The sequence below is a fragment of the Cololabis saira genome, chromosome 15 (assembly GCF_033807715.1).
Source record: "Cololabis saira isolate AMF1-May2022 chromosome 15, fColSai1.1, whole genome shotgun sequence".
NCBI lineage: Eukaryota > Metazoa > Chordata > Actinopteri > Beloniformes > Belonidae > Cololabis > Cololabis saira.
This window is the reverse complement of record NC_084601.1, coordinates 32,626,324-32,880,393: the sequence shown is the minus strand read 5'-3', so window position 1 is coordinate 32,880,393 and position 254,070 is coordinate 32,626,324. Positions and strand designations below refer to the sequence as shown.

The following is a 254,070-nucleotide window of genomic DNA, read 5'->3' as shown; positions in this document are numbered from 1 at the left end:
CAGATAACTACGAATTATTAAGATAAACCACCTCCGTGTGTATATTCATCCTCTCTGGGATCAATAAAGTATTAGCTAAGATTTTATAAAAGCAATAAATGTATCCCTTGTGAAGTTTTCGCAAAAGCCACCCTCTCACTTGTACATTTCAAGCATATTAACTTTCACTCACACCTGAGCATCCTCCATGTTTGCCGTCCATCATTCTTTTCATGTATTAATTCTTCCTCATCATCACAACTTTCTCTCACTTTCTGGTTCGTAAATTCTCTCCCCCTTTCTGTCCACGCATCACTCTGACCCCATCTTGCCTGTGAAAATGTCTTCCTCAGTGTCTTTCCCTCCCTCCTCACTTCTCCTGGCTCTAATTTGTCTTCTCCCTCTCTGCCCCCTCCCTCCACATACGAAGCTGAGCCCTGCAGAAAGACACCTTTATACCAAGGGGTCAAATTCCTCTTAATTTCTGCTACAAAAAATGCCACTCTTCACCAGGTGGGTGTTATTGCTGTGCCCCGAAAAATGAGATACGTTTGAAGTCACTTGCCAGCGATGAATTAGTGGCTCTTGTGTGGTAAAGGTGCCCCACACATCGCACTAGAGTACACACACCTGTAGAAGACGGCGCTTGATTGAGGCTGTGTATTCTCTAAACAGGGCAAATGTCCTGTGTTTGCTGCTCACCGTTATTTTCTGTTCTGCCAAGTGGACCTGCATGGTCAAATAAACCCCATAATCCTCTTCTGAACTTGGAGGTTGAAAGTTTTGCAGTTTTGCCACATCTGCATTTTCCAAACGCCAACAACAGACCTGTTATTCTTAACAGAGGTTGATTACTAAATAGACTCACGATTTAAGTCAAAATTCAAGAAAAGAAGAAGAATACGATCAAATTTGCAAGTAACTAAATCTCTCTACTCAGACGATTTAAGATAAAGAGGCTGAAAATAACCCAGCATAAAAAAATGCATAAACAATTATTAATTGTGTCAAAATAGGAATTCCATCATGTTTATTTCTATATCATTACATTTTTATGTCTCTTTGGAAAGTAGTTGTCACATGGTGTACATATGAGCTGTAATTTTATGCACACCTTTATTTGTTACATCATCCTTCTTTTTCACATTTGGCACATTTTGCAGGTTACTGCATTTCAAAAGTCCAGACTTTCAGGAAAGGAAAAAAAAAAACACAAGGAATGATGGTGACAACGTTTATAAAAGCCAAATTACTGGTCAGCCACTGTCCCCATGTTCTTTCTGCTGTAATCACATGCTTCGGTTTTGGGTATGCACAGACCAAATCTGAGCCAGGGTACACTTAGATGACTGCGAGTCCTTTCTGAGAAGATTTCAATGTGGGTGAAAGAAAAAATATATAATTGTGCATGTGAGGACAGTTGGTCTTTGTAATCAAGGGAACTTGGCAGACAGAAAATATCAGACTAGGAAAGGCTGACATGGTTTTTCAGGAAGACTTGGGGCTTCTCTCAGCTGGGTAGGCTTAGTCATTATGAAAGCGCTAAAAATAACATAATAAAACATAATATGAAACTTGAAAACGGCTTCAGGTTAATGTGATTCTTGCACTTTATGCAGAGTATGAAGGCTCAATTAAGGTTAAAAACCATGCAATCCTACTGCTTATAGCTCTGTTATTTTGCACGGTGGATTAAACGTGTTCCAAGGTTATAATAACACATTTATAACGCGATACTCTGAATGTCCTGAACCCTTCAAACCCGAGACTAAGACATCAAGCATTTATCACTTTGGCGTTATCAGTAGCTCGATTTTAGACCTGATCGAAACATGAACTAGCAGTAAATAACAGCCTCATAACAATGAACAAAACAAATAGTGCACTGTAACTTGCCATGAAAGTGAAACTTCAGAAAACAGGCATTAGTTGGTTTTTATTGCAAATAGCAAAAAGCAGAATATGGGTGATCCAGAGAGGAAAAGGTTAACTACGTCCAAAAGTGTCAAAACTTTGGTATCATTTTAGTTTAATGTCACAGTTCAAGCAGCTCGCAGAATTGCTCGAATACAGTCAGGAACACTGAACTGAAGTGGGGGATAGAAGAAAAGCATGTTTTAAATAAAACTCTTATGAGCATCGATCCCTTGAACTATTTGACAGTAATTTTACCAGCAATGCTGATATCACTTCCAGAGTGATGGAGATGGACTTCCAAAATGTTTTCACCTACATTTTTCAGAAGTAACCTTTACCAAAGAACTCGACATTTCAGTCTTTGCTTGAGCAGCAAATATTAAATAGTGTGTCATTAATTTTACGAATAATAGATTTACGATTTCAGCGGTGTTGATTGAAGGTGTAAACTAGAGTCCAAGGCTGCGACTCTTAATTTCGCTGTCACAATGAGAGACTGAGCTGTGTCTGCATCAGAAATTAAAGAATGTGCGTGTGTTTGTTGCCAGGAGTGAACGTGAGAGGGACGAAATGTGTCAGCAAGGGGAAATAAAAACTGAGGGGGGGCAGAAAGAGGAAAAGGGAGGAGAGTATTTTCACTCTGCAACCTCAGAGTTATTCATGCCGCCGCCTTGGCATGTGCATGTTTTGTCCGTACAGTAATGGCCCGGATGGGACTGAGTTGAAGGCAGAGATGAAAAGGTCTTTGATGACTTGAATGAACTTATGATCAGAACAGTTGACGTTGTTTTTATTGCTGCTTTTCCCTGACCTCGTTAAGCGGCTGCAGACCTCTGTGCAGATATTGCATGTCTCTCTATTCAGTCTCCTGTTTTGGAAATCAGTCTTTTGTTTTTCTTTTTTTGATCTGTAGTGCATCAGTGCTTCGGACGGATAACTCATCAAAAGACTTTGTCTCGATTCTTCTCTCATCCCCCACTTCACTCCGTCCACTTTGATCTTTTTTTTTTTAATCACTTTGTTTATTTCTAATATCTTTTAATCTTTAAAAGTCCATGTCCAAATAGCATTTTCATGAACAAAACATGCAGTGATTTGTAAATCTCGTAAAACCATTAATCACAAGAGAACATTATAATTAGGAGAAAGTCAGTGATGTTGCTGGGTATAAAAAAAAAATGGAGTAAAGATGGGTGGATATGAAAACCTTAACACTTTGAAACAATTGAGTAAAAAGTTTCTCATCTCATGATCTATCTATATTATCAAATAGTCATATAATCTGGAGGACTTTCTCTTCCCAAGAAACAAAGGCTGCATGTCAATATTGTGGTTTTGTTATCAAAAACCATCATACTGTACATTGAAGCTGTATGTGAACATGGTCCAGTAACGCTGAGATCTTGTTGCAAAGCTTATTTAAAAGTGTGAAAAGCATGATGGGAAACTGTCTTGTGCTCAGGTGAGTTGCAGTTCAGCTGGGACCATCCAGCCCTTATTTCAAAGGCTTGGATTAGGCCTTTGGAAATGGGTCACTTGCACATCCAGTAAGGTTTTAGAGCAACATAAACTCCCTTCCAGACATCCAAACAGAGAGTCTTACCATCAAAATCAATTTGAATCTTATTAGGGCCCGAGCACTTACAATGCGAAGGCCCTATTGTATCTTTAGGAATTTTTATTCTTTCTTTCTTTTCTTTCTTTTCTTTCTTTCTTTCTTTCTTTCTTTCTTTCTTTCTTTCTTTCTTTCTTTCTTTCTTTCTTTCTTTCTTTCTTTCTTTCTTTCTTTCTTTCTTTCTTTCTTTCTTTCTTTCTTTCTTTCTTTCTTTCTGTCTTTCTTTCTTTCTTTCTTCTGACAAAATGAGGGCCTTTTTTCCCCTAAACATACCCCAAAAGTAACCAAATTTTGCATGCAAGCCAGGCCTGGCGAAAAATGTGATATTTCATGGTTTGCATTAATGGGCATGGCCTAACGGCTCAAGAGCGCCCCCTAGAAAACTTATCTGCCATAACCTTTGAACGGGTTGTGATAAAGACATGTGGGTGGTGTCATCAAACTCGGTATTGAGTCCTTGACCTTCATTGGTGCAAATTAGCCCCGCCCCTTCTTCTGATTGGTCGATATTTCATAGTCCCTATTTCCTGCCATAACTTTTGAATGGTTTGACATGTCGTGGGTGGTGTCATTTCTGATATGCTTATGGGGGGCGGTGGCCATGAGTGCAAGGGCCCGTTCATCGCTGCTTGCAGCTTTAATTTTTGTCTTAAGATGGTTCATTTCCACAGTTAAACATTGAAACTTTTTTTGAACAGTTTAAACTCAACAGCTTCTTTCAGGCATTGATGAACTGATAGTAAAACCGTTGAACCGCCCCAGCTGTTTAGGGTTGGTGTTGTATATTTATCTCCTGATGTTTGAAAAATATGCTGCAAGTTAAGAAGTGAAAAAGCAGCACGATGATGTGGTACTTAGCACTTTTATCTCATCGCAAGAAAAACCCTGGTTTGAATGTCGTCTTTCTTTAGTGTGGTCTACAAGTCCTCCTTTACCTGTACAGTATGAGTTTTCTCCAGACCTTCCTGCTTCTTGCCAAAGGCCAAAAACATGCATGTCATGTTTACCAGCTATGCTTAATTGATGGTAGGGTTCAGGGTGTGCTTGCATGGTTATTTCATTGGTCTCCATGTGGTGATGTATTGAGCCTGTTCATCCTGTCGCCCGGTGACGGTTCCAGGTCCAATGTTCCTGGCTTTGAAGAGAATGAAGCGGATTTAGACAATGAATGTGTAGGACATGGGTAGGATCACAGCTGGAGCTGCTCACTCAGGGGTTAAAGGCTGTGTGTTCAGACGCAGCCCAGTCTAGTCTGCACTTACAGGCAGTCATTTAGCACGTTGTCCACCCCAATCTTTCCTGCACATAAGCTCTGGGCATTGACCTTTCAGCTTTCCAGTCACATACTGACTTCTTTTAGTGGTTGTCTACCAATACTTATATTCAGTACTCGAGTTGTAAAAGAAAATCAGGGGGGATGGTGGATTTTATCATATGGGGACAGATAATTTGTGCTGATTACAGATAATATAATATATTACAAATAATAGCAGTGACCAAAACACCTGCAGAAATACTGCAGGAATGACATAGCAGCAGTTAAATGCAGCCTTCTGTAAGCTTTAAATATCCACTGGGCTTACATCAAATACATCAAAACACAACAATAAAAAACACTTTTCTGAACTTATTAATATGACTCTGTCCTTCACAGGATAAGTAAAATGGATCACTGCAAAAACTCAAATAAGAATATTTGTCCTATTTCTAGTAAAAATATCTCATTTTAGTAAAAAAAATCTTATTACACTTAAAACAATACTCATCACTGGAAAAAACAACAATTTTCAACTGTTTCAAGTAGATTTTCACTTGAAATAAGTAGAAAAATCTGCCAGTGGAACAAGATTTTTTTTGCTTGTAATAAAAAGATAAATCTTGTCCCACTGGCAGATTTTTCTACTTATTTCAAGTGAAAATTTACTTGAAACAGGTGAAAATTGTCAAATAAGTTATTTTTCTGGTGATGACTCTAAATGTTGAAATAGCAGTAAAACCACATTCATTGATGAAATGACATAAGGGATGGAAAGGGGGGATGGCAGTTTTACAGGGGGGATGATTTTTACTGTTTTTATTTCAGGGGGGGATGCCATCCCCCCTCATCCCCCCTCAACTCCAGTACTGCTTATATTAAGCAAGACTTAAAATACTCTACTGGATCGAATCAGATTAAGATACATCAAACATCAAAGAACATCTTTAATTGAAAGAGGTTTGCAGTTTTAAGAGAACTGCAAGCTGTTAAGCTCAGTGGCTGTGGTGATAAAGGTACAAACTCTGGAAATAAGTGTCTAATCTCGTATCACTCATGAGAAAAAAAAATAGCATTTTAGCTCCATCGTAGCATCCTCTGCTCTTGAAGTTCTCCTCCTTCTTCAGTGTTCTCTGTATTCTGTCCCCCCGGTCACATCTTTCCCCCTCGCCATCTCTCTCATATCCTGGGTTTCTCTCCTCTACTGTACCCAGAGAGAGGGCCCTGGTCTCAGCAGCTTCCTGTCTCACAAAAGACCCTTCTGTTTCCCCCCTCTGTGTTTCCTTTGCTGCCACCCCACCCCCTTCCTCAACACCCCTGTGGTACATTCCCTCCCTCTCCCCCTGGTGCATTCCTCATTGACCTCGGCAAGCTGAGCAGTCCTACTGTCAGCGAGAGGAACTGGGCCTTCGCTGGCCTGCGGATGCAGTTTTTGGGGGTTTTCTGTTCAGATCAAGACGGTTTAGACCAGGTTTAGACCAATATGTTGAAAGAGCCATATTGGACCAAAAACACAAAAAACAAATATGTCTGGAGCCGCAAAAAATGAAAAGTCTTATATAAGCCTTAGAATGAAGGCAACACATGCTGCATGTTTCTATAGTAGTTAGTACTGGGGGAAGATTTTTTTTTTTCATTATGCACTTCGAGAAAAAAGGTCGAAATGTCGTGAAAAAAGTTGAAATTTCGAGAAAAAAGTCAAAATGTCAAGATTAATATTGAAGTACAATCTTGAGAAAAAAGTCGAAATGTCGAGAAAAGAGTCAAACTGTTGAGAAAAAAGTCGAAATGTTGAGAAAAAAATAAAAATTTTGAGAAAAAAGTCAAAATGTCAAGATTAATGTTGAAGTACAATCTCGAGAAAAAAGTCGAAATGTCGAGAAAAAAGTCGAAATGTCGAAATGTCGTGAAAAAAGTCAAAATTTCGAGATTAAAAAAGGAAAAAGGAAAAAAAGAAAAAAAGAAAAAAAAGAGAAAAAAGGAAAAAGTAGGAAAAAAAGGACAATTTTTTTTTTTTCAAACATTTTTGAAAAAGCTCCAGGAGCCACTAGGGCGGCGCTAAAGAGCCGCATTCGGCCCCAGAGCCGCGGGTTGCCGACCCCTGGTTTAGACTCTAGACGGCGTGCATTAACATACAAGCTGAGTACTATTAGTGAAATGAGACAAAGAAGACCAAATTTATACAAAATATTAACAAGAAAAATGTAAATCTCTCAAGTTTGATGCAGGAAATGTCCAAAATGTTATATCAAAGATAAGCATGCACCAACCACTGCCAGGAATCAAACCCAGGTCTCCTTCTTACAGGTTATTTTCAGCTTGGACCCAAACATCTCTAGGATCACTGCCGTACATCTTCTAAATGGTTTGGTGATGGTTCCAGTAGGTAACGTTTGCATTCACAGCCTCTAGCAGACGTTCGGGATGTACTTTATCTCTTAGCATTGGTAAAGGGCCATGTAGCTCAATCTGTCCAGCTAAATTGTCATGTTGCGTCACAGGTCGGCTAGCCATGTGTTCGGGTTATCAGTACAGGTAGGACCCATATAACGAGTGTAGGGAGGATGAGACTGTATCTCCCCCCTGACATGGCGTCTTGGCTCCCCCTTACTGTAGCATCTTTGTTGTACACGTATCAGTGTCTAGTTGTCAAATCAAGTTCTGCTTCTGGACGTTGAAACACTGAGACGGATCAGATGTTTCTTGGTTAATACTGGTTTTAAAATATCCAAATGTCACACATCCTTCACATATAACCTCTCACTGGGGTTGTTTGCGCACTAGAAAACACTCGAGTTTATGTATGTCCTTGTTTCAGCAGCCTATTTCTTTTATAGTGTGCCCCAAACACTAACTTGGACCTTGTTAATCCAGGTGATGGGAGTTCTGTTTTTTTTTATAGTTTTTACTCGAGGCTGAATACTCAGTCAGTGACTGGTTTGGCCTGCTTATGTCTTACATACAGAATGTGGTTTAACAATGTCTTGCTTTAAAGACCTTTCTTGAAAATGATATTGCCTGGCTGACATATGAACATGTACATGTCATCCACATAAACAATGCCCTCACAGATGAGGAAGAAACCCATGCCAGTAAAGACAGCTCCGTACCACACTGGTCCTTAAACTGTGAACTGGTAACAAGCTGGACTCTTCCTCAATCTTTAACTTGAAGGACGCAGCATCATGACCTCCAAACGGATTTACAGGTCAAAACACCCAATATTTTATATGTTGCTTTTTTACTGCAGTTAATATTATTGCACTTAGTTGCCTTCAGTTCTACATTTTATGCTTTTTATCTATGGAAACAGCTTGAGCTCGTGCACCTATTCCTCTCAGCTTGTAGGAGTCCAACTAAACAGCTGGTGTGAAAAAGACCCTCAATCTTTGTGGCTCCTCCACACGTCTCTGTAACTGTCAGGAACAGCAGCGTTTCACTTCAGCTCCAGACTGACCCACCTGACCCTCCTCCGGACCTCTCTCTGTCCATCGAGGAGTGTGAGTTACAGCTGGGCTTCACTGCCCTTCATCCTTCAACCAACCACATATTTGTGATGCTTCACATTCTTGCTTCTTCTCCTCTTTCATCCTTTCAAATTAGGAAAGCTAAAACATAAGCTTGTTGTTTTTAATTAATCGTGTCTTTCCAAAAATGATCTCCTGTTGTAACAATGACGTCGAGGAAGTAATACCTTTTAGCTCTTCCTGGATGAAATATTAGAATTGTGTCTATAGTTAAGTCCCTCCAGAGTCATTTTCGTTCATATTACTAAGAAAGTGGTAAAATATCTTTTTTTGATATCAATAAAAAAAGAGGACAAAACATGGACTTTGAATTTCCAGTCAGTTTGAGATGACTCTCCCTCCCCTTCATTGTTGCCTTTTCTGTTTACGCAGTCAGCTGTTAAATAGACATATAAAACATGTATTTAGTACAGGGGTCGGCAACCCGCGGCTCTAGAGCCGCATGCGGCTCTTTAGCGCCACCCTAGTGGCTTCTGGAGCTTTTTCAAAAATGTTTCACCTTTTTTTCCTTTTTATTCCCCTTTTTCTTCTTTTTTTCTTCCTTTTTTCTCTTTTTTTCTCTTTCTTTTCTCTTTTTTTCTCTTTTTTTTCAATTTTTTCTTTCTTTTCTTGTTTTTTTTGCTTTTTTCTTCTTTTTTTCCCTTTCTTTGTCTTTATTTTCTCTTTTTTTCTCTTTTTTCTCTTTTTTTCTTTCTTTTCTTGTTTTTTTTCTTTTTTCTTCTTTCTTTCCTTTTTTTCCTCTTTTTTTCTTCCTTTTTCCTTTCCTTTTTAATCTCGACATTTCGGCTTTTTTCTCAACATTTCGACTTTTTTCTCAACATTTGAACTTTTTTCTCGAAATTGTACTTCAACATTAATCTCAACATTTTGACTTTTTTCTCTAAATATTGACTTTTTTCTCCACATTTTGACTTTTTTTTCGACATTTTTCCTTTCACCATTTGTCTTCATTCTAAGGTTTATACAAGACCTTTCATTTGTTGCGGCTCCAGACATATTCGTTTTTTGTGTTTTTGGTCCAATATGGCTCTTTCAACATTTTGGGTTGCCGACCCCTGATTTAGTATAATACTATTGCTTCTGTAATAGCAATAAATAATGGGAATAAAACGTAATGTCACACAGAGCATATTTTATTTCACTTTTGAACTGGGTTGCTGCAAGCTCCTGAACATCTTGTGTCTCCTGCACAGACAGATGTTGACAGATGTTCACTTGTGGGAAAGCGTGTGAGGACACGGATGTTGCTGTGTCAGAGTTGCCGAGGTTACACCCTGTGTTTTAGCCAGTAGGTCAGTTCGTGATGCATCCATCCCTCAGTCGCTCCATCCTTCCATCCACCTTCTCCCTCCACACCTCTGTTTTACTCTGGAATCTCCATGTGTAAATACCTTTTGATCCCTCCCCCCTCCCTCCTTCCCTCTCCCTCCTTTAACTCCTGTCCGAGCTCTACTTCTTCATCAATGGCCTTCATTCATTGCCTCTTACCCTCCGCATGCCTGTGTGCCCCCCCCCCCCACCACCGACTCTCTGCCTACCCGCCCTCCTCTCCCCCCTTCGCTCTATTCATTCCTGCGATTTTTCCTGCCTGTACCTTTCCACAGCCCGACCGGCTCCTCCCAGCCGGCAGTTTCCTCATGCGGGTCCTATCTCTCTCCACCATCTCTGGCTCTGTTTCATTTCAGTGATCTGGGCATTTAGATGCACGTCTAAATGCGGTCTAGTCGAAGCTTTAGTAACAATATTTATTGGCATTTATGTTGAAAAAGTCCATTCACTGCATCACACATGGGCTTTCAGTTTAATCTCTCTCGGTGTTGTCAGATATGGATCTGCAGTTCGGCCCAGCAGGGGTTTTAGAGCGGTGCATGTGTAAATGTTACTGCAAATGAAACCTGAGTCTCATATTTGAGCTGAAACGATTCACTTTATGGCCCAGAATGCTATATTCAGTCCCTCTAACTGCCTATTATTAGTCTGGCCGTTATACGCCATCTGAGCAAATTACCTTCTAACAGTGAGTAATTGTGCTAAACTGAGCAAACCTTGGAGTTCTCCTGATGCTATTTTAAGGCGAAGGAAGCTGCTTTCAAACTCCCAGAGAGTCATTTCTTTGTGTTAAAAGCCAGAGAATGAACAGATGCACAAAAAGAGAACTCATGGGAATGGGAGAGGAGGGAACACACACATCACATTTAGTTTATCAAACATCATCAAAGGACCTGCTTACTTAAGAAAAATATATAGTGTGCCCATACATATACTTTGTCTCGCGCACACACACGCTCTGTTATGCATTGGTTGGCATGCAGACTTGAGGGCTCGTGAATACACTCACCCCACACAGAAAAAACACACCCACTTGTGTGCACCCTCTTTCTCCCTCACTCCGGCCCATCGTCGCCCCTAGTCCTCCCTCCTCCTCCCTCGTAGCTATTTCGAGGTATGTGGTTAGCTGGGTGTGTTAGCTGGCCAGATCCAAAATCATTGACCCATTCCTCGTCTAAATTCCCCTTCTTCATCAGACTCAGTGCACGTTCTGTAACTTTAACACTCTGCACGGGTGATGCATTCATTAAACACTCAAATGCTCTCTCCCTCTCTCTGTCTCCCTCTCTTAGTACTGAGTGTGTCGGTCTGTCCCTTTTCTCTTTTTCCTCCCAGTCAAGCTCATGCTCTGATCTATTTCAGTGTGTTGTGGCTAGCAGGGTGTGTGTGCGCGTTTGTGGCCCTGCCCTGTAAAATACAGACTTTTCAAGGAAGTCAGCTGCATAATATGGCCGCTTTATTGTAATTACAAGGTTCTCCGTTTGGAAATAGCACATGCAGAGAGCTGCCCACAGGCACTTGCTGAGTCCACCTCGCAGACCCGATGCCCATCCTTCGTTCTTCCTCTGCTGACACTCTCGTCTCGGCCTCATCCATCCTTGAAGTCCCCCTCGCTTGCGTTGACCCAGATGTTGCCACACCACTCAGTCTTGTCAGCTGTACATTAGTCACCCTTTGATATTAAAGCTAGTTAAACGTGAGGGCTGTCTGACTGGGTGATTCAGTTCGATGGGTGGTCACATCTGATGGAGGCGCTCCTCTGGAAACCCCTGTGGTCTCTGTGTTCTTCTTACCCTTCAATATCAGGACAGCTAATTAGAAGGCTTTATTAATTCTGTTTTAGCTGACACTGAAACTTAATTCGATAATTGAGGGGTTCCACTTGACCCCGCTGCACCGGTTTTCCAGCGGGTTGGGCGAATGGAAGCACACTTGGATCTCTTACACAAACTGACGTGAAGCATGAACCAGCAGGCGCTTGTTTTAAGGTGTCGAGACTCAAAACCTCACGTTTCAAGTTGAACCGACATATGAAATAGATTTTTTTTTTTTGTGTGTGTGTAAATTTTATCTTTGTTAAGCATTTACACCACATGCATTGAAAGATAACTTAAATTCAGTCAGTCCAGTATGTTAATAGGGTCCAGAAGAGTTTAAGATGCATTACACCCTCACCAACAAGTGATCCAGACGTTCACCAATAATCCTGACAGCTAATTTTGTTTGTTTGCTGAATAAAGGATCGATAAAGGCATAGGTGTCAGTTATTAAGAAATTTCTGCAGCCGCACCTTTTAACAATTGAGTTTAAATAATTTTCAGATGTTGAAGTCATGCTCCTGTTTGGTCTTTTCTTTGAAATGTAGAAATCTGAATAAAACTTTTGTCAGAGATCATTCTGAAGTCAAATTCTTTCATTTAACTTTCTGTTACAGAAAATGATAATGAGATGATATTGTCACTACCTCAAACACTGTACTACGAGGATACTACGGCTCTGTATGTTTTAAAGTGCTATGTGCTGCTAGTGTAACTATTCCACCGTGTGGATAAGCTGTGTTGAACAAAAGTCTCTTTATTTAGCAAATACCTCAAATCCACACAACAATACCTACATGTCACTTATAGAAGATCAAATGCTTTAGGCTAAGCGTCTCTACTTCTCTGTATTATTATAAAAACAATATGAAAAAGGAAGAATACGCTGTTTTCAAGAGGAAGAATATGGCATAACAGAACAATGTAATCATCCGGTTGTCATCAGGTCTTAAGATGAACACTAAGATGATAACAGATAAGATGTTAGATGGAGAGAAAAAGGCTGAATGAGTGTGGAAAGTTTGGAAAGGTTGGCAGAAGATTTTCTTTTACAAGAACATGGCAGCATGGGTAAGGTCTGCTAAGTGGCCTCCTGGACTAGAGTAGTGAAGTCGCCCTGTAGCACCTTGTAGCAACTGTAAAGCATGAGGGACGGTTGTTTGGGCAATTCTTCTGCAGCCTCAGGACCAGAAATGCTTTCAGTCTAAACCAAATTGTTCTGAGTCAGATGTCAGGCCAACATTTGAAACTTGGCTGCAGTTGAGCCCTGCAGCAGGACAAAGGTCCCAACACACGAGCAAATCAACAACAGAGCTGATGAAACAGAAACAGATCAAGTTGTTATGATGTTCCAGTCAAAGTTTAGACCCCCACCTGGTTGAAATGGTGTGAAATAGTATTATAAGGGCTGTGCATCAATCAAAAACCATAAACTCCGATGAACTGAGGCAACATTGTAAAGACGAGTGAGCCAAAATTCATCACAACTCTGAGAAACTGATAACGTATCATACAATGATTGCATCAACCAGTGCTGCATGAGCTGAGCTCTTGTTTGGAATATTTATTTCTTGTTTCTTCAGCATTGTTTCATATTATTATATTATGGTATGAACAACCCCACATGTGGTGTGCACAAATGTGGACATCACATGTCTTAGGAGATAAGGTGGTACTACGATCTCATGAATTGTGCGCGGGGTGTGCCTCCAAACACTTTTTGTTGATAACAGATAATGACATACTATAAGATTATACTTTGTGTTTTCTTATTTACCTATTTTTTTTCTTTAATTTTTAAATGTAAAACCCTTAAAAACATTGTTCTTTATTTTTCATATTAAGTAATTCAAAACCTTAAAAAGAAAATGAAAGGTTTAATCTATTTTTAAAGTTGATTCCCAACAAATAAAATGATCTCGGTCCTGCAAAGACATCTTGTAATTGTCAAATTACCCTTTTTGATTCCAAAAATTGAGGCCCTGACTAAATTTGCATCAAATGATTTCATCTACAGACGTAAAACATCAAAGAAACAAACCAAACAGCGGCTCTGGAACCTTTAATCAACCAATCTTTTCCTTCAACACAGTCCTAGTCACACACCGCCTGTGGTTTAAATTTTAGAAGGAAAAAGAGTCGATCAGCAAATCAGAAGATTAGATTAAAGTGATTCAGGTAATACGCTCACGTCCTTAATCTTTGACACGTTTCAGTATATCCGTCATTGGAGTAATAACTACAAATAACTTACTAGTGTTTATTAAAGCTGTACAGTTGTACTGCAAATCAAACTGTCATCTAAAAATACAAATATCCGATTAAATGGCTGTAAATTGTTTTTTTTTTACCTTTACTCATTCATTTGAAGTATATTATGATTTAATCATCTACATTAAAAAAGAGTTCTTAATAAACCTCTCTTTCACTCCATAATACTCTATAAAGCAGTAGCCTACATTCCAGTTTGCTCATTCTGATTTATTTTCTTGATCAGCTTTAATGAAACAATAAGCTCACTTGTTCTGCTTTCTTCAGTCCTCCGCTCATATCCAGTCTTAACACCTGCTAAGAAAAAAAAAGTGATGCTCAACTCCCAATATACAAAACATCAGAGGGGAACATAACTACCATTGAGGTTTGTTTTTTCAGTTTTCTTTGCAGAACAATAAAACATAAAACCCTCTACCTGTCAGAAGTCCTAAGCTTTGTCATGCACATACAACAACAGTTCCTCGGTTACACCGTGGTTAAACAGAACTTTTTGAATTGAATGCTTTGAGACAATGTGAATAAAAATTGCGCATCCATGCAAAGCCTGGGACAAACAAACCACCAAGGTCTCTTGGGGTGTCTCTTTTTACAGCCTGTGGCATCTTCTTTCAGAACACACGGAGGCCAAAACCAAGAAGTCTATTCTCAAAAAGAAACACTCACTTCAGTGTTTCCAGAAAGCCAAAATAAAAAACCTAAAGCTGCCACACAAAGGCAGCGTCGTTAATCTTGAAGTGAAAATATCATCCCAGTACAGAGACGGCAAACAAAAAGAAACACGCTCTCAACCGTCCACGTAAAAGATGCATTGTGGATGTATGTTGCTTACGTGCACTTGTTTTTACTGAATTAAATGCACCAATATTTGGATTGAAAGTCTTCTTCTGATCTTTGATTCCTCCGTCCGTTACCTCGGTCTGCCTTTTTTTTGTCTTCTCATCTTAGAGCATGAAATTATATATTTTTCTTTTGGTTTTTGTATATTAATACACAAGTGTAGAACTGTCTGAGCCTGTTTTCTTTACAATTCCTGATGGATGCAGCAGCTTAGTTGATGGTTTTACGGAAGGATCATGCGCCGCCAGCTCCTTTCATCCTATATACGCACATCAAAGCTGTAGTTTCTGTAGGCATGTTATATTCTTTTGGCAGTCTCTTATACAAACTCATGAACAGAACATTACCACTAAGTAGAAGCTTAAACATGGCCAGACTTTCTTTTTAAAGGTTTTTTCATGTCTAGGTATAAATATGGTTGTGTCCCATCTCCCAAAGAACCCACATGTTCCACCAAATTACAATATATAAAAGGAAAATGATCTATGCAGGCAGTTTCTATCCTGAAGGTTATTTTGCCATTCAGGAAATATATTGCAGATGTTTGGCTGTTTGTCTAGTCGGTCTCTGTGTGGCCCTGAGATGGACTGATGTGTCACCTGTCCAGGTGTAGCTGCTCACTCACTGACAGCTGGGATGGACAGATGTTTAATGGTTGGTTAAAATGTGAATGTAACTACTCGTGTCTGAAATTCAGATTGGAGACAGTTAACATCTCTACAAGAGACGTTGACTGAAAAGTGGAATATGTTGAGCTTTTAAAGTTCCCCTTTGTAAATCCATTCAAATCCTGAAGACAAGCGGATGACCAAAATAGTTTCTTACTCCACCGTACAGGGACGTGCATATCAGCAAAATTATTCAATAAAATCACAACAATCAAATTTTATGGACACCTTTTTAAAAACATTTAATAATCTGATGTTTCTGGACTTCTGGTAAACAAAAGAAGATAAATATTATGCTTTTTTTAACCCTTTTACAGTTTTATTCTGTCACTACTAAGCCTTTGAGAACGATAGCGAGGGGTGTTATCTCTGTTAAATACCACAGACTGCAAACACGCCCCTCACAAAATCACATACAAATGGGGGAAATAAAAGGTAGCGAGGAGGATTAAGTGGTACCAAGAATCAAGGGATAATTATGGTTGATTACTGCTTCTGCACGTGAAGTCTGCATTCAAAGAAAGTGACTAACCATGGGTTGTGTGAAGGCAGAAACATTTAAAAGGCAGACAGCTTGGCCCATAGGAGAACTTTGAAATAGGTATATAAGATTCTTTAAAGTGTAAAGACAGGTCTGGTTACAAAAGTGACTTTGAAGTTATGAAAGGAATGTCTAATTGGTTATACAATTAAACATTATGGCTTAGTAGCTTAATGTATGCTTTGTATTCAAAGAGAGAACTTTGAAAACGTTATATATTACATATATTATACATCTTTACCCCACGATTCACTTGGAGAGACATCATATGTGCAACCATATTCTACAGACACTGTCAGGACAGATTGTCTCAGGAGTGGAGAAACCTGGAAAGGGTTGGGAGGAGAAAGGCTGTCGTGAAAAGAACAGGACAGCGCAGCTCAGGTTTGCAAAGTTTTATCTGAACAAACCCCCAGACTTCTGGGACCTTCTTAAGATCGATGAGACAAAAGATGGATCTGTAGCTTCTTTAAACACCCTACAGTGCAGTCAGTTGTCCAGGTAAACCTCTATCTTATTTCCTATGGAAGTAATATTTGCTTTTAACCTGGTCCTTCTAAAATCCACAATCATCTCCTTCGCCTTGTTCACGGAGTCAAATGTAAGGCCATCTGTTTTATGGCCAAAACTTGGCTGAAGTCCTGCAGGAAGACAATGAAGCACACAAGCAAATCCACGACATAACGGCTGGAAAGGAAAAAAAATCAAGGTGTTGCAATGGTCCAGTCACAGTCCAGCCCTCAACCCGGCTGAGGTGTGGTGCAACCTGAAGGTTACTGTGCTAAACCAGATCCCTGTAAACCTCAATGAGCTGAATCCGTGACACATTCCTCCCCAACAATATGAGATAGCATCAAAACAATTACTTTGAGTTATTGCGCCTGAAAGTCGTATTTAAAACAGGGTTGTACTTTGTTTTTAACACACTGCTTCAACATGTTGGTGTAGGTTGTTTGGCATATGTTCAAGTGAAGTTGTGCTTACTATAATATCATGATGTATTTGACCTACAGGTTTGAAAGAGGACGCTTTCTATGAATATTAAAAATAGGTGATTTGTTTTGCATATTTTGACAAAATCTTAAAATGAAAAGTAATTTTTCCAGGATATAGTTTTTTTCCCTTTCTTTGAATTTGATTATGATTATTTTTGTATGCATTCACACATTTTTTTTATTAATTTTCTTTCCGTTTTTGACCGCATCAGCTGATCATCAGAAATTTGGGACCAAGAAAGGGTTTGTATTTTTCCTACAAAGATGCTAAATCACGTTATAGCTGAGTTGCAACAGAGATCATGTTCATGTTTTATTGATAAGGCACTTCTCTTGCAACCTTAACACCTGAGATGATGCTGCAAAACAAGGTGTCGCCGGACTGGCCAATCAGAGCCAGCGAGAGACTCCGAAGGCCTGAAAGGGGCGTGGAAACTGGAGCGGACAGAGCTCTGATTGGTCGGTTTAGCGCTCAATCAGCTCAATGCGCGGTCCAAATGCCTCATCTGCAGTTTACCTTAACTTTTGTACTCGGTTTGTAAAGGTGGCCGTTACATGTGACGTAAAGCAACAGGTAAAGACGATAAAGGAAAGCACTTTGACAACCCTTTACAGTAAATTACGGGTTGTAAGATCATCAGAACTGGCAGAGAAATTGTTTCACTGTTTTTGTCGCGCCTCCTCTGGATCCGTGTCAAAACCACGAGCCACACCTGAGAGAAAGACACCATTGTTGTGTTTGTCAGCTGAAATATTTTGTGCATGACGATCATTAACACTTTCACTTCGTTTAAGGCTTTTCTGCGTGTATATTTGCGTGTGTACGTTTATCTCCGTGCCCCTGAGTTTGCTTTTACGCACGCCCCCTCTCCTTTCTCCCTCTTTGCCAACCAGCCTCTCTCACTCCACACACGCACACACACACACACACACACACTCACACACTCACACACTCTCACTCTCCGTGGGGGAAAGTCAAGAAGTGGAGAGGGAACGAGAGAAGGGAGAGAGAGCGTGATTCCAGGTCTCTCTCTGCTGCTCCCTCCACTTTGGGTAGCTACGCGTACCCAGCCTGACTCAATGGGGCTTTAGCACTAAGGGGTTAAACGTTAAAATAAAATATATTTATTAACCCCCGTACCCCTTGTCGTGTTTAGGCTTTATGCATTAACACAGACATAGGTGACACATCAAGGAAAGTCTCCGGGAGAGAGGTAAAGACGTCTCCAGAGGCGTACCTTTTTGTCTGCTGCCTCACAGAAGGTTCAGTCGGGCTCCCCTCGTCGACTGGCTTTCTGTGAGAGGATAACATCCCCCATATATCCCACATTTACAGCTCAACCAGGCCGGCAAACTACTGCAACACTATGGATATTGGAGCTTGTCCCTTCAGGAAGAAACGGAGACCGTTGCGCATGGACTTCTCATCCTTTGCCTTGGTTACCGTGGCGCTTGCCATGTGCCAAACGACGGTGGTTCGCGCAGGTAAGAAACTTTCTTATTGCCATTCACGTTGTATATCTAAATATGTTTCTCTTAGTAAGCTTTCACGTTTTGGCTTTAATGTTTTTTAATCTTCTCAAACATCTTTCCCCTTTTTCTTTTTTTGAATACGCTATCCCTAATGTATCTGAACCTCATCTATTATCGGACACTTGCGCACCTGACATGCATATTTGAGTTTTCCCTCAGAAATTAGGCCAATAATGCTCCGTCAACATGGGCCCCATCCAAATATGTAAATCTCTTTGGTATTTGTTGCGAGGAGACCTGCATATTTAGGCCTTGAAGTCTATTCTTTGTGCACTTTGCATTCCCAAAGTGTCCCTGGGTGACTTGTGTTCTTTACTCCCTCAAAAGGGTCTTGTGTGACTGGATCATTCTACCAAAAACTTGGTCATTTTTATACAATTAAATGGGACTTTGTTTCTCATCTTACAGAAAAAGAGATTTGCAATGAAAGGAACAGATATCTCGAAATCAATCCCCACAGATGTATGGTACCATTCCTGTTTTTTTTTTTTTTTTTTTTTTTTTTTTTTTTTTGTTATGCAATACTAATAAAAAAGGAAAGATATTTCCTTGAGACACTACATATTTCTTTCGGTTTTTTTTTAAAGAGAGAAAGTGTCTTCTCCGTTTACTTGACGGGCTGAGCGTGCGAGGCGTCTGCTGCTGACAGGTGTCATCCAACCAAACGTTGCAGTCAAAGGTTTAAACTCCGAAATAAAGGTGTTTAAAGTTGTTCATGTGAACTTGACTTTCCCCACTTAACTTTCATACTGACTTATTTTAATTATTAAGGGATGTTTGCAGTTTTGACAAGCTGGCACCCCTTTTTGTGCAGTTTTGTGCGTTTCCTTATCCGGAGGGGGGTATGGGACAGAACGGTGCAAGCACCTGCTCTTCGCCTTGTAGGATATCCTTTTACATCCCGAATTTTTGAGTCGTATTTTTCGTGCTGCAGGCCAGTGTCGGACTGTGCCAGCTTTTTTTTTTGTGAGAGATTTTTATTTTATTTATTTATTTTTCCATCCCTTTCCACTGTCCACGGTCCGGCCATACGCTGTGGACTGGCCTTGGAATGATCTGCACAGCAATTCTCTGACGCACCGCTAGCTGTCCTTGCGTTTTTTACACAGTGAATCCATTGATTCACCTGAATCCTGATGGGTTCAGACCGAACTGACACTTTAAATTGTACTCCATACTTTGTGATTGATTTTTCACTTCAGACATTGGCCTACTTTACATGCATTCATTCTTATTTGAGTGCAAGAGACGTGCACGTTTTGATTCCAGCCAACTTTTTTAATATATATTTTTCACAAGTGCCAGCTGTGCAGGTGTATCAGTAGTCATAATTCTCGTTTCGATAGCTTGTAGGGACAGTTTTTATAGCTCAAGGACTTGTTTTTTGGTAAATCGGCCTCCCCCTGATGTGTGTTTCTTGGCCACGTTTCTAATTTCAGATTGCGAGATTCCCGTCGTCGTGTGTATTTTGGAAGTGGAAGCCTGAGACATTTTTACTTTTCATGAATAGGTTGTTATGCGGTGGAGCTCCTCGGTCGCAGGGGTTTGGGAGTGAAAGCTTTAAGTGTCTCAGTGTATGCGCTCGGTCTGCCGCACAGCTCTGTTTGTGTGTGCGCGTCTGGACGCGCAGGGGTGTGGAAACGTAGCTATGCCTCATCTGCGTGAATGCGCCTCTGTGTGCACCACGTCGTGCCTGCTGCGCCTATAGAGCTGGGATTTCATTGGCCTTTAGAAAACCCGTGCTGGTGCACGTATGCTGATCCATCCCGCTGAAGCGGCTCTCGCCTGGTGCGTCTGCGTGTGCGTCCCCAGTGCGTTCCCAGTGCGTTCCCAGTGCGTCCCCAGTGCGTTCCCAGTGCGGTGCCGCAGCAGATGTGTGCAAATTGTTACAGCGCCCCACCCAGGCAGTGAAAGCCCGATTTAGAGAGCAGAGTGGTCAGAATGGCACATGTTTATTCATTCTTCCCTGAGAGAATACAGAAGGAGGAGGAGGGATGGATGAGGCACACCCAGCAGCCAGAGAGCAGCGGCCCCACGGAGCCATGAAAGCCCGGTTTTGTTCAAATCAGAAGAAATTCAAAAGGGCAATATTTTCTTGACATGGATGTTCCTCAAGTCCATTTCAAAGCAGAGCGCTGCTCAAAGGGCAGTCTGTCTCAGTGTGGCTAAACATAACATACCTCTGCTCTCCCTCTTTCTCTCAGTTTCTCTGTGCTGCTGAATAGACCCACTATATGAGGTGGCAGAGCATGCAGGGGCTCCACAGCTCATGACTGCGTGGAAGTGTGTGTCACGTCAGGCTGGAGACGTGTGACTCAGAAGGGCATCTCTAACCTCGTCCCCTTCATTTTCCACTGTCTCATCCTTGCCCTTGTTGTTTTAGTGATCATCTATCCAACTGCCATCTTTCTCACCCGATTGTTTCCCCAAGTCTAGACTAACCCTGAGCATAATTCCTCCACCTGGCCCTGCATTTCCGGTTTTCCATGCTGGCACAGGGAGTCTTGAAGCCTTTTTCTTTTTTCTTTTAATCAAGGTGGGCCCAACATCTGGTCATTCAAAGGGCTCATCAATTCATGACACATGCACCCTAATTCCAAAAGAAAGGCAATACCCATAAATTTGAAACTGATGAATAGAAACAGTAGGGGAGGAATCGTGCATGTCTTGGATGCCCCTTTATTTCGAAAGTCTATATTATGTACAAAGTTGATTACTCAATGTGCCATCATTAACAGCAGTGTCAGAGTTATGCACAATTGTCAGAGATATTTTATTTTACCTCAAGCCTTTAATGTTTTAAACTACCAAATGAGTCGCTCTCAGATTTGCTGCTGGCTTTGAGGCGTTTTCCCCTGAAGTAAGACCGTTTGTTCCCATCGTGTTTGCAGATTGTCCCTCTGACATCAACATTAACAACCCACTGAATTTCAACTCTAAACTTAAACACGTTTGATGTGAAATTTGTAGGAGAGAAAATAAAAAGAAAGAAGCAAAGAAAAAGCCAAGTTTTCCAGATGCCAGTTTTGGGGGAGTGGACATGTAAGCTCTGGTATCTAATGACAAGTCTGAATGCAGACTCACCTAGAATAATGCATAATTGACTCATGAACGGTGACTTTGCTCTATATCGCTACTTTTCGTCTCTGTCTTTTAGTAACTCTGTCTTTAGCAGGACAGACACGTCCTGGAGCGCTTTTGTGACATGAAAATGTACAGAAGTCAAGGCTGAGGTTGTATTTAACACCTCTGCTGCCTCAGCTCTTAACCAACACATCCACTTAAACTGTAAACTTTTAAAAGCCCTCTTCTCAGACAAAACCACATTAGCAATGCAGACTTAAAGGAAGAGTTGAGCAGAAGATAGTTGTTCTCTTTTTCCTCGGTTTTATAGGTGATGATTTAGTGGTTTGAGCGAGTGGATAATCATTTCTCCGAGACATTCTGTTTTAGCAGAACATACAAGTACGACAGGCCAGCGTGCCAACTGTATAATGACAGGCTGTCTGTATAGGATGCTATTCCTAGTCACTGTTATTTAGCTGCTTCTAGGAGGTCACTGTTGGAGGCTGCGGAGACCAGCTGTGTTTTTACATCTAATGTTAATGTACATCTTTTCCAGACACCAGTGCAATCTATCTGATTGAAAATAGTTTTAAATGCTGGCTTCGGTGGAAAGTAAAGAACCACAGGGAAACTCTTGAAAGTTATTTGGAAGAAGAATTTGGTCGCTGAAACTTGATAAATCAGGAGGATACGACATTGATTTTCATTTTTTAAACTGAAGTCTATTTCAGGAGTTAAGTTTGAAAATGCAAAATGACACAGGTCAAAGACGGCCTTTAATCAGGAAACATTAATTCTCAACTCTTTTTGAATTAAACTCGGAAGATGAATCACCCCGCACTGATACTAAGTTCCAACTTTCAGACATATTAACAGTACAGAAACTGTTAGGGTTATTTCAGTCTGAAATGTGCAGTCTTAAAGGAACATCACGTGAAAGAAACTATAAAATTATGAGCCACAAAGCAACACGTCACAACTCGTCAAACTCCTCTGGGCTCCTCCTGCGGTGCTCTGAACTCACCACTACTGAGCATTTGTTGTTGCAGCTAAATTACACCTCTAAAACCTCATTATGTGAGATGTATTTCTGATGTGGGGATTTCCAGACTGACAGCCCTCACTGCAATCACAATTATTATAAAATACCAGGCCTCTGCTCTAATGGCTGCCTTTAACTCAAGTCTGAATTGTAACGTCTTTGGTTGGTCTTGTTAGCTGCACGTTTTCATTCAAGTTGTCTAGTTTGTTTGAAACGTTTGAAATGAAACTTGAGAATGAGATTTGGGCTTCATTTTTTGAATTTGAAAGTCTTAAGTAAAACGTAATTCTTCCGAAGAAGCCAAGTTAGAGTTCCCAGCTGACTGAAGTTCTGAATACAACATGGAAAAAGGCTATTTGTCTCTATTTTTGTACATCAAGCAAACAGAAGAAACAAACTTCTTGGCTTGGAGCGTTCCCCGGAGTTCCTTTATCGCTGCAGAGCTGAGGTGTGCAGTTTGATCCGTCATTGCAGACACGCCAGTGACTTTTGCAGTAGTTTGTAATTTGGGCCCTTCACCAGCCCTCTTTTCACGTGACAGTACTTTTCAGGGAACCTCTGACTCACAGCTGGTCTGTGCTTTGTGGCACCCAGAAGGTCTTTGGGTGTCAGCATCCACCCTCAGACCCAAACTTGAGCCCTGTGGCCTGCAGTCCTGAAACCACAGAGGACCAGAGTTTGATGCACGCTGGCATCGTCAGCGGAGGGCATGTAGACCAGCACAGACCAGCTTAAGGTACACAGGGACCCGCAGTACAGTAAATACTGGCGGTGATGCACAGATAGATGTGCAATACACAGTGTAATGAGTAAGTCAAGAAAAGTTGTTATTTTAATGATACTTTAATGTAAAGAAAAGCAGAAAATCACAGGTCCGTTCTTGCCTGTGTAGAGGCGGTCGTTACTCAGCAGGGATGCATTTAAGGTGATGAAAAGGCTTATGCGCTTTAACGCTTTATCAGTTTTTGATTTCCACTTGTAAAGGTGCTTTTTAACGTATGAAGATAGAAAGAATGTTTTCTCAGACCCTTTTCATTTCTCCTGGGAGCATATTCATGTCAAATACACGTGAGGTGTTCAGTTCGCCAACCTCATATTTGTTATGCTTTTCTTGCAGTCATTTAGCAAAAAAACATGGTTGTATATTAGTCTTTTCTCCCCCAGAGCACTTTGCCCGACACCATCAAACGGTGGAATATCCACCTGATAAACACTGACAAACCAAACCTTTGGTTTAAACCATATAAATAATGTACATTTTAATAACTCCCTCTGCGCAGCGTGGATACCAGTAATGGGTTTTCTGTCTGTGTACACAAGGCATTATAAATAAATCATAAATATAGAGCTCCATGTCTGAAATTATAACTTGCACTCATGCTTCTTACCCTTGCGGCTGGCTGGGTGGATGGAGAGACAGATGGCGACGGAAGTTGTGACTAAATCAAGTTTATCATGCTTTTTTGGAGAGCTGAAATGTTTTTTCCTTTTCCCATCGCAGCCGGTTTGGGGAGTAAACAGAAATCCCAGCATAATGCAAAGATGAATTATTGCACTTGTCCTTGTATGTGCATGTGTGCACTGATGGGAGTGCATCCCTCTCGCTCTGTCCAACAGTGTGGTTGTTGTGTTAAGGTGAGAGGTGAGGGGTCAACGTGTCAGCTGGAGTGTGTGTCTGGTATTTGACACAGCTGTGCCAGAAGAAAAAAAGGCACACACACTCAGATACGTGCAGATACATAATGCTCACACATTAATTCTAACATTGAGCATTTAAAGAGAAAAAAAATACATAATTTTGAGGGGTTTTTTCCCGAAGTGACCTAGACGTTTTGTAATATGTAACATGAATATGTCACCCAAATTTCTTTTTGTTTTTATACTTTTTTACAATTACAGATGAGTGTCTCAGGTTAGATTTATGAGAATAAGTGAAGTCCTCTACTATGAAAACTTCCTCAATGATCCTCTCTGACATTATTTACGGGTCAAACCTGCGTGTCCAGGTGTGTGTGTGTGTGTGTGTGTGTGTGTGTGTGTGTGTGTGTGTGTGTGTGTGTGTGTGTGTGTGTGTGTGTGTGTGTGTGTGACTAGTTTCTGTCCTGACTGACACCGTTAACGTCCCGGTGTTGATTCAGCCTCCTTCAGCTCCCTCTAGTGGCGGCTCTGCGGAACTGCAGGTGTTGTCACAGGCGCGTCCACTCGTCCATTATTTTTAATTTTTTACAGGGTGGCTGCCACCATGGATATTTTGCACGTGTTTTCGCATCAGGTTTTAATAAGCTGGTGGCCAGTGTTTGAGCAGTTATGTTTTTTTGTTTGTTTGGTTTGTTTTTTTAAGAACTGAGAAGGCTTTAGGGGAACAGCGACAAGGCTGTTTCAGTCAGGGGCACCTGTTGAAAATATTTCCGCCACCCCACAGTACACAGTACACAGTATACACAGTACACAGTACATAGCACATAGTACAGTACTCCTTTATACCCCAAATAACTTTCTTTTTTTATCTAAGATTGTTTTTAGAGCAGCTTTGGTGGTTTATTCACACCTAATGTTATGGATTATATGGTTTCTCCTGATAACATTTCAGATTAAACTTCACTAAGTGTCATAAAGATTTTTGAAAACGACTCAGTGACTTTGAATAGTAAAAACTTTAGCTTTAGCTTTTTGAGATTAATGCATAAATATGATTATATAAGGAGGAAAATACAAATATCTCACAAGGTGGAGACGTTTTTTTTATTTGTTCTGTAAAATCTTGGATTAAAGGATTATTTTTGTTTGGGTTTTTTCTTCTTCTTTGGATCGTGTCCAGGGCAACGTCAGTCAGTAGCTGCAGCCATAGACGACTGTGACCTCTGCTTGCAGCCGTGTTTGTAAGGGCCCTCACGTGCTGCAGCGCTGTTTCCGATCTTGATGACAGCATTGTAATTGGGCCACACTTACATCAAGAGGCAGCGAGCATCTGTGAACACTTATGGCGAGAGAGACTGAGGGAGCAGGAAAAGGAAGAGGGAAGTTAAGAAAAAGAGTTTATGCCCCCTGTCCGTCTGTTTTCCTACCTTGTCTAGTTTCATATGTGCCACTCCTCGTCCAGCGAGGTGCATAGGTGCAGTTTTTTTTCTCATTCCTGGACTGTGTGTACCTCTTTAGCTGCGTATGTTGTTTTTTGTGGGTGTGTTTCTGTCGTGATTGCGGTCCTCCAGGATGGAAGGGCCCCGGCTGCAGATGTGGGCTGGGGAGTGAGAAACAGAGCACCACATTGTATTGGACATACAGGGGGAGCTCGAGCTGCAATCTGATCCGTTATCCTACCATCACAGAACCGGGCTGTCTAGTGTCACGGCACCACACCCCCCCCCCAAAGCCATGCACTCTCAACGTTCCCCACATCGCTTTCATTTTCCCCAAGCTCTCCTTCCTATAGTACCTCTATAAGTTATGCAAATATCTTTAAAATTGTTGAAAAAGAATTATATCCTCCCACTTTGGAAAGTTTGAAAATGAGACATATGGGTTTGTCACTGAGAATTGTCATGCTCATCATATCTTTTTTTTAAAATTAATTACTAAGTAATTCCTATTAAGTCATTTCCAAATAATCCTTTGTTCGGTTCCCCTTTTAAGTAGCATTTTAATTGTATTTCTGTGCAGCTTGCAGCATCACACATTCTACCTTTCCTCCTCTTACTGAGTATTTATATACACCTCCCTTTCTAGCCTCATCCGTCTCTCCATCTCGTCCTCCGCTCTGCAGAGTGGCATCAATGTCCTGTGGTCCAGACACCCAGGAGCTACATTAACGCATCATTTGTCCTCTCTGAATAAATATTACCATCCGTGGGTTTATTTTACTGCCGGCTCTGGGTGTCACCTAAACACCAGCACTTCTCCGTGGGATTATTGAGCTTTGAAATCCAAAACAAGGACATCTTACGTCAACCAACAAAATAAAACATTACAATTATGATGATGCATAAAACATGTCATTTTTTTTTCCTGTGATTTTATGAAAAAAACTGCTAGAAAATATCTTTGAAGGTTTTATTATCCAAAGCCTTCATGAGGCATGAGGCACGTTTGTCTTTTCCTGCTGGACTTTGTTTTGTATTTTGAATTGAAACTTTGCTCCTGGTTTTTTCTCACAATAAAATAAGCAAATTAGATTTAAAACTGAATTTGTATTAATAGGTGCAAGTTTTAGTTGCACATTTCACCTCCGGAGTGTATCAGCGGATGACAGTTTCAGCAGCAGTGAAGGAAGTCGTAAAAGGCCTCCATCAGTTAGCGCCATGGTGCAGGTTGTGCTATTCAAGGATGATAAATATTTTACTCTTTACAGTCTGAAAATGATGCGGCTGTGGAGTGAAAACTGAAAGGAAACATGTTTTGCCGTTGGCCACATCACAGCAGAGATTCTTTTCATCAGGGATATAGAGTTTGCTGAAGGCATCTGGTTCAATTCAGTTTAATTAAAATGCTTTATTACGATAATCCCTGAAAGGGAATTAATTGTTGCAGTTGTCATCCATCACTGACCCTGGAAGTGTGAGATGGAGAGAACCCCAGCAGGACATGCTGTAAATGACTTTAACTGGTTTTTAACAGCAAAGTTTGCTCTCTAGATGAACACAAAGGTGTTTTCACTCCGGTTCTTCCTCCGGAACAAAGACTTCCAGTCACATAACGGTGTTTTGTTCGGGTCCTCAGATTGGGACATTTCTTTTTTTAAATCCTGGCATGTTTCCTATTTCAGTTTGAGTTAGCAGCTTTTAGGACTGGAGGGATGTAGAAGATGTTGTGTTTCCCTCCAAACAGGTGGAAGAATACTTTTTAAAGAGTAGCTGTTAAAAACAACACACATGCCACATAGCAATTAATTGTCTGTATATGGAGAGATTTGCCTTTTTTCATGATTTAACATCACGTACAGTTTCAAGGGAATTAAAGTCAGATTCATAATAAGTTTGTGTTTGCATCAATACATGGAGGTGATATCTATTGATGATTTCTACTGTATTCGCGTTTTAGGGAAGAAATTTAGTTGCACAGTATTAATTATATGACTGAGGAACTGAGAGAGACTCAAACTCCGAATTGCAGAGAAGTGTTTATCAAATGTGAGCGATGCCAGACTGACACGGAGCCTTTGAGCAATGTGAGAAAGTCAACAGGGTGAACCGCAGTGCAGAGGTGGAAAAACAGACCGGCTGACCTCAACGTGTGAAAGTGGAGACCGGTGGCTCACTAAGGGTTTCAGGGGCGCACAAGGATATTAAAGCGCGTGTTTTATTTCAACAAGTAAACCGGCTGGCTGGAGTTTTGAAGCGTTTGTATGAGCTGGATGAAACGGCTGGTTGTGGGGTGTCAGTTTCATGTGTAATCGAGCTCGGCGGTATCACACAGCCGCTACATACATGTGAGAAGAAAACAGGGCGCTGTCTTCGTTCTGAAGTAAACTGAGCTTTACTGGACCCACCCAGCACTGATCCATATACTATATATACTTGGACTGTTGCCCATCTGTTTGGGTACAGTACTTTCTTTATCACAAAACTCATAAATGTACAGAAGTTGACTGTGTGAACGGGTTCTTTAATGTTTAAGTACTCCGATTAACACTTAACTTTTAAAATCACCCAGGTCTTAGATTTGGGTAACCGCATTACATATTGAACAGTGACATTATTCGTGGTTCACAGGAATAAGCTGAAATCCAGAACAGCGTGTAAAGAAACTACAGAAAGTTTCCACAGAAAGTAAGAGGCTAAGATGCAACGATCAAATGCTCTTGATCAACTGATCATCAATAAGTGTGAGCAAGCAGATGTTTTTGGCAGTTTAGTTTGTTTGCAATCCACACACACAGCCAGAGTGTGCCAAACGCCAAAATCCCAGGAGTGGATGCCCCGGCAGGTTCAACCCAAAGCTCAGAAAGAAACAATAACTTTGTCTCAAACCGTTTCGGTTAACAAGTTAGATATTAAAGTTCATGCTGCTAGTGCACTCAGAGAAATACTGAACAAGTTGTGTTTTTGTTTGTTTTTAGCGTTGCCAGGAGAAAGCCTTTTCTTTCTAATAAAGGCACATCAGCACAACTTAGGTTCACAAAACCTGCATCTCAATAAACTGCAATACTTTCAAAGACAGGGCATTTTGAACAGACAAAGATGTCTGCTCATAATTCACAGCATATCAGCAGCGATATCTGATAGCAGCATGGTGGTGGAAATGTGATGAGCGGGACTTGTTTTTGCAGCTACATGCAGCTGGATACTTTGCACTGACTGACTGACAAAACCGAGACATGCAACAGGATCCCAGACACACCAGAAATCTACAACAGGGGGGTTCAATCGTTGAGAATCCTGATGTTGCTATGGTCTAATCTAACTACAGTCCATAAATATTGTGGTGGGGCCTTCAGAGATGGTGCAAGACTGATTCCTGCAAATGTCAATGAGCTGAAGAGATGATATAAAAAGTGTGGCAAAGTTACTCCTCAATGATCTGAGAAGGGGATCAAATCTTACAATAGATCCCTACAGAGATGTGTCTCTACAAGCTGCTGAATGAGTGTTAAATATGTTGTGAGTTGTCGCTTATTAAGGTTTTATTTATAAACAGAAACAACACAAAAAGAACAGAACTATAATAATAATAATAATAAATAAATGTTTAAACCCTTTTGAAATTGAAAGACTGTGTATGTGTTTTCACATGACATGACAGGACATTTTTGAAAAGTCTTTGCTGTGATATTTTAAGAGCAAATAAGAGTTCAGATATCTAAAAATCTGCAATAAAAATAGTTGCATTATGAAATAGAACATTTACTGTAATACCATTTGTAAAAGCTCAAAGGGTCTCACGTTTCAGCTGAAGTCTTGCAACTATTAAAGAATATAATGATCTTTTCTTTGTATTTTTCCTGTCTCCACCTCACAGACCCAGTGGACGTCCTGCGGGCCCTGCAGGTCCCCTCCCTACCTGAGGGTGTGAAGAAAGTCCCTGGCTTCTGCACGTCTCGCCGCTCCGGCAGCCCCGACCATGCTTACCGCATCACCAAGAAGGCTCAGATCTCCGCCCCAACCAAGCAGCTCTTCTCAGGTAGGCTTCAGGTCGACCGCTTGCAAGGTTTTTCACTCTGACTCTGACGCCAGCAGGGCTGTCGTTCTAGACGGAAGAGACAAGTATAAAATCTCAAATGATGTAATAATACATGACAGAGTAGCTCTTGATACCGTAATAGCGCTGGTGTGAAAAGTGAAAATTATCACCATCATTAAAGCAAAATGTTCATCTCTTTTTGTCACATTTTCTCCGAGTAAATTTTAACTAATCATGATAGAGTCAAGAATTTGTATTTTAGTTTGGTATTTACCCCAAATTTGCTAAATATTGATCAAAGATGAAGTCATAATCACACATTAGCTCTTTGTATTATTTGTGTAAATGTGCGTCATTATGGATTTTATAATGAATTATTTTCTATTTTCTCAACAGAATAATATGTTTTATTAGATTATTAGGTAGATAACTTAAAAATGCAGAAACCTCAAACCAACTGTTGCTCTCAGCATGTTTTGCCTCTGAAGAAGTGCACTGCTGTATCCATGGCAACATCAAGCTACATCAACTTTCATCAACAAACCTAGATTTTGTTCAAGTTTACATGAGTTTTAACAAAATCAAACATCTTTTAAAAAAAAACATGCAGCAAGTCAAATTACTGCGACTGTTCATAGTGTCAACTAACATTATATCAGTTTATTAATTTCTTTTTAAAATGAGTCATACATGAATAGTCATATTTATTAGTCATATTGATTCAGTATTGTGGACATACAGCGATTTATCTTATTTTGATAGGGATGAAAAATTATAAGATAGTTTGCATAGAAAATATTAAACCTGAAAAATGAACATTTACGTTAGATTAAAGTGATTTCATTGTAAAACCAATGTTGTGTTAAATATGCATCATGACATCACAGCCTGCTGCTTCTGCTTTTATTTTAAGTGGAGCTTTCTAGACATGACACAAGGTTGCACAAAGTTTAATTACATGTTGTTTTGTGAGAACCACAACAGACCAACTTTCCTTTTGACACCAAGGAATGTGTAGAGAAAACTCAGAGTAGCACTTATGTGTTTATGAAGAAATCCTCAAAGTCAATGCTGATTTTCTGTCATTTTTTCCTACGGCTGTGTTCACCTGTTATTATCAGCTCATGTCACACTGGACGGTCGTTTACAGGAACTACATCAGATGTTTGTTAATCATGTTAGATTTCTTACTTCAGTCTCTTTAAACTATTTCTCCTTCCACATGTTAATTTGTCTTATTTGTAACCTTTTAAAATATGTCTTCGCACTCCCCTGCTTCCTTCAGGACAAACTTTAACATACCTGGATTTATTTTAATCATTCTCTTCATGTATTTGCCATCTATCTCAATTTTTACCTTTCCTTTTTTTTTCCAAATCACATTCAGTCTGTCAGCGTCACATCAGATGTGTCTGATGCCTGTCATGTCTCCTCCAGGCCGGTTCCCAGAGAACTTCTCCATCATGGCTCTGGTCAAGGCCCAGGCTGGTACTCAGGCCTTCCTCCTGTCCATCTACAGTGAGCAGGGCATCCAGCAGCTGGGGATTGAACTGGGACGCTCTCCTGTCTTCCTGTACGAGGACCAGAATGGCAAACCAGCGCCTGAGGATTACCCGCTCTTCAAAGGCGTCAACCTGGCTGATGGCAAGTCAGTAACCGGCAACAACCAACTGGGGGTTAAGAAAAAAAGAAATGATAGTATCATAGTCAGACATCTTATGATACAAAGCTGCTTTTCTTGAGCAAAATAAAATACAACGCTGGTAAAACATAAAATTGGGTGCCAGAGCAGTTTACACTTCCAGGAGAAGGTATACTGACCAAACATCCAATTTTTAGACTGAAACAAAAAGGCTGAAGGATTATTCTGGAAACAGGTGTCATTAAAGACTTGCAGCTATGCTCTCATTATGCAAAAGAGTGAGCTGGCGTTTTAGACTATTTAGGTATTTTTGGATTTGCTTTGGATATCATTTTCTTTCTGTGCTGTAGTTACACTGAATATTTGTTTGCCTGCGGCTCCTCCACCTTCTGTCCAGGTGGCATCGCATCGCCATCTCTGTTTCCAAGAAAAACGTAACGCTGCTGTTGGACTGCAAGAAGAAGATGACGCGTCCTCTGGCCCGCGGCGGCAACGCCCAGGTTGACACCAATGGCATCACCGTGTTCGGAGCGCGACTGCTTGATGAGGAGGTTTTCCAGGTTAGGACCTCCAAAAGGTTAATCGTGAAGAAAAACCATGTGGAGTCTGTTCACCGATGGAACCGGTGGCGTCCTCGGCTGCGCTGCTGCAGCCTGATGCAGAGCATGACCTTTGGAATATCTTTTCACAGGGTTTTATTATACTTCTAACTTCATCTATGTGTGTTTTTTTTGTTTTTTCCTCTCTTTGTCCACAGGGAGACATTCAGCAGCTGCTGATTGCTTCCAACCCTCAAGCTGCCTACGACTTCTGTGAACACTACAGCCCAGACTGTGACTCCCCTCTGCCCAAGACCCAGGCTCAGGACCCCAACGCATACGTGAGTGATGCCACACACACACACACACACACACACACACACACACACACACACACACACACACACACACACACACACACACACACACACACACACACACACACACACACACACACACACACACACACACACACGCACACACACACACACACAGTGTAGGAATCAGCCTAAATCTGTCCCTCATACTTTCATCTTTTTTACAGAAGTTGTTTTTTTAACAAAAAGACTAAAGAGTAGAATAAGTTAACAGGTCCTATAACTGTATGCTCACAACTCACTTATCAAGTTTTAGTCCCATCTGTTGCTCCAGTAAAGTTGACCCAACCAGAATCTGTGGACTTTAAAAACCACTTTGGAAAATAAAAAACCTGAACTACTTGGGTTCAGGGAAAGATGTCAGTTATGTGAATAGAGGAGATATTAACAGTAGTTTTATAAAAATGTTGTTTAATAGTAAAAACAAGTGGCACATTAAAGTAAGTTCTCAGGTTCAGTTTGGGTCATCGGATCACGCCATCAAAGTGCTGCTCTCCTTCTCTGTCTCCTCACGCATCCTCATCATCACTGACCGTTTGTATCCATCCACTTTTCTCCTTACCTGCGTTGTCTGTGTGTCCCCGAGGTAACTAGAGAATAGCAGATTGTACCTTCTCCTCTAAAAACAAACACATTTTAAATGACACTGGAAAGGCTACAGCGGTGGTTTAGTTGTCACTGAACAACAGAAAGGTAGGGGAAAACGGATGATACAAGCAAACATCTATTGTCTTTCTCTTTTTTATCGGATTGAAAGAAAGGGGGCCTGTTGATTTCATAAAACATAATTTTAATTGAAATTTGGATGGTTTTCTTGGTTCAATTTAAAAAAAAAATGAAATTTTGGCATGAAGATGGCTTAGGATGTGGCCTCTTTTATTACTGAGACTGGTTGTGCACAAAACAAACATTATACCCTTTCCAAGCTCTTTTTTTTCTTAAACACACATTGATTATATTTGAAATTTACAACCTATAAATCCTTAGACACCAGCTTTCTCACAAAAGTCCTTCATCTGCATTCATCCATCCAAAGTACAAGATCTTTGACAAGCCTGCATGCCTGATCTAAGTGGATATAAGTCTCTAGTCCCTGTACGGAGCTACACGTCATGTCCCAAACCCTGTCGTGTTGATGCTGTTGAGATGACTTCTTCACAGATGAATATAAATCAGTCTGGTTTTATTCATTGGCTTCCACCAAAACTTTATCAGCTACAGTTTCTCGTTCATCAGAGTTGCCTGTTCATAGACAGTTTTATGTCCACACGGTCCGTCTGATGAACTGAGAAATGCTCTGCAGTCTTTTCTATGTCTTGTTTTCTGCTGTTTGTTTTTTGGGGGGGGGTTTTGCACTTTTAATCTCTTTGTGGCCTCTACAACTCCTCCTTGCATCTCCATTAAGAGATCATTCCTACCAACTTCATGCATTGTTCTTGCTTTCACTTACCTTGCCCCCCTGCCGGCTAATCCCTCTTTCTTCATCCTTCCAATACTCCAATCACTCCATCCCTCCTTTTCCCTCAGTACTTTGATGAGAAGTAGGATGACCATGAATACCCCTATTAATATGAGGAAATAAAATGCATTCCCTCCTCATCTGCATCCCCTTTTCCCTGTTTTTGAGAGAGCAGAACAGTGACAGAAACATAGTCCGTGATGCTGTCTTAACTTGCCAAGTTTACTTTACACCTTTGCAGCTGTTTGTTTAAAATTGTTAATGTCATTTTTTTTTTTTACCCAAGTACCTCTCATCTCCCATCGTTCCATAACTCACTTGTTTTATTTACATCTCACGTTTTCTTTCATCCAGAGTGACCTCACACACACATCTACTTCATTCTTACAATTATATATCCATCAGGGTTGCATTTGTTCCGTGTGATTATTTTAACTTCATGTAATTTGCACATTGTGATATTTCTACGTGTGTTCAAACGTGGTTGAGTGGGGGCACTGGGGGAGTGTAGCTGTGTTGATACACACACATGCAGTCATTTTACAATATTCACTCAAGTACATTCAGTATTCTTTCCTAATTCACACATTTGACTTTTGCTGGTTTAAACCTAATAAAAACACCTTTCAAGAAGAAAGTTAAGGTCCTCTCAGAATTTAAGAAGTTTTTCAACTTATTATCATAAAGTTAAACAGACTGCAACAAAAAGAGGGCAGCTGATTACTAATCAATATACCAGCTGTGTTTTACAGTAAGAAAATATGATGAATTTAACTTAATCTTACGTTTCATGATCTTTTGATAGTACCATACCTTTGATAGTACCATTTTTTTTTTTTTTTAGTTTTCTGAGTACAAGTTCATACAAATAAGCTCAGGAAAATGTCAAAGTAATTTCATCTTTTTCAAATATTTGTTAAAACAATATAAGTAGAGATTGTGACTTATCGGGTGTTTTATGAAAGTATTGACATTCTCAAAAAATACACAGACTTATCTCATTCTTTCTGTGGTTTGCCTGAATTTTCTGACCTCTTGTGCATGTTTTTGTGTTTGTTTGTTTCTGTTATTGTTGTTTTTTTGTTTTTTTTTTTAAGACAAACCCCATCTTTCAGGTTGTCATCCTAAAACGTTTCTGTTTGATCACAGATCTTCATGTCTTGTTACTTGCATGATTTCATAACCGTCTTGGAGGATGTTACCTGATGTTACTGCATGTGTCTGCTGTACTTCTGCATCATCTGTTTTTATTCCAGTTTTTAATCAGTCACGGACTACCAGTGGAAATTTGTGGTTGTAAATCTGACGGCTGTTTTGTGTTGCACATCTGAGGAGAGTATCTCGGCTTGTTTTCCTTCATACTTTGTCATTTGAATGACCTTTTCCCATCAACAGTTTATTTTTTATTTTGGGAGCATGGTTGGGATCATTTTTGAACACTTTAATTTAATAATCTTGTGTGACTAATATTCTTTTTGCATGCCAGTTTGACATCTGTGCTACTTTTTTTGACATGGCTAAACAGGCGTAAGACATCTGTCTTACAGCAAGACATTGCATCAGAGACGTGTATGTTGTATGTGTGTGTGTATGTGTGTGTGTGTGTGTGTGTGAGTGTGTGTGTGTGTGTGTGTATGTGTGTGTGTTTGTGTGTATTAAGCAGCCCGCTTAACCTGACCAGTCACACCCTCAGTGCCTCTGCGTAACCACCACATGCTCCAGTTCGTATTAGCACAAACATGCTGCTTTGTTTATTATTGGGAATGGCATTACTGGAGAAAACAGCAAAGTAAAAAAATAAATCCTTTCAAGTATCTTTCTCTAAATTCAAATTCACAGTTGCATTTCAAGTATCAATCATTTCTTCAGACGTACCTAATCATCTGCTGTATCCAGTAATGCCTGCACAGTCTCAGTGAATCATCCGAGCCTTAGCCATCTTTATGTCGTTGTTTCTCAAAACATCCACTCTTGTCTTTTTCTCTCTTTCTGTCAATCCCTTGTTTGTGCCCTTCACCCCCTCCCAACCCTTCCGTGTATATTTGTCATCCGCAACCACCTCTCCTTTTCTTTGACGATATGCACCTCTACATACTAAACATCTCAACCAAACAATTATAACGGATATTAGAAGAAGGCACTCAATGGAAAAGCAGCCGCGACTAAATCCACACTCGTAAAAGCCAAGCCCACTCCAGCTAAGCCAGCCAAAAATGGACTGTACAAACTCGTAGTAAAGCCACCTATGCCTTCCAAAGTTTCTAAGTCTTCCACGACCAAGTCGCCCAAAGCAAAACCCGCTGCAGTAGAGTTCCTTTTGTCTAAGATCAGACCGACAGCAGCAGCTAAATCTAAGTCCACACCTGCTCCAACTAAGAATAGCAACAGTAAACCAGCCGCCCAGAAGAAAGCAAATGGTGCAGCCAACGGCAACGGCAATGGGAAAGGAACCACAGTAAAATCCAATGGCAAAGCTGTGGCCAAGCCTACAGCTCAAAGCAAAGTAAATGGAAATAGCAACAGCAAGAAAGTGAATGGAAATGGGAACTCAAAATCCTCAGCTGAGAAGAAAGTCAATGGAAATGGGAAAGTCTCTGCTGTGTCACATGTGAATGGAAACAGCATGGCGAAGAAAGCCAATGGAAACGCTAAAATCACCACTGAGGTTAAAGTTAATGGTAAAGCTGAAAATAAAATCATTAGTGCAGCTAAAGCTAATGGCAACAACAAACTCACTACTGTGTTAGAAAAGAAAACTGTTAATAAAGGGCCTGCTAATCAAGTAAAAACTGAAACCACTGCAAAGTCAAAGACTGAGAAAGCTGTTAAAGTAGAAGCTACTAAAGGGCCGAAGCCCACAAAAGCATCAAAGCCACAACCTACGAAACCGGCAAAAGCTAACAAAGCTCCAGCGGCAAAAGCCCAAGGGAAGGCAGAGCTCAAAGTGAAAACCGTGGTCACCAAAGTCGCCTTTGTCAAACAAACGGAGAGCAAAGCAGCGAAGAATGTGGTCAAAAAAGCTCCCATCCCAACAAAGGTTGCTCCGACATCTGCTCGTGTCCAGCCCACTCCACCCAGACCCACGAAACCCAAGCTGACGGTGGATGCCAATGTGAAATCCAAACACAGAGCTTTCCCGCCGTTTGGCGAGACTATGCTGAGAGGAACCACAGTGGCAGCGAAGAAGGTTACCAACGGTTATCAACAGGTACATCATGAAGGGTCATGAATGTCCAGCATTGTATGTCCCACCTTTCCAATGTCTTTGCCAGCTCGTTCCATCATCCAGGATTTGCAACAAATAAGTTTGATCTAGCATTGCAAAGTTTGATGCATATCCTTGACGTTGCACGAGCTGGTCTTTAGACTGGAATTTGGTTCATCGCAAGCAGGCTGCCTTCTTGTCTTCATATATCATATGATCCTCATGAACTTCCCAACCTCCATATGATATGATTCAGCGGGGCACACTGACGCATGGCTAAATGTACAGTTTCTTTGTTCTTTACTTGACTTCCCACTGCTACCCCTCCGGCTGCTGAAACTGGATCTAAAAACCTGAATTAAGCTCAAGGGATCCGCCTCTTTCTTTTTCGGGAAGCGATTCATGTACCAGTCAAATGAATGAGCATGGGTTGCTATGGTACAGAAACTGCTGAGAAAACACAAATACAATCACATTTCCCACATGTGCCACACAGCAAAACTCCCCTGTCACTGTCTCCGTCTGACTTCGTTTTTTTCCAAGTACCTGTGTTTTCTTTCTGTCTCCTTGTCTCTTGTCATATTTTACACCAGATATCATTGAAGCATCTTCACAGAAACTAAAAGCAAGCTTTAAACTTGCTTTATGTAGAAGCTCAATGTCTTCATGTGCTGTAGACCAACATACTGAAGTTCTTGCATCATTTATTAACTGAATTCTGTGAGGCTGCCGGGTCGTCCCTTTGTTTTTCTCATCCTTGGTGACGCGGGACATCCTGAAGCATCAAGCTCTGATGTTTCCATTTTAAAGGATGGATAGATGCTCTCACTCCTACCTCTAATAAAAACCTTTACATTTTCTGAAAATCTTGGCTTGTTGGCTTTAAAAAGCAAAAAAAAAAAAAAAGGTTCAAGATGAAATGAAAAGAAATCTCAGCAAAGTCATGTCAATGGCTCTCTAAATGTTGCATCTTGCAAAATTTATGGTCATTGATGTCCGGGAGTTTGCCAAAATTTCTTTTCTGAAACAAGTTAAAAAAAAAATGTGGGTTGCCAGTAAAATATTTATATTTCTTGGCAACCACAATTTTATGATGCATTCTGTATTCTACTTTTAACTTGTTATCACCAAGAAGCAGACTTTGAAATAACCCCGCTCTCCCAATCAAATCTGCTTACTTCCTCCCTCCCGACGCCCTCTTCCTGTCAACCTGACCAATCAGGATGTAGACACTGAATATTCAGAGGCTGGCCACACCCCTACAGACACCGATTATTACTATGAGGAGATGCTCCCACATCCAGACGGTGAGGTGTTTGGAGAAGAAGAGAATTCTGTTCAGGTAAAACGAAAACGACACACTGATCAGTGACACATTAGTAAGGAAATATTCAAAGAGGACCAACAGGTTTAATTTCCAATCACCAGAGCCAAATCTCATAATAAATCAATTTGCATGATAAAGAATCCACAAGAGATGACCTTCACCAAAGGAAAATGGTACAATAACTGTATGATGGTGAGCCCAGTCTTGGTAGTTGAATAGAGCTCCGCCTCCTTCTTTAAACTTTCTTAACCACACATCAATGTGCTGTTGGCACCGACGCCACAGAAGACATTTTCTATCAACATAGAAAGCACCACATTCATCTGCCTGCATCTTCAAATATTTTTATGTGGTTCTGCTTTTTTACCCCGCAACAGCAAGATTACTGATTTGTTCTTATCTCAAGATCCTTTGTTGGTCTGGCGGTCATCTTGACAAAAGAACAAAAATCTTGTGTAAAACAGATCCATGTGAGAATATTTGATCAGCAGTTTTAACCACAGCAACAAAGGGAGATGAATGCGATGTAAACACCACTCTAACAAGACTAAAGTACAGAAAGTGCGGTTAAACTGAAACTTTGAGCTTGTTGATACCTTGACATTTACCTAGCTGTCTTTGATGACTCTTTGTCTCAACAAAAGTTCATGCTCTGTTTTGCTTTTGAGGAGAAACATTTAGTCTGGTAAGAAATATCTGGACGGAAGATATGTACCGTTGTCGAAATAATAAGGTTTCAGATATGCTGATTCACATATTCTTTATTTTATATGCGATATCAGACCATTATAACGCTACTGGAGGCCTTTTTTGTTTATGTACTGTAACATGCATGGTAAGTACAAAAGTAGTCTGAAGTTTTTGCTTTGCATAGAACAGCAAATAGCAGGAGCTTGTTTCCACAAAGTCTGTCCTAATCCATTTTGTGTGTGCAGAGATTACAAGTCTTATTTTACTTTTTACCAAACATTGGCAAAATGGTTTTTTTTCCAGCTCATCACACACAAGCTGGTAATGATGTACTTTGTTGCAAACCTGTTGCTTTGAGCTAAATCGTAGATGATTAAAAGAAGAATAAGAAAGTCCCCAGAATGTGCCAAATGTATTTTCTTTTTGTCCTAAAGTCACAATTTATTTGCAAAGGTAAGACTAAATATTTTATTTTATGCCTCCTTGCCCACCCATTTGTTTTTAAACTCCATATTTCTCTTTTACTAACATATCTCCATCCTCCATACCTTTCTCTTCTCCTCTCTTTTCTTGTCCTCTTGCACCTTTTGCTTTCCCCTTGCTGGATTCTCTCTCTCGTGCCTTTTCTTTCTATCCTTATTGCGGCTTTAATGAACCCAACACAGCCCCACGTGGAGCCGGCGTTGGTGGGAGAGGCGGTAGACGCCACCAAGGCAGGTGGTGAGGTCAAAGAGGTCTTCACTGAGGAGTATGTGACTGGGGACTTGGGCCTTAAGGAATACGACTATTCCTACAGAGACTACAGCGATCCGTTACCAGAGACCGGAGAGGTTGAGGCATACATGGGCCCCGCCTTGTCCGCTGTGACAGACGAGGGAGGCGTAAGTAATTTCGCTTCAGAGGCAAAAAGGAAACAAAATCAATTTCAACCAACTCTGAATCCTAGTCTGCATAAGCTGCATCATTAGATGACCTGTTTAAGTTTTCCAAAAATATGGGAACACGTTTTGCCAAATCCTGCATAGATGGCAGCCAATTAGAAATTTCAGTCATCAATAACTAGAGAGGTTTAACCTCTCAAATGAACATTTGGTCATGTTTTAAAGTTAGTTTATTGGTTGATAACATATATTTCCTGCACGGGGTGTAACCCCGGAGCCAGGTTTATGTTAATTATTGTAGTTTATGAGCGTGATCCTGTGTAAGCGCTGCAAATGCATCAAAGAAGCAAACGTCTGCTAAAGATATACTGACAATCCAAGTTTACACACAGCAAATTGAGCGGTCAGGAAGTAAAACACTCTAACGACATTGAGAAATCAGGTCGATTTTCAAAATAAAACCCTAAAATAAGGGTTAACATTTTAGAGAATCTCAGTCGAGATTTCAACCAACATACCAGGAGATGTTCATTTTAGAATTAGAAAAGCACACTTTATTCATTTTATAAGTGTTATAGCTGAAAAGTCAAGACACTAGCAAGAAATACATTTTCAAACCAGCAGAGTACCACATGACTCTCACGTAATCCTTCAGATAAATTTGTGATGAACAAATCCAGAGCAGAAGGCAGCGCTCTGATACTGAAGGTCAGGTCTGGTGAGACCTGAGGTTGCACTATGGATGGGGCAAAACGTGAAGGCTGTAAAATGGCCCATACATTAGACACTATGCAACTTAGGTTCATTCATAGATTCACTTTGCATCACAGAGCTATACTGCAGACTTTGGTTTAAGTTCAGTAAAGGAAAACGCTGTATATAAAAGCATTTGAAAACTGAGACATCAAAAAGGTGGTTGAAATTGGTTTCATGTTACAGTGTGTAGTGAATAACAAAGGAACCCAATCATTTCCTCAGTGGAAGCTGTTGGGAGTCCTGGTAGACCTAAACATTAACTTCAATTGTTACATACACCGTATAAATAAGCATTTCAAAGTGTAACAGACTTCAATGCTTTTTATTACGGTGTATAGCTTGGTTTAGTAGTGCTAAGCCTAGAAGAATGTATCTGTGCAGTAACAGTCTACAAGTGATGGACCAGCAGCAGGAACCACCACATAGTCAGTGGGGGTTGCAGGAAAGCTTATGATGCTGTCATAAGCAAACAGGTTATCATTTTATCTCTCTGATTTCAGCTCTGCAGTCATGTTGAGTGCAGTTAAATTACATTGTCAATCTTTCCAGAAGTGTCTATGTATTATTTTTAATGGATTTGTTTGTGAAGTGCTCCTGTAAGAGTATGTTTTGCTGTTGGCCACATGTCTTTTCTTCAGGCTGCCGTCAGAGGCCAGAAAGGAGAGAAAGGAGATCCTGCTGTCTTAGAGCCTGTGAGTTTTTATCTGAGTTTAAGTAGCTCTACCTGGATGTGCTGTAGGAACCTTACAGTTACTATTGTTTTTTTTAAATCAAAGAAAACTTTTTAACACTTATGAGTCGTATTTTCTGTTGTCAATAATCGATTATGAATATGTATTTGAGGTTTTAATTTTGAATGCTACCTTAACAGCAAAACTGTCAGGATAGTATTAGCACAAGTAGACACAAGTTAAACATCTAATAGCAGATAAAAAGGAAACTTCTTTTGTTAAGTTATTATGTAGGAAAACAGCTAATTTAAAGAGGAACTACAAATAATGTACTGTTACGTTAAGTTCCTTGTACATGTTCCTGTAAACACTGGTGAAGTGCATTTGAATGCAGAACCACCTAATGCAGAACATGTGATTAAGAACATGTGAATACGGTCTGTATTTCAGTAAAATAATACTTAGACTATTCATTTCTGCAGGACCTGGTTTTCCTTTTATTCTAGTTTTAGTGTCAGTTATTGCATTTTAAACGTTATCTTTCCTGTTGCAGGGAATGCTGATTGAAGGACCTCCAGGACCTGAGGGACCTGCTGTAAGTCCACTGATTATTATTGCCTTTTTATTATCATTATTATTATTATTGACATGTATCTCTTCATTAACCATGAATTTCCCAGTGAAGGTTGTTTTTCTGAATTTGTAAGTTAATAGTTTATGGGACTGTGGTTGTGTGATGTGCTTGCTTGCCAGTATTAGACACTTTGTTTAGGACACTTTATTTTATGTTATTTCTGGGCTGATTGTTTTGTTGGATGCATTCATTGTGCTTTACAGAAATTAGACTGTAATTATCACTGAATTAATGTTAATTCTACTTGCTTCTCAGGGTCTAACAGGACCACCTGGCTCTTCTGGACCTCCTGGCTCTGTTGGTGACCCTGGAGAGAGGGTTAGTTGTTGTATTTTAAATCTCTTTATGTGAGGAAGTGCAGGTTTGTGCAGAATGCATATGTCTGGTTGTGAGTCATGACAGCTGAGCTTCTCTCCGTCCTGCAGGGTCCTCCTGGTAGAGCGGGTCTGCCTGGGGCTGATGGAGTCCCTGGACCTCCGGGAACGTCCGTCATGCTGCCTGTAAGTCCATCCTGATAGTTTTGATTCTCTGTTGGATATGAAGAGTTTCAAAGAAGCGATAAATATTCCAGGTGCCTGACCTAACACGGGCAGATGTTTTATGTATAACTTTAAGATGCACCACATTTTAATTCTGAATCGTTGGTACATATAACTGTAAAAGGCTTTAACTGTCTTTGACATTTAAATCCAAACTAGGGAAAGGTTTCTTCTGAAGTTACAGCCGTAGTCAATAAACATGTCACCAAATGATGTTTGGGCATTTTATTAGTTCAAATAATGAAATAACTGTTAATGTTAATGTTAATGTGCTCTGCTTCGTGGTCTTGATACCTTTTTTCTCTTGTTTTTGCAGTTCCGCTTTGGTCAGAGTGGAGGAGATAAAGGTCCGTCTGTTTCTGCACAGGAAGCCCAGGCGGCAGCTATCTTGTCTCAGGCCAGGGTCAGTTATTACTTTTATTCAACAGTTCCTATGTGCAATTATGTTTTTTTTTTTATCTTAATCTTGTCCAGTTGTCCAAGTAGATGTGTAACAAAATGCATGTGAGTCTACCAGACAGATTTGATAAACAGCTCTTATTTTCACCAGCCAGATGTTCCTGAGTAATTCCTTCACCGATTTTATAACATAGCTCAAATTATGTATTAAACTCACGTTTAAGTGATCATTATTATGTTGACAATAGCCGCACTGAGAATACTAATAACCAACATAAACAAGAAAACGTTTACACAGGAGAAAATAAGTGATGTTTTTCTTTTATAACCTAAAGACAAAAGGAAAAAAGCGGAATATTTCTAACTTAATAATAAGGTTATCTTCACTTTCCCAGGAAATCATTATTGTGTCTCTGTGATTGTCATTTTAAAATGTTGCTGTCTCTAGATGGCTCTGAAAGGACCACCTGGACCCATGGGATTCACTGGACGTTCTGGGCCCTTGGTATGTTCGCTGGCGTTCAGATTAAGAGTTTGTTGCAGTCGTTGCTAATTATCATCAGTGACACATTTTAATCCAATGACAGAGCTCTTTTTTTTTTTTTAACTAAAATGTTGATTGCAGAACAGCGGTTATTATTCTTTTTTGATGTGATCCATGTAATGGTTGGTTGTATTTTTATGATGATTATTTCACCTGTTTCAGGGAAATCCAGGAAGTTCTGGTTTGAAAGGAGACCACGGAGACCCTGGTCCTCAGGTAAAAACTCACAGGGTCATTTCATGTGAACAATTTATACCACAAATAAAATACTTAAATGCCTGTGTTACATCCTGTCATAAATAAAAACCTCCGTAGTCCAAGACGATGACGGGAGCTTTACGACACATTGATCTCATTTCTTTCTCAGGGTTCAAGGGGACCACAGGGGGTGATGGGTCCTCCAGGCAAGTCAGGAAGAAGAGTGAGTAGAAACGCCGTTTTTATTGGTTTGTTTTATACCCAAAACTTTGTTTTAAACCATAACTTGGAAGTCAAAGATGATTGTCCTAAGACTTGTCGTGTTTCATCTGACGGTGCCATTGTTCATAAGCTTTAACACCTCCAGACGTCCATGTTCCTTTGATATCATTTAAATGATCTTAAGAGCGTATTTATAAAAAGAGAGGATCCCTTTCACTTACGCTCTTCCTCTGCTCCTAACAGGGTCGTGCTGGTGCTGATGGTGCGAGGGGAATGCCAGGAGAAACTGGAAACAAGGTACAGCATCTCTCTGGTGGCACCATGTGACTGAAAAATGAACCCTGCCATATTTATCCCTGTATAAAGCACATTTACATTCTGATTCTTGGTTGCTCCAGACATTCAATGTTTCAGCTTTTATATCCTCTTCAATGCAGTAATAAGAGCGTGTCTGTGTGTCTATAACAGGGCGACCGTGGCTTTGATGGTCTTCCTGGTTTGCCTGGTGACAAAGGACACAGGGTGAGAACAACAATAACACTAATAATACCATTATTACCGGTTATTCTTCATGGTCTTTACCCTCCATGCTTGAATATGCTGAATGGTCCTCATTCTTTCAATTTTCCTGCTTGTCAGGGTGACTCAGGATCAATGGGGCCACTAGGACCTCAAGGAGAGGATGGAGAGAGGGTACATGGATCTTTTATTTTTTTTATTTTTAATTATTTGTCAGTTAATATGTATTAATCAGCATTTATTCATCCTTGACATGTTGTCTCTTTCTGTAGGGAGACGACGGAGACATTGGACCCAGGGGTCTCCCAGGTGAACCCGTGAGTGTTTCCATGGCAATCAAGCAGATTTTACACCTCTCACAATTGTTTATTTAAATTACATTTTGTGATAATTTGGTGGTTACATATGTGCATATTTTTAATCTGGAAAATATATATATTTTTTTTTTTGTAACACATTTGCTGTCAGACATCAGCTGTGTTTTTTCAGATATGAAAATCTCTGGTTTGTTGCGTCTACATCAGTATCAGTTTTTGTACATTGCGTATTTATACAGGTTTTTATTGATTGTTCATTTTGTTATTGATGATGTTGAAACCAGTTGGCTTTGTTTCCCTCCGTTTACTTCTCGCTCTTATCCTGAGTGAGTCTCTGCCTCATTTCTCCTCGTCTGTGTGTCCGTCTTCAGGGACCTAGAGGTTTGCTCGGGCCCAAAGGTCCTGCTGGAATCTCTGGACCTCCTGTGAGTAAAAATTATGTTTTTAGGAGCATAAAGTTATTCCTCTCTCAGGCCCTGAAACAAAACACTGCAGGTGGATAATCGGAAAAGCATGTAATGTTACCAGTTCTGCACAAAATAAAATGAAAATGCTCAATATCAGTCAGGCTTCAAGTAGAGTGCTGTGTAATTTTTGTTTTCTTTTTCTTTTGTCAGTTACACAAAAAGTGCTTTTGTGAACTAAATATGTGAAACTATGTTTGAAATGCTTTAGTTGATGTGTATTCTGTTTATTTTTTATGTTTTCTACAGGGAGTACGAGGAAACGACGGACACAATGGTCCCAAAGGAAACCTGGTAAGAAACAACGACTATGTTATCAGATTATTAAGAAGCCGGATGGAAGCTTTTTTTTCATTGCAGGATTATCATAACAGATGATAGCACAGATACAGAGAGCTCCTGACATGTTTTTTTAAGAATTAACAAGAACATCTGTTCTTCATGTTGCTTTTCTTTCTTTCTTTCTTTTAAACCACACCAATTATTCTTCTTTTGTTCATCAGGGTCCCCAAGGAGAGCCAGGACCCCCAGGCCAGCAGGGAACCCCAGGAACACAGGTGAAACCTCGACCTCAGTTCTTTAACTAGATATTCATGTTCTTATTAGGACCGGTATGAAACAGAGATATGACTTCACTGATCTCCAGTCACTTAAAGTCACCCATTTAGTCCATCTACAGACAAATATTTTCATCGATCTTTGTGCAGCATCAAATTACCTTAAAACCACACCCACCTGCATTTTCTTTTATTTAATGAAGCTGTATCTTTAGTTTTTTTTTGTTTTTTTATCTTGTTCATATGTGAATGACCCAACAAAGAACTGTAAATATGTTAAAACGGGTCGCTCGTTGCTGAAGTCCAGAAATCACATGTGATGATTTTACTCATTACGTCTTCTACCTGGTCCTGGTGTCCTGGTGTAGTTTTGTTATTTTAAGAGAAGTTCTTGATCCAAGCTTGTGTGGTATAGGCTGCAAACTTTTCTTCTGCTGCATCCTTGATGCAAAACTGTGTATCCAGATCCAGATTAATGCACACATAATATTGAAGATGTATTTCATATTTGAGCACAAGTCACACGTCTTTGTTTGCGTGTTTGTTTTTGTAGGGAATGCCAGGACCTCAGGGAGCCCTCGGACCCCCAGGAGATAAAGTAAGAGACAAAAAAATGTGTTAATAAAGGTCATTATTACACTTTAAAGAGGTTCTATTACAGCCCAGTCGTTTGTTGAGATCTGAATGACAGTTTTAAATTATATTTTCCAAACCCATACCAAATGTTTTGCCTGTATTTAACGTATTCTCCAAATTTCATTCATTTTTTGCATTATGTTTGTGACAAATAAGACAAAGTGTACCGAAAACAAACCTGAGTCAAGAAAAAGATAAATAAGTCACTCAGAGTTAAAAGTAAACTCTAATACCGGAAACTTTTCCTGATAAATCTGTTCATCAAGCTGTTTGTTTGTGGTCAGTTTGTTTTTAGTCGTTCAGCAGAAAATAAAATTCGTATTGATTAGGTTGTTCTCTCTCTGTGTCTCTTGTCAATGTGTGTGTGTGTAAAAAAAGATCAAAAGACTCCTGCAGGCCAACTTTTAAATGCACAAAAAGGTGTATAACAATAAAAGAAGGCAATAAAACAGACTGCAGCATCTGGCATCTCTCTGAGGCAACTGTTAAAAAATCAACCAAGACGCTCACAAGTCAAGCTGTTAGAGGGACAGATGACAAAAAGCCTGGCCCTCACCTGTTATCAAGGGGTTAGGGGGTCAGGGTCATCAAGCATCGTGACAGTTTTATCTGCAGGGAAACAGGTCACAAGTCAAACCCTCCCGCTTAAGGCATCCTGTTTCTGCTTTAAAGAAAATTCCTAAAAGAGACCAGACACATTACAATACTTCATTACGACCAGTCTGGAATCTAACAAGCACAATCATCAATACTAACTGATGATGGCACTCTATTTTTGTTTTTTTTTTAAGCCTCTTTCATAGTAGAAATAATGACAAATCAGTTTCATTAAGAGAAGGTCCAGATGTTGATCAATAAAGTTCATTATCAAGCTCATTTCTATGAAGCTAAATAAAATGTAGTTATAGTTAATGTTTGCCATGAAAAAGGTCTCTTAAACTGCCAACAGCGCCTCACACCGGGTGAGAACCTCTGAAAACAAACATGTGACTTCCCCGTCAGCTGTCGGCCTCATCCGTCCTGACACTGATGTTTTTATCCAGCGTCATGAGTTTAGTTTAAACACAAGGAAAAGAAAATAGCCTTGTTCTCTTTAAGACTTACCTCTGCAATTATGGGAGTTAAAGCATTTCTGAAGTTCTTTCCCTCAGACCGATCTGCCGAGTCAATGGTGGGAAAACTGGCTGAAGTCGATTTGCACTTCTTTTTTCTGTTACCCATAACAACTACATCACAGCAATTCATTTCACTTCTCACGACCGCACAACACTCATGATTTCACCGCTTATAACAGGTTGTTCACTTTAGTACAAGAGGTTAATTAAAAACGTGCAGGATGTGACGGTGCGCGTGTAACTCAGAGGTCAGAGGTCAGAGGACCACTGACCACGTTCACTGTTTTAAACGTTGTTGCTTGATAATGATATATTGAGCTGTTTTATAGACAAAAAAATGTCATGACAGAAGGTCCAGAGCTGATTTTATCTGACAAATAAAGGAGTTAAAACAAATTCAGCTCCAGCTTTCACCTGCGTTGATTAGAGCAGAATACGTGATGGCATTTGATGTCTTTTCCTTCAGCTTTCAGCTCTCCCAACATGGAGAGGTTTTTTATTATTTTTTAATTTTTTTATTAAAGTTGAAAATATTATCTACAAACTTCAGATTAAATGCATCGTAATGCCGCATCTTTCTTGGTTTGAACCAACTCAAACCTGCATATGCATGAAGCAACACGGATAAAGTGAGATTAGTGATATATTTAATGGTTTATTCATAAATAACATCTATCTTCTATTCAGATATTTAACGCTATAAATGAAAAGTATTCTCAGATCTTATATTCAAAGATTTATTCAGCTTTTGACCACCTTGTCTCACTATTCAGGGTCCAACCGGAAAACCAGGTCTGCCAGGAATGCCAGGAGCTGATGGCCCTCCTGTATGTTTATTATTATTATTATTATTATTATTATTATTATTATTATTATTATTATTATTATTATTATTATTATTATTATTATTATTATTATTATTATTATTATTATTATTATTATTATTGTCCCAGCTGTAATAAATTAAGCGAATCAGTATCCGCCCTAACGCTCTGTCTTCTCTCCTCAGGGTCACCCAGGAAAGGAAGGGCCTTCTGGCACCAAAGGAAACCATGTGGGTGCTAATTTGAACGTCATCACAAAACTTTTCTTTTGTCCAAATAAATCCCTTCATCAAACTATTATTGTTAATAAAAGGAGCAGTCTCTTATATCGAAAACATGTTTTGTTATAAAGGTGCATTTGCAGTGTATCTTTGTAGTTTTAGTCATCAATCTGAAAATGCCTCCAAATATGTTTACTTAGGTGAGTTTTGCCCTGTAAACATACTACTTTGTCTTTTATTAAATGTATGTATTTATTAACCTTTTCCAGGGTCCCAATGGTCCTCAAGGATCTATCGGCTATCCTGGCCCTCGTGGCCTTAAGGTCGGGTGACTTTCTTTGTCAATAAATGATTGTTAAAAATAGTTTAGTGTTGTTTGTACATATGAAGATGTTGAGTTCGCATTTTATATTGTAAGTCTGTATCAATTAAATTAAATAAAAACTTCCTTCACATCTCAAGGTGTTGAACATGTCACTTTTTTTTTATTGCAGGGAGGTCAAGGAATCCGCGGACTGAAGGGCCACAAGGGAGAGAAGGTAGATGAGTCCATTACAGTTTCTGTCCTTCAACTCACATCTCAGTTGAATAAAGACGAGATTTTACATTCTGGTTGAAAAAGAATTAAAATGTGTTCACAAAGAAGAAAAACAGATGTTCTGTGTTTCTAGGGAGAAGACGGTTTCCCAGGAATCAAGGGAGATTTTGGAACCAAGGGAGAGAGGGTAAGACGGGATGGATGGATGGATGGATGGATGGATGGATGGATGGATGGATGGATGGATGGATGGATGGATGGATGATAGATGGATCTGCTCTGAACAGACTAATTCGTTCATCTTTCCGTGTTTTTGATGACATTGACATTCATGGATCAATACTTTTATATTGAATTAATTTAATCTGATCTTTTGCTACAGGGCGAGATTGGACTCCCGGGACCCAGAGGAGAAGACGGTCCAGAGGGACCAAAGGGTCGTGTTGGACCTTCTGGAGAGATTGGACAAATTGGAACCGTTGGAGAGAAGGTACAAATTATAAGTTTGGATAAGATGACATAAGTTCCTCCTTATTTTTCAGCGCTTCATTTCCTACTTTATTTCTTATTTTAAAATAAATTTAGAGAATTTTCCTTTTTTTCATCAACAAATTAATGTATTTCCCACAAATTACCACTTTATATAAAAGTCCTAAACATATTATCATTATTCTTGTTATTCAAGTACACTTGGCTTTGCTGCCCTCTTGTGGCTGGATGTACATTTAACTCAAATAAATCGAACATTTTAATATTTGTGTAGCAGGCCATTAAAAACTGTTACAGTTGTGTGGTCAATGATTTCATCACTGTGTTCCTTCCAGGGTAAACTTGGTGTCCCTGGACTTCCTGGATATCCTGGACGACAAGGACCCAAGGTTAGAGAAACACATCTGTCCTTCACAGGAAATCAAGTTGAACCTCGTCAGGATGAAAAACAGCACTGATGTTGAGATGTTGATGTATCTTTTAGGGATCTCTTGGATTCCCTGGATTCCCTGGGTCGAACGGCGAGAAAGGAACACGGGTAAGACACAAGAAAGATTTTATTCACTGTGTTATTGTCAAACTTGGCGTAACTCATGAAAGCAGTAGTTGCATTGACTTTCTCCAAAAGAGTTACAGACATGAAAACTTTAGAATAAGTTACAGTTTTAGTGGATAGTTCACCTGCCTGTATGTGTTAGTAACCTTTCTCTTTTCTTTTCTTTTCTTTTTTTCCTTTTCAAATCAGGGTCAGTCTGGAAAAGCAGGTCCCAGAGGACAAAGAGGACCAACGGTACCTTTTCTCATTTTGACTCTTTGTGGTATTTAAACTTAACTTTCTCCCCTCATAGTCGACATTAGCGTAGATCAGCACCAGCTCTGCCACATTTCTTTTTGCCTGACGTCTAATATAGCTACTTGGGTTTTTGTGGTTAGTTGTTAACAGAGCGCCACCTATCGGTCCATGGACCTCATCGCTGTAGGTTCACTCGTCCTCTGAGATGAGTCCAACCACAGCGGTGTCGTGGTTGGGAGGTGGGAGGTGTAGTGGTGGAGGAGAGACGCCGTCAGGTCTAACAGTCTGTGGACTGTAAATGACGACGTCCTGCAGTCGGTCCAACATGATTGTACTGAGAGCTGAGCTGCTGTCTGTGAACAGCATCTTCCCATAACCCCCCTAACTGGTTTTAAGTGTTGTGATGGCATTTGTGTCTTCAGTGAACTTGTTTGTCTGCTGCTCAAACTGAAAAAGAGTGGGAGGTTATCTTTGACGTGATGTAATGCTTTGGTCCAATTCAGTCCAGGTGTAATTCACAGTAAATCCACTTCATTGTAATCCAGTTTAATCCAACACGATCCAATTATAGTTGTAGTAGTCGCCCAATTAAAAACACCAACTGAGCATTAAATCTTGACTGTGATTCGTTCCCACGTCCCGACAAAGCTCAACCAGCCGGTGGCAGTGCAGGCAAAAAAACTCCCTTTTAACAGGAAGAGACTTGTTTTAGCAAATTTGACTTGATAACTCAGTCAGTTCTGAGTGTTTCCACCGGTTTAGTCAGATATGTGCTGTTTTAAATGTCTTTTTATTGCTAATGTTGCTGTTTGTCCCCATCAGGGCCCCAGAGGCCAGAGAGGACCGAGAGGTGCAACTGGAAAACTAGGAGCAAAGGTTTGTGATGTTTGAATATTCACAAACTTGGTCTGCATGTACGTTTAACTGCTTTTACTGTAACCGGCGTTTATGTCAGTGTTTCACATTATAAACTGTATTGATGCTCTTACTATTACTGATACACTCCACATCTCTGCTGATATTTAAGCAACAATCTTCAAGCTTTGACCTTTACACATAAATATAACCTTACATGTGACTTGACTGAAGCAAATCCCAAAGCTGTTTTAAAGTGTTTCAAAAGCTTTTTTAATCACCATGTTGTGTTGTTTGTCATTAGGGAACATCTGGAAGTGATGGTCCTCCTGGACCTCTTGGAGAGAGGGTGAGTGCTTGTTTTTCAATTTAAGAACACAATTTCTCCTCTTTAGATCAATATATTAACTCGTATTACAACCTGGGCCTTTTAATGTATTTGCTGAAAGACTGTTGAAGTATTTTTCCGTGTTCTGATTATGTGGTGTGTTTTCATCTCACCAGGGTTTGCCCGGGCCTCAGGGAGCCAACGGTTTCCCCGGACCAAAGGGACCTCCTGTAAGGAAATGTTCTTGATATTACTTAAAACTTTCTTCTACACAAAGGAATTGTTTATTTTTATTTAACAATGACTGATAAAAAGATGTAACATCGCAGGGACCCCCAGGAAAAGACGGACTGCCTGGACATCCTGGACAGAGAGGAGAAGTTGTAAGTTGTTTTATTTGATTCACAATCCATCAGTCAGTGTTACGTTTCTGAGAAAACTCTTCTCAGATCTGGTTCAGCCACCTACCGGACATGAAATAGTTGAAATAGTTTCTGTGCAGCTGACTGGGTGGTACCTGAACATGTTGGACCCTCAGAACAGTCTGTTTTTATTTATTATCCGAGTCTACATTTCTGCATTATTCCTTATTCAGACGGCTCCTCATGAAACAGCCATGACCCTTAAATGGGTTCAAATGTTTCAAACGTTGTTGAGTAAATTTCTCCATCAAATAAGGTGTTTCATTCCGATTTACTTTTAATTTAAGTCTGTTTTTTGATCATTTTAGCTGGTTTTAATAACTGGATTACTCCCAGCATGCATCTCAAAATCAGAACTGAGGTTTTTTATTTCTGTTTTTTAGATTATTCTTTTTATTCACTTGATTTTTTTTCTCCTGCAGGGTTTCCAAGGTAAAGTGGGTCCACCTGGGCCTCCCGGAGTTGTTGGACCTCAGGTAAGTTCGGCCACCGTGGTTCAGATTTGTCTCATCACTTAATACAGTAAAAAGTCATTTTTTTCTTCACACCTTCTATTAAAATCGTTCCTCTTTCCATCCCTTCACCTCCACCTTTTCAGGGACCCTCAGGGGAAACAGGCCCCTTGGGCGAGCGCGGCCACCCCGGACCCCCAGGTCCACCTGGAGAGCAGGGACTGTCCGGGCCTTCAGGGAAGGAGGGCACCAAGGGAGACCCCGGACCCCCAGGAGGCCTCGGGAAAGACGGGCCCTCGGGTCTGAGAGGTTTCCCTGGAGAGAGAGGATTACCTGGAACCCCCGTGAGTATCAGACAGAGGAAAAATGGCTACAATCCAGCTGATTTTACTTTGTTGTGATGAAAACTATGGACACCACGCAGTACACTACGCAGATCCGTCGCCATCGTCTAGTCGTGTCCAAGTCCTGGCTTCTGTCCGCTGGCTGCCAGTCAAACAACACACTGACTTTAAAATGTTAATATGGCCAAGCCCCAAAATATAATTGCGATCTTTTAAGTCCTCATTCATCAGCTCGTACACTTCCATCCTCAGATCAGACCTTTTTATCAGCTCCAACAACTCGTTATAAAACTGGAGATCATGTGATCAGTCCATCGCCCCTCGTTTACGCATTAAAACCTTTGTTATCAGATCTAGATGGACTTGACAGTTATAGGACAACAAACCAGATTGTGCTACAACTAAACTTCTCCAGGAGGGAGGTTATTGATGATTAGAGTTAATTCTACATATTTCTCGCGCTGCTTTAAGTTGACGTCCTGTAGCAGCGCATCTGTCTTGTAACTTATAAACTTCTTTGACTCAAAATCATCTGAACAATCGTCAGACTGAAAGTGCAAAGGTTTAAATTCAATGACATCTTCACGAAGTTGGAAAAAACGTTTTTAACATGTTTTTGATGGATTTTTAAAGCATTTTAACTGATGACACGTAACATTACTGCATGAACTTCAAAGTGAAGAGGCAGTTCAGTAAAAAGAGGAACTTATCACCACTCAAAAAACATCAATGTGTTTTATTTTGTTGTTTTAGAAATATTATAATATTAAATATATTTATATATTGCACAGACGTTTATAGATGTTGGACTGTTTTACCTGTGTGACAACATTCAGTGAACAATACCGACAAATCGTGTGATTTAATTATAGCAGGAGCCGAATTTACCAGCTGGTTTTTATCTTCCTTTTTTTTTAAGCTTTGTTCGATTTCATATTAATGAAACTTTTTTTAGGGCATTTTTTCTTCTTCACATGAGTTTTTGGTGTCGATTGCACCTTGTTCAGGTGTTCTTGAACACGCCGATACTCTTTCGACTTCTCAGACATGATCTCATCAAACAGTGAATACAGTCGGAAGATTCAAATCTTTTCTTTCATGAGGCGTTTATTCCAAGTGACTTTCTGCCACTAAAACCTCAGATTAACGACCGTTACTGTCGAGACAGCCAGTAGTCCAGTCTGAAAAATCTTTGCTGTAGTCACTTGAAAGGCAGAATGGTTAGTTTTCAATCACCTCAACAATAATTACCAATAATTTTTTCATTAAATGTTTATGTTGTACTATTTCCATTTGAAAGTTGTTGGTAGAGATGGTCGCAGCCCTCAGGTCACATGTGTCAGGGACAGTGACCACAGACAATAAATCATATGTTGGCAAAGCTTTAATCCAAACACAAACTCAGAGAGATGTTTCATATGTTACAAGCCAAAATGAGCCGTGTGGGTTATCTAGAGTCTCCTTAACGTTACCACCTTTGATGTTATTTTATCAAACAGTTTTAACTATGTTATAATGGTGAGCAATCTTGTTATCTATAACTGTCTCTTACATCCAAATATGTGACCCCTCTGATGAGCTTGTGAGGGAAAATAGGATTTAGTCTAATTTCTTTACAGTTCTGATTAAAACCTGCCTTTCGTGGCTTAATTGCTCTGATAAAAGAACTAATGAAGCACGGAAACGTTTTACAAAGTTTAAGCAAAATGAAACCTACAATGCTGGAGCTGCAAGTTCGCAGCAGCGATCGAGAAGAAGACTAATATAAATATTTACAACACCGTGCAATTACATCTAAGTTGCTGTAGAGTTTGAAATTATTTTATTTGTAACAGATTTTATTTTAAATGTAATTTTGATTAATGAAGGTTCGTTTTTAGGAGGTTAATGACAGACTTTTTTGAGGTTATGTTTTCATGTTTACTGAATAACTGACCTGTCCTGTACCGTGTGCTCCAGGGCGGTGGAGGACTGAAAGGAAGTGAAGGACCTCCCGGACCTCCTGGATCTGCTGTACGTTTCAAGTCATGTTACAAGCCGATATTCATATTTAAAACACTTTTATGCACCTAACTCACTCATTTAACAAAATGTTTGTCAGCAACTGACAAAATCTGCTCTTAGAGCATCATTCAGTTGTGATTTTGGCTGTAAATCATTTCCTGAATTTTATTTTTTCTAATATTCAAATATATCAATGTGTTTTATGAATATATTTTAACCAGTCACGGGTTACTATCACACATTTCACACATTTACTTGTGCAGGGTTCTCCTGGTGAGAGGGGCCAAGCTGGAACCGCAGGACCTGTTGGACCTCCTGGCAGACCGGGCCCTCAAGGCCCCCCTGGATCAGCTGGAGAGAAAGGAGTTCCAGTGAGTCTTATGGAAATGTTTATCTACTGTAGAGTAGCATGCATTCAAAATAATACTAAATAACATTGTCTATACAGGTGAAATAAATAATAACACCAGCAATCCCTCTGTTCCTTGTTAAGGGTGAAAAAGGTCCAATTGGCCCAGCCGGGCGGGATGGAGTACAAGGTCCAGTGGGTCTTCCTGGCCCCGCAGGGTCATCTGGAGTACCTGGAGAGGATGGAGATAAGGCTAGTAACGCCAAAGCACATTCCTGGCACCTTAGTTAACGTACAGATGTACTCAGACTCTTGATTAACTGTAGGAGGTGCAGGTGCAACAGATCAAAAAACTCATGGATCGTTTCTCGGATCAGCAAAGACAAAAAAAGACAAATAAACATAAGTTGTGTCTTTTTCATTTAAATTATTAAATTGAAATATATAAATTCAACTTAAAGTGCACAGCAATGTGTTCTTTGTAACATAATTAATTAAAAACAACTTAAAGTGCAACTTAAGAAGGCAAGCCATCTTCCTTGAAACATGGATTGTGAAATAAAGCCCAATGTCCACATCAACAAAGAAGAACAAAGGAAAGAAAGCAAGACCTGATCTTATAATTTAAAATTGTTTTTTAAATGTCTACATTGTTTGGGAAGAGTCTGGATCTCTTTGCAGTCTCTAAAAGTGTGTTTCCACTCGCAGGGGTTTAGGATAAATCTGCTGTACAGGAACCTCTACAGAGCCATTAAAGCCACATAAGAACCTGAAAACTGCACCGCCGACCACCAGGTGGCGGTAAAGCGCATTTTTGCAGTTCGCAATCGGCCAGTAGAATAAAAAGAAGAAGAAAAACGTAAACAATGGACGCTACTTACTTATTTGTTATTAAACATACACTGCGGTCGTAGCGACTGAGATTAAAAGAAGCCCCCGCTGGACCTCTATATTGGTGTAAAATAACAGCAATACCTGAACGGACTCGTCGGTCCGTTCATCGTTTTTTTTCTGTTTGTTCAAGTGTCTTTTATTTTGAAAGACCAAACCGGATATGCTAATTGATGTAACTCTTCCAACTTTACACTGTAAGTGAAGTTACCACATATCACCACTAGAGGGCAGGAAAACCCCATTTTGAAAACAGAAAAACGCTGTTTTGTTTTTATTAATGAAGATAGATAGATAGATAGATAGATAGATAGATAGATAGATAGATAGATAGATAGATAGATAGATAGATAGATAGATAGATAGATAGATAGATAGATAGATAGATAGATAGATAGATAGATAGATAGATAGATAGATAGATAGATAGATAGATAGATAGATAGATAGATAGATAGATAGTGTCTAAGTGTAGATTAAAAAATAAAATAATAATAAAAATGATGAATGATTTATTAACAACAAGTGACAAACTTAAAAAAGAACAAGAACAAATATGCAGAGTTAACATTTAAGTTCATCTGAGAAACATATTTGACAGGGAAGCCAAAAAGCCAAAATACAGGGGATTTCAATGATGCGTTCAAGTTCCTCCGTTCGCCATGACTACGCTGTGTGTGGACTGAGCATGCGCACAACTTTTTATTTTTTATTTTTTCATAAATCAATCCACGGATCACGTGTGTGCCAAACTGAAGTTATTGATCCGAACTGATCACGCATCAATGATGATCCGTTGCACCGCTAGTAGGAGGGTTGTTTAATCTCAAATCGCGCTGCGTTTAATTCTGTATTATTGATTTAGTGCAAATTCACATGAGAATTGTGTATCTTACACAAAATCATGATATTCTGAGGTACATTTAAAAACAGTAATTATATAAGTAGGGTTGCCACCCGTCCCTTGAAATACGGAATTGTTACGTAATTTGGAATTAAAAGTTGCGTTCTGTATTGAACCAATACAGACACATATTATGCTCTTATTTATTGGTGTCATAATATACAGGTGAAAATTTGAATATATTGCAAAACCTCATTCGTAGTAAATTCAACTAAAGGTGAAACAAATATATTATTTGTCACTACATTCAAGGTGAGATATTTCAAGCCTTTATTTGTTATAATTTTGGTGATTATGGCTCACAGTTTATGAAAACCCTAAATAAAAAATCTCAAAAAATTAGAATATATTATGAAATCAATAAACAATTCAATCATCAAAATTATAATAAATAAAGGTATAACATATCTTGCTTTGCATGTTATGGGACTAATATATTAGTTTCAGCTTCTAAGTTGAATTATTGAAATAAATTAACTTTTACACCATATTCTAGTTGAATTATTGAAATAAATTAACTTTTACAGCATATTCTAGTTGAATTATTGAAATAAATTAACTTTTACACCATATTCTTCACCTGTATGTATATTCTACATCTTGGCTGATGTGGACATACATACCATAGGAGCAGAGGCTAGTTCAGTTGCTAGTATGGTTGTCTGTCTGTACAGTCATGCAAGTTCAATGCTATTAAAGCACTTTAATCTTTAAATCAAAGCATTTTGTTTTTTCATATAAAATAAATACATTTCTATGCAGTTTAGAAGTTTTAAGTTTTAAGTTTTTCCCTTTTTTTTGGCGCCTGCACTGCTGAAATCGGGGCGTCCCTTGTTTCTATTTCTGAAAGGTGGCAACCCTATATTTAAGTGTATAGAATAACTATTGTTCCAAAGACAAAAGTGGATGCAGAACTTTCAAACAAAGGTCTGATACGCCAAAATAAATCCTCTTTGAATAATTGGTGATGAAATCTGGGATGGGTTTGACTGGAAATGTGTCAAAATAATGTGTGTCTGTCGTTTCAGGGTGAGGTTGGAGAGCCTGGTCAGAAGGGTGGCAAGGGAGGAAAAGGAGAGCATGTGAGTGACCACAATCAAGCTTAAATGTTTATTTTTTCCATCATTACTTTGTGCTTTGAAGGAGAAATATTTAACAGTAATGTTTGTCTGTTCATTATATAACTGTTGCGTTTCTCATGGGGCTTTTTTTTTTCTTTGAAGGGACCTCCTGGTCCACCAGGCCCAATGGGTCCTCTTGGTCAACCTGGTCCAGCTGTGAGTAGAACCGGACTGCAATAATGGGCTGGTTTTCCAGAATGGCTCAACGTGGAGTAGAATGGTTTTTGAGTGGTTTCTTTCTTCCCCCGTGTTCAGGGAGCTGATGGAGAGCTTGGACCAAGAGGCCAGCAGGGACCTTTCGGAGCTAAAGGTGATGACGGAACTCGAGGATTCCCAGGAGCCCCAGGACCCATCGGTCTTCAGGTGAAAAAGAATTAAAAAAAACATCCTGAAACACCACAAGACTGGTTTCAGAGGGAGATGCTCTCAGATGTTTTTTATTTGTGCTGAACTAAAACAGTTGTGGTGGTGAAACCTCTCCCTCTGTCCCGCAGGGTCTACCAGGACCCCCCGGTGAGAAGGGAGAGACGGGCGATGTCGGACCTCTTGTAAGTTTCAGAAATGTTAATGTAATAGCTGGATATAATACAATAAAATCCTTGAATGACAAATTAAAACTTCTTCATATTTCCAGGGTCCCCCGGGCCCTCCAGGACCCCGCGGCCCAGCTGGACCCAGCGGCGCTGACGTGAGTTTTACAACGTTTTTTTAGAATTAAAGTTTCATTTAATGACTCAGTTTGTTTGTTTTCTAATAATCATAAACCATTTCGATGTAAATTATGACTTTTTCTTCTTGCCTGATTAATTTTTTTCAGGGTCCTCAAGGTCCTCCTGGTGGTTTGGGTAATCCTGGTCCTCTTGGAGAGAAGGTGCAGCATTTAAGGACTATTCCTGCATGGATGAGACGGTTTCCAATAGAAAAACTGAACTGAAATATTCACTGTTTGCTCCGCAGGGAGAGCCTGGTGAGGGAGGACCCCCGGGAATTGTTGGAGAGCCTGGTAAGAAGGTGAGTACCTGAGAGCCTGATCCAAACACTTCCTTAGCTGAGATATCCAAAGACTTGTTTTTCACTGATTCGTAACCATCTGTCGCCAGGGTCCTCGCGGAGAACGTGGAGAGAAGGGAGAGTCTGGACAGCCGGGAACATCTGGACCCGCTGGAGGACGAGGACGACCTGGAGATGACGGACCCAAAGGAAACCCTGTATGCAAACTCATAAACACGTACACGATTACACTACAACACACAGGATTGACATATTAAAGGCACACTATGTAGCCGTATCACTGCAGGCCAAGTGGGAGCAGCATCACGACAAAGTCCATCAGTCATGTGCTCCAAATCAACAAAGCACCCAGGGAATGAGGCGTAACAGGTTATTAGTGGTTTACTTACCAAGCTTTTTGAGTTATTATTTGTTCAGAACACAAAAAAATGAGAAAAAACAATGAACAAGGGTAAAGGAACACAGTACTCAAATTAGCGTTGGCCGTGTTGTTTTTTTTCTCCCCCTTATTTCACGAGATTTCCTTCCTGACAGTGACATCAGCCCATCCCTGCTCCCTCATTGGCTGCATTTTCAACAACTATTTACTCCCGTGGCTCCGGGGATTTGACTGATATCCGTCAGCAGGCAGAAATAGTTTGGCCATGCGTTGTCTTTGAGTCGTTCACACATAATGATCGAGTGCTGACTGGAGATCGCGAGCTTCTCCTCATCCAGTCGGAAAGATTGGCTTAAATTATGTAGCCAGGCGGTACTGACATTTCCTCCAGTGCAACTTCGTCTTCTTCATTTAAATAAACAGATGCCACAGTACTGATTAAAGCGTAATCTTACATGCAGACTGTGATCTCTGCTATTCGGTGTTTGAGATTAGTTTCTGTGTGTGACTTCAGGGCCCCGTTGGTTTCCCTGGAGATCCTGGTCCCACCGGAGAAGTTGGACCAAGAGTAAGTGTCTTTCCTTTACCATTTATTTCTGTCACATTTCCACGTTAAATGTAATATGGAAATCTCTAGAGAAGAAAGACCACTAGCACTGACCTTTGTTTTGGTTTTATTTTGTTTGAAGGGTCAAGACGGCGCCAAGGGAGAGAGAGGAGAGGACGGTGAAGCAGGAGAATCCGTGAGTCAGAAGATGCAGCATGTATTCGTTTTGGTTCCAAGTATTTTAATATATTTAGATCATGTTCCATCTCATCGCTCTGTGTCTTATTTCAGGGCTCCCCAGGACCTCCTGGTGAAAACGGCCCACCCGGCCCCCTAGGAAAGAGGGTAAGCTCCCCCCAAACAGCTGACAAGCAGCTGAGGAAGAGACGCAGACATTCTGCTCCTTCTGCTAATGACATGAACTGAATAATAAGATTAGATTGATGGATAAAAAGAACGATGCACAGTCTTTTAAAGGTTGAAACTGTATATTATTTTATTTTTAAACATTATCATACGTCTTATTAACCAGGGCCCTGCTGGAACAAGAGGACCAGAGGGGCGTCAAGGAGAGAAGGGAACCAAAGTGAGTCCACACCTTTTTAGTTGTTTTTAAAACCCTATGGGCCCGATTTACTAAGATCCTAAATAAAGAGTACTAAATTGCGTGTGCACTGAAAAAGTTTGCGTGTGCTGTTGTTGTGTGTTTTGCGGGTGATCAACTAAGATTGTGTGCGCAATTGATAACAGGTGCAAACAGCAGTATTTAAATGAGGTGTTGCGCGTCTTACGGTTTGCGGCGCAAACTTTGCGCCATGGAGTCTGGATGGAAAAGCAGGATATAGTCGCAAGCGCAATTTGCATCTTCCCCTCCCAGTATTTAGCGATTTCTGGCGGGTACGCCCCATATTGATTATTCATCAGGGCAAAAGTACTAAATGAATAACGTGTGCTATTTTGCACATTTGAGAGACGCAGTCCTCTTTGCACGCTGTTAGTAGATCAGCTGGCACTTTGGTTTGCGGGTGCTGTCAAGTTTGCACACGTTTTTACACACGCAAACCTTTAGTAAATCAGGCCCAATATGCTTTATTTTCATCAGTTTGTAAATAATCCTCAACTCTGAGACCAAACTAAGTTGTTCTGGGCACAAATGATAAGAGCATAAGAGCTTGAATGTGCCGTCCTTGAAACCTTCAAAAGATAATCTGAATGCACGTGTTGTAAGAAACCAAGCAGAGAGGTCTCCATGAAGAAACTGCTTTTATTTCTAAACTGATGATGATTATCATCGTCCTCCACAGGGAGATCCAGGTGCCGTCGGTCCTCCCGGGAAAACTGGCCCCGTCGGGCCACAAGGTACACCAGGAAAACCAGGAACCGAAGGTCTCAGAGGACTCCCTGGATCAGTCGTAAGTTCAGCTCTTCACTTTGAGAGCACATGTAGCGTTTACGGTGAATGTTGGAGACAAATGCTGAAAATGTTTGTGTTTCAGGGCGAACAAGGATCTCCAGGACCTGCTGGACAGAAGGGACCACCCGGACCTATTGTAAGAATACCACGCCCCTTTAGTTTCTGTTAAACGCTTTGACTCATCGTGTCTTCCTCTTCGTCCACTTGTCTTCACCAGTACTCGAGTAGTAAAATAAAATCAGGGGGGATGGTGGATTTTATCATATGGGACAGATAATTTGTGCTGATTACAAATAATATAATATATTACAAATAATAACACTGACCAAAACACCTGCAGAAATACTGCAGGAATGACATAGCAGCAGTTAAATGCAGCCTTCTGTAAGCTTTAAATATCCACTGGGCTTACATCAAATACATCAAAACACAACAATAAAAAACAGTTTTCTGAACTTATCAATATGATTCTGTCCTTCACAGGATAAGTAACATGGATCACTGCAAAAACTCAAAATCTTAACAAGAATATTTGTCTTATTTCTAGTTAAAATGTCTCATTTTAGTAAAAAAAATCTCATTACACTTAAAACAGGACTCATCACTGAAAAAAACAACAATTTTCACCTGTTTCAAGTAGATTTTCACTTGAAATAAGTAGAAAAATCTGCCAGTGGAACAAGATTTTTTTGCTTGTAATGAGAAGATAAATCTTGTCCCACTGGCAGATTTTCCGACTTATTTCAAGTGAAAATTTACTTGAAACAGGTGAAAATTGTCAAATAAGTTATTTTTCTGGTGTTATTTTTCTGGTGATAACTCTAAATGTTGAAATAGCAGTAAAACCACATTCATTGATGAAATGACATAAGGGATGGAAAGGGGGGATGGCAGTTTTACAGGGGGGATGATTTTTACCTTTTTTATTTCAGGGGGGGATGTCATCCCCCCTCATCCCCCCTCAACTCCAGTACTGGTCCTCATCCTATCCTCCCTCGCTCATATTCTTCTTTTATTCCTTTCATTGATGTTCTCTTCTCATCCTGCAGGGGCCCCCTGGTTTGCCCGGCTTGCGTGGAGATCCCGGCTCCAAGGGAGAGAAGGGACACCCAGGTCTCATCGGTCTGATCGGACCCCCGGGAGAGCAGGGAGAGAAGGGAGACCGAGGTCTCGCTGGGCCCCAGGGATCCTCCGGACCCAAAGGAGAGCCCGTAGGTTTGATGTCCCACCTCGTGTTGAGACACTTACTCAGGAAACGGTATATGTCACAGATGTCCTCTGTCTTTGATTGCAGGGAATGCCTGGTGGCACTGGACCTTTGGGCCCTGGCGGTCCTCCTGGTCTTACTGTGAGTGCTATATTTTTATATCCCATTAATATCCAACCTTCTCTATTTCACTCGTCCTCGTGTCGGAAATTAACTGTAATTACTGTGTCTTGTGTCATTTTCAGGGTCCTCAAGGTATCAAGGGAGCTAAAGGTGCCACGGTGAGTAAACTGATGTTTCATAACACTTTAAACCAGGGGTGTCAAATGTGCGGCCCGAGAGAGATTTTCATGCAGCCCGCGAGAAGTTTCCAATGCAAAAAAACGAAATGTTAATTTACTAAAAAGGAAGGCATAAATAATTGCCATGAATCGCAGCATATCCGATAATATATTTCTTCTACAAATCCATCGTTATTCCACAAAGAGAGCAGTTTGACATTTTTTTAGTTTTCTAGAATGCATTTGCCGATTTTATTTCTTTGTAGACGGTCGTTTATTTTTATTAACTGACTACTATTATATATTTTCGCAGGAAAAATATCACTGCTAAAAAAGATGATAGAAGATATTTATTCAGAGAATTTCAGTTTTGAATATGAGGATAGTGACAAAGTAAAAAAGTTAAAAGAGAAGTGCTGACTTTATCGGCACATTGGCGTAAATATCCGCGCCAATTTTTTTAAATAAATACACTTAATTGTACTGGAAAAATCTCAAATCACAAAGAAATACTCTCGGATGTAATAAGAAAGATTTCGCTTTTAATTAAATTTCCTATAAAAAAGCGAAATATAAAAAAAACATACTTGTTTCTGTTTATCTTTGTAAAATGATATTAAAAGTATCTTACATAATTTGAAAAAAAACGAGAAATTTCAAGAAAAGATCCTGAAGAAATATATTTTACATAATTAGAGTGTAAACAAAGTGCATATTTCCTTTAAAATTAACTAAACTGTTATTGGATTAGATAACAATAGTAAAAAAAAAAAAAGAATTAGAAAAAAATATTTTCGCACAGTTTTTGTTATTTTGAGCGCGTGGCCCGCGAGAAAAAAATTGGTCAAATCCGGCCCGCCAAGCAAAATGAGTTTGACACCCCTGCTTTAAACGGTTAATCAACTGTTTTTCAAACAGCAGCTGATCCTCAGATCTGCTTTCGGTCTGATTTTTAGGGAGGAGCTGGTCCAAAGGGAGAGAAAGGTGTCCAAGGACCTCCTGGATCTCCTGTAAGTTCATTCAGAGAAAAATGGATCACGATTGAAGTTGTTCATCCGCGTCACCTGTTGATCACCAGTCCGGGGGTTAAGATGTAACTGTTATTCCCAGGGCCCGCCAGGCGAGGTGATCCAGCCGCTGCCCATCCAGAGGAGTCCCAAGTCCAAGCGCTCCATCGACGCCAGCCAGCTGCTGCCCGAGTTCGACCCAGACATGCCCGCGTCCGACGCCGCCGGCACCGAGTTCCTGACGGGCAGCGAGGGCATGGAGGAGATCTTTGGTTCTCTCAACTCCCTCCGACAAGAGATCGACACCATCCGATTCCCCCTGGGAACCCAGGACAGCCCGGCGCGCACCTGCCAGGACCTGCACCTCAGCCAGCCGGAGCTCAAAGACGGTACAGAACCCAGACTTTTACCTGCAAACGCGTTGTTGCTAAGGTTCTGCAAAGACTGTCGATGATGTGTTTGTTTTTTAGATCTATGCAGACCGTCTTCAACGATATATAAAGAATAACACAAAGAAATCACCTCAAAATAATGTGAACAAAGACGTTTCATCAGCCTTGGAAAGCTTATTCTCCTGGTTTTCATGTGTTCTTCTACCTTTCTGTCGTCTGCAGGAGAGTACTGGATTGACCCCAACCAGGGCTGCTCCAGAGATTCCTTCAAGGTCTTCTGTAATTTCACTAACGGAGAGACGTGCTTGCACCCCAGCAAGCCCGTCAACAAGGTCCGTTTTCTTTTTTTAGATTTCTTGTTTTCCTCACTAGGACTGGACTTTTATTTAAAATGAAACAAGAGAAACTGTGTTCCAGGTTAAATGTTTTAATTGTACTTATTCATGTTAAAACATTGGTTGTTTTGTGGACGTCTCTAACGACAGGTGGAGATGAGCTCCTGGGACAAAGAGACTCCCGGGTCGTGGTACAGTCAGTTTACCACCGGCAGCAAGGTCAGTAATCTTCTACGGCACGAATCCAGACTTTTTTAATGGTTTTAGTTATGAACTTTTCTTATTTCTTATTTTTCTTTATGTGAAAACCCACGTACAAATCAATAATCCAACCCATTCATATTTTACAAAAAAAAAGCAATTAGAATTGTAAACTTGGCTGATTATCTTGCACCAACAAACCCACTTTTCATTCAAAACAATACACTTAAATTCCAAGACATAGTTAATCTGAACACCACTGTGATAATTACATACAAGGCTTATAATAATTTACTTCCGGGCTGCATGCATGAACTGTTCAGGCCAAGAGAGGGCAAACACGACCTCAGGGGAACTGCAATGTTTGACACAACAGCAGTAAGAACAAACACAAAGGGCAGATGTTTATCCGTTTTAGGAGTAAAACTGTGGAATTTATTAGACAACGACCTTAAATTAGCAAACTCAATAAAAGCATACAAGATATTATTCAAAGCAAAGGTAATGGACACATATATAAATGCAGAATAAGCAAACAAAGAAGAAAGTTCACATGCATGAGATGAAATGACAACTTAATCCGTTTTGTCGGTTTCTTTAGCATCTTTTCACTTTCTGTTTTCAGAGCTATCATTGTTATTATTATCATTATTATTGCTATTATTATTGGTATTACTATTATTATTATCATCATCGTCATTATTGTTATTATTGCTATTATTATTATTATGTGTTACTTATGATACTTCATTTGTTTTTTTTGTATATTCTATTCTGTTAAAAGGTGGGCAAGATAAGCTTTATGCTTCAAGCCCAGACCTTTTCGGTCAAAATAATCACAATGTTGACCAGGGAAAAACCTGTCTTATCTTGTTTGTTGATTTTTATGTTTGTGATCTACCGAAATAAATATGAACTAACTAACTAACTAACCTTTTGCTCCTGGTCCTCCTCTCCGTCCTCCCAGTTCTCCTACCTGGACTCCAGCGGCGAGCCCGTGGGCGTGGTCCAGCTGGGTTTCCTGCGCCTGCTGAGCGTCCAGGCCCGCCAGAACTTCACCTACCACTGCCACCACTCGGTGGCCTGGGCCGACCAGACCGCCAAGAACAACCACAAGAGGGCGCTGCACCTCCGGGGCGCCAACGACGAGGAGCTGAGCTACGAGACCAACCCTTACATCAAAGCCCTGATCGACGGCTGCTCTGTGAGTTCACGCTCAATCAATCAATGATTATTTATAAAGCCCTTTACAACACACAGGGGGACCAAAGTGCTTTCCATTAAAATCCACATTAACACAAAACTATTTAAAAACGACATAATAAAACCATTACAATTAAATTAAGAATATTTCACATCAATACTGTGTATTAAAAGCCAGTCTAAATAAATAGGTTTTAAGTCTGGATTTAAAAACCCCCAAAGTCAGTGATGGTGCAGCTTATTCCAGATTCTGGGTCCAGCAACCGATACGGCCCGATCCCCCCAGAGTTTAGTCCTGGTTCTGGTGTTCTGGTTGATTTGAGGACCGTAGGCCTCTAGTGGAGTTCTGAACATGCACTTGTTCACATAAATAAAGAGGGGCAAGCCCCTTGAGGGCTTTAAAAACAAAGATTAACATTTTAAAATCAATTCTAAAAGAAACTGGAAGCCAGTGAAAAGCAAATAAAACCGGGGTGATGTGTTCGCGACGTCGAGTATTAGTTAAAAAGTGTGCAGCAGCATTCTGAACAAGCTGAAGACGGCTAAGAGAAGACTTGGAGACACCAACATATAAAGCATTACAATAATCAATGCTTGAGCTTATAAAAGCATGAATGGTTTTTTCCAAGTGTGCACGATTTAAAAATTGCTTTACTTTTGTTAAAACCCGAAACTGATAAAAACTGGTCCTGACCACGCTGTCAATTTTCTTGTCAAACTTTAAGCTGCTATCAAAAATAACTCCAAGATTCCTCACAGAAGCTTTCACTGTAAAAGATAGATCACCAGAGTGTGCTGAATCACTGAGGTGAATCAATGAGGTTCCTCTTTCACAGTCACCAACACGTGTGTGTTTTTCTCTCCTGCTCTCCGCAGTATCGTAAAGGCTTCGACAGGACAGTCCTGGAGATCAACACGCCACAGGTGGAGCATCTCCCTCTGCTGGACATCAAGGTGTCAGACTTTGGGGAGAGCAACCAGCAGTTTGGTTTTGAAGTGGGACCTGTCTGTTTCCAGGGCTGAAAACACATCACACACACACACACACACACACACACACACATAAATGATAAACATACATGCCCAATAATTTGTAAATTAACTTGTAAATGATATAAAACACACACACACACACACACATTTACATATGCTGTCGTGGCAAACACAAACACACACTCGCGCTCACGTGCCTCCCAGCAATAATGGACATCAAAAAATTTAAAAGGAGTAAATACCAAATAAAAAAACAAAAAAAAAAGAGGAGAACATCAGCAGGGAGCACGACTGCGAGGAAGGAGGAAATAAAAACCAGGAGAGAGTTCCTTGGAGTTTAACAGTGTTTTCTTCACCTGCAGGAAATGGGGGTGGGCTGAGATAGAGCCGCCCCCCGTCTGCGATCCCCCCTCTCACTCTTCTCTCCTCCCTGCTGACACACTACTATTTTCCACTCGTCTTTCCTGCTCTACCTCCCCCTTCTCCTTCCAAGAAAAGGGTCACGCTCGGACAGTATTAATCCTTCGTTCACACTGCAAAGAAACCCCGCCCACGGTCATGTGATTCACAAGATGTGGCTGTTTAAAGTGAATTCTCTTGGTTTGGTTTGCGTCTTTGGTATTTGTTGGGTTCTGTTTTTTTCTTTTGCCATTTTTCAGAAACTAAACTCTAAACAGTAGAAGATAAACTCAGACCTGAGACAGAAATCTGCTCAGTGCAAATGTTCATCTGCTGAGGATGTTGGTCGACTCTGGCCGATAAATAAACAGGTCATGCAGCTCCGTAGGAGATGGATATCAACATCCGGTGACTAGTTAACAGATTTTTTTTAAAAGACGACACCACCCAGAATCGAAACTCTGACCACACTAATCTTATTTGATTGATTGATGATTAGTCTTAGTCTTTCTTTGACAAAAGTTTTCTCCTCTGCAATCTTCTCATCGCAGTCACGACACAGTTCCGAGGGTGCCTTTTAAACAACTTTTCTCAACATTTGTTTAGCGTTGCAGGCAGTGAAGCAGGACAAAAGATCAATCAATGCCAAGATCAGTGAAATTGAAGCCATTATTTTGTTTTTTTTATGAACTAAACATGGTGCTTTTTGTAAAACAAAAAAAAGAGTAGATCCTTCTTCACATCCCTGGTCAGGATCTTTGAGTGGCCCCCACACACCACTGCAGTATTTGCTGAGTCACTTTCTGGGTAATTCAAAGCTGCATTTGCTTTTGTTTTTTCTGCCGCAGTGAATAAAACGCATGCTTTCCTGAATCAAACTGTGTGGCAAGGTGCTAATTATATATATATAGATAGAAATATATATATATATTAAAAAAAAGTCCTCCATTTCCTTTAACCTCTTTACATTTTCACGAAGCTTATTACTAGGGAAATGTGCATTACATTCCATTTGTACAGAAATAGTGATATTCTATTGTATTTATTTAAAAACAAACAGGGTGCTCTGAGATTAGAATAACAAGAAACGAGTATCTCAGTCAAATGTGGTGTATATCAGATGTATTTAATTGCTCAACTGAAGCAAGGATCTTACTTTTTTTTTTAGAAACTTGGAGCCAGCTTAGGTTGCGACGCCTCTGTTCACACCCTGTCCAAACTCTTTTTGTACAACCAAAGAATCTGCGTCCATGTCTTATTGTAACATCCCATTTAGTGTTTTTTTCATCAACTGTGCTGTGCTGTTGAATTTTTGCTTCCACTGTAATGATTAAATGGTGACTCTCCAATTCAGTGTCATTGCTGCCGTTTCACTCGAGAGTGTGTCGCGTCAAGTTTCCTGATGTTCCTTTTTTGGGTCGCAGTAATTTGCTGGATCGGCACCTGCGGTCGCAGAGACTGAGGTGCTGAAAACATTAAAACACAATCCTGTGCTCTTTTCTGTCAAACTGAGAAGACAGCAGGTGAGAGACGAGCTGTGAGAGGGAGGGAGGGGTGGAGGCGGTGTGAAATCAGAAAGGTGCCTGATTTCATACTAGGGTTATGATTTTATTTGTTCTTATTTTTTAAATATAGCAGGAAAGTGGGGAGAGATGGCAAAAAACCTGAAACCAAAAAAAGATTCTGCCCTTCTCTGGAGAGAATGACCTCAACTATTTGTTTCAATATGTTGAAAATGTTTCAACATGAAAAAGTGGTGCTGAAAAGAGAAAAAAATATTATTTTATAATGTCTGTAATTAATTTTTTTTTTTTTTTTCAAAATTCTTGTTTCTGTAATATATAATCTTTTTAAAAGAACAGTTGGACTCTTTGTTTTTTCTTCCACTCTCCTCAATGTGGTAGCTGTCGTTCCTACAAATGACCACAAGGCGTCGCTGTTCTTCAGTCCGTCGGCGAATTTACAGGATCGAAAAGCTTTTTTTGCCTTTTTTTTTTTATGTCCCTCTGAGAAAAAGGGGAAAGAGCAATAAAACGGACTGTACACATTTTGTTTGTGAATTTGTTCAATTTAAAAAATGTTATTAATATAAATGTGAGATGTGTCTTTGGACAATCCTGCTCAATTTTCATTAAAAAACATACAGTCAATGCAAAGGTTGAAAGCCAATTTAAATCCGTGGAGTTTTATTTTTCATTGTTTCATAATAAAACCCGTTTAGGTTCATGTTATTGCAGCAGCACAAACTGCTTATTTTCCAGACTCAATTGACCTTTGATTGCATACGGTGATACTGTAAACTATATTGCTGTTACACAATAAGTATTGTCAGCTTGCATGAACTGTAACCTTCATATGTTTTTTAGACATGATTATTTTCACTAGTTCTACACTGCCTGTCATGTTTTTGAAATAGTGAAACTTCAGTCTCATGGTAAAGTTTATTCACCTGGATTTGTATGAGTTGAATGAACAAAGAAGAACCTTTTATATGAAAATCATGTAACTAATTACAGTGAAACTGTTTAACTAGTTTAGATTTTCAATCTTAAGTGCTAATCTTGATAATGTCCCACCATTTCACTCTTAATAGGGTCAGAGGTCTTCTGGAGCATCTCCCAGCTGTCAGGCCAAAGGTTTGAACCTGGACATGTTTCAGTCCATTACAGAGAGCTGCAGAAATTAATGTATGGGACTTTTCTAAAGTACCTGCTGGGCTCCGCTCAACTCTATTCTGTTTTAAGGGTTTTCCACTAGATGATGGTTCTGGTTGGTACCTACTTGGTGGGGGTCCAACCAAGCTGAATTGGGCTGAAAATGCTACGTCAACAGGCTGCAGGCCACTATGTTGAAAACCCGGGGAACCTCTATTTTTACTTTACAACTAAACTTTGGTTCAGCAAAAACGGGGAAGCAAACCTACTCCGTGGTGCAACTTTGTTATCTACAGTCTATGGTGCAAGGAGGAAGTTCACACGTGGCCGACGACCGCGCGCATCCAGAGGGACACCCATGGGGAAACGACGAGGCTCCGCCCACATCGAAGGGGTACTGGCATAGATATATAGACATATATACATACTGATACATGTAAATATGTATATATGTCTATGGGTACTGAGCTGTAAGACGAGTAGAGTTGAAAACTGGATCATGGAAAAAGTGCATTTGTGCCTACATGCACATACCGGTAATGTATCTATAAGGTTTATGTTCAGTTAAAGTTGCATCTATTTAGAAGAAGACACTTTGTCAACTTTAGGCTTCGTTCACACTGGAGGCAAAATGACCCGAAGCATATTATTTTCTTTTGGGTATTTGAACAGCTCAAATTACACAAAATCAGATTTTTTTTTCACATCACACCTGGGTCACTTTCAGATGTGGTACTAGTTTTCCTTCATCTGAACTATCAGATTTAATTCGCCTTTGATGTTACTAGTATGTGATTAATATTGTGATTCTGCATTGGTGTTTTTTTCTTTTTCTTTTGGATGATATCTGTTTCAGTAAAGTCAGCCACATCCCAGTCCACAACTCATACAATCTACACATGTATCTGACATCGCTCCACACATAGCGATGGTTAACATTTTTAATTATTATAATGACTTATAATTATTATAAAAAGTCATAACTCCCAGAGCACAAAAACATCAGTAGAAATCATACAAACATGCAGCAGTATCTTTGTTTAGGGAATCCTTCTTTTCTGAAATCATCAACAAAAACATCAATAACAGTCGTGTCTTGTTTTCTGCTCTGGACCGGTGAACAAACCCGTCCTGAATCAGCAGCATCTCATCTCCACTCTACAAGGACCTGCGATCAATTTGACAACTTCTTTACTGAGAAAATCCAGAAGATTAGAAAAGCAGTTCATTAATATCAAGTCCAGCAACAGTGCTGTTTCCAATCAAAACCAATTTGGACACAATTACACAATTTTAACTGCAAAAACCTGGAGGATATTATGGAACAGCTAAACTCGTCCTCCTGTTGTCTCGATATTTACCCCCAGCTCTTCAAGAAGGTTTTACCCGTCATGGCATCTGATCTGATTCAAATATAAATCTCATCCCTTTTGTCACGTGTTGCCCCCCCCAGACGTTGAAGACCTTGAAGACTCAGTCATCACACCACTGTTGAAAAAGAACAATCTGGAAAGTGTGCAACATTTCAGACCCATCTCAGATCTTCCATTCATCAGCAAGGTTATTGAAAAAACTGTGTGTTCAACAGCTAAATACCTTCTTAACTCTGACCAACTGACCGCTTTGACATCTTCCAGTCCGGTTTTCGTGCCCTCGTCAAGGTGTTTAATGACATCCACATAAATACAGACTGTGGAAGAACCACAGAGCTGCTATCATTGGACTGCAGCACAGAATTCGACACCATTGACCACAATATATTACTAGAGCGCCTGGAAAATTGGATTGGACTTTCAGGCTCAGTACTTGACTGAGGACAGGGACTACTTTGTGTCAATAGGTAACTTTACATCAGAATCAAAAATATTACATGTGGGGTTCCCCAAGTTTCCATCCCAGGACCCGATCCTAGATGTCTATTTCTATCCTAGACGTCTGTTTAACATCTACATGCTTCTGCTAAATCAGATCCTAATAAACAACACTATAGGTTACCGTAACCATGATGACACACAACTTTACATTACAATATCACCAGGAGACAATGAGCCCATACGAGAGTTCGGTAGAAGCATGAAACATTAGAGCTACTGATGAGGCCTGAAACTGGTCGTAGTCATGGACTCATACCTGAACCTTCAGAGACACATTAACAGTTACGAAGTCGTCCTTCAATGACCTGAACAACATCTCCAGGATCTTGAAAAACTCATCCATGCGTTTATCTTCAGTCGTATTGATTACTGCAACAGTGTCTTCAAAGGTCGGCCTAAAAAGTCAATCAGACAGTTACAGCTGATCCAAACGCTGCTGCCCGGGTTCTAACCAGAACTAAGGAAGTGGACCACATCACTCCCTGTACCTCAGAGAATAGACTTTAAAATACTTCTATTGGTTTATAAATCACTGAATGGTTTAAGACCAAAATACTTCAGATACGTTTTGCTGCCATAACAACCATCCAGACTTCTCAGGTGTTCTGGTTCAGGTCTGCTCTGTGTCCCCAGAATCAGAATCCTTTAAATCAAAGTTAAAAACTCATTTGTTTACAGCTGCCTTTGAGTGAATTATTTCAACCTTTCTGCACATGGGGGTCTCTTCAAAACAGGAGCCTGTTCACAACAAGTCTTACGTATATAAGACACATTTAAATTACTAATGTGAACAACCACTGACACAATCGGATCATTAAAAAAAAAAATCAGACATGAACGGATTTCAGGAGAGACAGCAAACTGTTTCAAAGCTTTTTAGATTATTTTTTCAGCATCTGGTTATTAAATCCACTTTCAAATAACCTTTAACTCACTTCATAAGATATGGTTGACCTTAAAGTGGAAGCTGTGAGAAGACAAGCATCCTTTTAAAAGCAACAAATAAATAATTAAAGTTTTGCAGCCTGTTAATAATTAACCCGCACGCAAAGAAGATCACTGATTCCGGGAAAGATGACGTCCCGGCAGCGTTGGTAGTATCTGGGTAGATGTGGAGTAGCTGGTTTAACATCCAGTTGCTCACAAACAACAGAAAACCAAGTCATCATCAAGATGGATTAAATCCTTTTTTTTAATCAGAAATTCCTTTCAAAATTACTTTCATATTCTGTGTTTGTACAGATTTACAACATGATTTACCACAATTATGATCAAATAACACCTATAGGGAGATATTTCAAACATCTACATAGATTATTAGAAAACTCCTGGTCCTCTTCGATGCAGCTGCTTTAACCAATGAAAAGCCCGCCTGACAGAAGCAGAAGTTACAATACTCTCAGTGGGATTTACATGGATGCAACACTTCTATGAAAGGTGCAGTTTTCACAAACCTGTCACTTCGATGCTGGCTCCTGTCACGTATCGAGAGTCGTCTGAGGCTAGAAAGGCACAAACATCAGCGACCTCTGGGGGACAGACAGAGAAAAATAATCTCACCATGGCAGCCTGAAATCTGACAGTCAAATCCTGGATTCCTCAGTTAAATTAAACTAAATCAGAGTTATGAAACACCGTAACTGACCCTCGGGATCCCCCATCCTTCCTAGAGGCACCAGGGACTTAATCTGAAACCAGTAAAACACAAGAAACGTTATAGAGGAACGTTATAGAGGAACTGCGGAGGATGAGCGAGAACTTCATCGAGACTGTCGAAGTTTAAATTAAAAATAATAATAATAATTCTTTCAGATCTGTGGAATCAAACCAAAAAGGATTATTTGTTTTATTTTGATTTCTGCATAACTTTTATCATTTTTCAGGTTAACCCTGTTTTTAGATGTTTAGGTGTTTACTGATGGAGAAAAGGAAATAAAACCATAATTGTGAATGTCAGTGTAGTTCTATTTTAATCAAAAGAGGCCCACAAATAGACGTTTTTACATACTTAGTGATTATAAATATTGTACTGTATTCAGTAATTTCCACATATTGCTTTTCTAAGTTAAATCATAATTTAATTTATGTTTGAATTCATTCTCACTGATGAGGTTTCACTGGCGACAGATGACGTGCACATAACTTTTGTGCAGTACCTTGCTAAGGACCTTGTCTGGGATCTTATCCGTCATTGGAGTCGATATGAAACCCGGCAACACACAGTTGCAGCGGATCCCAAACCTGGAAAGAGAGACGGGGGAAAAAAAAGAAATCCTTCTCATCTTATCAGTTCCATGTGCCTCAGTTTATTCCTGCGGGTAAACCTCAGGCTCTTCTCACCTGCTGAGCTCTTTGGCAGCCGTCCTGGTCAGACCCTCAACTCCAGCTTTAGAGGCACTGTAATTTGCTTGTCCCAGATTTCCCACCTGCAGACGTGATCCGCACAAACACAAGGACACAGAACAGGAGGTGAAACGCCTGCTCTGCTGTTGTCTGGATTCTCTCTATTTTGTCCCTTTACATTTTGAGGAGAAACGATAACAAGTTCACGTTTTAAACAACAAAAGAAAACCTCTAAATGTAACTCATACTGGTTTTTTACAGCTTAACTGAAAATGAGAGGGAAAAAGGCACAAACCCGGAACAGCAGCTGGCATCTCACCTTTCCCACAATGCTGCCCACAGTAATGATGGATCCTTTTGTTGCTCCAGCGGCCACCAGAGCCTGAGCGACAGCCTGAGCGACCAGGAACGAACCCTGAAAGACAAAAAATTATCCGTCACTTAATGTGAAAAATTAGTCTGTTAACGGTTGCAAATGTTAAATGTGTTTGTGTCACACGGATGTTTGGCTCAAGAAAGAGAAGAAAGAGGACGTGAACGGCTCCCAGCAGGATCCCAATTATCTTAAACGTGTTGCGTTATTTGCTGTTATTGATATGGGGTGTACTTAATTGTCTTCGAGTTGGGCTTTTATATCTGCTCACTTGTTTCGTGCAGACTTGAAATTCATGAAAAACGAACTCTTTTGACATAATAATAATAATACATTTTATTTGTTAGGTGCCTCTTTTGGCACCCAAGATCGCCGTACAACAATCAAAATATAAAAACACATATGAAACAACAGAAAACATTTGTGATTAGTCGAATTATAGAAAAAGGGAAGAAGTGATGTATCAAGCAATGCTGATCTTTGACCACTAGAGGGCGACAGACACCGTAGTTATGTGTATTAAAATCAACAACAAGAATATTATACTTCCATAAAAACACGAAAATGTGTTGTTTGCAGGAACATAATCAGAAATAAGCTCAGGGGTTATTTCTTTCTTTTTTAGTTGGTGTTTGTGTATTTGGCAAGAACTGAAACTTCTGCTTCGGACTTCATCTGATTTTCTGTCAGAATTAAATGTTTGTCTTTTCTTTCCAGTATGTTTAAAGTTCTAATAAGAAAGGTGAGAAAATGAAGCTAGTGTGAGTTAATACTGCAGCAGAGATACCAGGTTACAATAAAAGCACCAACCAATCAAGCCCAGAGTAATGATTTATCATGGTTGTTTTTCAAAAATTGAGTTTGTTATGTAGCCTTTCAGTTACCTTCAGGTTCACTTGGACGACTCGGTCAAAAACCTCCTCCTCCATGCTGAGCAGGAAGTCGTCCTGCGTGATGCCCGCTGCATGCACACACACCGACGGAGGCTGGAAGTAATGAGTCTGCAGAGAGAAGCGAGTTCAAGGTAAAGAAAGAGAAGAAAGAGGACGTGAACGGCTCCCAGCAGGATCCCAGCTGTCCTTCCACACCTGTATACTTGTCACCAGCTTCTTAACGCTCTCCTTTGATGACACGTCCACCGCAGCCGCCATGTGCACCTGCCCTCTGAGGTCACCCGGCAGGCCCCGTAGCGTCTCATTACTAGACTCCTCGCTGATGTCAGCGACCACCACCGACGCGCCCTCGGAGGCCAGGCGCTGACACACCGCCCGTCCGATCCCACTGCCTCCTCCTGCCAAGAGAGGAGGGTACAGTCACTGCTTGAAATCATACTTGAATTTAGGAATTAACAACGTCACAAGGAAGAGGTTGTGGGACCTTTTTGACACAAAGAGAATCAATAAAGAATAAAAAGAAAATAAAAAGAAGTAGATACAGTTCTCCAACTATGAGCAAACATTATCAGGTCAAATTAAACAATAATTAATGCTCATATACAGCTGAATCACTTAATCAACATTAATGATTGTAATCACAAAGGGACCTCCTGTAAACTGGATTTGGAACTGGAAGAATAAATATATAAATAATGAAGGTTCTAACAAAAATAATAATAAAAAGCAAAGAAGTATTTTTAACTGTGAAAATTAGTTGAGGTTTTGAACTTTTATCTAAAAGTCACAGTTGGAGTTGTGTTTATTTCCCTTTGCACCAAGTTTAACCATAATACCGGTGTTATAACCATTATACTGGTGATATAAATTACCACCAGCATTTATTAACAAGTTGCAGTGTAGGTGTAGACAGTAGACAGCGAGGTGGTCAGAGATTTCAGATTTGAATGATTGAGAATGATTTAACAAGTTTATGCTTGCAATCTACCACAAACTGTACTTTAATTTCCCCAAAAACAAAAAGCAGCATAATGAAGAGACCGTGTATAAAGGAAGAGTGTGGAAATGTAATACATAATCCCTGTTGTCTTTTATCCTGGCTTTCCTACGTGTATGGTCGTCTACACAAAAAAAAAGAAAAAAAGAAAGAGCTCTTACTGAAATACGTGTAAATACAGCTCGTATTGACACATCTGGATGTACCGTAGTCAGAGCAGATGCAGGACCGCTTTCTTCCCACAGGCAGCGCTGTTTACTTTACCATTGTCGAGTCAACCGCAATTAATGTTGTAAAATAAATGTTGACATTTTTAAAACATGCCCTGAATGAGATGTTAAGGTTAAAGTAACTTTTCGTGCACACTCTGATCTAGTTTAGGTTTTATCCAGCTAAAGCAAAACCAGTAACTTTGTCACGTGGAGTTAAATAACTCTTAAACCAGAACTTTGTAACTTCAGGAGTCCAGAAGTTCATGTTTCACTCGTTTTACTGAGTTAAAGTATCGATCATGGTTCATACTATTGCTTTTACACAATTAACAAAACATTTTTTTAAATAGCATTCCCTGGAAGGAAACTCGGTGACAGTGTTTATCTATCTACGATCAAATCCTTAATGTAACCTAGAAACTAACCAGTGACGAGCGTCAACCTTGATAGGAGCCTGGAAGTCGCCATGTTTATCTGTGTTGTTGTAGTTCTCCGTTTCACCGCCAGAGGGCGCAGGAGACGCCGCTTCACTCGTAAAGCTCCCTGCGCTTGACAGAAGAAGAATAACGCTGCACGTTTCTGTTGGTTATTCATTTTTAACAGGTTTTCACGTTAATAAAGACAGGTTTTCTGTATTTAATTGTTCCAAAATTATTATAAATTAAAAACTATATTATTAAATGTTTTGCGTTATCTGCTGTTATTGATATGGGTTTTATTTTTATTTTTATTTTTGTTAGAACCTTCCACTTCTAACAAAAATAAAAAATAAACAAAAATAAAAAGCAAAGAAGTCTTTTTAACTTTGAAAATGAATTGAGGTTTTGAACTTTTATCTAAAAGTCACAGTTGGAGTTGTGTTTATTTCCCTTGGCACCAAGTGCAACCATTATACTGGTGTTATAACCATTATACTGGTGTTATAAATTAAAACCAGCATTTATTAACACGGTGCAGTGTATATACTTTTCTTTTTTTTTGTTTGGGGCTTGCTCTGGGACCAGGGAAACCAATTTTGTTCTGTCATGTCTAACATGTGCCGGAATGACAATAAAAAATCCTTGAATCCTTGAATCCTTGAAACATTATCACCTGATAATCGTAGTGTAGTCATGGACATAGAGATCCTTGTTATTTTGTTCATCTATTTACATAGTTTTCTGTCCAAAGTGTAACATTTTAGAAGTGGATAATTTAAATAAATCATTTCAATTCAATTTTATTTGTATAACGTCTATTAAAACAGAAGCCGTCTCTAGGCGCTTTTCAGAGACCCAGAACATGACCCCCGAGCAATTATAACATAAACATAACATAAACTCTGGCGGGTAAAAACTCCCTTAGTGGGAGAAAACCTGAAGCCAGACAGTGGCGAGAAAAACTCCCCTTTAGGAGGGAAGAAACCTAGAGCAGAACCTGGACCATAAGGGGGAACCCTCCTGCCGTAGGCCAGCTGAGCAGAGCAGGAAAAGAGAACAGATAGAGAGAATGAAAAACATAGAAAGGAGAGAGACAGACACAACGGCTAACTGGTGCAATACAAGAATGACACAGACAGAAACAGATGTAGACAGCAGACCCTGAGATGGTCAGAGATTTCAGATTTCAGAATGATTTAACAAATTTGTGCTTGCAATCTACCACAAATTGTACTTTAATTTCCCCCCAAAACAAAAAGTAGCATAATGAAGAGACCGTGTATAAAGGAAGAGTGTGTAAATGTAATATACAATAAGATGTGCAATAATATAAGATGTGCAATATCTGCCAATCTGCCAGTCTACCTCACAACACTCCACCTGCTTTCTCTGCACCGTTTCTTCTTTCAACCAACTGTATATACTGTTCATATTCTGTGATCATACATATTTTGTATATATTTTTTTATTTTGTATATATTTTTTATTTCTGACTTTTCAGTCTTTTTACCCCTCCCCTGCATGTGTGTGCTAAGTGTACTGCTGACAACAAAAATAAGTTTCCCCACCGAGGGAGAAAATAAAGGATATCTTATCTTATCTTATCTTATCTTAATCCCAGTTATCTTTTATCCTGGCTTTCCAACGTGTATTTTCGTCTCTGCAAAGAAAAAAAAAGAAAAAAGAAAGAGCTCTTACTGAAATACCTGTAATTGCAGCTGGTATTGACACATCTGGATGCAGTCAGAGCAGATGCAGGACCGTTTTATTACAACAGGCGGCGCTGTTTACTTTACTATGGTCGAGTCAACCTCAATTAATGTAGTAAAATAAATGTTGAAATTTTTAAAATATGTTCTGAAAGAGATGTTAAGGTTAAATAAACTTTTCGTGCACACTCTGATCTAGTTTAGGTTTTATCCAGCTAAAGCAAAACCAGTAACTTTGTCACGTGGAGTTAAATAACTCATAAACCAGAACTTTATAACTTCAGGAGTCCAGAAGTTCATGTTTCACTCGTTTTACTGAGTTAAAGTATTGATCATGGTTCATACTATTGCTTTTACACAATTAACAAAACATTTTTTTAAATAGCATTCCCTGGAAGGAAACTCGGTGACTGTGTTTATCTACCTACGATCAAATCCTTAATGTAACCTAGAAACTAACCAGTGACGAGCGTCAACCTTGATAGGAGCCTGGAAGTCGCCATGTTTATTTGTGTTGTTGTAGTTCTCCGTTTCACCGCCAGAGGGCGCAGGAGACGCCGCTTCACTCGTAAAGCTCCCTGCGCTTTACAGAAGAAGAATTAACGCTGCACGTTTCTGTTGGTTATTCATTTTTAACAGGTTTTCACGTTAATAAAGACAGGTTTTCTGTATTTAATTGTTCCAAAATTATCTTAAATGTTTTGCGTTATCTGCTTTTATTGAAATGGGTTTGATTTTTATTTTTATTTTTGTTAGAACCTTCCACTTCTAACAAAAATAAAAAATAAACAAAAATAAAAATCAGATAAGTCTTTTTAACTTTGAAAATTCATTGAGGTTTTGAACTTTTATCTAAAAGTCACAGTTGGAGTTGTGTTTATTTCCCTTGGTACCAAGTGCAACCATTATACTGGTGTTATAAATTAAAACCAGCATTTATTAACAAGGTGCAGTGTATATACTTTTCTTTTTTTCTTTTGTTTGGGCCTTGCTCTGGGACCAGGGAAACCAATTTTGTTCTGTCATGTCTAACGTGCTGGAAAGACGATAAAAAATCCTTGAATCCTTGAATCCTTGATACATTAGCACATGATAATCGTAGTGTAGTCATGGACATAGAGTTCTTTGCTATTTTGTTCATCTATTTACATAGATTTCAGTCCAGAGTGTAACATTTTAGAGGTGGATAATCTAAATAAATCATTTCAATTCAATTTTATTTATATAACGTCTATTAAAACAGAAGCTGTCTCTAGGCGTTTTTCAGAGACCCAGAACATAAACCCCCGAGCAATTATTACATAAACATAACATGAACTCTGGCGGGTAAAAACTCCCTTAGTGGGAGAAAACCTGAAGCCAGACAGTGGCGAGAAAAACTCCCCTTTAGGAGAAAAGAAACCTAAAGCAGGACCAGGATCATAAGGGGGGAACCTCCTGCCGAGGGCCAGCTGAGCAGAGCAGGAAAAGAGAACAGATAGAGAGAAGTAAAAACATAGAAAGGAGAGAGACAGACACAACAGCTAACTGGTGCAATACAAGAATGACACAGACAGAAACAGATGTAGACAGCAGACCCTGAGATGGTCAGAGATTTCAGAATGATTTAAAAAAATTGTGCTTGCAATCTACCACAAATTGTACTTTAATTTCCCCCTAAAACAAAAAGTAGCATAATGAAGAGACCATGTATAAAGGAAGAATGTGTAAATGTAATATACAATAAGATGTGCAATAATATAAGATGTGCAATATCTGCCAATCTGCCAGTCTACCTCACAACACTCCACCTGCTTTCTCTGCACCGTTTCTTCTTTCAACCAACTTTATATACTGTTCATATTCTGTGATTATACATATTTTGTATATATTTTTTATTTCTGACTTTTCAGTCTTTTTACCCCTCCCCTGCATGTGTGTGCTAAGTGTACTAAGTGTACTGCTGACAACAAAAATAAGTTTCCCCACTGAGGGAGAAAATAAAGGATATCTTATCTTATCTTATCTTAATCCCAGTTATCTTTTATCCTGGCTTTCCAACGTGTATTCTCGTCTCTGCAAAAAGAAAAAAAAGAAAGCTCTTACTGAAATACCTGTAACCAGAGCCGGATTAACGCAAAGGCAGACTAGGCACGTGCCTAGGGCCCGACAGGGGGGGGGCCCAGACAGAGGGACAAAAAAAAAAAAAAAAAAAAAATTTTTTTTTTTTTTTTTTTTTTTTTTTTTTTTGTCTGCACACATATTAATGGTTGATAACATGCCGGTAAAAAACTAAGGCATATATATATGTGCATCATTACTACACGGGGCCTGGCGCCCCAAGGGGCCTGGCGCTATGGGCCGTTTTTTTTTTTCCCCTATTTTTTTTTTTTCCTTATAAATATCAACAGTCACGTTCCATTACAGACCTACAGACAGACCTACAAATATGTACTAGTCTGTGCATATCAATAAATATATGTGCAATGATGACGCGTGTCTGTTGTTCAATACAACTGATCAGACCAAGCGCAGACACAAGCTGCTCTGATCCAGACGGGTGGAGTTGGAACAAACTGTCACACAATGTCGAGAGAACGAGACAGATTCAGGAAATTTCCATCAGGGGATGAAAAAAGAAAAAAACTAAAGAAAATGGAAGAGTTTAATGCCTCTCTGAAAGGCACGTTTGATAAATTTGTTACAAAAATCCCCGATCCGCCCGGGTCTCAAGCAGCCGTGGGGCCCCGCGTCGAGGCAAGAGATGATGATGAGGCAGGGGAAGGTATCCAGTATTTTGCTAATTGGAGAGTTAAAATTGCGCATATAAACACCCGATCCGACCCGAAAAACCCAAAAATTTCGCGCGCGTGAGCGCAGCGAGCGCGCGAGGGCCCCCCCCATACACATACACATACATACATATACACATACAGACATACATACTACAGCACACTTTGTCTTACTGCAAATTGTATTGGTCTTTGTAGATTTTACTTCTTATTTAACTATTCAATTTAATCAACACATTTAATTAAGATTTTCTGCAAAATGCTCACAATCGATAAGATAAGGATAATTTAATAGCATTTAATAGAGCATTGTAATAACGTATAAATAATAAAAATCTAAAAATAGTCTGATAGACTGTTTAATATACAACACATGACTTATTTTGGAATACAAAGAACCGTCTTGACTATGACTATGTTATGTAAAATGTGAATTAAGTTTTATTAGTAACTTTGGTAAGTTTAAGATTTCATAAATAACATCGATGGAGGGGGGCCCAAAAATCACAGTCTGCCTAGTGTAGTCCATTTATTTAATCCGGCTCTGCCTGTAACTGCATCTCGTATTGACACATCTGGATGCAGTCAGAGCAGTTGCAGGACTGTTTTATTACAACAGGCGGCGCTGTTTACTTTACCATTGTCGAGTCAACCTCAATTAATGTAGTAAAATAAATGTTGAAATTTTTAAAATATGTCCTGAAAGAGATGTTAAGGTTAAATAAACTTTTCGTGCACACTCTGATCTAGTTTAGGTTTTATCCAGCTAAAGCAAAACCAGTAACTTTGTCACGTGGAGTTAAATAACTCATAAACCAGAACTTTGTAACTTCAGGAGTCCAGAAGTTCATGTTTCACTCGTTTTACTGAGTTAAAGTATCGATCATGGTTCATACTATTGCTTTTACACAATTAACAAAACGTTTTTTTAAATAGCATTCCCTGGAAGGAAACTCCGTAACTGTGTTTATCTACCTACGATCAAATCCTTAATGTAACCTAGAAACTAACCAGTGACGAGCGTCAACCTTGATAGGAGCCTGGAAGTCGCCATGTTTATCTGTGTTGTTGTAGTTCTCCGTTTCAACGCCAGAGGGCGCAGGAGACGCCGCTTCACTCGTAAAGCTCCCTGCGCTTTACAGAAGAAGAATGAACGCTGCACGTTTCTGTTGGTTATTTAGTTTTAACAGGTGTTCACGTTAATAAAGACACGTTTTCTGCATTTAATTGTTCCAAAATTATCTTAAACGTGTTGCGTTATTTGCTGTTATTGATATGGGGTGTACTTAATTGTCTTCGAGTTGGGCTTTTATATCTGCTCACTTGTTTCGTGCAGACTTGAAATTCATGAAAAACTAACTTTTGACATAATAATAATAATACATTTTATTTGTTTGGTGCCTCTTTTGGCACCCAAGATCGCCGTACAACAATCAAAATATAAAAACACATAAAACAACAGAAAACATTTGTGATCAGTCGAATTATAGAAAAAGGGAAGAAGTGATGTATCAAGCAATACTGATCTTTGGCCACTAGAGGGCGACAGACACCGTAGTTATGTGTATTAACAAGAATGTTATACTTCCATAAAAACACGAAAATTAGTTGTTTGCAGGAGCATAAGCAGAAATAAACTGAGGGACTATTTCTTTCTTTTTTAGTTGGTGTTTGTGTATTTGGCAAGAACTGAAACTGCTGCTTCTGACTTCATCTGATTTTCTGTGAAAATTAAATGTTTGTCTTTTCTTTCCAGTATGTTTAAAGTTCTTATAAGAAAGGTGAGAAAATGAAGCTAGTGTGTGAGTTAATACTGCAGCAGAGATACCAGGTTACAATAAAAGCACCAACGATGGTGATCAAGCCCAGAGTAATGATTTATCATGGTTGTTTTTCAAAAATTGAGTTTATGTAGCTATATTGTTCTTTTTCAATTAAAATACACAATATTTAAATTAAAAGAAACTCCTAAATTGGGGGATTTCAAGTAGTGCTCATCTAACATCATTACATCTGTAAATGAAAGGTACTCAAAGTCAAAGATGAACATGTCTCACTTTATTTATGTACAGATGTTCAGATGAAACCAGCACAGAGGCATTTAGATATCTGACGAAGGAGTAAGACCAACTGTGAAGGGAAAAAAATAACCCAGATTGTAATGAAAGCAGACTGAAATCGTGAAAAAACGAACTCCACAGTCCCGACATTTTATCTGTGCATATTTCATAGACTGATTACATACCTTTGTACTTTTAATGTCATGAAACAAGATATTTCAAATGTCCTTCTAAATAAATAATTTGTAGCTCTAAAACTCATCCCACAGCTGATATCAAAAACAAGAAAACAAAGCTAAAATCTGTAAGTTTTTTAGTAGTCCCTCTAAAACAAATCAGTGCATCATTATTGCATTAAACCATCAACTGAATGCCAAAATTTTACGAGCCATTGCCACTTCGGTGTTTCCACCTTTAAGACGGTGGCAACGGGAGAGAAACGCCTCCCAGCTGATAACGTCAAACCTGTTCTTACCAATGTGAATTACACACATACGTAAACTTAAAACCTAAGGAAAAAACTAAAACTTTCAGCTGCCACAGATGTCAAAGGCCTCCAATTCTTTTTTCCAAGACAAAGCAGTTTAACTTTAGACTAGTTAAAAACCAAACTACTTCATGTTTGACTCAAACATTAAAAAAAACATGAAACAATTTTCTTGTAACTCAGACATTTTATAAAGAAACCAAAAGAACCGAGATGTTAGTTGGGCACAGGCAACTGGACAAGACACGTCCTCATAATTTATTAGCAGATTGGTCAAAGAAGTTTAAAAAAAAAAGGAAAGAAAACAAAAGCAACATGTTTACAGAGAACATGTAATGGATGGAAAAAAACAAAAACTGCCAACATGAAAACAGAAATAGCTACGTAGAAACGGTAACGATGACGTCTCTGTACAGCGGCCGAGCCTTTCCAACAAGCCCACGAGGACACGAGGATGCAGTGAAGGGAACATGTCCGTCAGCTCCTCTGTATTGCATGCATTCTGTTTTCTACCCAAACAAGGTGCTTCTGCGTGCAGAGCGATTCTCAGCGTCTGCATCAAAACTATGAGGAACTTTACAAGGACGCACTTGTGGTGCCGGATCTCACGCATGCAGACACATACGCGACACATTCATACTAATACATTCGTACATACAAAACAAACCTCCCCTCAACGTGACTTCGAAAAAAAACTAAACACACAACTCTGCCCACGCCAGTTCAATCTTTCCCAGAATGAGGGAATAAATAAGGGCCATAAAATGCTTCTTTATAAAAGAAAAAATAGATTTTTATACAACTGTACAATCTATACAGCATAAAGACAGAAAGCATGGTAAGAAGGGAAAAAATCTCCAGAAATGACAGATTCTGGCACTAGCACCCTTAACCCTCCAACATATGCATCAATCTTTATTTGCATGAGATGGAGCTTCCCTCGCTCCGCCCACCGACGGCAACGCGATGCCGTCGGCGGTCTGCTCCATCACGTCCCTCCGCTGCTTTCTACGGGACTGGATGAACAAGCTGAGCGCAGAGAGGGCACCCCCATCTCTCTTTCTTGCTTTGACGACACGTGTCGGGCCGGTTCTGCTGGTCACGTCTGATCCGTCCAGCAGCTCCACCAGCAGCAGCTGTGCAACAGTTCGCTCCAACCTGGGGGGAGAACAACACCCAGGGACACAAGAACTCTTCTACGTGGGAAAACCGGTCGCTTCTCAGCCAGAGTCGGACTCGCTCGTGTCCGAGGAGGACGACGAGGAGGATGATGAAGAGGAGTCCGAAGAGGAGCTGCTGGCGCTGAGACGCGAGGGTTGGGTGTGGATCTCTGATGCAGGTTTCTCAGCTACAGAAAACACAAAGTACAGTTTTAAAATTAGGCCTGTGTTGAAAAAAATCGATTTTCCGATTCTAAATCGATTCTCATATTAATTCCTAAAAATCGATTCTTAAAGATCGATTTAAAAAAAAAAAAATGTTTTCATCATTTTCGCCAGGTGAACTTTAATCCCAGTAGTCGGACACAGTTTGTCATGACACTTCTGAAAAATGCCAGGTGCTTCATGGCAATACGTGTGCGTGGTGACAGAATAAATTAGATACGCTAAAATGATTTGTTTACTGCATGAACTGTTGCAATTTCTTTCTTTTTTGCACTTTAAATGGATATTGAAAGGCCTGTTTGAGTTATTTATTTCTTAGTTATTTCACAATAATTATTGTGAAATTATTATTTCACTAGTTATTTTACAGTCATATAATTCAGGCAACAGCTCAAAAAACATTTTAAATTACACTAAGCCAAATCAATATCGGATCGAATCATGATAATCGATTCTGAATATTAAGAATCGGAATCGAATCGATTCTTGACATTTGAATCGATACCCAGCCCTATTCAAAATGTTGCATTTTCATTTGAAACATCTACACAAATGCTACAGCTGCACACATGGTGCAAAATATAACTGCCTTCTAATATCTACACACACTAGTTCAGTATTTTATAGTGTTTTACTTCCAGGTTGTCGTTAGCATGGAGGACTTACGTTTGTTCTTTGGAGGCTTCTTCCCAGAGTTCAGCTGACCACTGACATCCATCAGTCTTCTCTCCAACTCCAGCTGCTTTTCCAGAGCGAGCTCTTCCCGCGACTTGCCGGCGCTGTTCTTTTTACTCATCGCTTTTGAAAAGAAAGACATTTCAAATAAGCCGGTGCAGCGAGACAACAGGAGATCTGAGACTGATGCAACATATAGATAAAGACATCAGCACTTACAACTCTCACCGTATGGTTTTCGCGGTTTCTTCCTCAAACATGTCATGACGTATCTCTCCAGCTCCCTCAGAGTCGACGGCTTCAACGTCTCGAAGTCGATCTCAATCTCCTCGGGGTTTGTATCTCGCAACGAAGGCTCGCGGGATTGGATGATGTACACGACGCGGCCCAGCTTCTCGCCGGGCAGCTTGTTGATGTCCAGGCTGAGCTGGCGCTTCTCGTCGTACGACATTGGCGCCGTGTCCTCCTCTTCATCCGAGTCGAAATGGCCCACGATGGGATCGTGCATCGGCTGGGGCATGTTGAACATCATGGCAGCCTTTTTGGACCTGACGGAGAAGAGGTAGATTGGAGATTTTAAAAACATTTAACAGATATTCAAGTATTGCACAAAACACACTTTCAGTTCCCAAAACCGTCCAGTAGGTGTCAGTACTCACTTGCTCTTATTGTTTTTCTTGTTCTGGGCCTTTTTAACCGGCATGGTGGGACAGTTCACTGGTCGGTTGTTCTTGGGTTTTGGGGGTTTGGACATTTTGGGAGTCTTGGGTGGTTTGATAGGCATCAAGTCCTCCTCTATCCTCCGATGCTTCTCTTTTTCTACTTTTTTCTTCTTTTTCTTGTCCTTCTTCTCTTTCTTTTTTTTGGGTTTAACTATGGGACCCTGGGACAGAGCAGTGAGCTGCTCATGCACAGCTTTGAGCTGAAAAGAGATGATGCATCATTAGTACCTCCAATAACCTAAACGACCAGGCTGCTGCTCTTCAGAGTAAAGTACGAACCTGCTCCTGCAGCTCTGCCAGTCGGTTCGCCCGCTCCTCCTCAGAGTCCGAGCTCGGGCTGCTTTCGCTCTCTTCGCTCTCGCTGCTGAGCTCGCTCTCGGACGAGGACGAAGAGGAGGAGGAGGAAGAGGAGGAGCTTGGTGGTGCCGGGGTCTCATCTGGCATTTTAGCGAAGCAGAACTCAAAGACGTCCTAAAGAAACAGTGTGGACCAACCATCGTAAGAACAAGAAGGATCTGGATTGACGAGATAAATATATTTGCGACAGTTATAAACGTCATCACTGAAATAAGTAACGTACCTGGAGTTTTCTGGCCATGGCAACCACATCGTGATCGGGGGGGTTGTACTTGTAGCAGTTGGAGAACATTAGTCTGACGTCAGCAGAAAACAGATGTGCGTCACAGTACTCCCTGCCGTCCATCTTCCGCTAAAACAAGAAAATGACAACTTTAGACAACAATATTTGATCTTTTAAAGCAGTGGTCCTCAACCTTTTTTCAGTGATGTACCCCCTGTGAAATATTTTTTCAGCCAAGTACCCCCTAACCAGCGCAAAAAAAAAAAAAGACCTAAAACAGAGCACTGTGCCATCAGTAACTGATTTATTAAACATAAAAATATTGCTGCTATGCTTCAACCACGACTCCATCGTTGGTCCAAGTGATTGACAGGTGAAGCCAGGTGGCATTTGACAGGTTAGGTGGAACCATCCTGGTGTGGGGGATACTCTAGGGTTTTAGGATAATAAGTTAAATAGCCTACTCCTGAAGATAAAATTCATTTTATGAATTTAGACTTATATTTTCCTCAATTATTTATTTATTTCCACCTGCCTGCTGTGTGCTCCTGACGCCCCCCCCCCCACCTCTGGTCATCCCGCTGCTGCTTCCACCTGCCTGCTGTGCTGCTGACGTCCCTGACTCCCCCAGTCTGGCCTTCGGCAGGAAGGTCCCCCCTTATGAGCCTGGTCCTGCTCAAGGTTTCTTCCCTCCTAAAGGGGAGTTTTTCTTGCCACTGTTTGGCTTAAGGCTTTTCTCCCACTAAGGGAGTTTTTACCTGCCATTGTTTATATAATAATTGCTCAGGGGTTTATGTTTATGTTCATGTTCTTGATCTCTGGAAAGCGTCTAGAGACAACATCTGTTGTATTAGACACTATACAAATAAAATTGAATTTATGAAATATTTATTTTTAAAGGATTTTTGCATGGATGCTACTTTTTAAATATATGTATATTTTAAAATCTCACGTACCCCCAGGGGTACGCGTACCCCCATTTGAGAACCACTGTTTTAAAGTAAGTAAGTCATGCGATAACTAAACACCCGGTCTTGTGTTTGCCCACTCGGATCTAGCACCTTTCCTTGACAACCATGTCTGCCTCACTCTGCTGCACCCCTCACTGTGTATTCTTTGTATAATTTGTATAATCTTTTGTATATTTTTTGTATAATTGCCCTGTAAAATTGTAAATAGGTTATGTTTATTTTTATTCAGAGCTGTCCCTTTTTCTTTTCTTTTCTCTCTCTACCTCAAACTGCTGCACCTTAAATGTTTATACTGTTTATTCTGTATCTTTGTTTTATTGTTTATTTTATTTCATCACAAAGAGCAAAACTACTGGAGTCAAATTCCTTGTTGGACAATGTTCGAACCTGGCCAATAAAGATGATTCTGATTCTGATGTTGTGTAGCTCCTACAACAAGTACCTTGATGGTGCTGAGGTCCATGGGCTGCTTGATGATGTCGTGGTAGTCGTGAAGGCCGAGGGACATGGCATCCACGGGCTTGTAAAAGGGCCAGGCGTACGCTGCGTGCTTCTTGGACAGCAGGTCCTTCAGGACCCCGCTGCAGTAACGCAGCTGGGGGCTGAGCTTGCTCCGGCGGACCGGCGTGGGCAGAATGGAGTCAGGCAAGTCTTTCTTCGGGGGCTTGATGGGTCGTCCGCTCACTCCTCTCCGGTTCGCCGCTGCTGCGTTGGTGCCCATCATCATGGCTCCTCCGCCCATGCCCATGCCCATGCCGTGGCTGAGGGCTTGGTTCAGAACCAGACTGGCGTTGTGGTCCACCCCCAGGGAGGTGAGCGTGAGCGGAGAGTCGTGTCCTCCCACCATCCCCAGGCCGATCCCGCTCACACCCATGGTGCTCACAATGGGCATGGCTACAGTGGTCGGAGTGGTTGTGTCAGCTTTCCGCTTCACACCTTTTTTCTACAAGTAGAAGATGAAGAGAGCGCCCGTCACAGTCTGCTTCATCTGTGGTCTTCAGTCAACCAAGTCAAACTTGTGAGTACCAACGGCACAGAGAAATCAAGCATTACCTTAGCTGTAGGCTGAGTGTGGGGCATGCCTGTGAGTCCAGGGATGCCCTGGTCACTTGAAAGGGTGGGAGTAACACACTTGGCCAAAATAGTCTGTGGGGGGGTGGAGAGAACAGAGTCGGGTGTTTCCGGAGTGGGGGGAGAGTACACCGACTGGGAGACAGCTGGGACTTGATGAGCTGTTGTCACTCCTCCTGAGACTGGGAGACAGCAAGAATGTGAGACAGATGTATAGAAAAAGAGTCAAATAATAGTTCTTATATTATTTTATCCCATATGGACACATGTGTTATGTGCAGAGGTGGGTAGTAACGAGTTACATTTACTCCGTTACATTTTCTTGAGTGTGTTTTGGGAAATTTTGCACTTTTAGGAGTAGTTTTGAATCACTATACTTTTTACTTTTACTTGAGTAGATTTGTGAAGAAGAAACTGTTCCTCTTACTCCGCTACATTAGGCTACGTTGAGCTGTTACTTTTCTTTTATCCCTTTTATCCACGTACGCGTCAATCTCATGACATCACTGAGTTATTCTTTGGGAAAAATCCACAGCATTCAACATTTTTCCTGGAGGAAATAACCTCAGAGGAGCTCTCATCCTAATTCCTTTTACTTCAATACCAAGAATCATCCTGGTTCCTCCAGAGTTTTACCTCCTTTGACCTCCTGCAGGAGAAACTGTCCCTGGATGTTGTTGGATAGATGTTGCAGTAAAACACTTGTTTTATTAGGGAATCTGCCTCCTACTTGGTGGTTTTGAATAGCGGTTCTTGGATGTTCCTGTCTGGGTCATCGCGAGGTGTTTTTAGATGAGACAGTTCCTCATGTTTAACTGGACGGTGTAAATCTGAGGGGTGTCGTTGCTTCCCCGGTGCCTGAGGCCGAGTTGAGGGGAGGGAAGAGGATTCATGACGTGTTTGGATTGGTATGATGTAACGTGATGCCCAGAGCTGGGTAGTAACAAGTTACATTTACTCCGTTACTTTTACTTGAGTAAGTTTTGAGAAATTTTGTACTTTTAGGAGTAGTTTTGAATCACAATACTTTTTACTTTTACTTGAGTAGATTTGTGAAGGAGAAACTGTTCCTCTTACTCCGCTACATTAGGCTACATTGAGCTTGTTATTTTACTTTTATCCCTTTTATCCGCATACGCGTCAATCTCATGACATCACTGGGTGATTCTTTGGGAAAAATGTTTGTTTTTGCATGTTTTGTCACATTTACACAGACTCAAACACACACAGAGTTTCTATGAGTTCATGGGCTTGTTCTAGTTCTGCCTGGTTAAAAAAGAAAAGTACAAAGGCTTGAAATTTTGTGCTACTCGTGCTTAATTTATTTATTTTTATTCTGTTATTATTTTATTATTTATTAAAGTACTTGAATTTACTTTAAGATTAATTTAGCTATTTTTTATTTATTTTATTGATTTAATTTGCCTGAAGATGATTATTTTGTACTTCAGACGTTACTCAACAGTTACTCAGTACTTGAGTAGTTTTTTCACCAAGTACTTTTACTCAAGTAATTATTTGGATGACTACTTTTTACTTCTACTTGAGTCATATCATTCTGAAGTAACAGTACTTTTACTTGAGTACAATTTTTGGCTACTCTACCCACCTCTGGTTATGTGCAATTTTTTAAGCCTTAATAAGTGTGTGCTGGCTCACCTGCATTATTTTTTCCTTTTTTTGCAGACTTTGCTTGCTTGCTTCGTGGAGGCGGGGGTGGAAGCTCCAACTCGTCTTGAGGCATCTGAGCCACTTTCTGCAGGAACGCCTTCTCCAGAGACTGAGCCATCAGTACTATGTCATCAGTTGGCTGGAAAGAAAGCGATTAGGACAAAACTGTTATAAACTGGAGTCTTCAGAAATCAGAATGTGAAGGGGTCGATGTGTGGGACGTCACAGAGCCAGGAGCTACTGAAACTATACATAACAGTAAGGAGCTGGGAAACCCTCTTACGTGGTAACTCAAACTTACCTTGTTATAAATGTAGCAGTTGGTAAACATTGTGTTGAAGTCCTGCATGCACTCACTGGCACTGCGGTAGTAATTATTCTCTAATCTCTTCTTAATAGTGCCCATATCCATAGGCTGTTTTATGATTTTATGATAGTCCTGGTAACAAAAAGAAGATAAAAAAACATTTTAGGGGATGACATCCAAATGTACAAACAAAATGTTGTAAACCCAAGTCAGGTTTTGCATCACCATCTAACCCTGAACAGCAAATGGTTTTATGAAATAAAGTCAAGTCAAGTCTAAATATGCAAGACCTAGACTGAATATCATTGGGGTAAACACTCACAGGCAGGCTGAGCTTGACAGCATCCACGGGTTCATGGAAAGGCCAAGCAAAGTGGTGCCTCCACAAAGACTTGAACACAATTTTCTGTAGGAACTGAAGTTGGTTGGTCATCCTTCCGTGTCGGTTGGGGTCTTTCACTGGCGGCTGCGGGGGTCCCGATGGGACGATCTGAGTGAGAGGGGGGATGGCAGAACTTTCAAAGTCTTCATAGAGCAGTGAGGGTTTTCGGATGCGCTTTCCAGCTGTGCTCTGGTCCATCGTGACACCCATAAAGCCAACCTCAAGCCCAAGATGAGAGCTGTGGAGAATACAGTTGAAAATCAGTTGAAGTATTTTGGTAGGAACCAGCACCAACATCTGGATAGTTTGTGTTTCTCACCAAAGTTCATCACCTAAACTCCCTACCATCTTAATAATCAAATTACTCCAAAACCACTGATCAAACACCATCAGTTGGTCTCTCAAGTGCATCTTTAAATTGTGTTTATTTGTAGATAATAAAAACATATTACACGCGTACTATATAAAACCCTAACATTTTTGTTTAAAAAAAAAAAAAAAAAAAAATGTCCTTATTAGGTAGAAAACATTAACATAACTTTGCTTGAATTGATATTATTCAAGATGATTATTAGTTCACCAGGAACACGCCACATGTAATCTCAATATACTGGAAAAAAACTGTTTTTACCCGACTGCACTCAAGTCACACGGTTAAAAGCAAACCCCTTCCCAGACAGACACATCTATACGTTACTCAGCAGTCACAGCGCTCTAGTGCCAAATCAGCACTCCCAGGCCTGGAAGAACAGGCTTATCCACCACTTCCTCCCCTTACTATCACAGACTCCACCCCCACTTCTTTGGAGAGGGGGAAAAAAAGCCCTCTGTGGGTGGAGTTTTAGCTCCAAAGTTACAGTTATGACTCAACGATATCCAGGCACTCCCACCGATGCATTACAAGCATCTACCATAACTTCTTCCGGTGTTTATTAAAGTTTACACCACCTTGCCACATGGCTTACAGGCAAGACATTTGCTATGCAGGATGTTGTAGTGCAATGACTGATGTCAAAAATTAAGCCCCCCCCCAGCTCTTTATCAATTTAAAATCCATCCCCACATTTTATGATGAGTGCATGTTATTGCAGCAAAGCCTGTTTTATCTTGTAAACAGACTTCCAACCTCACTTACCATGGTGCCTCCACATCAGATCACGCTAAAACACTACTTATCCCTCCTGGGAATTAGAGCTCCAGTCAGAATACAAAAGTCAAAATAGCTAAAATAAATCCAAACTGGTCTAATATTAGTTATACATTTTAGTCTAGATAATTGTAAATAATATGCAAATCCACCAAATATTAAGATACTTGTGGCATTGTCAAAATCCAGAGTACTCCATGACCAGCAATCCTAAAAGGCCATGCTTCACCTCCACCTTTTAATGACGCAGCACCTGCAAAAACAACCAGGAGCATCTGCTTCTTTCCCATGTGTGTTATATATTTCATATTTAATATATATTGCATCCTGTGAGCAAATGCATTTAGCATTTAAAAATGTTGTGGGTAAAATTGAGGCTTCTTGAAGTAAAAAAGTTCTACTTTCATCAAAGTAAATTAAATAAAATCCCAAATGGAAACTAAAAAAGGACCACTTAAGGCCAGAAAAAGTTTTTTTTAAAAGCATTTAATATTCAATTTTTTTTTTTAAATAAAATAATTGCTAGTTACAACTTTGAACAAAAAAATTCAATAAATTGTTTTAAACCCCAAAAGGCACTGAATGACACAAGGTTTGGAAACATATTTAGACAGTTAGTGTACTTTATTATATTAAAAAAATGAATCATTCACAAAAGATGCTGAGGAAAAACGGCAAAAATAAGGCTAAAACAAAAAAAGTTAGCTGTGAACTTAAACTGGGGAAAAAAAAGAGGGAGTATCCCATTAATGTCTAAAAATATGCATTTAATAAAAACTGAAATAAAGAGTACAGGAGAAAGAAAAAAAAACTAAAATTACACAAAATAAAACTTTTGATAATGGGCGCGAGTCTGAGTTGAGTGACACTGAGCACCGTAACCAAGGCAACAGACTGAAGCAACAACACCTGGAGTTCATGTGCTCACCCATGTCTTTAAATGTAAACAGTTCACAATTTACCTGCTTCATCTGTCCCAGTAATACACATAAATAATCCGTTTGTGCTACAGCTGCTACAGCTTCTACAAACATGCATCTGCACCGGTTGATCAACACAAGCCCGAACCACCACATGGCTACCATAACAAACCGGTAAAAAGCCCGTGTTGCATGGACGAGCTGCTCCAGTCTCTCCAGCTTCTGCAACAATTCTGCCTCTACTTCGGACCTAAACAAGTTTTCCATGAATTATTATATTGTATACTAAATATAAAACACATTCTTACTTATGCACCCGTGGAGAAAAAAAAAACAAACACTCTTTCTAGAAGACACTTTGGTTTTGAGTGAAATTATGACGGATTGACGACCGTAACTGTAGCGAGCAGCCAGCAGAGCTATGGCCGACTACCGGGCTCGCTGCGGGAGAGACTCTCCGAAGATGGCGCCGGTAGCGCCAACAGTCGTAGCTGGCTCAACCGAAAGAGAAATAGAAAAAAATAAATAAATAAATAAAATATAATATCTCATATACGTGAATCTCTAAGATTGTACCGACTCCAACGCGTCCCTTCAGTATATCGAGCGTCCATCACTGACTTCCAAGCGTATTACAGTATATACAGTCTGTCAGTATCGATATACAGCGGGAGGGGGGGGAAATTCAAGATAATTTTAAAAATATCCCCACCGATGGCAAGCTGAGAGTCAATTTTACCGGTAGATACCTGTCAAGAGGCGGGTTGACAGCCATATCCATGAGGATGGATCCGGATTCTGTTTTTAGCGACACTCAGAACCAGGATCCGTGTCCGGTCGTCAGTGTCCTCGCTCCCGCCACAGAAAGGATCTCTCACGCTACTTCGTTGAAATGGCGACCGAGAGCCGACACCCGTTCTTTTATAGACCTACCGTCCGCCTCATTGGGTGGACGACCCCGGTGTGTCCCCGCCCACTTGGTTTTGATTGGCTGTCGCGGATGTCTGTCAAACTCGCCACGCCCACTGAATGCCGAAGCTCCGCAAACAACCTTCAAAGACAACCTACTCGCCCCTTTAATCTGTCAGTCAAGGAGACCGCGCAATGCCATTGGTCGGGAGGAGTCGCCATAACAGATGGGCCGCCTGTGATTGGCTGCGACGTGAAACACGTCACAACGAGGGAGAGAATAGAAGCCACCCTTCCCTGTATCATATTATATTACGTCAACGTGTGCAAGGCGGCGAAGGCGGTTGGTCGAAACGGTTGTAACGCGGGCTTCCACTCTGAATACCAAGAAGATGATTGGTCCTTACGCGCGGCCATGAAAATCGCCTCTCCCCCGCTAAGCACATCCGCATTTCTTTCTTCTAGAAAAGCGCCACGGCCGCCATCTTGGAGAAATGAGACACATCTGCGTTGCATCCACATTTCAGCCACAAATAGACCAAACGAGGAGCAAAACATGCAAAACGAGCCATTTTCAGTTTACAGAAACTATATAACAATAAAATAATCTGCAAAATGGTTAAGACTACGTTTTTACAACACCAAGGACTACAAGGCCTCCATGACCCTCAGTGGTGAACCAGTTCCAGTCTGGGCTTCATATAATAGATTAGAATCAAGCGTTGAATCGAATGGTTTAAGATAGAACCGTCATAAACACTGACAACACAACACAAGTCCAAAATGTTATACTCACACCAGCTTACCATCCCCTGAATGACACAGCACTTTCCTTAACTGTTCTCAGCTTACATTAAAAGCCCTCTAAGAACCATTCAAAATGATAAGAAATTACACCATTAAATGCAGATTACAGCAGCTAAGACTTATATTTTCTAACAGTGAAAGATAATTATACAATGCCTGACCTTACAATGGTTTTTAAAAACCACACACTAAAGACATCGCACAGAAATATTCTCTGAATTAAATAAAAACGCAAAATCGTATAAAAGAAGAGGGAAAAAGCTGAAAAACTAAAGGTATAGAGCAGTTACCTAATCACTTGAGCCCATCCCCCACACCAAGGTTACAAATGCCTACAATGTCACTCAAAAATAACAAGAAATGACCTAATCAACAACACAATGTTTTTTTTTAACTACTACAATGTTTATAATTGTGCGTTATTAACACACAGTTAAATCAAAATGACTCCATAAGAAAATTAAATTATCCAAAACAAAGACAAGTAAAAAAAAAAAAAAAAAAGTTAGACATCAAAGTCCTGAAATTTAAAATAGATTCAAATTTCCACGTGTAAATCCCTTCAGTAATGCGAAAACCTTTCTTCCAATATTCTTCTGGTCTTCCAGCTCGGTACTTTTTAAGCAGCACATTTCCCTCAAACATGTCCGCCTTCTTCCCGGAGCTGATGGGGGAGGGGAGTCACGTGACCAAAAAAGCCTGAACTGCATGGGGGAGGGGAGTCACGTGACCAAAAAAGCCTGAGTGCTATGTAATGAAACTTGAACACGTGGCATTTCTCAAAAAGAGCCACATAATATATCCACGATTCATCCTTCGTCTCAGAGCGCCACGTCTATATCCACATTTTCAATATGCATACGACATCGAGTCCATATTTGAGGAACAAAATGGTAAATTATCCGAACAAAGAAGATTGAACTGTGCTCATTCCGATTGGTCAGGTTTGACCACGTGATGGGACGCGTTTTAGTATTAAAGATTGTGCTGATTTCCATTCATCCTCGATTTCCATCCGTTTGTAATCGCTATATTCCTTCTCGGGACGGGTATATTTGATTGTCTGAGGCGACAGAAATATCTGTTTTCTCCAGGTCTGTTTTCTCCTGTCCAAGTGTCTTCTGTTGCGATACGGACACTGCGCATGCGCGTACTCCGTGAAGGCACCCAGAAAGAAAGAGGCAGATCTCAGTACTTTCCTTTCTTTTCAAATAATAGTCTAAATGTGACAGCCTTTCCAGGTCCCCCAAAAGGAGGTGGGATTCAATTGCAATAGAATTGTTGGGGTTTAGTTTCCGATTAAAACAGGAAGAGAGGAGATTTATTTTTGCTTTTTTGAATATGATCCGTTTTCAGACACATTGCAGTAATGCACTTTAAACTGGCTTCTTGGCATAACACGACTTGCTTTAATAAAATACACAAGTCTTAAAGGGTTTTGAATCACTAACTGACATTAACAGTTGCCAAAAACAATTAGTGCGCAATCAGTTCATTATAGTTCTATAATTATATTATTATTAGTTTTGGTTGTTTTTATATTAAGAATTACATGCAGGAAATACAACTGTATGACACTATTATTTGTTGTGTGATAACCCAATTTCAACACAATGTTAGATACATAACATACAACGTTTGTGCAAAAAGTCAGTCTAGGAGGAGGTTTCATCTGAGATTATGTTATTCTTTCACGTATGGCTTTACATATTTACTTGTTCTGCTCACTGGAACAGTTTAGTTTTGTAGCTGTTGAGTAATTGTGTTGTGAGTTTTCAGCAGATCTACTACATGTACTCTGCAGCTAGAGAACCGAAACTTAAGTGTCTACTTTATTATAAGATCATTTGTGTTGCACAATGGGCTCATTGTAGATGAAAAATGATGAATATCTCTTTCATTTTCACATTTTTCACCATTATCTCAATGAGTATGATGATGTCTTACATTAAGACTCAAGATTGTTAACCAAATCTTCTTTATTGGTTTTGTACTGTCGACGTACAGATTTGAATCCACATTTCATTAATAAAAATAATGCAATGTTGTGCACACAAAATATGACAAAAGTATAAATAGTATATATATATATATATATATATATATATATATATATATATATATATATATATATATATATATATATATATATATATATATATATGAATTATGAACTGGATTTGTTAGAAAAAGACTGAAATGTTTAAAATATTTCTATTTAAGAATGACACTGGGTTACTGTATGACACGCTCTTTTGAAAAATAAGAGAATGTGCATATTTCACAGTGGATGAGTAAGGGGGATTAAATGTGTTGTTTTCAATCAAAACACCAATTCATGTCAAAATGGCACCCAATAAACCTGTTTGTACAATTTGTACTGTATTAAAAATTCACATTGAAATGTATTAGACATATTTCTCTTTTTATCTCTGTAAGCTCTTTATCGCGAGGTAAATTGCAGTATACAGTACATATCTGATGTTTTGTATTTATACAGAATTACTATTCTGAAAATGATAAGGTGGATATCTGAATGTAACTGCATTAGAAATTATAGTCATAATGGCAAAAGTGAATAAATGTGGATATCTGACAATAAAATATAGGAAAAGTAAAACCACTGATATGTGAAGTGTTCATTTTTGATTAGAATGACGAGGAAAAACTGATCATACAGTTTATAAGAGCAGTAAAGGGTAAAAATAAAAGTAGTCTTGGACAACAGATCCACCCACCTTCAGTGCTTATCCACACAAGCAATCAATGTTCTGAAAAGTGATCACAGACAAAAGTGTGGTTCAATTAAACATAAAGTGTTGTTTGTTAAAGTTGTTGAATTTCATGGAGAATCAGACTGAAACTGGAGGGAGGGAGGGGTTGGAGGATTACATCAGAATCAGCCTCCTCTGACTCATCAGCAGTCCTCTCTCTCTCTCCCTCTCCCCCTCCTCTGCTCTTCCTCCCTCTGTTGTTTTCTCAGCATCTGGATGTATCATCAAGTCACATGATGCCGGTCAGTCCAGAGGCGGTTGCCAAGGAAGCGCTCTCCCTCACGACGTCTCAGTCCTGAGTCATTGGTTGCCAGGGGGCTACAAATGTACAGGAAACTGGTTCTGTTGCAACTCCAGTTTCACACGGTTTTATAACCCTGCAGCAATCATGAAAATGTAGCAGAATCAAGCTGCCGGGAGCGATGTGTCTTTTCTGACGCGTGTCTCTTTAAGCACCACCTCAGTACATCCAGTTTCTTTCGTTTGGGCGGAGACAAACTTTCCATAGGAACAACAGGCCCTTTGAGTCTTTGGTAATGTTTATTTGTTGTTGTCTCCTTAATGTAACCGTTATAAATTAATAACACTCGGAAAACCGGAAATCAGTGTAATTATGGAATATTGGAAAAAGGGTAGGATTTAATAAGTTCCTAAGCCTTTTCAGACATGTTAAACAGGATCGATGTGTAATGTGTATTGTGCATGTAAATAGGTGTGTGCACTTTAGGTATAGATTTATTTCATTTATTTATATAAATTTATTCAAAAGGGTGTCTGTCATGTATGTGTGTATGTATATTCATATATATATATATATGCATAGATTCATACTAGAGTTAATGTTGTACAATGGTTTTGACATGTCTGGAATTAATCAATAAATGAAATGAAATGAAATATAACACTTTTTCTGAAGAACAACATCACTTACAATCACTGTTTCATGTTTGTCACAGGTGTTTCACAGTTTTTCACACTGCAGTCTGCAGTGTTTTTATTTATTTTCATGGAACATTTTTCATCATCATCCAGGTCTTTCTATTCCCACCCACGTTCATATTCACGTACATTGTTATTCTTGCCCGCATAAAGCATATACCCAAGGACCCCACTTAATAATAGATTTAGTTTGCAATGCAGTTTACATTTGAAGCAAATCTCAAAGGGCTACTGGTAAAAACATTATTAAAAAAGGTAAAAACAAAAATAAAGGGTGAAATATGAAAGATGAAAACATCGAGGCAATAGAATGACTGTGATGTGTTCATGTTCCCGTGTTCTCATCAGAACTCTTGCAGCGCTGTTCTGGATGGACTCTGTCGAGTCCCCCCAGAGATACCAGCGTTAGAATAGTCCAGTCTGGAGGGGATAAAAGCATGGGCTAGTTTTATGAATCTGACAAGGAAGGAATGGGCTGGCAAGTTTGGCAACATTTCTGGGAAGATGGAAGGAGGCCTTGCAGAGGTATTTAACATGAGTGTCAACGTTAAGTTGGAGGTCAAATCTTGTGCCGAGATGAGATGGGGATGTTGTGGGCAGAGAAAGTTGGTTATGGAGGAGAATTCAGTGCCAATCAACATGGCCACAGTTTTGGAGTCGTTTAATTCCAGGCCGGATAGATGATGTACTTGTGCCATTTTCTATTGTGTTTTATTATTTCAGATGCCTGTAATTTCTTTTCTTGCATCAAAACTCTACATGGATTTCTTTAGTTTAAACAAGCTCACGTGGTGCCAAAAACAGTTGTCAAAATATAAACATACAGCTATCACAATATTCATGCTGTTATTAAACTATTAAAATAAAAAAATCAGAATTCCACTAGAGTTTATATTTTACAGCAAAAAACTGCTTCATCTTTAAAGTAATTAACGATACATAATTGAGGAGAATATGTTTTAATGCAATTGTAAAATGTAAGCTTTTCTGTCAATACAGGCTGGTGTTTTACACTTTGAATTATTTTTTTCTCTAAACAGTATCTGCACCTGTCACGATTTGTGGTTGTTGAGGACCCAAACGCAGGAGAGCGGGAGGCAGGAGTTCACAAATCAGGATTTATTTGAGCGAAAACAGGAACCAAAAACACTGCTGAGCAGAATCAAACAAGACAGAACAAAAACAGGGATCCAAAAACTAGAGGACGACATGGAGATTAAACAGTACGGACCAACAGGGAGCAGGGGAAAGACAAGACACACACAGGGGATAAGGAGACACAGGCGCAGATAATCAGGGCAGATGGGAAACAGGAGACAGAACTGAAACTCAAAAACTGGGGGAGATGTCAAAACCCTGACAGCACCTCCCCAACCAGATTCAGGACAGGAGATGTGACGTGCTGGCTAAGTTACTGTAGAATCAAGAAACATGTTACCATACCATACCATAACAACTGTGTTTATAAAGCAACTGATCAGTCTAGAACAAGATCACTAACAAGAAATTAGGGTAGGATTAAAATGCCTTTAAATAATATAAAATATATATTTAATGTTGTTTATTTCTCATCAAATTAGATACAGGAGGACATGTCAAGAGACAGAACCAGTTTGAAAGTCTGACTTCTATTCATCCTCAAATCAGGTTAATTAAATCTGCCAGATAATATGGTAAAAGAGAAAAACATATAATTATTTATAAGATAACTTATTTTGCTTCCATTTCTTTTATTTTGTTTTGATAAATAAAACAGCATTTTCCTCCATGTTCAGCAGATCATTTCTGTTATTCTGCTTTATATACCTACAAAACTTAATACGTGAGCAGGAGTATATCTTTGTCTTTTCAAGTCATTTCAAATGTTTTCATTTGTGCAGACAATTGATTCATTTCTTACCTCCTAGTATTTTAGGATGTAAATAAGAGAAAATCACGCTGAACTATAGAAAATCCTGTTGCAATAACGCTGCAATGAATGTTTATTCTGCAGAGTAGTGGTAGATACTTTATTTAAGATTTAAAACACTGCCATCTTGAGGTGACTTCCATTTATAAAACGCAAAAAACCAAACCATTGAATATGATGCAACTGTTTGCGTAAGAAAAACTCTTCAAGCCAGAGATATGGACCACGTGTACCAACTATACTATGAAAGGTGCTGACTGGATCGGGATTTAGAAGACGGTGTTGGATCCTGCTTCCCAGAAAACAGATAATCTGAAACCTCATCCTGGAATTAAGATTACTTTTAATTAAGGATGATTAAGTGAGTGGGGATTAGTCCCCACTTGTTTCAGCATAACAAGAGAGCAAATGATTAGGTTATTACATTTACCTTTACTGCCCATCCCAGTAATGCCCAAAGTAATTCAGAGAAGAAACGAGGTTTTCAGGTTCTGGGTGAAATCTAACGTCAATCGCAAAATAATCACGACCGACAGGTATTAACGGGCTGATAGCTGTCGGTCACTACCGTCGAATGTGTTAAAATATGCGGTCGTGTGTCGCCCTCTGCTGGCCACTAAACTAAACTGCATAAGAACTGTGTTGTGTCACCCTCTTCTGGCTGCATAAGAACCTATTACACATTATAGGGACAAATACGTTTTAAGTATTATTTTTTGTTCATTTAATTTTAAAAATAATGATGTCGTTATTGGAGATTTATATGTATTTATATGTAAATCGGCATTTGTCACGGCAGGGTAGGTTAAGTTAAATGAATAAACAACAGCTTTTTGTACAATAACAATTTACTACTTTGACTTTTGGCATAGCCAGTGCTTTTTTTTATCAACTTACATCACAGATTTACATGAAAGTGACACATCAAAGTAGAAAAGAAAGAAAAAAAACAGAACAAAAAAGGATCACTTTCAAGGATCATTGCCAGTTCGTCTGACAGAAACTGACTGATGATTACTTAAATTAGTTTAAAAAAGGGGGCTAATGAGAAAGTGAATGATCACGTCAAGCATAACATATATATATATATATATATATATATATATATATATATATATATATATATATATATATATATAGTATATAGTTGTGGTTGTAGTTTCTATTAAATAATATCTAATAATCATTCCGAGGCATTTTGCATAGCTCTGGAGTTTTCTTGCACATTAGATTAAAATAGAATAAAATGTATTGTTTGTAATGTTTGATTGAACAGAAAAGTACAGCATGTTAAAAAAGATGGCAAAACCCCAATGTTTTTTTAATAAAACCACATTTATTCATAATCCAATATAGAGAACATGTCAAATTTTAAATACGTTAACCAGACACAACTACAGTTGAAAATGCATGTTTTGTTTCAGATTGTGGAGAAACCCATGTAAGCACAGGGGGAATGTAAAAACTCCACTTAGAAAGCGTTTTACCAGAAACTGACCCAGGAACCTTCTTGCAAGGAGGTAGCAGCGCTAACTGCTACGCCACCATGCATAGTGGTGAGATTCTATACAAAGCATCCAGCTTTGTCACCCAGAGGAAGATGTGAGCGAAGGCAAAAACTGGCATTATCCAGGATATGAAGAACAAATCCACAAGAGGGGGGGATCATGCTGTCCGTGCTGTCTGAATCAAATAAGGGCTATAGCACCAACCTTCATGTTTACGCTGGCAAATCTCACACATCATCTAGTGAGGATGGACCCTCGCATGACTCTCTTGGAATAATTTGGGACTAGATGCCATATCCATCCTGTGATGCTGTGCTGCCCCTTATCGTGTCAGTGATCGGAAATGCTTTTTTAATGGCAGAGATCGAGGAACCAGGCTAATTTAGATTATAAATAGTTGTAAATTTGTACATATATATATAGATATATAGATATATAATTACATAAAAATTCATTTTTTGTAAGAAAATATATTTTTTACTTTGATTTCACATCAATGTAAACTCAAACTTTTAGTCTCCAACAACTTTTACTCTGTATGTTTACTTGTTTTTATCATTTGTTATACATTTGTTTTGGGGTTTTTTTTATGTTTTTGCACATTTTGCAGCGTATAGTTAATATAGTGTACATTATGGAAGCACTTTTTCAGGTCCTATAGGGAAGACTGTGCTAGAATAAAAGAATACAAAATTTACCATGATAATCATAAATTTAACAGGATATATGAAGTCAAAACTTAAAGTTGCTCAAAAAAGCCAGAGGCCTCCATGAATGGTCCTGTGTGTTACCTTAACCCTTGACCCTTCATACTGGTTCAAGGAAAGGAGAGACTCTTTTGCTCATCACCTTCATAGCTGTTTTAACCAAGTGCTTAATTTCTGATTCATGCCAGAATGCAAAAGTGCCAAACCAAGTCGCTTTACTGCGTCTAATGATGCTTCTCTGCACAGCAGAGTACAATGTACAAAATCCAAGAAGATCCAGATGTAGATTTGGAGGACGGGCCTTCTGCTGGCTGACAACACCTCCACCTTTAAAACCAAATTTAAAACGTTTCTGTTTAGTAAAGCCTCTAGTTTGTGTAAACTCTAGTGTGTTAGGGCCAGTAGTCATAGCTGTAGGAGAGTTTTTACCTGCCATTGTTTATGCAATAATAGCTCGAGGGTCATGTCCTTGGTCTCAGGAAAGCGCCTAGAGACAACTTGTGTTGTAATAGACGCTATATAAATAAAATTGATTTAAACTGAATTGAATGTGGTCACGAAATCAGAACTTCCACCAAACTCTTCAAGTCTGCGTAGGAAAAAGCAACGTAGCTACCTTTAGTATGCTAACTAAGATCTGCAGGCTTTTGTTGCTGTTGTTCATCATGTGACTTTAAGGGGAACTTAAAAGGATGTACACCTCTGAAGAGACTGTAAAAACATTTTCTTACTGCACAATGATGGGCCTCAAATGGTTTAGATTAGATAGATACTGTCCCCGCTAAAGCTTCCCAGACTGATGGGTTCAAGAGCTGCTTTTCTCATTATCATGACAGGTTTTTTGGTCATGTTGGTCATTTTTGGTCATGTTGCCATAAAAAAAACTGAATGCTCCACACCAGAAAACTGCCAAAACATCAGTTTTTATAAAAGTGCTAATGCTTGTTGACGATCGATTTATAAAGTGCCTTATAATGTGCAGCAGCAGGCTGTTACTGAACCTCTTAATGCTCATCACAACTCTTGTTTTACTTGTCTTTTCACAGCTTCTGTATTCTTTCTTAGTTTCTGTTTACTGCATGTTGTAAGTTGTCGTATGTTGCACATCTGAGGTTATATTTACGTAATCTGGAGATGTGATAAGGGCCAGATGGGGTTCATTGTGTCCTGATGAGCATGTTCTCTTTCATTTTACTGTTTGCACTTATGCTAGAATTTTGAGCTGACAGTGCATATTTTTAAGTTTAAAAGTTTTATGCCAAGGTAACCAGAGTAGTTTTGTAAAAAGATAGCTTTGCTGTAGTTCAAATTTCTCCTTCTTTGGGCATTTAGCAGCTTCCACAGCTATGCTTTTACACTGTCAGCAAAACATTAAGTCCACAAAAGACAAAATTTATAACTCCAGAACTCTTATTTCATTTCATAATTATTATCCTTAATTGTCACGTTAAAGTTTTGTTTATACTATACAGCCCGTCTCTGTTCACTTGCAAAGCTCTTGTTCATATTATTTCCTAAAGTTTCCAAAAGAAAAACAGTTCAAACTATAAATCTTACATATCTTTGCAAAAAGTTATCAAAAGAACAATAACATTTTCATTTGGAGTACTGAAGTCTTGCAAACTGATCTCATCTTGTTCAAGGCCCTTTTCAATAAATTAAACCTATGACAACATTTATAATCACCAACAAACACAACATGCATGTTTTTGATCTGTTGAAGGAAACCGGGGAGTGTCACAGAAAGCCAAACAATCATGTGATGAAGTAACAAACTTATCTGGAGCTATAACAGTCCTAATATGATTTATGTAGGGTATCTGGCAAAAATATAATACAAAAGCTGTTTAAAACTTAATTTTACCTCATGATAATGTGTTTGTTATGTCCATACATGACACAGAGGCTGGCATTAAGACTGTTCTCATGTAGTGTCACAACAAGATCTCAGGTTGTGTTCATGTATTTTTTTTCTTTTATCATTTATGTCCACTTGGGGGCGCTCGAAGCCCATCAGTCGGCCTGGTGGCTGATTCACTGGGCTGAAGAGTTACAGGAAATCACGTGGTTGCCCAGTTAGATTGTTTGGTCTTGTTTTGTTATGGTGATACCCAAGTTTCTACTGCTTTGCTTCTGACCTTTTGAGATTAATAAAACAATCTGCACTGGTTTTAGCGTCAATAACTGAATAATTATTAAGCTTTTTGTTGATAAGGAAGTGAAGTACTGCACTACTTTTTATTTTTCATTCCAATGTTTTCCCTGCATGTGTGTTGAGTGTACTGCTCCTGCACAAAGCAAATTTCCCCATTGAGGGAGAAATAAAGGGCAATCTAATCTAATCTAATCTAAGCGAGTGGCAGAAATACGGCCTCCTGTAACTGATTTATTCCACTCAGTTTGCTTGTTTTCAGTCCATCTTCAAAAGTCAAAACCTTGACGTTTCTATATTCCAAGCGTACATGTTAAATAATTTGTCTTGTGGCTCAAAAACTAGCTCACTTTTTTGCCTATTTGAGCAAAAAAAGCTGAACTCAGGTTCAGTTTCAGTGGGTTGTGGTCCCCCTCTCTAGTATCCCTGTGGCTTCGTGTTGTGAAACCTGCTCCTCTTTCTGAGCTCAGCATGGTCTCCCGAGCACCTGCCTCACATCTCCAACCTGCAACCGCTTCCGTGTGTGGTTCATGTGCAGACCTCCCTGTGTTGATGCTGACTCTACGGGTCTGTCTCAGAAAATTAGAATATTTTGATTTTCTGTAATGGAATTACAAAAACAAAATTGTCATACATTCTGCATTCATTACAAATCAACTGAAATATTGCAAGCCTTTTATTATTTTAATATTGCTTATCATGGTTTACAGCTTAAGAAAACTCAAATATTCTATCTCAAAAAATTAGAATATTCTGGGAATCTTAATCTTAAACTGTAAGCCATAATCAGCAATATTAAAATAATAAAAGCCTTGCAATATTTCAGTTGATTTGTAATGAATCCATAATGTATGACATTTTAATTGCATTACAGAAAATAAAGAACTTTATCACAATATTCTAATTTTCTGAGACAGTCCTGTAGATGTCAGTCAAGAGCAGCTATTCCACTCTGAGCTCAGCCGTTTTAAAAAAGTCCCTAACTTTCACCAGGCGGCAAGTCTCACAGTTTCTGGGAAATCACGTGTTTTTTGATAAGCTTACCAAAGCCAAACAACTGCGGCGCTGTGGCACAATGCAGAGCAGAGGTGTGTCATGTCATCTAGCTGGCTCCACACCAGTGACTGGGTTTTTTTTTATTTTCCAGTATTAAAAAGTTATGACACTTTATCAACTGTAATCATTCGGACTTGAGCCGCAGTAAATGTTGAAATCCTCCCCCCCAGGATAAGTTAGGGGATTCACAAACAGACATGGGGACTTTACCTGCCTATAAAACCAAACAAAGCACTGCAGTGGAGCTGTGGCTAAAATCACCCCAGGCAAAAAACAATATAACTGAGACATTATCATGTGATTTACACGAATCGACTGTATTACAGAGGAGCACGTTATCACCTGCCTTCTGCTCAAACTCATTTGTCAAACAAAACAAGCTGAGCTGTGTAAATTGTGCTACATTGGTATCATTTCTGTTGTGCTTCGTGCTGCATCATTTCCTTTACTGCTTTTGATTCAGAGGGGAGCAGAAGCGAGTGTTGTGTTACAGTGAAGCTGAAGTGACGATCTAACCGATCGCTTCCCAAGGATGACTCGGCAGGTTTTAAAAATCCACCTCGGCATTTGCTCCACCAAGCAACCGAAGCATTTCTGGAGCAGAATGCACTTTTACAAGTATTCAATAGGCTTTAAAGGATAGAAGTACGTTTTCACTTTGCTTGTGTTATACATTTGTCCTAAATGGAAGTATGTTTTCATGTCCCATGAAGCAGTTGTAAGAGAGGAGATGCGTCAGGCCTTTTTGGCCGTGATACATCCTGAAAGAGCTGATTATTGTCAAAGGTTTCTCTGTTCGCAGCCAAAGGCCAGACTGTTGTTTCAATCAAATCCAAACTGTTGCTCTGGGTAGGACTGTCAGATGCACAACATGCAAATTAAATATTCATACAGTGCAGGTAAACACGTGACTCCGTCCAAGAGTCAGTTTTCATTACTGTCATGTGCCAAAGTTCAACGCTCTCCTTTATTATGTTTTATATGTAAAAACACAATAATCGGATCAAGGTTGGTCTTAGTACTGGACATGTACAACTTAATCTAAACAACATTTAACTTTTTAAATTGTGATTTTAAAAAACATGTAAAGAAAAGAAAAATGTAGGCAATACTATGTACCCCCTTACTACTTCCATAAGATTTAAAAGGGTTATTTGTACTACTACTCACCAGCCCATGAGAGAGTGATCAACAGCATATAAAAATAGACGTTTAGGCTACGTTCACACTGCAGTTCCCAAGTGACCCAAATCCGATTTTTTGCTCATATGTGACTCAGATCCGATTTGTTTATGACAGTGTGAACAGCACAAGTCACATGGAATCTGATCTTTTCAAATCAGATTCAGGTCGCTTCCATATGTGGTTTTAAATCGGATACAGGTCTGATGTTTTGCAATGCGACCTCAGTGTGAACAGCCAGGTTGGAATTAATGCGACTTTGACGTCACACGCAGAGCCCCGAGCCGCGGGGGAGACACGGGAGACGGCGGGGGATCCTCCGGGCCGCCTCTGCCTCTCCTCCTCTCCTCCCCGCGCTCACATCTTTATACGACCTCAGATCAGACGAGACAACCTGCTGAATTTAAGCATATTACTAAATAAAGGAGCTATGGATTCAAATCAGCGAAGCGTCGTGGTCACATAACCTGCCCGTTTTACAACCAGCTGGACAGTGTGTTAGGTGATAAACCAGCTGAACGCCGGAGAGCAGAGCTGACACTCCGGGGAGCGGAGCTAGAGCCCTGCTATAGCGGGACTGGTTTCTTCATCCCGCTCCCGCTGCATTTCTGACCATTACCGCCCGCACCCGCAACGTGTGTGTTCCACTCCCGCCCGCGCCCGCAGTGTTTACATCCGCTCCTGCCCGCTCCCGCAAAACTCTGAGAATTCATGCCCGCATAATGATAGAGATGCAAGAGAAACGTCCTTGACAAATCTATCTGATTTAATGTTAACATGATAATTGTGGAGCTTGATGGATAATTGGCAGTTCATAGGCACCTGTTGGATGCAAATCCATCATTGTCATCATCACACGCCTCTGCGCATGCGGGTCAGTTCAGGCCGCGATGCGTTCACACTCGAGTCGGATATAGGACACATTTTAAAAGATAATGTGAACAGCCACACAAAAAAATCGGATATGGGAAAAAATCGGAATTGAGCATTAAGGCCTGCAGTGTGAACGTAGCCTTAGATAGCTGGAGCATTTAGGTGAGTGTTGATACAATGCCAAAAGGGAAAGACATAAGCAATAGTCTCAGAAAACAACAGGTTGCTACAATTCAATATGTAAAGGGTTATAAAACCATTTTCAAATATTTGGAGGATCAAAGAAGGATTTGGGGAATATCTTGAAGGACATTTGCTAATTTTTTTGATGAGTAGATTGTCTCTGCAGATTGACCTCAAGGTCAGGTCATGTAACGCTTAGAGCAGTGGTCTTCAACCCTGGTCCTAGGGACCCCCTGTCCTGCATGTTTTACATGTTGCCCTGCATCATCACACCTGATTCTAATTAATGGTCGTCATCAGCTTCTCATCCATGTCTGGACAAGTGTGTTAATGACACAGTCCTTCATATCACGGTGCGCTGAAGCAGGGTAGCATCTAAAACATGCAGGACAGGGGGTCCTGAGGACCAGGGTTGAACACCAGTGGCTTAGAGAAATAAATACAAACCCAAAGTTACATATCAGACCCTACATGCCTCACTCGGGATGAATGCTCAGTGACACGTTTGGTAAACACCAAAGTCCAGACCTCAACCCAACTAAAATGCTACACCAAGACCTTTAAGAGAGTTGTCCTTAAAGGAGCATGAGGTTCCTTTTAAGAAATGAGACTCTCTAGCGCCACCCTTCATCACGACGGCCGTTGGGGGTACTGCAGCCAACAGTGAAGCCGGCACGGGAGAACGGGGAGAACGCACATGCAGCGTCATGTGACGTCACATCCGCAGGACAGCGCGGGAAATTCGGACCCAGAATTGCAGCACATTTTGCAGTACACAGCCTGTTCAAGGCAACGGAGAGATACACTAGAGGGCTCATTCTTTTTGGTTTGGAACGCTTCATCTGACATTATTACTAGAAAACTTAAAACGTATACGAATTATTTTCATAAACCCTGCCTCAATCCTGCCTCATGCTCCTTTAAGTAAATACCCCCTACACTTCACCGGAGCCAATGCAGTGTCATAAAGAAGAGTGGATCTCCATTCCTCCAGGATGGTCGGAGCGACCTATAACTCCAGACAGAAAATCAATACTTCAAATTACCACCGCTGAAGGTGGTTCAAGCCATCCAAGCACGGGAGTGTTTGGTGTGTTATTTATTTATTTTTCCAGCTCCGTTTTTGTAAACTATCCAGCACCACAGTTCAACAATGATGCTGTATGTTGTTATTTGTCTGAGCTTAAACTAAGACCAACCATGATCAGGTGTTTTTTTATGCTTGTACACAGAAAGGTTAAGATTAAAATTGTAAGTTATAACTATTATAAATAATATATGTACATGAATACGTGAAATGTGTATGTGGTAAATTTTAAAAACAACAATAGTCAACCAAAATGGTTAAAAGCAATGATTCATCCAGTTTCTACACCTGCTTGATTCAATTTACAGTTAAAGTGGTCTGGAGGTCGTCCTAGTTGAAGGTGAAAGGGTTCACCTCAGACAGGACATTGGTACATCATAGTGCCATCAGCCATTCATGCTCTGGACCAAGAGAGAAAGCCGTAGTACCCAGAGAAGGAGGAATGATGACCATAGTGACCCGGTGAGTGTAAAAACATGGTCAGATCTGAGTGATGCAGCGTGCAGCCTGCTGTGCATCAGACGTACACCCTCGGCCCAACAAATGATCACCATGAACACCAACAAAAGAAAAATAACAATACAAAAGTGAAAGAAAGCCAAGGTTTTAGCCATGCTGGGTTTCAATCACAAGGCTTGGGGTGTGTCTGTGGTTTGGCTGAGTTCGGCAGTCACTGACGAAGCAGCGACTCATGCAGAAAGTGAAAGAAAGACGGGTCGGGACTTTCCAGGCTGGCAGCGAGCTGCATCGGTATGGTGCAAAACTGGTTCAACAACAGCCTCACGGTGCGATCTGCATTCGTTGATATAAAATAAAAGCTACAGACAAGCGTGTTCACTTCTTTTAATCACAGCATAGTCAAATAAGGGCAGCTGCAGGCATGAGAACTTGTTTTTTAGTTTTCTCTCTCGTCTCCAAAATCTAGTGGTTGTTATTTGAGCAGCTCCTGGGCAGATCGGCATTGCCTCTTCCTGATCTTTGCAGCTCGGTGGCATCGAAGGCTTGCTGCTGGAAACCGGCCAGGCTTAAAGATGACTCCCCGTGCCAGACGGAAACAAAGCATGTACAAATAGCCATGTTGTTAACCCTGACCACGGTAGTGCGTGACCTCCGCTGCCATTTTGTGGAGGCACAGAAAGCGTGACAAAATGGCGGCGGAGCAGTGCTTGATCGAGCCGATAGAGGGAGTCTGGGTTTGACACTTCGCACTTGGAGTTTGGCGTTCATCATGAGGAAACCTGCCAACAAAAACTCAATGTTGATCGTCAGAAACTTTCCAAGTCATCTCCAACCATAAAACCCAACCCACAGATAATATGCTTAGTCGCATGCCATCAAAAATACTTTCGTTTTTACGTGCTGCTGGATTATAATGTAGCCAGAAAGAACGACTATAAAAGGAGGTGTTATCAGTTTTTTTATATTGTAGGCTATGTTTTTCTCTTTGTACTTTTGCATTAATGTTTGTTTTCCCCAATACCATTGGCGCATGATTATGCCCTTCCGTGTATCGCGTGTTTGATTTCTTCCTCCTCCAGTTTGTCTTCTTTTCCAGCAACAAGTGTAAAAGCTTTTTCCCTGTGTTGTCAGTTTAATCAGGGCTATTTACATCCTGTCAGTTCACACCAAAAGCCATCTCAGGACACTTTACAAAGAAGGAAACAGGTTCAGTACAAGTACAAAGAAAAACACTTCCGTTCAGTCTGATTTTATTCCAAATAAGTAGTTTTTCTGAATTGAGTTTGTTAGGGTTAGTGTTAGTGTTAGGGCTTACCCTACTGGTTTATAGTTGTTTACATAGACAAACGTTTTTCGTTTTTTTAAATAGTTCAGCTAAGGAAAACAGGAGATGGCATCAGCTCGTTACTCACTCTCCTGGGTAGGGATGGCAATTGATAAGATTTTTTTACAATTACAATTTAATTTTCGATTCTGCTTAATGATTCGGTTCTTTCAAGATCGAGAGATCAAGATTCTCTTTATTGTCATTGTAACAAGTGCAACTTAGGTAGGGTGCAGGCCTTCAGTACAACAAAAAACAGTGCAATATTAACAATAAATATATAAAACAATATAAACAAATATATATAAAAACAACAATATAAAAACAATATACAGACTTAAAGAATGTTTGAGGCATTTATGGCTCTGACAGCAGTTGGGAAAAAACTGTTTTTCAGTCTGTTTGTCCTGGATTTGATGGCCCTGTAGCGTCTTCCTGACGGCAATGGCTCAAACAGGTAGTGGCCCGGGTGGGATAAGTCCTTCATAATGTTGTTGGCTCTCCTGAGGCAGTAAGAGCCGTGAAGGTCCACAAGTGTGGGTAGAGGGCACCCTATGACCTTCTCAGCCATTCTGGTGACCCTCTGGAGCTCTTTCCTGTTTGCCACTGTGCAGCTGGCAAACCATGTGCAAAGGCAGTAGGTGAGGATGCGCTCCATGGTGGAGCGGTAAAAAGACACGAGCAGTCTCTGGCTGATGTTGTTCTTCCTGAGGATTCTCAGGAAGTGGAGTCTCTGTTGTGCCTTTTTTACCTGTGTGTTTTTTACCTGTGTGGTGTTCTTGTTCCAGGTCAGTTTATCCTCTATGTGGACCCCGAGGAAGCGGAAGTCACTGACCCTTTCCACACAGGTCTCGCCAATGTGAATGGGCTGAATGTCCGTTTTGTTTTGCCTAAAGTCTATGATTAGCTCCTTTGTTTTGGATAGGTTCAGGAGCAAGTTAATTTTTTTTAAACCACACAGTCAGCTGTTGCACCTCATCGCGGTATGCGGATTCGTCCCCTCCAGTGATGCAACCTACCACTGTGGTGTCATCTGCATAGTTAATGAAGGTGTTGCTGGCGTGGATGGGGGTGCAGTCTGAAGTGTAGAGGGTGAAAAGCAGAGGACTCAGGACGCAGCCTTGAGGGGACCCGGTGCTGAGTGTGAGACCTGTGGAGGTGGGGGGGCAATCCTGACCTTCTGTGGGCGGTTTGACAGGAAGTCTTTAATCCAAAGGCATGTGGAGTGAGGTAGTCCGAGGTTCAGCAGTTTCCCCACGCGACCGTGGGGAAGGATGGTATTAATGTCAAGGTTGACATTCCCCCCAGCCTTCATCTGCCCTGATTGTGTCTGCACCTGTGTCTCGTCATGTCTCGTTATCCCCTCAGTATATCTTGTCTTGTCATTCCTTTGTGCCCTGTCGGTCCGTACTGTTTCCTACCTCCATGTCTCCTCGTAGTTTTTGTCCTGATCCTGTTTTTGTTGATCCTGCTCTGCAGCGCCTTGTTTTTGAAATTAAACCCTTTTTGTTGCAACTCCTGGCTCCTGTTCTCCTGCACTTGGGTCCTTACCAAACCAAACCATGACAATTAAAGGCTGAACTGTAATCCACAAAGAGAAGGCGGGTGTAGTTCCCCTGTTTATCTATTCCCTTATTGATTCTCATTTGGAAAAAAGGACAACAAGGCAAATGGGGCTAATATGATAGGCAGTATCCGTTAGTTAATTAGTTACCTGCAGTATTATTAACCAAGGACATGCTAATGTTGCTGCTGCTGCTGATGGGTTGAGAATTAGTGATGTTTGTCCGGAACGAATCGATAATAAGATATTATAAGATATTGATTGATAGTTATTGCATACTGTGTGCACTAATGTTTTTGCATGTTGGTAGTATTTCCTCCATTTGACGAAATATTCACTTGGAAAGTATTGCAAGTTGCCCTGTTGTCGTCTTTTTTACTGAAATGCAAACAGACTTTAAGGCGTTTGTATCACTTGGGCACCATGTTTACGTCTGTAAGCTATGCAACGTGCATGATGACGTCGTTCATTCTGACTGGAATCGAAAAGGGAATTGTTTGCAAAATTTGCAAATGATTCCAAAGAATTGAAACAGTGGGAACCGGTTCTGAACAAGAACTGTTTCTTGATTCCCATCCCTACATCCCCCACCTACTGAGTGGAGGTGGCAGAGAACAAGGAAAACTCCCTTTTAAAGTGGCAGATCTCTCCTGCATGGTGACCGCCTGACTCAACCCGTGAGAGGAGGAAAGGTCAGAGGCTCCAACGTTTGTCCAACTAGACCTGCTAAAGGAAAGAGGACCAGAAAGTTAATAGCAACAAAAACGTCTGTCTCCAGACATGGCCTTAGTGTAGTGGCTGGAGCCAGTGGAGAGAAGAAATAGGTAATTGATAATTAATCAATATTTCGTGCCTCCACGAGTTCTTCTAGATACAATTTAAAAACAAACTCAGGACTCAGCAGGTAGGTTTTTCCAAGCATCTTTGAGGCATTTGGTTGTTCTAAACGTCTTCTTTAGCTGTACCTTTGTGATCATTGTCAAGCTACAGGATAAATCTGGGACCAGTCGGACATGGAGATGAATAAATACCTGCCTGTATTCTCGGGACTGAGGAGACCATTAATCCTGAACAAACCCTGGTTCAAATGAAGCCCCAGACTTGTAAGTCACCTTCAACAATGCCCCCTTGTATCCTACAGACACTTGATGTTGTACTGCTCTCCAGTTTTCAACAAACAAAGTGCTTTTCTGCAACAAATAAATATTTCAAAGTCTTCTTCATTCGTCCGGCGGTCCTGCTGCCATTTTCATAAATCCCAGTTTCTATGTTTTCATGAACAGTTAAGTTGCTTTTGACCCCAGTTCTCACATTAAGACCTCTGGACAGACGTCTCCAAACAGTGGATGGGTGTACATGGGACCTACTGGTTTCTGCTCTGAGCTGAAGGCACTGCTGGACATATTCTGGCTTTGAAGGGAAGTAGGCATATTGCATCTTGCATGACCTGCATAAAGCTTCCTCGGCTGACCATTGCAGCTGTGGTCCTCTTAACATTGCCGGTTCCACAGAAGAGCTTTTGCAGCATGTCTTGACATCTGATGCTTTGAAATCTTTGCCCGGGAGAAACTCTTCTGATAAGATCCAAGCTCGTGTCTCGCTGCTCTCAGTCTTATCGTGGCGTAAGACTTCAAACGTGAAACTTCCTCTCACATCGCCACCGTGGCAGCAGTTTAACTTTTCCTGACTCAGTTTTTAACGTCCCACACAACTGATTCCATCCCTGTTAATGTCTGATTTTAGGCTGACAAATGTAATACATGTTTTTTAGGATCCGTTTGTCATAACTGGTTTATCATACACCTCACTGTGATCCCCACTTGATGAGAAATGTATGCTGATTTGAAGGCAAAGGATCGTCGTTCCAAATACTCATTTAGATTTTTCTTTGGTTTCTTCAGTTTGCTTATGTAAAGTGATAATAAAAAACACAATTTAACAATTTTAAAGCATTTTAAAGCAAGTTTTCAACTGTACATACAGTGCAAAGAAAGCCCATAAAGCAAAAAATAGGAAACCACTGAGTGTGTCATGTAAAGTCCCCTTGCTGTCAAAGATAAGTCATAACAAGCCCCGGGGTCACCTGAACCAGGACTAACTTTATAACAAGGAAGATTTTTATTTTCATGTTGAGGATGGAGGTTTAGGGTGTCTGATTCACTAACCAAGCTGGTCATGCAGGAGAGAAACCTGAAACCTGAAGACTCCGTCTCCGTCCAGCTCTAACAACCACAGGTTCCCTCGGTCCAACACCAAACACAGAAACATGGTGGAAGCCACTTATCTTATTTACTTTGTGGAACCAGTTTCATCTCATGTTAGCCAAACTTCTTCTTCTTTATGATTACTTAGTTTTAGATCTATATCATCAGGACTAGTTAATTTATTTGCTTAAAATTTGTTTTAAACATGCAACACAGGGCATAGAAATAAAATACAAACACAAACAGATGTCTGGTGTTTTTTTATTTTCTATTTGATAAACGTAACCAATAAAGCAACCTTTAGTCTCTCTGATAATAAATGTAGGTTTATGGCGGCAGCAGCCGCTTATTATGTTGAACATTTATTTATCTTTATCATATACCAGGTCATGAAAGGGAAAACTGGTATCATGACTGGGTTTTTTTCTTGATAAGAGGAGACAATCATAAAAGGAAAGTCTGTAAAATAAATAAAAAACTTCTGAGGGACAAAACACAGTTTATTCTTTACAGACTATTATTTACAGTAAAACATCTCAGTCACTTCTGAACACCTCTGTCACATCACGTTAACTCGATCTCCTGCACAGTCAAGCGTCGGCAGTTCCTCCCGTAGGCGAGCTCTGCTCGGTGAAGAGCTCCTCTCTCAGTTTGTAGTAGCTCCCCCTCAGGTCCATCAGCTCCTGGTGAGTCCCCTGCTCCTTAACTTTACCTCCACTAATCACAACAATCTGATCGGCCTTCTCAATGGTCTTCAGCCGGTGGGCGATCACCAGAAGGGTTTGGTTGGGGCAGCGGGCCAGGGCCTGCAGAACCTGCACAGAGGCAATGGCCGAGATATTCATGATCTTATTCTTCCTGCCAAACAGGTTTTTTTTTTCTTCGTAGCACAAAACATAAATAAAGGATGTTTGAAGAAAAAGTTGCGTGAACCCATCAATTCATCTCTTCAACTTTTGTTCAAACTTAGGTCATTGAAACCTAAATTTGTCTCGCTGCATGACAGTTTGACCCATCTAGACATGCAATATTTTACTTTAAAAAGACACATTAATGTGGTCCAGCATATTTAAAGGAAACAGCACATGAATCTGTCAACTCCTTCAAGGGTATTTGTGGATGTTTGGGATTTTTTTTATTCAGGATATTTGAACTTTGAGCAAGTAAAACAATATGGACATTGGATTTCCCTCAATCAGATCACCTTGCAACATACCTTGTTTTCACTCTCAGTGTCCAGAGAGCTGGTTATTTCATCCAATATGAGGACCTTGGGTTGCCTGATCAGAGCTCGAGCAATGCCGATCCTCTGCCTCTCGCTCTTGGATAACTGGCTGCCACCCTCACCCACCTCTGTGGAAAGGGACGACGTTGTAAAATCATGACTGAATGACGGTCACATGGTGTAAAATTAAAAAAAAAACAAAAAAAAACACACTTGCAGAATGGCATGGATGTCACTAACCTCCAAAATACTTTACATGTATCTATGTGACACTGTTGCATCTACAAATTTTAAATATCCAAAATAAAACAAACTTTCCTTCATCTCCATCAGATGTTTTCTGTCATCACTGATCTAATGTCCTTCAAGCACAAAAATTGGTTTCAGCTGCACTAAAATCAGCATTACAGCATTTACCTGTATCATAACCTTTCTCCCGCTCCTGAATAAAGTCATGGGCGTTGGCTTTGCGCGCTGCTTCCTCAATCTCATGAAGGGAGCAGTCAGCAAGCCCGTAGGCGATGTTATCTCTGATGGAGCCGGAGAAGAGCACAGGCTCCTGGCTCACCACCGCGATCTGTTAAACACACAGTATACAGTAAAACTACCTGTTTTCTTTATTATACACGATCATCTTTGCTAAAGCATGGGATATAAACATCTCTTCAATAATTATTGATGACTGCAGGAATAAACCCAAGCTAAAAAGAAAAGGTCAACAAAATATCTTATTAAAATAATTACATGATTAACAAAAGTGTGAATAATAAAGACCTTCTTGTGGAAGAAATGGTGGTCGTAGGATTTCAGTGGTTCCCCATCCAGAAGAATTTCTCCACTTTGAGGTTCGTAGAATCTCTCCAGCAGACTCACACAAGTGCTTTTTCCTTCCCCAGATGGACCCACGAGAGCCGTCATCTGACCCGGTTTCAGCTCCAAGGAGAAGTCCTGCGACGAGAAGAAAGTTGTTTTTACTTTTTACTTTTAGGTGCCTTAACACTTAAGAATACTTAGACCATAAAAACAATTCATCAATAAATGAACAGGATTAAATGTTGAGGATGACAGTCAGACTCTTAACCTGAAGAGAAAGAGAAACGTACGCATTTCGACGCACAGCTTATATTTCCTGCATGACGCTGTCCAAACCAAAACCAAAGCATTAACAGTAGTTCCTTACCTGGAGCACTATCTTGCTGGGATTTGCAGGATACGCAAAGTTGAGGCGACAGTAGCTGACATGTCCGCTCAGATGATCGCGCTTGAGTTTCCCGTCTGTGCTGACTTGAGGTTTGCGATCCAGATACTCAAATACTTTACCAGCGGCCATCACTGAGTTCAGCATGTCACCGAAGATGTAGGTGAGCGTCTGGAAGATGACAACCAAACACACATTATATTAATAATAATAATAATAATAATTCATTTTATTTAGCGGCGCCTTTCAAGTCACCCAAGGTCACCTTACAGAATAAAAACAAAAACAATAAAATACAATAGAAATACAAATACAGGAAATACAATAGAAATACAATAGAAATTATAATACATACACACATACACATTACATACAATGGACAACCGAGGAGCAACAGTACAGATAACAGAACAGTATGGTGGGAAGTAGTGTGTGGTGACCAGTCAAAGTGAATGGGCAAGTTTAAACAGGTGAGTCTTGAGTTGTGTTTTGAAGGTGGTGATGGAGTCTATTTGTTTTATGTATGGGGGGAGGGAGTTCCAGAGTCTGGGTGCCGTGCAACTAAAAGCTCGGGCACCCATGCTGCTAAGGTGTGAGGTGGGAGTGAAAAGAAGTCCAGCAGAGGTTGAGCGGAGGGTACGGGAGGGGGTGTATTCTTTCAGTAGGTCACAGAGGTAAGTGGGGGCTAGGTTGTGAAGGGCTTTGTGGGTGAGGAGGAGGTTTTTGTAAATGATGCGGTATTGGACTGGGAGCCAGTGGAGATATTAGTTAAGTTTCAAAGCCCACAGGGGGGCAAACCCATGTGGCTTGTCCTCTTGTAGCGGCTGGCCTACAACTGCCCCTGAAAGAAGCCTAGGTCTGGCTCCAGGGTGGGGCCCGGGTAACCGTTTACCTGGGGAGGGACGTTGAATTCTTGGAACTATGCAGTAATGCAGAGTTTAGGCTAGGTTACCCTAGCCTAGTGGTCCTTATTCATGAACTTTGAGTAAGGACCAAAGAAAGAAATCACAAAGTGGCACAAAGTGGCCGAAAATGTTTTTCTCTGCAGGGTGCTGCCTGGACTCTTCTTTAGAGATAATCTGTTATCTCATCACGGCCCTTGTCTCTTGGGTCCTACTGGGTCTGTTGTTGGCACCGGTGCTCTGATATAATGAGGATGTTTGTGGCAGTAATCAATGATGATAATAACCGCCATTGTTATTGTAACAATTACCATTAAAAACATAAATTTTCAGAACTTTATATATATATACATATATTCATATTTATTATATGTGAATGAGTGTTTATTGGTATGTGTATATATATGTATATATATATATATATATATATATATATATATATATATATATATATATATATACAGAGCCGTCTGGGAGATTTGCGAGGCCCTGTGCAAAATGGCCGGGGGGGGCCCTCAAAATTTTTGGGTTTTTCGAAAAACCCAAAAACCCCAAAATCTTTGGGTTTTTCGGGTCGGATCGGGTGTCTATATGCGCAATTTTAACTCTCCAATTAGCAAAATACTGGATACCTTCCCCTGCCTCATCATCATCTCTTGCCTCGACGCGGGGCCCCACGGCTGTTTGAGACCCAGTCGGATCGGTGATTTTTGTAACAAATTTATCAAAGAAGCCTTTCAGAGAGGCATTAAACTCTTCCATTTTCTTTAGTTTTTTTTCTTTTTTCATCCCCTGATGGAAATTTCATGAATCTGTCTCATTCTCTCGACATTGTGTGACAGTTTGTTCCAACTCCAGCCGTCTGGATCAGAGCACCTTGTGTCTGCGCTTGGTCTGACGCAGTTGTATTGTACAACAGACACGCGCATCATTGCACATATATTTATATTGATATGCACAGACTAGTACACATTTAGGTCTGTAATGGAACGTGACTGTTGATATTTATAAGGGAAAAAAGGAAAAAAAAAAAACTTTTTTTTTTTCTTCAATTTTTTCAATTTTTTTTTTCAAAAACGGCCCATAGCGCGAGGCCCCTTGGGGCGCGAGGCCCTGTGCGGTTGCACGGTTCGCACACCCCTTGCGGCAGCCCTGTGTGTATATATATATATATATATATATATATATATATATATATTAAAGCACATGTACATGCCTATATGTATATTACATTCAAGAATAAATATAGCTACCTATATATGGAGGATTTTTTTGTGCCAAAATTAAATAAATAAATACATCATTAATTAATTAAATTGGGAATGAAATATATAATTAATTAATTAAATGTGTCATTAATTAATTAAAATTAGAATGAAATATGTCATTAATTAACGAAATCATTAATTCAATTTGTCATTAATTAATTAAATGCAGTTTTACATTTCATGATTCACACGCAACACGAAATCATTAATGAAATGTGTCATTAATTAATTAAATGCTGAAATAATAAATATATAGTTTTACTTAAAATGAATTGTATTTTAATTAATTAATGACATATTTCATTCTAATTTTAATTAATTAATGACACATTTAATTAATTAATGATATATTTCATTCCCATTTTAATTAATTAATGATGTATTTATTTATTTAATTTTGGCACAAAAAATCCTCCATACCTATACAAGTGTCCTAGTCATTAATATATAATATATATGTGATATATTACACAACACAGAATATATAATATCTGAAGAAATGATAAATGTAGGACGATTACCGGTATGTACCCCCAAATTTCACATTGGTCTTTATTACACCATTTTTTCTTACTCAACAACAAATAATATGTTTGTGTACTAGTTGACCGCATGTATACAACTTTATATAAGTATATTTACATATGTAAACATACTTAGTTAAAGATACTTAGATATACTCAGTTAAAGATACTTGTATGTATATTATATAATTTTGATGTAACTGACATGTATCAAGAACGCTCCTCTCCTTTTCTCTGTCCTCTTCTGTCACAAATACCTGGTCGTCCTATGTCTCCTTTTAATCCATCACAACACATTACACACTCATTCATACACACTACAACGCATCACACAGTCACCAAGCTGAACCCATCGCTGTCTTGTCCTTTCTTCCCTGCTCTTTCCTGGTCTTTCAGTCTTTCGGTCCTTTTTTACATAATTGTTTATTCTTTATCTTTTTTTTCTTTTTTCAATAAAAATGGCTAGACTGTCAACAGGGCTGGTGAAGGAAAAACACTCACTCACACCCATGCACACACAAAAAAACCCTCTGTTGCAAGATTTAAATACATATATATGTGGCTTTTAAAGAGCATATTGTAGGTTAGAATTTTTTCAAAAATGATACCTGACCTTATGTGAAAATGACTAAGTGAGAAGTTAATGTAGGATTTAATATGTTTTACAAGACATAAGGGCACTTATTCAGAGGAAAAAGTGGCTGATTTTAGCCAAGTTCCTACAAACGCTTTTTTTTTTCGACCACCGCGTCATATGACGTAGCACTGGGGAGACGTCTCCACAGCTCTGCCCCATCTGACTGCCCAGACCCGTACACACGTAGCCGGGTATCTGCTAAACCGAAGATATTTTCCTACGTTTGGACCTGTCATCCACATGAAAACGCAAATAAACGAATGTTTAAAAAAACTCCAGGCAAAGGGAAGATTTTTGAAAACTCCTGGTGTAAACAGAGACAACCGGAGTTTTGCGTTTTTCGAACGTCACATTATGCTCCAAAACAACAACAAATCTGCTCTGAGTCTGACGTCTAACGTGCGATCCAGAACTGCAGATGATCCACCATCTGTACTCCAAGCTATTTATTAAATAAATGGCCTCTGCTCTTGACACCGTTACACCGACGCGGAGCCTACGCCGTAGGGTACGCGGCGACGCGCAGCAGGGCTGCAGCTGGGCTGCAGCTGGGCTGCGTCGATTAACGCGGCAGCTCCGCGGCGGACACGGGGAAACTCCAGCTCGTTGCCCGAGGAGGAGGCGCGGATCCGGGGAAGCGGCGCAGCTTCCCCAGGGCTGCATCTGTGCTGCAGCTGGGCTGCGTCGATAACACGGCAGCTCCGCGGCGGACACGGGGAAACTCCAGCTCGTTATCCGAGGAGGAGGCGCGGATCCCTGGGAAGCGGCGCAACAGAGGCGGCCCGGAGGCTGGAAGACCAGATGATCTACAGGTTTGGAATGCTTATGAAAGTGGTCGAAAACGCAGATCTTCGGTTCTGTGTGGAAGGTTTTTTTTTTTAACAACCATGTAATGTGGATAAACGAAGGGGGGGAAGTATTCGGTTTTAAAAATACCCGGCTATTTCGGATGCTTTAATCAGAAAAAAGAGAAGATGATAAGCCTGTTTTCTGTTTAGAAAGTACAAACGTAGCCAGATTACAAGGACTCACCCGTTTTTAAGGAGTTATTTTCGGAGTTTCTTTCAGGAGCACGGAGCAGGAGTGCTGCAGTGAATAAAGGCGGATTTATGGTTCCGCGTAAAATCGACGGCCTACGGTGTAGGGTACGCGGCGCACGCAGCGTTCTGTGCGTCGCTGCGTAACCTACGCCGTAGGGTCTGCGTTGGTGTAACCCGGACCCATAAATCAGCCTTTTAAAAAGCGAGTTTCAGCTGTCAATCAAAAGAACGTGGGGGGACTAACGGGTAACGTAATTATAAGGCTGTGGCCCGTCATATTGGTGTGAATACACATTCACAACCTCTTCAGTGTCACAAATAACATTAAGATCCACTATTTTTCCTATTGTTGAATTCACCGCGCTCCCCAATGCGACGTCACTTCCGGTTCAGCTTTTTCAGATGCGGAAGTAAAATACTCTCACAAAAACAACTCCAGAGGTCACTGTAGTACCGTATTTTCGCGACCATATGGCGCACTGTGTGGAAAGGCGCACCCTCAGTTTTGTGTGTCATTTTTGGTTTTAAAACACACATATGGCGCACCGACCCAAAAGGCGCCGTCTACGGAGACGAGCTGCACACACGCACGCTGCAGAACACACACGCGCTAAAAATACAGCGGAAGCAAAACTTAGTTTGATATTTTATTTCACTTTTCACATCAATCAAACCCTTCAAAGGTTTATATTCTGTTTCTGCATTAAAGAATTAAAAAAAAACACCGGGTTGCTGCACATAAACCTGTCTCAGCCACTGATCATCTCCTCATCCATCCAGCCCTTTTCATTTCACTCTGGCTGGAAAAGTCTCTTTAGGGAACGCTTTTCTTTTAAAAATCCCGACCGCGGCGGTCCCGGGTCCCGCTCCCCGTTTGCTCCCTCGCGCTGGACCGGGTCCCGGGTCCCGGTCCCGGTCCGCCCCCCCCCGCGCTGGTCCCGCGGCGGTCCCGGGTCCCGGGACCGCCGCGCTGGACCCGCTCACACACACGCGCTGTCGGGGAGCCGGTACTGGGTTGTATGCGACAGGAGCTCCGTTAATTCAGCTGCCAGTCCGAATTTCCAGACCTGTCTCAGCTTCTTGATCATCATCCTTTCATCCAGCCCCCTCTTTTCATTCACCCTTATAATGACTCCGGCTGGAAATGTCTTATGCAAAGTTTTTCTTTTAAAAATCCCCATACAGTTTCTGTCCATCAGCTGCGCCAGGCAAGCGCCACATAAACCAGTAAGTGTGTGTCGCGCTGCGAAAAACACCCGCGCATGTCGGGATCCGGTACCGGGTTTATAACCGACAGATTTGGCTGCAAATTTCGGAGGGTGAAGCTGATCTGACCTGAGACAGACCCCAGAAATCTCTGCTCGTAAAACGGCCGGGAACCAGGTCATCGGACCCGCTTTGGGAACCAGGAAGTCGGCTGCAGCAGCGCGCATCACCGCGCTGCTCCAGCCGCGGCTTTAACCGGGGAAAGTGACCGCTTCCGACCGGCCGGGACCGGAGGAGCCCACATGGACTTGTAGTAGGGACTCCCGGGGTAAGAGCACCGGCACTTCAGCCGGATCTGCCCCGGGATGCGGCGATCGGACCCGCAAACCCACGGCAGGTGCATCCTCGGTTCTGACATGCAAAACACACGCGCTGCAGAACACGCACACACAAGTGTGCTTATTTAAATAGAGCGGAGCAAAACTTAGTTTGGTTGTATTTTACACATCAAGCAAATCCTTAAAAGTTTTCATCATCTGTTACCGCATTAAACAGCTCAGTGGATGGTCTTATTCACGTCGCAACTCACGGGGGCTTCACCCGCCCCCTTCTCTTTTTACAGTTCTCATGGTGGCCGGCCTTACATTACCGTAATTCAGGTAATAGACACGGCGCACCGTTTCTTAAGGCGCCCGGCACATTTAAAAAAAAAAAAAAAAAAAAAAAGTTGCGCCTTATGGTCGCGAAAATACGGTATATATTTATGCGTATTTCAATGAAAATTCAGTTCCTACATTATTTTCCTACACATTGATTCACAGGGGTCTCCAACCTGCAATATGCTCTTTAAGTTCTGCCAAAACTTGGCGTTAACCATTAGTATATATATGCAGACAAAAACGGGGGTGGGGATAATCTGAATTCAGTCATCCAAGAAGGAGTAGACCTGCTAGCCCTCACCACCAAGAGGAGTCAGTTAAGATGGTTCAGGCATCCGGTAAGGATGTCTACTGTCCAGCAGGAGAAGGCCTCAAGAAAGACCCAAGACACACCCAAGTTTAGCAGAAGAGAAGGAGAAGGTGGCCGTGGAGAGGAAACTCTGAGCCCCTTCGATTAGGTCATCTCCCAGATCCAAACCTGGATAGGTGGAAGTTAAAGGAGGGATGGAAACTCCTCATGATTCAGTGGCTTGTAGAATCAGCTGTAGAAGCAATGATTTAAAATAACAATTTTTTGTGTGATGCTTGTCACATTGTTGTATAGGACATTTGGCTCTCTTTTATTACAATTCTGCTTCAGTTGATTGAGGTTTGCAGGTATGTTTTATGCACAGTTCTATGGAGGTCCCACCACAACATCTCTATCAGGTTAAATCCTGAACTTTGACGTCATTCATTTTCTTTTCGTCTTACGTTTATTTCAGGGTTGACTCAGTGACTAGGTGTCCAGGTCATGTGGTTACAGGAGAAGTCCCAACCATCACACTCCCACCACTGTGCTTAACAGTTGGTGTTTGAGTCAATATGCTGAGTTTGATGGGCTGTGTGTTATGATCTAAAATAATTATCCACTCTGGTCTCAACTATCTGAATAATATTTTCTTAAAAGACACACCTGAATGCTCAAGAGCACCAAACTGCTGAAAGTTGTTTAAATGCTCAGACTTACTCCCTTAATTGTAACCAAAGCAATATGTATAAATTTTTCATACTGCAACAAAATATCAGTTCGTTTTTATCAAAATAAATATTAATTGAGAATAACAGAGATAGATCCTTTAGCAGCTATAACCTTTAGACCTTGTAAGGATCACAAGATTTATTTATTTGCTGATAATTAGAACATTGAAATTGAAAGAGTTTGTGTATTTTAGTCTTTTTTTGTTTTTGTTTTTAATGGCTGCAACAGCTGCCATAACCCCCAGAAACTGCAAATATCAGCAGACAGCATCAGCATCAGGACCTACCCTAATGTTGTCTCCAAGATCTGACTGGTAGAGGATGAAAGAAACCAAGTTTCCTGTGGTCATCTGTCCTTTTTGGATGAAAAGTCTGCCATAGTATAACATGAAGACCTGCATGGCCAACCCTGTCAACTAAAAAAACATGCATAGGAAGAAATTATTATTTAAAAAAATGGTGACATGAAAATACAGGCGGAACAGTACTTGATATCCTAAAATGGGCACACAAAACAAACATCTCACCCTCCGTAGGAGCAAGTAAACAGCCGTGATGGTGTCTCGGCGGGTCTTCAGGATGTGTGTTTCCATTAAGCGTTTGTCATAACGATGAGCTTCTTGTTTTTCTGTGTTGAAACTCCGCACTGCACGAATACCAAACACTGCTTCATTTGCAGCATCATTTGCACGAGCCATGGAGTCCTGCATTGCCTGGGACAACCTCTGACAGACAAATAAGGAAGAAAGAAACAATGATTTACAATTGCAACTAACAAAATAATCATCAGAGTTATGGTACCAGCAGATTTTTAGACTTTATCTGTCACGGGTGTGGTTTGTTGAGGACCCAAACGCAGGAGGCAGGAGTTGCAAAAAAACAGGATTTATTTACCAAAAAGAACCAAAAATGCTGCAGAGCAGGATTAACAAAAACAAGAGAGCAAAAACCAAAAACCTGACAGGACACATGGAGGAAGGAAACAGTACGGACCGACATGGAAAGACAAGACCAGATATACCCAGGGGACAACGAAACACAGGTGGGGACAATCAGGGCAGATGGAACACAGGAGGAGCAGAACTGAAAACACAAACTGGGGGAAGTGTCAAACCCTGACATTACCCCCCCTCAAGGGACAGATCCCAGATGTCCCAACGCCCCAACCCAGGGCGGGCGGAGGGGGCCCGGAGGGGGCCCAGGCCAACACGCTGCCAAAGTTCCGGGGGCTGTCCTCGGGGCCGGATAGACGGCGAGACAGTTCAGGAGGCTGTCCTCGAGGCCTAGGCTTGGGCCTTGGCGTGGGACTTGGACGTGGAACTTGGCTGTGGCGTGGAACTTGGCTTGGGGGCAGACAGGATACGAGGAGCCGGCTGCGGGGGAACCCGGGTCCTCGACGCTGGCTGCGGGGGCCCGGGACCATCACTGGAGCAGGGGCTGATGCGTCCAGGACCACCGCCGACACAGGAGACGATGCGCCCAGGACCACCGCCGGAACAGAGGCTAGCTGGGGCTGGGGCTGGGGCTGGGGCTGGCGCCGTCGTCGTCTCCCCTGAGCCTGAAGGCTCCTGGGCCCACCCTGAGCCAGGCGTGTTCCCCGGAAGGGGGACTCCTGGCCCTCGGCAGGAGGGTCCCCCCTTATGAGCCTGGTCCTGCTCAAGGTTTCTTCCCTCCTAAAGGGGAGTTTTTCCTTGCCACTGTTTGGCTTAAGGTTTTTCTCCCACTAGGGGAGTTTTTACCTGCCATTGTTTATGTAATAATTGCTCGGGGGTCATGTTCTAGGTATGGGTCTCTGGAAAGCGTCTAGAGACAACTCTGTTGTATTAGACGCTATATAAATAAAATTGAATTGAATTGAATTGAATCCTCCTAGAACAAGCGCATGTTTTTCCCACAGGGAAATGAGCTCTCCCGCTGGGTCCATATTGGTCCGTCCGTTCTGTCACGGGTGTGGTTTGTTGAGGACCCAAACGCAGGAGAGCAGGAGGCAGGAGTTGCAAAAAACCAGGATTTATTTACCAAAAACAAGAACCAAAAACGCTGCAGAGCAGGATTAACAAAAACAAAAGAGCAAAAACCAAAAACCTGACAGGACACATGGAGGAAGGAAACAGTACGGTCCGACATGGAGCAGGGAAAGACAAGACCAGATAAACACAGGAGGAGCAGAACTGAAAACACAAACTGGGGGAAATGTCAAACCCTGACATTTACAGTCTACAGTTCTCATTTGCTGTTACCTGATAGTGTGTGTCATAGATGTTCTGTATAAGACCAGTGATCGGCGTCTCCATCAGTACAAGGAATGTGAGCTTCCACGACAGATTCATCATCAGAGAGATCATGCCCATTGTCTTGATGAAAGTCCTCAGCAGCACGTTGATGTTCAGACCCACTGTTTTCGCCATCAGGGTGGTGTCCTTAGACAACCTGGATGTTATTTCACCTGCACATATTTTTTTAAAAGTGAATTCATCTTGTCTAGTCCATTTATTTTGATGTGATTCATGCATAAGACTGATTTACCTGTTTTTGTCGTCTCAAAGAATCCAACTTCCTGTTTTGTTAAAGCCTCAAACAGCTTCCCTTTTATTCTGCATGTGTATGAACTGATGGCACAAAGTAGCAGACCGCCTCTGCAGCCAGCACTCACAGAACTAAGAAAACAGAAAGAGGTGCGCTACTACACAGATACAAGCAGGGGGGGTAATGTGGAGAGGAAACAAAACATTGTTTCACACCTTCCCACAGAGTACAGGCCCATGAAGAGGAGCGCAGTTAGGAACTCATTTTGTTGGTAATGATTGCCAAGGACATCAATGACCCTCCCCGTGTAGAATGGGATGAACATCTCACCTGAAAGGAGCAAGTCACATGGAGATGTAGCCTATCTGTCAGGTAATTCTCATGAATCTAATGTCATTACCACTATCCCCACCAGTAGAAATGTAAACCAAAAACATAGATAGAGCTTCTTTCTAAAGTGGTTTCTTTTATCCAAGATCCACGTGAACATGTATTTATCTACAATTTACTCACAGATAGCTGCCAGTGACAGGAACACAAGGCCCACAGCCAGCAGCGGATAATCAGGTTTTAGAAGACGGATGACTCTCATGAACAGAACTCTGGACTTCTGCTTGTTTTCTTTAGTAGCGGCCGCCGGGTCGGTGTCGGGGACGGTGATCTCCCAGAAGAGCGCAGCGGCCAGAGCCGCGCCGGCGCACAGCAGCCAGCAGCGCGGCTCCGCGGGGCCGCACTGGCCGTCCTGGCGGTGGAGCGCCCTGGTCCCGGTCTCCAGCACCGCTGGAAGTAAGCTGTACGCGGTTATGAACCTAACAAGCATTGGTCTGAGGTCCCCGAGCGTGAGCAGAGTTACAACACTCACTGCCGACCACCGGAGAGCCGCGGAGAGCCACGCAAGTCCAAGATGCCCAAACGCGCGCTGGATACCCGCAAATCCCGATGCGTAAAACAAGCAAACGTCCACGCAAACCGCGAGGAACAGAGCCACCACTTTCTGAATGATCGGTACAGCCATTTTTCAGCAAAGCTTGTCCTCGTATGACCGTCTCTGCTGCGCAGCTTGTGTTTTAGTTTTTATTTAGTTTTGGTTTCACTTTCTGGGAGGATTAGGGGTTTCCCTTAAACCCAAACAGCAGCGGGACTGACTGAAGCAGGACAGTATGTAGGCTATGTAGTAAGTAAGACCTTAAAGATGTTGCGCACATTAAATATATCTTTTTATCACCCGGCATCCTCTCTTTCACCCCACTGATCATTCTTTAACATTTAAAGCCATTTAAAGCCTTCAGGCTAAAAAAAACAATAAAAAAACCTTTGCAGATCAAGTAATGTAATATTTAAGTAGCCTTTTAGAACCAACATGTCCAAAAAAGTCAATCGGAACTGCATTTTAAAGTGTAATCACATAATATCCTGTATTTGGGATTGAATCACAATAAACTTTACATCCTTCTTAATTAAGGAAGAACATTTCTTATGAGAGTGGCTCTCAGGCCAACATCAGGGCTGCTCATTGCACAGGTCACTAATCCATTGCAGGGCCACAAACAACCACACCCACTCACATCCACTTCTGTTTTACAATCATCATGTAACCTGACACATTTTCTGACTGAGGAATACCCAGAAAAACCCTTTAAAGGCCCTGACACACCAAGCCGACTGTCGGCCGTCGGGACGTCGATGAGCGTCGGTGCGCGTCTGTCGGCCTAGTTTTCCCGGTGTGTCCCGCACGTCGCCACAGGTCGGCCTCCCGTCGGGAGCTTTTCAGCGGTGTCGGCGGTTGGTCAAACAGCTCACTCTGTGATTGGCTGTTCCGAGAATTTCCCAGAATGCTTTTCGTTGTCATTTGCAGACTGAATAAAAAAAAAAACCATGGCGGACATTTCTTATTTTTAAGTGAATAAAATCAATATTTTGAGTTAGTTTCTGCATAAAAATGCGTTTTGATTACATTTCTAGCGAGAAATATATATTTTACTTTCATAATATTCACTCAGTGAATGTATATAATCACTTGCTTTCCCGTCTTTCCCGTACGCTGTACCCTACGCCGTAGGCTCTGCGTCGATTTAACGCGGAACCATAAATCAGCTCCGGAGCCGGCAGGCAGAAATCCCGAAATTTTCGGGGCAAATTTCTTAACAGGCGTAGCTACAATAGATTTCATCTATTAAACCAACATTTATCTTCCTAAATGATTTATTTCAGCCAGCGGTAATTCTCCACAGAGCTGCAGGTTTCTCCCCGGGACGACGGCAGGTTGACCTGGCGATCACGTCTATACGCCGTCTTTGCGGTGTGTTCAAGTGCTTCTTTTTGAGCCCGACCCAGCCCGACACAGGCGACACGAGGCGACACAGCAGTCAGCCAACAGCGGGCGACGTCGGGTTGGTGTGTCCTCGGCTTAAGGCACAGGGAGAACATGCATGTAACAGAGAAAGGCCTCTGCTGAGACTGAGTTAACCTCCATTTATTTTCTCACAATTTATTTATTACTATCTTACTAAACTTCAAATACCTTAAATAACTTTGGAAATTCAAGACAAATAACATTTTTGTTTTCTTTTATTAAAATTGATGTAATTCTTCACTTATTCAATGTTAACAGTTCATGAATGTAGACTGTTGACAGCAGTGACAGGAATAAACAGGGCAGCGTGGCTGTGGGGGAAACGAATGTGTCACTGGTCAAAGAAAGTGGGTAAGTCGTTTCCAAGTATGACCTTCTCGTCCGTGCTATGTTCATCGATGGTGACCATGTAGGCCACGCCCCCACTGGAGCCGTCACGGTTCATTGCCAAAGACAGGGCTGCAGGGAAGAGAGGACAACAAGAGGTTTGATTGATGAGAAATGTAAGTTTCATTAGAGAAATGACTAATATCCAATATGATGCCTAAATAAACATGTAATTTCTCAGTTTAGCAAATGAAAGAATGTAGGAATAAACTTACTGTTAACCACAAACTTCTGGCACTCCTCCTTGCTCATTCCTCTGCGATACTCGGCATCAACAAACCCGTAAACATATGAGCTGCCTGAACCACCGATGGCGAAAGGTTGCCTGGTCAGGAGCCCATTCAGGGTGGCAAACACCTAGACGTCAAAGAGCACAAAATCTCAAGCCTGAAATTCTTTGTGAACAACGTAGAGCAGGTCTACCAAGGGCACAGGTCCTCAACTGCCCCTATCCCCTGGTGTGCCACAAGGCTCTATTGTTGGCATAAGCTTTCTTTTCATTTATATGCTAATGACCTCCAGGTCTTCATGCCAGTGCTCCCAAATGGTGAAACCTCTTTTGATTAGAGATGCACCAATCAGGATTTTGAGGGCCGATCAACGATCTCCGATCACCAAAATCAGTATCTGCCGATCCCGATATTGCCGATCACCGATCACAGCGTGAAATCCACAAATCCGTCAATATTGTTGTCTCATGTACAACACTGACATTGTATTATTAGGTATAAAAATTAGGAGATGAGAAAGTATCATGAATTGTCCGTTTTATTTCAGGCTGAGGCAATATTTCACCTTCTAGAGACTCTTAGAGATGACTTAGACTTGTGTAGCTTATTAGCTTCAGCTTTCCTGTGGTAATAATTATGTACAACATGTCACCAACACAGACAACAGCAGACATGTCACTCTCTAAAAGTTGATACAAGTTGTAAACTATAAACCTTAGTTTTCCTGTGGAAAAGGGAATTACATCTTAAAATAAAAAATTAATTATAAATTATTAAGCTTTGTAAAAGCTTTAGCGATAGCATCCACCGTGTGGGAGGAAACTCTTGTGAGTGAAGCAAAACTCTTCAGACTAGAACTCCTTGTCACTCGTGAAGCGACTGACACGATTGTTGTCCTGCATAAAACTTTGGATGTGACTGTATATAGTTTGGTAAAACTCCGGCGGACGTTCATCAGTGAAATATTTACGACGCTGCAGCGTGTACCACGGATCAAAGCAGCTTACGACGCGTTTAAACCCAATGTCTTCTACAATAGAAAGCGGCTGATTATTTAATTATCTTACGATGTAGTTCTTTATTTTTCTTGCTATTGCTGCTGTCGTTTATAGGTCTCTGTTACAGGTGAGTTAGTGGCGTTGCTGCACGCTCCTGTTCTTTATATAGTCCTTGACTTGAGAAACTTTCAAATGTCTTATCAGCTTCGTTGTGTTGAAATTATTTTGTAACATTCCCCCTCGGGGTATTTCCTTTGCACACACTTAGCAAACTGCTAATTTGTTGTCCTATTCGGACATTGTAAAACTCCCATACCGGCGAGGACACCTCGGTCTGAGGTATAGGAAGGTATAGGTATAGGTTTGTTGTTGTAAACGTCATTGGATCGGCCTGCTTTGAACTATGATTTTGAGAAACGCCGATCAAAACTGATAGGGCATTATCAGCCGATACCAATCGGTTGCCAATCGATCGGTGCATCTCTACTCTTGATTGGCTGATATAAATCAATGGCCATCCCAAAACTTTCTTCATTTGAATGAATGTAAAATTTAAAACATACTCTGCTGTACCTCATATTTAAAGTGAAAAATTTAAGGGTGAATTTTGACAGAGAATTAAATTTGACCAACAAGTTGATGCTGTTGTGAAAGCGAACCTTTCCCAGCTTCATGCTTTAACCAAAGTGAAGCCCTTCTTGTCCTGCTATGATCTGCAAGAGGTGGCGATACATGCTTTTATCAGCTCACAAATTGACTACTAGAAAACCATTTACATTTACACTGGTATTGTACAGTCGTCACTCCATCACCTGCAACTGGTGTAAGATGCAGCTGCCTGTCTTTTAACGCGTTCATCCAGATTCACTGCCGTCACCCCAACTCTTTACACTCTCCCCTGGCCCCTTGTTTATTACTGTGATGGTTTTAAATCAATACACTAATGGTACTTAATGGCCTTGCTCCACCTTATTTATCTGAACATCTAACTATCCACCGCCCCAGAGGAGCGCTCCGGTCGTCTGTTTTAATGCTGCTAGAGGTCTCCAGCTCCCGGTACGAGCAGCGGGGTGATCATTCATTTACTATTACAGCTCTTAAACTTTGGAAGTCATTGTACTTTTTGCAGCAGGTCAAGTTGCTTCTCTACAGCACCTGTGATGGGTTTCTGAGTTTCCTGGGTGCAATACATTTTTGAATAGAGAAGATCTCCAAATTACTGTTTATTTTTGTTAGTTTAATATTTAATTTCTGTTACCCTGGTGCACTTGTTTATTTTTCAGTTTGAAGCTTAGTTCTGAAAATGATGCACATATCACCTTAAAAATCAATAAGGACGATTCTGCCAGTCCATGTTACTGATGGGGAATCTATGAACCTGGTGTCTACTCACAAACTATTATTCCTATCACCCACTCAGAGTAAATATAACAGAAAAAATTATTATCAGATTTAGCAATATCTTTCATAAATTATTTCTTATTTAAAGCTTGATTGTCCCCCCTCCTGCTGTTGATCACTGACCTGTCCTCCATCTCGTCTGTCCCAGCCGGCTACGATGAGATGTGCTGACAGCTCCTCCTTGTACTTGTACGAGATGTTTCTCACCAGAGACGCAGCTGAACGAACCTGCGGGTCCTCGCCTATCTCCATACTAACACAAGACATAACATTTAAAATTCTATAATTCTATAATGTATCATTGCATACCATGTTTCAAACAAGGAATGCTTTCATTTCCATTATTAATTGCCAGGAGAGCTGTCTTATTAAGGTGGAAAGATCCAGCTCCCCCTTTACATTCACACTGGTTAAGGGATATTATGTTGTGTATGGACTTGGAAAAGATAACATTTACTGTACCGAGGTTCTGAAAATAGATTTTATAAAGTTTGGCATTCCTTCTTGACTGTTTATTAGGAATATAATACAGTTGTCTCTGAGTACCCCCCCTCCCTTTTTTTTTAAATTATTTTTATTTATTTAATTAATCTATTTTTTATCTTTTAATTTATTTTATTGACTATTTTATTTTATTCATTCATTTAATCTCTTTTTTAAACATATTTGTGGATAATATATTCTGTTGTCATCAGGTTATCTGAAATGGCATTATTTATTTGAGGTATCTCTTTTTCCAGTTTGTGTTAGTTTGTTATTTATGTATTTTAATTTAGTTTAGTTCGTGGATGTGTATGCTCTCTGGGGACTTGTTCGTGGGTTAAAATCTGTTAAAATTTGACCATATCTGTCAATATATTGCTAATAATCAATAAAAAGACATTTGAAATAAAGAAATGTAGCATTGCAGCATTTGGTACGTAAATTGATGAAGAAAAAAAAACAACCTTTTTGGTAACTGTATGTCCTTGTGTTAGTCTGGTATAAGTTAGATAGGTTAGACAGGTTCTTGTACATTATTTCATACTGAAAGCAGCAATTGTTAATTTTGGATCCTGCCTGGACAAGCAATGAATCTGTGTATTAATGCAGACAACAGAGCCATTTGATTATGCCATTTGATGCAAAATCACCAATAAGAGTTGAAGTGGTGAATGTTTCTGAATAGTAATATTCAATATACAAACTTAGTTTTACCTCATTCAGAATTTTATGACAATTGTGCATCGGAAAAATATTGGAACATGACAAAGATCTGTTAAAATAAGAAGTGCTGAAAAGAAGCACAGAGGGACGTTGTTCAGCTAATAAGTCATCTGTCAGTGATGTGATTGGGTATAAAGAACATCTTAGAGAGGCAGGGTCTCTCTGAAGGAAAGGGGGTCAGAGATCCAGTCTGTTTTCTTTCAATTAATTGAAGAACATTACTGTACATTTGAGATGAAATATCCTTTTAAAACATGTCAGTGGCTACAGGTACCACTGAACCTATTCTAAACTCAAGACTAAGTTCATGTCCACTGAAATTCACAACTCAAAAACTTTACACAAACTGGAGAAATGTACATTTCAACAGCAGCCTCGTAGCCTAGTCCCAGTTTAGAGGCATGTGAGGTAGTGATGGTTAAAGAAATCCAGACAGTTGGAAAAAAAAGTAAATAAAGCCTTGATGAGTCTTTCGCTGTAAAGAAGCTGAACCGTTTCTTTCAAATGAATGTTACCTTGTTTGAACAAAAATACATGACAGTCTGCTGTCGGTGTATATTTTACCTGTGGACATCCAGCTGATAGTTGACTATCTCAGCGATGGTCTGCGCATCTGCTGCAGATCCAGACAGAGCACAGTAGATCTTGTCATGAAGGGGAGACAGTTTGTTCATCACCCGGTTCACCACTGCTTCCCTGGATGGAGGATCGCGGAGGAAAGTAAGATGCAGAATTGGAAATGCAAGGAGAAGAAAACATAAGTAACCGAAATGACTTTGGTAACATCAAGCATGGTATGATGCAGAGTAAACAGGCCACCAAGTGAATGCAGACACACCAACTCACCCTGCAGATACTCTGGAGTCAGACCCCAGCACGACTCCTCCATTATACTCGATGGCAATAATTGTTGTCTAAACACGGACAAAACACATATTCAGAGGTGAATTATCCTCCTTGTATCTTTAATTTGATGAACAGCATGAAAAAGCACCGAATGGTTGTCTTACCCCCGTTTTCACCTCCTCGGACTGCCACTGCGTCTCCGCTTCTCCCAGCATGGTGAAACTGCGAAACTGCGACAAAACACGCAGCTGGAGTCTGGAAACGAACCGTCGAGCCTCTTCTTACCAGGACACCTATTTCACTGCCCGAAATCAGATCTAGATGTGTTTGGTTTGCCCACACGGTCCTGGCATAAAAGATTAGATGGACTCCATGTTTTTCTGAATAGTGTCGAAAGTGAAAGTTTAACTGTTCCTCCTCGGCGAGCTGCAAACCAGTCACACTCAGCCCTGCAGGGCAGAGATGTCCAACATGGTGTGTCACATCATTCGAAAAAGGTTAATCAATTTGACCGATCAGTCGGTAAATAGATTGAAATATTTTTTTTAAATGTTTAAGAGTGTTTTTTATTATTATTTAAAACTAATGGTATACACAATCCATGAGAACAGAAAGACACCACCTTTACTCCACTGACCACTCATATTTGTAAATGTAGTTCCTTGCCTTAAAAAAATCTCAGCTAATTTGAAAATATCATCCATTTATTGAATATACGGTGTCGAACGGGACAATACACTGTGACGTCACCTGTAGGTTTATCTGGAGAGTGCATGTAAATCTTGACTTATTTTTTCACTGTGACATATCCAAAAAATTCTGGAGTGATCTTGAGTTTCATTTTTTCAATGCTGCTAAATATGTTCATTTACTTAACATTAAAGATATTATTTGTTACTTTGATTATCCTAAATATCGTGCTTTTGAACACCTATTGAATTTTATCATTATTTTCGCTAAATTCTTTATTCACAAACAAACATTTGCTGGTGCTACTCTTAAATGTGCCCCTTTTCTACTAGAATTAAATTCTCTCATTAAATCTCTCTATTTGGTAAACAACAAAAAAAGCAATATATTTTTAATCAACTATGAAAAGTTTTGCCCTGTATCCTCTGACTAACCTTTTATTTATAACTGTCTTGACCTTTCCTTATTGTTTTCTAAGTATCTGATTCTATTCCTCTTACCTGTTTTATTCTCCTGTTTTATTTATTTATTTATGTATTTATTTTATTCTCTATTTATTTACTTACCCATCTTTATTATTGTTATTATTATTATTATTATTATTATTATTATTATGACTGTTACCTTCATTATCTATACTATGACTTCTTATTCGTACTAGATATTTTTTATAAATTACTCCATCATTATTTGTGCTGTTCCACACTTTTGTATACCTTGTTGGTGTTTGAATAGCAAGATATGCTAATAAAGTTAAAAAAAGCGCATATAAACCTTGGCCTTTTCTCATTTCCAAGAATGCTAAGTCTAGACTTGTCTACGTCGTGGTTTACACTTGGCAAGTATGACTCCGTATAATGTTTTTTGGAGGACAAAAGAACAGCAGTCTTTCTGCAATTGGAACATCAGTGTTCTTGATGACATCACAGCTCGGCTAACAGGCAAATGCATATTGAAAAAAATCCACAGTTTGACTGGATGTAAAATAAACTCAAAACATTAATTCATCTGAGAATGGACCGTGGACTGCTCTCGTTTAAGTGTTTATAACTGTTACTTTATCAAGTGTGTTTTTGGATGGTTTTAAGCTTTTTTATTTCAATCCTGTTATAGTGCAGTTAGGAAAAAGTACACAGAGGAAACTTTACCACAAATATAAAGTTATAACAACTAAATTAATGCATGAAACTGTTTAAAACTGACTTTACTGACTTAGATTATGCTACTCTATAAAATCAAAGCAAATAAAAACAGTAAACATGTTTCAGCTATATCCATCTCTTGATGGAGGAGTTACCACAGCAACTTCTTATCAGATCTGTCAAAGCATTCTCATTTCAATTTTTGTGACGAAAGCAACATCAGAAGAGTGGTGCCAGAGATGAAATGAGGCATACAGAGCTCCACTGGGGCGCACAGGTCCTAGTGGTCAGTTCAGGAACTGCAGTATCTCTTCCTACCATGTTGCCTTCAACTCAAAAGTTATGATGTTTTTGGCATGCACAAAATTGGTAACACACAAATGGTTTGGCATGTTTGGTATTTTGTAAAATAAGGGTGTTTTTATGGTTTTTGTAAAAGCACTTCAGAAAATATACTTTATTTATTTTAGATGCTTTATTTCCATAAAGATGCAGGTTTTGACACCATACTTTGGCTCTCTGCTATCACTTCACAATAAGAACTACAATAAAATCCCCCTGATTTGCTTAGTGACATGTTAGGTAATGAATCAATGACTAATTGCTAATTAACCATTATGAAATGAAAGCTTATAAAAAACTAATAAAACAATGATTCAATACTCATGAAGTTCTCAAATTGGTGCTCTACATGACTTGAGAGGCCAAAAAAGAGGTGAGGTAATAGTACTTTACCGTTTACCAACCACTAGTATAAGGTACTCGGTGCTGGTGAACTAATGTTTATTCATTGATTAATTTGGATACATACTCAAACTTACCATTTGAGACAGAACATGCAGTTTTTAAGAAAACTATCAATGTGACAATCTAACCTGTGCTTACCTAATAAATGTATGCTGCTAAATTAAAAAACAAAAAACTTATCCTAAAGATAAACTGAAGGTAAACAGAAACGTACATCATTTTCTGGTTAAAGTATAACTAGCAATTATTTATAGAAATCATAAGATATTTTGAAGTGTATTATAAACTATAATGAAGACAGATAGGAACAACAAGTTTTTGAAAAATTAAAGTTATTTATTGTAATTTCTCATGCTTAAAAAAAAGTAAAGAAAAAGAAAACAACTTTTGTTTAGACACACAAATGAGAGAGGGTGATTTTTAAGGACTTTTGGCTGAGAAAAACTTTATGGACAGTTGCAACAGTTTGATTTAAACCAAGTTACCAACAAAAATGTTAAAAAGTGTGTTTATTAATTCTGAAAAATGATTCTGTCATTTCCCCATAAGCTTGAAGCCAAGAGGTGACGGCCTGTCACTCATCATGGAACCTGGGCAGCTTGTTGCCGGGTACGACCACATGCTCCACGCCTGCTTCCGTGATCACCACCAGGTGAGCCACGCCCCCGCTGACGTTGTCCCTGCCCATTGCCAGAGCCAGAGCTGCAAACACAGGGATGACACACAGAGAGGAGTAACATCAGGGGTGAAGAGAAGGAAGCACATAGTAAAGTTGAAAACCTCACTGTAGGAAATATCGCAGTAATGTTGAATGTGAGACATTTGACCATTTCATTAAAAATATGAGCTTATCTTGAATTTGATGCCATCAGAGTGATCATAAGTTTGGACGTGAGCAAGAAAAGACTGGAAAAGTTCTAAAGTAATTAAAGGAAACACCTGGAGGCATATCTTGCAAGTAATTCGGTTAATTAACAAATCAGAGATGAGAAATCAGTAAATACATGTTGAAGCTGTATCATACACATATCTGAACATGGTCCTTAAATATTACTGGCTTCTGTGGGCCTTATTTAAATTATTAAAGAGAAATTAAATCTCTCCTGTTGACAGACAAATCATATTCTGTAGTACAAGAGCCCAGATGTCAGTCTTGTAGTTTTAGAAATGTGGATAATCTTATGTTACCCGCTAAACTGTGAAAATGGTCTGCTTCTCTTTAAGAATAATCTGAACCCTCCTTTTTGTAGTTTTATTAATATAAATTACAGGTTCAGCTGTCATTATGAAGACAACTGAGGCATCTCCAGCTTATATTTTATCCGTGCAATAATATTTTGCTAAGAAGGGATTAGTGACCATTTTCAAACTCTGCACACAGGCCAAAACTTACATTTATGCTCATGAAGCGAGTAATTTAAAACCGTACCGTTTGTGGCGAACTGCATGCATTCCTCTCTGGTCATATTTGGTTTATATTTAGCATCAACGTAGCCGTAGATGTAAGTGCTGCCGGAGCCACCGATAGTAACAGGTTGACTGATTAACATCCCACCCAGAGATACCACGTAGACCTGGAGAGAGATGACGAACATGAGCAGTGAAGCTAAAGTACAAGCAGAGAGGTTGAATCACTGTCCCCTGCTACCTACCTGTGGTCCCTTCTTCTTGTCCCAGCCTGCAGTGATGAAGCCGGCCTGCAGCTCCTCTTTGTTTTTGTAACACAGTTCCTTCAGGACCGTCGCTGCTGCGATTACCAGCGGAGGATTCTCCATCTGGACACTTCAGAAGATCAAAGAAGAGCAGTGTATGATACAGAGACTAAGTATCTTTTATATTTATTTGTAAAGCCGACATAAATTAGCATGTGTTTAATGTACGTCTGTGAGATGAGAGTATCAAGAAATCTGAAATGTCCTGAAAAAAAATATTAATGTTATGTCATGACTTCGCTGTGAAGTGGGATGAGAAGTTATGACTGGTCAGTTATATATATATGTGTGGACACATGCCTGGTTTGCATACCTGTGGAAGGACAGGTGAAACTTTGCAGCCTTGGTGACGGCCTGAGCGTCTGCAAGTGAACCAGCGATGCAGCAGAAGATCCGGTCATGGACCTGGATCACCTTGTTGATGGTTTTAGAAGATACATATTCCCTGAACAAGGCAGATATAACATACTTAATGTACAGCAGGTGGATTTTTAATCTCTAATGTGGTAATAGTGCGGTAATAGTAAAGGAGGAGGGACTGCATTTCTTGTTAACAGCAGGTGTTGTAGTTCTGGAGGAGCATCTCTACACCCAAATATCAAATTGTAAGTCTTTGAGATTCTACTGTAAGTTACCCTCCGACAAAACATGTGATGGGCAACCAACTGCATTCATATTAATTATTCATTTCATTTATTCATATGAAACCTCGCTTCTAAAAGAACGGCTTATAAAAAACAGAATACAATTAATATGCAAATCTCAGAAACTCAGTGCATGATTCTTTAACCGAAATCACTGCATGGCTTGCAGAAATCACAGTCTACGAACACGGTGGCCCTCCCACTGATTAATGCAGGTTAAAACTCTACAATGCAAAAAAAAGCATACAAAAGCATGATTTCATATTAGACAGGTTCAGGAGCTGGACTGGCCTGCTTTTATTTGGTGCATCATGAAACAAAAATTACTACAAAGACAACTCAGGACTGTTGGGCTATTGAACTATATCAGTCAACAAGAAAAGATTTTGTTGCTAAAACTCAATCATCTTGTTCCAAATTCTTTGAGATGTTGGCATCAAATTCAATATTATATAATGATGTTTTTAAGACCTCTATTATTTGATTTTCTCTGTTCTGCGAATAAAATATGAGTGTATGTGATTTACAAATCATTACCTTCAGCTTAGATTTTCACTTTCCAGTGTCCCAGCTGTTTTGAAATTGGTAATGCATTCATTCATTGAATTCAAGGAATTCAATTAAGTGATTCAGTGAGTGAATTCAAATCAATCAAGCAATTTTTCATGTGAGTAAATATCAGTAAAATTAGTATCATTTATTCATCAGGACACCCTTACCCTCCAATTGAAGCTCTTGAATCTGATCCAATCACAACCCCTCCATCAAAAATAGCAGCCAGGATGGTGGTCTGAGGAAGAGAGAGGTATTCATATTATATTTTCAACCTGCAACAGCAGCATTGAGCATTACAAACACAATTTAATATGATTTCCTGTTCGCTCAGAAGACCGTGTACCGCTATGAATTCTGGGATTTAGAGTTCTGGTGAGGGATGTGTTTTACTGGAACCAATTTTGAAAACGAAAGCGAATTCAGGCTTTTTTTTGGATAAAAATATAGTATGTAAATTACGCAAGCTCACATATTCACGTTTCACTTATAATGGCACACACGGAATAAGCCACTTAAAAGTTTTTAGTTTTTTTTTTTTCCATCACCTGTTCACGGGTAATAGGCTATCGATAATTCCACACCTTGTAAACTCTGTGCTGCATTCGTACGTAAAAATATGTTGTGATAAGTGAACTTATCCGGACGAACTCACCCCTGTGCTGACTCCTTTGACTTGAGAGTCTGTGTAGTGTTTCTCCATTTTCTCTCCAAAATCGAAAGAAGGGAAACAGACGTGACGCTCCAAACAGCGACCTCAGGCGCAGAGACGCGCAGAGACGCACAAACATCCACGATGGCTCTGGCAAATGTCCTCGAAATTCCGGCAGCTGGATTCAGTTTTGAAAACGCACCGAGGTATGAAGTCTCTTTCTGATTTTCTTTTAATGCCCGTTGATTAAAAGTCCGCGTCAGTTAAGAGTGAACAGAAATAAAACTCTCGGTCAAACAGAGTTTTCAACGGCATCTGTCAAAAGTGAAAGTAGTTTTCTTTGTGCTTGTTTATTGGTCTAAAAAAATCTGATCATGTTGAGTACACGGTTTCTATAATCATGACATGTGATGATGAGTTTTTATCCCCCCACCTGCTGACCCCTGCCTCGTCTCTCCATCTCCACCCCCATGAAGAAATGCTGCATTAGAGGGTCTTTTGGACGGAGTTCAAACTCCCAAACCTCTGAAAACAGGCACCACCATAGCTGGACTGGTGTTCAAGGTGAGCAGAACATATTACATGTCCCTTTATTAATTATACCTAAATCACAAAATCACCCTTTTACAAGAGAAAAGGTGTGTTTGTAAAGGTTCCCTCTTGTGCACACATTAGTTGCTTTGCCACAGTGCAATAAAACAAGTGTGACAAATATCCCATGATGTTACTTAAGATAGTTTGAAATGCCTACTGTTATTATTTACACAGATGCCAAGATGAGAAGCAAGGAGTTGCATGAAATGATGTATCATCTGGAAATTATTGGTAGTGGAGAATGGCACCGGTTCAAGTTGAAAAATATGAAAACAGATTTGTGAGGTCTTTTTAGTAGCTCCACATTGTGAAGGCACTGCATGTGTCTTCCCTATCAGATGACCCCACATCAGTATTCATTCATGCAGTGTGAGTTTAGCGCCGGCCCAGCAGAAATAAAAAAATAGCTGCCCTAGAATGAAGGTTTGACTTCATGGAGTTGTTGTTTTAGTACTTGTCAGGCACACAATAGTAATCCATAAACTGAGCTACTAATGTTCCTGATTTGAATGTGTTTCTGTAGGATGGGGTGGTGCTGGGGGCCGACACAAGAGCCACCTCCGGTGAAGTCGTGGCCGACAAGATGTGTGCTAAGATCCATTACATTTCTCCAAATATCTAGTAAGTTTCCTAAGTTTTACCCCGAAAACACAAAAGTGGAATAACATCACATAGTATGTTTCCAGTGGTTTTTGCTTCACGCACAGCACTTCTTTGTCATATTTTTAAATATAAACCCCCTGCCTTAGGCCCAGAGACAGATGTGATATCCTGTGGTCTGACACAGGAAGAAGTAGGTATAGATTTGATATAGGTTTTGACACTTTGAACATGGCAACATTTAGACAATTTTTTTTTTTAAAAGACAGACTTACAAAAAAAAAAAGCCCTAGAGAGAAGTTAATATTTTACCTCTGTCTTTTCCTTTAATATTTCTCTTTCTGGCTTGCTGAACATTTATACTGTACTTACTTTTAGTTTTTTTCCCATCGTGTCTCCAGTTGCTGTGGAGCAGGAACAGCAGCAGACACAGAGAAAACCACCGACCTTCTTTCATCCAACCTCGCCATCTTCTCGCTGAACAGTGGCAGGAACCCTCGCGTCGTCATGGCTGTCAACATACTGCAGGATATGCTGTACAGGTCAGTGCTGTGCACAAATGCACACGTATCTAGATTTAAACGTGTTAAACATCAAGACAACGGCCATTTCTTCAGTATAAGAAATGTATCACTAATTACGTATTTGCATGCAGGTATCACGGCCAAATTGGTGCCAGTCTCATCCTGGGAGGAGTGGACTGCACTGGGAACCACCTGTACACAGTGGGGCCATATGGGAGTGTAAATAAGGTTCCATACCTTGCGATGGGTAAATGACATAAATCTGTTAGATAAGACCATCAGTGTGTTGACTTCTCCTGAAAGTACATCTGTGATCCTTTTTTTTTTTTTACTTTTAGAAAACCTGCAGACTTTATGTGGAAATAAATGACATTATTACTGTAATATGCTGCAGGTAAGTATTTCATCTTCTATCAGTCCAGCTAGTGTTTCAGATTACTTTATTTTGTGTTAATACAGGATCTGGTGATCTGGCTGCTCTCGGGATTTTAGAAGATGGGTTCAAACCTGACTTAGAGGTAAAACACTGCTTTATAGGTAGTGAAACTGTAATTGATTTTTATTTTGTTTCTTTTTACCACAACATGTTTTAATTTTCAAGCATCTTTAATTGGGTAAATGCAGTGTGGCGATACAGTGGTTTATTTAATTTTTTAAACTGCCAGTGCACTCACTTATTTGGATGTTAAAAGTGATGGCTCCCTTTGTCCTGTCATTTATGTTCTGCATGCCTGGTTTCTGTCTTCTGTCTCAGCTGGAGGAGGCGAAGGAGCTGGTGCGAGCTTCCATCCACGCAGGCATCATGAGCGACCTCGGCTCAGGCAACAACATCGACATCTGTGTCATCACCAGGAAAGGCGTTGACTACATCAGGCCCTACCAGGAGTCACAGTACAAAGACAGCAGGTACGACTGCATCCCTCTGGTTGATCGACTCCTGAGACAGAATCTTAAAGGAAATTGATTAATTTATGGAGATCAGATTTCCCTTCGGTGAGGAGTTCATTCTTGAGGACTGTTGTTGTCAGGTCTTGGTCACAGTTTGTATTTTAATGACACAAACTACTGCACAACAGCAACAACTTAATGTTTTCCACCTTTGGTTTTTGATCAAACTGTTATGTTTGGACTGCTTAATACTTACTATAAATGGCAAACTATTATGTTCAAGCTATTTATGGTGTATATTGCTCAGACAGCTGTACAATGTGGGAATGTTAAGTACAGCTGCATCAGAATTGGGAGTTACTTCCCCATAAGGTATTTTAGTATCATGTGAACAACAGAAACGACCAGTTTAATGTTTATGTACTTGAAAAAAACTTTCTTCTACTATTAGTAAAGTTGTTGGCATCAGATTTACACATCAAGTATTATGTTTCATTGATCTAACAGGTTCAAGCACCTCCTATGACTGGGAGGTGTTTGGCTTCAGTGAAATGTTAAAAGAAATACAATCTGAGATCTTTGAATTAAAAAAAAAACCTTTCTTTCTTTCAGAAAACTGAAATACAAGTATCGTCCAGGTACGACGCCGATTCTGACGGAGAAAGTTGTCCCCTTGAAGCTTGAGGTTGTACACGAGACTGTGCAGCAGATGGATTCAGCATGAACCTAAATGCATACTAACGCCGCAAAACCCTGCAATAAAAGGAAGTTTGTTAAATTTGATAGCGTTCAAATGTGGTTGTGCAACATCTCAGACATCTTTTTAAAACATTGTCACTACCGTTTCTGTTTCCATCCCTGTTTTGTAGAATAATTTACTGTAATGATACTGTAACACTGCATGAGTCACAATATTGAATGAAGATTATGAAAAACTATTAAAATCCTCTTTATAAACACACTCATGCTGCCTTGTTTTTATTTAGTCCTCTCATTACATACTCAGATGTTGACTACAGCCATCACCTCATATAAAGTACTTTAATAAAAGAAGCGTGACTCTGAAAAGTTTGAACAACAAATAATTTTCACTCTCCAATATGCACAAAAAGTTTACACACCTAAATTAAACTACAGGTTTCATCATCTGAAATTCAGAGGAAAAAGAGTGATTGAATTATTTGGAATATCATAATAATAATAATAAAACCAACAACAACATAAGTTTGACCTTTTGCTTTTATTGCAATATCAGCTCTTTGTGAATAAGTCTAGGTTAACATCATACATCCAGTCTGGAATTTCATCCTCTATTCTTCCTTGCGCTGAAGGAAAGTCAGCGATCCTCTCTTCTCTTTTTAGATAATTCCTGAGGTTTTTGATGGGATTGAGGTCTGGGCACTGACTGGACCACTCAAAAATCTTTTTTCTTCTTTTCTGAAGCCTTGTTTTGGTTAAATACCATGTATATTGTCATATCGTAATGCAAAATTTCCTCTTTATTTTCAATGTCTTCAAGAGGACAGAAGGTTATGTGCCAAAACATCTTGTTATTGTGATCTATTCAACTCTCCACTTGTCTTTACAAATCCTCTTGGTTGAGATCAAGAGAAGGAACCCCACCCATGTGTTGCCACCTTCCCACTTATTGATTATGTTTTTAAAAGTGCTTCATGGTAGATTCAGTGCTTAAGATCTTTGAAATACTTCCAAGTATTTAATTTTTTTCCCTCTGGATTTGTTTTCAGATCACATTAAAGATGTAACATTAGTGACATTTGTGTTGTTGTTATTTCTATCTTAATATTTCTATCTTTATTTTTTCATATACACATATATATTTGTTTTTTTTTCAGGGTTTTTTTCAGTGGGTTACTGAAACCTGATGGCCACATTTCTGCCTAGAAACTGATGATGAAATCTTTAAAAGTCTCTTCTATTGGTTTGTGAGTCTGACACGACTTTATTTATTAAAGCGTTACATTTAAAATTGATTTGGTTTTATTTAAACATTCTCATTAAAACCTTTTTGTGTCGCAGATAGTTTATAGCTCCTTGTCGCTTTATTGCTGCTGATAAAATGTACATTGTTGTAAGATATTTAAAAAAAGGCAACAATACAGTTTATAAAATCCTTTCACTTTCGGATTCTATGTCACGTATGAGGAAATAATCCTCGGCACTGTAGACCGTAGACGTCGTCGTTTTGTACAGTTTAAAACCTGCATCATATAATCGGAATATAGTGTTTTTGTACCACAGGTGAAGTAATGGCACTTGCTGAAGTTATCGGTTTTAAACCTTATTCTGAACTCATGGGTCAGATGTTTAGTGCAAGACAGACGCATCTCATCGACCGACCAAACCACTACAGCTTTGGGACAAAAATTCAGGAATTTGCTGTCCCACTGGGCGAGGAGGTAAGTAAACTCCAATTTCATCAGGATTTGTGATGGAAATGAGCTACTGTTTCTTAACTTGTAAACCTGGCACCGGGACGCGGCGTGGTCTGGAGTCGTTTTACGCGTCTCTGCGGTGGGAAGCGTTGGCACCAAAGAAAACCTCATTATTGCAACTTTGAGTTACTGTATTAGATAACCTTAAATATCACACTCTTATTTTCTTTTTAACTGACTGTTTGTTGTAAAAGTTGACATGATTCTTTGCGTTTCCCTTACAGCCTTCAGGGTTCATCGGGTCCTGTAACCGTGACGGAGGAGTTTGTATCGATCTGAACCATGGAACCACGACTCTGGCCTTCAAGTTCAGACATGGAGTTATTGTGGCTGTGGACTCCAGAGCTTCAGCTGGACGTTATTTAGGTAAACATGAATCAGTGGAGAGTGTTTTCCTGCCCATCCATTCTTAGAATAAAGGACTTCAAATGATCAACAAATCAAAGCCAAATAACTTCTTCAGCTTGGAAAGTCTTTCAGTATGTGGTTTTGGTGATAAAAATATATTCTTTTCTTAAATGTGTCTTGGCTCTGCAGCTTCCAACAATGTCAACAAGGTGATAGAGATCAACCCGTACCTGCTGGGCACCATGTCGGGCAGCGCTGCAGACTGCCAGTACTGGGAGAGACTCCTGGCCAAAGAGTGCAGGTCTGTCCTGCTGTGTTAAAGTCTTAAAATTCAATTTCCAGTCTCTGCTCCTAACACACAAACACACAGATATTGAAATAATTACATCTATTTTAATCTGAAATCTTACCTGAGATCCAAGAATTTCTGTAAAACACAAGTGCATCATGGGATTATTGTTCTTTACCAAGACACTGAACTCCACATTCCCTCCGTTACCTCAACCACTCTAGGTTCCAAACCCAATAGCAAATAAATCAAGATGGTCCTTGAGCAATCGTACAAAGAGGAAAGGCTTGGAAAATTTTTTTGAAAATATGTTCTTAATATAGGAATTACATGTCTACAACTTAAAATAACACATTAATTAGAAGAAACATATTTAAAAGAGAGAAAGGTGATACATGTCTCACTATTATTCCAGCTGCTTTACATTTGACGTGACTGTGTTTTTGCTCATGATCTAAGTGGAATCTTCTTTTATTCTGATGTCCTGCAGGCTGTACAGGCTGAGGAACAACCACCGGATCTCTGTGGCCGCTGCCTCAAAGCTCTTGTGTAACATGATGCTGGGTTACAGAGGGATGGGTCTCTCCATGGGGAGCATGATCTGTGGATGGGACAAAGAGGTAAAAGTGGGACTGTTTTTGTTTCGTTTGTTTCAACATTCACGTTGATCAAAACTTGAAATATCATTATTGTGTTGCTGTTTAAATTTGACTGAATAAATTATAGCGTAAAGTAGATGTTATTTATGCTACAGAAACCCAATTAGTTTATGCCTGGAGCTGCATAAATAATAATGTGATGTTAAAAAGTGCTAAATTAACAGTTTCTATATTCAGCAGGTGACATTAATTTTAAGAAACTCCCAATAATAGTACAAACAATTTAGAAACTGTGAACATTTCCAGAAGAAATCCTTAAAACTAGAACCTACTGATAAATTGATGTGAAGGTATACAATTCAAAAACCATCCCAAACTTCCAAATTATAAATCTTGGATTATGGTGTAATTTCTCCAGAGTCAGGTAAACAGTTCTGAAGACAAAATACAATAGACATTTATACTTCAGATCCGTTCATTTCATGTTACAGTGAATATATTATTCAGATTCAGATTCTCAGATTCTTCCTCAGAGATAAACTGCAGAATAAAATTACGATGCATTTTAGAAATAATAAAAATAGTAGAATAAACACTGTAAGGGAATAAAAAAAAAATAAAACCAGGTCAAAGAAAGGAGGGAGTATAAGGGCCAGTCCCAATACACCCCCTAGCCTTACTTTTCAGCCCTACCCCTAAATTTTGCGCGTTCCCGTGAGGGTAGTGGTGTCCCAATTCCTCTTTTCACCTAGGGCTAGTGGACATAACGAGGGGTAGGGTGTATGAATCAACCCCTTCACAGCTAGGGTTTTCAGATGCTGACTTCGCGACCGAGGGCCAGAAAAATTTCCCAGAATGCTTTACGTCATCATTTGCAGACTGAATCAAAAAAATCTAAATCAATATTTTGAGTTAGTTTCTGCATAAAAATGCATTTTGATTACATTTCTAGCGAGAAATATATATTTTACTTTCATAATATTCACTCAGTGAATGTACATAATCACTCGCTTGCCCGTTGTTGCGAAGTCTTTTCAGATCTCACCAGAATAAAGACTGATTTATGGTTCTGCGTTACACCAACGCAGAGCCTACGCCGTAGGCTCTGCGTTGGTGTAACGCAGAACCATAAATCAGCTCCCGAGCCGCGGCTCTTCTCATCCCCCAAAAACATCGGAGCTAATTTCTTAACAGGCGTTATTTGGATAAACTGAGCCCAGGTTGGGGATCTTAACGGTTACTTTTACGCCTGAAAAAATATTAAAACTTGATAAAGTGGCATATTAACAGCGCTACAGCGGAAATTAAAACAGCTTCTAGATCTGGGCTTCCTGATATGGTGTGACGTATGTGCAAACGTAACTACGCAGTCGCTTACGTACCCGAACGTAAACCACGCAGTGATGTAACAATTGGTGTCCCAATCCCTAGGGAAGATTACAAGGGTCCTACGCCTGTGGCTTCATTTTGAGGATGAATTGGTAGTGAGTGAGGACTCGTGGTAGAAAGTACGGGGTGTATTGGGATTGGCCCTAAGTATTTATAAAAAAAAGAAAACAGTGTGTTGTATTTCGAAATAAATGAGAAACCGTGGCTTCTCTGTGAAACAGTGAGACCATTTACAGACCAGTTCTCATCTCTGTGCTCCCCAGGGTCCTGGTCTGTACTATGTGGATGACAACGGGACGCGTCTGTCAGGTCGCATGTTTTCTACCGGCTGCGGGAACAGCTACGCCTACGGAGTGGTGGACAGCGGCTACAGGGAAGACATGACAGCAGAGGAGGCGTATGAGCTCGGCCGCCGGGCCATCGCTCACGCTACACACAGAGACGCCTACTCTGGTGGACTGGTAAACAGTGAGTACACCGGTTTCTTATTCACTTTTTTATCATAAAATTCTTCTGACTAAAACATTATATATCTCATTCAGTATTTTGCTGTCCTGACCAAACCGGACCTCCACTCTAACTGAAATCATGTTTTCTTTTTAATAATTTCTTTTTCAATAATAAGTGAATTACAAATAAATACAATTGTATCCCACAATAAAGTTGTTTATAAATTTAAAAGTGTTCTAAAGATGTAAAAATGTACACTACATCCTTTGGCCAGAATCTCATAAAGTACAAAAGCTCCCTTTCCAACCACATCCTTACAGTTCATAGCAGCTGGTTTCAGGACGTGCAGTTTACCAGTCTTCTCAGCTTCATCTCCACTTCCCTTGGTTGTGTCTTTTATGAAATCAGTCTTATAGATTTGCACCACCCACTTCAGTGGTACAGGTAATTCAGTATGTTGTAAAGTTGGGTGGATCTAAGATGAGGTAGCTGAATACTTTATATTTATAAAATTCATACTATTAATTTGTGCAATTTTTAATTATGTCAAGTTTTTTCTTTTCTTTCGTATTTAATAACGAGGGTCCAACATAGGTATCCAAAATAGTATTGAGTTCAAGGAGTAGGAGTTCATAAGTTTTTTACTCCTCCTACTCCTTTTTCAAACACATTTGCTATTATATTTATTAATTCTCGTCTACTTTGTTTACCATGGTACATTTATTATTTAGTGATTATTATTGTTCTTTTTTATGTTATTGATTTATTGTTCCTCTTTTTTTATTTATTTATTTTTTTGTGCTTAGGTTCGAAATAAAAGATCTCATGTTGTAGAGGGTCTGTGATTCTGTGATGTAACAGTACCCAGCTAAAATTAATGTTTTTGTTAATTACACAAAAAAAACTAGTTTGTTTGTCAAGCACAGAAAAGTGATTTTATTTCCCGTTCCCTTTAACCAAAATGTTTTCTTGATTAAAAAATAAAAACAACTTAAAGCTGAAATAAAAAATCAGCTGCCAGTCAGACCCTTGTGGCATTTACATTAACAATTACGTTTTTCCCCTTATTTTAAAGATTACCTGTCTGCTGCAGGAAATAGTTGAATCTTACACACACACACACACACACACACACACACACACACACACATCCAAATCTTAGAACATTAATTCATCTTCCACGTTGATTCATGTATTGTTTTTTCCTGTCATGTTTTTGCAGTGTACCACATGCAGGAGGACGGCTGGATAAAAGTGTGTCAGGAAGACGTCTCTGAGCTGATCCACCGTTACAGAGCGGGGATGTTCTGAGTCCTGAATCCAGATTACTGTAATACTCACTGTTAACACACAGATGTTCCAATAAACTTCTTATGGTTGATGGTTCTTAACTGAATTTTAATATTAAAATAAAGCATGTTGAAATTGCAGTTCATGTACATTTTTACATGGTTAAGTATAGATTTGTTTACGTAATAGCAAGATAAAAATGAAATGGCCCTCTTAACACCACAGTTTCAAATAAATCCTTTTTAACTCAACATCCTGTTCTGTGATAATTAACGTGAACCGATCCATAATGTCATCATGTGATACAGAGTTAAATACAAACTTAACTGCTTTTTTGATTATGGATATAATTTCATGAAACTGAAGTAAATAAAGTTATTTTCTTTTGTATAATAGAAAATAGTGACTATAAAGTAACTACATTTCTCCATGGTAGACGTTAGAATAAATATATTTTGGTTTAGAAATATGTGATTATATCACTGGTTTAACGCACTGACGAGGTTAACTGGACAGTTCACCTGTTACACGTCAGCTCAAATAGAGATTTACAGTCTGGTCTCAGATCCAGGCTGGTGATCCTTTACTAACCATCTTCACCTCATCCCCCGCCCTCTCATTTAAAGTGAGTCCAAACATTTGACAGCTATTTGCTCAAAATCTCTTTTAGTTACTTTTAACAAAAAATGTAGTGAATTATTTTATGTAAAAAAAAAAAGAAAAGAAAAAGGTTATCACGAGAGGAGCCATTAAACTTGTCATCAGTTGCCAGGCAGAGTTGAGCTCGACAGGTTTGTCTTGCTTCATTTTATCTTTTGGAAAAGAAAATCATCACACTGAAACTGAAAGTGTGCAGTAAGAGTTTTTGACTTTTAAAAACAAATAAAAACAAACATGTAAAAGACAGATTTCATCTACATCATACGCAAGTAAAACAGAACATGACTTTCAGAGAAAAGTTCCTCTAAACAAACGGGACTTGTTTTTACAGGTTTATCAGTAAATATCTAAACCATCTACAGGTCAGAGCAGCATTGACTATACTGAATATTCAGATAGTATTTATGAAACGTATTTTATGGGAAATTATGAGAAGACAGAAATTGGGATTATTGGAAACTTTATTAAAATTAAAAACAAAGTTACATGATGAAGAAACAACAGAACAAATGAACTGATATTCATCCAATAAATCCAAAAATAACAGATTTTAATCACAAATATTTAAGTTCTTTATGTCAACAAGAGAGAAAGGTAAAGAACCCCAACAGATTTTCAGATACTAACAAGGTGCCTTAGTGGTATGTTTTTTAAATCATGTTAATATTTCTTAATCAAATAATAATTAATAATCAACTGTAATTATGTTAAAAGAAATATTTAAAAAATAATCTAACAAAACCGCGACATTGTTTTATTAAGTAATTTAAATAAAATACGATTTGATCTATCCAGGCCAAATCTAAATCAAACCATGTTTACTTGCCAAGAAAAGAAATATACATCTGAATATTTACACAACTGGAAAACTTTGTAAGTCAAATTGATATTTTCTTTTAGATGAACATTAAATTAATGTTTTAATGACACAGCAATAACCAGATTATAAAATGTTTTGTTGAGTGGTAACTAAATGACGTTAGTTGTCAAAATCAATCAAAGCTTGAATAATTTCCTGTTTATTCCAGTGAGACGAGCAGATTAATGACGACCTCCATCTGATCAGATCACACAGGACGTTTATCAGGAGTCACGCAGTCGACTGATGTCTAAAATATCCAGTTTACACGTTTGTGATTGATATTATGACTAAGTCAGACCTTAATGATACAGAAAATAGACACAAGGAATAAATGCATGCAGATGTTTGTGCACGTGTAACTTTGCATCATCAATAATCGTGAATGATTCATTGATAAGTAGTAAAACCCCAAAACCAGAAAAATAAAGTAAAACCAGTCAACTCAGTGGATTCATCTAATAATCACAGAACCTGCTAAGGATTAATTTAGACTGTTTGTAGAGAGTTGTGACATTTCTGTGGTTTCAAAAATCCTTGGAAGGTAGTTTTTCTCCACAGAGCAACATAGAGTGAGTTTTATTTGACAAATATTTCAAAATATTTTAGAGAAATTTTCACTATTCATATTATACCAAATTAAGAAAAACATAATTTATCTAAATTTCTTTAACTTATTTTGAATGCCAATCAAATAATAATGCATGTATCATTTCTAATCTATAACAACATTACAAATGTTTCTCCGATCCACTGATAAAATTAACAACTAATTAATAACAGTTTTATGGAGAATCTGGTGATGAAGTTTTTTCTCTCACTTCAAACTGCTTCCAAGAACCTGAGAAGATAAAAATGATGGAAAGAGCTTCTGAAATCATGTTTGAATTCATTTTTATATTTATTTTCACCCCTTCTATAAAATACTGAGTGACGCTTCTATTAAACAAACAAATGTTCACATCTGCTTAGCAGTTGATTAAAATGCTCTCACGTGCAGTCGTTATTATTCTGTGATTGTTCTTTTAATATTTTGTTCAACACATAAATGAACTCACTGTGTTCAGGTTTTTGTTCGTCATTCAGGCTTTAGGAAGCATCTTCTCGTTGCTCTCTTGGCTCTCAGCTGTAAGAAGAAGAATAAAGTTAATTCACACCCCGATCTGATCTGAATCTAAAACCAACATCTGAAGCTGCAGAAAAAAAGATTAATTGAAGATGAGTGGATAAAAAAAACCAACAAGGTTTACTTACGAGAAGGAGAACGTTTGTCTGAAATAAAAAGAAAATACACATTATTCAGTTGCTCCAGTTCAAAAACCTCTAGACATCATGATTATTCATATTCTACTGTAAATGTTTCTGAGTCTATCAATACTTACACTTCTTATTGTTTGGTAAAAAGTATTTTGCTGACTTGTTATTTACATATTTTTCACTTTTGCATTGACAATAAAAATATCAACATAAAGTCTAAAATCAGTATAATGATAGACACATTACAAAGATTTCTTACCGTTCTTTATAACGTTCTTTTTGTAAAGAACGACTCCGACAACCACAGCGACAACGACTGCAGCGAGAACAACCAGAGCAACAATGATGGGGAGAGTCATGTCTGGTTTCGCTGTTGAGAAAACGGATAAATACCCTGATTATTAAACAAACTTCCATGAACTGAACTGGTGACAGTCACAAAGAAATTTTCATCTTTTCTACATTTCTTTCTGTTGGCACATTTAGCTATTAAACCTCATTTAAACCGAAATATGAAATTTAATGGCACAAAAGTGTCATCCATTTAATTAACGGCCTCTAAGATCTTGTAAAACGATTCAAGAGTTGAACAAATGTTGCAGCTGAAAACTTCAGTTTGGTTTCACGTAAAGTCTCATTCTCTGATCTTCTTTTAGAGATTCATGATTTTATTTATAAAAGAATTTCAATCCATTAAAACTCAACCTGAATAACAAAAAAAAATTAAAGAACTATAAAGGTTTATCTCTAAATCCTGGAAGTAATGTAATTTTGTACATCAGGGGTTTATGAACTGCTGATCGTACACTCCAGCACTATTACACTGATCTAAACGGTGTTTTTCAATTTCAGTTCAGTCTTACGGTCCAATGAACGTCTTTTGGTGACGATGTCTTCGTTGTCTCCAGACAGCTGAAACACACATTCGTACTTTGTCCAGTCCTCAGATGAGTCTGATGGAAGTCTGAGGTGAACAGTCATCTGGAAGGTCCCGTCGTGGTTGGGGAGGATCTCTCCTTTGTCCACACCTTCATGGATCTCCTCTCCATCCTTCCTCCAGAACATCTCGGCTCTGTTGGGGTAGAAACCTGTAGCGTGGCAGCTGACTGGAGAGGAGGATGTTTTCTGGAGGAGAGACACTGAAGGACGCTCTGCAGAGGAAACACAACACGGATTATAGATTCTGTATTGTTTTTTTTAGCAAATCACCAGTAATTGGTTATGTATAATGTAGTTTAAATGGTCGAGTTATGGATGGAGTAAGGTTCAATGCTCAGAGTAACAAATAAGAGACATGATAGTGGGGGGAAAAAAAAGACAAATGAAGAGATGTTAAGAAGTTGAGAAAACGGGAGATGTGAACGAATGAAAAATGTGTAAAATAGTGTAAAATTAGGCATTCAGTTATTCATACAGTAAAACATTCAACAAGATATCAAGTAATTAAAAACTGTATTAATTAAAATTGTCGGGTCATGTGACTCTACCTGTTCTCATCAGAGAGCTCCTCCCATAGTTCACGTACTTCTTTATCCACTCAGGACAAATCTGGGTCAAGTAGTTCTTGTCCTGTAGCATCCAACCTCTGTCATTTTCCCACTTGTGTTTGGTGATGACAGCCTGTGGTGTTGGAGCGATCCATGAGTCCATCTTCTCGGAGTTCAGAGCTATAAAGTCTTCTCCATCGTAACCATACTGGTCATAACCTTTAACGTCTCCAGTCTCATCGTCCCACTCACATCCATACATGTTCTGGTATATGTGAACACCTGAGAAACAGAAACAAAGTCTGCAGTGAAACACTGAGATCTCAGAGATTTAATAATAATTTATATATTGCGAACTCAAATATGTGCTAATACAACAAAAATGTTTTTTTAATTACGCTGCTGGCTGGGATTTTACTTTGTGGATGTTTTAGAGAAAAAAAAACTGTGTAATCAAAAAACAAGCTTAAATTCTCTTCTAACTTCAAACACTGACTTCACAAACAGAGTGAATCTACAAAAATGAAGATGATGTAACTTCATGTTAACATCAGACACCAACACACACAGATTTAATGGTACATCTCCTTAAAATAAATACATTTAACATTTATCTTCCTGTCAGACTCAACGGTCCTGAAGGTTTTCTAGAAACGTCCTCTGAAGGACAAAAGAACAACTTCAATCCAGAGCTTGATCACTAAACATTATTTTTATTCTATAAATAAAAGAACTATGATTATTTATCTGAGTAATTCAAAATGTTATTTATTATTATTTCCCACAACACTATGGTTGACAAAGTAACTAACAGTAACTTCTCTGAAATTATTGGTTATTGAAAGTTTCAGTAACCAAAAATTTCAGCAGTGAACATGTTTATTACATATTAAACAAACTGCAGTTAAATAAGGTTAATTTGAGATAAAGTGAAGTTCAACTACGTGTTTTTTTTTATAGATGAACAACTGTGATCAGCAGAGTTCATGTAAACTTGTTGTTAAATTTGTAGATAAAAACTGTCAAACCACTTAAATGTAGATTTTACACTATAATAATGAGTTGTTATGTTAAAAACAAACAAATATTACTTTTATAACAAATTACAGCTTGTGTCGTGAGTGTTCAGGATTGTGTCTCTGACTTTTATTTGTCAGTTACTTTGTCGTCTTCCTCAGAAAAACTCGTTGTTGGTTACAAACAGCAAAAATTATTAAAGATAAAAAGTCTGTTTACGTTTCCATGGAGACCAACACATGACACGTCCAACCAAACACCTGCTCTAATGTCCAGGAAGAAGGAAACTTCTCCACCTGCTTATTTCAGAATCTTTGAAAATAAAAAAGGTTTTCTTTTTAAAATGGTAGAAAAAAATATGGTCTGTATTTCATATTTTAAGGTAGAAATTCTGACAAAAACTTTCTTGACTCTTAATTCTTTTCATGTGGCGATCACAACAAACAAGGACGTGAACTTTACAATAAACAGTTTATAACCAGTTTCACTTATTTTGAAAGAACTTTTACATCCTTCAGGTGATCAACATCGTTGGTTGCTTGTTGGTGAAACTGGAAGTTTGTTTCTGCCAGATAAAAGTTGAAGCTTTTACGCAACCTCTTCCTGATGAAAACGTCTGCAGCTGCGAGTGAATCCAGCTGGAGTCACATGTCACCACTTTAGTCTGCAGGAGCTGCTCACGACGCTGCTCAACAAAGACCATCACGCTTTGTGGTTTCAGTTATCTGTGGAGTCGAGGGAGCGACACAACGATCGATACTAAAATAAAGACGCCTGCTGCTTATTGATATTATTCTACCCGTAAAGATGTAGCCACATGTTTCAGTTTGATGTTTCTAAACTACATTAGTTACAAAAATGATCCGTCCGAGGTATTTATTAGTTTATAACTCTGGAAGAAACAGTCCATGTTCACCAGAACTGCGTCTGAGCTTTTGAGAGATTTATTCTTGACAACTTATTTTAAATTTCCTCGTCTCTTCTCCTCTGAAGAAGCAACACTTGACCTCTGAAACTCTTTAGAGAGCGGGATTGAGACGTGAGCTGAGGTGTAAAACACAAGGGATTGTTGGTAAACTAATTATCAGATCAGGGAGGAATATCACCTTTTTAAACGTGATCAGTCAGTCTAATATTTAAATAAAAGACGAATAAATATTTTAATTCACCAGCCAGTCAAGTAAATCAGTGTTTATTCACTTAAAGCTCCACTTTTCTGTGGCTGCAGATCATTTCCTGCTTGAAACGTTGTGGAAATGTTTCTGTTAGTTAAAAACGGTTGTAACAAAGAAAGCTCAACTTTTATTCCCTTTCGCCTGTTTGTGTTGTTTATTTTAATGTTCCTGGATGCTCTCCGTAACAGCGAGACTTTACGTCTGTGAACAAAGACGACTGTCCTCAAACACGGCGACTACAACCCTGACCCAACATCTAGTCGCCTCGAACCGAACTGTAGCAAACACATTTGGTTTTGTGCTGTTTTGTTTTACGGGTTAAGCAAATGTCCAATTCATATGCATTTGACAGGATTATGTATACATTTCATGATTTGGGTTGATTTGAGAAAACGTAATTTCATCTGCTTTTGTAGTTTAAAACGTAGTTTATCTGCTATTGTGTGTACATTTGTGCCCGTTTTGGAGCAAGTGATTTCGTTTTATAGTGAGATTTTATTTTTAAAGTCACTATTTTATTTTGAAAGTCACTATTTCTTGCTCCTTTCCCGTGGCATTAGCAGGAAAAAGGGTATTTAAAACTGTATTTATGAGCTCGTGGTAAAGACGGTAAAAGTTTAGTAAAAAGGGCAATAAGGAAATAAAACAGTAACAGCAAAAAAGATTCGTACATTTTGGCTACAACCCCGAGGAGACACAAGGTTGGTGTGTGTTGTCGCTTACGGAGTTAACTTTTGCCCGTCTGTTTATTCCTTTGTAAAATGGAAACATAAATGTGATTGTTTTTGTTTTCAGTTCTCACGTTGGTCTCTCTCTGTGGTCTGATCGTGTCCTCATGGAGGACGTCTTGGATGTTTTTAACTTGATCTCCTGATTTCACACGTCTGAAACCTGAGTGGAAACCTGCCGGTGTGATGACGTCACTCCTTCATTTCAGCTTCATTCTCATGTTTAACTTTCAGCTCTGTAGCAGGAATCCTAAATTAGGTTCACTGTTTCTGACACTATCTGGGCTGGTTGCTATGGTAACAAGCTACCTTCTGGCCCTCAGTCAAATGACACACGAAGACACAAAAAAGAAGACTTTCATACAACCACGAGAAGAAGACAGAAGTGAAGAGCAAAGCTGTTTAACAGGAAAACGTTTCCACGATAATCAGTCAAAACCTACGAATGATGTGGAACATAAAGTGTAAACATCTGTGATGGAAAGATGTTCGACTACTTTCTTGCTGCTCTTGTGTTCATACACGTTTCCCTCCAACCAGGTAAGTGTGTCCGCTGCTCTGTGACTCTCAGACGCCTGTTAAACCCCAGTTTTATGATGATAAAGGAGGATATTGATCATGAGAACAACAGCTGTGTTGTCTGATCACAGAGAGGGTTGAGAGAAGCTGCTGCACAGAGACTGGACTCTGTCTGAGAGACCAACCACAACCTCCCTGTTCTCTACTTTTATTTCATCCAGTCTGGAGGAGGTGAACAACAAGTTCTGTTTTCAGTTGTAGAAAACGCTGCTTTAGTGAGGATTTACTGTTTAACTGCTGAGCAGCATCTTTACTGGCGCTTCATGTACTTTTACTTTTAGTTGCTACCAGATGAAGTGTTTGTCTCTTTTTTTCAGGTGGATTGTGTCATGATCTCTTCATGATCTCTTCATGTCCTCCGTCACCTGCTGGTGCTTCAGCTCCAGCAGAAATTCACATCTAACCCGTCAACATTTACTATGTAAGAAACTACAGAGTTAGAAATCATCTTATCGTCTCATTTTTGTGTCGGTGAACAGACCGACTAGAACAGATGTTTTAATAAATGTTCAGATTAACGAGACAGCAGATGAGAATCTCTGCTTCACTAAACATTTATGAGCCACAATAAAACTATTGTTCTCTTTTTTTAAATTAATTTAAATTTATAAATTCATATCTGAACAAATTGAGTCCATGTAGATTTTGAACTCAATCTTTTTGTAATTTAAATCCTCTGTTCTCATCACGTATTTGTTATATGTGAGAAAATAAAGAGGAACATTTTCAAATGACTCACATCATCCAAAAGACAAAATAATATTATACATTTTTCTATCCAAACGAAATAAAGCAAGAAAATGTAATAACTAAGAAAACTGAATCCGTCGGCATTTCCTCCTCATCTTCAAAATAATTGACGGTTAATATTTGGTTAATATTAGTGATGTTTAGTCTGGAGACAGAGGCACCGAGGAAAAGACAGGAGGATGAGTTGGAAGCAGTAGAAGTTTAAATGTGGACTTTCTTTTTGGGACTGACGAGGACTGACAGGATCAGGGATGAGAACATCAGAGGGACGACGCACGTCAGACGTTTTGGACAGAAACTCAGGGAGACCAGACTATTAAGGTTTGGAGGGAAAGTGAATCTATGGGTGGAAGGATGATGAGGTTGGAACTGTCAGGAGGGTTATGGACTTAGTGAAAGACGACATGGAGTTAGTCGGTGTGTAAGAGGATGTGGAGGGTTAGATGGAGACGGATGGTTCGCTGTGGCGACCCCTGAAGGGAGCAGCCCAAAGGAAAAGAAATGAATCGAATAAATCAACAGTTTATATGTTGATTACTGTAAACACACAAAGTAAAGCTGATGGAATCTCACTGGTTCATTTCAGATGTACAAATTCTGCTGAAGCCTTTAAATCTTACACGAAAGAAACTATCTTACATGTTGTCCTGTAGCTGAGGTTCATAAAATATGTTATTTTTCATGTGAGGACACAAAAGGAGGAGCCGGTTGTCTCTGTCCTCACAAGGACGTCAGTTCCTCTGGAGTCATGACGATGTTTGTAGTTGAGGTAAAACATGATCATGATTATTTAAACTCTGACTCATGTGTGTTTCTAACAAAACTAAACAAAATAAACAGAAGTATCTTTCTAAGTGTGAGTGATACTTCATAACACATGATGATACAAAAACACATTTTCAATAAACAGAGAAACAGAAACTAACCTCCAGTTTGGTTGAAGCGCTGCTTTACAATTTCAATGCTGGCTTTGTAGGTCTGATGGGAACCTACATTGGTCTGAGTGTTTCTCTCCCAGTACTGTGGATCATCCTCTGTGAGTCTGCTCATCCAGTCCTGTTTAGGTTCTAACTTCTTGGTGTTGCTGTCATAGCGAACCATCTGAACATCATCAACTAATCCAACAACCACAAACTCTGGGAAGTTTGTGATTCCAGAGGACGCAGTGTAGAAATACTTCAGAGAGTGAGTCACTGCAAGAAGAAATTAATGTTGAGATTTTAGTTTTCAGGATATCAGCCTCATCATTTCCTTTCAGGGGTGAATTAAACAGCTGATGTAGATTACAATCTCATCTAAATACATACACAGACATTCTCGAAAGCCACCCATCTCCATGTATTTTATATGTATAGGCTAGATACAAAATAAAATTAAATACATTTTCTAACTCACCTGCCGTGATAGCGGGAACTCCGAAGAGAAGCAAAAACACGACTCTAAACATCGTGATCGCAGATTATTTCAGGTTTTTGGAAATAAAAAGCAATTTTTCCGGGCTGGCGTAGTTGATCTCCTCTCTGTTGGAGAAGGAAAGCGGCTCTGACAGAAATCAGGGAGGAGAGAGAAGATAAAGCTGCCAGTTTCCTTCTGATCCAATGAGAATTCACCCTGAGCGTCGTCGTCACGTGTTTCCAGGTTAAACTGACCCACGGAGGTTTGTAACGAAACTGAAAGTTCAATCTGCTCGTTTTAGCCGAAGATTCATGGTGGAAACACATGGGAGTCTAACGTTTCTGAAACTAGTACCATTAATAATTAGACTGATTGTATTAAGTTAAATAAATTAATAAAATACAAAAATAATGTGAGGAAAACGGTTAAAGTGCAGTTTATTTCTCCTCAGAGATTAGATATCCGTGTTAAAAATACTTTAAACGGGTCTCTTGAGCTACTAATAAAACAATATCTTGTTTGTTTAGTTGTTTATCCTACAGCTGATGTAAAATTTAATATTTTAGGTTAAAAACGCAAACGGTTGTAAATATTTACTCTAAAAACTGGTGAGGAGCGCCCTCTAGTGGATACATTCTCCAGTTTTGAGCCCGTTTGGAGAACAATTGATAACTTTTATAGTTATTTAAATGAGTCAAAACGGTGTTCTCTAGCGTTTTCATGAAATAACATTAATGTAAAGAATATATAAATATTTTAACTGTTTTCCCTGACCAGCTTCTTTGTATTAATAAAATGTACACACGGCTATAGTTTGACATTTCTAGACTGTGTTGCTGCCTTTAAAGTTTAGATTCCTTTTATATTATGATTTATATTTAATATTTATACTGACCACAAAAATCTTTTAAGATGCGTAACAAAGTAAGAAACCTTTTAGGATGAACTGCAGCATCCATCTGTCTCTATTTCTCACTTTTTTCTATTTCTACCTTTTCTTAAAATAACTAAAAATACATCTTTTTCTATTTAATTTCCTTTACTTATTAGTAAAGTACATTTTCAACAGGCTTCACTTTAATCTAGTATAATTGTTTTTATGTTACTGATTAGAAATTTAAATCATATTTCCCCAGGACCCCTCCTTGAACCGCCACCTTACTGTGGTGGAGGGGTTTGTGTGCCCGAGTGATCCTAGGAGCTATGTTGTCGGGGGCATCACGCCCCTGGTAGGGTCTCCCATGGCAAACAGGCAGAGGTGGACAGAGTACTCGACCCCAGTACTTGAGTAAGAGTACAAATACTACTGGTCAAAATTTACTCCGTTACAAGTAAAAGTAGCTCAGTCAAAATATTACTCGAGTAAGAGTAGAAAAGTACTTGCTTTTAAAGGTACTTAAGTATCCAAAAGTAAATGCTTTTAAATGTACTTTAAGTAAAAGTAAGAGTAAGAGTAAATTTCTTATTTTACACATCAGTAAATTACTATATTTTTTCTAACTTAATTTAAGTTGTAAAGTTTAAGTTGTAAATGTCTGTGGTTTGTCTGTGTCCTCGTTTTTTACTCGGTCGAACTCAAACATTGAGTTAAGATACGGCCAAGGATTTTGTGAAAGTCCCTGCTCCGAGTCCGGCTCATTATCAGACTCAGACGACTCAGCGGATTGTCTTTCTTCTCCTGACGCAGGCGTAGCCAATGTTGCGGCTATGTCTTGACTTGTTGCGGCTCTGTCTTGACAAACGCAGGCTACTTTGGCGGTATCGTTTTGAGGAGGCTTGACGTATTTCCGCTTTACGTACATCCCAGTGGAGAGCGTGCACTGTGATAGGTCTCCTCCTTTGACAAAAACAGCTTGTGTCCAATAGGATTTTAGGGAAGAAGAAAAAAGAGCAGACCTGAAAGTAACGAGTACTTTTCAGCCTTCCTAGAAATTTACTCGAGTAAAAGTAAAAATATTTGTCTTGGAAATGTATTCAAGTAAGAGTAATAAGTACCAAAGAAATCTAATACTCAAGTAAAGTACAAATCCTCTGGATATGTACTTAAGTACAGTACTCAAGTAAATTTACTCCGTTACTGTCCAACACTGCAAACAGGTCCTAGGTGATGGGCCAGACTAAGAGCGGTTCAAGCCTATCATGAAGAGGAAGACAGCAAGGACCGTAACGTCGCCCGGATCGGCGTCACCGGTGCCCCGCCCTCGAGCCAGGCCTGGGGTTGGGGCTCGCAGGCGAGCGCCTGGTGGCCGGGTCTTTGCCCGTGGGACCCGGCCGGGCTCAGCCCGAAATGGCGACGTGGGCCCGCCTTCCCGTAGGCCCACCACCCGCAGGAAGGACCATGAAAGGCCGGTACCATGTGGACTGGGTAGCAGTCGTGGCGGGGCCTCAACGACCCAATCCCTGGACCAAAACCCTCTCAGCAGGGACATGGAATGTCACCTCGCTGGGGGGGAAGGATCCAGAGCTTGTGCGTGAGGTTGAGAGATACCGGTTAGAGATAGTCGGGCTCACCTCCACACATAGCTTGGGCTCTGGAACCAGCTCCTTGAAAGGGGCTGGACCCTCCACTACTCTGGAGTTGCCCAGGGTGAGAGGCGGCGGGCTGGTGTGGGCTTGTTAATAGCCCCCCAGCTCAGCCGTCAGGTGTTGGAGTTCACCCCGGTGAACGAGAGGGTCGCTTCCCTGCGCCTTCCGGTTGGGAAAAGGTCCCTCCCTGTTGTTTGTGCCTACAGGCCGAACAGCAGTACAGAGTACCCGGCCTTCTTGGAGTCCCTGGGAGGAGTACTTGATAGTGCTCCAACTGGGGACTCCATTGTTCTACTGGGGGACTTCAACGCTCACGTGGGTAATGACAGTGATACCTGGAGAGGCGTGATTGGGAGGAACGGCCTCCCCGATCTGAACCCGAGCTGTGTTTTGTTGTTGGACTTCTGTGCGAGTCACAGTTTGTCCATAACGAACACCATGTTCAGGCATAAGGGTGTCCATCAGTGCACGTGGCACCAGGACACCCTAGGCCGGAGGTCAATGATCGACTTTGTTGTCGTTTCATCTGACCTTCGGCCGCATGTCTTGGACACTCGAGTGAAGAGAGGGGCTGAGCTGTTAAAATCATTCTCATCCCATTCCTCTCCCCTCTCCTCTGGTGTTCCCCAGGGCTCTGTCCTCGGCCCCATTCTATTCATCATCTACCTCCTCCCACTTGGCTCAATATTCCGTAAATATAACATCAACTTTCATTGCTACGCGGACGACACCCAGCTCTATATCTCCTCCAAACCCACTCCCACCCTCCCACCTCCCTCCCTCTGTGACTGTCTCCATGACATCAAAGACTGGTTCACCTCATCCCTCCTCAAACTAAACGGCAATAAAACAGAGTTAGCCCTCATTGGCACCAAAACCACACTCACCAAACAGCCCAGCTTCACACTTACCATCGACAACTCCTCGGTTTCCCCCTCCCCTCAGGTCAAGAGCCTGGGTGTCGTCCTCGACAGTACCCTTTCATTCCACACACAAATCAATAACACCATCCGGTCCGCCTACTTCCACCTCCGCAACATAAACCGCCTCCGCCCCTCACTCACCCCCAACAGCACTGCCATCCTGGTTCACTCTCTGGTCACCTCCCGTCTCGACTATTGCAACTCCCTTCTATTCGGTCTCCCCCACAAACTCCTCCATAAAATCCAGCTGGTCCAGAATGCTTCAGCCCGCATCATCACCAAAACCTCTGCCATCTCCCACATCACCCCCGTTCTTCACCAACTCCACTGGCTTCCCATCAAATACCGCATAGATTACAAAATCCTCATCAACACCTTCAACGCCATCCATAATCTTGCCCCCCCTTACCTGTCAGACCTCATCCATGTCAACACTCCCACCCGGTCACTCAGGTCTGCCTCCTCCACCAACCTCACTGTTCCCCCAGCCCGCCTGTCCACCATGGGGGGTAGAGCTTTCAGCCGCTCTGCCCCTCGCCTCTGGAACAGCCTCCCCCCCGACATCAGGAACATGGACACTCTTCCCACTTTTAAATCTCACCTCAAAACCCATCTATTTAGGCAGGCTTATGATTTATGATTTGGATTAGACTCTGCTGTCGATAATGTGTTTTTATACTTGTTTTTAACTGTTGTAATTTGTATTTTTATTGTTGTTTTCTTGCTCTGTCAGGCGACCTTGAGTATCTTGAAAGGCGCCATACAAATAAAATGTATTATTATTATTATTATTATTAACTGATCACCACCTGGTGGTGAGTTGGATGCGCTAGCAGAGGAGGAGGTTGGACAGACCGGGCAGACCCAAACGGATTGTGAGGGTCTGTTGGGAACGTCTGGCCGAGCCCTCTGTCAGGGACATCTTCAACTGCCAACTGCCTCCATTGTCGACGCGGCGGCTCGAAGTTGTGACCGCAAGGTCTCCGGTGCCTGTCGTGGCGGCAATCCTAGAACCCGGTGGTGGACACCGGAAGTACAGGATGCCGTCAGACTGAAGAAGGAGTCCTACCGGGCTATGTTGGCCGGTGGGACTCCTGACGCAGTAGATGGGTACCGGCAGGCCAAGCAGGCCGCGGCTCGGGCGGTCCTGGAGGCAAAAACTCGGGTCTGGGAGGAGTTCGGGGAGGCCATGGAGGAAGACTTTCGGTCGGCCTCGAGGAAATTCTGACGCCTCAGAAGGGGGAAGCAGTACTCTGCCGGCACCGTTTTTTAAAATTCTATTAAACTAAGGAAGGGCAGAAAACAGTTACAACGGTGTCTACAGTTCCACTGCACTACAGACCAACCTATCAAAAAAGTTCACAAGCAGGGTGGGAGAAAAGAAGGGTATCATTGGTCCTTCATGTGCTCTAGTACTGGGTTTCATATCTTTGAGAACTTCAGAAGATTACCAGATAGTTCATGTCTTAGTCTTTCAACATGTAAAATGCTTATGAGTTCCCTCAACCAGGCCTCAAACTTGGGGGCTGCTAATATTCTGTTTTTAACGGTTTGCAAACAATATTATTCGTTGGTGTAACTATGAATAGATTGGGGGATGTTATACATTTATTTGTATTAAACTGTTAAGTTTTTATGGGGTGGTTATTAAGTCTCAGAAATCCATTAAAATGTATTACAAATATGGGCTCTAAAGACTGTTAATATAATTCCCTCTGTCGGATATCTGGTACATGAATATGTTATTGAACAAGATCTTCATGGCATGAACATACGGGACAAAGCAGCACAACAGCACTGAGCAGGAACAGACACACCCTTCCACTGAACTATCATGTCATGAGAAAATGAGGAAGTCAAGTGCAGACACACAGGGAGGACTGGCTGCAGGTGTGGAGGATAGTTGGGGTCAATATGCACACAATATGCACACAAAAGAGAAAAAGATGAGAACATGACTAGACAGGAACATTATCTTATTTAATCCTATACATACCGTCTAGTGAGTTGCTCTGCAGCAGTGACGACATTCCCTCTGTACTGTATTATCCAGCAGAGCAAATGAATAGACTTATGCACAAATGGAGCAGCCAAAACCGGGACAGAGGAAATCAATACTTTAATTTACTCAAAAGCAACGTGGTAAACAGATGTCCACTCAACTGTAAAAAATAAGATGTCCTGCCACCTTAGAAATGTTATGAAAATATTGTTGGTAACATACTGCCAAACACAAGAGTGGAAACAAGCCTTTCAAACAAATGTGCGATCGATGATCTTCCCACGTAGTAATAATAACCGCATTCAACATCATCGAATCAAACAGCACAACTTTCCAGTCTATAACCCTGCACAACAGTGTTAATCTTCCCCACAGCAATGTATATGGGGGTACTTAGTATTGCCAACAAGACTGATCTCCTTTTGGTTTGGTTTTGTGTAACAAAAAAAGCGTGGTGGATAATGTTCCCAGCTGATATTAGTCCCATGCTTTACTTCTGATACTAACGTGTGCTGTGATAGGATGTGTGTTTTTTGCTAAGGGCTGTTTGCTCTCTGGATAATCGGAGCAGGATCTTGATTTGCATGGCTGAAGTCAGACCTGTTCCCAGTGCATGCTGGGCTCTAGCAGGGCTGCCCTTTGTCACCGGTTCTGTTCATAATCTTAATGGACAAGATTTCTAGGCGTAGCCAGGAGCCGGGGCAGGTCCAGTTTGGGAACTGCAGGATTTCATCCCTGCTTTTTGCAGATGTTGTTGTCCGGTTGGCTTCGTCAGGCCAGGAGCTTCAGCATGTGCTGGGGCGGTTTATAGCCGAGTGTGAGGCGGCTGGTATTGGATCAGTTCATAATGTTCACAATAGATAATGATCATAATAGATTAGATCAAGTTCATAATGTTGCATGTTATGTAACTTCAATTGACATTATATCCTGCTTTACTTCAGAGAGAAAGTATTTTTACCTACACAGATTTTATAACAGAAGATTTAATTTGCTTCCACTGTATATATTATATCCATTTTCTTCATTTTTTTAAATTATCCCTGTAGCAGTTGTATCTAATGCCATAAAGGTACTTTTTCTTGACATTTTTCTTATTTATTTATTTTTAATCCAGAAGACTGTTTACTAATTTGTAAAACCTTATAACCTCTAATATTTTTTTTATTAATTGGTTCATTCATATATATGTATATGTATTACATTATAACGGTCTTCTTTTTATTAACAATTTGAGGCCTACAGGACTGTCTCAGAATATTTGAATATTGTAATAAAGTTCTTTATTTTCTGTAATGCAATTAAAAAAACAAAAATGTCATACATTCTGGATTCATTACAAATCAACTGAAATATTGCAAGCCTTTTATTATTTTAATATTGCTGATTATGGTTTACAGTTTAAGATTAAGATTCCCAGAATATTCTAATTTTTTGAGATAGGATATTTGAATTTTCTTAAGCTGTAAGCCATGATCAGCAGCAATATTAAAATAATAAAAGGCTTGCAATATTTCAGTTGATTTGTAATGAATCCATAATGTATGACATTTTTGCATTACAGAAAATAAAGGACTTTATCACAATATTCTAATTTTCTGAGACAGTCCTGTATAATACTGAAATTCCCAAGTAGAGTCTCTGTTTGTATGTCTTCTCTGTGTCCTCATGGGTTTTCTTCAGGATTTCCAGTTACCCATTAACACTTTGTCGGTGTTGATTTTACATTATTGGTGTGCTACGTTGATTAGTTGAATGTGTTTCTGTGGTAGAGTCCTTCCACAGGCCAAGAACGTGTATGTTTTGCTGATCTGTGACCCTAAACTGCTCACCGGAGAGATTAAGAAAGTGTGAGGGGGACGGTGGCAGATATGCTTCACCACTTCCACACCGTGAGGATCACTGGAGAATCTTCTTATACACCTGAGCAGCAGATTTCTCTTCCTCTTGGCTTTTAAATTGATTTATTTTTATATAAATGTATCCCATTTGTGTGTGTGTTTTAAAACCATTATTTCAAGCTTTCAGTTCTTTTTTATAAACACTGCTGTATCACTGTGCTATAATTATCTGCATCAGGAAGAAGCAGTGCATCACAGCTGTTGCTGAAATAGTTCTGAGGCTTTTTGGTTTGTGGCCTAACAGCTAACAGTACAGATATGGATGGACAGTCACATCAGTGGGTGACGCTGGCCTCTTCAGAGTCATTTACAGTGTTAGAGCTCCACCAGCGGCCAGACACAACAGACCCCTGCATGCTTTCTGGGAAATCACATGATGAGTCTTTTAGGTTTCACTTTTGTCTACATGACACCCAGATCTGGAATGATTTGCTAACTTTGGCACACACACCAGGAAGAGAAGCTTTTTATTTGTTATTATCTATTTCATCCTTGGCATGAACATTAAAAAAATGTTTCCTTCTCGTTTTGCAACATTGCTCCAATGACCCATGCCATGGCTAAATAAAAAAACAAAAAGCCAGACAAGAAAAGGGAAATTCCAATCATGTTAGGTTGTAAAGTCAAAATTAAAGTGCCCACTCGTTTTAAAAGAAATTGAAATAATCCATTTGATAAAATGGGCTGACTGTAAATACATTTGCATTAGAAAAAGGTTATACCACATGTATTTTATTGACATATTATACTGAATTTAACACAAGGCAGTCGAGACTGTTTGTTGTTTCCGTTTCTCGTGTCCTCATTTCACCCCTGGATTAAACGTTACGGACCGCATTCCACTACTTGTAGTCTTAAACTTGAATCTTGAATCTCTTTTGGATAAAAAGTCCATTGTGCATACAAAGTATTTTTTGACAGCCTCTAACTAACGTACATTCAGATTCATCAAATTCGTGTACTATATTTGTGGAGGAGCGGAGTGAGGGATCGAAAAGGACATATCTTGGTAGATATGGAACGCGTCCCGAGTACAGACACAGGTTATTATTGTACGGACCGCATTCCACTACTTGTAGTCTTAAACTTGAATCTTGAATCTCTTTTGGATAAAAAGTCCATTGTGCATATAAAGTATTTTTTCACACCATCTAACTAACTTACATTCAGATTTATCAAATTCATGTACTATATTTGTGGAGCAGCGGAGTGAGGGATCGTAAAGGACACATTTTCGTAGATATGGAACGCGTCACGAGTACAAACACATGTTATTGTCTGCCTGATGCTGCCATCTAGTGGCGAATTTAACGCAGGTTAAATAGCAAACAACGTGTTTCCAACCTCCACTATAATCTTTTTAATTTTTTCAGAGACTCTAGTTCGTTTTATTTTTATGTATAAATCTACTGCCACGAGAGCTTAGCGTTGATGTAGTTCATTCCAAATTTGTGACCAAAGTTTGTTTTTTTGCACGTTTTTTTGCACGTATGTGAAAGTGAAACTAAAATGTCGTCGGTTTTGCAGGGGAAAACCAAGCACTTAAGCCCAGTGTTCGAGTGTCACTAGTGACAAAATGACCTGTGATCAGAAGGGACACAGACAAATAACCATGACGAACTTTTCTACGATTTATAAACTGTCTCTGGTCGCTGTTTTCTGCGCCGTCCAAGGTAAGATAAACATGCTCTTTTCTGCTCTGCTGGAAACACGAATCAGAGGAAACTGTACCCATATAAAGGCACAACTGTCGTGTTAAAGTAGTCAGATTACATATAAACAACCTAAATATATGTTGGATCAAAATGCACCAAGACAGCATGGACTGGTTGGAGTGCAACAAAACCAAAAACAGGCTAAAAAAAGGAAAACCTGCCTGTCAACTGAAGCCATACACGTGCCGAATTTATCATAAGGTGATTTAATATATCTTCAATTATGTTTCGTGTGTATGTGTTTGGTTGTAATGCCGATTTTATTAAAATTGCGTATATATGTATGGAGTTTGGTGTGGGCGTTTGCGTCGTGGCCACGAAGCCGTTTCCTGGCTTAAAAAAAAAAACAAAAAAAAACAATAATTTTAGTTTGAAGTATTGTTTTGCCATCATTTTAGTTCAGGGCCCATTACAGTAACTAGAAAGAGCATTTGAATAATCAAAAGGGCATATTATAGAGGGTTTAAAACGTACAGGGCAGTCGTGACCTTTTTTGGTTGCTGGGACAGAGTTGTATTTGTGCTTTTAGTTTTGAATGTTTTTTTTTTCCACAATATGTCTATTGTCGTTTTTTAGTTTTTCAAACTTACAACATTTACGCATACATTACATAGACACACATACACTTAGCTTGCACCATTTTCAATTGAAATATAAATAATTATATTGAATTAACCAATCAGGGAGGAAAAATAAAATAAATTAAATAAATAAATTAAACAGAAATAAATAAATAAAAAGATTATATTTTAGTTATTTTAAGATAAATCTTGCACTTTCATCCGTCATAATGTTCATATATGGTTCCCAGAGTTCAACAAAGTCCTTTCGTTTTCCTTTAGAAATGTACGTTAGTCTTTCCAGTCCAATACAGCCAGAAAGCTCCTTATCCACATTCTCAATGTCGGAGCATCCAGACTCTTCCAACATAGTGCAACAGCTCTCCTGGCCTGAAGAAGTCCAAAGACAACTGTAGTTTTGAATGTTAGTTTGTTTCCTGAAACACGTAATAATAATCTTGCATGTTACATTCAAAAGTACTTCATGGATCCGTATACTGAATATCTCTGTTTTAGGTTGAAACTGAAACTGGTATTGACTGTAAACTATTGGAGGAACTCAGCAATGTGCAGTTTTCTGTGACCCTGGTGTTGTGCTGAGCTGTTTTGCTGATTGTCCCTTTTGTTTGGGCTGAAGTCTCCTGCAGCTGTCCGGTGTTGGAGTGCTGGTTTGTGCAGGAGAAGGCGGGCCGTGGAGGAAGTTTAACTGGAGCTACAACCCAGGAAAAATCTCTGCTCTACATCAGAACCGATGCCGAAGCCGACAGCGCAAAGACCCGGCAGGCTCCTTCTGGCATCAGCCCTGACAGGGTCTACTTCATCACTGGTTAGTTCGGCGTAAACTGAGCAGAAAGCTTAACCACACATTCATCCAGATGTGTGAGGGATTGAGTAGTGTTTACATGTATGTGATAGTGATAGAGTTTTTCATGTATTCATATGAGCCTTTCATCATGCTGTTTCTTAAGTCTGGTGAAATATTATATTTCTTTATTAGGTATTAGTTTTTTAATACAGTAATGGCTAGAGTTTTTAAATTTACACATTAAACCATATATTTGACCTAGGGCTGGGCGATATGGACCAAAAGTCATATCTCGATATTTTCTAGCTAAATGGCGATACTCGATATATATAGATATTTTTTCTGTGCCATAATTGGGGTTTCCCCCAAAGCATTATAGCATAGCATCTCTGTTAGCTTCATTTTTTTCTGAGGCAAACCCTTAAAAAAACAGTCAGTTTTAATACAAAGCCTCGTGCCAAATGTCACACAGGTACCTTTATTAACAGAGGGCTGCACAATGTCAAAATGTATAAAACAAATGAAATAAAAATAAACTGCCTGCATATATAGAATAAAAATGTTTATTGAATAAAATAAAACAAATATCCCTTTCCTGCATAACAATTAAATTAAAATACACTGTGCAATTAATACAATGTAGACAGTAACAGGCAGACTTTTCCACTGAGGTTGACAGTTGTGCAAATAACAAAACATTTGTGCAAATCTCAAATAAAACATAATGTCAATTTGTCACAAAATAAGCTATATCAAAATCATTAAAAATAAAAAAAAAGCTATATCGATATAACAATATTGTCTCGTACCATATCGCGTTTGAAAATATATCGATATATATTAAAATCTCGATATATCGCCCAGCCCTAATTTGACTTCTCTCCTCAGACCCGTCTGCCAGTCTCTGCCACCGCTCTCTCAAACCTCCCAGAGGTTCAGTGGAGAAGCCCCATTGTGAGATCAACCCCTTCCTGCCGCAGCCCTCCAGCCTCAGATGGGTCGACCCGCTCACAGGGTCTGGATTCAGCCCCATATATCTGCAGGCTGATTGGTTTTCAGCTTCCTTTCAGGGCCTCAAAGAGCCACTTGGCATTTCTACCATCACACGTGCTCCTACTGGAACCAAAGAACACAGTGGTATACTTTGTTAAATTATTTGTCTGTTTCTTTTTTTAAATAGCTAGACGGTGTCCGAGTGTCTGCATGACTCTGTTTCTGTTTCCTCAGTGATCCTGAGCATGACCAGCAGAACCATGACTGCACAAAGCAGACTCGGAGCGCCAGTTACGCTTGACTGTGGTTTCTGGGTTGACCCTTCCTCGCCTCTGTCTACGTCCGGTTTCGCCGTGGAGTGGCGCTACCAGTTCAGAGGCCACGGCCGACTTCTCCTGGCTTATGACGGGAAGTCTGACCGTCTGGCCGATACGCAGGAGGAGGGAGTGACGCTGGATTTTGACAGCTTGCACGAGACAGGAAACGCATCTCTGATCCTGAAAGAGGCTAAAGTGCATCATTCTGGGATGTATATTTGCACGGTTTATCTGCCGTACCTGCTGGCTCAGGTGGTAATGGAGCTTGAGGTTGTAGGTGAGTGAAGACATTACTCAAACAAAATGTCCTGTTACAAAATGTATTTGAAGTTCTGTACAGAGGTGTCAAGTAACGAAGTACAAATACTTCATTACCTTACTTAAGAAGAAATTTTGGTTATCTATATTTCACTGGAGTAATTATTTTTCAGACGACTTTTTACTTTTACTCCTTACATTTTAAAAACAGCCTTGTTACTCTATTTCATTTCGGCTTTAAAAAAAAAACTATCCAGTTAAATTGCGCATCCAGATAGAGTGAATTTGGTTGTGGTTGTTTCAGATGTTCTTGTCCAGTTTTGTTCTTACATCCGTTCCCTCAGATTCCTGCAACTAAACTTGGATGTACATTCCAATAAAGGTTAGGATAAATGATAACATGCCTCTGAAGTTTGACTTTTTGCACCATTACAATACTTATAGGCAACTAGTCATCATATCTCCTGCTCTCTGAAACACATGTTAATGCTCAATATTACACATATATGCTTCTTTAATATATTTGCATTATACTAAGATGCATTCATTTTCAATGGCTTTTGTCCTTAATGGCTTTTTCCCCCTTACATTACCTTTACTTTTATACTTTAAGTAGTTTTGAAACCAGTACTTTTATACTTTTACTTGAGTAAAAAACTTGAGTTGATACTTCAACTTCTACAGGAGTATTTTTAAACTCTAGTATCTATACTTCTACCTGAGTAATGTATGTGAATACTTTTGACATCTCTGGTTCTGTAATAAACAATTATGAACACTCTTCCTTTTTGTCCCTCCTCTACCCAGAGCCTCCATCCCTGTCCATCCACCCCTCCTCTCTGCCCCTCGCTGTTCCCGGTCAGACGGTGACTGTCCAGTGTGAAGCGTCCGGCTTCGCTCCCCTCTCTCTTGAGCTGAGCTGGGAGTTTAAAGGCGCTGATGGGAAGTCCCGGTCCCTGGGATCCGGCAGCATGTCGGGCCACAGGCAGGCTTGGGATGGCACCTACAGCCAGAGCAGCCGGCTGGAGCTGGACGCGTCTACGCAGGACCTGGGCCGAGGGGGGGAGGTCACCTGTGTAGCCGTTCACCACGGAGCCACGCAACGTGCCAGCGTGACCCTCAACGTTATCGGTAAAGTGTCTTCACGGAGCGTCTCCGTGCAGATATTGTCACTCACGCATCATTCTTAAGGATTATGTTGAGCCTAAACTACACTTATATATGAATATATGTGAATATTAAAATCATTAGGTGCATTTTTAATACCCTTAAAATTGTATAAATTGTAATCGCAAATACAAAATATTCCTTGAGTAGATAAGATAGAGTAGATAAGATAGAGTAGATAAGTCTCCCATAAATGACAAAAAGATTTTAGATTTGTGTGGGTGAATTCAAAAAGCTGCAACGTATCACATGACGCGTCTAAAAGAGTCACACTGGCTTTTCTGTAGGAAGTGGTTCCCTGGACATGAGGTGAACAAAATTTAACTTAACCTTAACAGTAACTCTTGAAAGTTAAATGAGTTGTCCTAAAGGATAAAAAAACACAGCTTCTGTGTGAAAACATGGACATTGGCCTCCCACGTCCCCCTCAGACTTCTCTTGCAAAGATTTGTCTCAGATGTCCTACTTTTTTTTTTTAATAAAACTAAATTAACTGCTCAAGTGGAAGCAGAAGTAAACATTAACTTACTATTAATCTAAGTGCTTTCTTGATCATTTCACCCTTGGATCTTGGTCTTAAATACGTTTTTCTTTTTCCCCAAATACTATTATAAGGATTTTGCTTGAATATGCAACATCCTTAAGATGATCATTTTTATCTACAATACCAGAAGAGAAGATGGAAAAAAAACCCAATCAAGACTGTGATTTTTGTGTTTCTCTCCTCAGGGTTCAGCTCTCCCTCCATTGAGGACTCCATGGCGATGGTTGGCGTGGCGTTAGTGCTTTATGGCTTCATCAAGTTTGTCTCATGGGGCTTTACCAGCTCAGGTAGCAAATTATAATAATGAAGAACATTTGCTCTCTTTACAGTTACAGTAAAATAAGTATGTTGAGCTGCTTGATGAGCCCAACTTGTAAACATTTCTTTTCTTTTTTTTAAAAAGAAGAGAATAAAATGTCATTTTAGCAAGATGTGTTGACATTTTAATTTTTCACCTTTGTGTCTGACTTATTGCCTTTATGTTTTGCTGTATTTAGGATCAGAAGATGCTGACAAACAGGATAAGGTATTACGGTTTTTCTGACTTCTGAAAGACAAAATTCTGTATGTGTTCATCTTGAGCTGAGCTGCTTTTGAGTGTTTCTATAAACTCTTTTTTTTTTTCTTCACAGAAAATCAAGTGAAAGATCAGAAGCGAACTGACTGAAAGTTTGATATCTTTTGATGGGCTAACAGCAGTTGATGTTGGTGATGATGTCTGGTTTTATTTTCATAGCTGGTATGTTGATAAAGCTGTGTTGACTTCAGCGTGAGTGTTTTTTTACTTCTTTTTTTTCTTTTATTGTTTCTTTTATTTTATATTCAGTGAAAGTTTTGCTTTCATCTAGGTTTCCAGTTGCCAATGTCTGGTTCGGTTTGTGTTTTTTTTCTTTTTCTTCATATGTTTGTAATGTTTCTTGTGACATTTCTCCTTAAAATGATAAAGTAAATGTTGCATCATCTTTATTCCATCTGTTTAAAGCATTTGGTCCCAAACACTGGAAAAGTGACAGAAACTTGGAAAAAAATAAGTAACTTGATAACTTTTACCTTTTTTGATTAATCAAATATAATTTTGTGTATTTATGTTTAAAATAGGACATATATTTAAATGAAGACGGTATGTTGATATCATACCAAACAGTCACAAACATTTTTTTTGTAAATACAGAAAATGAAGTTGGTGTATATTTGTCACATTAATATTAAAAATGATTGTTCTCATCGTGTGTCGGCAGGAGCAATGCTCTAACTTCCTTGAAGTGAAAGTGGTACAAATAAAGCACATCAGTCTGCTGCAGGGGGAAAAAAAGCTGCATTTGAATGATCTGAGTGCTGGTCTTCAACTTAAACAGCAATTTCATAAATTAATTTCCTGTTTAATGTCAACTTTTGATTCAAATAAACAGTTATTTTTGTCATATCCCTTTACGACTAGACGTGTTTACCATTCTTTCACATTTAGACAGTAAATCTATGAAAATGTCTGATCACTCCTGTGTTTTCTTTGACCGGATGATTTCAGTGCACACAAAATGGTGTATAACTGAAAACAGTGGTGAGATCTTGAACCAGGTCTTCTCTGTAACATCAGCCCAGTCCAGGGATTCAGCCAATGAGCTCATCAGTAGCTTTGATGCTAAAATGTTAAGAGATAACCTTAACTAAAGGTGAAGGTTATCTCTGGAGGGAAAAAGTCTCCATAATGAAATTCCACACTGAAAAATGGGAAAAAGAGACTGTTGGAAAGCTGAGCGCAAATGGAGAAAAACAAATCTCCACGTTCATTATGACATCTATAAAAAGAAACTTCACTCTTATAACTTACAACTGAGGAATGCTAGGAAGTCCTACTTCTCTGACATCATCACCAATAACAGTCCTAATGCTCGGCCTTATTTGCTACGGTTGACAGGCTAACAAACCCTCCTGTGTCAGCAGGAGCTGCAATGAGTTTGCCAAATTTTTCACAGACAAAATCCTAAATATTTGACAAGTAGTTAATTGGTACATCTGCAGCAGGTTCTGCATATGTACCATATCCACCGAAAACCGGTTCAAACACCATGACACCGTTTCAACCCATTAACAGCAAAGACCTGGAGGAGATCCTACACCAGCTGAGCTCCTTGCTGTTTAGACGTCCTGCTGACAGGTTTTTCAAAAAGGTCAAAGATTTTGGAGTCAGACCTTTTACGTATTGTGAACTTGTCCTTAATGTGTCCTAAACAAAAACAGCTGTAATTAAACCTATGCTGAAAAAGGTCAATCTTGATAAGACATGGATCTGTTCCCAGATCAGTTCCCAGAGTCAGAACCAGACATGGAGAGGCTGCGTTCAGCTTCTAGGCTCCACATGTCTGGAACAAACTCCCAGAAACCTCAGATCAGCTGAAACACTTTAACTCCAGGTTGAAGACTCATCTGTTTTCAGCTGCATTTTAATAAAGCTCCAAATCTAAACTGATATGTTTAAGCTTGAGTTTCAAAACTAGATCATATTTAAACAACTGATTTTATCCATTGTTCTTTTATCTTTCTTTATGTTTGTTTAAAATTTAAACCGGGCTTTTTATTTATAATGTTTTAATGTTTCTTTGAATCACCTTGGTGTTGAACTGTGCTATACAAATAAACTTGCCTTGCCTTGCTTAATATATTGCCTCTTTCTACTTTACCATCCACAAAAATATATCAATTTGAGATGACTCATAAGCACCATATCTGAAGAATCTTCATACTTTCATTATGAAAGTAGTATGAAAGTTTCATACTAATGAGACTCAAGTTTGTTCCTACTAGTGTATGATACAACTTCCTGTTTCTGTCACTTTTTTTTTAAACAAAACTTTATTGAAAATATACAAACTCTCAAAGAGGATAATGGACAAATATCAATTTAAATGCAATATTAATAGAAAGGAAAATAAAAAAAGGGGATTCTTGTAAGGAATACAAAAAACAAGGCGCTCTAAGAATTAAAAGGTGCATATGAATAACAAAATAAATTAAGCATTTCAATTCACATAATGGAGCATAGAAAAGGAGAGGAATTATTAAATTAGAATAACAAATAATGAGCAATGCCAAGACTTATTTTACTTGCATTTTTGTTTTCTACTCTTTTGAGACATCTAATAAAAAAATCTTAAAATCGTTAATAAAACCCGGGAAGGAGGGTTTACAATTTCTCCATTTGGCACAATGAATATGGTACTTACCCAGTAACAAAATTATATTAATAATATCAGAAACAGAAAATTCCAAATAATCCAAGAAGAAAATAATATGGCTTAATTCAAAAGGTGGAACATTATTAATTTTAAGAAATATCCAATTGTATATGTCTGTCCAGAAACAATGAGACAAAGGACATTGATAAAACAAATGATCCAGTGTTTCTTCATCCTTTTTACAGAAGGAACATTGATCTACTCAAATTTAAATCTTTTTTTAAGAGATTCTGCCACAGGATAGAGCTTATTCATAATTTTAAAATGTACTTCTTTAACTTTAGGCATAATAGGCCATTTAATAAATTTGGAATGCGTTTTGTTTGTGTCTGTGTGTTTATATTTACCATGCAAGAATCTTGTCGAATTATCCTTCTGCAAAAATCCTGGAACAATCTGGATTTAAAAACATTACAAATAAACTTGTTACCACAGTTTTTATCAGTCAGAGTACATCCTTCGATTAATAGATTTGGTAATACATTTGAAGCTGTTTTATACACCAAAAAGTTCTGAATTAGGTGAATTAATGATAGAGGAAAAACGCTACATATTTTGCTGAATTCTCTATGAGAACAATTGAAATTATATATTTTTTGGAAATCTGTATAACTTAAAAGAATCCCTTTACTATCCATTAAGTCAGTTACATATATAATGCCTTTATCAAACCAATTACTTTTAAATACTGATTTTCTACTAATTGTAATTGCTCTATTTTCCATAAAGTTGAATTATGAGAGAAGTTGTGGGCAAATACCATTTTCCAAAAACTAAGTATTTGTGAAAATTAGACAACTTAATGGGGATCCTGTTCACATTAAAATCACATTTCAAAACTTAATCTAGACATCCTATCTTCTTGAACAAAGATCTTGGGATGTGAAACCACATTTGATTGTGACAAACAGGCTTTTATCCAGTTCAGTCTAAATCTGCCGATCCATCCATCCATCCATTATCTATACCCGCTTTATCCTTTGCAGGGTCACAGGGGTGTGCTGGAGCCTATCCCAGCTATTTTCAGGGAGAGGCAGGAGTTCACCCTGGACAGGTCGCCAGTCCATCGCAGGGCCACATATAGACAGACAAATGTGCCGATCATAGATTCGAATTCTGGAGCTTCATTACCACCATTGACATACTCCTTAACGAGCTGGGATCTTTTGATGTAATGTGTTTTATTCCTCCACAAGAACTGGAAAATGACTGTGTTGGCTTTATTAATATTTTTGGGGGAGATATATAATGAGTGGCTAGGATAAATTAGTTTGGAAATACCTTCCGCTTTAGATATTATAATTTATTGCTTCTGCCAAAAATAGTAAGGTCTCTAGTCAACCAGTGGCTGAGTGATTTCTCTAGTATACAGTTGGAGCTATTAGTGTCTTCTCTTCTAATTAGATTTTTAGATATTGTTAATCCTTGATATTTCATTTCAGATTTAACTTCAACTGAAGCAATAGAGGATTCAGAGCTTGTATGTATAGGGAGAAGTTTGCATTTTTTAATATAAGAGATAAACCGGGTGCTTTGGAGAAGATTGAAATGATATTGAGAGCCTCATTCACCATTGATTTATCTTTAAAAACATAGACGTCTCATCTGCGAATTGACTTAGTGTATCTTAAATTCTTTGCTGAAGATTTTAACTCCTTGAATATCCTTCGAATTATTAATAAGTAATGTTAGTAGTTGTGTTGCCAGTATAAAAAGTTTCGGCGAAATCTGCTGCTGATGTCAGTGTATAGCATTTTAACAATATTACAGAAATTAACCCCAAAAACCAAAAAGTGCAGAGCTTTCAACAAAAAAGAATGTTCAACAGTATCAAACACCTTGAAAAAATTAAAAAAAAAACAACACATAACTGTCAGTTTCAATGTAGTCTAACAAATCAAGAATCAGTCTAGTATTGTTATGTATGTTTCTACCCTTAACAAAAGCCGATTGACACTCATCAACTAAATTTGTTAAACCCATATCTACAGTAGGGTATTGGAGTACACATGTGCTAGCAATTTGTAATCATTGCATAACAAAGTAATCTGCCTCCAATTATCTAGTAAAAGTCTATCCTTGTTGGGCTGTTTCATGGTAGAAGACAGGCGTCCAGTTGAAATACATTCTAAAAATGCATTATAAAGTAATTCTCTGATATCTTCACAGAAAAAGACATAAAATTCCACAGTTAGACCATCAAGCCCTGGAGACTTCCCTTTTGACATTCTTCTAATTGCCATATCCAGTTCTTCAATTTTAAGGTCATTCTCCGCAAAACTCACATCAATTTATTTTCCACAGTTTCAAAAAACTGTTCACAATCCTCCCTTGACTTAAACAAATTACTATAAAACATTCTTATTTCCTCATCCACTTGATTTTGGTTATCAACGCTGGTATTATCAATCAACAGCTTGTGAATTTTCTTTTTTGTTTGTCTGTGTTTTTCCAGACTAAAGAAATAAGAAGTAAGAAATAAGAACCTCTTGAGAGAATAAATGCCGCTTTCGCTTTTTCCACATAAAGATTATCTAGTTGGTTTTGTTAATCATGCATTTTAACTTGTCCTTCTTCTGTTAAATCTGATTTGTGACACACATTGTTAAATACTACTAATAAAGCCTTGCTGTTTTCTTTTTTTTTTTTCTTTAGAAATGCATTTACTTGTGCTAATGGCAATTTCCTAACTGTTTCTGTCACTGAATCTGAAGGGTGACGGAATTCATCATCATCACACCAAAATTGAAGTAAGGAGAAGAACAGGTCCCCTACAGTAGAAATAGACTTTTAATTTTACCTAATTCATATGTTATTATTGATGTACATAAAGTTTGGCATCCGTCAAGACCGTAACCAAAGGATCAGGCTCCTGTCCATGGATGTATTATATTAACTGTCCCGTAGAAGTCGCTAATTGATCTACAATATGATTCCGACCGCAGACACAATCCAACGAAGAAAATCCATCCGCCTACGTCATCCCCGGTTATCCAATAGGCGACGAGATTACTTTTCCTGGATCTTTTCCTTGACCAATCACAAGGCTCGATGGTGGACAGAGTTTAGCGGGTACATTTTCGGTCCAGAACACAGATCGCGCCGCTAAGTTTGTCATCTTTGTTTAGATGAGCTCAAAGTACGCAGGGATACAATTACGATCTGTATACAATATCGCAAACTTGTGTGTTTAGTTAGTTAAACAACAGAAACGCGACACCACCTTTTAAAAATAATACGTGAGTTTATTTTTACAGGGAAAGTCTCAGTTTGAACTGGATGCTCATGCTAACGTCAGCTAACTAATAGCATTGTCATGTACTTTTATGAGGCTTTACTTTCATTTTTGTTTCTTCAAACAGTTCATAAATAAGAGGTGAGTACACTACTATATTATTTAATGGCAGCATAACGTTATATGTGATCGAATCTGTTGTGTTTTTAAATATCCCCATCAATATCAGTGGATATTTTGAATTTGAATCTTATGATTATTGTCGTGTTTAGTGATTACTATTCTGACAACTTCTTAATAAACAAAAATGTTTATTACAAATCCTCAGAGTACACTGTGGCTCACTTGAAAAGCTTTTAATCTATTCCCAAATATTTAATTAGTGATTTGATTGGATTTTTTTTTTCTTTTTTTTGGTGTTTACTATTTTTTTCTCTCTTGTACATACTCTTTTTCTACTTTTTATATTGCTCTTTTTATTATTTAACCACTTATTGGTTATTTCTATTTTAATTTTTTTGTATAAAGTGTGTGTGTGTGTTTTGGCTGCTGCACGACTGAATTTCTCCTCTGGGGGATAAATAAAGTCTTCTATTCTATTTTTAAGGATGAAGGTAGCACAAGTAAATGCATTTCTAAAGAGAAAAAAACCAAAACAGTAAGGCATTATTAGTAGTATTAACAATTTGTGTCACAAATAAGATTTAACAGAAGAAGAACAAGTCAAACTGAATGATCTACAAAACCAACTAGATAATCTTTATGTGGAAATTTAGTGGAAAGTGGCATTTATTCTCTCAAGAGCTTCTTATTTCTTACTTCTTATTTCTTTAGTCTGGAAAAACACAGATAAACAAAAAAGAAAACTCACAAGCTGTTGATTAATAATACCAGCATTGATAACCAAAATCAAGTGAATGAGGAAATAAGAATGTTTTGAGAGTTTTGTACAAAATACGGAGGATGACCTTAAAATTGAAGAACTGGATATGGCAATTAGACAAATGTCAAAAGGCTACACATGTAGACTGCACCTTTAGTTTTATTTATTTTTTTTTCTTGAGGAATCTTTGTTATCCCCATGGAGGCAATTTGTTTTACTGTCAGTGTTTTCTCTTACTTCTTGCTTTCATTTCATTTCTTTAATTAATCTTTTTGAGGGTAGGCAAATAATAAGCTTTACTTCAGCCTACACCTTTTTCGGTCTAGATGTTATTTGTTTATTGGACATTTTTTGTAATGTTTTCTTTGAACAGTGTATTCGTTTTCTTGTTGCCATTTTTATTCTTTTTTTTTTTTTGTGATGTCATGACCGAAATAAACTAAACTAAACTAATTCACTATAATGTCAATTAGTCAACAGCCAAATTTGCTGGAGCCAAAATAAAAACGCATCTAGCACAACTTTCAGTTAATAAAAATAATGCAAAAAACCCCCACAACATTACACCAACGTAAGACTTTTATCATTATGTGAGATAGTTTCTTTGAGCCCACATCCGTTATGGTTTAATGACGTCTGTTTGGATAATAAGTGCTAGAAATTGAGCATCTGCAGTTGTTTGTCATATATTTTGTGGTAAAGCCAAACTGTGCTGGACAATGTTGTTTTACTTGAATGTTCAAGAAGCTGCTTTTAAGCAAAAATACATTGTTTAAAGTCTCTCTAAAACACTATGGATCTGTCAGCCGGCTCAAAAGTTGGAAAAGGGCGTCTGCAATTCCAAGTTATTATTGGTGCAACATCTGTCTATAGTTTGTTTACAAAGCTCAAAAGCCAACAGAAGTGTAATCATTTATATGATCTAAAGCTTTCCTTAAATATTCTGGGCCTATTTCCCCATGTGTATATTATTAAACAATAATTAATTATTCTGCAAAAGTGGAATAAAATGAATTTCATAAGGACTATTTGTCAAGGTAACTATTTAGTTATTTGTCAATTTATATTTATTTTGGCCAGACTAAACTCTCAGAAGTAAACTTTCTTTACTTTTTAGTAGGTTTTCAGGCACAAAGAAAGGCGTTTTAGTGTAGATAATTATGACGAGAAAGTGTCGAGGTCTGTTAGATACAAAGAAAAAAGCTATGAAGTTAAAAATGTTAGTTAAAAATAAAAGTAAACAGTCAATACAGCTAAAGGTAATCAACTTCTTTTTTTGGCAGAGCTTAAAATTCACAGGTTTTGTTGTTTATTTTTTTTGATGCTTTCTAGGATTTTTTTTCTTCCCTGAACCTTTTTGATTTTATATATTGAATGTGTTTTAGTAGTGGGTTGTTTTTTTTTAATATATTAGGGCTTTTTCTGTAAAATTGACCTTTTCTAAGGTTTTACACAATTGGAGTAAAACAAAAGACAAACAACAGAAAGCAGTTAGACTGGAGAAAAAAAATACTTTCATAAAATACTTTAATATTCCAGTAAAATATTTACAACTTTGTAAACACTATCCATCAAACTCTTTTGTAAAATTAATTTTCAAATCAGAAAATTAAAAATGATCGACGAAGATAACTGACGGATAGATTTACAAGAGTTTCAGTTTACAAGATGCAAACCGATAAACCTGTGGTGAAAGAATGAAAGGTAGTGAAAGTAATCAAGAGTTTTTTAAACCAATAGACACTGAATTCTTTCCATTGCCTGTCAGATATCGACGATTTTAATGGTTTGATGCATGTGTGAAAGGTATGTAGGTGCTTTATTTATCCCGCAACAAAAATGACAGTGTTTCAGCAACGTATCAATTTACAGAAACAAGTGGAAATTTAGAATAAAGTAAAATATCGGTCCTAATTTACCTGAAGAATACAAACTTTGGCAACATGAGGTGGGGCATATTTACATGTGCAAGTGTGAATATCTGTCATGAAAGGTAGAATTATTGTAAATTGTTATTGGAGAATGGTAGGAAAGGCTTTCTGACCCATTCTTTGTGGGGATGAATGATTCTTTTGGAGAAATATCTCTGCTGCCTCTGGAGTTTGTCATAAGGGGGGAAGGACTGGTTTGTCCAATGTTGATGACAGTTTGTTCAGTGTCCTCCTGTCCCCCATTGAAGCAAACGTATCCAGTCCCTGGTCATTGTTGTTACCAGCTTTACGGATCAGTCTGTCCATTAGGGCTGGGCGATATGGACCAAAAGTCATATCTCGATATTTTCTAGCTGAATGGCGATACTCGATATATATCGATATTTTTTCTGTGCCATAATTGGGGTTTCCCCCAAAGCATTATAGCATAGCATCTCTGTTAGCTTCATTTTTTTCTGAGGCAAACCCTTAAAAAAACAGTCAGTTTTAATACAAAGCCTCGTGCCAAATGTCACACAGGTACCTTTATTAACAGAGGTCTGCACAATATCAACATGTATAAAACAAATGAAATAAAAAATAAAATGCCTGCATATATAGAATAAAAATGCTTCTTGAATAAAATAAAACAAATATCCCTTTCCTTTATAACAATTAAATTAAAATACACTGTGCAATTAATACAATGTAGACAGTAACAGGCAGACTTTTCCACTGAGGTTGACACAAAACATTTGTGCAAATCTCAAATAAAACATTCAAGTCAATTTGTCACAAAATAAGCTATATCAAAATCATAATTTTTTTTTTTTTAATCGATATAAACAATATTGTCTCGTACCATATCGCATTTGAAAATATATCGATATATATATATATATATATTAAAATCTTGATATATCGCCCAGCCCTACCGTCCATCCTGCTGGCATCACTGGCACTGTTGCTGGGGACTGATTGTCCAATGTTGATAGCAGTCTGATACTGCCCCCCCACTGCAGAGCGTCCAGAGTTGGTCTCACCTGTGGAGCCAAAATCAGTCTCTCCACTACCTTCTTGATGTGTGATGTCAGGGCGACTGGTCTTATTGATGTGTAATATATATTCTGTACATTTAATTATGATCATACTCTCCCTGTTTGTATTTCCTAAGAGCAGAAACGGTCCACATTTTGGATAGCGGTGGCTCCCGCCTCGATGGCAGATAAAATCATAGTCCTTGATGACGATGACGAAGGGAACCCTCAACCTTCCTGCTCTGCCGCTACCTCATCCTCTGAGCATCAAGCCAAAAACGTCTCGCCGCTCAAAGGTCAGATTCCAGCGGCCACCCACATCACCCGGTCTCCTTTTGCCTCAGCAAAGAAAGACCCCCATGTTCTGGAGGCAGAGAATCAGAAGTTGTTCAGCGAGGTAAACTATGGCTCTGTTTTCCTACATTATGTACAAAATCTTCCCCTGTTTCGTCTTCTTTTGAAGCCTGTTCATGTTAGGGTCAATCCCAATGTTTACCCTACTCACTACCACTAGCCCTCACCCACTACCACTTTACCCTCAAAATGAAGCCACGAGGGGTAGGGCTTTGTAAACTTCCCTAGGGATTGGGACACCACTTGCTACGTCACTGCGTGGTTTACGTTCGGGTACGTAAGCGACTGCGTAGTTACGTTTGCACATACGTCACACCATATCAGGAAGCCGAGAGCTAAAAGCTGTTTTAAGTTCAGCTGTAGCGCTGTTAATATGCCACTTTATTTATTAAGTTTTAATATTTTTTCAGGCGTAAAAGTAACCGTTAAGATCCCCAACCTGGGCTCAGTTTATCCAAATAACGCCTGTTAAGAAATTTTCTCCGACGTTTTCGGGGATGAGAAGAGCCGCAGCTCAATTTATTGTTCCACATCAAACGCGCCGTAAGGTGCGCGTCGCCGCGTACCCTACACCGTAGGCTCTGCGTTGGTGTTACGCGGAACCATAAATCAGCCTTTATTCTGGCGAGATCTGAAAAAACAACACAACCACGAGTAAGCGAGTGATTATGTACATTCACTGAGTGAATATTATCAAAGTAAAATATATATTTCTCGCTAGAAATGTAATCAAAACGTATTTTTATGCTGAAACTAACTCAAAATATTGATTTTATTCACTAAAAATGAGAAATGTCCGCCATGTTTTTTTGTTTGATTCAGTCTGAAAATGATGACGTAAAACATTCTGGGAAATTTTCTCTAGCCCTCAGTCAGCGAGTCAGCATCTGAAATCCCTCGCTCTGAAGGGCTAGATTCATACCCCCAACCCCTCGATTTGCCCACTACCCCTATATGCAAAGAGGAATTGGGACACTACCCTCACGAGAACACGCAGAATTTAGGGGTAAGGCTGAAAAGTAGGGATAGGGGGGATTGGGACTGGCCCTTAGTTTGTGTTTTTACAGGAAAATAAATAAGCGAAGCAGAGTTTGAAGCTGCTGCAACACATTTCACTATTCCTCTTTTGATTGTAATTTCAAGGATTCTCTAGTTATAGATGATCACTTACCTCTTTTTGTCAATTAATTATTTTCTTGAGTTTTATGTATGAGTTTTCTGAGTGTTTACATTTGTGTAGCTTTGTAAATCCTCTCAAACTTTAAAAGGAAGTACCTGTTTATCTCTGTCAGGCTTCTGCTGCATGTCTCGTGTCATTCAATGTAACAATCCACATAGTGTTTGTGGTGTTTTTACATTTTTAAATCAGCACCACTCAAATGTTCTCCCAACTAGTTTTTGGTACCTCTAAAAACAAATTTCACACTGTAAGAATGTCTGTGGTGTGACTTCACCCAGGTTTGTCAGAAGGGGAGAATTGGAACCAAATCAACCCAAAATTTCTGAATGATTTAAGAACTAGAGGAGGAGATGAGATCTTTTTTTAATCAAATACTGACTTTGATATGGCGTCTGGAAAAGATTTAAAAGTTTATTAGAGAGGTCAGTGTATGACAGCAATGACTGGTGAAACAACAAAGCTCCTGCTCTGTCTTAAGTGTTGATTTCATTTGTATATCTGGTCATCATCCAACAGTTCTCTTAAATCTATCGCAGTCATCCACTTACATTTGCAACTTCAGCATGAACAGAAGGAATACATTCTGATAATATCTCTGGATGATGGGCAATATAGACTTTAACTGACCAAACCCCCCAGAGCTGTTAATATCGATCAAGATTAAAGGTGCTGCATGTGAATTCAGCATCAACATAAAAAACATCCTGAAGCCTCATCCGTCAGTCTCAATGTCCTGGAAACAAAAAGCTTTCTGCAGCTTACATTTTGCATCACGATTGCTCAATGCACCACAGTGAAAACCATGTCCAGTGGAGGATCTACCATCCTAGAGTACATGTGCATTAAAAAGGACGGATATGGACCAAATTATCTGCACATTCTTCAGATTATCTACTTTGTTCTTTTGTCAAAAAATGCAGGTTTAAAAGAAACAAAACATCTACACCAATTTTGTGTATAAACAGTGTCTCATCCTGTTTTGTCATATTTTTCTCCTCTAGTTTGTGGAGCATTGCTCAACTCTCACCAAGGACTGCCCAGAGGTCCTGACCTTCCTCGAAACGAAGCATGGCAAGGCCTGTCCCAACTTCCTGTCGTCCGTGGAGTTCAGGAACACCCTGGGCCGATGTTTGACTCGCGCTCAGAGCAATCAGTCAAAAACATTCGTCTATATCAATGAACTGTGCACTGTGCTCAAGCAGCACGCCACCAAGAAGCGGCAGACCCTCACCGTGGTCACGCCTTCTGCTTCAACATCAGGTTCTTCTCCATCTACCTCTGTTTTGTTTAAAAGCAAAGACAAGACTAAACTGAAGACGGATGAAGAGGGAGATGAATCGAAGCAAGCAGCAGATGAGCAACCTTCCACCTCAGGACTGCAGGAGGACGGTAAAGAGCAGGATGCGGAAGCAGAGAGGAAAGCCAAGAGGGCGTCCAGGAAACAGGTTTGTGTTGACAGTAGGCAATAATTTCCTTTGTTTGGTGCTTATTAGTGGTGTAACGATACACTAATCTCACGATACGGTACGATGCACGATATTGAGGTCACGATTACGATACGATATTATAGCAATATTTTTTTAACAACCTTGAATGAGGAACATATGACTGGAAAAAAAATATATTTTATTTGAAAGACACAAAATACAAAACAATACTGTACGTTTCCCTATTGTTTCAGTTTGTAATGCTTTATAACTGTTTAAGTTTTAAAGAGAAAGCCAGGCCAACCATTTTCCACAAACTGAACTAAAAGTAAATGTCAGGTTTGCATTATGCATCTTCAGTTTCATACAAGCCACAAACTGAATAGTTTCTCTCATGTATGATTAGACTTTTTTCTTTTCCAGAAATTTAACAACTAAAATTAAATAAATAAATAAAAGTAAATAAATACATACAATTTTACATCATAAAAAAGATTGATTCATGCTCACCTTATAAATGTAAGAGGAGATTTATTTTTGTTAAGAAGTTTATTTTGGTAATTCAGGGTTCATTATTTTATAAATATATTCTTTATATTCTGATGTAAATCAGGGACTATAATTACACTAGTCAGTTTATCTGTAGTGATTAGTCTGTTTTAGATTGGGCGGAGTGATACGCCACAGTACGGCACTAGCTGCTGTGTTGATGTTCTAAAATCCTACACTATTGAGCGGACATTAGTTTCCCCGTGTTTATCCTGCTCACGACCCGAAAAAGGTTTAATTTAATAAGGTAAGGCTTAACTCTACACCAGACTTACATAAGTAAAAGTTCAGAGCTCAAAACGGGACCACCAAACGGTACTAGTTTCTTCTGAGCAGAGTAAGATTTTGGTCCGCGGGTCGAGGCGCGGTCGGCACGCGCGGTCTGATGCGCGTTACTAGTCAACACAATAGATTAATATTAATAACCCAATATCCCGATACACTTTGCCACCTCCACGACACGTTTCATGACGTTTTTGTATCGGGAAATTTCGTAGCACGATATATTGTTACACCCCTAGTGCTTATTAAGTGCCGTGTTCGTGAAACTGAATAAAATCACCTGAAAGAATGTTTATTTAGGGTGGATTTCTCTCCTGAGAAACATCATTGACTGTGTCTTTTCTGAATGTTTCTCAGATCGCCTACCTGGAGAACTTACTAAAGGTCTACAATGACGAGATCTCCCGTCTGCAGGAGGCCGAGCTGAGTTTGGACGAGCTGGGAGCTGAAGACTCTACATACATCCAGGAGCACAAGCTGAAACGGAAGGTGAGGCTACCTTCTGATGGATGGAGCTTATTTATATTGTCTTTTAAACTTCACAACGTGTGACATGTGCCCACTCTTCCTCCTTTACCAGATGATGAAGATTTATGAAAAGCTGTGTGAAATGAAGGGCTGCAACACACTAACGGGTCGAGTGATTGAGCAGAAAATCGTCTACCGTGGAACCCGTTACCCTGAGATCAACAGGAAGGTGAGCTGACAGGTTTCGCTTCAAGTTACTCCAGAAATGTTCTGGAGCGCAGCACGCCTTTGTGACACGTCTTTCCTCTTGATGGTTCAAACCCCTACCCACCCCTTCCCTGCTCTCAGATCGAGCGTTTCATCAACAGTCCGGAGGCACACAGGAACCCTCCAGACTATCAGGACATCCTCCAGCAGGTGTTGCGTGCCAATGAGCGCCACAAATTGTGTTTGACCAGAAAGCAGATGATCCAGCTCGCTCAGGAGGCCTTCAGAGAAACGGGGAGCCGCATGCAGGAGCGACGTCACCTGGACCTGGTGTACAACTTCGGCTCGCATATGACAGACAGCTACAAGCCTGGTGAGACTTGTAGCAGTGTGGATTACTTGTAAACATGACAACAGCACCCTTTATAGGGTGTCGGATCCATCAGTCACCAATAGCTATTGTCAATACTCGCTCTAAGAAGATCATTCTGTAGCATTTTAATAGGTAATTAGAAGAGTTGATTGTGTTTAAACGGTTTTAAAAAAGGCAAACAGACAACTTTTCTCACTCTCTATATACTTATTTCAGCATTTTCTTAAGTCCTCACATCCTGTTGAATCTCCTCTTTTCTTCACCTGCCCGTAAAGCCACAGACCCGGCTCTGTCGGACCTCACGCTGACGAAGAAGCTGCGGTCAAACAGAGAATTGGCCATAACCCGTCTGGAGGAGGTCATCACCAAATTTTCTGGCAGACAAGAGGACACCGAGGAGCAAGAGAGGCGCAAACGGCTGGATAAAGACACCAAGGACAAGGAGGTGAAGCAGCTAATTCTTACATTGTTTGTCAAAACCATTGGAAGTTCTTGTATCAAGACACCTTTTCATTTAATGGTTCCGTCTTTATTTTTCTACATTGTAGATTAAAACTGAAGTCATCCATCCTATAAAGGGACACCTTTGTAACAACATATGAAACATTTACAGTTTAACACTTGACAGCTTTGCACATCCTCACCATTCTCTGTTAGTTCATGAGGCGGTCACCTGGAAAGGTTTTTATTTGACAAGAGTTGCTTGTCAATTTCTTGCGTTCTTGATGTGTTTGAGACCATCATCTGACAAGAACCACTTAAAGGAGACCTATTATGGCATCTAATACCTATTTTAAACAGGCTTTGAATATTTTAAAAACAAGCTTTTGATTGTTTTTGCTAAATAAATTAGAAATTCAGCCTCTGAGCCATGTCTTTATCTTCCCATTCTCTAACCTCGTTATCTATGTGGGATTCTGAGTGGGCGGGGCTATGATAATGAGGCTCTGTGCTGATTGGCTGCCTGAATGACGCAATACACCGCTACAAAAAAATGGCGGAAGCTCCGGCCGGCGGAGTTAGTTGTTGTTGTTCCGGCCAGAGTTAGTTGTGGGCTTGGTTTCACGCATCGCGCCCGTCATCACGTAACGACGGGAGCAGAATCTGAACGGCTCGTAGAAGCCACATCACACTGGATGGCTCATCCGGGCGGCTGTACAGACACTGCAGAATTTGGTTGCTTTCCTCCTCTGAGTTGGCAGGCTGAGGGGAGACCACTTTATATATGTTAAAGCAAGAGAAAATGTGTTTTTCATAATAGGTCCCCTTTAATTAAGTAAAAAGAAACGACGAGTCCATCATTACTTTAAGACTGATGAAGAACAACAGGAATAGGACAACCGCTTCAGCAACGAAACACAAGAAATAGACTTAGACCAGGGGAAATCTGTCCAAATTTGAGTTTTTCAATAGTATACTGTGAGAAAAGGGAAGTGGACGGTTTCAACATGTGAGGTCTCCATCGTCGAGCACAGAGCAGGGGTTTGTTGCTGATTTAGTTAAAATCCCAGTTCCACTTCACCAGCATGGCTGCCACATCACTCTGCAGCCGCGATGTGGTTTGTGATTCGCTGAACCATCGTTGGATTTTCAACAGGACGGTGACCTCAAACAAACCATCCCTCTCCTTCTTGGTCAAGCAGCCCTTACAAAGCCCGGAGGAGACCTGCCTCAGATGAGATGGGCCCCATAATCAGTTACATGAAGTTGGAGATGAGTTGGTGATTAGTTGGACTGCAGAGTGGATGCAAAGCAGCCAACATGTTCTTACTCCATAATTCCTGATGTATCAGCATAAACCAACAATGTGAAAGCGAGAAAAACCATTGAATGAAAAAGTGTGTCCAGACTTCTGACTGCTGCTAATCTCCTGATTCCAACTTCCAACTTCCAGGGGCAGAAATCAGAAAAGGTAGCAGAGACAAAAGAGGCAAATGGAGTCGAAGACGAGGAGGACGATGAAGATGAGGAGGATGACGAATCATCAGATCCAGACATTGAGGAAGAGATTCAGGCCAGCACTCAGCAGGATGGACCAGGTGAGACGGCAGGTTTTTCTTTATTTAAAAACATTAAAAAAGAAAAATAAGGTTAGATTTGTTTTGTTGAAAATTGTTAAGAATTTGAAACGGTAGCTGTGAGATTGCAGCTGCTACTTAACTAACTTTAACTTGACTGGACTTGCTGATTAATTAAAGTTGCAGTAACAGAGAGGTGTTATCTGTCGTCTAAATGTCCCTCCCGTAGACGATGAGAACGAGGAAGACGATGGTAACGAGGCAGAGCAGGCGTGTGAAGGCGGCAACAAGGAGGATCAGACTTATGACCAGATGGGAGATGTTTCTGCAGGTGAAGAGGGAAGCGGGAAGGATGAAGAGGAACTGGTCACAAGTGGAAGTCCCGTCTCTGATGAAACAAAGTCCCAGATCTCTCCCATGTCCGACATCCCGTCCCCAAGGGACAGCCCCAGCCAATCAGAAGCCATGCAGGCTGACGACCTGCAGCCGCTGTCTAACAGTAACGGGGAATTACAGGAGCCTGTGGACTCCTCCAATCAACTGTCAGTTGTTGTCGTAAGAACCAACAAACCCTCGGACAACACGAGGGACGCCTCCACAGAAGCAGCCGGTGACGAGCCTTTACTCGTGCAGCAAACCATCACTGTGGAAAAATGCGAAACCAATGGCACGTCGCCGCCTCCGAGCCCCAGAACGACGAGGAGCCAGAAAAGGAAGCGGGTAGATACGTCAGAGAAGGTCAAGAAAACGAAGCACATAATCCTCCATGACGGGTAAGAGCTGCGTTAGAGATGACGAGCGCATGGAGGAAAGAATAATAATACAACCCTTAACACGATATCCAACAAACGGGTTGGCTTTAATAAGTCTGTCAGATTCTGGGGTCCGTGTACTTTGCGGCCATCCGTTTTTTGTTTCGAAATGACAAAATAAAAATAGAGAAATAATCCGTTTCCCAGCTTTTGTTCTGATAATAAAAAACGGAAAACGGATCGATCCGTTATCCGATTTCATTGATGTGTTTGAAAATCGAAATTGGGAATTAAACCAGCGAGTGGAAAACTCTTCTCTATTTCCTATTCGTTTCCAACGGGGGGGCAGTATGTTGGAGTTCAGTTTATGTTATTGATTGGACGCAGCTTTTTTTTGGACGCTGCAGCTGAACGGACTGTCACAACATCACTGCAGTTTCATGACGGAGTGAAGAAAGATTACAGATTAAACTCATGTTTGGTCCGTGTATCTTTTGGTCATTGGATTTTTCCATCATGAGTGGGAATCAAAAAACAAAAAACGATTGGTTTATTTGATTTTCCTTTTAAAACAAAAAACAAATATTGAATTACACTGCATTTTTTCTTTTTCTGTGTTAATATGATTTAACAAAGATTCAAAATACGCTTTTATTTTCGTTTTCTATTTCATATAAGAAAAATGAAATTACTAGTCAACAGGAACGAAAAAACGAACCAAAAACAACCGTTTATTCATATTCAGTGCAGTGTTTGGCGGTGTGCTTGTGAGAACTGGGGTCCCTGGAGGTCCTGGAGAGCCAATGTCCCCGTAGCGCGAGGTGTCCCCGGCGAGCTGCAGTGTTTGGCGGGCTGTCTGTGAGTGTCCTGGGGTCCCTGGAGGTCCTGGAGAGCCAATGTCCCCGTACCGGGAGCTGTCCCCGGTCCTGGCCGGGATCAGTGCAGTGTTTGGCCGGTGTGCTTGTGAGAACTGGGGTCCCTGGAGGTCCAGGAGGCAAAGGGAACGCCCAAGTAGCCTACCCCCCGTACCGGGACGTGGTCCCGGTCTTGGCCGGGTGCAGTGCAGCGTTTCGCGGGCTGGGTGTGAGTGTCTGGGGTCTCTGGGTGCCTGGGTCCTGGTCCTGGTCCCGGGACTCGTGGGTCCCTGGGTCGGGTCCCGGGACTCGTGGGTCCCTGGGTCGGGTCCCGGGACTCGTGGGTCCCTGGGTCCTGGTCCCGGGACTCGTGGGTCCCTGGGTCGGGTCCCGGGACTCGTGGGTCCCTGGGTCGGGTCCCGGGACTCGTGGGTCCCTGGGTCCTGGTCCCGGGACTCGTGGGTCCCTGGGTCCTGGTCCCGGGACTCGTGGGTCCCTGGGTCCTGGTCCCGGGACTCGTGGGTCCCTGGGTCCTGGCCACTTTCGCCCGATTTTCAGACACTTTGGCCGGCTTTCAGCTTCCTTCGGGCCCGCCTCTGCGGCGCTGCTCCCCCCGACCGCCGGGGGCTTCGCAGCGCCTCCCTCTCGGTAGCGAGACCGAGTCGACCCGTCCGCCCCAGGTGTCCCCCCACGGAGCCCCGCCGCCGCCGGGCAGGCCGACCTCCGATCCACCAGCAACGGGACTCGGGTCTCGGCAGCCCCGTGCGGGGAGACCTCGGGAGCGGCCGGAACCTCGCCCCGCCCCGACGCACCGTTTTCTGGGCGGGCGCGTGGGTCCGCTCGGGCTGGGGGTGACCGGCAATCCAGGGCCCGGTTCAGCCGTCTGCGGCGTGGTAGGGTTTGAGAAACATTGTTTTTCCCGGAGGACTAACACCACCGCCAGAGCAGCAGCCGACGTCGGAGGTCGGCCTGCCCGGCGCCGGCGGGGCTCCGTGGGGGGACACCTGGGGCGGACGGGTCGACTCGGTCTCGCTACCGAGAGGGAGGCGCTGCCGGCCCCCCGGTGGTCGGGGGGAGCAGCGCCGCAGAGGCGGGCCCGAAGGAAGCCGAAAGCCGGCCAAAGTGTCTGAAAATCGGGCGAAAGTGGCCAGGACCCAGGGACCCACGAGTCCCGGGACCAGGACCCAGGGACCCACGAGTCCCGGGGCCAGGACCCAGGGACCCACGAGTCCCGGGACCCGACCCAGGGACCCACGAGTCCCGGGACCCGACCCAGGGACCCACGAGTCCCGGGACCAGGACCCAGGCACCCAGAGACCCCAGACACTCACACCCAGTCCGCGAAACGCTGCACTGCACCCGGCCAAGACCGGGACCACGTCCCGGTACGGGGACTTGTGCTCTCCAGGACCTCCAGGGACCCCAGTTCTCACAAGCACACCCGCCAAACACTGCACTGAATATGAATAAACGGTTGTTTTTGGTTCGTTTTTTCGTTCCTGTTGACTAGTAATTTCATTTTTCTTATATGAAATAGAAAACGAAAATAAAAGCGTATTTTGAATCTTTGTTAAATCATATTAACACAGAAAAAGAAAAAATGCAGTGTAATTCAATATTTGTTTTTTGTTTTAAAAGGAAAATCAAATAAACCAATCGTTTTTTGTTTTTTGATTCCCACTCATGATGGAAAAATCCAATGACCAAAAGATACACTGACCCTGCTTTAATTCCCAATTTTGATTTTCAAACACATCAACGAAATCGGATAACGGATAATGGATAACGATCCGTTTTCCGTTTTTTATTATCAAAACAATGGATGGGAAACGAAATATTTTGGATTATTTCTCTATTTTTATTTTGTCATTTCAAAACAAAAAACGGATGGCCCGAAAAGTACACGGCCCCTCTGGATTCATTTATTAGGAAGATAACATAAGCTTCTCTCAGGCTTTTTGCTGTTGTGCTAATTGTTCCTGTTCCTCCTCCTCAGCGACATAGATATTCCCCTGGATATGGAAGTGGTGAGCTACAATTCTTCACCAACCGCCGAGTCCACGCGAGCAGATTCTCCGGTTCAGGAGCTGGTGAGCAGTTCGCAGTCGACGCCGCCCCCCAAGAAGAACAAGGTAGAGACACGTGGAGACCCGTCGAATGAAAATACAGGATGTAGAGGGAAAATTAATAACAGAATGATCGCAGAGCTTCAGATAGAAACTTGCCTCTGAAGTTACTGTATGGACACAATCTTTTCGTTTTCTTTGAATAGATCTGAAAAAGTTAAAGCTGCGTAGAAAAGATTTTTTTTTTTTTTTTGGAACTTAATTTTTATTTAGTTTTCAACAACAATACACCACATACATTTTCTTCTTTCTTTTTCCCTTTTTCAGCTGCATACAACATTTGTATTCACTCCAAAATATACATATTTAATAACAAACCCATAAATTAAAAAAAAAAAAATTGAAAAGATTTTTTTAACACGGATTTTGTTCTCCAGCAGTCGTCCAAAACACTTGTACCAGAATCAAAAAAGAGGAACAATGTGGTTTTTTTCCTCCCCCTTGTAAGACGTTGTCTTGTCAGTGGTGCAGTTTTATATTTAAATCCAGATAAAGAACTGTGTTGACCCAAATAATGTGTTCTGTTTTTCAAAATCTAAAAACAAACAACACTTTAGAGCAATCATTGCACTAAAATGAGCCTGAATGTGCACTTTCTAACTCAAGCTGGTTAAACCATCATGACTGTAGTGACAGCCAGTTGTTTGAGACTGAACGGATGCTACAATTTACCAAGATTGTTGCATCTTCAGGTAGAAAACTGAATCGTGCCTCTGAACATCCACGTAAAGCATTTCAGTCTGAGCGTCACACCTTCAGAGAACATTATCACCTCCATCCCAGCGGGGCATGTTTACGCCCTTGCTGGTCTGGGCCGGAGCTGATAAGAACCCCAGCTCCTGCAGAGTCGAGTTATACACGACTTTCTCTGTAGGAGACAAAAAAAAGTGATGTTTTATTTACTAGCCGTGTTTTCCTCCACCATCTTCATTGTATTTCATTCTCTGCTGTGGATGACATTACAGTTTTATCTCTGCATAACAGATGAGGGTTGAATATTAAGAAAATAAAATCTTAAAATGTCTGTAACAGTTACATGAGTCTTGTGCTGTTCTGCTTTGCTGAAATAGTATACATAATTTTATCTGATTATTTGTTTTACTGTTTTGGCAACCCGAGAACCACGAAACATCACGTGAGGGGACGGCACAACAGGGTTAGCAGACCGAGGCGTTTCCATCTCAACTTAAAAATACAAGTTCACCAGTCAACATGGCTTTCAGAAAATCAAGGAGAAAGTTTGAGGGCATTTTACAGCTAAAGTGACTATATACTATATACTTATTATACTTGTGGGGATTAAAAACAAGAGTTGGTGGACTCTGTTGCGGCTGCAGAGCGGAGGTATGAAGACCTGGAAGACTGTGATGAAGCTGAAGCAGAATCAGACCACAAGGGGAACAGTAAATGTCAGACTGACATTCCTTATGTGTATTTTGTGACTGTTAAATCTATAAACACTCAGATTCAGGTTTATCCTCCGGTCTGCAGCTGCCACAAAATCCACAAACTCTTGCTTTTATAACTATATAATCACTCTTGAACAAGTATATCACCACTTTTAATGTAAATTTGTCCTCTAAGTTAGGCCTGGGACGATAACAAATTTTGCTGGAACATATATTGTCCCACAAATTGACGATAAACAATATTATTGTCGAGACCAAAATAAGCACTTATGTAATGTTAATATATCATAATAATGCAAGTACACCCTTTCAAATGTAATAATTAAACCTTTATTTGACATTGGAGAACTTTTAAATATGCAAAACAAATAAAACAAGCAAACGGAGGGTTCGAGCCTTCGTGCCCCCAAGTGCAGATTGCCGCGCCGGCGTGCCCGGCAATCACCCGAGCACTGAGCCGCGGGCTGGAGGGAGAGAGACGGCCGGCCTCCGGGCCGCCACCGCCCCTCTCCTCTCCTCTCCACCCGCGCTCTCCTTTTTCGCCTACGACCTCAGATCAGACGAGACAACCCGCTGAATTTAAGCATATTACTAAGCGGAGGAAAAGAAACTAACAAAGATTCCCTCAGTTCAACCCGAGGCTCCGCCTCCCCCCACAGATACAAAGAGTCTGAATGATTGACAAGATGGTTCACTCGGTTCATTTTTTTCCGCTAAGGAACAAACGCGCCCAGGTGCTAAGACCGATGCACAGAGTGAGCCCTCTTGTCATCCAGTGTGTTTGGAGGCCGGAGACGAAGAAAACAAATATGCGTGCATATGGCCATTTATCGAGGCCGGAAAAATTATCGAGTCCATTTTCATTTATCGTGCGATTAATTGATTTATTGATTATCGTCCCAGGCCTACTCTAAGTCTCTGATTCTATGAAAGCCTTGTTGAGTGGTGAACTCTTCATCTCTTCTTCTGTTCAGGTTTTGAGGTGAGACCGATCACGTCCAGGTCTGTTTTCATCCCCGCCCCCCTCAGGCGATGCTTTGGGGGTCTCAAGTTGCCCGTATTGATTAATGGATTTTAAATATTTTTGCACTGAAAATTATGTCCGCTAAATTATTTCAACGGTGACGGCTGAGAAAATGTTTCCTGAGTTTAAAAAAACTGAAAAAATGTACTAAAACCTAATTTAGAGAATTAATAAATGCAGTAAGAGTAAGAGAGTAAGTTGTGATTGCCCTGTGACCGTGTGGGTCTGTGTTTCCAGATCGACGCGGCGACTCAGTGTGACCCGGACGAGATCATCGTCCTGTCAGACTCAGAGTGACACGTATCGATTGAGCTTTCATGGATTCGCTCACTTTCTGTTTGCACTCTGAGCCCAACCTCTGGAAAACAGGTGATTCCAAAGGCCATCGCTGTGGGAAAGAGGAACAGTATATATTTTTTATTCCTTCTATTTAGAGCTGTGAAAGTCTTCGTATAAATTCTGTGGAAATGGAAAAGATCAAGTCGTCTTTTTACACAGAGTGGGTATTTACTGAGCTCAAACAGGATGATGTGGCCTTGGCAGGACACGTCTGTTGCGCCAGCCTCACTCCACAGTTTCTGTCCATGAACCGGAGCGCTGCCCGGCATCGGCGCTGATTCAAAACGATCCACTGCTACAAGCAGCACCCACGCCACTAATGCTTCAGACTTTACATCTGTAGTCATTGCATTAAGTATGTTTTTTTTTTTCTTCACTGCACATGACTTGAACCCTGAACTCTGGTTGCTTTGGGAGGGAACGAGTGCCTGACGACATGAACGGTGCAGCCCAACGTGCCGCCCTCACTCACGTTTGACGGGCCGGGCCACGTCAGAACCGCCACTGTTTACATTTTTATATCAACCGAATCTTTCTTCCGTATAGCAGAGGGAGGTTTGGGCTGTTAAAAGGAATTTAAAGATGCCGTTTTACTTGTTTAGGATGTTTATGGTGTTGCGAGAGTCAGCGACAGGGTGGTTTGTGCTGTTATGTTAGACGTGTGGTGCCTGCAGACGAGATAATGGTAAACATTTATAACATTCTTCTATTTTTATTTTCCCATCACAACATATTTCCTGGTGTGAAATAAAATGACCTGCCTTGTTCTGTGGCCACAGCATCATTGAATAGCCGAACAAACACACAAAAAGACAGGAACTACTGGACTGTTCTTGCCATTGTTCTTTTTTTGTTTTCCATCAAGTTGTTGTATTTGTTTTTATTTTTGTTCTTCAAAAAATGGAAATTAAATTTTTATACAGAACTAATGTCAAGTCGCTTTTGCTTTCAGGGAATCAAGACAAAAAAAGAAAATCAGAGCAGTGGGGGGGAGTCCGGCGTTCTGACTTTGTTTGAGCTTGTTTATTAACTTCCCAAAAACGTCCCGAATGTCATTTTTACCAACATTTCAAGAAGAGCTGTTTCATTCTGGCAGATAGATTCATCTTTAAGCTGCTCAATTTCCTGTTTCTGCTGTTTAGATTTTATAGAATAAGAGTTTTTTTTGTTTTTTTTCCCCCCTCATTATTTTGTTAAAACTGAGCTGTGTGCCAAATGGTGTTAAACAGCACTGTTAAGGTGGCGGACGTCTTTCTCCTCAGGTGTTGTTAGTCATTTCTTTAATCCTCATATTTCCTTCTTTTTTTTTTCTTCTCCCTCCTGACACCCTTTTTTTTTCTTAAACATTTTACCTCGTGGGTAAAATGATATTTTGGGGAAAAAAGCTCTTTTTAGAGTTATTGAAATCTAGACTTTCAGTGTAGTGAAGTTTGCAACAGTTTGGGTTCATTTATGCAGAGAATTGATCCATCGTTCACTGTGGATTTTCTTTTGTTTCATTTTCGTATGAAAATAAATGATTTTGTTACAGAACTGCCTCGCTGTCCCTGATTTGGTATTGGACTTTTACAAGAATACGTAAAGTGAAAATAGGAAACTGTAGTTCCTCTAACTGGCCCCAGAAATAAGTCGGTCTTCATCATTGATCTTCATGTTAAAATGTCCAAACTGAGCAGTTTTGTCCTCCATAACTGTTATAACAGCAGCTCCTCCATCTGAATCAGCCGAAGGGATTAGCCAAGGACAACTATGATCGACATAAGACGGGTGGAACTAAAACCCTCCGGCTAGAACGTGCCTGCCTTATGTCAACCAAGGTTTGACTCAGGTCGGTGGACATGCACCCTGGTGGTTATTCGATCAACCACAACTTTTCTTTTTTCTTTTTTTCAGTCCAGAAGTTAGAATATTTGTCTGATCTAAACCCCGTACTGTATTTGTTTTTGTTTTTAAGTTACGTAATATATCACCTGAAAAACAGCTGACCACAGGCGCTGTCACTCCCGGGAGCGGTGGAGTGTGACATTCTGATGCGCTTTTATACTGTAATAAAGAAAAGAATTCAGTCAGTCGGCATTGTTGAGCTAAAGCACGAGCTTACTAGATGGTGCATGTTGCTTATATTCAGGTCTGTCGAGATATTTGAGGTTTATCTAACATGTTATGTTTGAAACAGTCTGCTGTCCTGATCAACATCTACACCATGTTGAAAATGATGCAGTCCTCTCAACATCGAGGCCTCTGATTCACAAAAACATGAGTTGGAACGAGACATTGAAGAGAAACTCATGAAACACAACCACGTTCATGTTTATCTTAACTTTTCTCAGTTTATGGTGATGCAGAATCAGCATGACGTTTGCAAAGCTCAAAGTTACAATCCTGCTAGGAATGCTGGATTAAGAGTTTGCATGTTAAAGCACAAGTCAGCTTTGAATTCATGTTTTTCATGTCAGTAATGGTAGCAGATGTCAACATCTGCAGTCTGGCTGGTATTAATGTGAGAGAGGACAAGTGAGGTGGTTGGATGTGAAACGATTGGATCATGATCAATAGATGTGAGAAAGCCTCCAACTGGACTTAAAGAGGATGAAGGGAACCACAGATTAGGTGTGTGATTTTGAATTTGTGTCTCCAACCGTTTGCCATGCAGGTGTTTCTGCATCATTAAAAGTCTCTATTGTTTTTGATGTATATTTTTAGTAATTTTGTGTCACACTTTGACCACAGTTGAGTGGCGATGCACAGTCACCATCCCAGCCAGCATGTCCATGTGGGCCACATCGGGATTAAAAGTGGCCTGATTGGGTTTGAAGTAGGCTTTAGTTTTAATAATAAAGTCCCCAAATTGTTTATGAAAGACGATTTAAACATTAGAGTAATTTAGACTAAATAGATGCCTATTCTAACTGTAAAAATTCTTCTGGATTAAAAACATACCAAGAAAAAGATACCTTTATGGCATAAGATACAGCTGCTTCAGGGATAATTACAAAATCTGTGTTTGTAAAATTACTTTCTTTCTAAAGCAAAGCATAATAAAATGTTAGCTACATAACATATCAAAAATATGAACTTTCCAGCAGGTTACTTTAAAAGATGGCTGTACTAACATCTTTTTATTGGACTGTATCTTTGAAGGTCAGGATGTTTCTTTTTATCTTTAACACAAAATAGCAACTTGCGGTTAACTACCTGGACCTAGGATGTAAAATTGTAAATGTAAAATTTTAAATAGGCTGTCCACTGTGGTAATTACATTTGTTAATTCAATAATAGATTCAAAGTTTGGTTTTTCTCAACTGTGACAAGATCTTCAAGTCTACAATCGAGCCATATTTTAGGCAGTTTTTTTTTTTTTTTTTTTTACTTTTGATAAAACCTTTTAATAAAACATCTGCGTAAGACTGGTGTGAGACAAGTGTCACTTCACACTAACCACCCTGGAACAATTATGTGGGCATTACAAGTACCCCCCGCGATGAACCTATTTTAGCCATGACTTTCAGCCCCTTACATTGTTGTGAATAATATTAACACGGTTGTGTGTAGATCTTAGCTGAGGCTGCTCTACTGTATGAACACTTGGAATCGACTGACGCCCGGCGTGCCCAAAACACAACGATGTAGCAGGGAAAAAGCAACGCTACAGCATGTTTGTTTCTGCATTTTATCATCACGGTTGGTGCAGCAAGAAACAATAGAGACGGGCCTTTCTCAGGAAATCACTGGCAAGCAAAAGAAGAAAAAAGAAAAGAATAATGACCCCTATTTTACTATTGGTGGAAAAGTGCACTACATCATCCAATCAAAAAATTATATGGAAATAAAGTATTTGTTTGCTGAGGAAGAGAGGAAAGTTGTGGGAATAATAGAGGTTGAGATCTTTTGAGAGGCTGCATCCAGGTGGATGAAAGGAGGCAAACCACACGCTGGAGGTGTCGGGCCGTGATGTGTCTTATGATGAACAGGACATTTTTATTGTGGCGCAAATCATTTGTGTGGCATTTTATTTTGAAACCTGATATTATGTTTTGAAAATCACAAAAAATATGGGAGATATTGCCTTTTAATCTTGTTTTCTAAATTTGAACATAGGTTTTTGAAATGTGCAACTTATATTTTCATTCTGAAGTATAAATTGGTTCGTTAAACATGATGTTTTCATAGTAATACAATCAAAGTTTTTCCTACCCTGATTTTGTGTGTGATTTTAGCTCCAATGTGTTAAAACAGTTTGTCAAAATGAAATAAATAACTGTAAATTCAGGCTGGTGAGAATCTGATGAAAAGAGTGGTGTCAAACAAGGCAAGGTAAACAGTTTTTAAGTTGAAACATAGAGCTTAATTCAAAAGTAGTCAAAAAGGGCCAATTATACCCAGAGTGTGTATGATGGTGGATTGACCAGGATTTAACAGATTTTGTTCTTCACCCTCTTCTCAGCCACCACCTCTAGCCTGTCCAGGTCCAGTCCCACCACAGAACGGGCTTTCCTCAGTCTGTTGGCGTCACCAGTCTTGGCCCCACCTTGCCGCCATGGACTGGTAGAAGTCTTGAGAATACCGCTGCAGACACCGAACGACCTCAGTCTCCTCAGGAAGGACATCCTGTTCTGGCTTTTCCTGTAGAGGACGTTTGTATTATGAACCCAGTCCGGTTTATTGTTCATGTGTGGACCCCAAGGTATCTGTAGGAGTCCACTATCTCCACCTCCTCATCCTGGATGGTAACTGGCCCAGGCCGGTTCCTCCTGAAGTCCAACACCAACTCCTCAGTCCTGCTGATGGTGAGCTGAAGTCTGTTCCGGCTGCACCACACAACAGAGCTCCCACCAGTCCTGTACTCTTCCTCATCATCGTTGCTGATGCAGCGGACTACGGAGGAGTCATCAGAAAGCTTTTGGAGGTGGCCGGATCCAGTATCAGACAGGAAGTCAGAGGTCAGATCCTTGAGTCAACCCTGGTGCTACTGGAAATATTCTGAGATACGCAGCCGTCCACCCTGACGTACTGCGTCACCTGTGAGGTTGTCCAGAATCCAGGCAGGGATGTCCGTGTGTCCGGCAGCTTGTCTGGCAGGAGGCTGGGGTGGATGCTGTTGAATAAATGAGCTAATAGTCTGTACATGGTCTCTTCTTTTTCTCTTTTTCGTGCATGTCGACTCCAGCTATCCTCCACACCTGCAGCTCATCTCTGCAGGTTGAACCTGCATAATGACCCTGAAAGGTCTCTGCACTACTTGTTACCAGATTGTATCACCACCTAGTGGTGAACAATGACATTTGGCCAAAAACTTCTTCCATTTCCAGGAAGACACTTACCCTGCCCATGCCCTGTCTTCTTGCAATAACTAAGACTAAACATACCTGTTTGTGTACCTGCGCTGGGTACACTTAGTTCAGTGAAAGGGAGTGTTTGTTATTGTGTTGCTTAGTCACGTTTGTACATGCCATGATGATCTAATTGGTTAGAAGTTTGTTTTTCACCTCTCAGCTCTAACTGAAAATTTAGTCTATAATGAAAAAGTGGCAAAAAACACAGCTAAAGATTTTAACTAAAAAAAGAGGAAGCACCCCACGGTAAAACATGGTATGTGGTGTTTTTTGGTTCAAAATTGTTATCAGTCATCAATCACTAAAATGGGGACATTTATTTTTGTGCTCCCACAAAGTACTGCTATAACAAAGGTTTAGATAAGAAAAAAATATCCAGGTAGCATTAAAATATTCCCATTATAAAAATAAATTAGGCCCTTATAGCGTCTGGATCATATCTGATGAAACAAGCAGCCTTTTCTTGTTTTTGTTAATAAAACATCAGCTGGATTAAACCAGAGGTGGCATCACTCTTGTTTTGGTTCCACCTTCCTTAGAAAAATGTGTATATCTATATATATATATATATATATATATATATATATATATATATATATATATATATATATATATATATATATATATATATATATATATATATATATATATAATATATATGTATGTATATATATTATGTATATATTATTTGTTTTCTTTCAGAACACCTTGATTTTATTTTTTAATAAACATCTATTTATTGTCTTTCAGACTTAGCAAACATTCCCAAGTAATTGTGTCAGTAAAACTTTAATCACTTAGTCATTCTTTTGCGGCTTGTGGATTTGTGGCTATTGAAAACCATAAAATTAAATATTCATTTTCAAAAGTGATTATTGACATGTATCATGTACATAATCATGTCCCTGTTTCATAAAAGTTGAGTACTTCTAAAGGGTCTATGTTGTTATTATCAATTATTAATACACATTAAAAAGACTTTGTGAAGCAGAATTTAAACCCCGGGTCAGAAACTTAAATACCACTTAATGTAGACTGAATAGAAATGCAGTAGGCTATACTGAATTTAAGTGAATATTCTAGAAAAATTATATTTATTCCAATTCTGAAATACTCAGGGTCTAGCACCAACAATCATGCCACGTTCAAAGTCATTTACAGTAAATCACCGTTTTTCCCCATTCTAAAGCCCTGTTTGAACTGCATAAATGCATTGAGTTGTTGTCATGTGATTTCATAGTTACAAATGTGCGTTAAGGAGCAGTTGGACAGGTGTGTAATACTGTGTACTAAAGTGACTGGTTAGTGTACACAGTTTATGGCTTATCGTTTTACTTTAGGTTTCGTTTATAACCCCTGCTGGTAAATGTTACCCAGATTCTAGTGACGTCTACGGTTTTATTCATTCTCATTGGCTCTTAAGTTATCTTCCTTGATATTGAGTTCACTTCACCTTTCCGCTGCACAGGGAGCACAACATCGCCCTTTCCCCCTTTTTGGAAAGCGGGACGATTTACCATCTTTTAAGTCCACTCTAATGGGATTCTGGAGTCGCAATGATTGGACTTCTGTTCCTGCTTCTGAGCGAAATTGATCCCACAGCAGGAGGTGAGTTAAAATGTTGTTTTAGAAGAATATAAACTCCAGGAAGAGGAGACGCAGCGCTCGGGGTTTTTTTTTCTCTTCCTGTTTCTTCACCACAAGACGCGATCTTTTTTAGAGCGTTTTTAGATTAGATCCCGCTATTATGAACGAGTGTTTAATGCGCGTTGGGTAATATAAACGTATATAACGAGTATTATTCCTCACCTTGTGCCTGAAGGCAAATTGAGGGGGGAGTTTTGTATACATAACACGATGTCACCTGTGGGCGTGTAGAATGAGGATACGCCCTCAGACAGGTGTAGTTTTCATAACAAAGATGGATGCACAGCTGGATGATGGCTTTTTGGGCTGTTTTTACTTCTTGCAAAGCCTCGGTTTGTCATTTTTATGTTCATTTGTTCAAACATGGATCATCCTTTGGTTCTGGACACATGTCGGTTTATGGTGAACCCAGCTCTGAGGATGAAGCTTTGGATCTCCTCATGTCCCCATTATATTGCTGCGATGTCCTGCTGCTGTTGTTACTCTCATCACCTGTTTCCTCATTTTATAAAATAATAATTATAAATTTAATAAACAACAACTTCCCCTGATGGGCTGTACTCAGATTATGTGATAATCAAACCCCTCCCACGACCCGCCACCGGGCAAGGGGGCATCTGCCAATGTAAAAGGGGCTTAAAATGCTGTTATATGTGAACATTTTCCATTAGTATTTTACAAACTTTTTATTAACAAGGATATAAATGTAAATAGTATCCGTTTTTTGGCTTTACTATTTTTCTCTTGTACATTGCTCATTTTTCTACATTTTATATTGCTCTTTTTTAATTATTTAGCTATTTATTGGTTATTTCTATTTTTTTTTTTTTTAGGATTTACTTTTTTATTTATACCTGTCATACTTTCATGTGTATTTGTATAAACCGTTGAGCGTGTGTGTGAGTTGCTGCTCCACAATTGAATTTCTCCTCTGGGAGATCAATAAAGTCTATTCTATTCTATTCTATAAAATAAAATAAAATAAAATAAAATAAATAAGACAGCACTTTACTTACAATGATTAAGTGCAATTAAAGGAATCAGTAACACATAATCATGTTCCTTTTCATAAAAGTTGAGTTCTAAAGGGTCTTTGTTGTTAATTATTGTTAAATATTAAAAAACCTTTGTGAAGCAGAATTGAAACCCCAGGTCAGAAACTTAAATACTGCTTAATGTAGACTGAATAGAAATGCAGTTTATTGAATTTAAGTGAATATTCTATGAAGACAATTTATTCCAAAAGTCATTCAAACAGATAAATATGAAGGCTTAATCTTTATCATAAGAATAAATGTAAACAAAGAGGGAGGTGGATGACGTGTTTCATACTAAGGGCAAACAAAAACAAGAGCTGGTGAAAGATTTTTAAATGAAAATGTTGGATATAGATAAATGTTTCAGACAGTATGAACAAATTTAATGTTAGATTTCATTGAACTACTTTTCAAATACAGGTTAGATTAGAGCTCTAAAATTAAAATAGATGCTCAATAAACTCAGATAAAACTTTTTTGTTTTAATGTACTTTATTCCTGTTACAGAAAACACCCAACCACGTTTTCTCTCGATTAACGGCCAAAACCTTGTTATAAAACGAGTAGATTTTTATGTTTGGTTTCGTTTTGCCTCAGCGGCTAAATTTCATATAGTGGTGACGTCGACGCTCCGATCATTTCTCACTCGTTCCCCTCCTCGTTTGTTCCACGTTCCTTCTGTAACGCTCTCTCTCTGACGAGCGGAATCATTTATTCTCTTAAATCTACTTGAACGGGATGGTAGAGTCACAATGTTGAGACTTGTGTTTTTGCTTCTGATGGGAATAACTTTCTCAGCAGCAGGTGAGTTAAAATGTTTTATGAGGATATAAAATTGCAGGGAAAGGAGACGCAGCGCTCGGACTAAAAACCTCCGTGAACTGTTTCTCTTTCTGTTCCTTAACCACAAGAGGCTTATCTTAAAATGTTAACTTATGTTATATGTGATCGTTTTCATGATTGTTTTACAAACTCTGTATTAACCAGCGTATATTCAGATAAATAAGACATTAATAGGCCTATACTTAGAATGATCAAGTGCAAGTAATGATAGTTAATGGGATCAGTAACAGTTTGATAACAAATGAAGTTGCCGTTTATTAAACGGCCATAATAGTAAACTGACAAAAGTAAAAATTAAAATCTTTACTAAAAAATACAAATGAGAGTCAGAAATTGTTTTAGAATTGTGGTTCCACAGAATCCTTTTAAAAACAAATTAATGAAACTGACCTGGAGAAAAATGTTGGGCCTTCAACTTATTATTTAATTTTACAACTGTCTGAGTCAATCACTGTGATCAAGTGAGACTTGTCCACCTGTACACAGGTGTTCTGGTCCTCAAGTCCACCTGTAGACAGGTGTTCTGGTCCTCATGTCCACCTGTAGACAGGTGTTCTGGTCCTCATGTCCACCTGTACACAGGTGTTCTGGTCCTCATGTCCACCTGTAGACAGGTGTCCTGGTCCTCATGTCCACCTGTAGACAGGTGTCCTGGTCCTCATGTCCACCTGTAGACAGGTGTTCTGGTCCTCATGTCCACCTGTAAACAGGTGTTCTGGTCCTCATGTCCACCTGTAGACAGGTATTCTGGTCCTCATGGACAAACGTTTCCACGTGTCTCACATCTGAAGGTTTCTTCTCCAGCTGCAGGTTCCAGATGTTTCCACAGATGTTCATCAGGATGTAGATCAGGACTCATGGAAAGTAACTTCAGAATAGTCCAGTGTTTAGTTCCTAGTCCTTCTTGGCCGGTTTTAGTTGTGTGTTTTGCGTCACTATCCTGTTAGAGGACTTGTGATCTATGATTTAGATTTATGATGCTGGACAGCACATTTGTTTCCAGAACGTCTTGATGGTTTTGAGGTTTCATCATACCTGGACATATTCAAGAAACCCCTGAACCAGACACAGCAGCAGCTCCAACAGAACCGAGCCTCCTCCATGTTTGACTATTGTTTTTTCACAGATTATTTATTAACACATTATATATTAGAATAAAATGTACAACTTAATAATTGTTCATGATTTTTTTTTGAGTTTGTTGAGCAGAAAACTTAATGAATATTATTCTGAAGTCCCCAACTGCAAAATCTAGAGAAGAAAATCCTAATTATTATATTAGAAGAAGATAAGTAAACAACAATCACGTTTGGATATATAAGTATTTTAACATTTTAATTCAAACTGGATACATGATATGTACATATACTGACTGTATATATATATATATATATATATATATATATATATATATATATATATATATATATATATATATATATATATATATATATATATATATATATGTCTCTCTGTGTGTGTGTATGGATTTAAGATCAAACATTTTATCTGTAAATCTGTTTTTATATTTGTTGTAAATTCTAACCAGTTTATCAAAGCATTGTTTTACATCATGTCTGAAAGTAAAGAGCATTATTTAATAATGTATGAAGATGAAACTCTGAAATGAAGATGAAAACTAAAATGTCAACATGTGTTTCTTCTTGCAGTGACTCACTCTCTGAAGTATTTCTACACTGGATCATCTGGAATCCCAAACTTCCCAGAGTTTGTGGTTGTTGGATTAGTTGATGATGTTCAGATAGTTCGCTATGACAGCAACACCAAGAAGGCAGAACCTAAACAGGACTGGATGAGCAGAGTCACAGAAGATGATCCAACGTACTGGGAGAGTGAGACTGGTGCCTGTAAACTTAAACAGCTGAGCTTCATAGCCAACATTGAAATTGCAAAGCAGCGCTTCAACCAAAGTGGAGGTTAGTTTGTCTTTCTCTGTTTATTGGACATGTGACATATTTTTTTAATTATTTCTATTTATTTATTTATTTATTTTTTATTTACTAACACTCTAAAACACACAGATATTTTGAGAGAGAAGTCAGTGTGACAGAACTTTTACTGCAGTAAAGATTGATGCAGATTTTGTTTATTTGACAGTAAAGAACAGAAACAATCAACAACGTTTCAGATGAACTAGAAACAGTGTCATGACTCCACAGAGGAACTTTACATCTTTGTGAGGACAGAGACGACTTCTTTTACTCGTGTCTCACATGAAAAAATAAATACTTTACTTTTATAAACCTTACCGACATGAAAACATCTCAAATACATTCCTCATATCAGATTTAAACCCATTAAGAGCATGACTAGACTGACAACAGAACAACTGATGATATTAAATCAACCATATTTGATGTTTGAACAGTTAAAATGTTGAAAAACTCTAACATAAAATAAAAAAAGCTCCTGCAGGCGGCAGACGTGACCTCAGACCTATGATGTTAGTATTCTGCAGCGGGACTCATGAAAACATAACATTTACCTTATTTCCTCTTGATTTCCATCAGTGACAGAAACAAATAGTGATTTTATTGTGGCTCATAAATGTTTAGTGAAGCAGAATTGTTATCTGCTGTCTCGTTATTCTGAACATTTATCAAAACATCTGTTCTAGTCGGTCTGTTCACCGACACAAAAATGAGACGATAAGATGATTTCTAACTTTGTAGTTTCTTACATAGTAAATGTTGACGGGTTAGATGTGAACTTCTGCTGGAGCTGAAGCACCAGCAGGTGACGGAGGACATGAAGAGATCATGACACGATCCACCTGAAAAAAGGAGACAAACACTTCATCTGGTAGCAGCTAAAAGTAAAAGTACATGAAGCATCAGTAAAGATGCTGCTCAGCAGTTAAACAGTAAATCCTCACAACAAAATATCAAGGAACTTAAATAATCACATATCTTTTAAGCACATCTGATTTGTTTTTCTGAAATGTGGAGATTGTCTACTTTTTAGTGCTTTCTAACATTATGAAAGCATTTTAATGATCAATAGATCAATAGAATAGAAATAGAATCCAGAGTTCAGGTCAGGACGTCCACACGTCTCCAGCCTCCATGCTGGTCCTGCTGGTCTCACGATCATTGAGATCAATTGTAGTAACTCTATTGATCAGAACTCCTCTTCTTCACTGAGCAGGTGAAGTCTGGAGATCAAACTCTGGACTGAGACGCTCCTTCAGAAGAAGCTTCTAGAAAACCCTCAGGACAGTTGAGAAGATGAAGTTTGTTAAACACAGAGTTTCAGATGTTAAATACTGGACCAGGTCTCAAGTGTCTGCTGGTCTGAGCTGCACTCATCTCAGCATCTTCTCTCTAAAACACACTTTTAGTGTCAACGTCACTGAATCTCTGTGTTCAGATCTCAGTGTTTCACTGCAGACTTTCTGTTTCTCAGGTGTTCATGTTCTCCAGAACATGGTTGGATGTGAGTGGAACGATGAGACTGGAGAGGTTAAAGGTTATTATCAGGATGGTTACGATGGAGAAGACTTAATAGCTCTGGACCAGAAGATGGAGTCATGGATCGCTCCAACACCGGAGTCTGTCATCACCAGACACAAGTGGGATCATGACAGATATTTGATGCAAATGCAGAGGCACTACTTGACCCAGATTTGTCCTGATTGGGCGAAGAAGTATGTGAACTATGGGAGGAGCTCTCTGATGAGAACAGGTAGAGTCACATGACCTGAAAGTCTTAATTATTATAATCTTTATACGAGTTGATTCATTATGTATTGTTACTTTATAATGAACTATGTATGCTGTCTTAGTTTACTCTATAATCTCTCTTTAACCTCGTCTTTCTTTCTCTTCCACCATCACTCACACTTGAAATTTACTCTGTTATGTAAAAATAGGATGTAATTATTAATGTGTTAATATTAATACAGACAGTATAAACTGTGTTTCCTCTGCAGAGCGTCCTTCAGTGTCTCTCCTCCAGAAAACATCCTCCTCTCCAGTCAGCTGCCACGCTACAGGTTTCTACCCCAACAGAGCCGAGATGTTCTGGAGGAAGGATGGAGAGGAGATCCATGAAGGTGTGGACAAAGGAGAGATCCTCCCCAACCACGACGGGACCTTCCAGATGACTGTTCACCTCAGACTTTCATCAGACTCATCTGAGGACTGGACCAAGTACGAATGTGTGTTTCAGCTGTCTGGAGACAACGACATCGTCACTGAACTGGACCGAGGACGGATCCTGTCTAATGAAGGTAAGACTGAAATCTGAAGGGATGAAGGTCATTCTAATATTGATATAGGTTTTAGATTTATACATGCATTTTTATATAAATGTTATCTTAATTTATTACATTATTACATTAACTTGAGTAAAACGTCAAAATCCAGTCTACAAAAGTCTACAAAAGTAAATATATTGTCAGGATTTAAAGATAAACCTTTATAGGTCTTTAAAACAATAGTTGTTTAGTATTCATTATTAGTTTGTTATTTCTGCTTACTTAACTTTAATTAATATACCGTAAATCAGTGTAATCAGTAACTTACAGGTTTATTTAATTAGATTTTTATGTGGATTTAAGTTATTTTAGAGATGAATTCACAAGTTTGTAAAAGATCACCAGAGAAAGAGAACTTTATTTCTGTGAAACTGAAGTTTGTTACATTTGTTCAACTGTTGAAACGTTTTACAAGATCTTAGAGGCAGTTAAATAAACAGATCCATGTTTGTGGTATACTGTTAAATTTGATATCATACAGCTGTAATCAGGTTTATGAGCCAGATGTGTCGACAGAAACATAAACGAGATGATCAGAAGTTTCAGAGTAAATTTGAAGTTCAGAATCAGACACAGAGTCAACAAAACTGAACAAGTTCACATTGTCAGTAAATATGTTTGGATAGACTCATAAAATACATGTAAATGGTATAAACACATGCAGAGACTGTGAACAGGGTTAAGTTTAATTCATGAATGTTTGTTTAATAATCAGGTTATTTATCTGTTTTCTCAACAGCGAAACCAAATGACAAGAGTCTCCCCGTCGTTACTCTGGTTGCTCTCGCTGTCTTCATCATCGCTGTGGTTGTCGGAGTCGTAGTCCAAATCATTCGTTACAAAAAGATGTTTCATCCTTATGAAATAAACAGTGAGAGATGATTTTATCTTGTGTTCAGTATTTTGATTTTAGGCTCTTATATTTTTATCAATGCAACAGAAACAAAGTCTGATCAACCAACCAGTCAAATATTTTTTCCATACAATAACAAGTGTAAAAACTCAAACAGAAACATTTTAACAGAAATATGAATAATGGTTCATGATGTAAAAGAGAAGTCACTGTTTTTAACTGTAACGTGTGATAATGTGTCATTTCTTTTTATTTCAGACAAACGTCCTCCATCTGGTAAGTAAAACGTGTTTATTTCTTTATCCTCTGATCTCTGATGAATTAGAAGGTTTTTTGTGTTTTTGTCCTGAAGAACTTTTTCAGGATTGTTTCCTGCAGCTTCACATATTTGTTTTAGATTCAGATCAGGATGTTAATTAACTTTATTTCTCATCTTACAGTTGACAGCCAAGACAGCAACGAGAAGATGCTTCCTATAAACTAAATAACGAAGAACCATTTATTTCAGAAACTCTACATTTGTATGAATCAAATAATCTAATGTTCACTTTCCAGTTGAATACTTTTACATTTGTTTATTTGTTTATTTAAAAAGGATCCCCATTAGTCTTCACCATGGGAAGACTATTCTTCCTGGGGTCCACACATAGACATACAAAAGATAACAATAATATAATAACACAACTCAAAAAGGGTGAAAAACATTCACTAGAATTCCTGAAAATAATGAATTTAAACAAAAAATAAAAGATTCAGTAACCAAGCAAAACTATCCACATCTTAAGTAACAATATTTGTTACTATCACCAGATCTGTATCCACTTTGAACAAAAATAGTTTGCAAGACTCTATAATTTATAATATACCCAAACCTCTACTTATAGTAGTATAAATATACTATATATCATAATATACTCATCCATTATAATATACTCATACAACTATATATACACACTCATAACCTACAGTGATTTACAATATATTTACTATTGAATGTATAATATACTAACAATTTGCACAATAATCACAATATAAACCTAGGACCGATCAAGACTTCCTTCTGAACTACAGCCTGCTTCAGTCTCCTTTTAAAACCTGACATCTTGTTTATTGCAACTAGACATGGGGGGGAGATGGTTCCAGTGTGCGACTGCTCTATACATTACTGTTTTTTTCAATGCATTGGTTCTGGGCCTAGGCAGAGGAAAGTAATTACCTAGTGCCATTCTGGTATCCTAGATGGGTCTATTATTTGTTGGTAGAAGTTGCATAAACAAGAATCCAGGTTTGCGTAATATACAGATATTCTTTAAAAACAGAATCAGGCTGCATGCTCGTCGATCCTCCACCATCATCCAAGACAGCTCAGCATGCTCTCAACACTGCTGATAGATAGAGCAGCGGAGAGCAAGGCGTGCCGTTCTGTTCTGAGTGAACTGGAGTTTTACAAGTTCTTGTTTGGAGGCACAGGACCAAACTGTTGAGCAATAGTCAAGATGAGACAAGACTAGAGCTTGAATTAATAATTTGACAGTTGTTTCATTCAGCAGATAGGTGCTTCTTCTTCTAACATTAGAGATGTTTCTACTCATTTTAGACACAATATTATTAATATGATTAGACCACGATAATGTTTCATCTACAGTCACTCCCAACAGTTTGGCTTTTTTGACCTGTTCAATGGCAACACCTTGCACAGAAATACACAACCTAGGATCAGACCTCAGGGCATGTTCAGAACCAATAACAATACATTTAGTTTTCATGACATTTAGTTTTAGTTTGTTCTCTTCTACCCAGTTAGAAACCAGCATCAACTCTTGTTCTAGCGACTTGTTAACAGATTTAATATTATCTGCGGAGACATACATCGTGGTATCATCCGCGTAGATCGCCATACTCGCATTTGTAAGTACATATGGCATGTCGTTAACAAAGATGGAATAGAGTAGAGGTCCGAGGCAACTCCCTTGTGGAATACCACTTTCCAGTGTTACAGTGTTCGAAAGAGAACCATTAAACATTACGCATTGTTTTCTGTTTGACAAGTAACTTCTCATAAAATCAACAGCCGAATCTTTAAACCTATAAGCTAATAATTTCATAGGTAATAAACTCATGATCTATAATGTCAAAAGCTGCACTAAAGTCTAACAGTACAGCTCCTACTACTGATTTCTCGTCAATTCTCTTCAACCAGTCATCAGTAAGAGATGTTAGAGCTGTACAAGTGGAAAATCCTGTTTTATAAGCATGTTGAAGATCAGAGTTGATGCTGTTTTCTTCAAAATACTGCTGAATCTGCTTATATATTAAGCCTCAAAAAGTTTGCACAAGACAGGTAGAATGCTGATTGGCCTGCTGTTGGGTCCTGAAAACGGCTCTCTGCTGTTTTTAAGTAATGGAGTTACCTTTGCTATCTTCCATAACTGAGGAAAAACACACGCATGAAAACATAAACTAAATATATGATATATGGGCTTAACCACACTTCCAACTCATAACATTAACTCATACATAACTACCAATAATCATTCAGGTGATAATTTTCCTAAAAAATCAGCTAGCTTGTTTGTTGGAGCTCCCTGAATGTTTACTGGACGTCTGTGTTTTCAGTTTTGTCATATTTAATTTTTTTCTCTAAGTTTCTCCAGGTTCACGTTTGTATTGAAGAAGAAACTTCACTATCACTATGTTGTCTGAAAATGTAATGAATTAATTAGGTGTTCATTTTTATTCATAATCGGATAGAAGTACCTGGAATGTTGTAAGAAATTAAGAAAGGGAAAGAATACATTCTTATTCTTCTTTAATTCAAAAAAGCAAAAAGAGAAACAAATGAAATATCTAAGTTGTTAATTTTTTACTTTTAGTATCTCTGTGAATAGAAGACATTTCTCTAAGATGCGGAAATGTTGGTAAAATAAATAAGTCACTTTATTTTCCTCCAGGGAGTGATAATATGTTGTTTTATGAAATAAAACATGTTGAAATGTTTTTTTAAACCACAGACAAGTTACAACTGCAGAAAAAATCTAAATTTTATTTAAATTTAAGTTCTATCTAAATATAAATTCTAAAAGTTTTTATGGTTTATGATGAATCCACTGAGCTTACTGGTTTAACTTTTTTATTCACTTTTTTTAAATGTTATTATAGTGTTGGGGCTTTCATGCATATAACTAAATCGGTCATAAATATTGATAATGTAAAGATAGATTTCCATATATATTTAAACATGAGCGTTCATTCATTCATTCATTCATTCATTCATTCATTCATTCATTCATTCATTCATTCATTCATTCATTCATTCATTCATTCATTCAATACTCGTGTCTGTTACCAGGAACGTGCAGAGACCTTTCGAGGGGCAGGTGCTGAAATTTAAAAAGGGACATATGGAACACGACTTCAACACTTGGCGACAATAACGTTTTTACATTTGTTACTTTGTTACATTACAATACAAAACACTGTTGTGTTTTGTATTGTAATACCTTCTCTGAACTTCTTAAACCTTACCCACAACAAATACCCCGTATTATAATAACAAACTAAAACTAATACTGAAACTACTGTAATGGAAAAATACAAAACTATAATAACTGTGGATATCCACTAATCAAAACTAAAGTAATGACAGAAAAAACATTACAGATCTGAACCATAACATACATATCATACATACAACATATATAACTGGTACACATGCTTCCTGCTGTATTCTTTATTATCCAGCTGGTGATGGATCCACTGTCTTTAGCACCTCACTCCTCTCCTTTTCCCCCTCTCTCAACCTCCTCTCCTTACAAGGCATGTCTGCACAATTAAAAATATTGATAAATAAAAAAAAAATCTGATGCACATGCAAGATGCGTCCGTGCACGTATGCACATACATACACGCAGCCAAGTGGGAGATTGCAACTTCATTTAAATTACTTTAAATAAAATCACATGATCTCTAAAACGGTAGGCAAAAAGACCCACAGAGACGAGCAGCTGCATTTATATACGTCTCTCTGTCAGCGAGCGGCTAATGGCGACTAATTACTAACAGCAATATACAGCACATGTCGCACAGTTGCAAAGCATTGTTGTAGTAGTAAGGCACTTGACTACCGTATTTTTCAGCACCATAAGGCGCATTTTATTATAACACGCACCTTCAATAAATGGCCTATTTTCAAACTCTTTATATATAAGGCGCACGGAATATACGGTAAGATACTGTACTATAGTGGCTGGGGTTGAAGTTACGCATCTACCTGATGCAGCTGCGAGCAGGAAATGCTACAAAATGCTACAGCAAATGTAAAAAAAAACAAGAATTACTATACTGTAAGTCAAAACTTTATTAACAAAATAAAAGCCATTTTCTGAAAACTTCGTTCACTTTCCAAAAAAACGCAGAGGGGAACTTTTGCAGTTCATTCCCCATCCCCGAGACCCTCAAAATCTTCTTGCTTGTCGGGACGGAACAGCTGGGCGAGTGCGGCATCCAATGGTCCTGGCTCCGTTTCGTCACAGTCGCCACTGTCTTCTTGAACGTCTGTGACGATTCCTGCGTTTGTAAAAGCTCGGACCACAGTTGAGGCTGATATATCAGCCCAGGCATCCAGACGGTGGCGTATGCGCGGCGCTGCCGTCCCGTCTTGGTGAACGTGTTCCCCTTCCGCCATCCACCGCTCCCACGCAATCCGCGTGGCTGATAGCCTTGAGTCATAGACATATATAAAGGCTAGATGACTCGTCCGCGCTGCTGCGACGTCGTCACACGGCGGCCATCTTGCCACACGAGACTCGCTCACTCATAACATTGTGTTTAATGGTGCCTGTACTGCAAAACAACCTTAACTTACTCAATTCTCAACAGATTTTCTAACAGTTTGGTTTGTTATGAACGTCAGAGATGTAGTTATGACACTGCATACTTAATAATTATAAACATTGAAAAAAGTACTTTTATATGAAAATAACCAGAAACAGATAGCTATGACATGGTATTTATATGAAATCAATATTTCTATAGTATTCTTAGTCATATTTCTATTTACATTATAACATATATACATATATTATTACCATATATGACATTATAACATGTTTATATATTATTACATTATGATGTATTTATATCATGACATTATGTCATGATATAATGTAATTATATATGTATATATATATATATATATATATATATACATATATATATATATATATATATATATATATATATATATATATATGTATATATATATATATATATATATATATATATATATATATATATATATATATATATATATATATATATATATTTATATATATATATATACATGTTATATGGTAATAATATATATATATATATATATATATATATATATATATATGTATATATGTTATAATGTAAATATAAATATTACTAAGAATACTATAGAAATATTGATTTCATATAAATACCATGTCATAGCTATCTGTTTCTGGTTATTTTCATATAAAAGTACGTTTTTCAATGTTTATAATTATTCACAAGTATGCAGTGTCATAACTACATCTCTGACGTTCATAAGAAACCAAACTGTTTGAAAATCTGTTGAGAATTGAGCAAGTTAAGGTTGTTTAAGCAGTACATGGACCATTAAACACAATGTTATGAGTGAGCGTCTCTCCTGTGGCAAGATGGCCGCCGTGTGACGACGTTGCTCTGCATTGGCAGCAGTGCGGACAAGTCATCTAGCCTTTATATATGTCTATGACCTTGAGTTTGAACTTGCGACGCAGCAAACGTGTCTCTTTAACCTTACACAAGTGATGTGGGACTGTATAATAAATTACAGCTTTTTAGCGCCGTTTTTAGCGCTGTTACTTCGGAGACACCGACTACAGAACCCAAAATCCCCCGGACTACAGTAACAGAAATTACCGTAATGATCATAAAGTATATGATGCGCACCGGAATATTAGGCGCACTGCCGAGTTTTGAGAAAATTAAAGGCTTTTAAATGCGCCTTATAATGCAGAAAATACGGTGAGTGAAATTCGTCAAGTGCCTTACATGAACAACAACACACACACACACAAGTAATGTGCACATAATGCCACTGCTGCAAACCTTACCGGGAAGTGAAACTTTATCCTCAGTTGAAGTGTCAATCTCCTGCAGACCTGCAAAGTGCGGGGCAGGGCACGTGATGAAGGCCTTAGAGGGGCATGTCAGGGAGAGGGATGTTCATCATATCATTTTATTTAGCTGAATTATTATTAACTGTTACATGATATTTGTGAATGAATGGCACGATAGGTCCACACTTGAAAATGGAAATCTTTTTTTTTAAAGGCCTTTGAAAAAAAAAAAAAAAAAAAAAGGCCTTTGACAGAAGGGCACTTTGGGATTCTGAGCAAAGGGGGTGCGTGCTTCAGTACCCTCCGCCTCCCCCTCTGCACGTGCATGTCTGTTACATAAACAGGACATTGTTGGGCTATGAATCATTAATATTTATAAAAATGTGTAAACTTGAGATTTTAGATTTTATTTGATACTGTGACTCCTGATAATGACGTCCTGTGTGATCTGATAAAAGTAGCTGCATTAATCTGCTTGTCTCACTGGAATAAACAACAAATTGTTGGAGTTGTGTGTCATTTTGACAAATAATGTCGAAGGATGTATGCCCAAGCGAATATGCTACTGCGCAAATTCAGCATGTGCTCAGTGGAGATTAAGATTTTTTTGTTTAAAACATATTGTACATCCCTTTACACTGGCCACTTGTGGTGTCGGTACAAGAAAAGCAGCATGCAGAAGCTAAACTGTGGCTTATAATGACTGAATGAGGCTGCTTTTTAAAGTCCCAAGGAGCTGTAGTGCCAGTCATCTGCTTGCTAGTGTTGGAGTACCAACCTGTGCTGCCGTGCTACGGAAGGTGATGTACAAATGTATATGTAGAGTATCTCTTTCTAAACAGCATTATCACCTGCTTAACAAATCCTGCACTCAGCTCATTCAGGTTCACATCCACGTTGTGGAACCACTGGCGTTCATGTCTATACACTTGCGCCTGACATTGTTTTCTTTTTGTGTCACTGTTGTTTTTTAGTCTTTTGTTGTTGTCTTTTATATCATAGGTTGTTGTCTTTTATATCGTGTATGTTATATGTATAATGTTTTTTAATGGTACTATGGACCTCTTCTCAAGATGTGTCTTTAATAAAGGATGAATTGAAATAACTTCATTTTGACAATTTAACAGAAAACGTTATAATCTGGTTAATGATGATTCTCCAATTGGTTATTTTTTAGAAAATGTGTATAAGGTATCAAAATAAAAAACTCAAATATTTTACTTTTCTACACAAAATATCTATTGATTTGTATATTTTTCCAGTTATATAGATATGCAGCTTGTTTATTTCCTTTTAATCAGATAAAAACATTTTTATTTCTGTTACTGTTAATAATTATTGTGGCTTTTTAAATCAGATTTCATAGTTATTGGTTCTGACATAATTACAGTTTATTGGATGGATATCAATTCAGGTGTGTTGGTGTTTTCTTTATCGTGTAACTTTGTATTGATTTCATTAAATACTGCAATAATCCAAATCTCTGGTTTTTCATCATTTCACATCAAGGGTCCACACAAAGGTTAGCAGTGAAATGAATGTGACTGACCTGTGGATGTTTGAGATGTTTATTGATCCAGGAACTATTAGAAACAACACTACATGTGTTTAAGACCTTTGTCGTTTAATATTTCAGTGCCTGTTTCATTGTTTTGTTCTATTTGCTTATGTTGCAGTTTTATGAAAAATGTAGTCATTTTAGTAGCATAAAAGCTTGTCATATACGTGTTTATTTTTCATTTTCTTCTAGCTACACTTATTCAGTTTCAGTGTCTTACTTTTCTTTTTCAGAGACTCAAAACTAAACAGACCTTTTGAAATGAATTCTGCCTAGCAACTGATGATGGGTTCAGTGGCTCCTTTGAACTTGTTTTCCTTACAGACAAACATTAAAGGAGCAAGAGGCTCCTTTTACGAAATGAGACTCATTAGCGCCACCCTTCACCACGACGGCCGTCGGGGGTACTGCAGCCAACAGCGAAGCCGGCACGGGAGAACGGGGAGAACGCGCATGCAGCGTCATGTGACGTCACATCCGCAGCCCAGCGTGGGAAAGTCGGCCCCAGCACTGCAGCACATTTTGCAGCACACAGCCTGTTCAAGGCAACGGAGAGATACACTAGAGGGCTCATTCTCTTTGGTTTGGAACGCTTCATCTGACATTATTACTAGAAAACTTAAAACGTTTACGAATTTTTTTCATAAATCCTGCCTCTATCCTGCCTCATGCTCCTTTAAATTACAACTATCTTTATAGTTTTATTTCTAAAATTTTGATCCAAATGTACAGAGACATCTGCTGCAAAGATTTTGAAAGATTCCCGTCAAATACTCGGACTCACTTTAAATGAGAAGGTGTGAGATGAAGCGGAGCAGTAACGGGTGTCAGGCCGGGACTAGAGACCAGGCTGGAAGCTTCAGGACCGTAAACCTCCGTATTTTTGCTGCTGAACCAGGTGAACTACAGTATCCAGCACTGACTATGGACCCATGATAGTAACTGATCTGAAAGGTTAAAGGTCAATAATACAAATACTGTTGACACCATCCAAAATGAAAGTCTTGTTTTACTTCAGTGTTATAAAATTATATTTACAATCATAATCTTTTTTAATTAAATATAACCTCACAGCAAGAGGTTTGTGTTTGACTTTGTAGCCCATTATTAAACATTTCAGGTTAATGATCAGATTGCAAATATCAGTTTAGCAACAGGCTTTATTTCGACCTTTATGTGGGGTTTAAAGGTTTTTCCATTTTATTTATTTATTGATATTGCTGCTTGGTAAGAAATCTGATCTGAGATTAGAGTTGATCTCCAACTACCGTCCTTGAGGGCTGCTATTCTGCATGCTTTAAACATTTCTTTTTTCCTGCAGAGTTGATTCAGATTAAATCACCATCAGCTGGTCATGAAGATCTGCACAAGTCTGTTAATGATTCAGGTGGAGCATGAAAACATCTAAAACATGTAGGACAGCAGCCCTCAATGGCTGGAACTGAGGAACTCTACTGTACATGAACTGCAGTTTCATTTATATATTAAGATTAAATTAAGAACAATCAACCATGATCCTTTTAGTTGTAGATCTGTGGGTTCACACTCAGTGTTGATCTGGATTCAGGAATCAAACGCAGATGTTTCCTCTCCGTAGCAGTGAATCAGCTCAGAGACGTCTTCCTTTAATCCAGCCGTGTGGTTCCAAATATGGTTCACTGCCAAAACAGAAAGAAAAACAACATGAAGACAAACAAAAGTATACATTCCATGAAATGAAGACTAGCAGCCTTTAAACCTTTAAATATAAATCTAAAATCAACTATCTTCATTTCTTCAGATCAAAATTTATAGATTTCAGATCTCTACATGAAGGTGCATGAAAGTTTCAGATGAACGAGTCTGAACAATTTATTCAAGCTTGTGGAAAATTGTGAATGTATTGTTTAACTTTTTTTTTTTTTTTAAATGAATCACATAGATGTGAAACTAATTTGAAATCAGAAAAAAATAAATTACACAAAACAGCATCCACGTGTAGAAAAAAAATGTTTGTGAATTTTTTTCAGTTCTAACATTTTTCACACAAACGTGAAATCAAAATCTAGTTGCAGAATAAAAATATTTGTTAATGTGTAAAATGCCCCTCCTTGAACCGCCACCTTACTGTGGTGGAGGGGTTTGTGTGCCCGAGTGATCCTAGGAGCTATGTTGTCGGGGGCACTTTCGCCCCTGGTAGGGACTCCCATGGCAAACAGGTCCTGGGTGACGGGCCAGACTAAGAGCGGTTCACAAGCCTATCATGAGAAGAAGAAAAACAAGGACCGTTACGTCGCCCGGATCGGCGTCACCGGGGCCCCGCCCTGGAGCCAGGCCTGGGGTCGGGGCTCGTAGGCGAGCGCCTGGTGGCCGGGTCTTTGCCCGTGGGACCCGGCCGGGCTCAGCCCGAAACGGCGACGCGGGTCCGCCTTCCAGTAGGCCCACCACCCGCAGGAAGGACCATGGCAGGCCGGTGCATTGTGGGCTGGGTAGCAGTCGTGGCGGGGTGCCTCGACGACCCAATCCCTGGACATCAACCCTCACAGTGGGGACATGGAATGTCACCTCGCTGGGGGGGAAGGAGCCGGAGCTTGTGCGTGAGGTTGAGAGATACCGGCTAGAGATAGTCGGGCTCACCTCCACACATAGCTTGGGCTCTGGAACCCAGCTCCTTGAAGGGGGCTGGACCCTCCACTACTCTGGAGTTGCCCAGGGTGAGAGGCCCCCAGCTCAGCCGCCATGTGTTGGAGTTCACCCCGGTGAACGAGAGGGTCGCTTCCCTGCGCCTTCGGGTCGGGGATAGGTCTCTCACTGTTGTTTGTGCCTACGGGCCAAACAGCAGTGGGGAGTACCCGGCCTTCTTGGAGTCCCTGGGAGGAGTACTTGATAGTGCTCCAACTGGGGACTCCATTGTTCTACTGGGGGACTTCAACGCTCACGTGGGCAATGACATTGATACCTGGAGAGGCGTGATTGGGAGGAACGGCCTCCCCGATCTGAACCCGAGTGGTGTTTTGTTGTTGGACTTCTGTGCGAGTCACAGTTTGTCCATCACGAACACCATGTTCAGGCATAAGGGTGTCCATCAGTGCACGTGGCACCAGGACACCCTAGGCCGGAGGTCAATGATCGACTTTGTTGTCGTTTCATCTGACCTTCGGCCGCATGTCTTGGACACTCGGGTGAAGAGAGGGGCTGAGCTGTCAACTGATCACCACCTGGTGGTGAGTTGGATGCGCTGGCGGAGGAGGAGGTTGGACAGACCGGGCAGACCCAAACGGATTGTGAGGGTCTGTTGGGAACGTCTGGCTGAGCCCTCTGTCAGGGACATCTTCAACTCCCACCTCCGGGAGAGCTTCTCTCGGATCCCGGGGGAGGCGGGGGACATCGAGTCCGAGTGGACCATGTTCTCTGCCTCCATTGTCAACGCGGCGGCTCGAAGCTGCGGACGCAAGGTCTCCGGTGCCTGTCGTGGCGGCAATCCTAGAACCCGGTGGTGGACACCGGAAGTACAGGATGCCGTCAGACTGAAGAAGGAGTCCTACCGGGCTATGTTGGCCGGTGGGACTCCTGACGCAGTAGATAGGTACCGGCAGGCCAAGCGGGCCGCGGCTCGGGCAGTCTTGGAGGCAAAAACTCGGGTCTGGGAGGAGTTCGGGGAGGCCATGGAGGAGGACTTTCGGTCGGCCTCGAGGAAATTCTGGAGGACCGTTCGGCGCCTCAGAAGGGGGAAGCAGTACTCTGCCGGCACCATTTATGGTGCTGGTGGGGAGCTGTTGACCTCGACTGGGGACATTGTCGGACGGTGGAAGGAATACTTTGAGGATCTCCTTAACCCGACTGACATGCCTTCCACTGAGGAAGCAGAGGGTTGGGGCTCGGAGGCGTGCTCATCCATCACCCAAGCCGAGGTCACCGAGGTGGTTCGTAAGCTCCTCGGTGGCCGGGCACCGGGGGTGGATGAGATTCGCCCTGAGTACCTCAAGTCTCTGGATGTCGTAGGGCTGTCTTGGCTGACACGCCTGTGCGACATTGCATGGAGGAAGGGGACAGTACCGCTGGGGTGGCAAACCGGGGTGGTGGTCCCTCTGTTTAAAAAGGGGGACCGGAGAGTGTGTTCCAACTACAGGGGGATCACACTTCTCAGCCTCCCGGGGAAAGTCTACGCCAGGGTACTGGAGAGGAGATTACGGCCGATAGTCGAACCTCGGATTCAGGAGGAACAATGCGGTTTTCGTCCCGGTCGTGGAACACTGGACCAGCTCTATACCCTCCGCAGGGTGCTCGAGGGTTCATGGGAATTTGCCCAACCAGTCTACATGTGTTTTGTGGATCTGGAGAAGGCATTTGACCGTGTCCCTCGTGCCATTCTGTGGGGGGTGCTGAGTGAGTATGGAGTCCGGGGCCCTCTACTAAGGGCTGTCCGGTCTCTGTATGATCGAAGCAGGAGTCTGGTTCGCATTGCCGGCAGTAAGTCAGACTTGTTCCCGGTGCATGTTGGACTCCGGCAGGGCTGCCCTTTGTCACCGGTCCTGTTCATAATTTTTATGGACAGGATTTCTAGGCGCAGCCAGGGGCCGGAGGGGATCCGGTTTGGGAACCTCAGGATTTCATCTCTGCTTTTTGCAGATGATGTTGTCCTGTTGGCTTCATCAGACCGGGACCTCCAGCATGTGCTGGGGCGGTTTGCGGCCGAGTGCGACGCGGCAGGGATGAGAATCAGCACCTCCAAGACCGAGGCCATGGTTCTCGACCGGAAAAGGGTGGCATGCCTTCTCCGGGTGGGTGGAGAAGTCCTGCCTCAGGTGGAGGAGTTCAAGTATCTCGGGATCTTGTTCACGAGTGAGGGAACAATGGAGCGTGAGATTGACAGGCGGATCGGTGCAGCGTCTGCAGTAATGCGGTCGATGTACTGGACCGTCGTGGTAAAGAGGGAGCTGAGTCGAAAGGCGAAGCTCTCGATTTACCGGTCAATCTACGCTCCTACCCTCACCTATGGTCATGAACTTTGGGTAGTGACCGAAAGGACAAGATCGCGGATACAAGCGGCCGAGATGAGTTTCCTCCGCAGGGTGGCTGGACGCTCCCTTAGAGATAGGGTGAGGAGTTCGGTCACCCGGGAGGAGCTCGGAGTCGAGCCGCTACTCCTCCACATTGAGAGGAGTCAGCTGAGGTGGCTTGGGCATCTGTACCGGATGCCTCCTGGACGCCTCCCTAGGGAGGTGTTCCAGGCATGTCCCACCGGGAGGAGACCCCGGGGAAGACCCAGGACACGCTGGAGAGACTATGTCTCTCGGCTGGCCTGGGAACGCCTCGGACTCCCCCCGGAAGAGCTGGAGGAGGTGTCTGGGGTGAGGGAAGTCTGGGCATCCCTGCTGAGGCTGCTGCCCCCGCGACCCGGTAACGGATAAGCGGGAGAAGATGAACCTGAACCTGAATGTGTAAAATGATCTTCACATTTATACAAATACAGTAATCGTTTACGTGTCTTTGTTTTTTAAAGTCACCTGATTTTGTAAAACTACAACTCGTGATCACAACCTCTCAAATCTGCTGCTGAGTTCACAAACCTGCTCAGGTGGCTGGTCTATCTAAACTATCAAGTGTTCAAAGGTGGTTTAGAATTTTAACCCTTTAAATGCCACTTTGACTACATCAAGTCACAAAAATGTGATATTTTGTGTGAACAGTGGGCATGTGGCCTCGCTGGGGATTAGAGTTTTGATGAGTCAGATGTGACATTAGATCCTTGATGCCAAATACAGAAAATAAAATAAAAACTTAAGCATAAAGGATGATCAAGGTGTACAGATTAAAAATAAGAAAAGTTCCAGTCCCTCTGATGGCCACTAGATGTAGACTTGAGTACAGATTGGCCTTGGGTTTAAAATAGTGTTTACAGTTTATATATATCCATCCATCCATTTTCTATTCCCGTTTTATTATCCTTTGCAGGGTCACGGGCAGTATATATATATATATATATATATATATATATATATATATATATATATATATATATATATTTTTTTTTTTTTTTTTTTTTTCATAATTCATATTTTGCGTTGGTGTGTGTGTATCTGGGAACCAATAAAAAAAAAAAAACAGATCCAGATGACCTGATGGCTCTGGACGGTTCATACCGGGTCTGGAGGTCACTGATGTATTTTGCTCCTGGATCATCCAGATATTTATAGACCAGCATCAGAACTTTAGACCCCGTCCACACGTAGCCGGGTATTTTTAAAAACGAATATTTCCCCCCTCCGTTTATAAAAAAAATTGCATCCACATTACATCGTTTTTAAAAAAAAAACCCTTCCAGACATAACCGAAGATCTGCGTTTTCGACCACATTCATAAGCATTTTAACCTGTAGATCATCTGCGGCTCCCGGAGGAGGAGGAGCCGCGAAGCCTCCGTGGGGGCTCGGCGGGGGCTACACCGTACGGTGCGCGTCACCGCGTACCCTACGGCGTAGGCTCTGCGTCGGTGTAACGGTGTCAAGAGCAGAGACCATTTATTTAATAAATAGCTTGGAGAACAGATGCTGTAGTTCTGTAGTAAACAAAAGTCGCACGTCAGAGCAGATTTGTTGTTGTTTTGGAGCATAATGTGTGACGTTTGAAAACGCAAAACTCCGTATCACTCCCTCCAGGAAATACACGACACCACGGTTCTTCTTGTTACAGATGGCTTTATTTTTCCACTTCTTGTACCACCAACACCATCACCATCGCCACCATCATCGCCACCTTCATTGCCACCTTCATTGCCACCGTCAAACTATTTAAATATATAATTGACAAAATAAACAATATACAATAAACAGAATAAACACAACAGTGGAAGGCTATGAAAATCCTGCTAATTAATTATGCAAATGAATTATGCACGATGCACATATGAACATAAATAAGACATACCTCGCTGGCTGCACATTACCAGAGGGAAATGAGTCTTCTTCAAAAAACAAAAAGCTTTCTCCTTTAAACTTAATCCTTTAAAGTTTATCTTTAAACCTTAAACTTTCACGTAACTTATGCAGCATGACAAGTGCTGCTTCACATCACCTGCTGCAAGAGCTTCCGAAACTTAAAGTGTCCCTGCGCAACACAGAGCGTGAAGAAAGGTTCCTACCCATAAACACAAAAAACAATACAATACTGCTGGAAATAAATCCCATATCTCTTGCAGAAATAATAAAACAAATAATAAATAATATTTATGGCAGTTAAACTCCCACCAAATCACAAATATAGTGATTTCACTTCACACTTTAACTCCACTCTTTTGCATGAAAAGAATAATCATGACACTCAATCTGCTTCAAGCAATAGAACAATCTTCTGTACAGGCCTATCGAGGTAGATTGGCTTACTGGTGCGTTTTCCCTTATTATCTAAGGTTGAGTCACTAATCAGCAGCTTTACTTTTCTGACCCTTCCATCAGTGCTGGGAAACACCTCAGTTACTCTTGCCAGTCTCCACTGGCTTCTTGGAGAATTGTCCTCGCAAAGGATGACAATATCGTTGACCTTTGTATTTCTCTTATCCTTCTGCCATATTTGCCTTTGCTGAAGGTTAAGGAGATACTCCTTCTTCCACCTCATCCAGAATTCGTTTGCCAAGAACTGCACCTGACGCCATCTCTTACGTAGGTATAGATCCTCGTTCACAAATTGACCAGGAGGGGGAACCACTATGCTGGATTTCATCATGAGGATGTGGTTGGGAGTGAGGGGTCGAAGACTTGTTGGATCATTTAAGTGCTCTACTGTCAGAGGTCTGCTATTTATAATAGCCATGACTTCATACAAAAAGGTTCTAAGCGAGGCACTGTCAAGTCTTTTGGCAGACTGATCGAGGATTGCTGTCAGAACACTTCTGATTGTCTTTATTTGGCGCTCCCACACGCCTCCCATGTGGCTTGCTGATGGGGTGTTCAGTATGAACTCGCATCCATGTTCTTTCAGCTGTTCATGATCCAGGTTCATCATTGCCTTCAGGAACTCTCTCTTTGCACCTACAAAGTTGGTGCCTTGATCACACCTCAGCTGTCTTACACTTCCGCGTATTGCAATAAATGCACGTAATGCATTGATGAAAGCATCTGTTGTGAGATCATCCAGCATTTCAATATGTATAGCTCTTGAGCACATACAAGTGAAAAGAAGACCATATTTCTTCAGTTCCTTTCTGGCTTCCTTCACATAAAACGGTCCAAAGCAATCTATGCCACAATATGTGAATGGAGGTGTCGTTTCCATTCTGTCTTCTGGCAAATCTGCCATCTTTGGGTCTTGTGTGTTCCTTCTGTACCTTCTACACCTTGTGCACTTGTAAATGTGCGAGGCAACTGCACTGCTGCATCCTATGATCCAGATTCCTTTGGATCGCAACTCATTAGCAGTTATCCCTCTTCCTTGATGATGCACCTTCTCGTGGTGATACTTGATCAGTAAGGACGACACATGGCTTGCCCTTGGCAGAATTACAGGATGCTTGACATGCGGGTGAAGACTGGACCTTGTCAGACGTCCTCCAACCCTGAGAACACCGTACTCATCCACAAACGGGCTTAGTTGGTATAGCTTGTTTGTTTTATCTTGTTTCACTTCCTTGCATTGTTTTATGCCTTTTATTTCACTGCTGAATGCTTGTGTTTGAACCAATCTCATTATGAAAAACTCTGCTTCCTGTCTTTCCTCAATGCTTGTGACATCACTGGTTTTAGGTTTGAGACCCTTGATCTGCTTAGCAAGGTGCTTGAGACGAGCAATGGCCTTGACAGCTCTTTTCCAGTCAGAAAACTTTGACAAGCGGTCTAGCAACGTCCTGTCTTCTGTTACTTTGGTATTGAGCACTTGGACCTTCCGTAGTTCTGGATCATTGTCCATAATCTTTCCCGCCATCACAGGACTTGTGGGCAGCTCCTTTTCCCAAAGAAAGTCTGGTCCAGAAAACCAGTTGGAAGCGACAAGCTGAGCTGCTGTTAGGCCTCTCGAAGCATGATCCGCAGGATTATCTTCGGACTTGACAAACTGCCATTGCTTGGGATCTGTAGTGGACTTGATTCTTTGGATCCTGTTCGCCACAAACACATGAAACCGCCTGGCGTCGTTATTAATATATCCAAGAACGACCTTTGAGTCTGTCCAAAAATGTTCTTGAAGACCATCAATTTCAATCTCCTTTCTGAGCATAACACTGGTCCTGGCTGCTACTACTGCTGCTGATAACTCAAGCCGCGGTATTGTGGTTACCTTGGTGGGGGCAACACGAGCTTTCCCCATGACTAGCGAGCAATGGACCTCACCATCTGTGTTGATTGCTCTGAGATACGAACACTCGCCGTAACCTGTGACGCTGGCGTCTGAGAAATGGTGAATCTCGTACTGTTTGACGTCTGTGAAAGTTGCTGGAATGTAGCACCTGTTAATCTTCACCTCAGACAGGTTCAGAAGATCTCGTAGCCACGATTCCCACTGTGCTCTGAGCTCCTCAGGAAGTGGTTCGTCCCAACCTGCTTTGTCTCGACACAGTTGTTGTAAGATCAGCTTTCCAAGGAGGATGAATGGCGCTACGAACCCCAACGGGTCGTAGATGGAAGCTACAGTGGATAGCACTCCTCTTCTGGTCAGTGGGTGTTCTTTAACAGTGATTCTAAACTGGAAGTCATCAGAAGACACACACCACTGAACGCCAAGAGCTCTTTCCATGAGCGGCTCTCCTAAGGCCATATCCAGGTCTTTCACACTTTCCGCACACTCTTCCTTCGGTATTGATTTCAGTACCGTTGTGCTGTTTGAAATGAACTTGTGCAGTCTAAGCATGCCTGTGCTGCAGAGCTCTCTAGCATCCTTGACAAGCTGGATTGCTTCAGCATCAGACGTTACACTTATTAGTCCATCATCTACATAAAAATTCCTTTGGATGAATTTAACGGTGCTCTGGTTAAATCGATCCTGTCCTTCCGCAGCTAGATGTTTAAGACCAAAATTGGCACAGCCAGGTGAGGAGGCTGCACCAAAAAGATGGACTTTCATCCGAAAAATTGATGGTGGAGACTCTAGATTCCCGTTCTCCCACCATAAGAACCTCAGGTAGTCTTGATCTTCAGGGTTCCCATGGAATTGATGAAACATTCGTTCCACATCACACATAATCGCAACTGGGCCCTTGCGAAATCTGCAAAGCACTCCCACCAAGGTGTTTGTGAGCTCTGGCCCAGTAAGCAGGTGTTCATTTAAGGACGTGTCTTGGTACCTTGCCGAACAATCAAAGACGACCCGAATCTTACCAGGTTTTTGAGGGTGATATACCCCATGGTGGGGAATATACCAGGCAGGTTGCTTGTTGAGTTCCTCCTCTGGGACCTTCTCTGCGTCACCTCGAGAAATAATGTCTTCCATGAAGTTCACGTAATCTGTGTAGTACTTTTCGTCTCTCTTGAACTTACGTTCCAGGCCTACCAGACGCTGAACAGCACAAGACTTATTATTGGGTAGATTTGGTCTGTCTTGTTTGAAAGGTAAAGGCATTTCAAAATGACCATCTTGTTTGTGTGTGATTCCATCCTTCAGCTTGGTCAAGAAGTGGAGATCTTCCTGAGAAACAGTTACCTCTTCTCCAACTCTCTCACTGAAATCAGACTCTAGCACCCTGAGGATATCATCCGCAGTGATCACTTCCTTGATCCGAGTCTTGCAGAGATAGTGAACTTCACCCTTGAGCTTGACTGTTGGGTTTGTTTCAGGTGTCACTTGCTTTACAATGATGCGATGACTTACTCCAATTGCGTCACCTTCGTGTTCACATGGGTCACCATAGCTTACTATGCTCCAACCTAGATCGGTTTTCTGTGCAAAAGGTCGGTTTTCCTCCCCACATACAACTTCTCGAGGCATTAAGGCTTGTGGGCAGTTGTACCCGATCAGCAGACCAATCTCACATCGCATTTGCGGAGCGATGTGTTCTGCAAGATGCTCTAAATGAGGCCATGCCTTGGCGGTCTCTGGAGTTGGGACATGTGACCGATTTGCCGGGATGAAGTCACGAGTGTAAGCTGTTGGCACTGTGATCCACTTGGTTGAGTATAACCCTCTTATTTGTAAACCTTTGAGTCTTTTACAGGACACAATTGTCCTTTTTGACGACATAGTAGATAGTTTGAGTTTCACTTGTTCTGTTTTTGTGTCTAGAACATCTGCTATTTCCTCAAGAATGAATGAAGAGTCGCTTTGTGAATCTAGCAGAGCGTAGACGAGAACTTCCTTGCTTGGGTCACTTGGTGTTGACACATAGACCGGTATGATTGCCGAAGTTTGGGTACTGTTGCCCTCTTGCACAACTCTGTTGGATGTGATTTCCTTGGTGATCTCCTGTTGTGATGACTGTGGCTTTCTTTCCTTACTGTTACTTATTTCTTTAGCTTGTTCTCTCTTCGTTTCTTGTTCTTGTTTTGAGCGATCTTCGTGTAGGCATGTGGGATGACGCTTTGAACAGGTGTCACAGACCATCCGGTTACTACACTGTTTTGATTGATGACCTGAACTTAAACAGCCGAAGCACAGTCTCTCACTCTGAATAAATTTGACTCGGTCAGAAACTGGCTGTCCACTGAACTTGAAACACTTGTGTAAGACATGTCCTGTTTTCTTACAAAACACACATGTGTCCACATTCCTTTCACTGCTGTTGGTGGTGAATGCCTTGACAGTTTGCTTCTTGAAGGCCACTATGTTTTGGTTCTTGGTCTTTGCTTTTTCAGGTTCACTCTGCCGTAATGCATGGTAAGAGGTTATAGGGTTGCACGCAATACTAGCTTCCATTGACAGGAATGTCACAAAGTAACCGAAGCTTGGGAACCTCCCGTGTTCCATTTGGTATTGTGTGGCCCTTCGATTCCATCCAGTACTTAACCAGTCAGGTAGTTTGGCAGCTAGTCTTTGATTCTCCATTCCATCATTGAGAATATTTAGACACTCATTGTGAGCCATAGCAGATTCACAACTGCGCAAAAAATCCACAAACTTCCTTAAATCAGCACTTACTCGTGAGTCTATTTTTGGCCATGCATGTAGTTTGTCTCGAAAGGCTTTAGCGATAACAAAAGGCTGACCATATCGTTCATTGAGCAGATCCCACGCAGCGTAATATGAATCTTCAGAATCAGTCAAAAAATAGCCCTCTAAGGCCTCTTTAGCTGCTCCTCCAACATACCTCTGAAGGAATAAAATTTTCTCCGTAGTTGGAATATTTTTCCTCTCAATTAGCGTCTGAAAGGATGACTTCCAATGTTTAAACTTGAGTGGCTCTCCACTAAAGATTGTAGGCTCTGGAATGGGAAGCCTATTTGCTGTTATAGCTTCAGCCAAAACCTTCACAAGCTGTCCCGTGTCATCTTGAGGCACATGTCTGGGAGCTACATCTCTTGGTGATTGTGTGTATTGGTTCACAGGGTTCAGTAGATCAGATGCTTGCTCCACTCTTGGAAGTTCAGAGTTCTGTGGTTTAAGTCCCTGTTCTGGATAAACCTCATTTTCATTGTAAACTTGAAGCCTTGCTTTGGCTGCATTAAGCTTTTTCAGCTCCTCCAAACGCTCAAGCTCTCTTTTCAAGTCTTCTACAGACCGTTTTCTTTCAGCATTCTCTTCTTGCTGTTTCTTCAGGAGGGCAGCCTCTTGCCTCTCTTTTTCAATCTTACGTTCGGTCTCTTCCTTTTCTCCTTGAAGACGACGCGTCGATGCAGCTGCTTCCTGTTCTGCATTTATCAGCGCATTCTCAGCTTCAAGTTTTTGTAGTTTCTCTTGATGGCACTCTTGCTCAGCCATGATCTTCAGTACAGCTCGTGTGGCAGCATATTCAGCAGCAGCTTCTTGTCTTTTAACTGAGGACATAGCAGAGTTAATGGAATGTGCTTTAGAACACTTAGAGGCTGAATGTGAAAAACTGGAAGCAGAGGATGCAAATACAGAGCCAGCATCAGGCCAAATCAGCTCCTCTTTGTTCCTTGAATTTGAGACTGAGCATTTTGTGCAACAATCTTGGTGACTGATGTACAATTGTCCAGCTTGCGGCGCATGTCGAAAGGTGGGCTGTCAATCCTTCGATATTCATCATAAACAGTATTCAGTTCGGTTAATTCCTTCTGAATGGTGATAATGTGTTCTTGTAGGATGACACTGGGATCTTTTTTAATCACAGATTTTTTAGCCACCTTAGTTAAAGCCCTCCAGCGTTCATAAATGCTGTCAAAGCGAAGTAGCAGCCCTTTTGTTTTATCTTTATGGAGCTCCTGGCCCTTTTCGGTTAGTGTACGGGCTCTTTCACTTCTACGAGGCTCTCCGGATTCTTCAGGCTGTACTGCTGGTTGTAAAATATTAGACTCAACCGTCTGCTCTGCAGGTACTGCATACAGAGACTCTTTACTTCCTTGTGACATTTTGTATTAAATTACTTGTCTCACATAAGCATAGTAGTGACCAACAAGAATGTTAACAAAAAATACTCTGGTGAATAAGCCGAACTAAACGAGGGTCACTATCTGTTAGAATCAACCCTTTAAAGGAAAATACAAGCCTTGAAAAATATAAAGTAAATTACAGTGACAAAATGTCCTTTGCAACACTTGAATTAAGTGGCATAAAATAATCCCTTAAAATGTCAGCATGCTTTTATGCAAACAAAAAACAATATTTTCTTCGTTACCAAAGTGAATGAATAACCCCTTTTATGGTCAAATAATCAATATAAACCAAATACTAATAAATCAATTACAATGATGACCTTATGTCACGTGAAACACTGTTATTGTTATAAGGCTTTACACATTCTCTTGTAGTTTTTTTTTCAGTTCTTATGTCACACTTCAGACACAAACTTTAGTATCTGGCTTATGGACGTCTTTATGAAAAAACTGATGAATATGTGTGTCCTCAATGTTTAACAGTGGCTTATCTGCTTTTCCCGTCTTGATGAGCCGATGGACACGTCGGGCAGGTAGGGAAACTTCAAGCAGGTCCGAGTTTGACTATCACTCCCTCCAGGAAATACACAACACCACGGTTCTTCTTGTTACAGATGGCTTTATTCTTCCACTTCTTGTACCACCAACACCATCACCATCGCCACCATCATCGCCACCTTCATTGCCACCGTCAAACTATTTAAATATATAATTGACAAAATAAACAATATACAATAAACAGAATAAACACAACAGTGGAAGGCTATGAAAATCCTGCTAATTAATTATGCAAATGAATTATGCACGATGCACATATGAACATAAATAAGACATACCTCGCTGGCTGCACATTACCAGAGGGAAATGAGTCTTCTTCAAAAAACAAAAAGCTTTCTCCTTTAAACTTAATCCTTTAAAGTTTATCTTTAAACCTTAAACTTTCACGTAACTTATGCAGCATGACAAGTGCTGCTTCACATCACCTGCTGCAAGAGCTTCCGAAACTTAAAGTGTCCCTGCGCAACACAGAGCGTGAAGAAAGGTTCCTACCCATAAACACAAAAAACAATACAATACTGCTGGAAATAAATCCCATATCTCTTGCAGAAATAATAAAACAAATAAAATACTGACAAATAATATTTATGCCAGTTAAACTCCGGTTGTCTCTGTCTACACACATCTACATAAACGGAGTTTTCAAAAATCTTCACTTTGCCCGGAGTTTTCTTAAACCTTCGTTTATTTGCGTTTTCGTGTGGATGACAGGTCCAAACGTAGGAAAATATCTCCGGTTTAGCAGATACCCGCAGATATCCGGCTACGTGTGGACGGGGTCTTAAAATCTGTCCTCTGACGGACAGACGGCCAGTGTAAAGACCTCAGAGCTGGACTGATGTGGTCCACTTTGTTGGTCTCAGTGAGGACTGGAGCAGCAGAATTCTGGTTGAGCTGCCGTTTTCTAACTGACTGTTAAGGTGGAGGTAAAAATGTGCTGTTACAATAATAAAGCTACGAAAGAGGAATGCATAGACTAGTTTTTCCAGGTCCTGCAACTGCAGCCTCAGACAAACTTAATCCTGAAACAATCATGTTTCCCCCCATGATGAACCTTTTGTGGCTATAACTGGCTTGTTGCCAGATTTTATCATCACCCAGTGGTGAACTCTGACATTTGGACAACAGGTTCTTCAATTTCCTGCCAGATATTCTGCTTCACTAATCCTGCCCAAGACCCCCTATCTTTTTGTATTAGCTGAGACTAAACATACCTGTTTGTGTAGCTGTGCTTGGTTCCTGATTTACCTGTCACACAATAATTCAGTGGAAGGGTGTGTTTGTTTCTGTTCAGAGCTGTTGTTGTGCTGCTTATTCACATTCGTACATGCCATTACGATATTAGATATCAGACTGTAGCAGGGCGAGTGCTACGGGGCCCGGCTGACAGGACAGAGGACACAGGGTTTTAGTGCACAAACGGTTTTATTCAGAACACACCGCCACACGTGCACAAGCAGCTAACTCTCTAACAGCAGGCCCCCCTGGATTGCAGCTGCTGGTGGGGAGGTTGATGGAGCACACCTGTGCTCCATCACCTGAGTGGCTGCACCTCCACCCTGCCACATAGACATTTGTTTTTCATCTCTCTGAGCATTGTATAAATATATAACTAAACAAGCGTCTCCTCTCTGCCAGATCCTCAGTGTTTCTACCTGCATGTTTCTAGCCGTATCCCTGAGTTTTTGAATGACCTCTTCTGATGACTGATTATGATTCTGCCTTACCTGTGTGCTTCTTTACCAGTGTCGGGCTTCGGACGGCAGATTATCGTGTAGTGGACTGCGTCGTGAGAAGGATTTATTGAACTGGGATCACGTCCTCATCGTCCTCTGGACCAGAGTTCTCAACCTTTTTGGGTCACAACCCCCAATTCAACATGCACTTCTGTCTGCACCGACCCAAAGATATAAAGCACCGGTGACACAGTTGAAAAGGACATGTATGGATCTACCATCCTGAAAAAATTATCAAAGCATCATGACATTTATACTGTATGTGATGAACACAAAATCTGGTATATACCTGCAAAAAAGAAAAAGTAGGGAAGATATGAAAAAACTGGTTCTTATATAGTAAAGCTTTTACCAGTTTCATTCAAAGGTCTTCTAACACTGAGGACACAAGTTTTTAGCTTATCATTCTTTCTTTAAATATTCCATCTTTGAAAAAAGTGTAACCTCGTGACAAGATCCCCAACAGTAAGAAGCAGTTTGAGTTTTTGCATTCAATTGTCGATAATTGACACACAGACGAATTGACCCGTCTTTCTTTCAAACTATCACTAGGGGAGAAGAGTATGGACTACGGCTTTCCTTTATCACCCCCTGCTCCAACAGCCTCTTACCAACATGGAAGTCCCACAGGTGAACTTGTTATTGGGTGCGGACGTTGGGACAAAGCACATCGACCCTGCAGGAACTAGGGTGGAGGAGGAAACAGAAATATAACTCCTACCCTCACTTTCAAAAGATACTGCCTGCTCGTTAAGGCCCGCTGCAAAGGCAATATTCCCACCCCGTACCAAACACAGAGGGCGGCAGTGGGCCAGACTTTTTACCACATAGCACAAGTTCAAAACACCTCTTAATCACATTCTTACCAATTAAGCCAGGCACCTTTTGCTTGCGCTTTTGTGCTATATCCCCAACTGGATCTTTTACCACCACTTTACCTCGGCTTGGTATAGACAAGTTTATGAGCCGTTTCCGCTCTACTTCCTAAACTCATCCCCTCATTGCTGTCCACTTCCATTCTGGCGGTTTACCGTTGTGCAGAATGGCGACATTGCTCTGACAAAGAGGGACTAAATGGATATTTCGCAGAAGAAAGGTGGTTCAGGAAGATGTGTGCGGTGGTTGGTTGTAAGAACTCGAGGAAGCACCTGAACGAGTGGTTAGATAGAGAGTGCTGCGACCACAAACCAGCTACAAAGAGACACGTCCATGCGCTCCTTTGTTTACTTTTTTTCAGAAGCCAAGGACCTGGCTGAAGGCATTACATCTAAAAAACCACCGCGCAACATTTTTGTTTGTTCACATCACTTTGTTAACAAAAAACCAACAAAGGATAATCCATTCCCTGAGTTGTGGTTGGGTTATAATCGCTCTCCACTGCCAGAGAGGAGTAAACTCACCCGGCGGATCCGCTGCCTCCCCCCAGAGAAACAAACACGGATCTGAGGGTAAGTTCAGCAACTTTAGCTATGAAGCTGACGGTACTGTTCATTATGAAGAAGTTGTCATGCACTAACATTGCTACTGGTATTTTGATAAGGCAGTTGATGGTTTTGAGATGGGACAAACAATGCATGTGTGTGTGTGTGTGTGTGTGTGTGTGTGTGTGTGTGTGTGTGTGTGTGTGTGTGTGTGTGTGTGTGTGTGTGTGTGTGTGTGTGTGTGTGTGTGTGTGTGTGTGTGTGTGTGTGTGTGTGTGTGTGTGTGTGTGTGTGTGTGATTTTTTTGCTTGTAATGAGAAGATAAATCTTGTCCCACTGGCAGATTTTCTACTTATTTCAAGTGAAAATTTACTTGAAACAGGTGAAAATTGTCAAATAAGTAATTTTTTTGGTAATTACTCTTGTTTTAAGTGTAATGAGATTTTTTGACTAAAAATGAGACGTTTTAACTATAAATAAGACAAATATTCCTGGTAAGATTTTGAATTTTTGCAGTGCATCATAAATACAATGCAATTTGGCAGGCTGTTGTGATGGTTGTGTGTGTGTGAGTGCAATGTACAACACAAACACAAATGGTACAATTTTTACCATTGTGATGTTTGTAGTGAGGGGACTCTATGCCTGCATTCATTTTGCTCCATCCATGTTTTCTCTTCCCCTTTTTAGATGGTCCTTAAACCTGTCAGCCTGCTTGTGAGGCCCAGACCCGATGAGAAGATCTGTCACACAACACCCAGCGATGTTGTTCATTAAATAAAGATAAACAACAAATACTGTGTGCATTGTATTTTTTGATATTTTTTATAGTGATGTAAATGTGTGGGATACTTTTGTATTTTACTATGGAGGTAAGGGAACTGTCAATTGAATTTGTGCACATAAATCAAATGTGTGCATATTCTGCAGTTGTGCATAAATAAATAGAAATGTAAACATTTAAGTCAAATCATACATATATGTAGTGTGTATTTTCTCTGTGCGAATACCACTCAGTTACAACTTTACAAGATTATGAACACGGATTACAGAGAAAATACACACTATATATGTATGATTTGAAGCGGCGTGGGCGGGACTTAAAATGAAGGCATCTGATTGGTTCTTTCCCCCTGCCAATCCTCTGGTCCGCTGACCAATCCGTACCATTCGGTGCCCAAAAAACAGATTGGTCAGAGTTTTTACAGGATTAAAGCTGTCGGAGAGGTCGGATTTTTTCTTTCCTTTTTCTGAACACATTATTCACTGGCTACTCTCAGGATGGAAGGACCATTTCACCCAGTATAACAATAAATGTTTTTGAATACGATCACAGACTATACCTTTAAGGAGCAGTTGGACAGGTGTGTACTTAATAAAGTGGCTGGTTAGTGTCCACAGTTTATGGGTGAAAGGAGTATCGTTTATAACCCGTGCTGTTAAATTTTAACCAGATTTTAGTGACATGTATGGTTTTATTAATTCTCACTGGCTCTTAGTTATCTTCCTTGTTAATGAGTTCACTTAATTTTTCCGCCAAACTGGGAGCACAACATTGCCCTTTCCCCCTTTTTGGAAAGCGGGACAACTTACCATCTTTTAAGTCAACTTGAACGGGATAGTGGAGTCGCAATGATTGGACTTCTGTTATTGCTTCTGAGTGGAGTTGATTCCACAGCAGGAGGTGAGTTAAAATTTTGTTTTAGAAGAATATAAAAACCAGCAAGAGGAGACGCAGCGCTTGGGATTTTTTTTCTCTTCCTGTTTCTTCACCACAAGATGCTATCTTTTAAGACATTTTTAGATTAGATCCCGCTATTAAGAACGAGTGTTTAATGCGCATTGGCTAATATAAACGTATATAAAGTGTATTATTTCTCACCTTGTACCTGAAGGCAAATTTAGGGGGGAGTTTTGTATAGCTACATACCATGAGGTCGCCTGTGGGCGTGTAGAATGAGGATACGCCCTCAGACAGGTTTTCATAAGGATGGATGCACACCGGGATGTGGGTGTTTTGGCCGGTTTTTACTTCTTGCAAAGCCTCGTTTGTCATTTTTATGTTCATTTGTTCAAACATGGATCATCCTTTGGTTCTGGACACATGTCGGTTTATGGTGACCTCAGCTCTGAGGATGAGTAGCTTTGTATCTCCTCATGTCCCCAGTATATTGCTACGATGGCCCGCTGCTGTTGTTACTCTCATCAACTTTTTCCTCATTTTATAAAATAATAATTATAAATTTAATAAACAACAACTTCCCCTGATGGGCTTTACTGAGGTTATGTGATCATCAAACCCCTCCCACGACCCGCCACCGGGCAAGGGGGCGTTTTCCCATGTAAAAGGGGCTTAAAATGCAAACATCTGTTATATGTGAACATTTTTCATGAGTATTTTAAAAAATTTGTATTAACAAGGATATAATAAAATAAATAGGACATAAGTTTACTGATATTGATTAAGTGCAATTAAAGGAATCAGTAACACATAATTATGTCCCTTTTCATAAAAGTTGAGTACTTCTAAAGGGTCTTTGTTGTTAATTATTGTTAAATATTAAAAAAAAGGTTGGGGGGGGATGTGCCTACCCAAACGTGCATCCTGCCCACCCAATCAAAGTTATGTCCTTTATTTTTTTATAATCTAATTTTTTTATAAATATAAAAAAATATCACAGAATATCTGTAACGTTTCTGATAGGGTGGGAACTGCGCATCCTTTATAGACACAACAAGGAACGCATACCGCAAAAGTTGTGTCTCGGCGGAGGGACCCGACGTCCCACCAAAATGAGCACAACACAAAAGTTCATAACAGCACACACTGAAGGCTGATTTATGGTTCCGCGTTACACCAACGCAGAATGGTGCGCGTCGCCGCGTAGCCGTGGCAACAGAGCCTGCACGGCACCGCAGCGCACCGCCAACCGCACCGCCAACCGCACCGCCAACCGCACCGGCGCTCTCCGCCCTCGCCGGGATGGAGACGCCTTCACCCCCCAGTAGCGGACAACCTGCGCCGCAAAATCGCACTTTGGCTTTCTTTTTTTAGCCTTTTTAGCAGGGCGAGCCGTTACATTCGACGTCACCATCCGACTGCGAGCCGGCGGTGAAGCCGGGAGCGGCCCTCCGATGTCAGGCCGCGGTTGCCAGTCGGTCTGGAGGAGCGGGGGGTTACACTGGGACACTCTGAGCCGAGGACGACCCGTGGGAAGTGGACACGGGGGCTGGAGGCAGAGTGCGCACATGGGACAGAGGGGGGCGTGGGCGGGACTTAAAATGAAGGCATCTCATTGGTTCTTTCCCCCCTGCCAATCCTCTGGTCCTCTGACCAATCCGTACCATTTGGTGCACAAAAAACAGATTGGTCAGAGTTTTTACAGGATTAAAGCTGTCGGAGAGGTCGGATTTTTTTCTTTCCTTTTTCTGAACACATTATTCACTGGCTACTCTCAGGATGGAAGGACCATTTCACCCAGTATAACAATAAATGTTTTTGAATACGATCACAGACTATATCTTTAAGGAGCAGTTGGACAGGTGTGTACTTAATAAAGTGGCTGGTTAGTGTCCACAGTTTATGGCTGAAAGGAGTATCGTTTATAACCCGTGCTGTTAAATTTTAACCAGATTCTAGTGACATCTACGGTTTTATTAATTGTTACTGGCTCTTAGTTATCTTCCTTGTTAATGAGTTCACTTCATTTTTCCGCTGAACTGGGAGCACAACATTGCCCTTTCCCCCGTTTTGGAAAGCGGGACAATTTACCATCTTTTAAGTCAACTTGAACGGGATAGTGGAGTCGCAATGATTGGACTTCTGTTATTGCTTCTGAGTGGAGTTGATCCCACAGCAGGAGGTGAGTTAAAATTTTGTTTTAGGAGAATATAAAAACCAGGAAGAGGAGACGCAGCGCTTGGGATTTTTTTTCTCTTCCTGTTTCTTCAACACTAGACGCGATCTTTTAAGGTGTTTTTAGATTAGATCCTGCTATTATGAACGAGTGTTTAATGCGGGTTGGCTAATATAAACATATATAACGCGTATTATTTCTCACCTCGTGCCTGAAGGCAAATTGAGGGGGGAGTTTTGTATACATAACATGAGGTCACCTGTGGGCGTGTAGAATGAGGACGCGCCCTCAGACAATTGTAGTTTTCCTAACAAGGATGCACACCGGGATGAGGGTGTTTTGGCCGGTTTTTACTTCTTGCAAAGCCTCGGTTTGTCATTTTTATGTTCATTTGTTCAAACATGGATCATCCTTTGTGGTTCTGGACACATGTCGGTTTATGGTGACCTCAGCTCTGAGGATGAGTAGCTTTGGATCTCCTCATGTCCCCAGTATATTGCTGCGATGTCCTGCTGATGTTGTTACTCTCTGTTTCCTCATTTTATAAAATAATAATTATACATTTTATAAACAACAACTTCCCCTGATGGGCTGTACTCAGATTATGTGATCATCAAATCCCTCCCACGACCCGCCACCGGGCAAGGGGGAATCTGCCAATGTAAAAGGGGCTTAAAATGCAAACATCTTTTATATGTGAACATTTTTCCATGAGTATTTTACAAAATTTGTATTAACAAGGATATAATAAAATAAATAGGACATCATTTTTATTTTAAAAGTTGAGTACTTCTAAAGGGTCTTTGTTGTTAATTATTGTTAAATATAAAAAAAAATTTTTTGTGAAGCAGAATTGAAACCTCAGGTCTGAAACTTAAATACTACTTAATGTAGACTGAATAGAAATGCAGTTTATTGAATTTAAGTGAATATTCTATGAAAACTATTTATTCCAAAAGTCATTCAAATAGATAAATTTGAAGGCTTTATCTTTATAATAAGAATGAATGTAAACAAAGAGGGAGGTGGATGAAGTGTTTTTAAGGGCAAACCAAGAGCTGGTGAAAGATTTTTAAATGAAAATGTTGGATATAGATAAATGTTTCAGACAGTATGAACAAATTTAATGTTAGATTTCATTGAACTATTTTTTGGATTGGCTACTTTTAAATACACGTTAGATTAGAACTCAGTAAAGATGCTCAGTAAACTCAGCTAAAACTTTTTTTTCATGTACTATATCCTTGTTACAGAGTCAACACTCCACCACGTTTTCTCTCGGGCTAAACTTTGTTATATAAAGTTTATGACTAAAACGAGTAGATTTTTATGTTCGGTTTCGTTTAAAGGAGCTTGAGGCAAGAATAAGAAATGAGACTCATTAGTGCTACGATGACCGTCGGGGTTACTGCAGCCAACAGCGAAGCTGGCACGGGCGAACGGGGAGAACGGGGAGAACGCACATGCAGCGTCATTTGACGTCACATCCGCAGGACAGCGCGGGAAATTCGGGACCGGAATTTCCCGCGCTGTCCTGCGGATGTGACGTCAAATGACGCTGCATGCGTCATTCATTTACATACATACATTTATGGTTTTAATTGCTTTTGAATTAGTAGAAAACTTAATAGAGTCCAGATACTGTTTTAATTCACAATGAAAAGTAAGAAAAGAGGGTTTTTTGCGTAAGAATTTGGATTTGTAGATGTGGAATTTTGCGAGGATAATCAACAAATTAATAATAAATGTTTCTTTTGGCTTTGTTCTAATTGTTACATGGTCAAAAACACCAAACAACACATCCTTCCAAAATAATTTAAAATCAGTTTCAATTCTTTCAGACACAAAATTACACATATCACTCCAAAAAGTTTGAACAATGGGGCACAGCCAGAATAAGTGAGTCATCGTTTCAGAATTTGCAGAACAAAAAGTACAGTTTGAATCGATATTTGTTGGATAGAATTTATGAATTAATTTAAATGAAATTTCTTTAACTTTGTTTGTCACCAAGTATTGGTTGGGTGAGAGCCAGACCTTCTTCCAGTTAATATTTTTTACATATTTATTCCAATATGGGATCACGTATGGAACTGAAGAGATATCCCTTTTAATTAAAGTTCTAATTGTTTTATTATTCTTATTATGGTTGCAGGATAGGCAAATTTTGCCAACTGTCATATCAATCAAAGGTAGCAAGGCTAATTGTCGGGTTTCCATTATCATTTGAGACTTAAAAAACGTGCACACTCCAGATGGGATTGCTCCAAAAACATTTGCACAGTCTCCAGGTGATATAGGGATTTTATATTCTTTCTAAGAACTCAATGTAAGAATAGAGACGGCCAACCCTGTCAAACAATTGATTCCACAAATATTATGTTATTTTTAAATAAATGTTCAATAAAAAGGGATTTGTGTTTAAAGAGTATCCTTGTTGTTCCATATAATATATTTATGGGGAGAAAATTTGTGTTTGAAGATGAGAGACCATGATAGGAAGGCCTGGCGGTGAAATGATGACATTTTTGTTGGGATTTTTTCAATATTGTAGTTTCATACCAATAAAAAATTCAGTCCACCCAATTTTGACAGAATATAAGAGGGTATGAAATTCTCAACCCAGTCTCACATAAAAACGTACCCTGCCTACGTTGGTCCAAAGTGCAAAAACGTAGAGGGGTTACAATATTAGCCCTTGAAATGTATAACTGTTACATTTTTCTGCCTATTCATTTTGCGTCCAAGTCACGTGACTTTTAAGATTCTGGCCGTGACAGCAACAAACATGTTGGACATTTTTCATTTTTGAGTGAAAGAAATCAATATTTTGAGTTAGTTTCTGCATAGAAATATATATATATTTTACTTTCATAATATTCACTCAGTGAATTTACATAATCACTTGCTTGCTCGTGGTTGCAACGTTTTTTTCAGATCTCGTCAGAAAAATGTAAAACGGTAACGTTTTAAAAATGTGAAAAAGTAACATTTTGGTTGTTGGACGGTGCTGTGAAAAAAATCTATATTTTGATTTAGTTTCTGCATAGAAATGCGTTTTGATTACATTTATAGCAAGAAATATATATTTTAATTTCATAATATTCTCTCAGTGAATGTACACAATCACATGCTTCCTCGTTGTTGGGAATTATTTTCAGATCTCGCCAGAATAATAATTTGAAATTGCAACATTTTGGTGCTGGGATACGTGGCCGTGATATATACACGGCCACGTATGCCGGCGGGGATGGTGGTGGGGATTCCCCCAAACCAGATTTTGATAGCGGAGCGAGTCGAGCCCACAGAAAGCAGTTTTATTTTGAAAACCAACCGGATTTTCTTGCATTCCAAAAGTCTGACTTCCAGCCCGCCAAAATAAAAGATACAGCCAGGCAAATGAATGAAAAATGAAAATAATCCCTCTGGGAGCCCCCTATACGTCATAGTGACGAGGGGGATCCTGGACACGTGACAGATACCCCCGATCGTGTGCCGATTAATATTTAAGATAGTTAAGTTTAGAGTAACTAAACTAAGTAGGGATGCTGTTATAATAATAACAAATAATTATAAATAATTTGAATTAATTATTAATTATATATCAGACTTAACCTCCGGAAATTAATTAAAAATTTATATTAATCATAATATTAATATTTAGTATAATAATAAATACACCTGTAGCACAAACCAGTGTTTATAGCAAACATTCAGAGACATTATCAGACAATGATTAATGACAACATAAGTAATGTGACTGTCTTTCAACCATTTCTAAACATCAACATCAAATATTTGAAGGGATGGCACTCCACTGTTCTGGTGTCTGCAATTGAGAAAGTATTTTGGGGGAGCTAAACCGTGCAGTATAAAGTAAACAAACTTTGGCATAAACAAAACAAAAAAAAGTCACAAGCTCAAAAAGTTGTATTTTTCTACAATACTGCAATGGTTCGGCTTTTTGTCCAGCGCTTTAAAAGCTGAGGGAAGTTAGGAAACCAGGTTGTAAAACTGCGTTTTTTGTGCTCAAAACGGCGTTTTTAACGCCGTTTTATTCGGTAACGGGCTAAATCAAGCTATCTTTATGGCCCCTATGGCTTGCCATATCTACGGCGTAGGGTACGCGGCGACACGCAACGAACTGTGCGCGTCTGAAAGAAACTCCTAAAATAACTCCTAAAAGAGTAAAGAGACAAGTAAAAGATGGGTGATTACTTGTAATCTTCTTACGTTTGTACTTTCAACAGAAACAGAAAACAAGCTTGATATTGTGTTTTTTAAATATATTAAATAAATTTAAATTTATACATACATTTAAATATAAACATATTTAAATGTTCTTCTATTCTCTTCCTGCCGCTCGCATTGAAAGCCGGTTAAAGCGCTGTAGGAAACAGTCATGGATGAGGCTGATCCAGTTAGTTGAAATGAAGAGTTATCTCTATGATACCTCCTCATTTCACTACAAAAACCTCAATAAAGTGACAGAAAGAAATACTATCCTATTATTACATAGGTCCCGGAACATCGGGAGGGAGAGAAAAGGTCCTGTAAGTGGGGAAACACACGAACAATTAATAACGGCGTGACAATCAAGCAGCGAACAGCGTGGAGTGAGCCGCTTGTGGTGTTAAATGCAGCAATCAGGTCAGCTTGTCAGATCATTACTTGGATGTGGGGAAAATGCAGAAGACACGAGAAATGATCCAGGCTGAGTTGGATTTGGGAAACCGCTGGTGATGGAGACGGTGACGACCTTCCAGCTCCCTGGCGATCTCCCTCCAGTCAGCTGCCACTTTATTGGGGTTCTTGTATTGAAATGACTGTTTACAACCGGCTCTCAACGCGAGCGACAGGAAGAAAATAGAAACAGGGCGTCCGACAAAAGTCCAGCTCAAAACGGCGCGCCGCGTCGCGCTGCCCCGCTCGCAACCAGTATGGACAGTGCAATAAAAAATAAAGCAATGGAATTGTTTTTGACGCTGACGCTCGCTCGCATCGCATGCAGTGTGGACACGGTGAGCTATAAAGGAATAAAATAAAACAACATTACTCTTACTACATACATACAAGTTTCATCCAACTCAAATACAGGCCGACACACAGCTCGCTGGGTCGGCAAAACTGTTAACCACAATACATGACAGTAACAGACAATCATACTCAATACATACATAAATACTGTACAGAATTTACAAAGAAAACAAACCTTGTGTGCCCCTTATCAGCCAGGTGCTTTTTGTGTCGGTTAGGCACACTTTAGCACTCCCGACACTAGTTTAGTCTTGCAGAAAACGTTTCTACAGCCGTTAAACATTAACCGTTAAATACCGGTGTTGTGCCAAAAAGTGATTGCCTGCCAGAATCTGATTTCTCCCCTGAAAATGGGTCTTTTCACCTGCCAAAAATTGATAGAAGGCCAAATACAGTTAATGAAAAGTAGTTTCTTCCTAAATATGACTTGATCTCATTCTTGAGCTTCATAATCTGAAAATCTGACGTTTTAGCGCTATCGTTCAATGGACTGCTGTGCGCGCTCCCGCGGCGCAAATCAGAAGAAATCAGATTCTGGCAGGCAATCACTTTTTGGCACAACACCGGGCCTAATCAAAGTCCAGGGCCGTATTTTAGTCCCAGTCCGTCCCTGCCTCCTCGTTTGTTCTACTTTCCTGCTGTAACTCTGAAGAGCGGAATCATTTATTCTCTTAAATCTACTTGAAAGGGATTTTAGGGTCACAATGCTGCGATTTGTGTTTTTGCTTCTGATGGGAACAAATTTCTCAGCAGCGGTTGAGTTAAAATGTTTTGTTTTATGAGGATACAAAATGCAGTAAAGGAGACGCAGCGCTCGGACTAAAACCTCCGTGAATTGTTTCTCTTTCTGTTCCTTAACCACAAGAGGCTTATCTTAAAATGTTAACTTATGTTATGTGAGAGTTTTCATGATTCTTTTACAAACTTTGTATTAACCAGCGTATATTCAAATAAATAATACATTAATATACTTAAAATGATCAAGTGCAAGTAATGATAGTTAATGGGATCAGTAACAGTAGACAGGTGTCCTGGTCCTCATGTCCACCTGCAGACAGGTGTCCTCATGTCCACCTGCAGACAGGTGTCCTGGTCCTCATGTCCACCTGCAGACAGGTGTTCTGGTCCTCATGTCCACCTGTAGACAGGTGTCCTGGTCCTCATGTCCACCTGTAGACAGGTGTTCTGGTCCTCTTGTCCACCTGTAGACAGGTGTTCTGGTCCTCTTGTCCACCTGTAGACAGGTGTTCTGGTCCTCTTGTCCACCTGTAGACAGGTGTTCTGGTCCTCATGTCTACCTGTAGACAGGTGTTCTGGTCCTCTTGTCCACCTGTAGACAGGTGTTCTGGTCCTCATGTCCACCTGTAGACAGGTGTTCTGGTCCTCATGTCTACCTGTAGACAGGTGTCCTGGTCCTCTTGTCCACCTGTAGACAGGTGTTCTGGTCCTCATGTCTACCTGTAGACAGGTGTTCTGGTCCTCATGTCCACCTGTAGACAGGTGTTCTGGTCCTCATGTCTACCTGTAGACAGGTGTTCTGGTCCTCATGTCTACCTGTAGACAGGTGTTCTGGTCCTCATGTCCCCCTGTAGACAGGTGTCCTCATGTCCACCGTTAGACAGGTGTTCTGGTCCTCATGTCCACCTGTAGACAGGTGTCCTGGTCCTCATGTCCACCTGTAGACAGGTGTTCTGGTCCTCTTGTCCACCTGTAGACAGGTGTTCTGGTCCTCTTGTCCACCTGTAGACAGGTGTTCTGGTCCTCATGTCCCCCTGTAGACAGGTGTCCTCATGTCCACCGTTAGACAGGTGTTCTGGTCCTCATGTCCACCTGTAGACAGGTGTCCTGGTCCTCATGTCCACCTGTAGACAGGTGTTCTGGTCCTCTTGTCCACCTGTAGACAGGTGTTCTGGTCCTCATGTCCACCTGTAGACAGGTGTTCTGGTCCTCATGTCCACCTGTAGACAGGTGTCCTGGTCCTCATGTCCACCTGTAGACAGGTGTTCTGGTCCTCTTGTCCACCTGTAGACAGGTGTTCTGGTCCTCTTGTCCACCTGTAGACAGGTGTTCTGGTCCTCATGTCCCCCTGTAGACAGGTGTTCTGGTCCTCATGGACACATGTCCACCTGTAGACAGGTGTTCTGGTCCTCATGGACACTTGTCCACCTGTAGACAGGTGTTCTGGTCCTCATGTCCACCTGTAGACAGGTGTTCTGGTCCTCATGTCCACCTGTAGACAGGTGTTCTGGTCCTCATGTCCACCAGTACACAGGTGTTCTGGTCCTCATGTCCACCTGTAGACAGGTGTTCTGGTCCTCATGTCCACCTGTAGACAGGTGTTCTGGTCCTCATGTCCACCTGTAGACAGGTGTTCTGGTCCTCATGGACAAACGTTTCCAGGTGTCTCACATCTGAAGGTTTCTTCTCCAGCTGCAGGTTCCAGATGTTTCCACAGATGTTCATCAGGATGTAGATCAGGACTTGCAGGAGGACACTTCAGAATAGTCCAGTGTTTAGTTCCTAGTCCTTCTTGGCCGGTTTTACTTGTGTGTTTTGCGTCACTATCCTGTTGGAGGGACTTGTGATCTATGATTGAGATTTCTGATACTGGACAGCACATTTGTTGACCCCCTGAACCAGACACAGCAGCAGCTCCAGAACAGAACCGAGCCTCCTGCATGTTTGACTGTTGTTTTTTCACAGATTATTTATTAACACATTACATATTAGAATAAAATGTACAACTTCATACTTGTTCATGAATTATTTTGAGTCTATTGAGAAAGAAAACCTAATGAATATTATATATATATATATATATATATATATATATATATATATATATATATGTGTGTGTGTGTGTGTGTGTGTGTGTGTGTGTGTGTGTGTGTGTGTGTGTGTGTGTAGGGCCTATATGAATTTTAGATCAAACATTTTACTTGTAAATCTATTTTTATTTATTTATTTTTTTGTTGAAAGTAAAGAGCATTATTTAATAATTTATGAAGATGAAACTCTGAAATGAAGATGAAAACTAAAATCTCAACATTTCTTCTTGCAGTGACTCACTCTCTGAAGTATTTCTACACTGGATCATCTGGAATCCCAAACTTCCCAGAGTTTGTGGTTGTTGGATTAGTAGATGATGTTCAGATGTTTCGCTATGACAGCAACACCAAGAAGGCAGAACCTAAACAGGACTGGATGAGCAGAGTCACAGAAGATGATCCAACGTACTGGATGAGTGAGACTGGTGCCTGTGTAGGTAAACAGAAGAGCTTCAGAGACAGCATTGAAATTGCAAAGCAGCGCTTCAACCAAAGTGGAGGTTAGTTTGTCTTTCTCTGTTTATTGGACATGTGACATTTTTTTTTAATTATTTCTATTTATTTATTTGCCGTATTTATTTTTTATTTACTAACACTCTAAAACACACAGATATTTTGAGAGAGAAGTCAGTGTGACAGAACTTTTACTGCAGTAAAGATTGATGCAGATTTTGTTTATTTGACAGTAAAGAACAGAAACAATCAACGTTTCAGATAGTTTCAGAGTGTCATGACTCCACAGAGGAACTTTACATCTTTGTGAGGACAGAGACGACTTCTTTTGCTCGTGTCTCACATGAAAAAATAAATACTTTACTTTTATAAACCTCACCGACATGAAAACATCTCAAATAAATTCCTCATATCAGATTTAAACCGATTAAGAGCATGACTAGACTGACAACAGAACAACTGATGATATTAAATCAACCGTATTTGATGTTTGAACAGTTAAAATGTTGAAAAACTCTAACATAAAATAAAAAAAGCTCCTGCAGGCGGCAGACGTGACCTCAGACCTCTGATGTTAGTATTCTGCAGCGGGACTCATGAAAACATAACATTTACCTGATTTCCTCTCGATTTCCATCAGTGACAGAAACAAATAGTGATTTTATTGTGGCTCATAAATGTTAGTGAAGCAGAGATTTTCATCTGCTGTCTCGTTATTCTGAACATTTATCAAAACATCTGTTCTAGTCGGTCTGTTCACCGACACAAAAATTAGAAGATAAGATGATTTCTAACTTTGTGGTTTCTTACATAGTAAATGTTGACGGGTTAGATGTGAACTTCTGCTGGAGCTGAAGCACCAGCAGGTGACGGAGGACATGAAGAGATCATGACATGATTCACCTGGAAAAAGGAGACAAACACTTCATCTGGTAGCAACTAAAAGTAAAAGTACATGAAGCATCAGTAAAGATGCTGCTCAGCAGTTAGACAGTAAATCCTCACAACAACAAAATATCAAGGAACTTAAATAATCACATATCTTTTAAGCACATCTGATTTGTTTTTCTGAAATGTGGAGATTGTATACTTTTTAGTGCTTTCTAACATTAACAACCAATGATCAATAGAACAGTAAAGACAATTCTGCTGGTCCAGAGATCAGGTCAGGATGTCCACACGTCTCCAGCCTCCATGCTGGTCCTGCTGGTCATAGGGTCATTGTGATCAGTTGTAGTAACTCTATTGATCAGAACTCCTCTTCCTTACTGAGCAGGTGAAGTCTGGATCAAACTGGACTGAGACGCTCCTTCAGAGGAAGCTTCTAGAAAACCCTCAGGACAGTTGAGAAGATGAAGTTTGTTAAACACAGAGTTTCAGATGTTAAATGCTGGACCAGGTCTCAAGTGTTCTGGTCTGAGCTGCACTCAGCATCTCAGCATCTTCTCTCTAAAACACACTTTTAGTGTCCACGTCACTGAATCTCTGTGTTCAGATCTCAGTGTTTCACTGCAGACTTTCTTTTTCTCAGGTGTTCACATTCTCCAGAGCATGTATGGATGTGAGTGGGACGATGAGACTGGAGACGTTCAAGGTCATTATCAGGATGGTTACGATGGAGAAGAATTCCTAGTTCTGGACCAGAAGATGGAGTCATGGATCGCTCCAAAACAAGAGGCTGTCATCACCAGACTCAAGTGGGATCATGACAGATATTTGATGCAAATGCAGAAAAACTACTTTACCCAGATTTGTCCTGAGTGGGGGAAGAAGTATGTGAACTATGGGAGGAGCTCTCTGATGAGAACAGGTAGAGTCACATGACCCAACAGTTTTAATTATTATAATCTTTATACGAGTTGATTCATTATGTATTGTTACTTTATAATTAACTGTGTATTCTGTTTTAGTTTACTCTATAATTTCTCTTTAACCTCGTCTTTCTTTCTCTGCCACCATCACTCACACTCGAAATTGACTGTTATGTAAAAATAGAATGTCATTAATAATATGTTAATATGAATACAGAAAGTATAAACTGTGTTTCCTCTGCAGAGCGTCTTTCAGTGTCTCTCCTCCAGAAAACATCCTCCTCTCCAGTCAGCTGCCACGCTACAGGTTTCTACCCCAACAGAGCCGAGATGTTCTGGAGGAAGGATGGAGAGGAGATCCATGAAGGTGTGGACAAAGGAGAGATCCTCCCCAACCACGACGGGACCTTCCAGATGACTGTTCACCTCAGACTTCCATCAGACTCATCTGAGGACTGGACCAAGTACGAATGTGTGTTTCAGCTGTCTGGAGACAACAACGACATCGTCAATGAACTGGACAAAGGACGGGTCCGGTCCAATGGACGTAAGACTGATTAATTTATTACATTATTTTGAGTAAAACATAATGATCCAGTTTAACTTCACAGCAGCACATAAACCCCCAAATGTGAATCAAGTTTCCACAAAAGTAAATGAATTCTCAGGATTTAAAGATAAACCTTTATAAGTCTTTAAAACAATAGTTGTTTAGTCTTCATTATTAGTTTGTTATTTCTGTTTGCTTACAATAAATACATCTATCTATCTACCTTTAACATAAATCAGTGTAATCCGTAACTTACAGGTTTATTTAACTTGATTTTTGTGTGGATTTAAGTTTTTTATGTGGATTTAAGTTCCTTTAGAGATTAATTCACAAGTTTGTAAAAGCTCACCAGAGAAAGAGAATTTTGTTTGTCTGAAACTGAAGTTTCAGACAAACTGCAACATTTGTTCAAATTTTGAAACATTTTACAAGATCTTAGAGGCAGTTAAATAAACAGATGCATGTTTGTGGTATACGGTTAAATTTGATATCATACAGCTGTAATCAGGTTTATGAGCCAGATGTGTCAACAGAAAGATAAACGAGATGATCAGAAGTTTCAGAATAAACTTTCAGAAGTTCAGAATCAGACACAGAGTCAATAAAACTGAACAAGTTCATGTTCTCAGTAAATATGTTTAAATAAAGTCATAAAATACATGTTAATGGTATAAAAACATGCAGGGACCGTAAACAGGGTTAAGTTTTTTTTTTTTTCAGTTTAGTTCATGGATGTTTGTTTAATAATCAGGTTATTTATCCCCTTTCCCAACAGCGAAACCAAACGACATGATCATCCCCATCTTTGTTACTCTGGTTGCTCTCGCTGCTGCTGCCGTCGTTGTCGCTGTGGTTGTCGGAGTCGTTCTTCTTTACAAAAAGGAAATTCTTCCTTATAAAAACAACAGTGAGAAATTATTTTATCCTGTCTTCAGTATTTTGATTTTAGGCTTTTATATTTTTATCAATGCATCAATGCACAAAGTCTGATCAACCAGCCAGGAAAAATATTTTTTCCAAACAATAACACGTGTAAAAACTCAAACAGAAACATTTTAACAGGAATACAAATAATGGTTCATGATGTAAAGGAGAAGTCACTGTTTTTAACTGTAACATGTGATAATATGTCATTTCTTTTTATTTCAGAAAATCGTTCTCCATCTCGTAAGTAAAACGTGTTTCTTTCTTCATCATCTGATTTCTGATGAATTCAGTAGTTTCAGAAGGATTTTCGTGTTATGAAGAACTTTTTCAGGATTGTTTCCTGCAGCTTCACATGTTTGTCTTAGATTCAGATCAGATCAGGATTTTAATTAACTTTATTTTTCATCATACAGCTGACAGCCAAGACAGCATGAAGCAAATGCTTCCTAAAACTGAATGACGAACAAAAAGCTGAACACAGTGAGTTAATGAGTTCATTTATATGTTGAACAAAGTATTAAAAGAACAATAATTAAAGTTCATAAGTGCTTTTTTATTCATTGTTAAGCATCTCTGAATCTTTGCTTGGGTAGAAGAAGCTTGTTGTTTAGTTGGTCATAAAATGAGTGAAGCTAATCAGTAAAATATTGATTGAGATTATTTGGAGGAAAGAACCATTTATTTCAGAAACTCCACATTCGTATGAATCAAATAATCTAATGTTCACTTTCCAGTTAAATACTTTAACACAACTAAGATTTCATTCAGATGATCATTTTCCCTAAAAATCAGCTTGTTTTGTTGGAGCTCCCTGAATGTTTACTGGACGTCTGTGTTTTCAGTTTTATGTCAGATTAAATTTTTTTCTCTTCAGGTTCACGTTTGTATTGAAGAAGAAACTTCACTATCATCATGTTCTCTGAAAATGTAATGAATTAATTAGCTGTTCATTTTTATTGATAATTAGATAGAAGTACCTGGAATGTTGTAAGAAATTAAGAAAGGGAAATAATAAATTCGTATTGACTTTAATTCAAAAATGTAAAGAGAGAAACAAATGAAATATCTAAGTTGTTAATTTTTTACTTTTAGCATCTCCGTGAATAGAAGACATTTATCTAAGATGCTGAAATGTTGGTAAAATAAATAAGTCACTTTATTTTCCTCCAGGGAGAGATAATATGTTTGTTATAAACTATAAAACATGTTGAAATGTTTTTTTAAACCACAGACAAGTTACAACTGCAGAAACAATCAACATTTTCAAAATCTAAATCTAAATTCTAAAAGTATTTATGGTTTATGATGAATCCAATGAGCTTACTGGTTTAACTTTTTTATTCACTTTTTTAAATGTTAAATATTTAAACATGAGCATTCATTAATTCATTCATTAATTCATTCATTAATTCGTTCATTCATTCATTCATTCATTCATTCATTCATTCATTCATTCATTCATTCAATATTCTGTTACCAGGGACTTGCAGAGACCTTTGGAGGGGCAGGTGCTGAAATTTAAAAAGGGACATATGGAACACGACTTTCCGACAATAACTTTTTTACATTTGTTACTTTGTTACATTACAATACAAAACACTGTTGTGTTTTGTATTGTAATACCTGCTCTGAACTTCTTAAACCTTACCCACAACAAATACCCGTATTATAATAACAAACTAAAACTAATACTGAAACTACTGTAATGGAAAAATACAAAACTATAATAACTCTGGATACCCACTAATCAAAACTAAAGTAATGACAGAAAACACATTACAGATCTGAACCATAACATACATATCATACATACATCATATAAAACTGGTACACATGCTTCCTGCTGTGCTCTTTATTATCCAGCTGGTGATGGATCCACTGTCTTTAGCAGCCTCACTCCTCTCCTTTTCCCCCTCTCTCAACCTCCTCTC

The 254,070-nt window shown here is 39.9% G+C and overlaps 13 protein-coding genes across 22 annotated transcripts; 7 read left to right on the top strand and 6 right to left on the bottom strand.

Annotated features, from left to right (window-relative positions):
* The first annotated feature begins 17,684 nt into the window (after window positions 1-17,684).
* Window positions 17,685-69,272, top strand: col11a2 (collagen, type XI, alpha 2). Of its 6 annotated transcripts, XM_061741410.1 has the most exons (66): window positions 17,685-17,968; window positions 18,091-18,239; window positions 29,347-29,508; window positions 30,946-31,156; window positions 31,548-31,710; window positions 31,908-32,030; window positions 35,657-36,733; window positions 37,953-38,072; window positions 39,413-39,628; window positions 41,023-41,076; window positions 41,609-41,650; window positions 41,945-42,007; window positions 42,115-42,189; window positions 42,545-42,631; window positions 43,076-43,132; window positions 43,334-43,387; window positions 43,539-43,592; window positions 43,835-43,888; window positions 44,060-44,113; window positions 44,231-44,284; window positions 44,383-44,427; window positions 44,799-44,852; window positions 45,141-45,185; window positions 45,395-45,448; window positions 46,002-46,046; window positions 47,973-48,026; window positions 48,209-48,253; window positions 48,514-48,567; window positions 48,739-48,783; window positions 48,916-48,969; window positions 49,165-49,272; window positions 49,607-49,660; window positions 49,756-49,809; window positions 50,017-50,061; window positions 50,887-50,940; window positions 51,224-51,268; window positions 51,424-51,477; window positions 51,577-51,630; window positions 52,092-52,145; window positions 52,268-52,465; window positions 54,425-54,478; window positions 54,733-54,840; window positions 54,963-55,070; window positions 57,642-57,695; window positions 57,837-57,890; window positions 57,990-58,097; window positions 58,229-58,282; window positions 58,369-58,422; window positions 58,552-58,605; window positions 58,692-58,745; window positions 58,835-58,942; window positions 59,639-59,692; window positions 59,814-59,867; window positions 59,963-60,016; window positions 60,204-60,257; window positions 60,976-61,083; window positions 61,168-61,221; window positions 62,135-62,296; window positions 62,380-62,433; window positions 62,538-62,573; window positions 63,530-63,583; window positions 63,684-63,969; window positions 64,195-64,304; window positions 64,458-64,526; window positions 65,476-65,712; window positions 66,588-69,272. In XM_061741410.1, exons 2-66 carry the CDS (start codon window positions 18,122-18,124, stop codon window positions 66,732-66,734), a joined length of 6,396 nt encoding a protein of 2,131 aa, XP_061597394.1. In that variant the 5' UTR covers window positions 17,685-17,968; window positions 18,091-18,121; the 3' UTR covers window positions 66,735-69,272. The 6 variants fall into 6 exon arrangements, with proteins under 6 accessions (XP_061597394.1, XP_061597397.1, XP_061597395.1 ...); XM_061741413.1 differs by lacking the exon at window positions 35,657-36,733 and having other exon boundaries at window positions 17,685-18,239; XM_061741411.1 differs by lacking the exon at window positions 37,953-38,072 and having other exon boundaries at window positions 17,685-18,239.
* Window positions 69,273-72,804: 3,532 nt separating this feature from the next.
* Window positions 72,805-82,560, bottom strand: hsd17b8 (hydroxysteroid (17-beta) dehydrogenase 8). The gene is made up of 11 exons (XM_061741409.1): window positions 82,360-82,560; window positions 79,038-79,160; window positions 76,875-76,997; window positions 75,436-75,638; window positions 75,232-75,348; window positions 74,294-74,389; window positions 73,972-74,057; window positions 73,788-73,872; window positions 73,277-73,319; window positions 73,086-73,160; window positions 72,805-73,003 (listed from the first exon to the last, which is right to left on the bottom strand). The coding sequence occupies exons 1-11, from the start codon at window positions 82,400-82,402 to the stop codon at window positions 72,984-72,986; spliced, it is 1,014 nt and encodes a 337-aa protein (XP_061597393.1). The 5' UTR covers window positions 82,403-82,560; the 3' UTR covers window positions 72,805-72,983.
* Window positions 82,561-83,384: 824 nt separating this feature from the next.
* On the bottom strand, window positions 83,385-96,576 carry brd2a (bromodomain containing 2a). 4 transcript variants are annotated; one of them, XM_061741408.1, is made up of 12 exons: window positions 94,446-96,576; window positions 91,600-91,897; window positions 91,272-91,409; window positions 90,959-91,109; window positions 89,282-89,481; window positions 88,671-89,171; window positions 87,258-87,386; window positions 86,957-87,148; window positions 86,615-86,877; window positions 86,184-86,503; window positions 85,947-86,078; window positions 83,385-85,243 (listed from the first exon to the last, which is right to left on the bottom strand). In XM_061741408.1, the coding sequence occupies exons 1-12, from the start codon at window positions 94,505-94,507 to the stop codon at window positions 85,116-85,118; spliced, it is 2,514 nt and encodes an 837-aa protein (XP_061597392.1). In that variant the 5' UTR covers window positions 94,508-96,576; the 3' UTR covers window positions 83,385-85,115. The 4 variants fall into 4 exon arrangements, with proteins under 4 accessions (XP_061597392.1, XP_061597389.1, XP_061597390.1 ...); XM_061741405.1 differs by having other exon boundaries at window positions 86,175-86,503; window positions 94,476-96,576; XM_061741406.1 differs by having other exon boundaries at window positions 94,476-96,576.
* Window positions 96,577-115,842: 19,266 nt separating this feature from the next.
* Window positions 115,843-128,648, bottom strand: tap2a (transporter associated with antigen processing, subunit type a). The gene is made up of 11 exons (XM_061741403.1): window positions 128,082-128,648; window positions 127,784-127,898; window positions 127,569-127,699; window positions 127,283-127,488; window positions 125,570-125,767; window positions 125,330-125,458; window positions 117,769-117,957; window positions 117,363-117,536; window positions 117,006-117,165; window positions 116,580-116,716; window positions 115,843-116,178 (listed from the first exon to the last, which is right to left on the bottom strand). The coding sequence occupies exons 1-11, from the start codon at window positions 128,581-128,583 to the stop codon at window positions 115,954-115,956; spliced, it is 2,166 nt and encodes a 721-aa protein (XP_061597387.1). The 5' UTR covers window positions 128,584-128,648; the 3' UTR covers window positions 115,843-115,953.
* A 1,470-nt stretch (window positions 128,649-130,118) lies between these two features.
* On the bottom strand, window positions 130,119-135,429 carry psmb9a (proteasome 20S subunit beta 9a). Its single transcript, XM_061741402.1, has 6 exons — window positions 135,154-135,429; window positions 134,990-135,057; window positions 134,708-134,839; window positions 133,061-133,190; window positions 130,524-130,665; window positions 130,119-130,380 (listed from the first exon to the last, which is right to left on the bottom strand). The coding sequence occupies exons 1-6, from the start codon at window positions 135,202-135,204 to the stop codon at window positions 130,253-130,255; spliced, it is 651 nt and encodes a 216-aa protein (XP_061597386.1). The 5' UTR covers window positions 135,205-135,429; the 3' UTR covers window positions 130,119-130,252.
* A 2,454-nt stretch (window positions 135,430-137,883) lies between these two features.
* Window positions 137,884-141,444, bottom strand: psmb12 (proteasome 20S subunit beta 12). The gene is made up of 6 exons (XM_061741401.1): window positions 141,132-141,444; window positions 140,644-140,714; window positions 139,594-139,725; window positions 139,221-139,350; window positions 138,998-139,142; window positions 137,884-138,270 (listed from the first exon to the last, which is right to left on the bottom strand). The coding sequence occupies exons 1-6, from the start codon at window positions 141,177-141,179 to the stop codon at window positions 138,143-138,145; spliced, it is 654 nt and encodes a 217-aa protein (XP_061597385.1). The 5' UTR covers window positions 141,180-141,444; the 3' UTR covers window positions 137,884-138,142.
* On the top strand, window positions 141,078-144,700 carry psmb13a (proteasome 20S subunit beta 13a). The gene is made up of 8 exons (XM_061741400.1): window positions 141,078-141,334; window positions 141,605-141,692; window positions 142,246-142,343; window positions 142,724-142,864; window positions 142,978-143,093; window positions 143,306-143,364; window positions 143,601-143,752; window positions 144,347-144,700. The coding sequence occupies exons 1-8, from the start codon at window positions 141,273-141,275 to the stop codon at window positions 144,456-144,458; spliced, it is 828 nt and encodes a 275-aa protein (XP_061597384.1). The 5' UTR covers window positions 141,078-141,272; the 3' UTR covers window positions 144,459-144,700.
* Window positions 144,701-145,881: 1,181 nt separating this feature from the next.
* On the top strand, window positions 145,882-150,806 carry psmb8a (proteasome 20S subunit beta 8A). Its single transcript, XM_061741399.1, has 6 exons — window positions 145,882-146,154; window positions 146,415-146,556; window positions 146,728-146,839; window positions 147,318-147,447; window positions 149,079-149,283; window positions 150,488-150,806. Exons 1-6 carry the CDS (start codon window positions 146,005-146,007, stop codon window positions 150,574-150,576), a joined length of 828 nt encoding a protein of 275 aa, XP_061597383.1. The 5' UTR covers window positions 145,882-146,004; the 3' UTR covers window positions 150,577-150,806.
* An 852-nt stretch (window positions 150,807-151,658) lies between these two features.
* LOC133460680 (H-2 class I histocompatibility antigen, Q9 alpha chain-like) lies at window positions 151,659-160,599 on the bottom strand. Its single transcript, XM_061741398.1, has 8 exons — window positions 160,463-160,599; window positions 159,994-160,260; window positions 154,819-155,100; window positions 154,195-154,482; window positions 153,591-153,701; window positions 153,329-153,346; window positions 153,133-153,200; window positions 151,659-152,915 (listed from the first exon to the last, which is right to left on the bottom strand). The coding sequence occupies exons 1-7, from the start codon at window positions 160,512-160,514 to the stop codon at window positions 153,157-153,159; spliced, it is 1,062 nt and encodes a 353-aa protein (XP_061597382.1). The 5' UTR covers window positions 160,515-160,599; the 3' UTR covers window positions 151,659-152,915; window positions 153,133-153,156.
* Window positions 160,600-169,124: 8,525 nt separating this feature from the next.
* tapbp.1 (TAP binding protein (tapasin), tandem duplicate 1) lies at window positions 169,125-175,599 on the top strand. The gene is made up of 8 exons (XM_061741397.1): window positions 169,125-169,487; window positions 170,727-170,915; window positions 171,783-172,031; window positions 172,122-172,481; window positions 173,270-173,593; window positions 174,359-174,460; window positions 174,671-174,699; window positions 174,806-175,599. Exons 1-8 carry the CDS (start codon window positions 169,391-169,393, stop codon window positions 174,815-174,817), a joined length of 1,362 nt encoding a protein of 453 aa, XP_061597381.1. The 5' UTR covers window positions 169,125-169,390; the 3' UTR covers window positions 174,818-175,599.
* A 4,882-nt stretch (window positions 175,600-180,481) lies between these two features.
* daxx (death-domain associated protein) lies at window positions 180,482-198,758 on the top strand. Of its 2 annotated transcripts, none has more exons than XM_061741396.1 (11): window positions 180,482-180,782; window positions 184,614-184,868; window positions 187,007-187,450; window positions 188,621-188,752; window positions 188,844-188,960; window positions 189,080-189,311; window positions 189,587-189,756; window positions 191,206-191,350; window positions 191,559-192,102; window positions 194,932-195,067; window positions 197,732-198,758. In XM_061741396.1, exons 2-11 carry the CDS (start codon window positions 184,653-184,655, stop codon window positions 197,789-197,791), a joined length of 2,196 nt encoding a protein of 731 aa, XP_061597380.1. In that variant the 5' UTR covers window positions 180,482-180,782; window positions 184,614-184,652; the 3' UTR covers window positions 197,792-198,758. The 2 variants fall into 2 exon arrangements, with proteins under 2 accessions (XP_061597380.1, XP_061597379.1); XM_061741395.1 differs by having other exon boundaries at window positions 184,609-184,868.
* A 5,872-nt stretch (window positions 198,759-204,630) lies between these two features.
* LOC133460677 (H-2 class I histocompatibility antigen, Q9 alpha chain-like) lies at window positions 204,631-216,724 on the top strand. The gene is made up of 7 exons (XM_061741394.1): window positions 204,631-204,774; window positions 208,364-208,630; window positions 210,120-210,398; window positions 210,646-210,945; window positions 211,712-211,843; window positions 212,084-212,101; window positions 212,266-216,724. Exons 1-7 carry the CDS (start codon window positions 204,723-204,725, stop codon window positions 212,307-212,309), a joined length of 1,092 nt encoding a protein of 363 aa, XP_061597378.1. The 5' UTR covers window positions 204,631-204,722; the 3' UTR covers window positions 212,310-216,724.
* A 23,704-nt stretch (window positions 216,725-240,428) lies between these two features.
* Window positions 240,429-253,426, top strand: LOC133460676 (major histocompatibility complex class I-related gene protein-like). Its single transcript, XM_061741392.1, has 8 exons — window positions 240,429-240,539; window positions 248,632-248,898; window positions 250,383-250,661; window positions 250,907-251,209; window positions 251,988-252,119; window positions 252,362-252,379; window positions 252,553-252,619; window positions 253,014-253,426. Exons 1-7 carry the CDS (start codon window positions 240,488-240,490, stop codon window positions 252,597-252,599), a joined length of 1,098 nt encoding a protein of 365 aa, XP_061597376.1. The 5' UTR covers window positions 240,429-240,487; the 3' UTR covers window positions 252,600-252,619; window positions 253,014-253,426.
* Window positions 253,427-254,070: the final 644 nt, after the last annotated feature.

Coding starts and splice junctions, on each gene's coding strand:
- col11a2 (XM_061741410.1), top strand. CDS start 18,122: ATGGATATTGGAGCTTGTCCCTTCAGGAAGAAACGGAGACCGTTGCGC. Junction 48,568..48,738: donor CTGGCCCTCGTGGCCTTAAG/GTCGGGTGACTT, acceptor TTTTTATTGCAG/GGAGGTCAAGGAATCCGCGG. Junction 63,584..63,683: donor AAGGACCTCCTGGATCTCCT/GTAAGTTCATTC, acceptor TGTTATTCCCAG/GGCCCGCCAGGCGAGGTGAT.
- hsd17b8 (XM_061741409.1), bottom strand. CDS start 82,402: ATGGCGACTTCCAGGCTCCTATCAAGGTTGACGCTCGTCACTG. Junction 79,161..82,359: donor AAGGTTGACGCTCGTCACTG/GTTAGTTTCTAG, acceptor TCTTCTGTAAAG/CGCAGGGAGCTTTACGAGTG. Junction 73,320..73,787: donor CAGACAAGGTCCTTAGCAAG/GTACTGCACAAA, acceptor TACTGGTTTCAG/ATTAAGTCCCTGGTGCCTCT.
- brd2a (XM_061741408.1), bottom strand. CDS start 94,507: ATGGATATGGCTGTCAACCCGCCTCTTGACAGGTATCTACCGGTAAAA. Junction 89,172..89,281: donor ACACTCAGCCTACAGCTAAG/GTAATGCTTGAT, acceptor TTCTACTTGTAG/AAAAAAGGTGTGAAGCGGAA. Junction 85,244..85,946: donor GAAGCCTCCAAAGAACAAAC/GTAAGTCCTCCA, acceptor TGTTTTCTGTAG/CTGAGAAACCTGCATCAGAG.
- tap2a (XM_061741403.1), bottom strand. CDS start 128,583: ATGGCTGTACCGATCATTCAGAAAGTGGTGGCTCTGTTCCTCGCGGTT. Junction 127,899..128,081: donor CCTGTCACTGGCAGCTATCT/GTGAGTAAATTG, acceptor TGCTCCTTTCAG/GTGAGATGTTCATCCCATTC. Junction 125,768..127,282: donor TCTATGACACACACTATCAG/GTAACAGCAAAT, acceptor TTTGTCTGTCAG/AGGTTGTCCCAGGCAATGCA.
- psmb9a (XM_061741402.1), bottom strand. CDS start 135,204: ATGCTGGGAGAAGCGGAGACGCAGTGGCAGTCCGAGGAGGTGAAAACG. Junction 134,840..134,989: donor GACTCCAGAGTATCTGCAGG/GTGAGTTGGTGT, acceptor TCCTCCATCCAG/GGAAGCAGTGGTGAACCGGG. Junction 130,666..133,060: donor ACAGACGAGATGGAGGACAG/GTCAGTGATCAA, acceptor TTTGACGTCTAG/GTGTTTGCCACCCTGAATGG.
- psmb12 (XM_061741401.1), bottom strand. CDS start 141,179: ATGGAGAAACACTACACAGACTCTCAAGTCAAAGGAGTCAGCACAGGG. Junction 139,726..140,643: donor TCAAGAGCTTCAATTGGAGG/GTAAGGGTGTCC, acceptor TGCCTTGTTCAG/GGAATATGTATCTTCTAAAA. Junction 139,351..139,593: donor TTTCACCTGTCCTTCCACAG/GTATGCAAACCA, acceptor GATCTTCTGAAG/TGTCCAGATGGAGAATCCTC.
- psmb13a (XM_061741400.1), top strand. CDS start 141,273: ATGGCTCTGGCAAATGTCCTCGAAATTCCGGCAGCTGGATTCAGTTTT. Junction 141,335..141,604: donor AGTTTTGAAAACGCACCGAG/GTATGAAGTCTC, acceptor ACCCCCATGAAG/AAATGCTGCATTAGAGGGTC. Junction 142,865..142,977: donor CTGCAGGATATGCTGTACAG/GTCAGTGCTGTG, acceptor ATTTGCATGCAG/GTATCACGGCCAAATTGGTG.
- psmb8a (XM_061741399.1), top strand. CDS start 146,005: ATGGCACTTGCTGAAGTTATCGGTTTTAAACCTTATTCTGAACTCATG. Junction 146,840..147,317: donor CTCCTGGCCAAAGAGTGCAG/GTCTGTCCTGCT, acceptor GATGTCCTGCAG/GCTGTACAGGCTGAGGAACA. Junction 149,284..150,487: donor CTCTGGTGGACTGGTAAACA/GTGAGTACACCG, acceptor ATGTTTTTGCAG/TGTACCACATGCAGGAGGAC.
- LOC133460680 (XM_061741398.1), bottom strand. CDS start 160,514: ATGTTTAGAGTCGTGTTTTTGCTTCTCTTCGGAGTTCCCGCTATCACG. Junction 155,101..159,993: donor GCGCTTCAACCAAACTGGAG/GTTAGTTTCTGT, acceptor TCTGTTTCTCAG/GTGTTCACATATACCAGAAC. Junction 154,483..154,818: donor GAGCTCTCTGATGAGAACAG/GTAGAGTCACAT, acceptor TTTCCTCTGCAG/AGCGTCCTTCAGTGTCTCTC.
- tapbp.1 (XM_061741397.1), top strand. CDS start 169,391: ATGACCTGTGATCAGAAGGGACACAGACAAATAACCATGACGAACTTT. Junction 169,488..170,726: donor TGTTTTCTGCGCCGTCCAAG/GTAAGATAAACA, acceptor TTTGGGCTGAAG/TCTCCTGCAGCTGTCCGGTG. Junction 172,032..172,121: donor TGGAACCAAAGAACACAGTG/GTATACTTTGTT, acceptor CTGTTTCCTCAG/TGATCCTGAGCATGACCAGC.
- daxx (XM_061741396.1), top strand. CDS start 184,653: ATGGCAGATAAAATCATAGTCCTTGATGACGATGACGAAGGGAACCCT. Junction 188,753..188,843: donor AGCACAAGCTGAAACGGAAG/GTGAGGCTACCT, acceptor CTCCTTTACCAG/ATGATGAAGATTTATGAAAA. Junction 188,961..189,079: donor ACCCTGAGATCAACAGGAAG/GTGAGCTGACAG, acceptor CCCTGCTCTCAG/ATCGAGCGTTTCATCAACAG.
- LOC133460677 (XM_061741394.1), top strand. CDS start 204,723: ATGATTGGACTTCTGTTCCTGCTTCTGAGCGAAATTGATCCCACAGCA. Junction 208,631..210,119: donor GCGCTTCAACCAAAGTGGAG/GTTAGTTTGTCT, acceptor TCTGTTTCTCAG/GTGTTCATGTTCTCCAGAAC. Junction 210,946..211,711: donor ACGGATCCTGTCTAATGAAG/GTAAGACTGAAA, acceptor TTTTCTCAACAG/CGAAACCAAATGACAAGAGT.
- LOC133460676 (XM_061741392.1), top strand. CDS start 240,488: ATGATTGGACTTCTGTTATTGCTTCTGAGTGGAGTTGATCCCACAGCA. Junction 248,899..250,382: donor GCGCTTCAACCAAAGTGGAG/GTTAGTTTGTCT, acceptor TCTTTTTCTCAG/GTGTTCACATTCTCCAGAGC. Junction 250,662..250,906: donor GAGCTCTCTGATGAGAACAG/GTAGAGTCACAT, acceptor TTTCCTCTGCAG/AGCGTCTTTCAGTGTCTCTC.